The following is a 262840-nucleotide window of genomic DNA, read 5'->3' on the forward strand; positions in this document are numbered from 1 at the left end:
GAGCATTGTTAATCATTCAATAAATACGTTAAACTTATCTCCAAGTCTGGAGCATCTTTCAGGAGAGCCTACATCAAGTGGCAGCTTATGTTACCAGCAATAGCATAACACAACAGGCAGGAGGAGGCTCTTGTGGAGCATAAACACTGGCATGGACTAGTGTGGGGCTGAATGGCCTTGTTTCTCTGCTGTAAGTCCTAAGTTTAAAACAAAAACAACCAAGTATTCACTGTCAAACACTGAGACATTTTGGACTGAATTATTCCAACATGGAATATTTGTGGCCATCGGGACTGGCAACTCGGTAATCCCGGTGGCAAAGGCAGCACACCTTCCGGCTCAACCTTTCAGAGGGCGAGCCAACTATCAGTTCAGCGGGTGAGCTGAGTAAGCAGGAGGCTGGTTGAGTGCGTACCATTGCAAGATTGGCCTTCGGTGTTTTGGCAGAGAGAGTCCTGGTGAGGGTCTACAGCTGGAGGTGTCTGGGCAAAATGGGAGCACGAAAAGGATGATTGATGGGAGCTGTATTGTTCAAATTTTCTGTGTTTGATTATGTGATGCTCCCTGTGTTTGATTGGCTAAGTCTGGGTGTGGACTCCGGGGAAAGTAAACAAACTGTAGAAAGGGCTGAAGCACGGAACAGACATTTTAAAGCATTGTGATTAAAGCCCGTTACACATATATGGAAACGAGTATCATCTCTGCATGAACCTATGAAATATAAAATATATGACAGGTGTGGCAGCCATTAGATCACTCCAAGTACTATCGGTACAACCTCCAGGAGTTACTCGTAGAATGGAAAGCATCTGCATCTGGGTCTCGGGCTTATCATTTTGTATCATTTAAGGCCAGAATGGATTGAACTTTCTGATACACTCTGACCTTCTACTGTGGACTCACCTCCTCTAACTTTGCTCGCAGCTCCCCCACCCCCCCCCCATCACTCAACTCCCTCACCCCTGTACAGCATTGCCCCCACCCCCCACCGCTCCTCTCCCCCACCCCACCCAGCCCACTGCCCCCAAGGGCCCAGTAAATTTACCCCTTTGTCTAGCTCCTTTCAAACAACAGCAGAATGGTTGCTGGAGTGAGGAGCGAGTGGGAGAAATCTTAATACGGACGGGCGTAAGTCTAGAGCTAGCAGCTGGTTTGCATTTGACCAACAGCAGTCAGTTAAAAATAGCAACACGCACATTCCCACACTACAACACTTGCCATCTCACAGAAAACACATGTGGTAGCTGTTAAAAGATTTTTTTTCAAACTTATTATATTGGTACGAAAAGCTTCAAACAACACTTATGACCCCGAGGTGCTGGCGATTGTTAAAAACTGGTCATGGTTCAAATTATTATTTTGAACAGAATGACTGCCACAATCCTTCACAGATGATTTTAATGTTTAGGGGGAGTTTACATAATTATCTTCACTTTACCAGATCAACAGCAACAACAACTTACAATCTTAATGTAGAACAAAACCTATTAAGGAACTTTGGTGAAATGGGACCAAATTTGACACCGAGATATTAAAGCTGGTGACCTTGCGTTTCGCCAAAGAGGAAGGTTTCTGAGTGTTAATAAGATCTAAGTTGGTAAAAGCAAGACACTGAACTTTTCTTTATTTAGTTTTATGACTTGTTCAATCTCACAACTCTCCTCCCACTCAGCTCCGTGTTCCAGCTATCCCCGATTCCTACCTGCTCACAGACAATGAATGCCCCTCACCTTTTTCTCTTAACCTGAACCATGTAACTGACACAACCTTAACATTGAGAAAAGTATGTTAATATCTGCAGGGGTTGACCTGGGAGGATGTTCGTATTTGCCAGGGGTCCCTTGTATTCGAGGAAGATTCTGAGTCAAAGAAGTTTGAAAGTAGCAGTACTACCTGTGTCACTGTGAGGCCCACCATCTGCAAAGTTTCAGCTGTGGCACAGCTGGTAGTACCTGTGCTTCTGGGTTCCAAGTTCGAGTCCCCTTCCAGTGAAGCGCGCAAACCTATGTTAGCACTCAATACTGAGGGATGCTTTGCTGCTGAAGCTGCTCGTGTTAAAATAGGTTTCCTTATGCCTGCTCAGTTGGATGTGAAAGATCCCGGTGGTAATATCTCAAAGAAAAGCAGGGGAATTATCCCGGGAGTTTTGCCCGATATTTATTCCTCAATCAACATCACAAAAACAGATCACCTGGTCGCTATCACATTCGCTGCTTCTGGGAGCTTGCTGTGCACACATTTGCCGCTGTGTCTCACAAGGTACAACAGCGACCACTTCATTGGCTGTAGGGTAACCAGTGACTGCGCGAAGCGGTATGTAAGTGGCAGCCCTTCTTTTCGAAAACCACACAGCTGGCAGACATGTTATATCTCCGACTATGATTCTATGATTCCACGTAGATCATAGAATTTACAGTGCAGAAGGAGGCCATTTGGCCCATCGGGTCGGCACCGGCAGTAGCAGCCAGGTCTCTGCTGACATTAAATGGTGACAAAGGAGGTTTAAATAATTAATGCTTTCTTGGTTGAATGAGCAGTCTGTTTTCTTCCTCATGTTGCTCGTTATGCTCTCCTTAATTTGCTCTGTTTTAATTACCTTTGCTCAAGAGTCGCCAGGTATCTTTTTGATACCACCACAAGGTTCAAAACCGAATACTGATCAATGACTCGATACACCAGTTAGTAAGTTTGAAATCAATGCACATTTATTTACACACACAGTCAATTATTAGTCATGCACAAACTCTACTCACTAAACTACAACTACTACTAAAAGCCTATACTTAGCTTTGGGCGCCCACTCAGTCAGAGGAATAATGGCCGTTGTCCGGTTCTGATACTTCTGGCTTCGAACTGGTATAGAATAGTAGTCTGGAGCGCCTATCTCGTAGCGTGCGTTGACCTTAGACTTACTTGGCTGGTGCTTGGCGGGCCTCTCGTCGCTGAGAGCCAAAGGCCAAGGTGCAGGTGAAGAAGAAGAGTTCAAGAGAGCGTTCTGACCTTGGGAGCTCGGTTTTATACCCCAAAGGGTTTCGCGCCCTTCTGGGCGGTTCCTGAACTTTGTTCCAATTAATTGGACCATGTCCCAATCGTTTGAATCGATTCTCTCCAATAAAGGGGTCGTTCCTCGATCGCTGGGCGTGCTCTAGGTAACCGTTGGCCTGCCTTTGTTTTGGCGCCGGGGAGTCTGGCCTGGTACCGATTGCTTAAATGTTTCTCTTTTGTCCCCGGAGATAGCTCATTACTATGCTAATGGCTTGTAGTATTGGTCTGTCTGGGAGCTGCAAGTTCCAATCCACAGACAACCTTTTACCTGCTTGTTTTCCTAGTACTGCCCAATTTTCCCTGTACTCTTTGCGAGTGTCCATTTTGGAATTGGGACCCCAGGTGGCTACACTCATTAATGGGTGATTGGCGTGCGCCGGGGAAAGATGGAATCAGGGTTGAGCCCTGATCCTTTGTTATCCAAAGGGCAGCACGGTAGCACAGTGGTTAGCACTGTGGCTTCACAGCGCCAGGGTCCCAGGTTCGATTCCCTGCTGGGTCACTGTCTGTGCGGAGTCTGTACGTTCTCCCCGTGTCTGTGTGGGTTTCCTCCGTGGGCTCCGGTTTCCTCCCACACTCCAAAGACGTGCAGGTTAGGTGGATTGGCCATGCTAAATTGCCCTTAGTGTCCAAAATAGGTTAGGAAGGGTTATTGTGTTACGGGGAGAGGGTGGAAGTGAGGGCTTAAGTGGGTTGGTGCAGACTCAATCAGCAAAATGGCCTCCTTCTGCACTGTACGTTCTATGATCCTGTTGTTTACTTCTGGTAGCTCGAGATCATTTCCCTCTCTGTTTTTCTAGGGAGGCCCTGAGGGCTTTGATCATAATCCAAACATGTCGTTGCCGGTCCTCTCTGTACAAACGTTTGCAACAATGTTAGTTCCAGGGCCTGAGACTGAGTTCAAGTTACGTTGTGTGGCACATATGTAACACCCTTTAGAACTGGGGTTTTCATTGTTTTCTTTTCCTTTGCAAGGATGGGTATAAAGAATCCGCGATTGGTTCCTGCATGAGTGCAGTTTGGTGTACGAGGAGAGGAGGCTGTGGTGTGTCATTCGTACTTTTGATGTTGGTGGAGTTGAGGGTGGGGGGGGGGGGGGATGAATCCCGCCCATGAATTTTATTATCTCTACTATGCTCTCAGAGTATCATCATTCTTCACAGACTTCATAGTCTACAATTTGAAACATGTCTTTCTGGTTCCTTAGTTTAGACAATGTGCTCTGTGAGCTGGACAGACAGGGTATGATCGAGGTGGAGGAGCAATGAAGACTTGCCCCCACCCAGTATCAAAATGCAAGACAATGATGAGGAAACTCTGAGTCTCATGGAGGAGAACTATTCACGCCCCCTCCCCCCCCCCCCCCACCCCCCCACCCCCCGGTGATTCTCCAACCCGGCGCGGGCTCGGAGAATCCCGGCCAGTAAGTCCAGATCATTAATGTACACCACAAATAGCAAGGGCCTCAGCACCGAGCCCTTCGGAACACCACTGGAAACAGACTTCCTGGCTCAGAAACATCCCTCTCATCCCCAGATGGAGTTTAATCCAGACAAATGTGAGGTCATGCATTTTGGGAAGTCTAATACAGGTAGGGAATATACAGTGAATGGTAGAACCCTCAAGAGTATTGACAGTCAGAGTGATCTTGGTGCACAGGTCCACAGGTCACTGAAAGGGGCAACACAGGTGGAGAAGGTAGTCAAGAAGGTATACGGCATGCTTGCCTTCATTGGCCGGGGCTTTGAGTATAAAAATTGGCAAATCAATTAGGCCACACTTGGAGTATAGTGCTCAATTCTGGTCGCCACACTACCAGAAGGATGTGGAGGCTTTAGAGAGGGTGCAGAAGAGATTTACCAGGATGTTGCCTGGTATGGAGGGCATTAGCTATGAGGAGCGGTTGAATAAACTCGGTTTGTTCTCACTGGAACGACGGAGGTTGAGGGGCGACCTGATAGAGGTCTACAAAGTTATGAGGGGCATAGACAGAGTGGATAGACAGAGACTTTTTCCCAGGGTAGAGGGGTCAATTACTAGGGGGCATAGGTTTAAGATGTGAGGGGCAAGGTTTAGAGGAGATGTACGAGGCAAGTTTTTTACACAGAGGGTAGTGGGTGCCTGGAACTCGCTGCCGGAGGAGGTGGTGGAAGCAGGGACGATATTGGCATTGCAGGGGCATCTTGACAAATACATGAATAGGCTGGGAATAGAGGGATACAGACACCGGAAGTCTGGAAGATTTTAGTTTAGACGGGCAGCATGGTCGGCGCAGGCTTGGAGGGCCGAAGGGCCTGTTCCTGTGCTGTACTTTTCTTTGTTCTTTGTTCTTTGTTCTCTCACCATCACTCTCTGGTTTCTGCCTCTCAGCCAATTTTGGAATTCGTGTAAGTCAGATTCGGTTGTGTGAGGTGCAACAATTCGCGGGAACAACCAGGTGGAAGTGCGGAGTTCCAAGAAATAGAGAGGATGATAATCTTTCTCTTCACATTCCTGCGAGTAGGAAAGAATTTTAAAAGCTGTTTTATTTCTGCCTTTTTAAAAAAATAAATTTTGAGTACCCAATTCATTTTTTCCAATTATGGGCCAATTTAGCATGGCCAAACCGCCTACCCTGCACATATTTGGGTTGTGGGGGCGAAGCCCACGCAAACACGGGGAGAATGTGCGAACACCACACAGACAGTGACCCAGAGCCGGGGTCGAACCTGGGACCTCGGAGCCGTGAGGCAGCAGTGCTAACCACTGCGCCACCGTGCTGCCCTTATTTCTGGCCTTCTACTTAAAGGCAAGTTTTCCTTGCTTCTCAAATGGTTGCACTGCGTGAGCCCGGCGCACCTCCCCCAGGGCGGGCACATCAGGAGCTGGGAGTGTGTCAAGCTGACAGTTAAACAGAAGATCATTAAAGCAAAGGCTCTTCCAATGTCCAAAGTGTAGCATCTTGAGCTGGACGAAGGAATGCAGACCAGAATGGTCCTTATTCTGATGGACTGCCTTCATTTCGCCAATCTCAGACAAGGCCCTGGTGGTGGGAATGTGACCATTAGCTTGGTGGTAAGGACAGCCAGGTTGCGGGGGGGTGGGGGGGGTTGAGGGGATGCAGGGGGGGAGGGGGGCGGGGAGAGGCAGTGCGGAAATAGCCACCAAGTCATCCAGCTTCTGATCGCTGTCTGGTGGCCTGCCAGAAAGTATGTCTATATGTAACAGTGGGGAATTGACACCTGCTGTGGCATCAAACCCATTGTGATACAGTGCCCTGCTGACGCTCATTGTTCAGGTCAAGTGTGGCAAGGTACCTCGGGGCTGGCAGTGCCCGTGGAAACCATACCACCACAAGAGCTGCTGCTGAGAGCAGACAAAGGGAAAATGGAAGAGAAGGGAAAGTTACAGCTTGTTTGGGAATTTCTTGAGCTTTTAACAATGACTCTTGCATCGTTTAACCTCAAAACCAGTCAATGAAACAGAATGAAAGAGGTCATTGTTAATAATAAATGTCCTCGACTGCCAGTAAAGCGGCCTGAAGTAGGTTGGCACCCCCCCAAATGGTGGAACGCAGCCAAGTATTTTATATGGAGGTGCTCGTTCTGCATTTACATAAGGTTGTGCTCAGATTTGCACTGGCAGCAGGAATAACAAAATGAATTCCTAACTTCACAGTGTTCTTTCCGGTCGGCTTGATTGGTCCACGGCACTCAGTTAGATTCTCAGTTGGTCACGAAGTAGTAATTGTCGATTTCTCCCCCTCCCCCATTATAGAAACCGTACAGTTAGCACGTCTAGCGGAAGTTAAAATCCATTGGTTTCTATTACAGATTTACAGCACCCGTTCTAAAATCTACCTCTGTGTCTCAGGTTCACATTTTAAAAAATAAATTTAGAGTGCCCAATTATTTTTTCCAATTAAGGGGCAATTTAGCATGGCCAATCCACCTAACCTGCACATCTTTGGGTTGTGGGGATGAAACCCATGCAGACACGGGGGAGAATGTGCCAACTCCACACAGACAGTGACCCAGGGCCGGGATTCGAACCTGGGACCTCGGCGCCGTGAGGCAGCAATGCTAACCACTGTGCCACCCTGCTGCCCCTCAGGTTCACATTTAACGTATAGCCAAATATTTAACAATACACTGGGTAAATGCTCCACTTTGCCGTATTCCAAGGCAGCAGCCTGCATTGCCTGCATTTAACGGCCCTCCAGGACAATGCCTTTTCCTACAAACCAGCACCGTGACTTCACAATGTCCCAGGCAAGCACCCAGCCCAAATAAGTAACGATGCTCTTCCACAATCATGTTCTACTTTCATTATAAGCCTGGAAGGTGACTTGGATGTCTTATCTGTTCATCTTTTTAAATGGCGTCTGTTTTGTGAATGAACCTATGAAGCCATAAATTCATAATAAAAAGATTACAATGACCAGTGGCAACATTGCGCTTGTGCTTATGTTTATCAGAGTATAAAATCAAGAAGTAGTCAAGCCACATCCATTGAAGTGTATCTTGGTGTTGGCGTCTCCGGCGAGTCTTTACTGACTTGTGGCATTGGGTAATCAGCAGTTTCTCAGAATCACACAAGGAACCTGTTTGGCAGGTGGATTATGTAGTTAGCTGGGACATTCACACGGTGGCAGGCTGCTTTCCTTCAAATCAACACCTCGTTCACAATTACCCAAAGGTGATTAGAGCTTTTGAAGTGAACATTAACTCTTGGCCCCGTCCCCAGGAAACTGGAGAGGGCCGGACAGCTTAAAAGTGAATCATTAAAAGCTGCAAAAGGCAATCCCAAACTGCCGCCATTGTTGGTTTGGGTGACTGTCGGTGGGGAGTCTGCACTTTCTCCCCGTGTGTGCGTGGGTTTCCTCCAGGTGCTCCAGTTTCCTCCCACAGTCCAAAGATGTGCGGGTTAGGTGGATTGGCCATGCTAAATTGGCCCTTAGTGCTCAGGGCGGGGACGTGGGCCTAGGTAGGGTGCTTTTTCAGAGGATAGGTGCAGATTCAATGGGCTGAATGGCCTCCTTCTGCACTGTAGAGATTCTATGATTCATTCACATTTAGAGTCATAGAGGTTTACAGCATAAAAACAGGCCCTTCGGCCCAACTTGTTCATGCCGCCCAGTTTTTACCACTAAGCTAGTCCCAATTGCCCGCATTTGGCCCATAACCCTCAATACCCAGCTTCCCCATATAACTGTCTAAATTATTTTTAAAAGACAAAATTACACCGACCTCTACCAATGCCTCTGGCAGCTCATTCCAGACACTCACCACCCTCTGCTTGAAATAATTGCCACTCTGGACCCTTTTGTATCTGTCTCCTGCCACCTTAAACCTATGCCCTCTAGTTTTAGACTCTCCTACCTTTGGGAAAAGATGTTGACTATCCACCTTATCTATGCCCCTCATTATTTTATCGACCTCTAAGCCTCCTACGCTCCAGGGAAAAAAGTCCCAGTCTATCCAGCCTTTCCTTATAACTAAAACCATCAAGTCCCGGTAGCATCCTTTTCTGTACTCTTTCTAGTTTAATAATATTCTTTCTATAATAGGGTGACTAGAACTGTACACAGTATTTCCAAGTGTGGCCTTACTAATGTCTTGTACGACTTCAGCTAGACGTCCCAACTCCTGTATTCAAAGTTCTGACCAATGAAACAAGGCAAGCCGAATGCGTTCTTCACCACCCTGCCCACCTGTGACTCCTCTTTCAAGGAGCTATGAAGCTGTTCTATAACTCTCCCCAACTCCTTACCAATCACTGAGTAGGTCCTGCCCGATTCAATCTACCAAAAGGCATAACTTCACATTTATCTAAATTAAACTCCATCTGCCATTCAACGGCCCACAATTTTACCCAATTGGTCGAGATTTCAATGTGACGCATAGATTCTCCAAAATGGAGACGAAGCGTTCACGCCGTCGCATTTCTACACAGCGCAAAACGGGCACGGGGATGACCGATTCTGTCTCCCACGGGGGCCAGCACGGTGCTGGAGCGGTACACGCCGCTCCAGCCTCCCTTCCCGGCGCCAAATGGGCGCTGCACCAACCCGCGCATGCGCGGAGAACTTCTTCAACGCGCCGGCCCCGACGCAACATGGCGTGGGGATTCAGGGGCCGGCCACACAACAAAGTAGGCCCGGGGGGGGGAGAGGCCGGCCCGCAGATCGGTGGGCCCTGATCGCGGGCCAGACCCCATCAGAGGGCCCCCTTCCACCGGTGAAGGAGCGCTTTTCCCCACCCCACAGGTCGCCCCCCGACAGTGACCAGGGATGAACGGCGCCGGCGGGACTCTGCTTGTTCCACGTGACCGCTCGGCCCGTCTGGGCTGGAGAATCGGCGGCCCGGCCGATTCCAGCGGTCCGCGGCTGGCGCCACGTCAAACGCGCCGGCGCAAATGGTGCCAATTCTCTGCACCTTGGAGAATCGCGGGTCGGCGACGGGGCGTTGTGGCACGGTTGCGCCGATTCTCCGGCCCGCCGTGGGGCTCGGAGTATCGCGCCCATACTGTTCCCAAAATGACAGAGAAAACCCCAAACATTGGAGGAAAGAAAGCAATTGCCTGTCTGCCCTGTCTCTCTCCCTAATTGTTCAACACAGATCAGGAATGCTCGCTGTGGAGAATCTCTGATCTCAAAATCCTCTGATGTACCTTGTCAGACACATGGGGAATTAGATAGCAAACCTCCAATTCTAGTTACCCACCTACATCAGTCAAACATGGCAAAGGTCTGTCTGTTCCTTCCCCCAGTAATAAAACAGCCTTTTAAAGCTGTGGCTTCACCTAACCACTAACTCCTTCATTTATCTTCTCTTCGCTCTTTTACCTTGGCAGATCCCACATGAAGAGAATTGGCCTTTTAAAGAGACATGTGGACAGAGAATACTGGAGCATTACTGAATTTCAAAATGGTGCTGTGTATTTTACCCTTTCAGATGAATCAAGATCAGCCCTCTCAGCTGAACATTAATGATCCTGCAGTACTATTGGAAGATGATCTTGGGAGCTCATCCCAGTGTCCCAAGGCTGGAATTGAACAAGTCCCCCCGGAACTCCCTAACTAAAGGCACCCCACAAAGACATCCCTAACGAGAGGAGCCCCTATAGCTACCCTTTAAATAGAAGGGCCTCCCACAAGGACACCCTTAATAGGGAGACTCCTCCCAGGGACCCACTTAATAGGAAGACCCCCCCGCCAATGGGCCCTAATAAAAGGGAGACCCCCCAGGGATCCCCTAAATAAAGGAACCCCCCACAGATCCCCTAATTAAAAGACTCCACATAGATCCCTTAACTAGAGGAACCCCTGCACCCCCCCCCCCCACCCCCACGGGGCCCCCTAAATAGAGGGACCCCAGCCCCACAGACCCTCCCAGAAAAAAGACCCCTGTCTGGAAGCTCAAGAGCAATCCAGACAGAGGCAGCAACATAAATTGCAGTTGTAACACTTACCTGGAAGCACCACGGGCTGAAATCTCCTTCTGAGGTGTGGGAACGATGGTGTTTTACGCCCATAAATTCTGCGCTAAACGGACACCGATCCTCCGTGTAGCTGGGGGCTAGCATGCCAGCAGCAAAGAGCACCCGGCTCTAGCTGGCAATATGGCCTGGAGAATTGCCGGGTGTATGGCCGCGCATGTACACGGCAGCGTTCACCCTTTACCCCCCTCCCCAACCTTTAGCAGGCCCCATCAAAGCCGCCCATCACCTCCCCACCCTTCATACCCTTTCATGGGCATGGCCCCTCTCAGGCACTGCCAGGCCGGTGGGGCACTGCCAGGGTGCCAGTTCGGCAGTGCCAGGATTTCACCCTGCCCTGTCCCTGACCACCCAGGCATCTCCAATGACATGGGCGACCCCCCCCCCCAACTAGGTGCTGTAACGCCTGGTCCACGTTTGTGTGGGCCAGTGCTAAAAGGTGCAATGGCGAGGCCTGCGAGGTGCAGGTGTTAGTTCCCGGGCCTCAGGAGCATCGGGCGGCGACATATTCAAATGAGCTAATGACTCACCTAAATATACATATCTGGATCTCACCCAGCGAGATCGCAACCCCCTGCCCCACAACCCGTATCTATCCCCATAAATATTTGGGCCCCCATATCCTCAGGACAATGAGGGATGGGCAACGGCTGTAGCTTTGCCCGTGTCACCTACATCCTGGGAATAAAACTAGGCGTGGCCAAAGAGCTGCTTTTTTGGGGGAAGATCTTTGAAAGAAGAGAAGGTGCAGCACAGTGGGGAAGGTGCAGCACAGTGGAGAAGGTGCAGCAGTGGAGAAGGTGCAGCACAGTGGAGAAGGTGCAGCACAGTGGAGAAGGTGCAGCACAGTGGGGAAGGTGCAGCAGTGGAGAAGGTGCAGCACAGTGGAGAAGGTGCAGCACAGTGGGGAAGGTGCAGCACAGTGGAGAAGGTGCAGCACAGTGGAGAAGGTGCAGCACAGTGGAGAAGGTGCAGCACAGTGGAGAAGGTGCAGCACAGTGGAGAAGATGCAGCACAGTGGAGAAGGTGCAGCACAGTGGAGAAGGTGCAGCACAGTGGAGAAGGTGTACGAAGAGAGCTCAGCAATGGTGATGGCACAATTCTCTGCCACAGAAGCTGGGCCCGGGCATTGATGTGTGTATAGACTACACAGTAAGCTGGAGTTCAAAAAGAAATGCTTTCTCATTTGCATTTTTGTAGTGCCTTTCATGACCTCAGAGCACCCCAAAGCTCTTTGCCAACAAGGAAGCAGTGTTAATGTGCAATCACTGTTGCAATGTCAGAAACGCAACAGCCAATTTGCAAACTCCAATACACAGCAATCGGCTACTGACCAGATAACTTAGTGTAGGCGTTGGTTGAGCAACAGGTATTGGCCAGGGATCCCTTCTTACAAATTGTGCAGTGGGATATTTTATATGCATCTGTGAGGGCAAACATCTTATCCAAAAGATGGCACCTCTGACAGTGCAGCACTCCCTTCGTACTGAACAGGAGTGTCTGTGTCCATTTTGTGCTCACGCCTCTGGAGATAAGTCTTCTGGCTCATAATACACTGCTTCAGTGCACAGGACTGGCACAGAGTTGGAGAAGATGGTAGAGCTAGGGTGCAGCAAGACAGTGGAGAGACTTTACGAAGAAAGTTTTATTATCCGCGGCAGAACAGGCAAAATGTAGAATAAAAACAGAGCACTCATAAAAGAATAAAATCCAATTATATTTATTTTTTTTAAAAGCTTGTTGTACAAGACTTCAAGGATTTAAACCAGAACTGAACTGTTAACATACAAATCTGTATGCATACCCTGCTATATGCAATGCTCAAAGTATCTCAGTACAAAATAACCCAAGTTCAAAAAATAAGGACACATACATGATACACTTTCCCGCTTTATGAATAGATCGAGCTATCTATGAATAGGTTCATACCGTACTAGAAGTCACATATTTTAAAGAAATCATCCCATTTAGCTGAAGAAGTTCACAGAAGCTCAAACGCGTTCATGCAAGCATATCATGCCTGAGTCGCTTTTAAGTTCTGCTCTTCTTGAACTGCTCTCTAATATTTAACATTAAGATGTCATCACTATCCCAGCTTTCTCATCTGTCCCCTTGCGCGCTCCTATTTTCCAAATCTAACCTTCAGTGCAGTTCATCATTACCCATAGAGGTAGGGTTGCCAGCCATGAGGTTTCATCACCTGACATGCCCCCCCCCCCCCCCACCCACCGCCACGCCCCAGCCACTAGTCGGCCAACCCGTTCATTCTTGCGACACACTGGCCAAAATCGTCCGGCAGCGATCACGGCTGGGATTTTTCGGTGCCATTGAAAGTGTATTGGAGTTCTGGCTGGAACGCCAAATTTTCCCTTCTCGCCTCACAACGGGTCCCACCACCGACTTGACCGGAGAATTCCACCCAGCATCTTCCTACGCCAATTGGAAAGTTGAAAAAAAAAACCTCATAACCCAGGATGACGCTTGACTGTCAGTCAAACGGCCTTTCTCCACCCCCCCCCCCCCCCCCCCCCCCCGGCCATTTTCAATATCTTTCTATCTGGTAATGAGAAATGTTCAACGAAAATGACAACAAAAAACTCTTTCCTAATATTCCGATGAACTTTCTCCAGAGCTGCACACAGCGGTGTCCTGGAGATTGATCTTCAATTCCTGGAGGCTCCGGTCAGAGGGTTGGGGTTGGCAACCCTACATAGAGGTGATGCAAAGACTTTGCCCGCATACTAACATCTGTGATAAATATCGCACTCCATTCGTTAGACTCGCTGTGAGGTAATGGTCACTGCAGACAAACCCTTTGGATAAATGTCAATCCCTTTGGCCAACTAACCCCAGAGAGGAGGTCAAACCAAATTTTGACGGTGAGGACTATTCCAAGTGACACCACACTCTTAGTGGCTCATATTCTGAGTATTTGTTATAAATCCTCCGCACCGCCTGAATTTGAGTGCACCATGATATTGCTGTAGTGTTGGCCGAGCCTGGTTTAAAAGATGCTAAATGGCTTTGCAGGAATTCTGACCACAATAGAAACTGCTCAACTAATAAAGTCTAAAAGTGCAATTCACTCAACTCACATTAAGATTCAAATCTCGTTTTGAAAGAAAAATCAGACTGGGCGCCAATGCTACAGGGAAAGGGCCTCCCAAATCTGAAGGATGTTGATAAATTAAAATGATATTATTAAAGAGGAGAGGACAGGTAGTGAGTGACCTGTATTCCTTCAGGTGGAAGATAATAATAGTCTAGAGTTGTCTTCCCTCCAACATCGCTCCCACCAATAGCCACCTGAACATCGGGTCGCTGAGAAGGGCTAATGTCCTTATTCCTTCCTCTAGGACTGCAAACCTTCACTACCATAAGGAGCGCCACCCTTCGCCCTTCACACAAACCTTTTAGAATCATGTGGAATCAAGGCAAGAGAATGAGCCATTAGCCAAGGTCAAGGTGATGTGATATTTCATCAGGAATAAGCACCTTCAAGCATCAAAAAACATTCTTTTTTAGTTAAAATGCCTGTTCATTGACTGCGTGTTGCCTGTCTCTCAGATGTGCGATTTAGAGCTGGATCCACATACAAGCTACAGAGTTAACTGGCTTGTGGGGGTCAACCAAGCTCATTGCTTTCTTTCCCCATTCAATTCAGCCTCAGTATCTGTTCCATGTTTCCCAATCAGGAACCTTTCTGAAACTCCTCATCAATAGTGTTTTTTTCTAAAATAAAGTTTGGGTGGGGGGAGGGCGACGTGGGAAAGAGTGCTAAAAATGGTGTCTGTAAATTCAATGCACCAAGCTCAGACTGATTCTGAAAGCTAGCCGCTCACCTGAAACCAGAGTAAGAGTCGCCAACAAAATGGTCGCAAGCAATTAATTGGGCTCCATACATCAAGCACTGCAGCTCACTCGGCTAAATCGCTAGCTTTTAAAGCAGGCCAGCAGCACGGTTCGATTCCCGTACCAGCCTCCCCGGACAGGCGCCGGAATGTGGCGACTAGGGGCGTTTCACAGTAACTTCATTGAAGCCTACTCGTGACAATAAGCGATTTTCATTTCATTCATTTGGCGAGCACTGTGTGATATAGACTGCATTATCAGGTGCAACCTCTCCTTTCGCGATTTAAATTGTTGGTTAATATTTGCCAACAAAATTCATTTTGTACAGGTCAGCACTCTCCCCTCCCCGCAGCCCTCTGTGTAAATTATACGTGGAGCACTCTCCCCTTGGGAAAAGAGCCGCTTGTTCATCAGGTGGGATTGTGCAACCTCTTTTGTACTGCACGTCAAGGATTATTTTGTAAAGGGGGCATCCTTGTATGGACCTTCAGCCACGACCCATTGCACCCTTTCTTTGCACCCCCAACTTACGCAACACAGCTCGTTACACCCTGAACTTGCCCCAGTCCATTGCAGTTTTCATTGCTCCAAATTCTCACTTGAGAACCGGCGAAAAAGAAAGGATCGCGTTCGTTTTTTTTGTTGCAAGTATAACAATTTGGGTACTTGACATGATAAAAATCCAAAATCCAAGTTTCATTATGATAATACTTAAAAAAAAAGTTTTTTTTAAAAAAAAGAACTAAATAGCCACTCGATAAAAATGTGGTAGTTTTTTTTTTGCAAAATCTATTTTTACAGCACATAACAAACTATTAGGGTATACAATTAAATTTTAGCTACGTTATAATCTCAAAGCTTTGTAAAGATATGAGCTTAGAAGCTAATGAAGGTGATAGTAAAGGACTCAGCCTGTTCATGCCATGTTGTCCTGGCCAGATCTCTACAGAAGCATTAAAAGCTGTTTGCTGTAAATGATTTAACACCCCCGCTAAATTGAGGAGACAAAGGAGTGCCGTGTGAATGCGGCAAACCTGTGTCTACTGACCCTGCCAACTTTGCCATCTAGGCCATGAGAATTAAGTAATAGTATACTATAGGGTAATATAGAACCGAAGTATGAACCACCAGAATACAATGGTGCCCCTATGTGCAAATGGCTACTAATCATTGTCACGGTGACAAAACGCATACTCCAAACCTGGCCATTCTTTGTACATTTGTTTTTGATATTGAACAGTACAAACAATTTTAAAGCTCTGTTTGTGTTAAATAGATGATAAATGTTTGGTATCACTTCATTCTTTTGATAAAATGCCACCATAAGTATTTGCATTAACCCCCCTCCCCCTTCATCCCCACCCCCTTCCCCAATGTGTTTCTTTCAACTTTGAACCAAACAGACTTCAGCCATGCTATTACATAAAAAACAAACAAATGGCTCGTCTCTTTGGCTCATTTTCATCTTCCTTTGGCTGCTAATAATATAATAATATTACAATAGTGGACAACAACAAAAATCATCCAATTTGCCATGCAAAATAGGATAAGCAGTGAAATCTTTGATCTTCTCCTAGAGGAGTTAATCCCATGAATAGGTGTAAGGTCAAAGACATTCAGATAGTTCAAGAATATAGTTCATATAAAGTACTGCTAGCCGCCTTTTCTTTACTTAAATGACAAGCATATACCACTTTGGGGTGTACGGGAGAGCATAAGAGTCATCAGGCAAACAGAAAACGCTACTTGAGGCACTTTGCCCCTGATCCAAGCAGAAAAGGTAACTTTGTCTCAATTTTTATTTTAGTTTTCTTTCTTTCCTTCTTTCTTCCTCGAACTTCCTGAAGTGCTTACAACCAAGTGAGGAAAGTCTCTTTAGGGTTGAGGCTGGACTCCACGTCAGGCAGGATGTCTGACCCGAAGGGTTCCTGCAGGCTTGGCATTAGGTCCTCGCCTTCCAGGGTGCCGAGATCCACGTTGGTTCCGGGCAGGGAGTCCAGGAAGTCAGGGAAGCGACTGGGCTGATTTGCAGTCATAGTGGATTGCCCCATGTCTCCTGTGGGAAAAGCATTTTGGGCTTATTTGGAGCTGCATAGAAATGTCAGCACATAAAATTCACACGTAAAGCTCCAACCAGCAGAACTGCAGCAACCCACACCATCTGCCTTGAAAACAGCAAATGTAACAAACCTTCCAATCATGCTTCGCCCACATAACATTGGTTGTGAGGCATGTTCAGATATCCTGAACACGCTTTGTTCAAACCTGTAGTTCTTCCAATGACTCAGTGGGTAAGTGGACTGCCCAATTTGGAACAGAGGTTTACAGACCAGAAAACCTACAAACACCCAATTAACCAATCTAATCCCCATTCAATTCCTTTGTCTAAAGTGAAGATCGGCCAACCAATTTATCATTCATGTTCATTGTGTGATTTCCAATGACCAACCATTTCCCCTTCAGCCACATTGTAAAGAACTGGAATGAGTTAAGCCATTGCCCCATTATTCACATTGGACTGAACTCTTGGTGCAGACTTTTGGATTATTAGGCACCTACCATGCCAAATGCAGTCCACCTACCTCAAATTGAGATATTCATCATGTGTTAGAAGATATCCTCCTGGTGCTAATTGTTTTAATTGGTGTCTCATTTTGCTTACATCATATTGCTTGGCCAGATAGAGTCATAAATTGTGGGGGGGTTTTTTAATGTGTACTTTACACCGAGGCATTTCTTAATGAATTAATTACATGTTTAAGATTTAGTGGCATTGATTTATCATACAATCGCAAAGTCCCGCGTGATACAGTCAAGAAAGAAAGTGAGCTCTGAATTCACCTGTGTCCATTTCTTCCACATGACCCAGAAAGTCTTCAGGTGTCCTTCCTAATCCTAAACCACTGTCTGCACTTGCCTGTCGCGAGTGGTACGGTCCACTGTGTATGAAAGCCAGCAAAGATAGGTGGTGGCGGTGGTGGGTGGAGTGGCAGAGGGGGGAAAGTGGAGGAGAAAGGGAAGTCTGTTATTAACATGCTATTAAATCGAAGTCTCTGGTGTAACAAAAAAAGGTCAATCTCAGCTGATTCTAGCACTCCTGTCCTGTGAATTAAAACACAACTTGCCTGCTGAGGAAGGGGTCGGAGCCATTATTTGTGATGGCGTGCATCTCCTGCGTCATAGCCGGTGTAGAGACTGCATTCTGGGCTGTGGAGATGTTCTCCGATTCAATGGGAATCTGATTGGGAATCTGATTATACAATGCCTTCTCCTGAAAGAAATACAAACGCTGTCACCAAGTGTCAATCCTGGAGAAACAAACACCCTTTTAAATAGGAACAAGTCACGCTTAAGTCTTGTGGGCCTCTGACTCACTTTCCTTGAAACACACACACAAGCGCAAACAACCCAAAACATTGTAGTGCCACCAAACATTGTTTAATCGCAGGAAACTTGTATGATTCCCCCAGCCTATTCACCATATCTATTGATGCCCTGTGGTTGATGACACTAGGATCGATTTTCCACTCTCTGACTGATTGCAAAAGCTAACGCTGTGAATCTGCTGTCTGATCACATCAGTGGAAGTGAAAATATAGTCAGGTTTCTAATACCCATTATCACTCAATATGTATTAGAATCACAGAACCATAGAATTTCTACAGTGCCTACCGAGTCTGAACCGACCCTCTGAAAGAGCACCCAATCTAGGCCCATTTCCCATCATTTAATCCCATCTAACCTGTGGTATGATCAACTGCAACGGTTAATGAAATATCCAGATCAGCCACCAGATGGAGCTAGAGTTATAACTATAAAAGACATTGATGCTAAGCCTTGGGGGGGGGGGGGGGGGGGGGGGGAAGAGGTGAAGGCGTTAGTTAGAGTACAGACTGAAGGAAAGATAGTGTGAGTGAGAGCAGATCATAGTTTATAATAGTATAGAGATTAGTTTTTTTTTTAAATTTAGATTACCCAATTATTTTTTCTATTAAGGGGCAATTTAGCGTGGCCAATCCACCTACTCTGCACATTTTTGGGTTGTGGGGGCGAAACCCACGCAGACACGGGGAGAATGTGCAAACTCCACACGGACAGTGACCCAGAGCCGGGATCGAACCTGGGACCTCAGCGCCGTGAGGCGGTTGTGCTAACCACTAGGCCACCGTGCTGCCCTGTATAGAGATTAGTTGTAGATGAGTGTCGATTATATGTTAATGATCAATTGTGTATTATTTAGGAGTATGTGTCGAATCCAAATTAGTAGTGTTACTAAATTTATAGCTTTGTTCAAGTTAAAGTTATTTTGTGGTCTTGGTGAACACTACACCATCCATCCTGAATTTAGCAACACAAAAAACACCACATAACCCACACATCTTTGGGCACTGATTAATGGCCAATCCACCATTAGTTCTGGATGCCTATCTTCCTCTTTAAAAATGAACATAAAATGCTGGAGGTACAGTGCTGGTCATCTGCACAGCATGAAAAAAGACAGTTTACTATTCCTGCTTTGGGTCTAGGGTTGACAACCCCGTTTCGACTTATTTCTGGGGGTGCTTCATATGATCACTTGCCTGCGAGCACCCAATGCAAACAGCCTTTTCCCACCTTCCAATCTCCCAAACCTTCATAACTAATAAACAGGAAAAAAAAATTAATACATCTAGTATATTTCTGCTGGGGAGTGGAGCTTGCAATAGGTTAATGGAGGTTACCGTTTAGTATCCTGGAGACTTGGCAACCCTATATACAGCAAGTTACACCTGCGACATTTAATGGTCCATTCTATTCATCAAGGCAGGCAGTCTGGCTGGGCACTTGCATTTTTGCTCTGAATTTCTTGCATTCCATTATTGATTTGTTGCAATTTCGGCTGGACTTGGGTTGGACATAACTAAAGATGCTGGGAAATCCAAGCTTAAAAACAGAATGCTACCTTGGTAACATAAGAAAAAGGCTGTTATAGAAGCATATGAAATGCTCTCCTTCACTGGCAGAGGTACAGAATATAAAAGTAAGGATAGAATGTTGGAATTGTACAAAACAACTGGAATATTGTGTGCCATTCTGGACAGGGCATTACAGGAAGGACGCTATTACTGTGGGGAGAGCGCAGAGGAGGTTTACAAGAATGTTGTCAGGGCTAGAAAAGTGTAGCTATGGGGAGCGAATGGATAGGTTGGGGTTATTTACATTGGAACAAGGAAGGGGTGACTTAATTGAGGTGCACAAAATTATGAGGGGGGAGAGATAGAGTGGACAGGATAAAATAGTTTCCCTTGGTGGAGAATTCTAGAACCAGGCGACATAGATTCAAGATAAGTGGCAGAAGGTGTAGAGGGGACATGAGGAAAAGTCTTGCTAGTGAGAGTCTGGAATTCGCTACCCGAGTTGGTGGTGCAAGCAGAGACCCTAAACTCTTTTAAAAAGCACCTGGATCTGCGCCTCAAATGCTCTAACCTACAGGGCTCTGGACCCGGTGCGGGAAGGTGGGATTGGAAGGGGTACCTGGGTGTCCTCGGGCTGGCAGGAAAAGATAGGCTGAATTGCCTCCTTCTGTGCTGTAACTTTTCTATGATTCCAACGACAAATATAATATATATAATACACATATAATATATATGCTCTGAAGGGGAATCATATGGACTCAAAACATTAACTCTGTTTTTCTCTCCACAGATGCTGCCAGACATGTTGAGTTTATCCAACATTTTCTGCTTTTATTTCGGATTCCCAGTATTTTGCTGTTATATTATCACCATCAGAGTAATGTTAATTTGAACAAGAATGTGTGTGAGGGGTGAATTTTGAGGGCAAAGTGATTGGAGTTGAATGGGTTGGGACATTTACTCACTGTTTTCTGGATGTATAACAGATATTGTGGGCCTGGTTGGAGGGCCCCCGTCTACCCTCTCATAGGTCCCAAGCCACGACTTTAAAAAAGAGCGAGGGATTTCTTCCGGGTCTTCTGACCAACATTTATCTTTCGACACCGCCACCAAAACAGATGATCTGGTTTGCAGTTTGTGGGGACATCGCTGTGTGAAAATTGGCCACCAAAATTTCCCGATTGCAACAGTGACTACATTTTAGAAATACTTTGGCTGTGAAGTAATTTGGGATGTCTCCAAAGGCGCTGTCTAAATGCAAGTTTGTTCTTCTGCCCTGTTTTGGGTTTCTCGACACTTTCTGGTCTTATCCGAGATTCCCAGCGCTTTATTTTGTTGGTGCAGGATCAGATATTTTTTTCTATGTAAGGCTTAAGTGGGCGCTCTTTCCAAGGGGCTGGAGCAGACTCGATGGGCCGAATAGCCTCCTTCAGCACCGTAAATTCTGTGAATTCTATAAGGAGCACTCTCAAACCCGCTGCCACGCCTTTATGTCAATGGGTCACCTTGCATACCACAGGAGGTTCAGACACAAGTTAAGGAACTAAGTCATAGTTCACTGTGTAACCTTTTGGGAGCTGTCCCAAAGGTGACACTCCCTCCTTTAACATCTCGAATTACATGCAGTTTGGAAGGTTTTAACTGCAGGGCACTGATTTCAATGGCGGTGCAGTGAGGCTTCCGCCTCGAGGAGGTGTGCGGAGAAAAGGGGTTAAGCTGCTGTGGCATCGAGCAAATTAATTACAAACGTAAATTTTTTTTAAAAACGAACATGTATTTTTTTCACCCTTCAGACCTTGAACCACTTGGAAAATGATCAGCCCATCAAGTTTCTCAATTGCTAGACAAACGATTGATCACCACTGAGAGATCTGCTGGAGTTCCTTTAGTTCTGCGGCATCTCACTCGGGAGTATACAGGAGCGGGCCGACTTAGTAGCTGCTGTTTAAAGCCCCGTTATACTACATTGGCGCATTTATTTTTAACAAGCCCCTCTCACAGGCCTGAGCCCAGGGCCCTGCTTCCTGCTGTCATTCAACAGAAGCTAAGCCCCTTTCGTCAGCACTTTCCCCAGGCAGCCTGAACAAAAACAGCAGCAAGGATTTGAAATGGTGCCTTTTTTTCATTTCTTTAGTCAGTCAGTCCCCTACTCTCACCCCTCCCCCTCACTCCCCTTCCCCCACCCCTGGTAAGGGTTTCTATAGCGAGGTGGGTGTTTTCCCACCTTGCAGCTTGTCGATTTACTGGATTTAACCAACTGGTCTGTACTTGTCTGGCCGGCACAGTAAACAGTTCTCTCAAAATATTATATTACCGCCAAGATTTAATGGGCACCGCACGATAGGTTTGTCCAGAAGGGAAAATGCTTAGCCCTAGATACATGCTTTATGATCCCCACAGGGATTATGTACCGCAGGGTATAGGCACCGGGGTCAGCAAAGAAAGAAAGAGTTGCGCCTTTCCCAATCTTAACAGCTCTCGTGGCGTAGACAGTGTTGTGGGGTAGGGAAATGAAGCAGCCATTTTGCACGTCGTCAGCTCCCACAAACAGCGATGAGATAAGTGATCGGCTCATCAATAAATAAAAAAGCAAAATGCCGCCTGCAGGATGCCAGAGATCTGAAATAAAAACAGAAAATGTCGCAAAAGACTCGGCAGCTCTGGCGCCATCCCTGGAGAGTGGAACAAGAGTTAACGTTTCGGGCCAGTGATCTTTCGGCAGAACTGTTCAGAGCCTGAAATGTTAATTCTGTTTCTCTCTCCGCGCGGGCTGAGTGTTTTGCCACTGTTTCTGTTTTCCTTGCACGTGATCAAATCGTGCGATCGGATGGTTAGGGTTAGACTTGAGGGATGGATGTGGGCCAGGACACGAGGAAGAACTCCCCTGCTCTTCTTCAGAATAGTCCTGTGATATATTTTATGCCTGTGATGAATGATTACTGCACCTTTAATGTAATGATCCCTTTAAGACCGGGTTTGGAACCCTGGGGGACTCCGCCTCCACCCCCCCAGGGAGCCATATACAAGGTAACGTTCAGTAGGCAGTGTGCAGTGAGCACACTCCTCGGTAGCTGTCTGGTTCTCTGCTAATTAAAGCCTTTGTATTACCAATCATCTCTCTCGGGTTGTAACTGAGGGTATCTCAATGCCCACCTTAGAGGGCAGACAGGACCTCCGTTTAGCCTCTCATCCAAAAGATGGAACCCCTGACAGAGCAACCCCTCCCTCGGGGATGCACTGGAGTGTCAGTCTGAATTTAGTTACTCAAGTATCTGCTGTCTTAACAACAACCCACCACCTCTGACCCAGAGGTGAGAGAGCTGCTACTTATCCACGACTGAAAGAAAGAACTTACATTTGTAGAGTTCTTTTCACATCCCAGGACATCCAAAGTGCTTCACAATCAATGAATCCGAAGTACAGTCACTATTACTATGTAAGCAAACGCAACAGCCAATTAGAGTCCCACAAACAAATGTATCTGTTTTGATGGTGGCAGCTGAAGATTGGATGTTTGTTACAGCATGAGATACATCTCCTGCTGTTCCCTGAATAGTGTAATAGGATCTCCTACATCCGTGTACATCCTTGCTCTAATGTCTTACCGAAGAGACAGGACCTCTGGCAGTGCAGAATTCTTTAAGTACCGGACTGACGTATCAGCTTAATTTATGGGCTCAAGTTCCTGAGCTTGGTTTCACACCGCCAGGGTCCCAGGTTCGATTCCTGGCGTGGGTCCCTGTCTGTGCGGAGTCTGCACGTTCTCCCCGTGTCTGCGGGGTTTCCTCCGGGTGCTCCGGTTTCCTCCCACAGTCCAAAGATGAAATGTAAATCGCTTATTGTCACAAGTAGGTTTCAAATGAAGTTACTGTGAAAAGCCCCTAGTCGCCACATTCCGGCGCCTGTTCGGGGAGGCTGGTACGGGAATTGAACCGTGCTGCTGGCCTGCCTTGGTCTGCTTTCAAAGCCAGCGAGTTAGCCCTCTGCTAAACCAGATGTGCAGGGGTAAGTGGATTGGCTGTGCTAAATTGCCCTTAGTGTTCAAAAAAAGGTACGGTAAGGTTACGGGGATAGGGTGGAAGTGGGGATCGGGTGGAGGTGTGGGCTTAGGTCGGGTGCTCTTTCCAAGAGCCGGTGCAGACTCGATGAGCCGAATGGCCTCCTTCTGTACTGTAAATTCTGTGAAATCTGTGAATCCTTGTACTTCTGACTTAGAGATAACCGCACTACTAGCAGAGTTCAGCTGAATCCTTTCATGGCGTATTATGTCCGATTCATAGCTGGCACTGTATTTTGTTCCCATCCGGTCTCTATGCCCAGACTTTTGATATGTGCTCCCATCAAACAGAGCTCCGCACCAGGATTGCCATATCATTGCAATCACCGCACAGTCTTTCGAATAAAGCAAATGCATCAGCTCATTTCCACTGGTATCACTCTCAACGCAGTGTCAGAAGATATTGGAAGGGGCCATGTTTTGTCTTATCTGCTCGAGCGAACGTGGCCACCCCCTTGACACTTCTCTGATGTCCTGGCTGGTCTCTACCTTCAACCAAAACAGCCTAAAACCGATTACCTGGTCTTTTACCCATTTGCTGTTTATGTGAACGAATTGGCTGTAATGTTTACCTACATAACAAGATTGGCTGCATGTCGATAGTTACTCAGCTATCGTAACACAACGTTCAGATCAAGGTCATTGTTTTGACAACACTTTGGAGTGTCCGAAGGTTGCAGTCGAGCACTGTATAAAATGTAAGTTTTACTTCCCACAGTGGCACTGGAATGAACTTAGCCAATGCGCGTTCGATGTGACCTCTCACAAATCACTGCTCTGTCATGTAAGATTTCAGGTTAGATAGCCCTGGCAGAAGGGAGGAGACAGAACCTTCTTTAAAATTTACATTTTTGTTTTTAAAACCACGACCCAAAATCCAAGGGCGCGATTCTCCCGAGTCACGAAAACTCGAAAAGCTGGCGTCAAAAACGGGCGCGTTTGACGCCAGTCTCCGACCCCCCCCGACCGGGAACCGATTCAGCTCCCCGGTCGGGGCTAGCATCCCGCGGCCGTGAACTCCGGCATCGCGGGCTTAACGAATTTCGTTAAGCCCGCTAGCCAGAGTGAGCGACGGCTGACGCGTCAGATGATGTCAGCCGTGCATGCGCGGATTGGACGACTCCAGCCCGCGTATGCGCGGATGACATCATCACCCATATGCGTGAAACCCGCGCATGCGCGGGCCGGTATGCCCCTCAGCCGCCCCGCGAATGGATACAGCGGGGCGGCGGAGGGAGAAAGAGTGCGCGGGGTAAGTACCCGCTGCCCGCGATCGGTGCCGTGGTACTGCCGTGCCAATCGGTGCCATGGTTCCCCAGATCGGGACTTTACGGCCGTTTTTACGAACGGTCAGACCAGGTGTGTTTTACGTTCGTAAAAACGGCCGTAAAGGCCTTGGAAATCAGCCCATCGGCCAGGGGTGAATCGCTGCTCGCCGTAAAAAAACGGCGGGCAGCGATTCGTGTCGGGAGGCGGCCGTGGGGGGGGGGGGGGGGGGAGAATAGCGGGAGGGCGTTGGACCAGCGTGTCCGTAAAAATTTACGCCGCCCGCTATTCTCCAAATTTTCGTAAGCGCGGAGAATTGCGCCCCAAGCTCCTCCTTATTTCCCACTTACAATAATAATAATGTTTACTATTGTCACACTGCAATGAAGTAACTGTGCAAATCCCCTTATCGCCACACCCCGGCGCCTGTTCGGCTACACAGAGGGAGAATTCAGAATGTCCAATTCGCCTAACAAGCAGGTCTGTTTGGACTGTGGGAGTAACTGGAGCACCCGGAGGAAACCCACTCAGACACGGGGAGAATGTGCAGACTCCGCACAGACAGTGACCCAAGCAGGAATTGAACCTGGGACCCTGGCACTGTGAAGCTACAGTGCTATCCACTGTGCTACTGTGGCAGTGACAGTTACATTCATTCAGCTCATATGTCCCACACTCAGGTGGACTGTTTTTGAGTTGAACAGAGTACTTACCATTGAGCTGGTTTTAGCAAATAGGAGTGCTTCGGGCCGATTAGGGCCACCAATCCCCACTACTTCCCATTCACTACCACACTGAGCGGTTGAGGAGAATCGTTTGGATACATTGAAGGAAAAGATAGATAAGCAAGAGGGCGATAGGAACAGAATTTGATGCTGATAGAGTTAGATGCTGAGGAGTCGTGTGAAGCACATAAACGCCAGCATGGGAGCTGCTGGGCCGAATGGCCCATTTTGGTGCTGTAAATTCTTTGTAATCCTTTGTAAAGTGTAATTCTATCAAACCCTCAGGAATTCTGGCTGTGTTTAGCCTCTGACCTACTTACCCTATCTCACAAGAAACCGATGTGTGAATCAGTCCTGATAAACTTTGGCCACATTTCAGTAGACTGGGATTTGAAGGCATACATTGCTGTGATGTGACCATTATTGCTGCAGATAGTTCGGTGGTGAGTATGTCCACTGGAGCCGTGCAGCTGGCGTCTCCATTTTCTGAGCTGTCGCTACATCGTAGCCAAGCCTACATTGTGCAGAGCCAGCTCTAATAAAGACACTTTTAAAGCATTCATTCCATTCAATTGGCATTGGTGATTCGCAAGCTTGGGATCCCTAGCTGGGTGGAAGTAGTACTGTTGTCACTGAGAGAGCAATTGGCAGGAAGGAGCCTGAGGTTTGGGCCTTTGTGACCAATTGGTACATTAATCAATTTTCGTGGCCAATGCCAATAAGGCGAGATGAAGATAAACTGTATTTCCTGCTTGTCCACTCCAATAATGTGCCTTAGGTTCAACCTCTGCAGCCCCCTCCCGCAGCAATTATTTTTTTTTCTTCTGTTTTTCCAATCCAGACACCCTTACGAGAAACGTGTCGGAAATGGGGTTAAGACCACCTAAGCGATAGTTTTGAACAGGTGTGGCAGCCTCTTTTACATCACCCCGGGTTTCCATTAAAGTCAGCACAAATAAAACTCGAGGAAGATATAAAACACGCTGCTAATTCCACACCGCACAAAGTAAAAATCTACCCCATTGTATTTAGAATTCGGACATCACTGATGTGATTTTATTTCAATTTCACTTCAGCTAAGACTGCCTGCTGGTGAAGTAGTCCATCGTTAAGTGGAAGCTTGCTTCCTGATTTCTCTCCCACCTCTCGGAAAAGAATCGAATTTCCATTCAGAGTATGAGAAATAGGTACAAAAGTAGGCCATCTGGCTCCGCCGTCCTGGAAGATCGTGACAGATGTTTGGACTCACCGTTCCCACAGTATCCCCATGTCACTTGATTCCCCGAGGCCCGAATTCTCATAAAGACAGAGCACGTCTCCGGCTTCGCCATAATGGCGCGAGAGGCCCGATTCCGCAAGTCCCACCTCCGAAACCCACATTTTCGCCGGGATAGGGACGGATTGAAGTTTCGACGTCCGTACTTCATGGAGGCAGATGCATATGTTAACATGTAGCTGCCTTCAACCTTAGAGGAGTTGGAGGGGAGGCGGGGTCTCCCTCGGGGAATACCTTCAGGTATATGCAGATTAGGGCGTTTCTTAGGCAGCAGGTGGCTGAGTTTCCATTGTTGCCGCCAAGGGGGGTTCAGGACAAGGTGCTCTCGGGGACGTGGGTTGGCGAGGGGAGGATCTCGGCAATCTACCAAGTGATGCAGGAGGGGGAGGAGGCCTCGGTGGAAGAGCTGAAAGATAAGTGGGAGGAGGAGCTGGGGGAGGAGATCGATGAGGGGATGTGGGCGGATGCCTTGGGGAGGGTGAATTCCTCCTCCGCTTGCGCGAGGCTTAGTTTAATCCAGCTAAAGGTGCTGCGTAGGGCGCATATGACTGGGACAAGGCTGAGCCGGTTCTTTGGAGGGGAGGACAGATGTGTCAGGTGTTCGGGGAGCCCAGCAAACCACACCCACATGTTTTGGGCATGTCCTGCGTTGGAGGGCTTTTGGAGGGGTGTTGCGGGGACGTTGTCAAGGGTGGTTGGTTCCAGGGTGGAGCCAGACTGGGGGCTCGTAATTTTCGGGGCAGCATCGGAGCCGGGAGTGCAGGAGGCGAAAGAGGCCGGTATTCTGGCCTTTGCGTCCCTGGTAGCCCGGCGCAGGATTCTTTTACAGTGGAAGGATGCAAAGCCCCCGAGCGCGGAATCCTGGATCAACGATATGGCTGGGTTTATCAAACTGGAGAGGGTCAAGTTTTCCCTAAGGGGGTCGGTGCAAGGGTTCTTCCGGTGGCGGCAGCCGTTTCAAGACTTCCTGGCGGAGCATTAGGGGGTGGTCAACTTCAGCAGCAACTGGGGGGGGGGGGGGGGGGGTGTTACTTGTTCGCTATAGGGGATGTGTATTTGGTTTCATGGTTTCATGTTCATTATTTTTTTAAGTTTATTGCTTTTGTATGGGGGGGGGTTACTGTTTTTCTCTTTTCTTTCGTTTTGTTGGTCAAAAATTCGTTGAAAGCTTGAATAAAAACTATTCTGAAAAAAAAACATGTAGCTGCCTTCAAACAGATCCAAATATTGTCAGCGGGGAGTCCAAAACACGAGGTGTTGACTTTAGACCTTTCAGGAGAAGGTCTAATGCTGCTGGAGTTATTTGGCTAGGTAGGATACCCTTTTGGATAGGTCCAGGAGAGACCTTGGGAGAGAAAGTGCCCCTTGGGGAGATAAAGCTGCCTTTGGGATTGGTAAAAGTAGATGTGAATAAAGGCAGCACGGTGGTGCAGTGGTTAGCACTGCTGCCTCACGGCGCCACGGTCCCAGTTTCGATCACGGCTCTTGATCATTGTCCATGTGGAGTTTGCACATTCTCCCTGTGTCTGCATGGGTCTCGCCCCCACAGCACAAAGATGTGCAGGATAGGCGGATTGGCCATGCTAAATTGCCCCTTAATTGAAAAAAATGAATTGGGTACTCAAACTTATATTTTTTGAAAGTAGATGTGAATATGCATTCAAAAATGGATAAACTCATTGGGATTGTCAAATATACTGTCAAGCTTTCAAGGACACTGTCAAGTTGTCAAGGCATTTAAATCTCCTGGTCTTTAAGCTTTAAAAATACATGGTGCAATTGAAGAACATAAACCAATCTGTTACGTAAGCCTGGGGGTTGTTCTTAGATTTGTGCTGCATAGTTGATTGCACAACCTATAGTTATCACAACGGGGTGCCTATTAGTCACAGTTTGATTGACAGCTCCAAATGATTATAAGGTCCTTGATGTGGCTACAAATGCTTGTTTTTTTGTACAAGGTATTAAGCACTATAATGTAATGTTTCTTTTGATAGTGTGTTATGTCTTTATAAATGTATCGCCGGAGGTCTCTGAGGCAAAGGGGTTGAATCTCAAAGCCTAGAGTGAGACTTACTGTCTCGCTCTAATATGCAGATTTTCTAAAAAGTGATGCCTCGTCCATTTTGGGCGGGATTCACATCGCAACGTCTCGCGAGATCGCTTTGAATCTCGCGAGGTGTTGCAAGCCGGGTAGATCCCGGGAGCGGAGTCTGCTGGCTTTCAACGGCCAGGCTGCGCCGCGGCGAGCTGCTTTTCGGGCGCAGCGTGGCCTTTGGATCGCATCCAGATAATCTCTTATATACTGGTTTAGGTCAGGCATGTTTCCTATTGTTCACAATTTATATTGTTTATCTGCAGTCAGATTTCTTTCTTTCTGTTGTTTTTTTTCCTCTAATTTAAAATTTGTCATCGTTTTCTCAACTGCACTCCAGGTTCCACCAGCATCAACTAAGGGTCTCATAGCCAAGTCCTCTATTGGTGTTGCTTCAGCAAACTGTTAATGGTCGAGCGTGTTTGACCAGATGAGTAAGTAGTCACTAATGATATGTGTCAGAAAGCACTAGGATGCTCCTTTGTTGGTGCAAGTGATTGTAAACAACAGAGTAAGGGAATGAGAGATTGACAGAGGATGAGGGAGACAGAGGGAGAGAGGTACAGAATGTGAGACTGACAGAGGGAGAGAGAGGGAGAGAGGTACAGAATGCGAGATTGACAGAGGGAGAGGGAGACAGAGGGAGAGAGGTACAGGATGTGAGATTGACAGAGGGAGAGTGAGTGCAACCAAAGGGGAGACTCATAGACAGAGAGCTGTGTGAGATGATGTTAATCTTTGCCCGCTAATTTATTGGCTGCCAAATTATCAGAGAACAGTTTATATACATTAGACAAATCTGCTGACTGTGCCTGTAAGGCTGCAACCCGCTATTATTGGCTTCCTGTGGAGAGAGCAGAAGTGAAATCCTCCTGGAAAAAATAACAATATTCCCAACAGGATTTATTTTGAATATCATGAGGCAGAGATCGATAACAGGAAGTGTTTGTTTTGTTTACCTAGAGATGGTCTCTGTTATTCTTCCTCTCTAATTGGTGTAGATCACTTTCAGGAAGGAATTGGACGAGGGTAGGCCCCAGGCTGGGCGGAGACAGGGTGAGGTGGAGTGGAGAGAGGTCAGCTCAACTAAAGTAATAACCTTGGAATTCTGCTTCTCAATATCTGCTGCTAGAAAACCTTGCATACGTGGGCTGTGGATGCAAAGTCAACCAGGGTTCCTGTTTGGGAGATGCGAAAGTTCCAGGCGAGTGGTGTCTGGAGTCATGGTTGACTAGGATGCCTCCTTCTTGCAACACCTTACATGTAGTTCAATATATAGAAACATAGGGTGGAATTTAATGGAAAAATTTCAAAGTGTCATTTGTGGCAGGTTTTGCTGGGAGTTTCCAGCCGCTGACTTCCCCACCGCTATTCGATGACACAATGGGCCCTGGGGAGTTTCTCACCGGTTTAGCCCTCACTTAGAGGGTGGGATTTACTGACCAGCCCGCTGCATGTTTTTCGGCAGGAGAGACGGCCCGGGAGCGGGATCTACTTTCCCCGCCATTGTCAATGGGAAACCGGAACCGGAATTTCCTGCTGGCGAGAACAGCTGGTAAATCCTGCCCAGGATAGATTTCAGCACTAGGGAGCTGAACTCAGAGATCGGGCCGCCATTTTAAAAGGGTGTCCTCATCGTTTATAGGACCCCACATACTCCCCAACCTTGGGCAATGTCACCTCCTCCACATACACACACAAGTGCATTACCCCCCGCCCTCCTCCAAATGAGGACACCCCTCTATGGGATCCCTGGGGGCTCCACCTCTTCAGGTCCCCCCATGCTCCTTTACAGCCACCCCTTTTCCAGGACCCCCAACCCCCACCTGTCACCCACCCAACCTGCCCTGCACACCCCCACCCTTCATACTCTGACTCGGGCACTGACCCTTGGCAGTGCCACCCTTGCACCCGAGAACCTTGCATTACCACCTTGGCAGTGATCTGCCAGCTTGGCAGTGCCACCTGGGCACCTTGGTAGTGGAAGGATGGCAGTGCCAAGGTGCCAGCTGGGCAATGCAAAGGTGTCCGCATTCCAGGGTGAGGGCTAGGGAGTCACCCTGCACTGAACCTGACCACCCAGGGTCCTTCAATGGACCAGGATATCCCCCGGGTGTCGTTCCACCTGGTCCATGTTTGTGCGGGCCAGCACTAAAGGCACCTGGCTCCCGGAGGACGATAATTCCCAGGAGGCCTGTAGATCTTGAATAAGCTCGCCTAAGCAGGTTTAAACCTTAACTTAGGCTGCGCCATTTGGTCACGCCCCTTTTGGGTAGGATTCCGAGGCCTCGCGGGACTTGTGTGTGATCATCCAACTCAGTAACCTTTTCTCGCTTTCCCCCAATTCGTTTGATCCGTTTAGCCCCAAGAGATACATCTAACTCCTTCTTGAAAACATATGTTTTGACTTCAACTGCTTTCTGTGGTAGTTAATTTGAGAGGCTCACCACTCTCTGGGTGAAGAGGTTTCTCCCATCTCAGTCCCAAGGTTTTACCCCATATCTTTAGACTTTAACCCCTGGTTCTAGACTCCACCACCATTGGGAACATCGTTCCTGCAGCTACCCTGTCTAATCCTGTTCGAATTTACTATGAGGTCCAACCTCATTTTTCTAAACTACAACAATTATTATCCTTATCCACTCAATCTCTCCTCATAGGTCAGCCTCACCATCCCAGGAATCAGTCTGGTAAATCTTCGCTATACTCCCGCTATCGCAAAAACATCCTTCCTCGGATAAGGAGACCAAAACTGCACACAACATTCCAGGTGTGGTCTTACCAAGGCCCTGTATAACTCCAGCATGACACACTTCATCCTGTAAATGAATCCACTTGGTATAAAGGCCAACATACCAATTTGCGCCTCCTGCACCTGCATGCTTAGTTTCAGAGACTGGTGTACAAGGACACCCAGGTCTCATTGCATATTCTCCTCTGTCAATCTATAGCCATTCAGATAATAATCTGCCATGCTATATTTGCTACTTAAGTGGATAATTTCACATTTATCCATATCATACTGCATCTGCCATGCATTTCCCCACTCACTCAACTTGTCCAAATAACACTGAGGCTTCTCTCTCCCCTCCTCACAGCTCACCCATCCAGTTTTGTGTCATCCGCATTACGTTTAGTTCCCTCATCTAAATCATTAATATATATTGTGAATGGCTGAGGTCCCAGCACCGATCCCTGCATTACCCCACTAGTAACTGCCTGCCATGTGGACAAAGACCCATTTATTCCTACCCTTTGTTTCCTGTCTTCCAACCAGTTTTCTATCCATCTCAATACACCATCCCCAATCCCAGGCGCTTCAATTTTACACGCTAATCTCCTATGTGGTACTTTGTTGAAAGTCTTCTGAAAGTCCAAATAAACCACAAACATTGCCCCCCCCCCCCCCCCCCCCCCATGTCAACTCTACTAGTTGCATCCTTGTAGAATATCTGTCAAGCATGATTTCCTTTTCGTAAATCCGTGCTGACTCTGTCCAATCCTGCCACTGTTTTTCAAGTGCTTTGCTATCAAATCTTTTATAGCGGACTCTAGCATTTTCCCGAATACCGACGTCAGGTTGACTGGTCTATAATTCCCTGCTTTCTCTCTACCTCTCCTTTTTAAATAGTGGGGTTACGTTAGCTACCTTCTAATCTGCATGATTAAGGGGGGGGGGGGGGTTGTTGGGTTATGGGTATAGGGTGGATACGTGGGTTTGAGTAGGGTGATCATGGCTCGGCACAACATTGAGGGCCGAAGGGCCTGTTCTGTGCTGTACTGTTCTATGTTCTATAACCGTTCCAGAGTCTATAGAATAGAATCTTAGAAGGTGACCACCGATATGTCCATTATTTCAAGGGCCATTTCCTTAAGTACTCTGGATGTAGATTGTCAGGCTCTGGGGATCTATCGACCTTCAATTCCATCAATTTCCCCAACACAGGGCAGCACGGTGGCACAGTGGGTTAGCCCTGCTGCCTCACGGCGCCGAGGTCCCAGGTTCGATCCCGGCTCTGGGTCACTATCCGTGTGGAGTTTGCACATTCTCCCCGTGTTTGTGTGGGTTTCGCCCCCACAACCCAAAGATGTGCAGTGTAGGTGGATTGGTCATACTAAATTGCCCCTTAATTGGAAAAAATGAATTGGGTACTCTAAATTTCCCCAACACGCTTTCTCTATTAATGCTGATTTCCACCAGTTCCTCCCTCTCACTAAATCCTGTGTTCCCCAACATTTCTGGTTACGGATATTACGTGTGTTCTCCTTTGTGAAGACAGAGCCAAAGTATGTGTTTGGTTGGTAAGTAATTTCTTTGCCCCCCATCATCAATTCTCGGTTTCTAAGGAGACATTTGTCTTCATCAATCTTTTTCTCTCGCATACCTGTAGAAACCTTTACCCTCAGTTTTTATGTTCCCCAAGCTTACTCTCATTCTATTTTCCCCTTCCCAATCAATTCCTTCGTCCCCCTTTGCTGAAGTCTAAACTGCTCCCAATCCTCAGGTCTGCTGTTTTTTCTGGCCAATTTGTATGCCTCTTCCATGGATCTAATACTATCTCTAGTAACCAGGGGCTGGTTTAGCTCACTTGGCTAAATTGCTGGCTTTTAAAGCAGACCAAACAAGCCAGCAGCATGGTTCGATTCCCAGACAGGCGCCGGAATGTGGCGACTAGGGGCTTTTCACAGTAACTTCATTGAAGCCTACTCGTGACAATAAGCGATTTTCATTTCATTTTTTCATTTCAATCTCCCTTGTAAGCCATGGTTTGGCCACCTTTCCTGTTTTATTTTTGCACCAGACAGGAATGAACAATTGTTGCAGTTCACCCATGCGCTCTTTGAATGGTTGCCATTGCCATCCCTTTAAGTAAAGTGTCCCAATCCATCATAGCTAAAGTAACATTCCCCAGTCCATCTGATGTGCGGAATGCTCTTTGAGAGCCCAGGGGGCTGCCACAAACGTGAACATTTTAGCGTCTGTCACTTAATGCCAATCAGAAGGACAATCATGGCTGCTTTCTGTTCCCTCTCCCACCACCCAAATTGATGATGCTGAGACCAATCATGTTTTAACCAGATTTCTCCCTGCCGAGAATCAGCTGACAGGTTATTCCATCCGATATGTCACACTGAGAGGCTCAAACAATTGGAGGAAGCTGTTTTTCACATGTTTGCAATGACAGGCAATGATTTACTTGCCGAGAAGTTCCAAAAACAAGTCGACAATCAAAACAATCTGCTTTCTTCAAAAAAAATCTGACCACTAGCTTTTCTGGGGTATCACCAAAATATAGAAGTGAGTCAATTAATGTATGGCTGGTTTACTTTTTTGGTGTTAGGCTTCCTGGTTGCACCGCATTGGTATGTTCCAGGATCAGACATTATTTTAATTTTACTGAAGATAAGTCAACCCAGTTAAGGCACTAACTCCGCAATGCATTAACCAACGCAGCCATCAAAAAGGAATTTTCAACAGCACCAGTATGTAACCTTGGAGAGGAGATTGCTTGGAAATGGGGTTGGGGTGGAAATAGTTACCTGTCTCATGAGCTCCTGTTGCAGATGTTTAATCCTCTCTTTCTCCATCTGGATCTGCTGGAGCCGCATCTTCTGCTGATGCTTCTGCTGAGCCGTCATGGCGCTGGACAGGTTCATCATGGCCAACCGAGGATTCTGCGAGCTCACGACGGGAGGGGGCACGGCGGTGTTTGGTGTCATCTGCTGCTGGTTCATCACTGAGGAGAAAAGAGGAACACATTTGACTGCTACAGAGTGTCGAGTGACAATAAGGCATGCTGTATAATTATTCCCACACTGTTCGCCCCAACCACGTGGTCCTGGGAAATGTGGTCAAGTCAAAACTGCCCGTTTAAAATGGCAGACCGTACATCTTTCCACGTTATCAGCTTGAGCCTACTGCAGAAGATCCCCTGCTAAAAGTTAGACTTGAGCTTGAATAGCAACTACCTACCTCTCTCAGAAACAGTTCATCGAATGACATAGAATTTAAAGCACGCAAACAGGCCCAACTGGTCTGAGCCAGTGTCTGTTCTCCACACCAGCCTCGCCATATCTCATCATCTAACCCCACCAGTCTATCCTGCTATTCCTTTCCCCTAAATGTGTCGATGCTACTCTCCTCAAACCATGGCAGATCACAGAATGGTTACACCACAGGAGGCCATTCAGCCCACCATGACTGCACTGGCCCACCAAAGGAACAAAAATCAAGTACCAAGTGCGCAGAATCACAGATGGTAGCCAGTTCTACATTATAAACACTCACTTGGTAAAACTGATTATGCTTTGATTTTATTAGTGACTATTTTATATTTATAGATCTCGGTTTAGTCTCTCCCACAAATGGAAATCTCTTTCCATTTACCCTTTTCAACGATGTTTATGACCTGAAAGACCTCCATTAGTTCATCTCTCGTTTCTATCCTTTCTGTAGAAAAGAGCCCTCGTCTGTTCTAACTTTCCAGGCGGCGATGCTCTCTCAGTTCTGGCTCCATCCTTGTAAAAAAAAGGCTGGTAACATTCTTGTAGGCATAAAACGAATTATCTTGAAACGTGACCTTTGTTATGCAATCAAACAAAGCACCCAAGTGGCGCAGTAAAAGGTTACATTGACATCGATGAAACAAGTGGCCCGTTTATGTGTTTCAAGTGATGTTGGTTGAGCGAAGAATGTTGGCCAGAAGATTTGGGAGAATTCCAGCTCTTCTTCAAATAGTGCCAAAGAGGTTTTAACACCCAACTGAGCAGCCACACAAACCTCACTTTGGTGTCACCTCCAAAAAGTCGCACCTCGGCTCGAAAAGTGGCACTTGGGCCCACCATTCAGAAATAAGGGTGCCACCAACTGAGCCAAGCTGACGCCTCTGTATCATTATAACGAACAAAGCGTATTTTACCCTATGACCTTTTCCCTGAGCTGTGAGGTACAATACACTGATACCAGAATCATTGCCAAGAGTCCACTCATGAGTTTTTTAAACAATCACAAACTAAAAATCTACACCTCCTAGTCAACCAAATCAGTAGACTACATTGACTACAGGGCAGCACGGTAGCACAAGAAGATAGCACTGTGGCTTCAGGGTGCCAGGGTCGCAGGTTCGATTCCTGCTGGGTCACTGTCTGTGCGGAGTTTGCACGTTCTCCCCATGGGTTTCCTCCGGGTGCTCCGGTTTCCTCCCACAATCCAAAGACGTGCAGGTTAGGTGGACTGGCCATGATAAATTGCTTTTAGTGACCAAAAAAGGTTAGGAGGGGTTATTGGGTTACGGGGATAGGGTGGACGAGAGGGCTTAAATGGGTCGGTGCAGACTCGATGGGTCGAATGGCCTCCTTCTGCGCTGTGTGTTCTGTGTTCTATTGTAGACCCATCTTATCAAAGGTGGAACTCGCTGCCCCATAGTGCGGTGGATTCGGAATCATTGAATGGTTTCAAGAAGGAGATAAATTTATTTCTGATAAAGAATGGGTTAAAGGGATATGGCGAACATTTCACATCCAATGTGCTTTGCCTCTGGACTTGCTCCGTTACGTCTCTAACCTTTCCCAGTTCTGCTGAAAGGTCACCAACCTCAAGCCATTCTCTTTCTCTCGTCACAGGTGTTTCCATGTGTGCTTTGTATTTCCAACATTGTCTTGTTTTCATTGCTAATTCTGTGGTTTAGCCTGAGGAAACTGAATTCCTTAAAAAAAAAACATGAGGCTTCATAACGCTCACAACTTGCAAATCTAAACTCATGTCTGTAAAAAGAGTGGGATGCGATTTGAATAAGTTAGACCTGACTGGATATGGAATATTATAGTGGGGATGGGGGTTGCTGCTGAACATTCTTTTGTAACCTTTTTTTTATTCCATCAGATGTTGCAGGGCCACAAATTGTTGCCTGTCCCGAATTGGCCATGAACTGAGTTGTTTGCCCGGCCATTTTGGCGGGTAGTTAAGAGGCAACCACATTGCTGTGGGTCTAGAATCACGTGTAGGACAGACGAGGTAAGGATGGCAGCTTTTCTTCCCTAAAGAACATCAGTGAACCAAATGGATTTTGTTTTTTTTTGTTTAAAATTTAGAGTACCCAATTATTTTTTTCAATTAAGGGGCAATTTTAGTGTGGCCAATCCACCTAGCTTGCACATTTTTGGGTTGTGGGGGTGAAACCCACGCAGACACGGGGAGAATGTGCAAACTCCACAAGGACAGAGACCCAGGGCCGGGATTCGAACCCGGGTCCTCAGCGCCGTAGGCAGCAATGCTAACCACTGCGCCACCGTGCTGCCCAAACCAAATGGATTTTTACGACAATTAGCGATAGTTTCACGGTCCCATTGCTCTGATTCTGTATCTGCGTGGGTTTCGCCCCCACAACCCAAAGGTGTGCAAGGCAGGTGGATTGGCCACGCTAAAATTGCCCCTTAGTTGGAACAAACATTCTTGGGTACACTCGATTATTTATAAAAAAAACATTGCTGTGATTAACTTTCAATTCCAGATTATTGATTGAATGATTCCACCAGCTACCGTGATGAGATTAGAAGCCTTGTCCCCAGAGCATAAGCCTGGGCCTTTGGGTAACCAGTCCACCGTCTCCCCACAATTCACATTAAGAACCCGATCTCCTACTTGGTCTCCACACACAAAAAAAGTCTTAAACCAAGATCACAGGATGGTATTTTTTAAAATTAATTCATGGGAGGTGGGTATTGCAGGCTGAACCAGCATTTATTGCCCATCCCTAATTGCCCTTGAAGGGTCAGTTTGGACTCAACCACATTGCTGTGGATCTGGAGTCACATGTAGGCCAAACCAGGTAAGGGTGGCAGATTTCCTTCCTTCATTAGTGAATCAGATGGGTTTTTACGACAATCGTTTCATGGACATCATTTAGACTTTTAATTCCAGATTTTTACTGAATTCCAATTTCACCATCTGCAGTGGCGGGATTTGAACCTGGGTCCCCGGAGCATCACTCTGGGTCTGTGGTTTACTAATCCAGTGATAATACCACCACGCCACCGCCTCCTCATTGGCCAAAGTTTCCTTCAACAATCTAAGAGGTCTCAACAAGTCCAAACTGATGTTAGGTAATCCATTAACGGGGCAGCACGATAGCACAGTGGTTAGCACAGTTGCTTCACAGCTCCAGGGTCCAAGGTTCGATTCCCGGCTTGGGTCACTGCCTGTGCGGGGTCTGCACGTTCTCCCTGTGTCTGCGTGGGTTTCCTCTGGGTGCTCCGGTTTCCTCCCACAATCCAAGGATGTGCGGGTTAGGTGGATTGGCCATGCTAAATTGCCCCTTAGTGTCCAAAAAATGTTAAGTGGGGAGGGGTTACTGGGTTACGGGGATAGGGTAGATACCTGGGCTTCAGTAGGGTGCTCTTTGTCAGGGCCAGTGCAGACTCGATGGGCCGAATGACCTCCTTTTGTACTGTAAATTCTATGTTTCAATGATGATTAACAGCAGCAGGAGGTTTGGGGTCGCGCTTGATCTACGAAGCGATCGTCCAATCTGCTTTTGGTCTCTTCAAAGAATCCCACCTCATTCAGGTTTATGGTGATCTCACTGCACTGGGATTGTCCTCAGAGAGTGACGCTGGCAAGAGAATCTCAGCAGCTTTTGAAAGGTTGGAAATGAGTTCTCCCCGTAAGGTAAGCCTGGTTAAAAACTATAAACTTAGCACAGCACTGGTTTCCACCAGGGCCCCCAGTGCCTTATCCTCTTCACCTCAGAGAACTATAAACTGAGCAGGAAGTGCCTGTCTGAACAGCTTTGACAGGGAGGGAGCCAACTTCAAATTTTGGCAATAGTACCTAAGAAATATAACTCCCGTTTTACTTTTTACGTATTCAATGCACGTTGACATAAATGTTTCATTTGGCTGAAATACCTCCCCTGCTCTTCTTTAGCAAAGTGCCGCAGGATCTTCTGCATCCACTTGAGAGGGCACGCAGAGCCTGCCATGTAATACATCCATCCAAATCTACTGGAGATGTCTCTGGGGCCAGGCTTGAACCTACAACCTTCTAATAACCTTTATTAGAGTCGCAAGTAGGCTTACATTAGTCACCACACTCCGGCGCTTGTTCAGGTACAGTGAGGGAGAATTCAGAATGTCCAGTTCACCTAACAAGCACGTCTTTCAGGACTTGTGGGAGGAAACCGGAGCACCCGGAAGAAACTCACGCGGACACGGGGAGAACATGCCGACTCCGCACAGTCAGCCAAGGCTGGAATTGAACCCAGGAGCTGTGAGGCCGCAGTGCTGACCACTGTGCCACCGTCCTTCTGACACAAAGGGTGGCACCAACTGAACCACACTGGAGAAGGGCAAAATAAATAGCATTTATGTAGCACCTGGCACGACCATTAGAAGTTCCAAAGCACTTTACCGACACTAAATTATTTTCGAACAGTAGCCACTGACGTAATATGGAGAACGTGACAGCAAGCTTCCACAAACATCTACATGATAATGACCAGTTAATCTGTCTTTGTGGCGATGGTTGAAGGATAAATATTGGCCAGGATGCCATTATAGCTGCCTTGCTCTTCTTCAAATAGTGCCCTGGGATCATGTACACCGATTGGAAAAGGCAGATAGAGCCTCAGTTTAATGTTGCAACCGAACGACAGGACGTAGAACATAGACGGCCCCTAAGTACAGATTCTGACCCACCCTTCAACACACAATAGTAACTGTTTATACGTCATGAAACATCCATCTCTTTGTCAATATGGATTACCATCCACCTGGCAGAGCAGGAATTTCTGCTTACGTTTTTATATCACATTTAAAAAAAATACATTTAGAGTACACAACACATTTTTTTTTCCAGTTAAGGGACAATTTGGAGTGGCCAATCCACCCACCCTGCACATCTTTGGGTTGTGGGAGTGAGACCCACGCGGACATGGGGAGAATGTGCAAAATCCACACGGACAGTGACCCGGAGCCGAGATCGAACCCGGGTCCATGTTTTCATATCACATAAAGAAACATTTGGACAGATGACCAAAGAGGTAGATTTTAAAGGAAGGTATTAAAGAAGAAAAAAGAGGTAGAGAGGTTTAGGGAGGGGATTCTAAGCTTAGGGCCTGGATGGCTGAGGACACGGGTGTCAGTGGTGGCAAAGGAATGCAGGCAGGATGCAGGGAACCTAGTCAACCGCTGGTGGATATCGGGAACTCATGGTTTGCCCAACCTGGTATTGTTCCAAAAGGGGCATTCCTTCCTAAGGTCCATGCATAGCCCAAATATCACGTCCATTTACTCCCAATTCTGTTGAATAAATAAACAGAATATAAATGAGGTCAGCAAAGATAGATCTCGTCAAGATTCCAATTGGGATATCTAGTCAACTTAATAAACTGGCACTTGTGAAAACTGTGCACAGGAAGGAAACAGCCACCATGGCTCATTGTCTCGTTTATAGGAACATAGGGATTAGGAGCAGAAGTTGGCAGTTCAGCCCCTTGAGCCTGCTCCGCCATTCAATCAGATCATGGCTGATCTCTTTGTGGTCTCAAATCCACCTTCCTACATGTTCGCCATATCCCTTTAACCCATTCTTTATCAGAAATATATCTATCTCCTTCTTGAAACCATTCAATGACTCAGATTCCACCGCACAATGGGGCAGCAAGTTCCACAAATTCACCCCCCTCTGCGAGAAGTAGTTCCTCCTCATCTCAATTCTAAATCTGCCACCTCTCAACCTATATCCATGACCTGTCGTTCTAGATTTCCCCACAAGGGGGAACATTTGGTCTACGTTTACTTTATCAATCCCATTTAGTATTTTATACACCTCGATCAAATCCCCTCTCATCCTTCTAAATTCCAGCGAGTATAAGCCCAAACTGTTTAATGTCTCATCATACCGGCTGAGGTTAAGAGACAAAAGTCTGAGAGTACGCACTTTTGCATGAATGGTTTGAATGTATTCTCTGTCTACACGGAAAGCGTTTACAGGTAATTATGCAGGTTTTCGCCTTCCCACCACCCCTGCAACCCGATCTCATAATTTTGAAATGAACTTTGGGTGCTCTACCAAGTATAAACCTCTTTTGCAAAGTACAGTGGTTATAAGAACATAAGAACTAGGAGCATGAATAGGCCATCTGGCCCTTCGAGCCTGCTCCGCCATTTGATGAGATCATGGCTGATATTTTGTGGATTCAGCTCCACTTTCCCACCCAAACACCATAACTCTTTATTCCTTTATTCTTCAAAAAACTATCTATCTTTCTCTTGAAAACATTTAATGAAGGAGCCTCAACTGTTTCACTGGTCAAGGAATTCCATAGATTCACAACCTTTTGGGTGAAGAAGTTCCTCCTAAGATCAGTCCTAAATCTACTTCCCCTTATTTTGAGGCTATGCCCCCTAGTTCTGCTTTCACCCGCCAGTAGAAACAACCTTCTCGCATCTATCCTATCTATTCCCTTCATAATTTATATGTTTCTATAAGATTTCCCCCTCATCGTTCTAAATTCCAACGAGTACAGTCCCGGTTTACTCAACCTCTCCTCGTAATCCAACCCCTTCAGCTCTGGGATTAACCTAGGGAATCTCCTCTGCACACCCTCCAGCGCCAGTACGTCCTATCTCAGGTAAGGAGACCAAAACTGAACACAATATTCCAGGTGTGGCCTCACTAACACCTTATACAATTGCAGCATAACCTCCCTAGTCTTAAACTCCATCCCTCTAGCAATGAAGGACAAAACTCCATTCGCTTTCTTAATCACCTGTTGCACCTGTAAACCAACTCTTTGCAACTCATGCACGAGGATACCCAAATATTCTTCAATATTGCTGAGAATAGAGACATCTTGCTGACAGTTTCCATCTCGCATTCATCAGATGAACGCAAGAACGTAATTTGTACTACACGAGAATTGGGTGTTGATTGGTTGTCAAGGCAACTCTGATTGGCTGAAGCATTGTCATGTAGAAAGCAACAGGGAACGTGTTGTGATCATTTGAAATTTGGCATTCTTGCTTTTGCCCTGATGGGTTCAAGATGAAAAGCTTCAACAACACGGTTCTATTCTCAGCAACATTGAAGTTCGGAACTACCAGGCACAAGTGATTCTTGTCAAACAGGAAGGTTGCCACTCTGTTCTGAGCAACATCTGCCTCTGCACTTACCCAGCACAAAGTAAACAGGGAAACAGATGAAGGCTTTCATCCCTCCAGAGACTTACTTCTCCCATAGCCCCCACACCATCCCCCCCCCCCCCCACACCCCCATCCCTCTCCACCACAGTCATCAGTCCTTTGCCCTCCAAAGGGGCGAAGACACACCTGTCAGCGGCCCTCAGGATGTCAAGAAAAATAGAGCGTCACCACTCAAATTAACATGCAGTGGCGTGCTCCAGAGGTCAAAGTTGAGGTGAGAGCATTATTTTATTTTACTTCTTGGAGCTGTTTCAAAGTGTGTTTTTGTCCCCTCAGGACATGTTAAAACAGATGTGCAGGAATAAACCAGACTGCGTCTGTCAGGAATATTCCTATAATTTGTGCGACACAGTAACGGGCAGCTATATTGTGCCTTTGACGCAGTACGAAGCCCCCAAGGCGCTTCAGAGGAACATTATCGGCCAAACCTGACACCAAGTCATGTAAGGAGATGTTAGAACAGGTGGCCAAGCAGCTTGTTTTTAAGTTTCCAGCTTCTCCACAGAGCATCCTAAAGGAGGAAAGAGAGGTCGAGGAGTGGAGGGGTCGAGGGAGGAAGTTCCACAGCTTGGGGTCGAGGCAACTGAAGGTGGAGTGATTAAAATCGGGGCTGGGCCAGGGACCAGAGCTGGAGGTGCCCAGATATCTCAGAGGATGGTTGGGCTAAAGGAGATGACGGAAATAGTGAGGGGTGAGCTGCCACAACACAATTAGGGACAGCTACATGTTTCCATGGGTAAAGGAGACTTTATCCCCCCCCCCCCCCCCCAAAATGCTCCCTGGAATGCAGCTTATTTACTTAAAAGGTACAAAGCACATCAAGATAAGGGATCTTTTGGGGCAGCACAGTGACGCAGTGGTTAATAATAATAATATTATTTATTGTCACAAGTAGGCTTACATTAACGCTGCAATGAAGTTACTGTGAAACTCCCCTTGCTGCCACATTCCGGTGCCTGTTCGGGTACACAGAGGGAGAATTCAGAATTTCCAAATGACCTAACAGCGAGGCCGGGATTCTCCCTTCTGGGGACTAAGTCCCCAGGCCGGCGGGAAAACCGGCGCCAACCACTCCGGCGTCAACAGCCACCAAAAGTGCGGAATTCTCCAAACGTTCGGAGGCTAGGTGGACACCGGAGGGGATGGCGCCGCTCCAGCTGAAGGGACAGCGCGAGTTCGCCCGTGCGCGGAAAGGCCGGCATGATCTCGCGCATACGCGAGCCGGCCGGCGTATTTCAAAAAGGCGGCAGAGAACAGGGCAGCTGGCGTCGGGGTGGGATTCGCGCCTCCCCCCGTGGATTCTCCGACCTGGCGGGGGGCGGTGAATCTCGGCCCGCGCCAATCGGGACTTGTGAGAGGAAGCCGGAGCACCCAGAGGAAACCAACACAGAGACAGGGAGAACGTGCAGAATATACACAGGCAGTGACCCAAGCCGGGAATCGAACCCGGGTCCCTGGCGCTGTGACATTGTGCTACTGTGCAGCCCACTGCGGTCCGGTTCGCGCTGCTGCCTCATGGCACCGAGGACCCGGGTTCGATCCTGGCCACGGGTCACTGTCCGCGTGGGGTTTGCACATTCTCCCCGTGCCTGCGTGGGCCCTACCCCCACAACCCAAAGATGTGCAGGGTAGGAGGACTGGCCACGCTAAATTGCCCCCCTAATTGGGAAAAAAAGAATTGGGTACTCTAATATTATTTTAAAAATAGATAAGGGACCTTTGTACTCGAGGAAACAAACACATTTCCCACATCAGGCATCCAGTATTAACATCAAGCATTGCCAGGCTCAGCCTGGAACTGTTCGTCCATAAGGTAAAGCTCTGAGACATCCCTCAGTGCTTTCACACTAGCCTAATGGTTACTTTACATTGCAAGTTCCTGTCTGTTCCAGACCTCAGTAATTCATCACATGCACCAACTTCCCAATGTGGATTACACTCGTCTATTGCTAATTGAGCATTAGTGCCCCGATCGGAGTAAATGCACTTTCACAATTACACCACCGAATCTCCTCAAACTCCATGTTATATCAAGAGGTGCCAATCCTACAGGAATATCCTGGCGTCTCCGGGAATTAATTGTCAACACAGCTCTTCCAAAGAGCCAGCACAGACACAGTGGGCCGAATGGTCTCCTTCTGTGCTGCAACACTCTTTGATGTGATGATTTTTAAGTGCTCTCGGTAAAGTAGGACCAGTTCTGGCGTCTAATGATCACTGCATTCACCTAAGAGATGGGCGACACCTCCGTGTAGGGTTTGTTCTGGGGCCATTCAATAAGCTTGTTTAAAGTTGAGTTTTCTCACCACAAGGATAAGAAAATAGGGAGGGCCATTGTGGTGTGCCAGACCCATGCTGTAATGTACTCAGACTTTACGCACATGCTTCGAGTTTCCTCTTAATATACAGAAAAGGTCTGAAATTCTCTATGACTCTGGTCAAAGGGAAGAATGGACAAGACTGGAAGACACCACCTGCCCTGCGTTAACCTATTAATAATAATAATAATAGCTTATTGTCACAAGTAGGCTTCAATGAAGTTACTGTGAAAAGCCCCTAGTCACCACATTCAGGCGCCTGTTTGGGGAGGCCGCAACTGGAATTGAACCCGCGCTGCTGGTCTTGTTCTGCATTACAAGCCAGCTGTTTAGCCCACTGTGCTAAACCCACCCCTATTGCACCAGCCTCCTGAAACATCAATTCAATTCTAAAGGCTGTAGATACTTTCTCCAAACACGTACTTTCTGAAAAAATGGCTGCTGTTCTATTGGCTCCCCCGCATTGCCCCTTACCCATAATCCTTTGTTATAAAGGACCAGTCAAACGCTCTGGTAAAGTAAGTGCTGCACAGTGTTACAGGTGATCAATAAAATTGTTGAGGTAAATAGAGAGGTCGATTTTCTCCAGTGGGGAATCTAGAACAAAGGGTGATGGCAGAAGGCACTGCTTCACACACCAACTAGTGGAAACTGGCAACTCTCTCCCTCAAAACGTTGTTCAGGCCAATTTTTTAAAAATTCATTTACGGAATTTGGGTGTCACTGGTTAGGCCAGCATTTATTGTCCATCCCCAGTTGCCCTTCAGAAAGTGGTGATGAGTTGCCTTCTTGAACCGCTGCAGTCTCTGAGTGTAGGCACACTCACTGTGCTGTTAGGGAGGGCGTCCCAGGATTTTGACGCAGCGACAGTGAAGGAATGGTGATATATTTCCGTATCAGTATGGTGAGGGACGTGGAGGGAAATCTCCAGGTGGTGGGGTTCCCAGGTCTCTGCTGCTCTTGTCCTTCTAGGTGGTAGTGGTCGTGGGTTTGGAAGGTTTGAAAATTTCAAAACGAAGACTGATAAGAGTTTTGTCAGGCAAGGGTATAAATACGGGTACGGGAGCAAAGTGGGTAGTTGGACTTAAAATACAGATCGGCTGCATTTCATTTGAATGGCGGAAGAGGCTGAAGGGGCTGAATGGCCTTCTCCTGTTCCATTGGCAAAGGGAAATTACCACGGCGTGATTCTCCAAAATAAAGACTAAGGGCGCGATTCTCCCAAAACGGGAGAAATCGTAAAGCTGCCGTAAAACCCGGGCGGGTTTTACGGCAGCGCGCCCCTTCCCGACCGGGGACCGATTCTGAAAATCGTTAAGCCCGCTTGCCGGAGTTAGCGCCGGCTGACGCGTCATATGACGTCAGCCGCGCATGCGCAGTTTGAAAGACTCCAACCCGCGCATGCGCGGGTGACGTCATCGCGTTTTTGCGCAAAACCCGCGCATGCGCGGGCCGGGTTGCCCCTCAGCCGCCCCGCGAATGGATTCTGCGGGGCGGCGGAAGGACAAGTAGTGCGCGGGCATCGGGCCCGCTGCCCGCGATCGGTGCCCACCGATCGCAGGCCCATGGCACCCTTGGCACCGCCGTGGTACTGCCGTGCCAATCGGTGCCATGGTTATTAATAGCGAGTTTGTGACGCCGTTTTTACGAACGGCAAGACCAGGTGTGTTTGCCGTTCGTAAAAACGGCGGAAAGGGCTGGGACTTCGGCCCATCTAACAGCTGAGAATCGCTGCCGGCCGTAAAAAAACGGCGGCAGCGATTCGGGTCGGGACTTCGGCGGGGGGGGGGGGGGGGGGGGGGGGGGGGGGGGGGGAATAGCGGGAGGGCGGCAAAAATGTCGGGAAGGCCCTCCCGCTATTCTCCCACCCGTCGTGGGGGGCGTAGAATTTCACCCTAAGTGTTCGAGCCATCGTGAACGCCGTCCCGTTTCATGAGTCCGCGAAACGGGTGCGGGGACAACCGATTCTGGCCCCCACAGGGTTCACGCCGCTCCAGCCTCCCTTCCCGGTGCCAAATGGGCACCGCGCCAACCCGTGCATGCGCAGTTGGGCCGCGCCAACCCTCACATGCGCGGGGGACTTCTTCAACGCTCCAGCCCGAACGCAACATGGCGTGGGGGTTCTGGGGCCGGAAGCGGAAGAAAGTAGACATGGGGGGGAGAGGTGAGCCCAGATCGCGGGCCAGACCCCGTCGGAGGCCCCCCCCTCCCGGTGAAGGAGCGCTGTTCCCCGCCCCACAGGCCGCCCCCGACCTTTCACGCAGAGTTCCTGCCGGCAGTGACCAGGGTTGAACGGCGCCACCGGGACTCTGCCGTTTCCGCGCAGCCGTTCGGCCCATCCGGGCTGGGAATTGGCGGCCCGTCCGCGGACAGTGGCCCCCGACCTCGGAGAATCGCGTGTCAGTGTCGTGGCGCAGTTGCGGCGATTCTCCAGCCCGGCGCGGGGAATTGCGCCCCACATGTTTCATTCAGTGTCTGACTTTTATTATGTCCAGTTGTCTCAAACAAAAGCATCAAACCCATTATTTGGGCACATTATAGCCTTGCAGCTCAATCATCACAGGTTTCTAGGGAGACACAGATGTATGAGAGTTTTAACATTAACACCTCTTTCTATCCTAATCAACTATGGCTGAATAATGGTCTGAGTGCAATCTCAAACAAGAAGCAGCTCAGACCTGCAGCATGATACTCCCTTCACTGAGTGAGCAATCAGGGGTGTGGACATCCCCGTTAGTCACCGTAGAGTGTCAGCTCTGCTTCATTGGGTAGCAGAATCAGGCAGCAGTGGGTTGAAACCCCACTCCAGAGACATCAGCACATTATCTTGGCTGATCTCCAACGCAGGACAATGGGCCGCACTGTCATGAATGCCGACTTTTGGTTGAGACATTACCATAGAAACACAGAAAATAGCAGCAGGAATGGGCCATTCGGAAGGCTGTAGCATCCCAAAGTATCGAATATCCTTGCCCTTCAAGGTAGCGAGTGTCCCAGGTTTGGGAGGAGCTGTTGAAAGTTCAGGTGAGTGGGGCAGGTTAGGCCTCCTTCTGGCAACATTTTGAACATAGCCCAACATATAGAAACAAAGAAAAGAGGAGCAGGAGGAGGCCTTTCGGCCCTTCGAGCCTGCTCCGCCATTTATTATGATCATGTCTGAACATCCAACTCAATAACCTGTTCCCACGTTCCCCCCATATTTTGTGATCCCTTGAGACCCAGGAGCTATATCTAAGTCTTTCTTGAAAACATACAATGTTTGGACCTCAACTGCTTTCTGTGGTAGCTAATTCGAGAGGCTGACCACTCTCTGGGTGAAGAGATTTCTCCTCATCTCAGTCCTAAATGGTTCTACCCGTATCTTTGGGCTGTGACCCCTGGTTCTGGACTTCCAGCATCTATCTGTCTAGTTCTGTTAGAATTTTCTAGGTTTTTTGAGATCCCCCCCCCTCATTCTTCGAAACTCCAGCGAATATGGGGCAGCACGGTGGCGCTGAGGTTAGCATTTATGCCTTACGGCGCCGAGGTCCCAGGTTCGATCCCGGCTCTGTGTCACTGTCCCTGTGGAGTTTGCACATTCTCCTGTGTTTGCGTGGGTTTCGCCCCCGCAACCCAAAGATGTGCAGGGGAGGTGGATTGACCGCGCTAAATTGCCCCTTAATTGGAAAAAATGAATTGGGTACTCAAAATGTATAAAAAGAATTTAACATGACCTCCAGCGAATATATTCCTATCTCTCCTCAAGCATCAGTCCTGCCATCCCAGGAATCAGTCTGGTAAACCTTCGCTGCGCTCTCTCTCGAGCAAGAACATCCTTCCTCAGATAAGGAGATCAAAACTACACACAATATTCCAGGTGTGGTCTCACCAAGGCCCTGTATATCTGCAGCAAGGCATCCCTGGGGTCAATCGCAAGTTAAAGCGGGGGTGAGGGGGGGGGGGGTCAATTGCCAGGTTCAAAACTGAGATTGGTAGATTTTTGATAGGCAAGGGCAGATAGATGAAGTTCAGCCATGACTTAAGTGAATAGCGGGACACATTCCAGATGATGAATGGTCTACTCCTGTTCCTATGTAGGAGGTCAACAATGAAATACGTCTATAAAACAAAATTAACTCATAATATGTTAAACTTTTCCATCTATGAAATTTTTGCATGGAACCTGAAGAAACCATCTGGGTTTTAGCACAGAATGAAACAAAATCTTTGTCTCAAGGACCCCTGATGTGGCTGCAATGGGTGAGTAAATGGGATAAGCAGGCATTACACAGTAAACTTGACTTCAATCAGGAGGCCAAGAACTGCACTCTCCCCCCCCCCCCCCCAATCCCACGCCATGTTCACAATTGCAGGAGGTAATGTTTCGGGAGCTTCAGCCCCATGTGAGCCCACCGCGCCGAGGGATTATTGTCTCCAGGGGTAGCTAGCATCAGGTGTTGTGCACTAACTGCCTGATCGAAAACACATGCTTGGCAGAGGCTGCCAACACTTTTCTTACTTGGTCACGACATCCAGGAGTTAGTCTGCTCGCTCTGCCAACAATGAACGTCTTGTTCCAGTTAGTCGAGAGGGAGGGGGGGGGGGGGGGGGGGGAACAAAACCCAACTCACGAGAAGATCAGAGGAATCTTGGATTTAACTATGTGCATCCTCCGCTCCAGTAACCTGTGTAGTGTTAGCAAGATCTATTCGCCAAATGTGAATCCCCTGCAAGGGGTCGGATGTACAGTAATTAAACTTTCAGCGAGTGTTTTGTTTTGTCTCCCTTTACTTTCTCACTTTATGCAGCGTTCTTTTTAAAAGAAGCCAATTGTTTTTTCCCCCCCCCCCACCGATAAAGGAGATATGAAGCCTTGATATGAAGTTGGCTGTCAGTTGGTGAGAATGACTCCACACCCATTAGCCTTCCAAAAACCTGCTGCTGAATGCACAGTTGTCCCCACTCAGTCCCCATCCAGATTCAAAACCTGAGGTAAAGGTTTGCTGGGCCAGCGGCTAAAAGTTTGGCCAATTGGCGGCAAAATGCTTGCTTTTGTGCTCAATTATCCTCAGATTGTAACTGACTTGATTAAACATGTCGAGCTTTGAGAAATCGAGTTTTATAAATAGAGGCCAACAAGTAACTCAGTTGAAGGAATGCTGCGATGCCCCAACATTCACATCTCAAGGTCAACGTTACCCCCACTTTAACCTGGACTGCGGGTGAGGCCATCAGGCCCAGTTTACATCCTAACCCGAAAGTGGTTTTGGTAAGGGGTGCCAGGTCGAAAAGAGCTAAGTGCCGCTCAGTTGTTGCACATGGAATCAGGATATTATAGCTTCAATTTCCACGCCAGGTCTTGAGCTTGTAAACTAAGGCCCGCATTCCAGCACAGTAGTGAGGGAGTGCTGTAGTGTCAGAGGTGCCATCTTTCAGAGGGGATGTTAAACCCAAGGCCATTCCGGTGTAAATAAAAGCAAAATACCACCGATGCTGGAAATCTGAAATAAATTCAGAAAATACTGGATAAGCTCAGCAGGAGAAAAACCTCTGACACTACAGCACCCCCTCACTACTGTGCTGGAATGTGGGCCTTCTGCAGAACTCTGCAGCAGAGTCATATCGGACTCGAAACGTTGGGCGGGTTTCACAGGTCACCCCGCCGCGTGTTCCCCGGCCGCACGCCGTTTGCCCGCGGCGAGATTCTATCCACCCGCCGCTTGTCAACGGGATTTCACATTGAAGCCATCCCACGTCGCCGGGAAACACGCTGGCGGGGATGTGCTGCAAGCGGGAAAAGCGAATCCCGAAGACCTGAGAATTCCAGCCGTTAACTCTGTTTTTCTCTCAACAGTTGCTGCCAGACCTGCTGAGTTTATCCAGCATTTTCTGCCTTGCTGAGACTGGAGTCCTGGGCAATATTTATCCTTATCAAATAATCACATCCTCCAGTCATACTCATTGGCTGACAACTTTCCTTTTTTTAAAAATAAATCTAGAGTACCCAGTTTTTCTTTCGCAATTAAATGGCAATTTAGCGAGTCCAGCCCACCTAACCTGCAAATCTTTGGGTTGTGGGGGTGAAACCCACGAGGAGAATGGTGCAAACTCCACACGGACAGTGACCCGGGGCCGGGATCGAACCTGGGTCCTCAGCACCGCAGGCAGCAGTGCTAATCACTGTGCCACCGTGCTGCCCCACACCTTTCCTACATTACAACAGTGGTGACACTATAGAAATACTTCACTGGTTGTAAAGTGCTCTGGGATGTCCGGCGGGTGCGAAAGATGCGATAGAAATGCGAGTCTTTCTTTCTCGTTGCAGCATCGCAGTGTGGGGCTCGATTAACTATTTTTAGTGCCCTTGGGTGAAAACAAAACCTGGTAGATTCTTGCTAGATTCGGATAACTAGGCTCTTGGAATATAAAATAAGATACGCCGAGAGGAAAGGGAATGCACTTTCCCATCCATCAGCTTGTTCGATAAACATACATTGCCAGGATGTGAATTTTCATTGGACACCAGGTAGACAGAACTATCCAACTGAAAAACCACAAACACCAACTCATGGAAAATAAAGTATCGAGAAGCTAAAGGAATGAAACAACACTGATAGATGAGAGGTATATAATCCTGTACCAGAGATTACCAAGTGCATAGAGCTGAACTAACGGGTTAGAAGTCCTGTACAGGTAAACATCAAGTGCATGGACCTAGGTCAATGAGCCCAGAACTAGACAGCGCCACATAGACAAAGCACCCCTAATGGGCTATAAAAGAGGTAGAATAGGGGAAAGCATGGGAATAATTTTGACCATGGACAATAGCATAACAAAGCGACATCAATTCAGTCACCCATTATATGTTTTTTTTTTTGCTTGGAATATCTCATCCAGAGGCAACACAATAACAACGGCTTGCATTTATATAGCTCCCATGGTGTAATCAGATAAGAACTGTCACAGTGGGCTGGATTCTTCCGCACCGCCTGCCGGAAGAATGGCACAGGCAAGCCGCGGACAATGGAGAAGTCCATTGACCTCGGGCGGGAATCCCTGGTCGCCGGGCGGAAGCGGAAGGAGAATCTCGCCCAGAATCAAAGAAGGAGGCATTAGATCAGATGACCGAAAGCTTTGCTGAAGAAGCATCTTAAAGGAGGACAGGGAGGCGGAGGTATGAGGGGGGGAGGATTTCAAAGCTTAGGGTCTAGATGGTGCAAGGTACAACTGATTATAGGGGGGAACGAAGAGGCCAGAGCTGGAGGATCACAAAGTTCTTGGTGGTTTGCAGGTCTGGATGAGATTACATGGGCAGGGAGGAGCAAGCCATGGAAAGGTAGGAACGTCAGGACGAGATGTTTAAAATTGAAGCGGTGAAGGACACAAAGCTGAGCAGCATTTCTGATTCATGCCTCCCCTGGAGGGAGCTGAGATTCAGAATATCTGCTCACAGGCTGGTCTCTGACTGAGTTGACAACATGAGACACATAAGATACCCAATTAAATAAAAATAAGTCTGCCTTTATCGCATTGAGAATTTGGTGGATGCACTCCATCCTGTTTTTTAAAAATTCATTTTCGGGATGTGGGCGTCGTTGGTTAGGTCATGATTTATTGCCCATCCCTAATTGGTCTTCAGAAGGTGATGGTGAGTTGCCTGAAGTCCCTGAGGTGTAGGTACCCCCACAGTGTGTTAGGGAGGGAGTTCCAGGATTTTGATCCAGTGACAGTAAAGGAACGGTGATATATTTCCAAGTCAGGGTGGTGAGTGTCTTGGAGGGGAACCTCCAGGTACTGGGGTTCCCAGGTATCTGCTGCCCTTGTACTTCTAGATGGCCGTGGTCGTCGGTTTGGAAGCTGCTGTCCAAGGAACCTTGTTGAGTTCCTGCAGTGCATCTTGGATCCTTTTAGGATCAGTTCCCAAGAATTTTATTGCAACATCAGTCACAGCCATCACATTTTAAATCTGACCAAGGCTTTGAAGCAAGATGCTTTGCCAGATGTCAGTGGCCATTGGAAATATTGCCAACAACATATAAAGACATTTTTGCTCACTCCAGACTTCTGAGTCTCCAAGCTAACATGGAGCAATAAATGGTTTAACTTTCGTGTTAAGTGTCGGTGACATTTGAAATTTAATAACAGCAAGGAAAATGCAATCGTATTTATGGAAGGGGACTAAATGTCATGGGAGAACACTGGGGCATTGACCTTTGAACTTGGAGATTTGGATTCAGATCCTGGACTGATGGGATTGAAGATGGTCAATGTTCCAAAGAGTGGGGAGGTGAAGGGTAATTTGCTGCCTCTCAGTTCAGATCCCAGTGGACACAAGCCCATGCCACACTGGAATTCAGACCAAACGTCAGTACAGTTGGCTTTGGGAGCCAATGAGTACAGAGAGTCAGGCAAATGCTGGAGAAGGAGAAAAAGGCGCTCCTCCAAGAAAAAGAGGTATCGTCAGGGGTGCAAATGCAAGAGAAGCTCCACCTTTGACCTCTGCCACAGCCACCTTGCATTACAGGTTGCAGTGGCTGGCCATCCAGATAAAGAACGGTTCCTTGTCTTTCCCCTGGAACAGTCCAGCCATCTCTCCCCAAGAACGTGAATGGTTCCGGTTCCTAGCAAAGCCGCGGAACCCATGGTGTGTCCGAATGTACAGGAATGTGCAACGGGGTCAGCGAGTAGTTTTATTGGTTCTTACTGCTGCGTTGGTCCAATCTTGGGTCGAGCCAGGAGGTTGTCTTGGTTTTGTGGTTGGTGAAGTAAATTTCTCCCTCAGGTGTCACTGCTTGTTCCCACCCTTCAGGCATGGGCCCTGTTTAAACGGAAACACCACGAGAATCACCTATGAGTCTTCTTCTAGTTTTGAGAAATTTGTGCAAAAACAACTACTGACAGTGGAAACCTTAACCAGCAATCCGATCAATATCAAGAATTAAATTGCTACTTCCCACCAACGAGTGACTGCAGAGAGTACATCTGTAGGCTATCTAACCACAGCATATTCCAGAAATGCTACAGCATTTAGTTGCATTTCGTTGTGGCTACAATGGCCTCTCAAAGGCCGGCACTGAAAGCAAGGGTGCAGAGGTGCCATCAGACCCATTTCTAAGCCTCAAGTGGGCATCCTACACAGAGAGCGTCAGCCCTAAAGGACGGCCCAAAATTAGGCCTCGGGCCTATCTAGTATTACGTCGGTGAGCCGGCCCCACTCGCTGCCATATTTCATTTGAAAAGGACGAAAGTCATGCCGCTCGTCTTGCCACTTGGGGCTGAAGCTAAGTCCCAGGAGGTGGATTTGAACAAAGGAGCAGGACACACGACAAAAAGGCAGCTAAGTCTTGCTTTACAACTGCAAAATGGGAATTTTAGTCTGGCGAATAAGCAGGGGAGCAGCTTCCCTGGGAGCCGAAACATGGGCCAGAAAATGCCCAGCAAGGTAAATTTTCAGGTTTTAATTTAGATTTCCTTATATGGGCCAGTGGCAGGGTTGCTGCCGTGTTCCGTTCTCACCACCAGATCTGTCTATTTCTGGCCTATTAGACATCCCTAATTTTCATTGTTCTGCGACTGGAAGCCACAATTTCAGCTACCTACGCCCTAAGCCCGGGAACTCCCTACCTAACTAAGCCTTTCAGTTTCTCTACCTCTCTCTCCATCTTTCAGATGCTTCTTAAAACCTACGTCTTTGACCGGGTCTTACTTCCCAATATTTCATCTGGCTCAGCGTCAAACGCTCCTGTGAAGCGCCTTGGAATCTTTCATTACAGCTAAAGGCGTTACATAAATGAAGCTATTGGTGTCGCAGTTTGAGATACTTTTTAACCATTTTTTTTTAAGAGTGCCCAATTCATTTTTTCCAATTAAGAGGCAATTTAGCGTGGCCAATCCACCTACCCTGCACATCTTTGCGTGCAAACTCCACACGGACTGTGACTCAGAGCCGGGATCGAACCTGGGACCTTGGCGCCATGAGGCAGTAGTGCTAACCACTGCGCCACCGTGCTGCCCCCAGTTTGAGATACTTTATCCTGGCCTTACAACTCCCTTCTCCCCCCCCCCCCAAGTATAAGTCATTCTAATTTACTGAGAAATCGGAATAGACACACCTTTAGCAGCTTCTACAGGGGCATGAACCTGATTGCGCAGTACCTTACTGACAATCTGGCACTGTAACCACCACTCATTCATGTCGGACTCCTCTCCCCTTTCTGACTCCTATTCTATTTCAGGACTGGCCAAGCAAGCCTTTCTGCTTCTTCAAAGATGACAGAACTATTGGGAAATCGTACGCATAGGGCTTTAATCTGGATGCCTTAGAGACAACACAAGGATCCAAAGGATTTGTGTATAACTAGTGAGGTAGGGAGTTTATTATGAAGGTGTGTGGAGTTTTCTAACAGAAAAGAGACTCTCCAAATTCCCTCCCTCACGCACTCTGTGGAGTATTAATTGGTGATTATTCCAGCAGCTCTCATTTTGAATGGAAATCAATATTGGGAGCGATCGCACGGCCACGTCACGCCCGACTCGGTGACACGAGGTTTGCGACCCTCGATACACCTCGCGTGATCTGGTGTGATCTCGCTGGGTGAGATCCAGACGTACATATTTAAGTGAGCCATTAGACTCATCTAAATATGTCAGCACCCAATTCCCCCGGGGGCCCATTCCCTCCGTGTAGGAAAGGTTATAATCAGGCCTAACGTGCACACTCTCATCATAAGTTTCACAATGCTGTCCCTTAGGATGGGGAGATAAATGGGCGCGATCAAACACACAAAAAAACAGTCCCATTTTGGGCACGAATATTGGGGTGTTTCTCAGTGCCGAGAATGACCCCACTATCAAATGGGACCTTTTATTTGGCGTTGACCGCTTGGGAGACCTCGCCATGGCAATGTTTAGCATTGGTTCACACAGACATGGACCAGGCGTGATGGTACCTGGGTGGGGGACGTCCCAGGCATTCAGAGGCCCCCAGGTGGTCGGGCTCAGGGCAGAGTGGTACCCTGGCACTCCCTCTGGCACCTGGGCACATGGCACTGTCAACCTAGCATCTTGGCACTGCCTCGCCGTGCACTCTGACCGTCCCACCTGTGCACCCTAGCAGGGCCACGGTGGCAGTGCCAAGGTGCCCAGGTTGCACTGTCTGATTGGCAGGGACACTGCAGGGTGCGAGACCGGCAGTGCCAGGGTGCCCAGGAGTCAGGTTGCCCGTGCCAGAGATTGGGACCGGGGTTGCCCAGCCCTTACGAGGTGGGGTGAGAGGACACTCGAGGACCTCCTAATAGGCAAGTTAGGCAGGTCCGGAGGCCGTGGTGTGTTGTCTGAGGGGGGCACAGAAATCGGGGCAGCGTTTAAAAATGACAGGAAGTGAGTTAAGTCCAACCTCAGCGGGGCATTCCTCGTCAAGGCCAAATAAAAGGTCCCATTTGATAGTGGGGTCATTCTCGGCACCGAGAAACACCTCAATATTCGTGCCCAAAATGTTTTTTTGTGTGTTATATCGCACCCATTATTTCCCCACCCTAAGGGACAGCATTGTGAAACTTGTGTTTGGGGGGGGGGGGGCACACAACTACTGCCATTGGTCGTCCAGTGTAGGTGTTTCACCTCCATAGGGATGGCCTGACGGTGCTGGCCACTTATTATTAAATTGAGCACCTCTTCAGAACTTGCCTCAAGACGGAGTTGCCCTCACCCTCCCAGCCCTCAGTGGCAGTGCCCACCCTCACAATGAAGGAAAAAAAATCAATCAGCTCCCGACGAGATAATTAGCCATCCAATAGTTCTCTTCATTGCTTAACTCTCCTTATCGTGTGGGCAGCACGGTAGCACGGTGGGCTGCACAGTAGGGTTCGATTCCCCGCTGGGTCAGTGTCTGCATGTTCTCCCCGTGTGTGCGTGGGTTTCCTCCGGGTGCTCCGGTTTCCTCCCACAGTCCAAAGACGTGCAGGTTAGGTGGATTGGCCATAAAAAATTGCCCTTAGTGACCAAAAAGGTGAGAAGGGGTTATTGGGTTCCGGGTATAGGGTGGAAGTGTGTGCTTAAGCGGATCAGTGCAGACTCGATGGGCCGAATGGCCTCCTTCAGCACTGTATGTTCTATCTCTGTAACCATCAGCTCTACAATCCTTCACAAGATCTGCACTCATCAAAATCTCGCCTCTTGCTCATTTTCAATCTTAGTTGCTCCAGCATTGGTAGTTGCCTCAGCTCTGAAATTCCCTTAATAAAGTTCTTCACATTATTAACTTTCTCCTTCCTCCTTTAAGATGGACCTTTCTACCTCTCTGTCCAAACTTTCATCCATTTTAATACCTCCCAACATGGAGTGGTGTTAAGTTCTATCTCCTTACGCTCCTATGAAACACCTTGGGACGTTTCATCATGCTGAAGGCACTACCCCAATTTCAGTTGCTGTTGTCATGTGCGACCCTCAAGTGGGATATGGAGCAAAGAACGATATGGAGTCACAGGTCAGGCTGAATCTCATTGGATAGTGGAATAGGTCACGTGGCTTCCCCGTTCCAATGTTTCGACAGGATGTACCAGGAGCAGGGAAAATAACAGGAATTGGGCTCATTTCCTTGAACGTCAGCCGTATAGCTCAACCCCGCACTCCCCCAACACCTCCCCCCTCCCGCCCCACCGCCCTATGCCATAGTCGAGATACTTGGCTTTATCTCCTTCACATCCCAGCTGTAAAACCACAGCCTCTGCTTATAGATGATAAGAAGAGTTGCCAGCCCTCCAGATTGATCTGGAGTCTCCAGGTATTGAGCAGCAGTCTGGTCACTGCTGTGAGCGACGCAGACCAAAAACCCCAGGGCCACAAAGAAAAAAGGATTGTGTGTGTTTCTTTTGAATGCTTTTTGTTACAAAGATATTGGGAGATGGGGGAAAAAACTGTATTGACTGGGTGTGACCATTGAAGGCCGGAGGTCAAATGGCGCAACTCCAAGAATACATGCAACCAGAGTTGGCAACTCCACCAGTCAGGTTTCATGGAATATCCTTTAATTGGTCACAACATTGTTGCCACTGCCATTCTCAATGTAATTGCACTTTGCTGCATACCAGAGTATTATGAGGATGTCTCATCCATATACTTCGAAAGTAGCAATTATAAAAGTTAAAGGTATGGCTTTATTTTTAATGGCTGTCATTCTGGAAACAAAACGCTACCAATCCATCTGTTTAAGTGGGGCCTCCTTAACAATCATGATTGCCACTTCCAATAGCTACCTGGTCCTGGTGGCTATAAATCAGGCATCTTATTGGGAATCGATTCCACATCTGTGTGCTCAAGCTCATCTCCAGAACAGCAGATGTGGGTAGCTCCTGGTGACCTGCATAGCATGAGACCAAATCATTTGCTTTGGGGCCTAAGTATTGGTTAGGGCACCGAGGAGCGAGAACTACCCCACTCTTCTTCAAAAGAGTGTCGTAGGATCTTTTAACATTCACCTGAGAGGGTAGGCCAGGCCTCGGATTAATGTCACTTTCTAAAAGCACTGCAGTCGGATTGTGTAATCCAAAAGTGGTTTCATGGGTGGCACGGTGGCGCAGTGATTAGCACTGCTGCCTCACGGCAGCGAAGACCCGGGTTCCATCCCGGCCCCGTGTCACTGTCCGTGTGGCGTTTTCTCATTCTCCACCTGTCTGCGTGGGCCTCACCCCCCACAACCCGAAGATGTGCAGGGTAGGTGGATCGGCCATGTTAAATTGCCCCTTAATTGGAAAAAAAAGTGACTTCATGTGCAAGATTTGCAATGGGATTGGCAAATCCAGATTCGGTTTCACATCACGTATGGGACGACACCACCTAGATGGTGAACAATTGTTCTCCCTTACTGAAGACTTCCATCGGACTAATGGGAAAATACATCATCTGGAGTGGGATTTGAACCCTCGAACCTCTCACAGCGAGGCCAAGGAGTGTTACTGACAGAGCCACAAGTCATCCATAGGCTGCAAATTTTGACAAAAGCTAAAGGCCAACAGATGCGGCACACTTGAGACACGGAGCAACTAACGAGGGCTGGATTTCAACAGATGAAGGCTGCCAGCAAATGGGGAGCAATGCAAAAAAAATAGATCCGGTTGCGCAAGTAGGTATTCAACGGAATTCCCTCTCCTGGTCTGTGAAATTGGGGTGACAATGACCATACAAGAGCAGATAGTCAATTCCCTTTGGAAAGTAATCAGAATTCTTGGCATTTCCAAATGGAAAAAAGAAAGCCAGGATCAAAGGACAAATGCCCTGAAGCTGAACTTTTATAATGGACCGACTGAGTCCGAAGCTGTACGACACGTTTCCTCAGGTATGTTAACCAGCCGGAAGAGGCCTTCCTTCCATTTTAATAAACCCTGGGTATTAACTCCAGGATCTAGCATCAGCCTCATGTTTTCACTTAATATCATATACAAACAGCGTTCACAGACAAACAAGGAGGCACGTGTGCATTGAAAAACACACACGCGCATAAATACTCAAACAATGTAACTGGGTAGACTGCAATTCCTGTTTCCTCTCGAACCACAAAGTGCATTAATGCTGGTGAATCTGTGTCTGTTTCCTTTGCCCTTCTTTTAACTGTCACCCGGTCACCTCTAAGAATCAGTGCATTTTAGGAGGTATTTGTTTAAGCTCATCAAGGTGAAGGACTTCAGTCATACGGTAACTTCACATCATCTGGTGTCCAGTATCTATGTGAAGTATTTCCAGGGCCAATGTCAGACACAGGCTCCTACAACTCTGTCAACCTCAGAAGCGTATCCAGATATGGGTTTTCTGAATCACGTACCAGCCCTTCTGTGGCTTGTATTCCCGGTATTTGCATCCTATTCCAGTAGACTGGAGCCAGATTCCTCGCACTGTATTTAATCTCCGAAATCTGACCCCACTCTTCCCATTGGGCAGAATCACATTGCTCATGAAAGGTGATGTGTTGGGCTGGCTGGGTCGATGCGGACTGCACTTGATGCAGTGTAGCGAGAGACAGACTTCCGACACTTGATGAGATGCAACACAATTTTATTTCACATCTATATTATTATACATGTTCAACTGTGGATTGACACTATGCTGACTTGACTGGAGACCTGATACTAGCCTAACCAGACTCACTAGCTATCACATGGAGTTTGCACTGGCTGCTGCTCACGAACTCTGACTGTCTCCGTGGCTGGGTCCCGAGAGAGCCGGAAACCTGGCGCCCTCTGGCTTTATAGTGGTCGTGTCCTGTCTGGTGATTGGCTGCTGTGTTCTGTGTGCTTACTGGTCATCCTGTGTGTCAATCACTGCCTGTCTGCACTCCATTATATACATAGATGTATATTATGACAAAAGGATTGGGATAAAGATGCAGGGTTTCAGTGAGACAGGCTCTCGGAATCCACTCTAAATAGGCGCACTGTAAAAACATGGCCAATTGCCACTCAATTGTTGGGAGCCCTTTCTGTGGAACCTGACACCAATGAAGAACTGGGACAAGTTCACAGTAACTTCATTGCATTGTTAATGTAAGCCTTCTTGTGACAATAAAGATTATTATTATTATAAAATGAAGACAGCTGAGGATGCACCTTAAGAGGTGTAAGTTTTACAGTGAATTATAGAATGATACAGCACAGCAGAAGGCCATTGGGTCCGTATTGCCTCTGCTGACTCTTTGGAAAGGTTATCCAAGTTGTCCCAGACTCCCGCTCTTTCCCCATTGTCTCGTAAATTCTTTCCCATCAATTATTTACCCAATTCTCTTTTTGAATGCTCCTGTTGAATCTGCTTCCTCCATTCTTGAGGCATTCCAGATTACAACAACACGCTGTGGTTAAGGTGTTTCCTCATGCCCTCTCTGATCCTTTTGCCAATTGTCTCAAATCTGTAGCACAAGTGATTAGCACAGTGGCTTCACTGCGCCAGGATCCCAGGTTCGATTCCCCACTGGGTCACTGTCTGTGTGGAGTTTGCACGTTCTCCCCGTGTCTGCGTGGGTTTCCTCCGGGTGCTCCGGTTTCCTCCCACAGTCCAAAGACGTGCGGGTTAGGTGGATTGGCTGTGATAAATTGCCATTAGTGACCAAAAAAGGTTAGAAGGGGTTGTTGGGTTACGGGGATAGAGTGGATATGGGGGCTTAAGTGGATTGGTGCAGACTCGATGGGCCGAATGGCCTCCTTCTGCACTGTATGTTCTATGTATTCTATATACTGGACTAGACTTCCAGAGACCTGGGCTAATGCTCTGGAGATACAAGTTAAATTCTCCAGCATGGAGCATTTAAATTTAATTAATTAACCTGTTATTAAAATGTTTACCTGGACAATAATGATCATGAAACTACAGGATTGTCATAAAAACCCATCTGGTTCATCAACGAGAAGGAAGGTAATCTGCTATCAGCATTTGGTCCAAGCTACGGGTGACCCAATATTCACAGCAACGTACTGTCGTTACTCACATTCCTCTCTGAAATGGCTGAGTGAGCTATTCAGTTGCACCAAATCACTACAGGACAAAGGCACAGTGGGTGTGCCTACTGCAGAAGTTCAAGAAGTGGCTCATAACCACCTTCTCAGTTCGGGGTCGGCACTAATTGCTGTTCTTGCTGATGACAACCACATCTCAAGAACGGATTAGAACAGGGCATCTGTGGGCGAAGGGAATAAACAGTGGGTTGTTAGGCATGTTCTTAGCTTGGTTTGGTCTTGCTTCTGAATCAGGAGGATGCTGGTTCAAACCCTGCATGATCTGGCCCAGCACTGCACGGAAATGGTGAGGGAGTACGCTTGTCAGAGGTAGCTTCCTTAGGAATGAAACAAAAGGGCGGCACAGTACCACTGACAGTGGTCAGCACTATCCCTTCACAGCGCCAGGGACCTGGATTTGATTCCCAGCTTGGGTCACTGTCTGTGCGGAGTTTGCACGTTCTCCCCGTGTCTGTGCGGGTTCTCTCCGGTTGCACCCATTTCCTCCCACAAGTCCCGACAGACCGTGCTTGTTAGGTGATTTGGATATTCTGAATTCTCCCTCTGTTTACCCGAACGGGCGACTCTGGGATTTTCGCAGTAACTTAATTTCAGTGCTAATGTAAGCCTACTTATATTGACACTAATAAAGATTATTGTTATTATAGATATGGACCTGTCTTCAGAATGAAGTATCAAAGGGGCGCGATTCTCCGCAAATGCGGAGAGTCGTGAAGGCTGCCGTGAAACTGGCCGTGTTTCACGGCAGCCTCCGCGCCCCCTCCCGGGACCCGATTCTGCTCCCCGGTCGGGGCTAGCAGCGGGGCCCCGTGAACCTCGGCATCGCAGGCTTAGCGAACTTCGCTAAGCCCGTGCGCCAAGGGTAACGGCGGCTGACGCGCACGATGACGTCAGCCGCGCATGCGCGGATTGGACGGCTCCAACCCGCGCATGCGCGGATGACGTCATCACGCATATGCGTGAAACCCGCGCATGCGCGGGCCGTTATGCCCCTCAGCTGCCCCGCGGACTGATCCAGCGGGGCGGCGGAGGAACAAAGAGTGCGCAGGGTTTGGACCCGCTGCCCGCGATCGGTGGGCACCGATCGCGGGCCCATGCCACACTTGGCACGGCCGTGGTGCAGCCGTGCCAATCGGTGCCATGATTCTCGAGAACGGCACTTTGCGGCCGTTTTCACGAACTGTGAGAGCAGGCATGTTGGCGTTCGTGAAAACGGCTGTAAAGGCCTGGGAACTCGGCCCATCGGATAGGGGAGAATCGCTGCTCGCCATAAAAAAACGGCGAGCAGCGATTCGTGTCATGGGGCGGCCGTGGGGGGGGGGGAGAATAGCGGGAGGTCGGGAAAAATGTCGGGAAGGCCCTCCCGCTATTCTCCGACCCGTCGTGGGGGGCGGAGAATCGCGCCCCTCAAGTCACGCATCAAAGAAGACCAAGGATGCTACCCTGGCCAACATTGTTCCCTAAGGCAACATCACAGAATGACTCTTCAAATTGGCGGCTTATGGGTGTCTTGCTGTGTGAAAATTGGTGGCCACGTTTGCTTGCAAACTCAACAGTAGCATTTCAAACCAACCTATTGTCAATTGGAAACATTTCTGGGAGACAGAATCAGACCCTCAATAAGCAAAGGTTTCTTTTCCTCTGCCTTGTTTCTGCTGGCTGCCCCTTTGCTTCACAAATCAGGAGGCCACTCAGCCCATTGCCCCTGTCGCAGCTCTTTCAAAGAGCCATTCGATTAGCCCCACGCCCGACTCCCTTGCCTCTCCCCGTGCCCCGCAAATGTTTCCTTTCCAGGTATTTAACCATCTCCCTTTATGAAAGTCACCATTAAGTCTGCTTCCATCATCCTTTCAGACAGCTGCCTTCCCAATCATAACAATTTGCCATGAGAAAGACAAATGTTCCTGATAAGCCTTAGAAAGCTTTTAAAAGCTTCTCCCTGTGTATCCGTGGGGAGCCTTCCATTGCTTTGGCAGAGAAAGAAGAAAAGTAAAGTGTATGAAAAACAAACAGGCCAGCTAACACATTTTCCATTTCATCACAGGAGCCCCAGAACTGAACTCACATTTGGAAATGATTTACTGCTAGCCAACTCTAAGCAACAAATAGCTCAGAAACACTGGCTGCACAGACAGATGAGTGTTTAGCAATGCAAGGATCTAAACCCAAGGGATGAGCTGCTCAAGTTAGAAACCTTTGTTAATATTTAAGCTGGTTTCCGCCTCTTTTGGCAGGCAGACCCAGTGCTGGCGTTGCACTTACTGGAACACACAACCAACAGGCTGGGCAGAGACAGATCATTTGATCCCAGCCCCGGTGAGAAAGAACTTGCATTTACAGCGCACCTTTTAATGACCTTAGCACATCTCAGAAGATGTGAGAGCCAAATAAGTACGTTTGAAGTGTAGCCACCGTCGAAATAAAGAAAACAGAGCAATTTGTACACAGCAAGATCCCACAGACAGCAAATGACGAGATTTTTTTGTGATGTTGACTGAGGGATACGTCAACCACAAACAATATCCCTGCTCATCCTTTGATTTTTTTTTTAACTTCCACCTGAGAGGGCAGACTCTCAGGTTCTCATTGGAAATGCAGCACCTCCGAGAGAGCAGCGTTCTCTCAGTGCTGCTCCGGAGTCTCGGTTATTTGCTCGAGCCTCTGGTGTGTTATGTTTTGATCTGTCGGCTCCTTCCCCAAAGGTGCGAGAGCTGCCGCGGAGCCAACTCCAAATCTTTCCTGGCTGCTGCACGCCAGGTCTGGAAAAATACATTTCTGGTTGTAAGCACATCACAAGGTGGCTTTTGTGAGGGTTTATCTCCAAGCGCAGATTGGACAGTGAGCCAGAGGGTGAACGCAGCTCATTTTTGACACTTCCCCTTTTTAACTAATAGTACATTAAAGGCTGTGCCTTGTTCCCTCCATATAGCGTTCCCAACAAGCGAGCTTCCACGTCAGAAGCTGGACTTGCAAAATTTACTCTCGAGTCACATAGGAACATACCTGTGATGAAAGCAAGGACTGTGGGTCTAATTGGCACTTTAACCCATACAGCACAATATTTATATTTTATTCCATTCAACCTTTGTAATCCTTAACTACAGGGAAAATCAACAGGAGGGATGGGAGTTCATTGAGGAGAGCCAGTGTGGGCGGCACGGTGGCGCAGTGGTTAGCACTGCTGCCTACAGTGCTGAGGATTTGTGTTCGGAGTTTGCACATTCTCCCCGTGTTTGCGTGAGTTTCACCCCCACAACCCAAAGATGTGCAGGTTAGGGGGATTGGCCATGCTAAATTGCCCCTTAATTGGAACAAAAACAAGATTGGGTACTCTAAATTTTTTTTAAAACGAGAGCCAGTGTTCCATTCTCATAGTTTAAATGAGACAGTATGCTAACCCCTGCCAATTGTTGTCTATACTGTCAGAGCGCCTGGAGCAAACTTACTCTCTGTTGTTAATAATTCATTAGAAGAAATTGTAGCACCAAGGGACTAGTGGACAGCTAATGCAAACTCTATATTTAAGAGGGGGGACAGGACACGACACGGGAATTATAGACTATTGAGGTTAACATCAGTGGTAGGAAAAGTAATGGAATTCTTACTAAAAGAAAGAATAGGACATCTAAAAATGAGGAGAATAGCCAGAATGGATTTCAAAAGGGAAAATCTTGCTTCAGCAACCTTAATGAAATTTTTGAGGAGGTAACAGAGAGCGTAGACAATGGTGATGCAGTAGATGTAATTTATCTGATTTTCGGAGGAAAGTCTGTGCAGGGGCCGGGGCTGATCGTGTTGGCACCAGCACCGTTCCCGATGGCCCCGGGGAAATACTCAGGGAGTCCGGTAGTCGTAGCGACGTTGTAAGTCTGGAGGCAGTTGCGTCAGCACTTCAGGCTGGGTGGCGGGGCCAAGGGAAATGCCGAGTCGAGGGAATCACAGATTTGACCCAGGGAAGTGTGATGGGAGTTTTCAGAGATGGGATGAGAAGGGAGTCAGGGCATTAAAGGATTTGTTTTTTAAAACTAAATTTAGAGTACCCAATTCATTTTTTCCAATTAAGGGGCAATTTAGTGTGGCCAATTGACCTACCCTGCACATCTTTGGGTTGTGGGGGCGAAACCCACGCAAACATGGGGAGAATGTGCAAACTCCACACGGACAGTGACCCAGGGCCGGGATCAAACCCGGGACCTCGGTGCCGTGAGGCAGCAATGCTAACCACTGTGCCACCGTGCTACCCTAAAGGATTTGTTTCTTGGGGGTCGGTTTGCAGGATTGAAGGAGCTGGGGGCGAAATATGGGTTGGGGCAGGGGCAAATGTTTAATTATATGCAGGTCCAAAGGCAGATCCTGTTGGGGTAGAGGTCAGTTTCTCCACCCTGTGCCCTGGCGGGCAGGGAGGAATCTGTGGAGTTTTTAACACTCGAGACGGTGAAGTTTGAGTTGAAGGGAAAGATGGAAGGGTTCTACAATACATGGGCTTTGTTTATTATGCACTTTGAAGAATTGGATGACATCGGACATGGGGGGGGGGTTGGATTGTGTATTTTGTTGGTGACTATGTATGGATGGATGGTGGATTCCCGAATCCTTTTCTTTGATGTTTGTACTTAAATTGTTGAGGGTTGTTTGGGGGTTGGTGGGAAGGCCACATTGTGCTGAACCTTGGTTAGACCACACTTTATTTCTTTTTAAAATAATTTTTATTGAAATTTTTACAAAATATAAACATCCCAACTCTATTAACAAAACAACCGCGGTAACCCCCCAAGAACAATACCCACCCAACTTCAAAAGCAACTACAAACAAAAGAAAAAAAACTAGAGAACACCCAAACAACAAAAGGGAAAGAGATAACACCGCCACATCCCACAAACCCATGTACACAGTTCTCCCTCCCACCGATCCAAACCCCCCCACCCTTCCCGGGTTGCTGCTGCTGCCGGCCTATTTCCCTACCGTTCCGCCAGGAAGTCCAGGAAAGGCTGCCACCGCCCAGGTTAGACCACACTTAAGAACACTGCGTGCAGGTCGGTCACCATGTTATAAAAGGTATTTACATCATTGACTGGAAAGGATGCCAAGAAAATATACAAGTACGATACTAGAAATGCATGGGTACAAATATCAAAAAGGGTTGACAGTAGAGTTAGGGTGGCCAGCATGAGGTCGGGCCATCAAAACTGGACCCCTTTGTGGTGCCATTCGGTGACATAATCACATACATGATGGGGGGGGGGGGAGATGGTGGTGGTGGGTTTGTGTAGAAATTACAAAGAAGTATCAAAACTGAGCTGACCATTGCATCCCCAATTGCATTGAGACTGCCCCAGGCAGGGAACAGAACGAATGCAGGCCCCTGCCAGTGCTTTACTAAGCTGAGTGGACTAAGGGTCAAATTAATGGATGTGAAGCCATCCAGTGGTGGGCAACGGCTAAAACCGGATGTCTGGCTGCTCGAACTGGCAGGGTGGAGAAAAGGATTAGGGGGCGACCTAATAGAGGTCTTCAAAATCTTTCAATAGAGTGGATGAAGAGAGAGTGTCTTGTTTTGGAGGAAGACCATTGAGGCCATCAATATAAGATACTCATCAAGAAATCCAATAGGGAATTCAGAAGAAACTTACTTTATCCAAAATGGGTGAAGCAAACAGCATGGATGTATTTTATGATTGTACTAGAAAGAGTAGAGGAACTTCTCCAGGATGTTGCATGGGCTGAAAGATTTCAGCTTTGAAGGCTGGGTTTGTTTTCCTTAGCGCAGAGAAGGAACCTGATTACGGTGTGCAAGATTATGAAGGACATAGATAGGGTAGATAGGAACTTTCCCCCTTCGTAGATGAGTCAATAACCAGGGGGCATAGATTTAAGGCCAGGGCAGGGGATTTTGAGGGGATTTGAGGAAGAACCTTTTCACCCAAAGGGTGATGGAAATCTGGAACTCACTGCCTAAAAGGGTGGTAGAGCGGGAACCCTCATAACATTTAAGAAGCATCTAGACGAACACTTGAAACACCGTAGCATACACTGGATAAAAGCAAATTACTGTGGATGCTGGAATCTGAAACCAAAGAAAAAATGCTGGAAAATCTCAGCAGGTCCGGCAGCATCTGTAGGGCGAGAAAAGAGCGAATGTTTCGACTCCAATGACTCTTTGTCAAATCTGGATAGCAGTCAGGGCTACAGACCAGATGCTGGAAAATGGGATTAGAATAGATCGGTGCTTGAAGGCCGGTGCAGACCGGATGGGCCGAAGGGCCTCTTTCTGTGCTGTAAAACTCTAAGACTCTATTTGATGGAAAGCAAGATAAACACACGAGTGAGATGAGAATAGATGGTTACAATGGCAGATTTAGATGGGAGAAAATAGCGGGGAGCTCATGTGGAGCATAAACCCCTGAATGGACAGAATGGGCTGAATGGCCTGCTCCTGTGCCATATATCGGATGCAATCTTATGATTATTGCCCCAAGTTGCTCACAGCCGAGTCCAGAAGATTAATTTTCAATTCCTGGAGACCCCATGGTAATGTTAGAGGGTTGGGTTGCCTTGATAATTACTAACCCCAGCAACACAGCTCTCTGTTATCTCAGTGGATTAGTGGCTAGAGTCTTTACTGGCACACAACAGAATTCTCAAATTTCACTGCTGGTGCAGGCACCCCTTGTTAAATCACAGGTACAAAGGAAACAGCCAATAGCATTGTTATTCCGTAAAAGGCCAGGTTGGTATACAGCGAGGAGCTCAACAACACAATCATTATCAAGCAAATACATTTGACACCCAATTTTTTGTTCATTCAGGAAAAAAAAACTAAACATAAAGAAACAAAACTCAAGACAACAAACAATGCCTAGCAGAAAGAACATGAAAAACATTGCTGAGTTGGTGTCACAACAGGCTGGATTTTACACTGTCCACGCCATTGAACAGTTGCCATGGGCAGGGGTGGACAGGCTGTTTTTGAAAAACAAATGTTGTAATGGTGGGGCATCCGGGTGGGGTGGCCTTTGCACATCAGAGGGTCCCCCCCCCCCCGGGCATATACACACACAATGATGTTACATTCCCCCTTTATATCTCCCCATCTGGCCTCCAAAACCTGCAACCCCCATCCCGCTTGCCCCCCCCCCCAGCATGATCCCTTGCCACCCACAAAGACCCAACTTATCTGATTCCGATGCCAATCTTCACGTTTTCGTGGATCCACTTACAATTCAGTACTGGCACCGCTGGGGCAGCTGGATTGGCCAATCAGATTGGCCGGCAGCTCTCGAGGGCAGAACTTCCCCTCACCGGGGGGGCGGACATTCCACCCTCAAGACTCTAAGTCACTGTATGACTGTTAAATGGGAATAGTATAGATTGGTATTTGGTGGTCGGCATAGACATGATGGGCCGAGGGCCTGTTTCACTGCTGTATGGCTCTATGACTCTCAGCCTGTTTAGCTCGTTGGCAACGCGTTATCACTGCGGGGTGTGTTTTTTTTGGGGGGGGGGGGGGGGTCTATCAGCTGCTGCCTGTTTCTTGCACAGTGTAAAAAGAGCAAATGCCAACAGCCGCAGACCATTAAACCGCAACAAGAATGTAGGGGTCACCCCACTGGATTCAGTCGATCCAGAAGTGGCTGATGACCAGGCCAAATGGTTACAACCTACTGGCACGTTGCTGAGAGCAATTCAAGTTCCAGGATTAAAGGGACATGCAACAAAGAACATGGGCTAGATTCTCAGTCAGCGGGATCCTCCGTCTCGCCGGCAGCGCACTCTCGACCGCGGATTTCCCAATGGCGTGGGGGTGCCCAGAATGGGAAATGCCGGCAGGGGCACACTGTGCCCGAAAACAGGTGTCACGGGACGGAGATAACCCGCCCCATGGATCTGGATGTCCCGTCCAGCCAAAGACAGGCACCCGGGAGCTGAAGCAAAGTGGATGTCAACAGATATTTGTTTTGAGAAAAATGGAGCTTGGAGCCATTGCCATCTTGCATTCCAGCAGCTCGCTCAATGTCCTGTAAAATCAATACACCAGAGATAAAAGGAAGCAAGGAAGCAGCAACTCAGTCTGGGAGATACTCAAAATGGTCCGATCATTGTGCTTTGGTTGTTAAAGCTGAGTGCCCTACAGCAGTGTCTGAAACCTGGTTTACAAAAGGTACTCGTTAAGGCAGCAAGGTGGCGCAGTGGTCAGCACTGCTGCCTCGCGGCGCTGAGGGCCCAGGTTCGATCCCGGCCTCGGATCACCGACCGTGTGGAGTTTGCACATTCATAAGAACTAGGAGCAGGAGTAGGCCATCTGGCCCCTCGAGCCTGCTCCGCCATTCAATGAGATCATGGCTGATCTTTTGTGGACTCAGCCCCACTTTCCGGCCCGAACACCATAATCCTTTTAATCCCTTTATTCTTCAAAAAAACTATCTGTCCTTATCTTAAAAACATTTAATGAAGGAGCCTCAACTGCTTCACTGGGCAAGGAATTCCCTAGATTCACAACCCTTTGGGTGAAGAAGTTCCTCCCCATGTTTGCGTGGGTTTAACCCCCACGACCCAAAGGTGTGCAGGTTAGGTGGATTGGCCATGCTAAAATTGCCCCTTAATTGGAAAAAAAAAGTGTGTACTCAAATTTTTTTTTAAAAACAACTGCTACTCATTGTGCTCATGTAATAAGAACTGACCAGAATTTGGATGGGTGACAGGCATGGATCTCTGCTGCATCTGGTTCGAGGTACCAGCTGTGTTCAGGTTCATCTGACTCATGGTCTTTCGTGGATCATGCCATGTTGTCATCCTGTCTACATGGCTGTAAAATAAGAAGATTGAGCAAAAGGTTAGATTCAACATAATCTTTTCCTCCCCCGTAGCAATTCAACATATGCAACATGGGCGGAGAGACCATTAAGATACAACTTCCTTTGCGATTGCCTCCATCGCACTCGACAGTGCTTCTGAAAGAACTTCAGAAATCATGCCACATGCACAGTGCTCGGAGGACAAGGCGCCTCATGGCTAACTGGTACACAAGGTGAAGTCACGCGGGATCAGAGATAAGAACCTAAGAACTAGGAGCAGGAGTAGGCCATCTGGCCCCTCGAGCCTGCTCCGCCATTCAATGAGATCATGGCTGATCTTTTGTGGACTCAGCTCCACTTTCCGGCCTGAACACCATAACCCTTAATCCCTTTATTCTCCAAAAAACTATCTATCTTTATCTTAAAAACATTTAATGAAGGAGCCTCGACTGCTTCACTGGGCAAGGAATTCCATAGATTCACAACCCTTTGGGTGAAGAAGTTCCTCCTAAACTCAGTCCTTAATCTACTTATTTTGAGGCTATGCCCCTTAGTTCTGCTTTCACCCGCCAGTGGAAACAACCTGCCCTAGTGGAAACAACCTGGAAACAAGATGAGGTGGTAAGATGGATACAGAACTGGCTGGGTCGCAGAAGGCAGAGGGTAGCAGCGGAAAGGTGTTTTTCTGAATGGAAGGTTGTGACGAGTGGTATTCCACAGGGATCTGTGCTTGGGCCTCTGTTGTTTGTAGTCTACATAAACGATTTGAAGGAAAATGTAGCTGGTCTGATTTTCCCAAATCAGACCAGGTTGGTGGAGTGGCAGATAATATTGAGGATTGTCAGAGGATACAGCAGGACATAGATAGGTTGGAAACTTGGGCAGAGAAATGGCAAATGGAGTTTAATCCAGACAAATGTGAGGTGATGCATTTTGGTCGGTCTAACAAAGAGGGGAAATATACAGTAAATGGCAAAACTCTTAGGAATATAGAAAGTCAGAGAGATCAGGGCGTACAGGTCCACAGATCTTTGAGAGTGGCAACACAAGTGGACAAGGTAGTCAAGAAAGCATATGAAATGCTTGCCGTCATTGGACGGGGCATCAAGTGTAAAAACTGGCAAGTCATGCTACAGTTGTATAGAATCTTGGTAAGGCCGCAATTGGAATATTGCGCACAATTCTGGTCGCCACACTACCTGAAGGATCTAGAGGCTTTGGAGAGGGTGCAAAGAAGGATTTTAATAATAATATAATTATTGTAACAAGTAGGCTTAAATTAACACTGCAATGAAATTACTGTGAAAATCCCGAGTCGCCACACTCCGGCCCATTTTTGGGTACACTGAGAGAGAATTCAGAATGTCCGAATTACCTAAAAGCACGTCTTTCGGGATTATGGGAGAAACCGGAGCACCTGGTGGAATCCCACACCGACAGGGGAGAATGTGCAGACTCCACACAGGCAGTGACCCAAGCCGGGAATCAAACCTGGGACCTGGAGCTGTGAAACAACAGTGCTAACCACTGTGCTACCGTGCCGCCCATAATGGGATGTTGCCTGGTCTGGAGGGTGTTAGCTATGCGGAGAGGTTGAAAAGACTGGGACTGTTTTCATTAGAAAGACGGAGGTTGAGGGGCGACCTGATAGAGGTCTACAAGATTATGAGGGGCATGGATAGAGTAGATGGGCAGGCATTCTTTCCCAGGGTGGAGGGGTCAGTCACTAGTGGGCATAGGTTTAAGTTCCACGGGGCAAAGTTGGATTGGATTGGATTTGTTTATTGTCACGTGTACCGAGGTACGTGAAAAGTATTTTTCTGCGAGCAGCTCAACAGATCATTAAGTAAGAGGAGATATGCGAGATAGACCTTTTACACAGAGGGTGGTGAGTGCCTGGAACGCACTGCAAGGGGACGTTGTGGAAGCAGATACATTAATTCCGCTCAAAGACATCTGGACAAATACATGGATAGGATAGGTATGGAGGGATACGGCACGAGGTAATGCTGAGATTTTTGGCCAAGGGTGGTATCATGACCGGTACATGTTTGGAGGGCCAAAGGGCCTGTTCCTGTGCTGTATTGTTCTTTGTTCTTTGAAAGCACAGCTGGGAAGAAGGTGGAATGATGGTAATGCTGCTGGATTAGTAACCCCGAGGCCCAAGCTCATGGCCTGGCTTCAAACTCCACCATAGCAACCGGTGGAATTTAACTTCAATTAACAAACCTGGAAGTGAAATCTAGTCTTGGTAATGGTGACCATGAAACTATCGTCAGTTGTTGCAAAAACGGTGGGCAAGGCTACGGGAATAAGGCAGGGGGAGAGGTAGAATGCTCTTTCAGAGAGTCAGCTCAGACTCAATGGACCGAGTGACCTTCTTCTGCACTGTGAAGAGTTTCTGGCTCACTACTGTTCTTTAGGGAAGGAAATCGGCCATCCTTACCCGGTCTGGCCTACTTGTGACTCCAGGTGCATAGACTTTAACTTTCAACTGCTCTCAGAAATGGCCGAGCTTGGTACTCAGTTCAAGGGCAATTCGGGATGCGCGCCAAATGATGGCCTTGCCAGTGACATCTACATCCCCTGAAATGATTTTTAAAAAGACACTCTGATGTAACACTGGAAATCTTCCCTTAATTTCTCCCAACTTTACTCCCCTTTGTTACATTTCTCAGCTCTCCACCATTCCCCAAATTTAGACAATAATTAGAAATATCATTATTGAACTAGACATCTGACGGGACATAAAGTCGACAGCCTCAGATTTCCCCTCTGGGCTGTTTATTTCCTACTTAGCTCGGTTGCCTGGCTAAACTGGCAACTCGCAGTGAGCAAGGGGAGGCGGGAGAAAAAAGAAAGACTTGCATTTATATAGCGTCCTTTGCAAACTGGGGACTTCCGAAATCACTTCACCACCATTTAAAAATCCTTTTGAAATGTAATCATTCTAATAATGTACTAACCTTGGCTGAGGGATAAGTATTGATCAGAACAGCTGGAACAACTACCCTGCTCTTCTTCAAGTTGTGTTAAGGGATCTTTTGCATGCATTTGACAGGGCAGACATGGGGCAGGACTCTCCCCTAACCGGTGTGGCAGGGAGTAGCGTGAATCACTCCGGCGTCGGGCCATCCGGAAGGTGCGGAGTTCAGGGGCGGGGTTGCCACCATGCCAGCTGGCACCGAATGGCCTCCGCCGGCCGGCGCAAGTTGGCGCATGCGCGGGAGCACCAACGCATTCACAGGGGGGGGTTCTTCTCCATGCCGGCCATGGTGGACCTTTACAGGGGCTGGCGCAGAGGGAAAGAGTGCCCCCATGGCACAGGCCCACCTGTGGATCGGTGGGCCCTGATCGCGAGCCAGGCCACTGTGCACCCCCCGAGGACTCCGCAGGCCGTCTGCAGAGCCAGGTGGCGCCAGTAAGGACTTGGTGTATTTAAGCTGGCGGGACCCGCCGAAATCGGGCAGCCACTTGGCCCATCGCAGGCCGGAAAATCAAATCGCGGGGGGGGGGGGGGGGGGGGGGGGGGGGCTGCTCAGCCTGTCCCCGGCGAAAAACTGCTGCCGGAGAATCCAGCAGCCTGCGTCGGGGTGGGATTCACGCCGCCCCCCCCCCCCCCCCCCCGGCGATTCTCCGACCCGGCGGTGGGTCGGAGAATCCCGCCCCTTGTCTTGGTTTAACATCACCAAAGGGCAGCATCTCTAGCCACACTCAACTGGAGATTGGGTATTGACCTTGTGCTTAAACTCTAGGGCGAGACTTGAATCCACAATCTAGCAACAGAGAGGCGACTGACCCCTGGGAAGGAAAGGTGGGAGAACTAACATATCGTGCCACCATGATATTGGAGTAATCAAGTAGATATTTTGCTCTCTTCCACTTCATGGCACAGTTGAAGTCTTCCTATGCGTGCAGTTTTCACCACCGAGAAACCACAGCTTTCAGGGCGTTTTCTGACTCACCCACCCCAATGTTCTCATTAAAAAAAATCTATTGTGACTGCACTGATCTCTGTGTCAAACATTCAGGCTGCACAGCTACCACCCAACAAAACGTACAGTGCAGTGTGAAAGCCACGTGCCCCATTGTGCAAGCTGCAGAACTTGTCTCAACATGTTCGCTCTTTCCTCTTAGAGATAACACTGCACACGTGTATTCAGTAAAAAAGGCACAAATCTCCCAGGGTTGCACCCAATTAACTCATACCCATTCAGCTGAAAACTGCTTGAGAGGTCTTCCTGTCCTATGCTGTCCATTAGAAATTTACTGTACCCCATGCAGACAGACTGCAAGGACAATTTGTTTTACATACAACTTACTTTTGTCACTTTGCGCATAATTAAGCCTCTTAATATAGCCTAAAAAGGGAGTGTAGGTTAACTTCTTAAGGGCAGCACGGTAGCATTGTGGATAGCACAATTGCTTCACAGCTCCAGGGTCCCAAGTTCGATTTCGACTTGGGTCACTGTCTGTGTGGAGTCTGCACATCCTCCCCGTGACTGCGTGGGTTTCCTCCGGGTACTCCGGTTTCCTCCCACAGTCCAAAGATGTGCAGGTTGGGTGGATTGGCCATGACAAATTGTCCAAAATTCTATGATTAACCTAGGACAAAAGTTCGGCGCAACATCGTGGGCCGAAGGGCCTGTTCTGTGCTGTATTTCTCTATACGTAAGCAGTTACAGAGGGTGAATTTCACCAGCACTTTGGAGGCAGGCTGGGGGTAGCTGGGCTGGTAAAATGGTGGTGGAAGGTGACAAGAAGCAAGTCCCAATACCTTCCCACCACTCCACAATATTGCCAGCAGTGGAATTCAGGGGGTTAGCCAATTGGGTTCATCAAGTGCCAAGTTTAGGGCCACTTGCCAACCCCTGCTGGAATGTTATGCTGTAGTGTGGAGCCGCTGCAGTGGGGTAGACTACGTAAACCCAGACAGTCTCCAGCAATTTCCCAGGGGGGAGGGTCAGCAATGGGATCACTCATCAGACCACAGAGCCTAAAGCATCAGAAACAGATCCTTCCAACTAACTGATCCATGCTGGCCTTTATGTTTCACAAGAGCCGCCTCCCGTATCCCTTCACTGAACTCAGAATCCCTACAGCGCAGAAGGAGGCCATTCGGCCCATCGAGTCTGCACCAAACCTCTGAAAGAGCACCCTATTTAGGCAACACGCCCTCACCCTATCCCCTTTTGGACACTAAGGGGCAATTTAGCATGGCCAACCCACCTAACCTGTATATCTTTGGGCTGTGGGAGGAAACCGGAGCACCCGGAGGAACCCCACGCAGACGTGGGGAGAGCATACAACCTCCACAGAGACAGTTACCCAAAGCTGGAATTGAACGCAGGTCCCTGGCACTGTGAGGCAGCATATCTCTATCAATATATTTTCTATTCTTGTACCCCTTAGATGTTTCACTAACTTCTCCTTAAAAACATCTATACTATTTGGCTTGGCTATGTGATGACCTGACAGGGTCTAGTTTTGAGCCCAATTAAATTGGATATTTTAAATTAAAGAATTGCTTTAACTCAAACTGCAGTCAATGTTCAGGCGGGCTGTGGAGAATTCCGACTTGGTCAAAGTCAAATACACAGAAACATGTCTGGAACACACCCGTCAATCATCCACCAGGAGAACATCGCACTCTATTGATATGCATCGGTCAGCAGCCCAGATCGAGCCAGACTCTCAGGCACCCAGTGTTTCTGCCGTTACGTTATATGGGAACAGGTTAAGTGCAGCACACACCACCAGAGATGGGACACCTGGGACCGGCTCACGTGTCCTGTCAAACGGACTATTGGGTGTTGAGATCCCGTTCCGAGGCATCATTGGCAGGAAACCAGGGGGAATGGAAAAAGGGCGAAAAGGGAGGGGGGATAAAAACAGGCACCCGAGGCACATCAGCGGTGAAGACTCCAGGCAGAGGCAATCGGGACATCTGAGAAGGAAGGATGGAAGAAAGAAGGTGCCAACGAGACCCGTCTTCGTGACGACGGACCAAGGGGAACTCAAGAATCGGACACACAATTCAATTAAGCCATCTTTGTGGGTAGTATAATCAAATCCTGGGTCTTTCTAGTGTTTTATATTTTGGTTTAATTTATGGGTTAATTGAGTGTTTAATAAAGATTGTTGAATTTATACTTGTGTTTGTCCTTTGTTCTCCTCACTATTAAAAGATGCCGAGGTAAAACCTTTGAGGAAATAAACTGGTCGAAAGTATCCAAATTTTAAAAAATTTATTTATGGGATGTGGGCGTCGCTGGTTAGGCCAGCTTTTATTGCTCATCCCTAGTTGCCCTTCAGAAGGTGGTGGTGACTTGCCTTCTTGAACCGCTGCAGTTCTTGAGGTGTAGGTACACACACTGTGCTGTTAGGGCGGGCGTTCCAGGATGTTGCCCCAGCGACAGTCAAGGAACGGCGATATATTTCCAAGTTGGGGTGGTGAGTGACTTGGAGGGGAACCTCCAGGTGGTGGGGTTCCCAGATATCTGCTCCTCGTCCTTTCCAGGTGGTAGTGGTCGTGGGTTTGGAAGGTGCTGTCTAAGGAACCTTGGTGAGTTACTGCAGTGCATCTTGTAGATGGGGCACACGGCTGCCACTGTTCGTCGGTGGTGGAGGGTTTGAATATTTGTGGAATGGGGAACAATCAAGCGGGCTGCTTTGCCCTGGATGGTGTCAAACTTCTCCTTGAATCTTGTTGGAGCTGCACTCATCCAGGCAAAGGGAGAGTATTCCATTGCACTCCTGACTTGTGCCTTGTAGTTGATGGACAGGTTTTGGAGGGTCAGAATGTGATTTACTCACCGTAGGATTCCTAGCCTTTGACCTGCCCTGGTAGCCACAGTATTAATGTGGCTCGTCCAGTTCAGTTTCTAATCAATGGTAATACCCAGGATGTTAATTGGGGGTTACCATTGAATTGGACAGGTACAGCAACAATGTCATGTGGTAGTGAATTCCACATTCTCATCACTGATTAAAGAAATGTTTCCTGAATTCCCTGTTGGATTTAGTTGCATCTTCTTGCACTTATGACCTTTGGTTGTGGACTCTCCCGTAATGGTCGAAGCATTTTCTCTACATCTGCCCTATCAAAGCCTTTCATTTTTTAAAATACATTTTAGAATACCCAATTCATCTTTTCCAATTAAGGGGCAATTTAGCATGGTCAATTCACCTAACCTGCACATCTTTTGGGTTGTGGCAGCGAAACCCACGCAAACACGGGGAGAATGTGCAAACTCCACCCGGAGCTGGGATCGAACCTGGGACCTCGGCGCTGTGAGGCAGCAGGGCTACTCGTTGTGCCACCGTGCTGCTTTATCAAAGCCTTTCATGATTTTAAAGATTTTCATCAGGTCACCCCTCAGCCGAGACAAGAGTTCCAGCCCATTCAGCCTTTCCTAAGAATAAGTATATCCTCAGTTCTGATATCACTCCAAAATGCTCTTATTTAAATCGCACCTGCTTTGATCCAAGGACCCCTGTCAGGGATATAAGCCTCCAATAACACCAGTGTCCTCTCATGCTCGTGCCCAGCAAAGGTCTAAAGTACTGACAGATGGAAGCTCAACATGGCTATGGGTGACTGACTCTGATAACCAATGAAATCTGTGGCAATGAGTACAGCCAAAGCATCCTTTCCTGCTCTGGAGCTTAAACTTAAATGACAAAAGCATTTACAATATCTGATGCCGATTCTCTGAACATCAGTGGGTAAAGACGTTAATGGACTTAACAGGCGCGTTTTAATGGCCGAATCGCGCCCGACCAGTCATAATGGCACCTGGGGGAGGGGGGTCTGCCAGGCCATTAGAGGCCCCTGGGTGGTGGGGGACAGGCAGTGTGGCACTCCCTCTGGCACCCAGGCATGTTGGCACTGTCACCCAGACACCCTGGCAGCGCCACCCTTTTCGGCTGTGTACAATGTTTTCAGTAACACTGCACTCTTCAAATAGACAAGCAATTACACTCTCTTCAACTCAATCAATTGCTCACAACTGTCACATTTATTATGGCTATAGTCTTACTAGACTGGAATACAGGCCCAATTTGCCCAATCTTTCTTCATAGGTCAGTCCCACCATATCCGGGACAGACCTGTGCACTAGTCTATGGCAATAATACCTTTCAGAGGTAGGGGGACCAAAGCTGCACAAGGTACTCCAGGTGGGGTCTAACCAGGCTTCTATGCAACTGCAGCAAGATTTCACTATTCCTGCACTTGTATCCTCTTGCGATAAAGGCTTGCATTGCATTAGCCTTCCTAAAGGCTTGCTGCATGGTGTCTGGCAGCATCATGGTACCATGCCCATGAATTATATCCCCATGGGTTTCCTCCTGACTCCAGCCATAAGCCCAAGTATAAGAGCCCTCTCTGGTCGGCCAACGCTGATGGCATATCTTGGGCTACGTACACCAGATCGCTTGCATAGTGTTGGTGGCACAAATGACTCCCCCACTTGCACGCCGTGATGGCTACATAGAAACAAGGAGCAGGAATAGATCCGATGTAGCCTGACCCGCGATTGGGGCCCACTGATCGTGGGCCAGCCTATCTGTCTCCCGGCCTCCTTTCTTCTGTGCCAGCCCCTGTATTCCTGCGCCATGTTGCGCTGGGGCGCCCGGCGCAGACAAGGGAGACTCCGCGCATGCGCGGAAATCGTGCCGGTGGGACTGCACATGCACGGGTTCCCGCCGGAACCACTGCGCATGCTTGTATCCCCCAGCGCCCATTCCACGGCTGGATCAGCAGCTGGAGCGGCGTGAACCGCTCCAACGCCGTGCTTGCCCCTTGCAGGGGCCAGAATTGTTGATCCTGGGGCCGTGTTGTCGCGTTGGCGTTTCTGACGGCGTCACCATTTAGCCTCAGGATCAGAGAATCCCGTGTCCTTTCCTTTCCATGCAGTTAAAAAATTTGTCTTTCATCTTTAACAGGTTACTCACAAAATCACAACACAAAACCACAGTGAGTCCAGCTGTTGCGAATGGCCTTAACCAGCTACCGTTCCATCCTTTCATCCATCCCCGCACTGTTAACCAGAGTTTGTTATGCGAGTTCTGGGGAGGTGGAGAATGGTGTTGGTGAGGGAAAGGAACCAGACACTACGAGCGCATGTCCGTCGAGCCCCCAGCATGGTAGGAGTTGGATACTGATTGCTCCTGCATGCGCCCATTGAGCCTCAACATTCAAGGACTGCACACACCAAAACATTCCCGCAGCAAGCCACACCACACCGGCCCACTTCTCACATCTAGCTTAGATGGCTGTCTCAGACATGATGGCCGAAGGGCCTCTTTCTGTGCCGTAAAACGCTATGGTTCTATGGGGTGGCAATGACGGATCTTCAATAGCCTTCAGGATTTCTTGACGAGGGAGTGAAAACAATTGGCCTGCGTTTTCCTCTCCTCGTCTTATACAAGAGTAAGCTGAACTGTGCCTTCCACCATGATTGAATCACATTCTTATACTGAGGGAGCGCTGTGTTAAAACGTCTGATAGCCAGATGGTGAAGTAGGTACCAAAGATGTCGGCATATAGGTTGCCCCCTGAAGCCTCAGAAAATCCCTCCAAAAATAGGGATTGACAGATAACACTGAGTGTGAAAGTGAACCGCTGATGTGGGTGGGCTCTACTTTTGCCCCTCCCCATGTGGTGTGCTCAGCGTGAGCACGTATTAAACTCCCACGCACCTTTGCAACACAGCCCCTATCGTCTGCATATTCCCTTCTACCCAGTTATAGGGTATTGGGGAGTAAAACATGCATTGAAAAATTTGGTTGACGACTTATGTGGCTGTAAAGTGGGATCAGTTTATACTCTGAGCATATGCAAAATAATGATGTTTAGTACCGAACAAACACTTTTTTATGCTGAGTTGACTTATTCGTCGAGATCCACAGTAATACTAGATTTATTTCAGCAATGCAACATTAGAAATGTCTGATTCCTCCCTAATCAACACCAATTGTTCGAGGCGTCTCTATTTATACTTTTTTAAAGAAAAACAATAATCAATAAATTCAACAGAAATTACAGGGAAGTCTCTCTTTATATGTGCTCAAGGAACTTTCTCAATCAATGTCCGGCACCTATATATCCTCAACCTTAATAATACAATTAACACACCACTAACGTGCGACACTGTAGATGGGGTGTCATTCGGATGAGATATTCAACCAAGGTTCAATCTGCCCCTTTAGTTAAACGCAAACGACCCCATAGCCTAATTTCAAAGAAGAGTAGGGCAGTCCTCCCGCGTCCTGACCAGTATTTACTCCTCAACGAACATCCCTGAAAGAGACTATCTGCCCATCACCTCCTTGCTGTTTATGGGAATTTGCTCGGTGCGAATCGTTCGTCGCGTTGCAGGAAAAATGTATTCCACTGCCTGTAACATGTTTTTGGACATCCTGAGGTGCTATATAAATGCAGATGTGTCTTCCATTTACTTGCTACCAAGGTTCACATGTGAAATAACGGATAGTGTCAACGTACTGGGGTGTTCACAAGACTGCCCCAAGAAGAGTGGATAGAGGCCGGGAACATCAGAGTGAATAAGTAAAGGAAACAGTGGTTCAGATCCTAACAACTAACATTTTATACAGAAAGTACAAAGATTGGAATGAAAATTCACTATATTCATCAAATATATTTAAGGTTGAGACAGTCACATTTTTGGTCACTCAAAGAATGAAGGGAAATGGGGAGTGGACAGCAAACTGAAATGAAATCTGAAGATCAGCCATTATCATACTGAATGGTGGAGCAGGTTCAACAGGCCGTCTGGTCTACTTCTGCTCCATGGATTTATGAAAGAGAAATCATGCTTGGCTAATCTACTGGAATTCTTCGAGGGTGTAACTAGTAGAGTTGATGAGGGGGAGCCAGGGGATGTGGCTTAATTGGACTTTCAGAAAGCTTTCGACAAAGTACCACATGGGAGATTAGTTTGTCAAATAAAGCAGGATAGGGTAGGTGCAGGAGGGCTGTTCCTGATGGTGGGTGTGTCCAGAACTAGGGATCACAGTCTGAGGTGACTGGGATGAGGAGAAATTTAGGACTAGGAGGAGGAGAAGTTTCTGCACCGAGAAAGTGGCGGGCCTGTGGAATTCATTATTTCATAGAATTTACAGTGCAGAAGGAGGCCATTCGGCCCGTCGAGTCTGCACCAGCTCTTAGAAAGAGCACCCTACCCAAGCCCACACCTCCACACTATCCCCATAACCCAGAAACCCACCCAACACTAAGGGCAATTTTGGACACTATGGGCAATTTAGCATGACCAATCCACCTAACCTGCACATCTTTGGACTGTGGGAGGAAACCGGAGCACCCGGAGGAAACCCACGCACACACGGGGAGAACGTGCAGACTCCGCCCAGACAGTGACCCAAGCCGGGAATCGAACCTGGGACCCTGGAGCTGTGAAGCAGTTGTGCTAACCACTGTGCTACCATGCTGCCCACTACCACAGGAAGTAGTTGAGGCCAAAACATCGTGGGCGGGATTCTTCAGCCGGGCCCGCCCGCCGACCGGAAATTCCCGCCAGAGGTCAACAGACATTTACATGGTTCCGGCCTGTCCGTGGTGATCCTGCGGTGGGCGCGGCCGAAATATCAAACCTTATATGTTTTCAAGGAGGTAGGTATAGCACTTGGGGTGAAGAGGATGAAAGTATATGAGGGGGAAAGCTGGAACAGGCTATTGAGTTGGACGATCAGCCATAATCATAATGAATGGCGGAGCAGGCTTGAAGGGCCGAATGGTCTACCCCTGCTCTTATTTTCTCTATTTCTATCCTTCTATTCCCTGCTCGATCCAGCACATCATGTTCACACAAACCAAAGGGAAAACATTGCACACTTATGGAATGAAAGTTTAAATATTTTAGAAATAGTTACACAATAACTTTCTCGTTGGAAAACTTTCCGGTTGACAGCAGCTCAGGCAGTACAGGAGCCACAAACGTAAAGACCTGACCACAATTATCAGCTGCTCCATAAACATTTCCGAGCAGCCTTCAGTGTTGACAGATGGAACGCAGATTTTTTTTCTGCAATGATGATTTTCTGCTGTTTTTCGTTGAAGCGGTCCACTCTGGAGAGTCTGAAGAGGACGAGGCATTAGCCAATTTGAGTTCTAGCAGTCTCGCTGGCAGAACCAAATGTGCCATCCAGTGTTTAGCCTGACCTCTTGATAAGAAAGCGCATAGATGGATAGGAGGGCAATTGAAGAAACACGAATAAAGTAGAAATGTGCATAATGCCTCGCAACTGACCATCTATCTGTCCTTCCAACCACACATCCAGCAATGTGTCGATTGTAACGAAAGAATTCTACCTGAAAATAAAACAATGTTTATTCTGTCACGGCACCCTGGGCCAGTGCCTGGTCAATTCCAGCCCCCCTTGATGGCGGGTCGGGACACAGGTGAAATTAGATTTTATTTAAAAGACCCGAGGTCCTTGGTTGAGCCAAATAGATTACAGTCACCAGGTCTGTGAGTTTAAAACACAAGTGACCTTCTATTGTGTACAGTATTATCAATAAAGGGACAGAAAACGTAAGTGATTATCTACTACCCCTTTCCCAACCCCCCCCCCCCCCCCCCCCCCACCCCCCACCCCCCCCCCCCCCCCCCCCCCCCCATATCTCAGCATCACTCTCTCTACACACACACACACAGAGACAAACACAGAGGGATAAGTGTGGTGGAAAGGGAAAGCAAATGTTCATGGAAATAAAAGGTTAAGGATCTTTGATGCACCAGGATGACTTCCAGTCAATGTCTTTCTGAAGTTCCGGCTTTTGTTTTGGTACTTATTCCTTCTCGGCTTAAGGTAGCTTTCTCTGGCAAGGTTGTCTTTATCTTCTCTGCTGACTCAGCATCATTTCAGGCTCACAGCAAAGGGTGGGCCAGGAACTCACTGCTTTCAGAACAATAGGGCAGTGCTTTCAGTTCAGCAAACAGGAAGAGGGGGAGAGAGAGAGGGAACGTTCCTTTCACTTCCAAGGTATAAACACTTCTGCTAAGTTCTCGCAGACAGCATCACGCTGGAATCAAACACTGACCATTGTTGGGCAGAACACTATCCCTGACCAACCCACAGTCTGCCAGTTAACCAATCGAACTGACTTCCTCCAAAGCCGCTTCCTAAGATCCACTCGGTGCCGATGAGTCTGGCTCCTCCTCTCCCAAACACGAAACCTGGGAACACAATGTCCTGGCAGGCGGGCTGTTTCAATTTTTGAGTCCTCTGCTTAAAGGCAGATCCCGATTCAGAGTCCACAGGCCAAAGATTATAAAATAAAAGAAATGGGACAAAGGAAATAAACAGGAAGGACTCTCACACCGCTCGAAGTTGTTTTCTGACAGGGCTCATTTTCAGGAAGGTGTACTTTGCGTTTTCGATTCCTTTCCGTTTATAGGATGAGATTTTAAACGGAGCCCCTCTTTGCACTCTTTCAAAAAGAACTGAGAAGTTCACCTGTTGCCCTGGCAAATATTCATCAATTAGCCAACATCCCTAAAAAGGCAATTTCTCTATTGATATTCGCAATTAAGGCACAATTATCTTACTCACTTTCTTTTGCTCTTTCTTTCTCTCTCTTTTACTCACTCTTTTTCTTCCCCTTTTCTTTCTCGTTCTCCATTCTTTCACGCTTGCTTTTTCTCTTCTCTCTGCTTTTTCTTTCTTTCATTCTACCTTTCACTCTTTTTTCACTTTTCCTCTGCTCTTTCTTCCTCTCTCTGTGTCACTGCCTTTCCGCTCTTCGTCTCTCTCACCCGCTCTTTCTCCCTGCTGCTCTAGCCTTCCTTCTTCTCTCTTTCTTTTTATCAATGGAAGCTGGAGGCAAATGCCGATCGGTGACTGTGTTTTGAAGTCACTCCACTCGAGGCGGGGCAGGTGGGCAGCAAGTGACTTGCATTGTGCACTCGCGTCAATCACCTCAAAATCAACACAATAGGTCGAGGTAAAGCAGGTGTCAGAGAGAGTACATGACAGGCGGCTGTCATGTTGCATCAGTAATTAATTACTGTACAGGACTCACCAGAAGAATGCTTGTGTCAGTAACCAATGGAGCATTCTCACCCTAGCCAGTACAACTGGTCTGAGATGCTGGTGTGTGGTTTTTTTTGTATTTGCAGAGTGCAGGAGATAATTGCTCACCGTGTATGGCAATTTAAGGTGTGTATGCTCAGCACATTCTAAAATAAAGTTCAGATAAAACGAGGTTTGGCTGCTGGTTGATGAAGTTGAGAGTTGCTGAGTCAGTTTAAAGCAGGCTTATCTTGATCAAAAATTGGGAAACATTACACAATCTCGGAGGTGGGGCAACAGAGCCTCCTCTGGAGAGATTGTTGCTATGGGTCGCAAGCCGGGTAACCATGGTTACCCGGTTGCCCTCAATGAAAAATCTTGGCATGGGGCAACGTTAGTCTGAACGCTGCCCTTTTTTTGCGCTGGAGCAGGAGACTGCAGTCTGGGGACCGATGAGGGTGATCAGCACGGTAGCATTGTGGATAGCACAATTGCTTCACAGCTCCAGGGTCCCAGTTTCGATTCCGGCTTGGGTCACTGTCTGTGCGGAGTCTGCACATCCTCCCCGTGTGTGCGTGGGTTTCCTCCGGGTGCTCCAGGTTCCTCCTACAGTCCAAAGATGTGCAGGTTAGGTGGATTGGCCATGATAAATTGCCCTTAGTGTCCAAAATTGCCGTTAGTGTTGGGTGGGGTTACTGGGTTATGGGGATCGGGTGGCCCCCTCCATCCATCTGGGTTTCAAACTCAGCTGGGTGCTTGTCTGCCATTCGGAAAATTCCAAACTACATGTGATGAGTGCCCTCAATTGGCATTTTAAATGTTCTTAATGGTTACCTGCCAGTGATAGTCATCAGCTACCACAAAGCATCCTTACTGAAAGTAGACTGGAGACAGGAACATGCTGGAAGCAAGAACTATCCAGCAGGTCTGCCTCCGAACCCATCGCCTTCTCAGAAGGAAAATCCAGCCCATTATCTGCATTTTGAAATACCCTGAAAGAACTTCAGATGATGTCCGTATATCAATTTAGTACCTGTGCGTACTGGAGACCAAAAGTTTAAAACAAGCCAGAAACTCTCCTGGAGATTCGCGCTCATAGCGTTTCTTATTCAGAAAGAGGTGGCTGGGGTCCAATTTGTCAGCTTGACTTTTGGTATTTGTTAGAATGGTCTGAGCTCTGTGAATATTTGTAAATCATCCTCCACAAAAATAGCCCCAGCATTTGTCCAATGGTATTTGATTTGAGCGCAGAATGGCATGCCTGCGATTACAGAGCTAAGAGATCGGAACTGAGGTGGGAATTTCCCAGTCCTCAACCAACGGTGGGATGGCAAGCAGAAGCTCGGAGCCCTCTGGGGAAAGCAAATGGGAAAACATCACAGCTTATTCCCACACACCTTCAAGAAACTGTCTCTGGGTGTCAGAGAGTTACCAACCCTGTTTGGACATTTGGCCGAAATCTTCCATCCTTCTTTGCAGCTGGGTTTTCCCGGTGCCGCTGAAAGTGAATGTCGTTTTGGCGGGAATGCCAAATTTTCCATTCTCGTTCTCCGCGACTGGTCCCACCAAGGACAAAACCGGAGAAATCCACCCCTACTTGCAGATTCCAGGACACAACTCTTGTCGGCAGCACCATGTTTGGGCAGCACAGTAGCATGGTGGTTAGCACAATTGCTTCACAGCTCCAGGGTCCCAGGTTCGATTCCCGGCTTGGGTCACTGTCTGTGCGGAGTCCGCACGTTCTCCCCGTGTCTGCGTGAGTTTCCTCCGGGTGCTCCGGTTTCCTCCCACAGTCCAAAGATGTGCAGGTTAGGTGGATTGGCCATGCTAAATTGCCCTTAGTGTCCAAAATTGCCCTTAGTGTTGGGTGGGGTTACTGGGTTATGGGGATAGGGTGGAGGTGTTGACCTCGGGTAGGGTGCTCTTTCCAAGAGCTGGTGCAGACTCGATGGGTCGTGTGGCCTCCTTCTGCACTGTAAATTCTATGATAATCTATGATCAGCACTGTGATGACCTCTTGAAACACAGCAACTTGCCATAGCAACTGCACTGTCCTCGACGGCGTTTCCAGACTGTGTCCAGCAAGCGTTCCACCTCTGAGAGAACAAGCAATGAACATTCATTTCCAACTGCACCTGTCTACAACTGAACGATCCCGATCTAAAATCGAAAGACTTCCGTTCCATTAATGTCTCTCATGACCTCAGGGCGTGCCAGTGCGTTTTGAAGCGCTATGAAGTATCTCACTGAGCTAAATGTTGTGCCCATTTAAACATTCATCAAAGAGTAATGTGATAATGACATCGAACATCTGTTTTAGTGATGGTGGTGGAGGAATAAATATTGGCCAGGAAAATGGGGAGAACTCTCCTGCTTTTCTTCGTTTTGTGTCATAGCGCCTTTTATATTCACCTGAGAGAGCTGACACGGTCTCAGTTTCACATCTCACCGGGACACAATTTAATGGAAAAATTTCTAAGTGCCGTTTTGGGCAGGTTAGGGTTGGGGTGTTTTTCGCTGGCTTTTCCGGTGAGATCCACACCGATATTTACCCATACTTAAGTCATTTTTTGGGGCCTTGGGGAGTTTCTCCCCCAGTCTAGCCCTAACTTAGAAATTTTTTCAGCAGCGGGGAGCGGAACTCGCTGGTGAGACCAGCTCCTCAGAGATTGGGCCGCCATTTTGAAAGGGTGCCCAGATCTCTAAGTGAGCTTGAGAGCGCCTCGCACTCCCCCATCCACAGGCAACGTCACTCATATGCACATATCAGGTGGCCATCCTTAACGACACAGGAGTTCCTAACGACAGCCTCGCAATGGGCTGTCCCCTGTAAAAGTGCTGCTGCTGTCCCGCCATCTGCCACAAGGGTTCAGGATTCGAATCCAGACCCGACTTCAGGACTCACGGGCGTGCCGACAAAATCCTTGCCAGAGAGAGACACAGGTCAATTCTAGTTTGGAGAATAAGGTGTCTTTGGTTTGCACATTGTGGTAGTATGATTAGGGGTATTACGGTACCTGGGAGTGTGAGCTGCCATTGGTGCAGAGGGCTCGCTGCCCATTGGCCCAAGTATCGTGTTCTCTGTATTCCTATTGGCTAAGAGGAAGGTAGCTCCGCCTATGAGGCGGGGTATAATAACCTGTGTTCCCCAGCAGCCAGGCCATTTCTGTACGTCTGCTGCCGGGCTCATTCTTGCTGATTAAAGCCTTTCATTTCGGACTTCACCTATGTTTCGTGTCCATTGATTGTGCATCACACATTTCCTTCAAAATAACATAGAATTACCTTGAATGTATGGCACTGAAACAGGCCCCTTGGCGTAAATGGCCTGTGCCCTTGTTAATGCTACGTAACAGCCGCCTCAAGCCAATCTTCTTCTCACCCCATCAGCACATCCTTCTATTCCTCACTCCTCCATATATTTATCGAGCTTCTCCTGAAAAGCATCCGTCCAGTTCGCCTCAAGTGCTACCCGTGGGAGTGAGTTCCACATTCTAAGCTGTGATAAGAAAGATTTCCTGAGTTCCCTATAAGATGCTTGGTTACCGCCTTTTAATTATGGTCTTTGGTTTTTGATCCCTCAAGTAATGGAGGAGACCCATTAGCGGGGATCGTCCCATCAACTTATTTATGGAAGCTTCTGCATGGTACGGCAAAACAACACTTCCTAATCTCGCTCAGCAACAGCCTTACCCCGGGGGACCCCAAAGAAGCAAAACATGCCCTGAAGGGTCTCCTTCATGCTGCAATAACTGGGCTGAAGGTTAGGTTAGCAACAAAAAAACGAAAACATCTCAAAAGCTGCACTTAATAATAGTGTTCGATTACCAGAACACAAAAGCGTTGTCACTGGCTTGAGTATTCCATCCTGTGTTGCCTAACTTCATGACAATAAATAAATGGGCTATTCAATGTCAATAACAGCTTGCATTTATATTGTGCCTTCAACACAGTGAAATGCGTCCAAGACACTTCACAGGAGCGTCATCGAACACAGTCTGGGCACCAATATCGGGGCAAGTGAACAAAAATATTGCCAAAGTGGCAGGTTTTTGAAAAGCACTTGAAAAGAGAAGAGAGAAGCAGAGGGACTTGGGAGAGGGAATTCCAGAACGGAGGGCCTCAGGAGCTCCAGGCCGAATGGTGGAGCAATGAAAATCAGGGGTGTCCGCAAGACCAGAATTAGAGGAGTACAGAAGTCTTGAGAGGGCTGTGTTAATTATATAGCAATTGAGTAATTAATTGTATTCTGGTGATTAACTGGGAGAATTCAGTTGTGCTCCAATATATAGGAACAGACTGAAACTGTGGTTCTGGGTTTGGAGGCGCATGTTTGTAATGTACATTTCTGTCAATAAAAGTTTACAAAGTGTGTAAAAATTAGGCTCCAGATCTACCCTGGAGCTGCCTACCCTGGGGCAGCAGGGTAGCATGGTGGTTAGCATAAATGCTTCACAGCTCCAGGGTCCCAGGTTCGATTCCCGGCTGGGTCACTGTCTGTGTGGAGTCTGCACGTCCTCCCCCTGTGTGCGTGGGTTTCCTCCGGGTGCTCCGGTTTCCTCCCACAGTCCAAAGATGTGCGGGTTAGGTGGATTGGCCATGCTAAATTGCCCATAGTGTCCTAATAAAAGTAAGGTTAAGGGGGGGGTTGTTGGGTTACGGGTATAGGGTGGATACGTGGGTTTGAGTAGGGTGATCATGGCTCGGCACAACATTGAGGGCCGAAGGGCCTGTTCTGTGCTGTACTGTTCTATGTTCTATGTACCCTTCACCGACTAGTTTCTTGAACAGAATAGTTTGTACAGCTGCTGGCTGCTTTAGAGATAGGGAGGGCATGGAGAGATTTGAGAACGAATATGAGAATCTTAAAGTTGTGGTGTTAAGGCACCAGGAACTATCGCAGGTCAGTGGTAATGTGGTGATGGGTGAATGTCCATTCTTATTGCTCAATAATTTTTGGTAAAAATTTAAATGAAAAACAATGAAAGTGACATGGATTTTATGGCAACATCTGACATTCTCATAGGATGCCAGAGGAGTCTGGGTCTGTGTCGTGCAGTGACAATTTTGTTCTGGAACAAGGAAAGTAATTGTGTGCAGTTTAGTTATCTGCATTAGGGTTAGGGTTGGGTTTCTAACAAGGCAGGCTGCATCATGGAACTGGAGGTATGTTCCTCTGGGGGCCAAAAAAAAAGGTTTGGCTGTGAAATGCTCGTTATCAGCAGCGATGATGTGGAAAGTATGGAGAACAGGGCTTTCGGCGAACAGTTCAAGTTACAAAAGAAAACAAGAAATCAAAACACTGCATATTTCGGAAATCTGAAACAAAAACAGAAAATAAATTCTGATCAGCAATCTAAATCTGAAATGTTAACTCATCTGCTTCCTCCCCAGATACTGCACAACCTGCGTTGAGTTTACAATATTTTCTGTTTGCTTTTTGTTACTGAACAGCATTTCTCTTCTCTAATGATCCATGACACAACTCTATTGCAGCATGCCTAGGCAGCAGCCCTAGCTTTTCCCTTGCTGTAGGGAGAAGGAAAGGCAATTTTGAGATAGGTGTTCGGAAACAAAGGTGGTTTAAAGGGATTTATATTTGTAACGGTAAACATTAGAAATAAGGTATTGTTTTAAGTGTGTTTAATTTAATGTTTCTGCACCTGAGAGGGTTAAATCTGTAGTTAGATTCATGCTAGACAAAGGTGTTTGTATGTGTTAAATTTCAACTGCGTTTTTATTGTGCTCAGAAGAGCTACGGAATGAAGAATAAATAAAAGGCATGAGCATGTGGGTGTTACTTAGCAACTGAGGTAGAGAAGCTTTTAGGTTTTCCGTTCTTCCCGTGTCTGCGTGGGTTACCTCCGGGTGCTCCGGTAGGTAGTTTTGGCGTTCTAAATTCTCCTACTATGTACCCAAACAGGAATGTGGCAACTAGGGAATTCTCACAGTAACTTCATTGCAGTGTAATGTAAGCCTACTTGTGACATTAAAAAAGATTATATTTAATTATTTTATTTTATAAATTTAGAGTGCCCAATTCATTTCATTTTCCAATTAAGGGGCAATTTAGCGTGGCCAATCCACCTACCCTGCACATCTTTGGGTTGTGGGGGCGAAACCCACGCATACACGGGGAGAATATGCAAACACCACATGGACAGTGACCCAGAGCCGGGATCAAACCTGGGACCTTGGTGCCGTGAGGCACCAGGGCTAACCTACTGCTGCCCTATGATTATATTTCTTTTAAACTTTGGTTTAGCTAATTTGATTGCAGTTGGAGACAGTTCGTGAGAGAGGAGACAGCTCTCACAGCTCCACAAGAAGCAGTTGGTTCAGAAGGCTAGAGAGGGAATGTCTCTCTCAGCTTTGCTAGGAGAAAAGCCATACCATGGAGTAATGATTAAGAAAACAAGTGCAGGGATCTGAAGAGAAGTTAGTTCAGGAAACTAGAGAAACAAAGAAAAGTTTCCATGAAATCTGAAGTTAAAACTGCTAGAACAGAGCAGAGCTGAAAAGAAACCAGAAAGATGTCTGAAGTGACTTTCGGGACTGTGGGGTTTTACTGGAGCCCGTGGAATGTGTGTTGAATTAACAATGAAATTCAGTGGCTGAATCATGAGTTTGTGTAAAAGCAGTTAAGGCAAAGGAAACCTAAAAGGGGGTGGTGTAAAATCCTGGACTGGATTCGCTGTTATAAAGGGAGTGGTAGCTTGGGTTAAAAGAGTAATTTGCAAAACCTGGACTGAAAAAGTTAAGGCGTGTTTTTGGGAGTAAAGTTTGGACGCTCCAATGTAATTATCATCTGGGGGGATTCTGAGGAGAAAGGCACGGACGGACACTATCTTGGGTTCAGAACAGAGTGCGTTAATGGCCACAGCCAATCTGTCTGCTTAAAAGGGACTTTTTGTGTTAATGAGGCCTTTGTAGCTTAAAGTGTATTTTGAAATCCATGTTAATCTTTATATTTGCGTGTATTTGTTAAACTCAGGGAGAAGTAAAGGAGTTTTGTACTATATTCCAATTTTTCCATGTTTAATAAATGATTTTTCCTTGGTGTTGAAACTAATTAGTAGTCCTGTGACTCTGATCCTCCACGTTTTACCAAAATAATTAAAGTTACGGGGCGGGATTCTCCGTCCAGCCAGACCCGTTTTCTGGCGCGGTGCACCCCGGCCAGCAGCGGGATCCCCCCATCCTGGTGGCTGACACATGGGGTTTCCCATCGTGGGCACCCCCACGCCGTCAGGAAATCCGCAGGTGCCAGCGCGATGCCGGCGAAGCAGAGGTTCCTGCCGACGCAGAATCCCGCCCACGGTCTTTTGAGCCTGGGTTCCATCCCAGAATCGTCCTATCCGGTTATAATAACAACTGGGATCATAAAAACAGCAACTACAAAAGGATCTAAGCAGGACAATTTCTAAAGAGAAAAGGGAGAGCGAAGGTAACAGATTTTCCTTTCCCGCTAGGAATTGCTGTAATCCAGTATTTAAACAGTTAACATAGATCGGGTCAGAATTTGTCCCCTTACTTCAGGTTCTGGTGACACATTGTAAGGGCAGAATTAAAGCACCTTCAAAAATCTGCAAAGACCAGCCAAGATTGCGATGATTTTTAATGTCAAGCTGGAGAAATCTGTTCAATCTCAAGTCCCACCAAAGGCAAGAACTGAAACCTGTAAGCACAAGAAGCCTGCCCCGCCATTTGTCTAATGCTCAGATCATCCTGCCCAATTTGGCTGAACAATCCTTTAGAGTCAATCTCAACTTCACCACCTCTGCAGAATTATGTGCTGCAAAGAAAAATAGTGTTTGTGTGTGTGTGTATACATGCAGGCATTTTGCCATGGATTTTGCTCAGGAGGCTGGTTTCTAATGTATTCCTCAACTTTTTATGACCTTTTCTCTTGACCCCCCCCCTCCCCCCACCCATCCACACACAAACCACAACTCCCATACACACACATCAAAGGTGTCTCAGTGTCAGCGAGCGGGAAGCAGTGAGTCACTGGCCATCGACTGCTGCCCACACTGGCTGACTCATAAGACTGTAAATCATACAGGCAGTGACCCTGAAACAAGGCAGCTCCAAATCCACAGTGCAGCGCAAAGTCAAACCTCGGACAAAAGTGTCTGAACTTCCAAAAAGCAGGGGAGCCGGTCAATCACACGGTTCCCTAATACGTAAAGGGCAAATTGTACGTGCTACCTGTCTGAACTGTCTTTTTCTTTAAAGAAACATTTTATTGAGGTATTTCTTTGAACCTTTTATTGAGCTATTTCTTGTACCTGTCTGAACTGTCTGTACACTTACAGCTTCACTGACGCCTCCAATTCTTCCACTTTTCTCTGGATGGTAAGGTGGCTGGATGTGAGCTGTGCAAGTAAGCTGCATATGGTGGCTCTCGTAAGTTATTACAGCGGTTTAACTCTGGTTCCGCTGCCTGTGCCTGGGGTCCGCAATTGTGTATCTCATAGGAAAGCTTTGGAGTCCATCTCCAGCAAACAGACCGACTGATGTGAAATTCCTTCCAGTACAATGCAGTCCTCCCTGGCTCTACATTAGCCTCTCTGCCACAGAAACAAGCTGCATACCTTTCTCGCCTCTGGGCCCAGATTTTCCAATGTCCTCTTTGCTGCCTACCCCACCCCCATCCGGTGACACCTGGTCATACTGACCCAGATCACAGAGAAAGAATGGAAACCACTGGCATTGAAGTATAAAAGTATCAAATTCCACAAAGCGTATGGGTCAAGTTAAAGTAATATTTTAACAGGACTGCTTGTGGTATGTGAGCAAAGAACTGCCACCTGTCGAGGCAACAAATCAGCACCTCTTTTAATAACACGACTCAAATAGTCAAACATAAATTTCGAGGGGCCTACATGAGGGAAAAGACAGATTTGTTTGCAATGTTTCATTATCAATGCCTCAAACAATATCCTGCAATGTGTCAAAGAACATCTCTAGTTACATCTTATTACAAACCACCCTCGCCCTGCAACCAAGATAGGTATCACTTTTATGTGGAAAGAGAGAACGGCTACGATCACACGTGGCAACTGGGTCTGCTCCACAAGCCCATTGATGCTCCCCCGCTCCAGCATCCACATTTCCCTCAACGGGTGTTGCACAGCTGCCAAACTGCAACTCTGAACTTGGTGAGGATGTGCAAGAAGAGTTAGTGTGCTGTCCCCCACAGGGAATGCCAGTTCGCTACACAGGCCCCCGTATGACTGGAGGACTGCATTTGCACCAAGGGACAGGAATGAGTCAGCACCTGGAATAGCTGGTGGCTTTGGGTTTTACTGGGTTTCAAACTCACTTTAATCCCGGATGGCGACCAGAAAGTCTTCAGGAACAGTTTGCATGCGTAGTCGGCCCACATTGCCGCATGTGCAACTGCTCCCAATAATAATAATATTTATTGTCACAAGTAGGTTTACATTAACACTGCAATGAAGTTTCTGTGGAAAGCCCCTAGTCGCCAGATTCCAGCGCCTGTTCGGGTACACGGAGGGAGAATTCAGAATGTCCAAGTTACCTAACAGCACGTCTTTCGGGACTGGTGGGAGGAAACCGGAACACCCGGAGGAAACCCACGGGCAGACATGGGGAGAACATGCGGACTCCACACAGACAGTGACCCAAGTTGGGAATCGAACTTGGGCCCCTGTTGCTGTGAAACAGTGCTAACCACTGTGCTACCATGCACCTTTCTGGTCAGTGACAGAGTACAGAGTCGCTGTACTCTCACAATGCACTGAAACCTGCAATATAAGGATTTCCCATGGAAATTCCAATCTTTAAATTCAATACTGACATGGGTGTATGTTGCAGTAATGCCACCAAGTCGCTTTATTCCACCGTAGCATTGTAGCAAAGTGTCCTTAAACTAAATGTTATGCAGGTAAATCCCGTTTTTACGAAATGGGTCAGGAAGACTTTTTATTCCGTAAAAAAGGATTTTCTTTAAAACCGGTAATGTGTAATTCACCCTTACGGGAAAACACGGCAGTCCAGAACATGTCTGGAACAAGGTGGACTGCGGAAGTCAGGATTCACCTGAAGAATGCCTGGGGCTGCCTCTGGAGTTCGGGCTGAAGGCCACCAGTCATCCTGGAGAAATGCAGCAGTGTATGGGGGGGGTGGGGGGGGGGGGGGGGGGGGGGGGGAGCATCTATCATGTGGATCTTCTAGCTTCAGTGTCATCGAGGAGGTCCTTTCTCCAGTTTCAGAGTGTTCTTGGAGACCCATCACCTTTCTTCAATGGTGGATCAGTGATATTGAATGCATTTTAAATATAGCACCCAGCTGTGACGGCATGACATGCACAAGTAATCCCGCTCCGTCACGGAATACAGCACTAAACCCCTGAATGCATAATTAATGAGGTCACGGCCAGATGATACGGCGTGCTTTCCCCTTCAGACTCCTCAGTGGGAAGTCCTCCCCGTTGCTGCCTCTGGCACGGGACCTAGTCCCTGATGGGAGAATTCTGCCTTGAGACTGAAACTGAGCAAGTGCATAAAGTGCTCACCCTAGTCCTGTGGCACAAACAAACGGAGCGTTTCAAACGTGGGGTTATATATGCCAAAGGGATGGATAAACTAATGTTATGGGGAGCCTGGGAGGTTGCTTCAAGGTTGGATTGGATTGGATTGGATTTGTTTATTGTCACGTGTACCGAGGTACAGTGAAAAGTATTTTTCTGCAAGCAGCGCAACAGATCATTCAGTACATGGAAGAAAAGGGAATTAAACAAAATTCAAGAAAATACATAATAGGGCAACACAAGATATACAGTGTAACTACATAAGCATTGGCATCGGATGAAGCATACAGGGTGCAGTGTTAATGAGGTCAGTCAATAAGAGGGTCATTTAGGAATCTGGTGACAGTGAGGAAGAAGCTGTTTTTGAGTCTGTTCGTGTGTGTTCTCAGACTTCTGTATCTCCTGCCCGATGGAAGAAGTTGGAAGAGTGAGTAAGCTGGGTGGGAGGGATCCTTGATTATGCTGCCCGCTTTCCCCAGGCAGCAGGAGGTGTAGATGGAGTCAATAGATGGGAGGCAGGTTCGCGTGATAGACTGGGCGGTATTCACGACTCTCTGAAGTCCTGGACCGAGCAGTTGCCATACCAGGCTGTGATGCAGCCCGATAGGATGCTTTCTATAGTGCATCTGTAAAAGTTGGTAAGGGTTAATGTGGACATGCCGACAGGCTGGTACAGGAATTGAACCGTGCTGTTGGCCTGCCTTGGTCTGCTTTAAAAGCCAGCGATTTAGCCCAGTGTGCCAAATCAGCCCCGTGGATGAAATACAGTCTACAACAAACCATGCTACTAAAGCATAGGTATGAATTTAATCGCGGTTCTCAATAATTTTTAAATGTATAAAATGTGCGAACTTATGAAGGGGAAAAGCGGCCGGTGGGGGGGGGGGGGGGGGGGGGGGGGGGTACTTTCTTTAACACAGCTGGCCCACCGCACATGTGGTGATGTTCACAAAGAGTACTCAACAGGTCTACTACATATAACATGAGCCAGGATCTTGAGCAGACCTGGTGACCACGGTACAGTATCGATCTCTTTGTTCTTGGTCTGTTCAACCTGAGAGGGAGTAGGGAGCTGCCAGTAATGGGTCAATGAATCCTTTCTTTAATAAAACAGAAAATGCTGGAAATTCTCAGCAGGTCAGGCAGCATCTATGGAAAGAGAAAGAGTCAACATTTCAGGTTGAAGAAGGTGGCAGAGTTGAAGATATCAGGAAGGATCAGAAGTCTTCGATACTTACATGAAGTCAATATGGTCTATATATTACATTAGAAGTTTTCCCAGAAGCGTATCTAGAAGTTCATAAACTCATTTTAATATTTACTCCAAAGTCTTTCATGGTAACATACTCCCCCAGTGAATGAAAAAGTGACTTTACTTTTTCCTTTCTGTTGCTTTTATATTTAAGTCCCGGTCCCTTTAGTCTAAGGGCCAACTTTGGAAAACCGGGCAGCACGGTGGCGAAGTGCTTAGCACTACTGCCTCACGGCGCCGAGGTCTCAGGTCCGATCCCAGCTCTGGGTCCTTGTGGAGTTTACACATACTCCCTGTGTTTGCGTGGGTTTCGCCCCCAAAACCAAAAGATGTGCAGGCTAGGTGGATTCGCCAAGCTAAATTGCCCCTTAATTGGGAAAAATGAATTGGGTACTCTAAATTTATTTTTTAAAAACGTTGGAAAACTACTGTAACTAAAGTTTTTGTCAGATAACTGAAGTATCAAGAAAGATGAAGCAAAGGGTTGGGTGGTGACAACTATGGTAAATGGAGCAGGGGTACAGATTCTCTGTCCTCTATTTGACTTGCAGAACAGGCTCAAGGGGCTGAATGGTCTATTTCTGTCTCTCTGTAACTTGATAGACAATGGGTATGCATCACTGATCTCACACACCCACTGACTGAGTTGATGGTAAGATGAAGCAGACCTGTGTAGACAGCTGTTTCATGCGACAAGGGCGCAGGGGCTTGAATTTGGGAGTGGAAGGTTCTGCGTGCAGAAGCGTGGTAACAGATTTCAAAGGAAGTCTATAAAAAGCTCCAGAAAAGGGACACCACAGTCCTGGAAAGAAATGGAACCGAAGGCTTACGGCAAGCTGCCTGCAGCTGACTGGGGGGAGGGGGACAACTATTCTTCTTCTCTGCGTTCACGGAGTGAGCCTGAGTGAGGGGAGCCTGAGTGAGGGGAGGTGGGGCATCAGGCAGGTGGTCAATTCCCATCACTGATTCCCGGCTGGGTCACTGTCTGTGTGGAGTCTGCACGTCCTCCCCCTGTGTGCGTGGGTTTCCTCCGGGTGCTCCGGTTTCCTCCCACAGTCCAAAGATGTGCGGGTTAGGTGGATTGGCCATGCTAAATTGCCCGTAGTGTCCTAATAAAAGTAAGGTTAAGGGGGGGTTGTTGGGTTACGGGTATAGGGTGGATACGTGGGTTTGAGTAGGGTGATCATGTCTCGGCACAACATTGAGGGCCGAAGGGCCTGTTCTGTGCTGTACTGTTCTATGTTCTATGTTCTATGTCATCACCTCCGCAGCTGACAGTGGGTCACCCTATCCTGAGCACCTGTCAGGGTGATAGCAGCTATGGCCTCCGTCACTGACTGCCGAACAGAAGACCCCATCCACTAAACCTCAACAGGAATCAATTGGTTAGCCTCATCTTCCTCTGGTATGTCCAATATGGCGGTGGAGAGTGGTTTGGCTTTTATTTAATGTTTATATTCTAAAATATTTATGCTGAGAAATTTAGACCAGACAAGCGCTAGAGAAGGCATTTTATAGATGGTGCAACACCATATTTCTCTTTCTCCAAAATTACTTACAGCTTCTACTTCTCAAATTCGGGAAGACAGACAGTGACAGCGTCATCATTTTCTCTCGGCTTGTATTACAACCAGAGCGAAGAGTATTTATTGATCTAATGGTATCACAAATCACTAGGGCCAAGCTAGTCAGCCCCATCCCTTTGTGAACTTCTGCTATCCTGCACATTACAGCCTGGATTATTTTGACTTTCCATTGATTATAACGATTTACAAACATTTATAAATTTGGTTGGGATATGCCTCCTTTACAAGTTTACACAGGAAGCAACAGTACATTGTACACACCAGTACACCGCACAATTTCCACACTGCACAGTGATACACGTTAGTCACATTCACGGCAACACATTGCTGGCATGGCTGAGGGTATTTTGGAGGCATTGGGCACTTCAGAAATCAGAGCATTTTGCTTTATTGCATTAGCAATAATTTGCAAATACATCGCACCTTTAGGAGAACGTCCCAAGACATTCAAAGCAACTTGACAAAAAAGATTTGACACTGTCAAAGGAGGTAAGAGATGGGGTGATTAAAAGTCCAGTCAAAGTGGTCAGTTTCAGGTAGAGTCTTAAGGGACGGCAGTGATGTGGATCCATAGAATCCGTATAATCCCTACAATGCAGAAGGAGGCCATTCAGCCTATCGGGTCTGTAGCGACCCTCTGAAGGAGCATCCTACCAGGGCCCACTCACCCACCTTAGTTTAGGTGGGGTTACGGGGATAGGGCAGGAGGTGTGGGCCGAGGTAGGGTGCCCCCCAAACACCCACACCAGGCAACCCTGCCACGAACACACTTGCCAACAAAGCTGATGTGTTGGGCTGGCTGGGTCGATGTGGACTGCACTTGATGCAGTGTAGCGAGAGACAGACTTCTAACACTCAATGAGATGCAACGCGGTTTTGTTTAACATCTAAACGATAATACATGTTCAACTGTGGGTTGACACTATGCTGACTTGAATGGAGACCTGACACTAGCCTGACCAGATTTACTAGCTACCACATGGTGTTTGCACTGGCTAGCTCACGAGCTCTGACTGTCTCAGAGGCTTGGTCCCGAGAGAGCGGGAAAACTGGTGCCCTCTGGCTTTATAGTGGTTGTGTCCTGTCTGGTGATTGGCTGCTGTGTTCTGTGTGCTTACTGGTCATCCTGTGTGTCAATCACTGCCTGTCTGCACTCCATTATATACATAGAGTGCCATGCTGGCCCTGCCAGGGTTGCCAGGTGGCACCAGCAGTGCCAGGGTACCACCCTGGCAAAGGGGAACATAGCTGAAGGCCTCCAATCCCCTGGGAGACCCCCACGAGTGCCATTCCGTTTGTGGGGACCAGCGCTGAACAGCACTCGCCCGAGGTCTCGAGATTTTAGAACTGAAGGAAGTTTCACAGATAAGGAGGTTCGAGATCATGGATGAACTTGAAGGTGGGGATGATAATTTTAAATAAGAGGCTTTGCTGGACTGGCGCAAACGCAGAGGGATGATGGGGTATTGAGACGGTATGGGTTAGTATTGTGGTGGTATGAATGGGAGCACTGCCATTGGTGCAGAGCACTGGTATCCCATTGGCTCTGGCTGGTCATGTGCCTCTCATCTGATTGGCTGGGACTAGTCATGTGACTGCTCACCAATTGGTCGAGAGGCAAGTAGACCCCACCTCCGAGGCGGGGTATAAGTACCCAGTGTTCCCGGCGGTCGGCCTTTCTCTGTAGTCGACATCTAGCTGATTAAAGCCTAAGTTTGGACCTTCATCGTGCCTCACGTCCAATTGATGGTACATCAAGTATACAGAGGGTGGAGGATGGCACTGGAATAGTCAAATCTCGGAGAGCAACTCGAGTATTGTAGGGAGCGGCTTATGTCCACGATCAGCCTATGTGGTTGGGAGCATGTTCGGAATATTTAATGTCCTGCGCTACTGAGCTTCAAGCACAATCCTACTCAGAACTTGACACTTTTCTTGACTGGCTGGCTCCTCCCTGCTGGAGCACATCTGCTCATGGGCCTACAAGACAGAAATTCAGAGTCCCTCCTACTTTTCCTGTTCAGGCAGTCTGAATAACCAGCCTCCTGATACCCACCAAGCTCCCGGGATGGGTGGCCTAGGCACTGAAGATTACTTTCCTGGTCGCCGCCAAGAGTGACCCAGGTGAAACTCCACAGGGCCATTAAACTGAAAGGTGTTTCTTTTCCATTGCTTTTAGCAACTTACCAATTATACAAATATCAGAGACGAGGAGATAGATGTGTTTGATCAACAGTCAGAGCAGATTAGAGCAATCAGCTAGTGAAAAGTCTCTTTGCTTTCCAATTTGCTGTTTAAAGGCAGTATGCTGGGACGAATGGGCAGCACGGTAGCATTGTGGATAGCACAATTGCTTCACAGCTCCAGGGTCCCAGGTTCGATTCCGGTTTGGGTCACTGTCTGTGTGGAGTCTGCACATCCTCCCCGTGTGTGCTGGGTTTCCTCCGGGTGCTCCGGTTTCCTCCCGCAGTCCAAAGATGTGCAGGTTAGGTGGATTGGCCGTGATAAATTGCCCTTAGTGTCCAAAATTGCCGTTAGTGTTGGGTGGGGTTACTGGGTTATGGGGATAGGGTGGAGGTGTTGACCTCAGGTAGGGTGCTCTTTCCAAGAGCCGGTGCAGACTCGATGGGCCGAGTGGCCTCCTTCTGCACTGTAAATTCTATGAAAGAATGACGGGAGTTCAGAGGTGGGGATATTTTGAGACAAGAACCCATGTGAAAAAAAACTCAAGGATTGACCCAACCAGATTAGGTAACCCCCCCGCAACCCTCCTCCCCCCCCCCCCCCCCCCCCCCCCCCCCCCCCCCCGCCACTTCAATTCACGTACGTCCCGCATCTCACCCACATTTTTACGTCATGGATGTAACAGTTTGTCACATCACGGGGGTACACCTGGTTGGTGTACCCTGGTTTGGCTAAATCGCTGGCTTTTAAAGCAGACCAAGGCAGGCCAGCCTACCCGAACAGGCGCCGGAATGTGGCGACTAGGGGCTTTTCACAGTAACTTCACTGAAGCCTACTCGTGACAATCAGCGACGATTTTCATTTTCATTTCATTTCACCTCGTCTGTTATTTGCTGTGGTAGTGACACTGAACATGTTTGGAGGTAGCCTGGCAAAGAAAATAGGTGGAATAAAGCATTGTGCAGACAGTCCTGGCAGTGCTCCCGGCCACTGTAACACCAGGAGACACAATGTACCGTACCCAGCAGAACAAGCTGTAATCTAAGCAGTGGGATACTGTGCGATCCAGGCCTGAGTCTAGCTCAGTAAAACAGACCTATCTTTTATGATCCACTTCACCTCTCTTTCTCCCATTATGTACTCCTATTCAGATGCCTCACTCTCTCTTAGCTCCACTTTGAGGTGTGCTGTGCCGAATACAGTCAATACGAGGAAGTGCACTGTTGCACGTTCTGATGCCAGGAATTGCAAGAGTTTATTGGTCTCAGTCTGTGCCAACAGTTGACACCACGTCCGGCCTCATACCTGGGTTCATGGACATTTTATCCGTTGTAATGGAGGGGGAGGGGGGGCTTGTGTCGCAGTGGGTAACGTCCATGCCTCTGAGCCAGAAGCTCCAGGTTCGAGTCCCCCTCCAGGACTTAATGACCACGGACGGTGCGTTCATAACGGGGCCAAACAGGTAGATTATCAATTTGTGGATCCTGCGTGTGGCCAGTGGGAGAGTCCCCTGGTCAGCTGTCCTCGAGCTGTCGGCTATGGTAACAGACAAGCAGCCTGCTCCAGGAAAAACCCACTTTGGAAACAGACGTGAGCCACCTGCTTTGTCTGCTCCATGCGCCACAGGATGCAGCAAAGCCTCCAAGTCTATCATAATCAGCCCACCTGGCTTTAGTTTTCTGGGAATTAACTTATTTAACAACTTCCTCAGTCACAATGGGACTCCAAGCTGCAGCCAGTGCTGTGGGTTCCCACCAGCATGTGCTTTTCTGGTCTACCTAGGGACCTCTCCTTGGGCTCATTGTGACTTTTTGACGATAGCACAAAATGGGTGATGTCCAACTGACTGCCGTTCTTCACCCCACCTTGAAGTCAATGGAAAGGAGAATTAGCGGGAGCGCATGACCAGCGACCAGTCCAATATTGCCAGTTTCAAACCATTACCAAAAGATAATTCAACTGTGGTGGAGTACATGAAGCTGGGCTCAGACATACTGACTGAAGTTAACAGTATTCCTGCAGGATTCAGCACCTGACTTTCCCCCACACTCCAGTTGGTCAACACACCTATCTTTGTGACATACTGCCTCCCTACGCCAATTGGAAAAAGACACAATACCCAACAGGATGGTGCTTGTCTATCAACCAACCAGCTTTTCCCTTCACATTTTCAATATTTGCATATCGAGCAAAAAATAAATCCTCAAAGTCAGTGACAAACAAGCAATCTTATCTCACGTCCCGATGATTTTTCTCCAGGGTTGCACAAGGCAGTGTCTTGGAGATGGATCATCAATTCGTGGAAACTCCAGGCCAATCCTGGAGGGTTGGCAACCCTAATTGGGCTTTTGCTTCGCTTCCTCAATGACAGGGAATGTGATTGTGTGATTTATATTACCGAGCATAATTAGCATAGTGTTTTTATTCATTCCCAGGGTATGGGCGTCACCAGGGCAGCGTTTATTACCCATCAATGATAACTCTTGAGAAGATGGTGCCAAGCTGCTGCCTTGAGTTGCCCCAATCCGTAGGGATTGTAGTTTCTCAGGAAACTCTTTGACCAGCGCCTGGATAGATGGGGGGCACCCTTGGGCCAGTTGAAGCCAGTGGTGAAAGCTTAAATGTAAGCAGATGCTGCCTGACTAGCTCAGCATTTCGAGCATTTTTGTTTTATTCATTTTATCTTTTTTTTAATGCGACTTTGCTTTGTTTTTATTTCTAACAATGCCATTGGAAATCAAGTGATGGTGAAACTGGAATATCAACCACGATCATGGGGGGGAGACTTGAACCCACAACCTTCTGCCTCCAAAATGAATCCACAGAATCCCCACAGTGCAGAAGGAGACCATTTGGCCCATGGAGTCTGCACCAATCCTCAGATTGAGCACCCTACCTCGGCACACTTCCCTGCCCTGTCCCCGTAACCCCACCTAACCTGCACATCCTTGGTCACTAAGGGACAATTACAGTGGCCAATCTACCTATCCAGTCTTTGGACTATGGGAGGAAACCGGAGCATCCCGAGGAAACCCACGCAGACACAGGAGAACGTGCAAACTCCAAATAGACAGTGACCCAAGGGTGGAGTTGAACCCGGGTTCCTGGCACTGTGAGGCAGCAGTGCTAATCATTGTGCTACTGTGTCGCCCATGAAAGTGCTATCCACTGGGCCATGGTTTACCAGGTGAAAATAGATGGTCTGGCCATTAAGGCATTGCTATTTGTTGGACATTTTTTAATAACCTTTATTGTCACAAGTAGACTCACATTAGCACTGCAAGGATGTTACTGTGACAAGCCGCTCGTCACCACACTCCGGCGCCTGTTCGGGTACACAGAGGGAGAATTCAGAATGTCCAATTCACCTAACAGCACGTCTATCAGGACTTGTGGGAGGAAACCGGAGCACCTGTAGGAAACCCGGAGGAACGTGCAGACTTCGCACAGACTGTGACCCAAGCCGGTAATTGAACCTGGGAGTCTACAGCAAGGACACAAGGGTTCGTGGGAGGGTGCAGAAGAGATTCACCAGAATGGTTCCACGGATGAGGGATCGGGTTTGGGAAGCTGGGGCTGGTCTCCCTGTAGCAAAGGACCTTGAGGGAAGATTCGATAGAGGTGTAAATGAGGTAGGTCAGACGGCTCAGTCATGTGAGGCATGCTACTTGTATTATTGTTGCCCAGTGCTGCCTTTCGCAATAGGCAAGCTATCTGTGATTAAACTGGCACCAGTGGAAGGCAATGGCAAACCATCATTGAAAACAGCCAGGAAGGCAGGTCAGGATGGAACCCGCACTAACAGACACCAACAGTATGAACGGGAGATCCTCTCAAAGGATGAGCACTGTCACGGCTCTGCCAGGGAGGGAGTGAGGACTCCCAGATCACCATCAAACAAAATCCTCACATATACAAGCTTGGCAGTGTCAAAAGAATGGAAACCTGAAATAAAAGGACAATAGCAGGAAAGGAATGCTGCAGAAACCAAAATCAATAAATTGAAAAGAAGAAATTAAACATCCTCGGGCGACGTTAGGAGTGATGAAATTGGGTGGCACGGTGGCGCAGTGGTTAGCACTGCTGCCTCACGGCGCCAAGGGCACAGAGTTCATTCAGATAATTCATTCATGGGAGGCAGGCATCACTGTGTGGGTCAGCATTTATTGCCCATCCCTAATTGCCCTTGAACTGAGTGGCATTGCAGAGAGCGGGATTTTCCTCCCCCTCCGCAGTGTGTTCTGCAGCAGCAAGAGGTGGCTCGCCAGTGGCAGGATCTTCTGGTCCCGCCGATGCCAACGAGGTTTCCCGCTGAAAGCGACCCTTGCCGCCACAAGACCTGCATAAGGTCCTGCCAGTGGTGTGAAGGGCCAGAACTTCCCGCCCCAGTATCAACCACATTGCTGTGAATCTGGAGTCACATGCAGGCCAGGTCAGTTAACGGCGGCAGATTTCCGTCCTTAAAGGACATTGGTGAACTAGATTCAGGGTCGTCATTAGTCGTTTAATTTCACCATTCCCCAAGCTGGGATTCAAGACAAGGCCTCCAGACCCCTACCCTGGGTCTCTGAGTCACTAATCTAGTGACAATACCACCATGTCTCCAACTCCCATATGAAACATATGACAGAATTGAAAATCTAATCGAACAGGAGATTAGAAAGAGCTACGCGATTGTTCTGAGATTGGAACAGTGTTGTAGGAGAAGATAAAGATGACAAAGACGTAGGGCCACGTGACCTGAAGAAAGAAATGAGTGAGGCCAAAAGCTGCTCGATTTTTGCAGAAAAACAGGACTCATGACAACAAATATGGGGTTTAGGCATCATAAAAGAAGACAACATATGTGGAAAATGTTTGACAACACAGGAAGATTTCAACTGGAGTATCTAATACTGAGACAAAGATACAGCAATAGTGTAAATAACTCAGCTGGTAGCCAAAGCTCACAATCTAGTGAAAATGGAGAGAGTATTCCGACAGAAGGAGAACCAAGGTGAAATACGCAGAATATGGTGGAAGTTGGAGAGGCTGAAAGAAGTAAATTAAAATTTCTAAATGAAGAAAACAAAGCACTAGCTGTAAAAGATACGGATACCATTAACGTGTATGAACGATAGAAACAGATTAAAGAATCCATGAAGGAAGGAGGGGGAAAGGGCATAAGGTTCTTTAGAGGAAAAAGGATCAAAGAATCATGGGTTACGGCTGACTGTTGCAGAAGATGGGCCAAGTGGTGAAAATAGCAGAGTATCAATATTAAAACAGGCAAGTTGGGATACCAACATCTGAGTAACGGGTTAAGAAGAACAATGCTTAAAAGGGCTGTGTGATATGCCCGAAAAATTGGATTGACTAGGAAGGAAGGGTAGGCTTTGTGTGCAAATACAAGGGGGATTAATGGCCTTCAGCATAACAAACTGAAATTGAGAATAGGGAAGGTGTTTTATTAACACTCATTAAGTAAGAAAAAGATGGAAGGAGCATTTTGAAATTTGATTCAGCGATCAGGTTGCAACCGGCTTGGATCCGGGTTACAGGTCAGTCACGCGTGAACCCCAAATCGGGCAATGCGCCCGGCTGATCGTGAGTCACCCGACTTACTCCACCCTGCGCGATCTGGATATTTAGGTGAGCCAGTGTCCAGGACTCACCAGTCGCACATGGGGGACCTCACCAAGACATTGTTTAGTACTGGTCCCACAAAAACGTGGGCTAGGCGTTGCATTACCTTGGGGTGGGGGGGGGACGGTCTTCCAGGCCATTGGAGACACCCAGGTGGTCAGGGACAGGGCAGGGTTGCATCCCCTGGCACCTGGGAACCTGGGCATTGCCAGGTTTCCAGGGACACTGCCAGGGTGACAGGGTGCCCAGATAGCAGGTTGGCACTGCAAGGGATCAGGCCCGGCAGGGGCCTTGCCAATTGGGGGAGGGGGGGGGGGGGGGGAGGGGGGGGGGGTTCATGGGGCCTACAAAAGGTTGGGAAGGAAGTGAGAGGGGGCTCAAGAAAGCGGGGAGGGGGCCTAAACGTGTGGGGGTGGGGGGCAGAGGAGAAGACCAGGGCCGCTGAATCACATCCTACTTGCCTTAAAATGTAAAACCTGGAATGATTGAGTTGCAAGAGAGTAATGTTGACATTGATTTCATGAGACCAGAAATACGAGAGAGTGAGATAAGAGCAGCAATAAATGCGATAAAAACTGGAAGTGCGGCTGGAATAGGTTAAAGATCTACGGAGTTTAATAAAAAAAATTGGGAAAGAACATAATGGAAATGTCCACAAAGTTGTGCAAAGGCATTTACTTCTCAGGAGAATGGCCAGAGGACATCATGTAGACAATAATGATCACCCTAACAGAGAGGCTAAAGGCTTGCCAATGTTCTGACTTTCAAACAATTACTCCGATCATCCAGGCATCAAAGGTTGTGTTGAGAATTGCAACAAAGAAGGTTGGGTGGTGTTATGTTGCGAGGCAATCGTCGAGTCAGTCTACAATCACAACAGTGATTTATTTAACTAAGAAAAACTATATACACAGGACAGCACAATGACTACACAGGGCCAGTTCCTACAACTCCCAAGCTAATTCTGACCACACCCCAATAGCCAGATTTGTAGCGATACACCGGATAAGTTAACTTTCAAGTGCTCCGCTCCCATAGGCCCGTGGTCTGTCACGTGGCCTGTGAAATAGCGCCCCTTAAAGGAGCCATACTACAACAGGTGGAAGATGGCCAGGTTAGATTCCAGAGAGGGAGAGTGTGATGAATATACGAGTTTCAGCTATATTGTTTTATAGTTATTTGGTGCAGAAAGGGTTAAGATCCTGGATTAGTGTATTTGACTGCTGCAATCCTGTTTTAAAATAAATCCTAGTTTGGGAGCAAGGGGTGAAATTAAAGCGTTGTTAAAAGCTTGGGCTAATGGAATATTGTTTTCAATAAGGGGTTTCCGTGCAGCACGGTGGCACAGTGGTTAGCATTGCTGCCTCACGGCGCCAAGGTCCCAGGTTCGATCCCGGCTCTGGGTCACTGTCCGGGTGGAGTTTGCACATTCTCCCTGTGTTTACGTGGGTTTCGCCCCCACAACCCAAAGATGTGCTAGGTGGATTGGCCATGCTAAATTGTCCCTTAATTGGGAAAAATGAAATGGGTACTCTAAATTTATTTTTTTTAAAGCATAAGGGGATTCCTTGTGGAGCTAATTAGATTTCAGCTTGATTAGACAAATATTTGGTGGAGCCAGTATTAGGCATTTTGAGGAAGCAGTTCAGTTCTGATCTGAATGAAGCTGTGACCAGAAGTAAAGCAGTTTTGCTCCTGCAGCAGTTCAGTTAAAAGAGATTAACGGTCTTTAAAGCAATGCAGACTTGTCTGAGAACAAGGGGGAGCAGAAACAAGCTGAGAAGCATCTTCTGAAGACGTACAGTCCAGAGTTTCTGCTTGGGTCTGACAGGAGTCAGATCTTTTCTTTAAAGAAGTGTTAAGAGATCTCTCTTTCTCAAAGAATAACACTGTAAAGCAAGTATTGCTGAGTGCCATTGGTAGTTAACCGTGGATTGAGAGCAGAAACTGATTTTTTTCTTGTTTAAGTGGAATAAAGATAGCGAGTAAGGGTATTGTATTCACTGTATTGAGTAGCACTGTTTAAGGGGTAACGGGGCTGGTTTAGCTCACCAGGCTAAATCGCTGGCTTTTAAAGCAGACCAAGCAGGCCAGCAGCACGGTTCGATTCCCGTACCTTAAGAAGCAGATGGAAGGTACAACAAAGAAAAATGGAGAAGGGTTGCAATGGGAAAGGCTGTATTTAGAAAGAAGAGACAGTCACTAGCCAGAAAGCTGAATAAACAACTCAAGAAGAGACTTGTATAGTGCTCGATTTGGAGTGTTGTTTAGTATGTGAGACTCAGATCTCATGGGAAGGAGGAGGCCAACTTGCTAAATAGCTTTGGAATGTTGGTTTGGAGGAGAATGGAAAACAATCGGCTGGGCAGTCGAAGTAACAAATGCTGAGGAGAAAGAACAGAGTAATAGATTTGTTGAACGCAATGAGGAAAAGGCAGAGAAACTAGGTGGGACACATCTTGAGAAGAAACTGACTTAGAAGAGATGCGGCGGTGGGGAGCTTCCAAGGAAGAAGAGAAAGGAAGAGAATGCTGGATGGCTTGGGAACTACGGAAAGTCGTTGAAAAATGAACAGACCAGCATAAAACAGAGCGACTTGGAGAAGACTACGAGCCGAGGTCCAGCCTTCAGGCGGGGGGTCACATGATGATGAGTTGAGGTGGGCAAAGAGCAGCTGTTCCCATTAGCTGCTAGTACAGTAATGAGGGGGACACAGGTTGAAGGCATTTGGACAAGGGATGTGGTGATGTGAGTGAGGAGAGGGGTGGCAGAATGTGAAGGCGAACGTGTACTACATAGCAAGTGGCAACGACCTGGAACCCGCTAACAATGAGGGGTGGTTAAAAAAGGAGACAATGGACCACATCTTCCCATCCGGCTCACCTCAAGAATCGTCGTGGGTGGAACGGGGAATCTGACAGACAAGCAAAAAGGTCCGTTGACCTCGGGTGGGGATTGCCGGTCCTGAGGCCCACACAACCAAAACGTTGCACCCAATGACTTCAAAGGGGCAGTTGAGGGAGCACGGCTATCGAGTGGGGAATGGATTTCTTTACAGAGAACCAACATGGACTTGATGGGCTGAATGGTCTCCTTCAGTGACTCTATGACTCACATCACTCTGCACTGTGGCCACTTTCAAGCAGGAAACTGGGAAATATATATAAATAAAACTAGCATGGTCTAATTCTCATGGTACAGAGTCCCCAGGTGTACATTCCAGGCATGCTTGTCTTGACAATTAGTTGCAGGTTTAAAGCAACTCGAGATGCAGGATGTCAGGTACAACTATTCCATTCACGGTCTGACCGATGACCTGAATCAGCAGTTATACTGGGCTTTGTACCGTGAATGACAAGCACGTGTATCTGAATGCAGAATTTGATGTACATCTAACTGATTAGCGCCTCAAATAGTGCAGAGTTGACCTCAGTGCCCCGGGGCTTAAAAAGTGGGGGGGGAGGAAACCAGTCAAGATTCCCACTTCTGAGCCTACTCCAGTGAGGCCCTCCTGGAAACTCAACGGGCGCGATTCTCCCAAAACGGGAGAAATCGTAAGGCTGGCGTCAAACCCGGGCGGTTTGACGCCAGCGCGCCCCTTCCCGACCGGGAACCGATTCTGGTCCCCGGTCGGGGCTAGCAGCCCGACGCTGTAAGCTCCGGCATGACGGGCTTAACGAATTTCGTTAAGCCCGCTTGCCGGAGTTAGCGCCGGCTGACGCGTCACATGACGTCAGCCGCGCATGCGCGGATTGGAAGACTCCAACCCGCGCATGCGCGGATGTCGTCATCGCGTATTTGCGCGAAACCCGCGCATGCGCGGGCCGGGATGCCCCTCAGCCGCCCCGCGAATGGATACTGCGGGGCGGCGGAAGGAGAAATAGTGTGCGGGCATCGGGCCCGCTGCCCGCGATCGGTGCCCACCGATCACGGGCCCATGGCACCCTTGGCACAGCCGTGGTACTGCCGTGCCAATCGGTGCCATGGTTATAAAAAGCGAGTTGTTCCCGCCGTTTTTACGAACGGCCAGACCAGGTGTGTTTGCCGTTCGTAAAAACAGCGTAAAGGGCTGGGACTTCGGCCCATCGAACAGCTGTGAATCGCTGCCGGCCGTAAAAAAACGGCGGCAGCGATTCGTGTCGGGAGTTGGGCGGGGGGGGGGGGGGGGGGGGGGGGGAGAATAGCGGGAGGGCGGGAAAAATGTCGGGAAGGCCCTCCCGCTATTCTCCGACCCGTCGTGGGGGGCGGAGAATCGCGCCCAACATCTATGGAGGCCACATATAGCATACCACAGTTGAATAGCTTGCCAATGGTGGCAGGAGAAGAAAGGCTAGCTGATCGAGGTAGCAGGGAGCAGCTAGTTGCCATGGCACCAAGCCTCAGCAAGTGCTTCAGGAGAGATGTAGGAAGGAAGAAACAAATTTCTGTGGCACATTTTACAACCTCATGCTATCCGAAGCACTCTGCAGTCAATAAAATACATATTGAGCGCTGCGAACGGCAACCGGCTGGGGTCTCCATGGTGAGGCTGATAAATGCCGGGTGGCCGTTAGATCCAACAGCACCGTAGCTACGTGAGCTTTTAAGTTCTTTTAGCTTTGTGAGTCTGGGCCCCGCCCACTGTGGGCGGGATCCAGTTCGCAACGTCTTGTTAGATCTCGCACGGTGTAACGACCTTGGGAATCCCGGGAGAGGCTGGCAAATCGCGGCTGAGGTCAAGAGTGTTGTCATCCAAAGGGCAATTTTCAGGCTTTGCCCTTGCATTGGTGAAGGGATTGAGAGAATGGTATTGCAAATTCACACACAAATGATCATTTGAAGGAGTCAGAAAATCATGGACACAGGGGGTGGGATTCTCTCACAGGGGGTGGGATTCTCTCACAGGGGGCGGGATTCTCTCACAGGGGGCGGGATTCTCTCACAGGGGGCGGGATTCTCTCACAGGGGGCGGGATTCTCTCACAGGGGGTGGGATTCTCTCAACCCGGGGCCAGGCCGGGGAATCCCCGCAACTGGCGCGAATCGCGACACGCCGCCCCGGCGCCGGGATGCAGAGTGGAGAAATGGCGCCTCTCCCGCGACGTGCAGTTCACGCCAGGATCAACAGTTGGGTCGCTCCAGTGCCGTGCTGGCCTCCTGTAGGGGCCAGAATTGCTGATCCTGAGGCTAAGTGTTGACGCCGTCGGAAACGCCGTCACACACGGTGGTTAGCACAGTTGCTTCACAGCTCCAGGGTCCCAGGTTCGGGTCACTGTCTGTGCAGCGTCTGCACGTTCTCCCCATGCCTGCGTGGGTGCTCTGGTTTCCTCCCACAAGTCCAACGATGTGCAGGTTAGTTGGATTAGCCATGCTAAATTGCCCTTGGTTAGGTGGGGTTACTGGTTTACGGGCACAGGGTGGAGGTGTGGGCTTAAGTGGGGCGCTCTTTCTAGTTGCCGGTGCAGACTCGATGGGCCGAATGGCCTCCTTCTGCACTGTGCGGTCTCCTTATTGACAATGGGAACTAGGGGAAAATAACTGCTCCCTTCTGCCCCCCCCCCCCCCCCAAACCCCAGCCTCCTTTAACTTGGCAGCCATTAGAAAGATCAAAACGGCACAACATTCCCTTTAACATTTCTTGGCTGTTTCTCAAGGATAAACACAGACACTACCCTGTTTTCAAAGGCGGGCCACAAACTGGTGAGACCTTCTTATTTCCAAAACAACATCTCGCTTTATTTTTGAAGCAAGGCAGATGTCTGCACAGACGGGGAAGCTGTGGTGGGATGAGGTCTCAAAGTGGCATCTTAGTTTGCAGCTCTGAAAATACACTGAACATTCCTTTGCATAAGCTGAGCCGCCACTTTAAACTTTTATCTTGGAAACAGTCAATGATACTGCGTGCTGTTCATCCTGCTCTGCTGTAATGGTCCTTTGAAAAAGCTGCTCAATTAGCTCCAATAGCCCCTGTTCCCTCCCCACAGTCCCGCATAAATATCCCCTCCAGTTTCTTATCCCATTCCCCTTTGAAAGGGAACCTGCTTCCACCACTCTCCCAGGCATCACTCCGAATCATCACAACTCACTGTGTCATCTCTTTTCCATTCTTATTTCTGCCAATCACTTTAAATCTGTGTCCTCTGGTTACCAGCCGTTCTGCTATGAGAAACAGTTTCCCTTTCCTTACTTTCGTCAAACTTTCAAAGTTGGCAATCTTACCACTTGGAATGGATGGAAATTAATGGGGGGGGGGGGGGGCGGGGGTTTGTCAGGTAAGAACAGTGCCGCCTTCCCGCCTCTGCCCCAATTAACCCCAGTTGAGGGCCTCATCCACCCCGCCACAGGTACTCATGGAGTGGCAGACAGGGCAGTTGCCACATGGGAAGCCCAAAGATGGGTTCTCAGGAGGTCCCCTTGTCATCAGCACCAGTAAAGGGGGAGCCGCCAAGAGTCATGCATCTGCACTCCACCCAACCCCTCTCCCAGTCAGCTCCACCCGGCCCCCATCCCAGCCCCGCTCACGTGTAGCCCAGGTCCCTCAGCGAACCCGGCCCTGGGTCACTGTCCGTGTGGAGTTTGCACATTCTCCCCGTGTCTGCGCGGGTTTCGCCCCCACAACCCAAAGATGTGCAGGGTAGGTGGATTGGCCACGCTAACTTGCCCCTTAATTGGAAAAATCAATTGGGTACTCTAAATTTATTTTTTAAAACATTCATAAATCTCAACACGCACATGTTTAATAATAGTTTCATGAAATACAAATTATTTCTCAATAAGCAATCCCGAATTTCCTTTCACAGATCACTGTAAATTCTATGATTCTATGATTTAAACGTAAATCCAAAATTAGTCAAAAGTTGTACTGTGCACAAACTCTTGAGTGCAATCTCCTACCTTATTAGCAAATGTGAAAAGTTTTCCACATTCATGGCAGTTTTACAAGTCTATTATTAGTGTGCGCCTAAAATACTTATTTGCAACAATAATTCAGAGTAATCTCTCCTCGGTATTAACAGCTGTTGCAAAGTACTATGGGTGGCTCCCTTTCTCCATCCCTGAACAACTGGTGGGAGGCATTGCACCAGTCACTGGGTACAGCTGCTGTATCGAAGCTATCTATAGCCACTCGCTTATCTCCCAGTGTAAATCATTCGCTGCCAGTGGGCTCGACTTTAGGGCTGGGCCTGCATGGAATGTGGTCAAACTCTTCCTGTGCATCGTTTCCAAGACTACAGCCAGCTCATCGCAGGCTGGAAACCCTCAGCGGGCTGGTGATTTGAAGTTTTCTTTTCATTTGAATACATTTTGAGCGATTTAGAATCAATGAGGCATTGAATCACGCAGCCAAGAGTGGAGTCTTGCGGCCCATTGTACCTCTTTGAAAAAGTTATCGAATTAGTTCCAGATTGTAACAACTCACTGCTTCAGCCTCAAAACAAGGAACAGAAGATACCGCGTGGTATATCTAGAAGTAGTACTCCAGATTTATGCAAGGTTCAAACTCGTATGAGCCAAATTTGGGGCCAGGCTGAGGAGGTCCTTCGTCGGCAATGACTGAGCAAAATTTCCAGATGGGATAAAAGAGGAAAAATCCTCAGACATTGCGTGGAATGCTGTGTATTTTGGGATGGTTGACATTAAGGGGTAGGATTTTCCAGCCCCATGCGGTGTGTTTTCCAGTGATGGAGAAGGTTCGCCATTGGTCTTCAGTAGGATCTTCCAGTCCCACCGATGTCGACGACATTTTGCATGGCTCACCATGGGGGGGGGGCACCTTCGGCGGCACAGGAAGATCCCACTGGTGGGAAGGGCTGGAAAATCCCACCCAATATTTTCTGTAGGTGAGCTGACATGATTCAACCGGCTTCCTTTACCTTGCGATTTTATAAATAGAAGACACGACACTCGTAAATCTGCACTGTCGGTCATGTCCGTCAGGTGAAGCATTAAAGCAAGGTCCCTTCTATCATTTGGGGTGGAGGTAAGAAGTTCCATCACGTTATTTTAGGGATGAGCAGGGGGAGTTATCCTATGACCCCGGTCACAAGTGCTTCGGAACATTCTACGGTTGTGAAAGGCGCTATAGAAATTCAGGCCCTTCCTTCACTGCAGACTGCTCTCACGCGGAGGTTAGGCCACCTCTGACTGGCTCCCACTGGCAGAAATCTAGGATCAATTAAGCCGCTCTTCCCTTCAACTGGTCCAGGGCCGATCAGGGAATCACGGAGAAAATGTTCAAAAACACATACTTAGGAAATGTGTCCTGCATGCACAGTGCTTTGTAACTGAATCATTTTGTGGAATATGAGAAAGTTAGCATGCAGACAATACAATACAGTCATTCACATAACGGTGCGTTCACATAACCATTTCTGCATAAAATGTTCCCAAATAATGAAACGGACTGAACGCACACATACATTCCACGTAAAGAGAGACAGAATCTCCTTTGTTGGTTTGGAGGGACGAGGGCCAAAATCCATCCAATTCTAAACCTATAATTTTTGAACTGAAATGAAAAGCCTGTTTGGTGGAAAATGGAGTGTAAGTTGCTTGTTTGAAGGAGCAATTGTTTCCTGAATTACAACAGTGACTACATTTCATAAAGCACTTCATTGGCTGCAAAGCACATTGAGACATCCTGAGGTGGTGAAAGACGCTATATAAATGCAAGCTCTTTCTCTTCTGCAAAGATCTTGGGCGGTCACTGAGTCTGCCAACTATCCCTTATGGGTGTAAGCGCAGACAGGTGTAATGGGGGTGTGGGGAGGGGGAAAGGGATCAGGGGCAGGCCCTAAATTTGCTGTAATGTATACTTTATATAATAGTCCGCGTGGGGTCTACAGGGTGGGAACGATTGTCTTCCCCATGGCCCTTGCGAAGTACGAGCTACCCGGGGTCCCTATTGACCTCTGTTCAAAAGGTCGTCCAGTAAGGGCTGATTGGCCTCACGTGCTGTACTCAGATTCAGTATTGGTGGGGCGTCAAGCCACCATTTTATTATGACAGAATACTGCATGCTGGGAAGGTATACACGGAGAGATATTAAACTTGCTGCCCAGGCGTATGGTGTGAGTGAGCTGCCTGTTACAGAAACTGCCCAGTTTTTAATGTCCATATTCCTATGTTTAATTTACTGGACAGACTAACAGGCTGTCAACCTGCCTTTTTAGCTTCTTTAGCTGCCTGAGTGGTTGCTGGATATCAACTCAAGAATTTTTGAACTTTTTAATCAACTATGAAACCCCCATCTCCTCTGTGTGTCTTCGTTTTTCTGCTAATTTTGCACCTCTCTGGTCATCCTCCCTAGGCTGCTATTTTTCCTCTCGTTGAATAACACAACACTGCTGTGCCATCCATTATTGTCAATGCGGTTTAATCTTTGACAGTACCATGCTAAATTCATTTCTCAAAAAAAAAGGTTTCCCAAGCTTATGGAATGGACGAGCAGCAAGCAATTACTGGCTGACTCGAAATTTCTTTCCAGGGGAAAGCAATTCTCGGCTCCCTGTTACAGTTTCCAGCTGATAACAGGAGGTCCTGACGTAGAGGTCATCTCTTCAAAATGCTCCAGGCATTCAGGGAGGAGGAGGTCGGAGGGGTGGGCGAAGAGAAAGAAAGAGAACAAGAAAACAGAGAATGACTACCAGCCTGGAGTACTGCCCACTCGTACCACACAGGGCCTGGAACAACAACAGCCCCTGGAGCAGCCCCCTTTTCAGCTAAAGTCTTCTGGCATCAACGTAAATGGGTCTGAGCACAATAAACTTACTTCACAAAGCAGCCTTCAGACTCACAAACTTGCACGACACCCCTGCTAAAGCAGGCTTCAAAACAGTGATGGGCAACCTAGGCTGGTGAGCGGGCCGCAAGAGTGACCCTCCTTCATCTCAGTGGGCCGCAAGATTGCAATCGGGTCTGTTCACTAACCATGACACGCCAAGTATTTCATAACGAGTTATAGAAAATGCTTAATCATTTATATATGAATAGAACTATTGAATTCAAACGGTAAAAACAGAAGAAAAATTTACACTTTGGACGCAGATGGAGCGCACGGCTCTCACAGTCAACGTTGGGAGCAATCAGCACGCACCTCACTTCATGTGCTCTTGCTTTACATGCGAATAACTTCAGTTATACCAGCAGGAAAAAAAAACTGCATGGATGGAAATCAGTGTAATGTGGCAACCCTGCACATGGGCAGTGGTCAATAAAACATCTCGTGGACTGCACTCAGAACCCAGGTAGGCCGCAGGCTGCTCACCACTGCTGTAAAACCGTCAACTGGAGAGATTAAGGGGGTCATTTTAACCTAAAATGCTGGGCACGAACGCAGGGTATTATAGAACATGTTTTTTTTAATGCCCGGCCGAATATTACCTGCCATTGACCCTCAACAGGAAGGAAAATGGGGCAGGCTAACAAAACTTATGTTTCACCTGACCTGGCAAGTTTGCCCAATGGGAGGTTAAGGTTACCCCCTATTTAGGAATCGTATTTCAAAATTCTCCTTCGCTCTGTAAGCAATGTAAAGATTTGATCCCACCTCCTCTTTACTTCTAGTCTTCCAGCTAAGTTTTTTTTAAATGTGGATTTCGCCACTCGTCCCATCCCACCAGACAGCTGGGGCAGCATCTAACGGGATGGCAGTTGTTATGAGACTTGTGTGGTTGCGATAATTGCATGTCTCACTTTCCTTGTTGAATCAATTCAGACACCAGCAGGTTTGCGAGCTCAGACAGGGAACCAGGCAACCGGTCAAGGGAGATTAAAACATTCTCTCTCTCTCTATATATACATATATCTATATATATCTTAGATACCGGGGAAGGGATCAAGCCTACCACTCCAGAACTGTACAAATATCGGACAGTATGAAAGAAAGGGAGAGGGGGGAGGCGGGCGGGGTGGTAGAGAGAGAATGTGGGAAAATATTCAAACAGCAAACATGCTCCTCTGAAATTCCTATCTCCATTATTTTAACAGACTTTAAAATAAATGGCCTCGTTACTCCGTTGCAATTAGTGCAGAGGAATTTCTGACAGCTCTGTTAGAAGTTCAGGAGATCAAATGTACATTTGGTGCCTGAGTATTCGCAACGTGGGTCACTTACAAAGATATTTTTCAATAAAAAGGTATGTGAGGTTTTGAAATTGTTCGACGCCAACAGACATATATCCCAAGGGTTTGTTTCACAAATTAAGAAAGGAACCATATCCTTTCCACTCCCGTTCCTTACCTACATTGTAGTTCAAAGCAGTTTTTTTTTTCCTTTTCATATTCATCTTTAATGTCTCCATTAATTAAACATAGCCTCCAGCTTCCAGAATATTCCACATCTGACAATTATCAGTTTCAAAGTTTCAACAACACAACAGAGAACATTAAAGTTGTTTGACAACCGCAGCATTATAAACATCAAAGCTGCCTCCTCAGTTTGTTGATTGTTTTTTCCCCTCGCTGGAGGAAAAGGTTAATACTGAGCACAACCTCAAAGTTAATCCTCGGCAACAGGTAAGGTTACCAGGTAAGGTTACAGCATTTAGATAGCGCCTTTCCCAACCTCAGCACGTTCCAAAATGGTTGCAAGCCAATGAAGTACCTTTGTGAAATGTTGTCATGTGAGGAAATGTGGCAGCCAATTAGTCCACAGCATAATCGCACAAATATAAGAACGTAAGGACTAGGAGGAGGAATAGACAATTTAGCCTCTACTCCGCCATTCAATATGATCATGTCTGATCTCCTCTCTGCCTCAACTTCACTTTCCTGCCCTTCAACCCATCATTTAATTAAAAATCCATCTATCTCCTCCTTAAATGTACTCAATGTCCCCGCATCCACCGCACTCTGGGTTAGCGAATTCCACAGATTCACAACCCCTTTGAGAGAAGTAATTTCTCCTCATCTCTGTTTTAAATCTGCTGTCCCTTATCCTAAAACTATGGCTTCTTGGTCTAAATTGACCCACAAGGGGGCACACCTCCTTGCACTGCACTGAGATGAGTGACCAGACCAGCGGCTTTTAGTCACGATGGTCAAGCAATAAATATTGGCCAGGGCACCGGGCAGAACTCCCCGCTTTTCTGTCTATAATACTGACGTGGGATCTTGGGCCTCCATTTGAGATTGGAAACGGGGCATCAGGTTAATGTCGCATCGGAAAGAGGGCACCTCTGAGAGAGCAGCACTCCTTCAGTACTGCACTGGGAGTATCAGCCTTTCGTGCTCAAGTCTCAGGAATCGGACTGACACAACTACATTTCTGATTGAGATCGAGATCAAGCTTGTGTTCCTTTCTGTGAACTACAAAATCAATTTTTAGTTTGTAAACTTTTTAACATTAATTAAATGGCCGCTTTCTTTTTGCAGCATACTACTACTACTAACAATAACAATCTTTATTATTATCACAAGTAGGCTTACATTAACGCTGCAATGAAGTTACTGTGAAAAGCTCCTAGTCGCCACACTCCGGCGCCTGTTCGGGTACACCGAGGGAGAATTCAGAATGTCCAATCCGCCCAACCTGCACGTCTTTCGGGACTTGCGGGAGGAAACCGGAGCACCCGGAGGAAACCCACGCAGATACGGGGAGAACGTGCAGACTGTGCACAGACAGTGACCCAAGCCGGGAATCGAACCCGGGTCCCTGGTGCTGTGAAGCAACAGTGCTAACCACTGTGCTTCCTCTTGACTTGTAAACGAGAAAAACAGCAGTCTGAAAACACTACTGGCTTTGTTACCAAACTTGTTATGTTCTTCCCACACTGAAGAACTACCACAATGGTGTGGTGAGTCGGAGAGGGAGGAACATGTAATTACAGAGAGACTCACATAACATCGCATTGGCCCTGTGTGGGTACAGGCTGAGCCACTCATGAACGAAGGTGGCATTGTTTACTGGATCTGTGCTGTTGCATGGGGCACAGGTTAAAGAGAAATAATGACAGCAAAGAATATTCCACCCAGCCTGCCTGGTCTGACTGTAAGCAGGGTTTGCCTCTGAAGGTAAGAGGTCCAAATGTATGACAGCAGGGACAAGAGTCAACATTCATAGAAAGAGGGCAGGAACAACTGGAACTGAACTGAAAAGCACTTGTGTCTGGCGTCAGCAGATTTCTGTCCCACTTACAAAGCACATGCAATAAGCCTTCATGGTACAAAAAAGTGAGTTTGTTCATAAGTTTAACATGTCAGCATCAACTGCTTGAGGAGTCGACCTTCCAGAATAGGTGAGCGCAGGTCATTCACTGGCTATCCACTGTTTTTAATTCCTATCGATTAAATATTTTCTCTTTACATTTTTTCATATGTGTTTTTTTTTTGCCAGGATTACACACTGTATCAGATATTTTGGCCCAAGCTGCATACATTCACATTCCAGATCATCAGCGGGATTCTCCCGAATCCCTGCGATGGCCCGACGCCGGCGTAAAAAGCGGAACGAACCACTCCGGCGTCGGGCCGACCGGAAGTTGCGGAATCTTCCCGGGGCTAGGCGGGCGCCGGAGGAGTTGGTTCTGCGCATGCGCAGACCGGCGGGCGTATTCTAACACATGCGCAGGAGGTTTCTTCTCCGCGCCGGCCATGGTGGAGCCTTACCGGGGCTGGCGTGGAAGGAAGGAGTGCCCCATGGCACAGGCCCATCTGCAGATTGGTGGGTCCGGTCGCGGGCCAGGGCACCGTGCCCCCCCCCCCCCCACGGCCAGATCCCCACCACGCCCCCCGAGGACCGCACAAGCCGGCCTACCAGCCAGGTCCCGCCGTGTGGGACCATGTCCAATCCACGCCGGAGGGGACCCGGCGGGGGGTCGGAGAATCCCGCCCATGTCCTGCACAAACCCTGTGATAAATATTTTCTGGATAGCGACTAAAATTCATCACAGTGCTTCTAAAACTTCAAAACTATTATCTTAAGACACACCCTAAGTGGGGCGGTGCGGTAGCACAGTGGTTAACACTGTTGCTTCACAGGGCGATTCCCGGCTTGGGTCACTGTCTGTGCGGAGTCTGCACTTTCTCCCCGTGTCTGCGTGGGTTTTCCTCCGGGTGCTCCGGTTTCCTCCCACATTCCAAAAGTGTGCCGGTTAGGTCGCTTGGTCACGCTAATTTACCCCGTAGTGTCGAAAAGTTAGGCGGGGTTGATAGGTTACGGGGATAGGGTGGAGATGTGGATTTAGGTAGGGTGCTCTTTCAGGGGCCGGTGTAGACTAGATGGGCCGAATGGCCTCCTTTGGCCTGGTAATTTCTATGATTTCTATGAAAAGGGAAACAGCAAAAGGGAACTGACCCTCCCATTTGCTAAGGAAACTGAGATTAAAACCGAGATTGGACAACAAAACGTCTATTTCAAATTATCTAAAAGGAGACAGAGCCTTCAGGAGCTCAGTAGGTGGTGAGTCCAGTGGAGCAGTATATGCAGGCTGAAGAAGACAGAGACTGTTATTTGAAGATAACATTGGTGGAGCTATGTGGTCCAAACCATCGCAAGCAAGGTTGGTGAGGTTCTCCAGATGTGGATATGGGGGGGGGGGGGGGGGGGGGGGGGGGAGAAAGCGGGATCAGGCTATAGAGTTGGATGATCGGCCATGTTGAATGGCGGAGCAGACCCGAAGGGCCGCAAGGCCTCCACATGCTTCTATTTTCTATGCTTCTCTGTTTCCCCAACAGGCGTTTGGAGGAAGCAGCAGCCTTGCAATCTGTTCCTCCTAGTTTCACACATCATGCTGTTCCATTCTGTTGACTCTGCTGTCAAATTCAACAAAGTGTGGTCCACGTGTTCATTCTGCTGACCTCTGTTCTGCCATTTGGAGTGTGGCCTTTCAGTTGACCTCTATTACAGAAATTGAAATACCTGCCTAACAGCCAGCGTTATTCCTGTAGGAAGGATATTTTTCCTGCAATAAAATGCGCAGGTATCCCGAGGGTCTGGAATTTCCATCCGGGGACATAAAGTCTTGAGACAGCTGGGTTTTGAAAGGTATGTTGGAGGGACGGGTATTGGGTGACCAAGGGCCTTATTGGCGATTGAGATGGTCGCCTGTTCTAGACCTCCACACAACAAAGCAAGATTATTCAGGCAGATCTGCAAAAATATCCACAGCCCTGCTTTTACCGTCTAGAATGTAGGAATATTCAGGAAATCCTGTCAGACACTTGCTGTTTGCATATGGCTGGAATAAAACGGTCCTCTGCCATGAATAACAGACCACGGCGAGTCTCCTGGCCAAAGTCTCCACTCGCTTTAACTCTTTCACAAAGGAGGAGTTTGTTGTGCAGCTCAGTGATTTTTTAAAATTAAAATAAGGAGCCCAAAGACGAGGAATCGTTCTCAAAGCGGACATCAAACAATTTGCAGCCAATCCAAACAGTGACAGTCTCCTAAACAAACTGGTTGCACAAAAGCTCAATACCACTTTTGATTTGTTTGCTTGTTTGGTTTGGCGGGTAGGACCAAGTGTTGTTGATTGAGCAAAAAAAACAACATTTAAAAAAAGAACAGATTGATTTCTGCTTTGATTCAATGTTGTAAAACAGGGTTTTACATATATATTACCCTTGGTTGTTGAAACTTGCAATTGGGTGATTATTTGGAAAAGACTTTACTTTCAGTCCCAAATCAATCAGTTTCCTCATCAGGAAACGTTTCTTTGGTTTCTGTCTTTAAGATAATTATTCGTCTTGGCCAAATCAACCACCAAACAGCATCTGTCCCAGAACTCGAAATGCCCCCTTCGCTGCTCTGGGCAGTTTGCAAAGTTTCGTTATTTGTAAAGGGCCATGAGGCCACAGCAGCAACATGGTGCGGTCATCCCATGATCACACCACAATTGGGGAAACAGTAGGGAGAAAGTGAGTTGGATTTGTTTTTTAAACTGGATCCCAAACCCCCCCATTGGGCCAGCAACCCTCTGGATCAGAAAGCCAGAGATAGCGGCGGACGTGCCCCGAGGGAGGTTTTTCGAGGAGGCATCGGATGGACAGAGGGTGGGTTCCAGAGCTGGGAGTGTCAATGGAAGTGCCCAAGGCTCTGGGTAACTGACAGCCCCACGAGGAGAGGTGAGCATTGTCAATGCGGATGGGAAATAAGAAGGATAGAAGTACTCTCTGAAGGCTCTAGAAAGTTTTAAAGAAATAGAGTGTGGCCACACCAGGAGTCCCTCTGCAGGATGGTCTGCATTCACAGCTGTGATCCTACTTCAATCATAGAATTTACAGTGTAGAAGGAGGCCATTCGACCCATTGAGTCTGCACGGCCCTTGGAAAGAGCACCCTAATTAAGCACACGTCTCCACCCTATCTTCGTAACCCAGTAACCTAACCTTTTGGACACTAAGGGGCAACTTAACACAGCCAATCCACCTAACCTGTCCAGCTTTGGACTGTGGGACGATACTGGAGCACCCTGAAGAAACCCACGCAGACACAGGGAGAAACTGCAGCCTCCACACAGACAGTTACCCAAGGCTGGAATTGAATCTGGGATCCTGGAGGTGTGAGACAGCTGTGCTAACCACTGTGCCAGCGTGTCGGCCCAATGTGGGACGCACGGTAGCACAGTGGTTAGCACTGTTGCTTCACAGCTCCAGGATCCCAGGTTCGATTCCCGGCTTGGGTCACTGTCTGTGTGGAGTCTGCACGTTCTCCCCGTGTCTGCGTGGGTTTCCTCCGGGTGCTCCGGTTTCCTCCCGCTAGTCCTGAAAGACGCGCTTGTTAGGTGAATTGGACAGTCTGAATTCTCCGTCTGCGTACCCGAACAGGTGCTGGAATGTGGCGACTAGGGGCTTTTCACAGTAACTTTATTGCAGTGTTCATGAAAGCCTACTTGTGGCAATAACAATTATTATTATTATGCTGGCTCTGGGGTGGGTTTGGAATTAAATGAAGCCTGGTCGGCCCACTCCATACTCCCCCACCGCTCAACCCACCTTGCGCAAGGTGGCCCCCTCCATCCATCTGGGTTTCAAACTCAGCTGGGTGCTTGTCTGCCATTCGGAAAATTCCAAACTACATGTGATGAGTGCCCTCAATTGGCATTTTAAATGTTCTTAATGGTTACCTGCCAGTGATAGTCATCAGCTACCACAAAGCAGCCTTACTGAAAGTAGACTGGAGACAGGAACATGCTGGAAGCAAGAACTATCCAGCAGGCCTGCCTCCGAACCCATCGCCTTCTCAGAAGGAAAATCCAGCCCATTATCTGCATTTTGAAATACCCTGAAAGAACTTCAGATGATGTCCGTATATCAATTTAGTACCTGAGCGTACTGGAGACCAAAAGTTTAAAACAAGCCAGAAACTCTCCTGGAGATTCGCGCTCATAGCGTTTCTTATTCAGAAAGAGGTGGCTGGGGTCCAATTTGTCAGCTTGACTTTTGGTATTTGTTAGAATGGTCTGAGCTCTGTGAATATTTGTAAATCATCCTCCACAAAAATAGCCCCAGCATTTGTCCAATGGTATTTGATTTGAGCGCAGAATGGCATGCCTGCGATTACAGAGCTAAGAGATCGGAACTGAGGTGGGAATTTCCCAGTCCTCAACCAACGGTGGGATGGCAAGCAGAAGCTCGGAGCCCTCTGGGGAAAACAAATGGGAAAACATCACAGCTTATTCCCACACACCTTCAAGAAACTGTCTCTGGGTGTCAGAGAGTTGCCAACCCTGTTTGGACATTTGGCCAAAATCTTCCATCCTTCTTCGCAGCTGGGTTTTCCCGGTGCCGCTGAAAGTGAATGTCGTTTTGGTGGGAATGCCAAATTTTCCATTCTCGTTCTCCGTGACTGGTCCCACCAAGGACAAAACCGGAGAAATCCACCCCTACTTGCAGATTCCAGGACACAACTCTTGTGGGCAGCACCATGTTTGGGCAGCACGGTAGCATGGTGGTTAGCACAATTGCTTCACAGCTCCAGGGTCCCAGGTTCGATTCCCGGCTTGGGTCACTGTCTGTGCGGAGTCCGCACGTTCTCCCCGTGTCTGCGTGAGTTTCCTCCGGGTGCTCCGGTTTCCTCCCACAGTCCAAAGACGTGCAGGTTAGGTGGATTGGCCATGCTAAATTGCCCTTAGTGTCCAAAATTGCCCTTAGTGTTGGGTGGGGTTACTGGGTTATGGGGATAGGGTGGAAGTGTGGGCTTGGGTAGGGTGCTCTTTCAAAGAGCCGGTGCAGACTCGATGGGCCAAATGGCCTCCTTCTGCACTGTTGATTCTATATGTCGCTCCACTCCCATAGTCTTGCCATTGGTCAGGTGACACCACTATTTACTCAGCTATTAACGACCCAATTGGACTAATATTTGACTATCCATCTCCAATAGTTCTATTGCTAACAAACTCAAAATAAATGAATAATGTTATCAAAGATTACAAAGTAAAATTCAGTGACTGGAAGCTAGTGTCCAGCGGCGTACCACTGGGATCTGTGCTGGGACCCCTATTATTCGTCATTTATATAAACGACATAACTATGTGGAGAGTAGGATCGGCAAATTTGCAGATGACACAAAGATTGGCTAGCTAATTAACAGTGAGGTTATCACCACTTCATGGCTATGAGTGAGGCTGGAGGCCTTGCGTTACAGGAAGATATAGGAAGATGGTCAAATGGTAGAAAAATGGCAGATGGAATTTAACCTTGAAAAGTCTGAGGTGATACACTTTGGAAGGAGTAATGTGACAAGGAAATATTCAATGAACGGCCTGACACTGTGAAGTTCTGAGGAACAAAGGCACCTTGGAGTGTTTATCCATAGATCTCTGAAGGCAAAAGGGCAGGTTAATAGGGTGGTGCAAAAGGCATGTGGGACACTTGCCTTTTTCAATCGAGCCATAGATTTCAAAAGCAGGGAAGTTATGTTGGAGCTGTACAGATCTTTGGTGAGGCCACAGCTGGAGTACTGTGTACAGTTCTGGTCGCCACATTAAAGGTAAGATTTGATTGCAATGGAGGGGGTGCAGAGGCAATTTACCAGGATGTTGCCTGGGATGGAACATTTAAGTTATGAAGAGAGGTTGGATAGGCTTGGGTTGTTTTCACTGGAGCAGAGAAGACTGAGGGAGACTTGATCAAATGTACCAGATTATGCGGGGCATAAACAGGGTGGGTGGGGAGCAGATGTTCCCTTTAGTTAAAGGGTCAGTCACAAGGGGACACAAGTTCAAGGTAAGAGGCAGGAGGTTTAAGGAGGATTTAAGGAAACACAATTTTACCCAGAGGATGCTGACAGTCTGGAAAGCACTGTCTGGGAGGGTGGCAAAGGCGGGTTGCCTCACATCCTTTAAAATGTACCTGGATGAGCACTTGGCACGTCATAATATGGGGCCTCACGGTAGCATGGTGGTTAGCATCAATGCTTCACAGCTCCAGGGTCCCAGGTTCGATTCCCGGCTGGGTCACTGTCTGTGTGGAGTCTGCACGTCCTCCCTGTGTGTACGTGGGTTTCCTCCGGGTGCTCCGGTTTCCTCCCACAGTCCAAAGATGTGCGGGTTAAGTGGATTGGCCGTTCTAAATTGCCCGTAGTGTAAGGTTAATGGGGGGATTGTTGGGATACGGGTTACGTGGGTTTAAGTAGGGTGATCATTGCTCGGCACAACATCGAGGGTCGAAGGGCCTGTTCTGTGCTGTACTGTTCTATGTTCTATAACATTCAAGGCTATGGGCCAAGTGCTGGCAAATGGTATGAGGTAGACAGGTCAGGTGTTTTTCATGTGTCGCTGCAGATTCGATGGGCCGAAGGGCCTCTTCTGCACTGTATCATTCTGTGATTCTGTCAAACTATAAATTAATTGTCAACAACTGTACAAGGACTGTGGGAACATCTTTCTTTGTAATGTCCCTATGCTTTTTCTCCTGGGTTATATTGGCAGCAGTCTCCTGGAGATTACAGGATAACCCGGGAGGGTTGGTAACCCAGGAAATGGGGATTGCACATGGAGAAGTTGTTCCCTTGCTTTGTCACAATGAGGTTTAGTCTGGGACATACGAACATGTGAATTAGGTCATTTGTCCATTCAAGCCTGTTCTGCCAATTAGTAAGATCTGATTGAGGCGTCAATTCCATCAACCCCAGCGACCTTGGACAAGAAAATAAATTGGAAAGAAAGGCTCCCTCCAGTGGGCTAGACAAAACAGACACCACATAGCATCTCACTGAGCCTCATGGACCAGACAGTCTGTTTCAATCTAATTTGTGTTTTGGATACCTTCTGTTTCGATTTGTGCCCTTCAGTAGGCTTGGGGGTTGGGTAAAAGTCAGTCTTGGTCAGCACGGTGGCTCAGTAGGTTAGCCCTGCTGCCTCACGGCGCCGAGGTCCCAGGTTCGATCCCGGCCCTGGGTCACTGTCCGTGTGGAGTTTGCACATTCTGCCCGTGTTTGCGTGGGTTTCGCCCCCACAACCTAAAGATGTGCAGAGCACGTGAATTGGCCACTCTAACCTGCCCCTTAATTGGAAAAAATGAATTGGGTACTCTAAATTTATTTTTTTAAAGACAGTCTTGGTTCCTGGTTCAGATTACCATCCATGACATGTGCCAGCATGAATTAGTACAAAAAGATGATGCGGTTTAAGTGCATGTTAAAACAAAGAACACACGTACACCTTGCTACCTCAATATTTTAAGATCGATCTCTGACTCAATGTGGAAAACATTTACCCTCCAATCAACCACAGGATATACCGAGGAACCAGTGAGCTAAAGGCCGAAGGGGCGTGCCAGATTTATAATTAGACAGTGTCTGCCTTAAAGGAACAAGTAACACCTTGGAGTTACATGTTATGGAGTTTTGATTTTCAAATTGCTGCCTGGGAGGCGAGATTGTAAATCTACCATCCCACCCCCGGCCCCTTCCCACCCCTACCATATATTCTTTGACACAAATTTTTTTTTTTTTAATTTCCCCAATTAAGGGGAAATTTAGCGTGGCCAATCTACCAACCTGCACATCTTTGGGTTGTGGGAGGTGAGACCCACTCAGACAAGGGGAGAATGTGCAAACTCCACACGGGCAGTGACCCGGGGCCAGGATCGGGCCCGGCTCCTCGGCGGCGTGAGGCAGCAGTGCTAACCACTGCACCACTGCGCAGCCGACACGAATCTTTCTGCCCTCTGGCTTAACATGGGCATGTCATGGTTGAGCATGAACACGAAGAGAGTAGCAACTGGAAGGCATGCCATCTTTCGGATTGGCAGTTGCCACAAACTATATGAACCAGTCTGCTTTCCTTGTTGACAAGACCGTTCCAGCTGCAGAGTGTAATGGTTTGGTTTTGTATGAGGGGTGGGAAAGGTCCCCCAACACCCACGCCTCCTCTACCTGGGAGCTTTCAGTTCTATCTATAGTCCTTGCAGTCTGAGGGCGAGAAAGGGAAGAACCCTCTTAGACCAGTTCTATCTTTAGCCTGGTTATCAACAGCCTGGTTAACTCGTAAAAGCGGCAGAGTAGTAAATATTTTCTCCCTTCGCCTTAGAGCAGTGTTCTTCAAAGTCGGGGGCGCGACCCGCGGGTGGGTCGTGGGCAGGTGTCGGGAGGGTCGCGGAGCTGTGGTCCGCGGCGCTGCCGAATGCGCAAGTCCCCACGCAGCAGCCGGCTTTTCATGACGCTGGCTGCAAGCGGCAGGAACAGGTAAAAAAAAAATTCGGCCGCACTGCGCATGCGTGTGATCATCATGCGCGCATGCGCAATGTGGCCAAATTTTTTAAACATGTTCGCGGAATGCGCATTTTATTCATTTAATTTTTATTTTTTCCATTTATTTTATTCATTTTATTTTTTTTACAAGTTCGGGGTGGGGGGGTTTAATCATTTTTTTCATTTATTTTACTCATTTTATTTTTAAATTATTTTTACAAGTTTGCGGGGAGGATGTTATTTGATAAAATTTTACAGGACAAAATTCAGAACTTTGGACAGATGGAGACTCCATACTTTCCGACACCGGAAGGCTTCACCTTCATCCAACAGGTTCCATTGGAGGAGCATGTACAAGGGCCAAAGGAACCAAAACCATTTCCTCTATTTTTGTCAGCAGGAAACTAGGTAAGAGAAAATGGTGGGTCGCGCAGGTCGGCCAGCGTGGGTCGCAAAGGTCGGCCGGCGTGGGCTGCGAAGGTCGTCCGGCGTGGGTCGCGAAGGTCGGCCGGGTTGGGTCCCAAAGGTTGGCCGGTTGGTAAAAATGGGTCCCCAGAAAAAAAGTTTGAAGAACACTGCCTTAGAGGGTGGTTTCATAAGTCCTCCAACACATTGTGAGCGAGGTGCTAAACTGAGCAGAGACAGACATACCCATAGAATCAGAGGATGATTAAGGCACAGATGGCGGGTCCCAGGGCAGGAGGCAGGTCAATGCTGATGTGATCCGGTTTCGAGCCCTGTCTTCGTGATTGCAAACATGGGCAGCTCTAAACAATACAGAAAGCGATGCAGGCCAGTTTTATGGTCCCACTAGCCCCTCCACCCCCCGAACTCAGATCCCCCTCAACCTCCACCTCAACTCACACCTCACCCCCCACAGCCTCCCCCCCCCAAACCCACCCTCACCAGGTCTGGCAATTTGTTGGTTACACTTTCCATCCAGCGACCTGCCATCTGACTATGGGTGACACAGATACGCATCAGGTTGCAGAATTTCCTGATGAAATGCTAACCAGGAAACATTCTTCTCACCTCCAGGGACACTCACCTGAAGGAAATCAGGAGCCCTTCTCGGGCCATGGCTGCCTCCGTGAAAATCATAGAGAGACCTGAAGCAGCCATCAACTTAAAGTGACCGGGGGGGGGGGGGGGGGGGGGGGGGGGGGCACGGTAGCGCAGTGGGTTAGCCCTGTTGCCTCACGGCGCCAAGATCCCAGGTTCGATCCTGGCTCTGGGTCACTGTCCGTGTGGAGTTGCCCATTCTCCCCGTGTTTGCGTGGGTTTCGCCCCCACAACCCAAAGGATGTGCAGGGTAGGTGGACTGACCACGCCAAACTGCCCATTAATTGGAAAAAATGAATTGGGTACTCTAAATCTTTTAAAAAACTTAAAGCGACAGGCAGCTGGAGGTCATGACCCTCCCCCTTTTCCGTGCCGGGAAAAACATCCGGCGCTAGGAATGGAAGTGGAATCTCCAGATCTGGCACAGGCCTCCATTTCGGTCCTTATTGGGACCATGAAAATCCAGCCACAACCCTCCTTATAAAGCCCATGCCCTTTTAGCCACTTTATCAACCCGCCCTGTTACCGTCAATGATCTGTGCACATACACCTCCACGCTTTTCTGCTCCTGCACCCTTTTAGAACTATACCCATTATTTTATATCGCCTCTTCCCATTCTTCTTGCCAAAATGCTACTGTGGGGAAACCACTACTTTGTGTCTTAGTATTTCCATGCATTGCAATCAAAAAGATTTAACATTGCTGAAGGCCATTCAGCCCATCCTGTCTGTGCTGGACCTTTGAAAAAGCTACCCAATAACTCCCAACTTCCTGTACTTTCCCCACAGCATTGTGAATGTTTCCTTTGTGTATCTATCAAATTTCCTTTTAAAAGCTGGTGTCAAACCTGCTTTCGTCACCCTCTCAGGTAAGAACTTGCCAGATTATACTCATTTCTCACACTGGTCCTTGTGCCAACTATCTTAAATTTGGGAACCCCCTCACAGCAATGGATACAATTTCCCTCTGCCTCCCCAATAGAACCCTTCAGCGATCAGCCACCATTTTGACCGCTGATGTTTGTTTGCCACGATTCAATTATCTGAATTGCTATTTGTGCCCCTTCACTTACCGCATGTTGCAACATTTCCAACCAGCTCGAACTGGGAATTTTAATTTTGGCTCCTGGAATTTATTATTGGGATCCAGATGCTTGCAAGGAAAAATTATTAACTTTGAGACTGGCTAATGAAATGTTTGTGGTTTAGCAATGATCACAGCACACGGAGCTGGCCTACTTCCACTACTTGGATTTTATCACTAGGATCATGCTGTTCTGTGCTGGTTAATCTATTCCCCCTCCTCCTGAATACGTCGAAGGAAAAGGTTACAACTTTCAGTAAAAAGGGAAGAAGGAAGGAGTCCATTTTGGCACCAAATGACCAGTTAAGAAATAGATGCTGGGTAGTACAGAACTTGAATATCGCTTACGAGGGAGACATGTTGCCGAAGTTTTTTGTGTTGCACTCATCAGGTCAAATGCAAGAATTTCAAATTTCAAATAATCGCAATAATCTATACGTGGTTGATTGGGATGCTTTGAAATTTGGTATTCTTGCATTTGTCCTGATGATTGTCGGATGAAAAGCTTCAGCAACATGTCTCTCTTTTCAGTAATAGTCAAGAAATAGCCCATTGCATGCCATCACAAATGGTCAATGTTCGACGTTGCATTAAAAAAAATGTTTGGCGCAGCCCGGTCGCGCAATGGTTAGCACTGCTGTCTCACGGCGCCAAGGACCCGGGTTCAATCCCGGCCCCGGGTCACTCTCCGCGTGGAGGTTTCACATTCTCCCCATGTCTGCGTGAGTCTCACCCCCAAAACTCAAAGATATGCAGGGTGGGTGGATTGGCCACGCTAAATTGCCCCTTAGTCGGAAAAAAAATAATTGGGTACTTTTTTAAAAATTTAAAGAGAAAAGAAACACGTCTCATGATGTAGCTCAAAGTCACAATTCCCTCTGATTCTGCATCCGTTGGGGTGCCTTTGAATTGTTAAGGGAAATGTATCACTGCAAGTTGGTTTCTTTATAAATTTAGAGTACCCAATTAATTTTTGCCAATTAAGGGGCAATTTAGCGTGGCCAATCCACCTAGCCTGCACATCTTTGGGTTGGGGGGGCGAAACCCACACAGTCACGGAGAGAATGTGCAAATTCCACATGGACAGTGTCCCAGAGCTGGGATCAAACCTGGGACCTCGGCGCCGCGAGTCAGCAGTGCTAAGCACTGTGCCACCCTGCTGCTCGGTAGTGCAAGTTGCTATTAACTGCATTAAGAATGGAATTTATTTTGCCACAGGAAGTGTGGTTCTCCAATAGGTTAACAGAGGTCTTCGGTTCTCCATTAGTTTTTGTGGTTGTTGGTATAATGGGTATATGGGAGCAGAGGGTGTTTTGTCACCAAGTGTCTGTTCTTAGCAGAATTTGGTTAAGTGTTAACAGGAGAGGCCTGTGTGTCTGTACAAAGGCATCAGTTCCCTGGCTGCAGTTCCCCATGACAAGATAGAATGTTGGCCCCAGCGACAATTGAAAATGAAAGAAGTGCACACTGTAAACACGTCAGGCTGGAATTCAGAGTAATTGATGTTTTGGTGGCGCAGGCTGAGCTTTTTGCACTCTGCTTTTCTCACAACGCCCACAGTTAAAGTAGGTGAAGCACGGTAAACACTACAAACAATGCCCATAGTCCAGCTCGAAAACGTTCATTGACACTCAACTTGTAGGGGCGTGTGCGCAAAACAATCAGGAACATTTTTTTCTTCTCAATCTTCGTTTGAACATGGGACTCTAAAGCACCCAATAACCTTGTTCATGTTGTTTAAGACATCAGTTGGATCTGAGGGTCAAATCCAGAGCTTCTTACACCAGTGACGTGATGCGGGTTCAAATTGCAGACAAACCCATAACCTTTAGTGACTGGCATCGCTCCAATGTACGCACATTGGATTTATTGTTATTATTTCCCTTCTTTTTGGATTTGTTTTTGCAAAATATAAACAATCTCTGGTCAAGGGGGCCAAAGGAATCAGCTCTCCAGTTTCAATTCTGTGATTGGACACCAAGAAGTGCGAAAGAGAAGCCTGAGGTACATCTCCATGATTTTCTTCTGAGTTTGGTGTCGGCCAGGGCAACACTTGTACCTTCGACAGGATCTTTCATGTCCACCTGATAGAGTAGATGGGGCCTCGGATTTAACGTTACATCTGAGAGATGGCCCAACTCTGACATTGCAGCGGCATTAACGGTGAGCCACGGTTGACATAAAGTTAGCTGGTTGCGTGGCAAAAAGGCACTTGATAGGAATGATCCACCAAAGGTGTTCATGAAAATTGGGGAGGACTCACCGAGCTCTCATTTGAATTTCATTGATGAGCTGCCCGCCCAATTTGATTGGCTGGCTGGATAGGCACCGGCATGGTGGGGCAGCAGTATCTTAAAAGGGAATCGATCACTGATTGGGACAACAAACCTGTTTAAAAGGTTGAGAAACTCTAAGTGGAAGCATGGCGTCCACCTTATGGCTCAGATCTCCCAAAGGCATAAGAATAATGCCTGTCCTACTTCCAGTTCTCCCACACGGGTCTCTTTAATTTGCACTTTTTGCCTTTCGTTTGCTTATCACTAATGGATATCAGGGCATCAGAGAGACCGCACAAGCTTCCAAACACTTCAAATGCTCGAACCTTCAAGCACTACGTGCCCAGGCAGCACAGTCTTCCGGTCGTGTATTGGACCACAGTGGAAGCAAGTCAACCTCAATCTGGAAGAACTGCCCCAGAAGGAGGGAGGGTTAAACATGAAGCAGCCACCTCGTAGCTGATGAATCAAAGTGCGGCATTGGGACCCTGGAGATATGATTTAAATATATTAAGAACACTCCTGTCCTGTTTATTGCACATTTAAATCAAGGTCCGTGCGAATATCACATCAGGCATGCCTTGCTCTGGAAATCACCAGTGGGTGGAATATTCCAGCCCTTCCCGCTGTCAGGATCGTGTGAACAAAGAACAAAGAACAATACAGCACAGGATCAGACCTTTCAGCCCTCCAAGCCTGTACTGGTCATGATACCGCCCTTGCAACCCCCCCCCCCCCCCCCCCCCCCCCCCCAAACGGATTCTCGGTGGGACAAGCGAGCCACGGAAAACACCTTTGACATCGGCGGGACTGGACAATCCAGCCGATGGCCAATGAAAAGCCGTCTCGGAAAACATGCGCAGGGTGGGGTAAGGCGGGAAAGTTTATTTTGTTCACTCTTTCTGACAGGCAGTCTGTTACCTGATTTGCACCTCTGCCAAAGATAACTGTAGCCCGGCTAAGAGTACATAAACAAAGGTGATTGAACTTACAAAAAAAAAACAAATGGGAGAGCAGGGATACTTTTCGATATGGTACCATAATGTTACACAAATTAATTGGTTATTAGCCTAAGCAAACTGACTTGGCCCTGAGGTAATAATTGGTTGTATAGACCCAGGATGGTACTGCCTCCCTTCACAAGCTGCAGACAAAAGGAGCTTTGGCAAGGTGTGTGTGTATGTGTGACTTGCCAGTCGCGGTGCGGTTGTCTAGTTCTAAGAATAACATCCAATGTACTGTTACTGCTCCAAACTCCAACATATCGGAATGTCGGCCAGTACCATCTGTGCTGTTCGCATGCCAAATGAGACCTGCCCGTCTCTGCCGCTTCAATGAAACTCAACAGCCCCCTTCCACAGCCAAAACAGCTGGCGACATTTCACCTCTGGCACAGCCACATCAGCAGCAGCACCGATCATCCCCCTACCAACCCCCCCCCCCCCCCCCCCCCCCCCCCCCCCCCCCCCGGACCCTCCCACCCCACCAACCCCCACCGCTCCCCAGTTCTCTGAAAGGGCACATTTGTGCAAACTCTGCATTCATCGAGTTCCCCTTCCAGCTGTGCAAATACAGACGGCAAACATTCGACAGAATGATACTGTACTTCACTGCCCTGCCTTTCATTTTTTTTTAAAACTCAGTATTAGATCCAAATCAGATGCTAATAAATGGGCAGTTTCAACTGCACTGCCAAGAATTAAAAAATCCTGTCTACTCAACTTCTAGTTTGAAGCTGGTTTCTGTAAATTGCCTGGAACTGGATGCAAACAGTAATACAAGTCTCACATGTGTTTCTTGTACCACACTTAACGAAACAGCAAAGTGATGAGGCAAGACAAACCGTCAATTCAACAAAACTGGATGAAAGCTAATCCAGGAAGACAGCAGAGAAAACTCTCCTTTCGCCTCTGAAAGATGGATTCTGGTTTAACTCATAGAGACAAAAGGAAGTTCTCCAGATTTAAAGGTTTAGAAGGATCCCAAAATGAAACGTGTGGTGTTGTTTGAATTCATTCGCCAATGGGTTAAGAAGCCCACAGTACAAAGTCATCCCTAATCAGATATTGGGATTAAAGCACATGATCAGCGCAGAGCAGAGGGCGTTTTCAAAGAAAGACTTGTGTTAATAGAATACTGTATCACATCTCTAATCACTGCACATACAATCTATTTCTTTCAAGTGCAGTAACTGATGTCACATGGACAAACATAATGTCCACCTTACATACAAAATCAACATGAGCGTCCTTAATACTGACCTCAATTTAACATCAGAAGGGCCACCACTGCACTAATGCAGCGATGTTAGGAATACTGGCCAAGATAGTGTGCTCAGGTCGATGAACGGAGCAGCACTCAATCTCCCGGAGGACAGCAGAAACTCATTAGGGATAATCGGAGAGCAAACCCGAAGTGATCAAACATCCCCACTGCCTCATGGGCGTCCCTGGCCCGTGTCCGACCAAAATGGAGAAGGTTCATTCAGGAAGGCACACTGAGAAGACTTGGGTTGCACGATAGCGCAGTGGTTTGCACAGTTGCTTCACAGCTCCAGGGTCCCTGGTTCGATTCCCGGCTTGGGTCACTGTCTGTGCGGAGTCTGCACGTTCTCCCCGTGTCTGCGTGGGTTTCCTCCGGGTACTCCGGTTTCCTCTCACAGTCCAAAGATGTGCAGCTTAGGTATATTGGCCATGATAAATTGCCCTTAGTGTCCAAAAGGGTGGGGTTACTGGGTTACGGGGATAGGATGGAGGTGTGGACTTGGGTTAGGATGCTCTTTCTAAGGGCTGGTGGAGACTCGATGGGCCGAATGGCCTCCTTCTGTACTGTATAAGACTTCATCCGGAACTCAAAGCGGAGAAGTCAAGACAGCAAAGATAGCAAGCGAACCTCCCAACAACCCATCTGCCCCAACCTCCAATCAGGCACGCGGCAGAGTCTGAAGATCGGCAACTGGACGTAGCCGCCATCTCAGAACCCAATGAGCCAGAGTAGACGCAAGTCATCCTCCATCCTTAGGGACAGACTAAGAGGGGGAAAGGAGAGTGGAGCTTCAAACTACAACCCTCTACACTGAGAGAAGAGTGTGTCAACTCTACTCTTGATCTAACCCATATTATACCTGAATTGACCGTGCTCTATCCTAGGGCTGGGTGAAAACAAAATACTAATTTTCTCAGAACTGTAACTGAGATTGCAATCAGCAAAACAAATCAAAAAAATAAACATATGGAGTACATTTTCACTGTTGAAATCAATAGAATGACAATCGGCAGGCTTTTTGTAATTCACTCTCAGGCTGTGGGAAACACTGGCAAGGCTAGCACTGATTGCCCCTTTGCAGTTACCCCTGAGAAGGTAGCATTGGGTGTTTCTCTTGAACTTGACACTCAGCTCATCACAAGCGGAGTGATCCATACAATTTTGCCCATTTTGTTTACAGGGCCAAAAAATATTCCCTTTCCCGTTCTATTATATTTCCCCCGCCTTGAGCCTCCTCAAAAAGTCTCAGCTGCAGAAGAAAAGCACCAAGATGTCCATGCTAAGCTGTGGGGTGAAGACAGCTTGCATGCAGTGTCACCATACTGGGTGCGTCCTGTGGTAGTATGGCTAGGGAGATCACATTACCTTAGAACCAGGCTGCCATTGGTACAGCAGTCCCGCTGTCCATTGGCCCAGGCAAGTCATGTGCCTCTCTGCCAATTGGCTGTGGCTAGTCATGTGACTCCCCGCCGATTGGCCGAGAGGATGGTTATAAAAGCTTGTACCATGCAGCAGTCGGCCTTTCCTTGTACGACCACTGCAGGGCTCACATCTAGCTTATTAAAGCCTAATATTTAAATCCTCGCTACGACTCGTGTCAGATTGATGGTACATCACGTCCATATCATGATAACAAGCATAATACTTGATAATGGGACTGGGGGGGGGGGGGGGGGGGCTTAGATTGAGATTCAGAAAAAAAACAGAAAGCAAATTTACTTTTTGCAAATCCTTGGCAAACAGGACTGCGCAAAGTTAAATCCACTTCCAACTCACACTTCACAACCAGGCAGCCTAAACAGGAAGTGAAGTGATTCAACTGTAGCCAGTACTTAAAACCATTCTATAAAGTGCAGATGGCTGTGAAGATCAGAGGTTGCAATGGCAACATTTTAAGGGGTGCAGTCTGCACTTTGCCAGGCTCAGGGGTTTAAAAAGAACCCGAACGAAAAAAACCCAAATTAATACATTTACTGTAGCCATTTTTAGCAAACAAATACATTCAACACACCAACATTCAAATGCTAATTTATTAACTTTACAGGGGCTAATACCACTGGTAAAATAGCAAAGGATTGACATGTGAAAACAGTTTGCTCTCTAAAGTTGCAAACAGTAATTTCTAAGTGCTCTGCCCACATACTATTGAAATCAATGTTAACCGAGTGTATAAAGTGACAAAACATATATTTTTGTTAACGCAGCTTGCAAAATGTTTGCTCCTGAAACATCTGAACTAGTCAAGATGGAACGGATTCCTGGTCTCGGCCTTTCCGTTTGATGGAGACTGAAATCTATCCTACCTGAAGTTATAACCTTCCTGTAAGATAAAGGTGCCCTTTCTACAATCGTCGCTAAGTCCAGGTGATTGGATTTAAAGCGGGAATTGCTCATTCTGAGATTTATTCTGTGTGTCTGTGTGCCAGCAGATGGACTGAATATACAACGCTGGCTAAGGAGCACTAAGTGTTGATTGTAATTTCCGTATCCATAAGAGGTGATGTCATGCCATAAGAATATTCCACCAGGTCGTGTTTCAGGTAGAAACTCAACCCAGAGTGAGCAGAGGTGCTTCCCTCTTCACATCCAACCAGGTGACAGGAAATAATTAATGCTGATCTCTCGTCTGTTGAGAAAGAGGTTGGGTTTTCTTCATAGCTACTCCCCTATTGTGAAAGGTCTCCTTTGATCTGAACTGTAATAAGTTGCCTGGAGAGATATATGCTGTCACCTCTCTCTGTTCCTTGGTTCTTTTATTCCAACTATTTCACTCAATGTCAAAACGGTGAGCGAAAATTCCAGAGGGATGAATTCCGGAGAGTAAATTCAGTGATCCTACAATTCCAGAAGGGTGGAGAGAGGGCTATGTTCAAAACCAGTGTCATGGGAATGTCACTTTAAGAAATGTTTGTCTTCTCAAGTGGTCGCAGTGATGTCAGTGTGTGGGTGGAGCTGGGCGCTGGCTCTGCTTTTTACTTTCGTTTTGAGCTGGAAGCTGTTTTTGGCTCTGAGTTTTAGCTTCGTTTTCAGTTGGGGAGCTGCATTCAAACCAAGGAGGTGTATTTTGGTCTTTCTCTCTGCATGCTAAAGAATGTCTCCAGATCACTTGATGATTTCAAAGTAATACCCGTTTCTGTAAGGAATGCAAACCTACTGTTTTTGTTAAAAAGGGTCTTTGACTTATGGATGTTGTTAGGAAAGTTACTAAGGGTTATCTATAGAGTACTGTATCTTTGGAGGGGATTATCAGTTGATAAGATGTTTACTGTGTGTTTATGAAATGTTAACTGGATTCATAGAATAAACATTGTTTTGTTTAAAAATACTTTATATCTATGTTGCATCACACCTATAAAGTGGGCCCTTGTGCTCTCCATAACCAAAATCTATTAAAAGTTGTGGGTCAGGTGAACTCCATGATATACTTTGGTGTTCTCTAAACCCTACAAGCAAGGATCAAAGAATGGCCACTCTATAGTAGCCTTTGACTCACTGTCAACTTCCTTTCAAGAGAGGGATCTACAAGTTTAGTGCCATAAGAATTCAAAGATCTTTGATATTTTTATTCCAGAAAATAGTTTAAAGTGTTGGTGGAAATTGAATAGTTTTTTTTACTGTTATCTGTTGATTTGCTTTGCATCAGAATACAAGTCCTTTCTTTTTCTCGCTATAAATTTATGCTTCAGAAATAGATTTAACTTGCAACCTTGACCTGAATTATGCGATCTATCAGTGTGGTGTATTTGTCATTCAAAATCAGCCAGAAGCATAGGGTGGGCATCTGAAATTCTACCAGTGCAAAATAACTTGATAAAAAGCTCATTGTTAATTGTATGATGGGTAGCCCATTGATTTCAACCAAGCAAGGCGTCTTGATTCAGATGAGGTTGTCATCTGCCAATGGAAATGTCATGTTGTGATAATGATTATAAGAGAAAGCTAACCATAAAAAACCTTCCTGCAACAGCAATAGCTTAACTGCCAAGGCAATATCGATCAGCCATGATCTCACTGAGTGGCACAATAGGCTCAAGAAGCGAAATGGCCTACTCCTGTTCCAATGTTCCTTTGATTAAACAGCCAACGTGCTTTTGTTCTCGAACAGCTTATACAATTCAATCTGTAATACAAATCCACCTTTAACTGAATTACTATTTAATTGCTATTCATTCAAGCAGCAAACAGAAAATCTCTGGAGACTGTGCAGTAGAAGTACAAACAGGAGTCAGGGCTATGGTGACCAAAGAATCATAATTATGAGTGGTTGCAGTCAACCTACTCAATATTCTGGTCAACTGCAAAGCCAAAGAATTGGGGAAATGCCTTAGCTCTGAGGACGTCCCCCCCCCCCCCCCCCCCCCCCCCACCCACACACACACACACACACACACACACAAACACACTCACGGGCAGGATATTCCTGTATGGGACAGTCTGCCAATGTCCAAACAAAATGGGGATCCCGAGTCCACACTTGTCAGCAGCGCAACAAGCTCAGAAATCTTCACAAGGCTGGCCACCTTCAAGCTTGCTGTCCTAATAAGGACAGTGGCCGGATTTAGATGTTGCCAACGCCATCGGAGGGCTCGCTAGCCTCAGCAGCCTCAACGAGAGGGGTAGGCCCAGCTGAGGCAGGTAGGGAACCACGAGGGCATCTCAAAATGGAGTATACCTCGGAGGAGTAAAATTAAATAATCAAAAGGGGCCAAGGTGGCAGTATACCCAGACGGCAGGGTAAACCTTCCAGTTGGCTCATTTGGGCTATGGGGGCAGACCTCTCCTGCCCTGTGGCCTCCTTGTGTGCGATGGAGCCTCTGCCAATGATTGCCCAAAACCTCAACCCTGGATTGCCCTCCTCTATCAACATGGCGGCGCCCACGTGCGTCCACATGCAGTGGGTGGGATGGGGTTAAAATCGTCCCCAGTTGAGGCCGTAATGACCACAAACTCACTGCCCACCACCATAATTTGTTTCCCAGGTCTCCATGGAAACTTCTCTGACTGCAGCACTGTGTTTGTGAACAGCTATCTTAATGTGGCCTCCTGCTATTTTACCTGCGCTCCCCCACCTCCACTCCTGCCACTGGGAACGTTCTGCCTCACGGTTCAGTTGAACAAAGGACGGAGAGGGGCCCCTGGTTGGCCTGCTGGATGAGTTCGAACTTATTACAAAATGGGGTGCAGACAAGAAGAAATGATTTGCAGGACTCTCCAGGCAGCCATGTTAGATGATTGCTGAGAATGGGAACTCTCCATTATATGTCTTCTCGTCATTCCTTGACAACAACAAAAATAAATCCTCCAACAGATTATAGGTTTCAAGATTTTTATTACTGAACATTAATTAGTCATCTCAGTTGTACAATAGCATAGGGCTATCACTGGGTAATGTATTGCTATTCACTCGGTGGCTCTTGGCTCCAGGTTTCATGTGCCCTTTCTGCTTTTATTCTTAGTCAAACAAAAACTTTGAGGGGGTGTGGGCAGTGGTGGTGTTTTTATTGCAGTGAGCTGCATTTTTCTATGGGCAGGTTTTGGCTACACAACGGTTGCTCCTTTCTGAGAGCTTTGCTCGATCAGTGGAATTGCCTCGCGAGGGATAAAGCAGATCCTAAATCACCTGCCACTGCTCAGGCAAGCTGGAGATTGACTGAGTATTTGCGTGGAGAGTGCAGTGTGCCTTTCCTTTCTTGATCTGGGGCTCCATAGCAACCCACCCAGCCTAGCCACTCTGGTTCACAACATCTTTGCAAAACTAAAATTTGCCTTAGATATACTCGACAGTGAGCTTGGAGGCGGCCAATCAGGAGGCCTTCCCTGGGGAGCTTTGCTGAGCCTGCCGCGGTGCTGACAAGTGCAGGCTCAGGATCCCCGCCTGGCCTTGACATTGGGGACCCGAAAGCCAACAAGAAAACCCTGCCCTCGGGGCTAAGAAACCCCAGTTCTTTGCGTGTGCCATTGACCAGAATATTAAGCTTAAATATATTTCCTCGTGACTGGAGCAGCTAGGAGCAACAGTCAGGGAAAGTCGCGGGTCCAAAAAGGTAGAGTGAAAATCTATACACAACGAGGGCTGTCTTTTCATGAATATGTGCAACTAACTTGAATACCTGTCTGCCAGTTCCACTTAAAGGGCAGCACGGTAGCATTGTGGATAGCACAATTGCTTCACAGCTCCAGGGTCCCAGGTTCGATTCCGGCTTGGGTCACTGTCTGTGCGGAGTCTGCACATCCTCCCCGTGCGTGCGTGGGTTTCCTCCGGGTGCTCCGGTTTCCTCCCACAGTCCAAAGATGTGCAGGTTAGGTGGATTGGCCATGATAAATTGCCCTTAGTGTCCAAAATTGCCCTTAGTGTTGGGTGGGGTTACTGGGTTATGGGGATAGGGTGGAGGTGTTGACCTTGGATCGGGTGCTCTTTCCAAGAGCCGGTGCAGACTCGATGGGCCAAATGGCCTCCTTCTGCACTGTAAATTCTATGAAATACTTATGAGGATCACTGACCTTCATTTTCAATTCAGAAGCTTAAATGGAAAGAAAATTGTGGGAAGCTAGTCCTTTCGTTTCTGCTATGGATGGTTGGCGATGAGAGTCGCACATTCAAATCTGTAAGATCAATCCTATGGTACATATGTGACACATGTACAAACCGCACAACACAACACATACATGCACAACACATACACAGTCAACACACACATGCATGGTATGCCCACACGCAGAACAGCACATGACACATATTAGCACATGAACACACAACACATGTGCACATGTTTCAAACATTTTGCATGGGATCTTCATCTGAAGGTGTCAGTCTATGACACGGAAATGGCACGAAGCCAGAATGCTCGTTTGGAGAGCCGGTGCAGGAGAGCGATGGGCCAAATGGCCTCCTTCTGCGCCATAACAAGTCTGTAATTCTGTGGTTTAAAATGTAAACCCAAGTCATAAAAAAGTGGTGCAATATCGATTAATATCAGCTAATGAACTACTAGTCTCTATTTTTTATTGATCGCTCCAACAATGGAGCAGTGGGCATGGTGGAAAGGCAGGAGAAAGACCAATTGTTACCCCTTAAAACTTTACGAAACTGGTGAATGAGCCATTCTCCCCAGAGCCTGCGCTCCAGTCAGAGTAACAAATATTTGACAGGAAGGAAGGTTCAGGGGTTGAGAAGGGAAGGGAAGGAAAAGAAGGAAGGAAAGGAGAAGAAAGAATGAAGGAAAGGCAAAGAAAAGAAGGAAGGAAAAGAAAAGAAGGAAAGGAAAAGTAAAGGAAGGGAGGGAGGGAGGGTGGGCAGCTGTTTATACAGCACCTTTCAGGTCCACAGAACATTCCAAAGTGCTTTCTAGCCAAAGTATTTTTGAAATGTAGTCACTCTGGGAATGGAGGAAACTCTGTGGCCAATTTTAGCACAGCAAGCACCCACAACCAGCACTGAGATAATGACCAGATCATCTGTTTCTAGGGGTTGGCCAGGAGTCGACTCTTCTCCAAAACAGAGCCATGGGATCTTTTCCATCCACCTGACAACCACACCGCAAAGCAGTCCTGTAGTTGTCCGAGACATTATTATTACAGCTGTGTGGTGATTAGCTGCTGTTTTCCCCCCAGCTTCCAACAGTCACATTCCTGGAAACTATACATTGCAAAAGCCACATGTTCCCGCAATTTTAGTTGTAAATCATGAAGGGGGGGTGGGGGGGACACATTTACTACAGTCCGTTTTGTAAAGGATGGAAGATAATATGTCCTCATGGCCATCAAGCAACAGCATCATCTGCACAACAAAAGCAGCTCATCGAGCCAGCCTGGCACCCACTGTTCACAATGTCAACAGAAATAGCTCCTCTCCGTCGCCACACACCCCGACTATGAATTGTGGAGAGCATCTTGAAACAAGAGCGCGTCTTTATCTCTCCGGGGCCGGGCTGCATCTAAGATCTAACCCACCACGGCAAACGTAAGTGAAAGTCTGCCAATAATCCTGCCCTTGTGGGGTGCAAGGGGAAGAGAGAATGGAGAGAATGGCCAGAATGGGCGTAAGCATGCGATGTGTGTATATTCACCACGCGGCTGCTGTTAAAATCTGACCGCCTTGTCCGAACAAAGATTTAAACTCAGTCTTTCGGTTCAAGAGGAAAAAAAAGTAACCGTGCAATAAGTCGGGAGGTTTAAATGCAACCCACATGACATTTCCCTTCAGCTTTAATTGCTTCCATACAATTTATATGTACAAGTCACGCCAGCTTTCTGAATACAGAACGTGCCCTGCTACAAAGGATCTGTTGTCCTATAATAACCCCATGTATGGATATATTAGCACTGTGGCTAAGAGCTTGAGCAAGATGAGTGAAATAAACAGGTTTTTAGTCCTTTCCAAGTTATACTGGAAGCAGGAAATGAGTCAGGTCCCACCATTGGCTCTTCCAGAAGGAAAACGATTTGAGGGGGGAGGGATGGAGGAGACATTGCTGTCGGGTGGGGGGGGGGGGGATGGGGAGGTGGAAATGTACAAAATAAGAGGATGCATCAGTCTGAATCCCAGTCTGGCTGCTCTCACCAGGGACACATTCATCACTGCCGTTCAACAGATGGTCCTGCTTCAGTCCGCCCGAGCCCCTGTTTCACAAGCCAGTCTGAACACTGCAAGTGTTTTATGCACAGAAAGAACCAAAGTGCTGGAGGGCCTGGTGCTAATAAAGACCGTGCTTATGTCAGACCTAAAGATTTGCAACCACATTTTTTTTTAATGTAGAATATGCCCTTTTCCATTCCCCAGGCCCCACTCCATCCGCACACATAGACAAACACACTCTTATTAAAATTATAACCATCAAGATGGAACCTAAAATTAGTGCTTTTGCACTGGTGGTCGTGTCTGCTGATAATTCCCTGTGCAATCACGGTACCAAAGCAATCATACAAAACACATCCTTCTGCTGACAAACATGACCTATAGCCTAGAAACCTGGAACACAAAGAGTCGGAGAGCTGTCACCAGCTTATTCAGCAGATTGGTACCGTTATGCACAAGAGAATTTGTTTTTTAAAGGTTCCCACACTTGCCAACGTCACCACCAGTTCCTCACCCACTGTTACTGGGTTCTCTACAGACACTGCTCTCACCCAGAGTTACCGGGTTCTCTACAGACACTGCTCTCACCCAGAGTTACCGGGTTCTCTACAGACACTGCTCTCACCCAGAGTTACCGGGTTCTCTACAGGCACTGCTCTCACCGCAGTGTTACCGGGTTCTCTACAGGCACTGCTCTCACCCAGAGTTACCGGGTTCTCTACAGACACTGCTCTCACCCAGAGTTACCGGGTTCTCTACAGGCACTGCTCTAACCGCAGTGTTACCGGGTTCTCCACAGGCTGCTCTCACCCAGAGTTACCGGGTTCTCTACAGACACTGCTCTCACCCAGAGTTACCGGGTTCTCTACAGGCACTGCTCTCACCCAGAGTTACCGGGTTCTCCACAGGCTGCTCTCACCGCAGTGTTACCGGGTTCTCTACAGGCACTGCTCTCACCCAGAGTTACCGGGTTCTCTACAGGCACTGCTCTCACCGCAGTGTTACCGGGTTCTCTACAGGCACTGCTCTCACCCAGTGTTACCGGGTTCTCCACAGGCTGCTCTCACCGCAGTGTTACCGGGTTCTCTACAGGCACTGCTCTCACCCAGAGTTACCGGGTTCTCTACAGGCACTGCTCTCACCGCAGTGTTACCGGGTTCTCTACAGGCACTGCTCTCACCCAGAGTTACCGGGTTCTCGACAGGCACTGCTCTCACCCAGAGTTACCGGGTTCTCTACAGGCTGCTCTCACCCAGAGTTACCGGGTTCTCCACAGGCTGCTCTCACCGCAGTGTTACCGGGTTCTCCACAGGCACTGCTCTCACCCAGAGTTACCGGGTTCTCTACAGACACTGCTCTCACCGCAGTGTTACCGGGTTCTCTACAGGCACTGCTCTCACCCAGAGTTACCGGGTTCTCTACAGACACTGCTCTCACCCAGAGTTACCGGGTTCTCTACAGGCACTGCTCTCACCCAGAGTTACCGGGTTCTCTACAGGCACTGCTCTCACCCAGAGTTACCGGGTTCTCTACAGACACTGCTCTCACCCAGAGTTACCGGGTTCTCTACAGACACTGCTCTCGCCCAGTGTTACCGGGTTCTCTACAGGCACTGCTCTCACCGCAGTGTTACCGGGTTCTCCACAGGCACTGCTCTCACCCAGAGTTACCGGGTTCTCCACGGGCTGCTCTCACCGCAGAATTACCGGGTTCTCTACAGGCACTGCTCTCACCGCAGTGTTACCGGGTTCTCTACAAGCACTGCTCTCACCGCAGTGTTACCGGGTTCTCTACAGGCTGCTCTCACCGCAGTGTTACCGGGTTCTCTACAGGCACTGCTCTCACCCAGAGTTACCGGGTTCTCTACAGGCACTGCTCTCACCCAGAGTTACCGGGTTCTCTACAGACACTGCTCTCACCCAGAGTTACCGGGTTCTCTACAGGCACTGCTCTCACCGCAGTGTTACCGGGTTCTCTACAGGCACTGCTCTCACCGCAGTGTTACAGGGTTCTCTACAGGCACTGCTCTCACCCAGAGTTACCGGGTTCTCTACAGGCACTGCTCTCACCCAGAGTTACCGGGTTCTCCACAGGCTGCTCTCACCGCAGTGTTACCGGGTTCTCTACAGGCACTGCTCTCACCCAGAGTTACCGGGTTCTCTACAGGCACTGCTCTCACCGCAGTGTTACCGGGTTCTCTACAGGCACTGCTCTCACCCAGAGTTACCGGGTTCTCCACAGGCACTGCTCTCACCCAGTGTTACCGGGTTCTCTACAGGCACTGCTCTCACCGCAGTGTTACCGGGATCTCCACAGGCTGCTCTCACCGCAGTGTTACCGGGTTCTCCACAGGCACTGCTCTCACCCAGTGTTACCGGGTTCTCTAAAGGCACTGCTCTCACCCAGTGTTACCGGGTTCTCTACAGGCACTGCTCTCACCCAGTGTTACCGGGTTCTCTAAAGGCACTGCTCTCACCCAGTGTTACCGGGTTCTCCACAGGCTGCTCTCACCGCAGTGTTACCGGGTTCTCTACAGGCACTGCTCTCACCGCAGAGTTACCGGGTTCTCTACAGGCACTGCTCTCACCGCAGTGTTACCGGGTTCTCTACAGGCACTGCTCTCACCCAGAGTTACCGGGTTCTCTACAGGCACTGCTCTCACCCAGAGTTACCGGGTTCTCTACAGGCACTGCTCTCACCCAGTGTTACCGGGTTCTCCACAGGCACTGCTCTCACCCAGTGTTACCGGGTTCTCTACAGGCACTGCTCTCACCCAGAGTTACCGGGTTCTCTACAGGCACTGCTCTCACCCAGTGTTACCGGGTTCTCCACAGGCACTGCTCTCACCCAGAGTTACCGGGTTCTCTACAGGCACTGCTCTCACCGCAGTGTTACCGGGTTCTCTACAGGCACTGCTCTCACCGCAGTGTTACCGGGTTCTCCACAGACACTGCTCTCACCCAGAGTTACCGGGTTCTCTACAGGCTGCTCTCACCCAGAGTTACCGGGTTCTCCACAGGCTGCTCTCACCGCAGTGTTACCGGGTTCTCCACAGGCACTGCTCTCACCCAGAGTTACCGGGTTCTCTACAGACACTGCTCTCGCCCAGTGTTACCGGGTTCTCTACAGGCACTGCTCTCACCGCAGTGTTACCGGGTTCTCTACAGGCACTGCTCTCACCCAGAGTTACCGGGTTCTCTACAGACACTGCTCTCACCCAGAGTTACCGGGTTCTCTACAGGCACTGCTCTCACCCAGAGTTACCGGGTTCTCTACAGGCACTGCTCTCACCCAGAGTTACCGGGTTCTCTACAGACACTGCTCTCACCCAGAGTTACCGGGTTCTCTACAGACACTGCTCTCGCCCAGTGTTACCGGGTTCACTACAGGCACTGCTCTCACCGCAGTGTTACCGGGTTCTCCACAGGCACTGCTCTCACCCAGAGTTACCGGGTTCTCCACAGGCTGCTCTCACCGCAGAATTACCGGGTTCTCCACAGGCACTGCTCTCACCCAGTGTTACCGGGTTCTCTACAGACACTGCTCTCACCGCAGTGTTACCGGGTTCTCTACAGGCACTGCTCTCACCGCAGTGTTACCGGGTTCTCTACAGGCACTGCTCTCACCCAGTGTTACCGGGTTCTCTACAGGCACTGCTCTCACCGCAGTGTTACAGGGTTCTCTACAGGCACTGCTCTCACCCAGAGTTACCAGGTTCTCTACAGACACTGCTCTCACCCAGTGTTACCGGGTTCTCTACAGGCACTGCTCTCACCCAGTGTTACCGGGTTCTCTACAGGCACTGCTCTCACCGCAGTGTTACAGGGTTCTCTACAGGCACTGCTCTCACCCAGAGTTACCGGGTTCTCTACAGGCACTGCTCTCACCCAGAGTTACCGGGTTCTCCACAGGCTGCTCTCACTGCAGTGTTACCGGGTTCTCTACAGGCACTGCTCTCACCCAGAGTTACCGGGTTCTCTACAGGCACTGCTCTCACCGCAGTGTTACCGGGTTCTCTACAGGCACTGCTCTCACCCAGTGTTACCGGGTTCTCCACAGGCTGCTCTCACCGCAGTGTTACCGGGTTCTCTACAGACACTGCTCTCACCCAGAGTTACCGGGTTCTCTACAGGCACTGCTCTCACCGCAGTGTTACCGGGTTCTCCACAGGCACTGCTCTCACCGCAGTGTTACCGGGTTCTCTACAGGCACTGCTCTCACCCAGAGTTACCGGGTTCTCTACAGGCACTGCTCTCACCCAGAGTTACCGGGTTCTCTACAGGCACTGCTCTCACCCAGTGTTACCGGGTTCTCCACAGGCACTGCTCTCACCCAGTGTTACCGGGTTCTCTACAGGCACTGCTCTCACCCAGAGTTACCGGGTTCTCTACAGGCACTGCTCTCACCCAGTGTTACCGGGTTCTCCACAGGCACTGCTCTCACCCAGAGTTACCGGGTTCTCTACAGGCACTGCTCTCACCCAGAGTTACCGGGTTCTCTACAGGCTGCTCTCACCCAGAGTTACCGGGTTCTCCACAGGCTGCTCTCACCGCAGTGTTACCGGGTTCTCCACAGGCACTGCTCTCACCCAGAGTTACCGGGTTCTCTAAAGACACTGCTCTCGCCCAGTGTTACCGGGTTCTCTACAGGCACTGCTCTCACCGCAGTGTTACCGGGTTCTCTACAGGCACTGCTCTCACCCAGAGTTACCGGGTTCTCTACAGACACTGCTCTCACCCAGAGTTACCGGGTTCTCTACAGGCACTGCTCTCACCCAGAGTTACCGGGTTCTCTACAGGCACTGCTCTCACCCAGAGTTACCGGGTTCTCTACAGACACTGCTCTCACCCAGAGTTACCGGGTTCTCTACAGACACTGCTCTCGCCCAGTGTTACCGGGTTCACTACAGGCACTGCTCTCACCGCAGTGTTACCGGGTTCTCCACAGGCACTGCTCTCACCCAGAGTTACCGGGTTCTCCACAGGCTGCTCTCACCGCAGAATTACCGGGTTCTCCACAGGCACTGCTCTCACCCAGTGTTACCGGGTTCTCTACAGACACTGCTCTCACCGCAGTGTTACCGGGTTCTCTACAGGCACTGCTCTCACCGCAGTGTTACCGGGTTCTCTACAGGCTGCTCTCACCGCAGTGTTACCGGGTTCTCTACAGGCACTGCTCTCACCCAGTGTTACCGGGTTCTCCACAGGCACTGCTCTCACCGCAGTGTTACCGGGTTCTCAACAGGCACTGCTCTCACCGCAGTGTTACAGGGTTCTCTACAGGCACTGCTCTCACCCAGTGTTACCGGGTTCTCTACAGGCACTGCTCTCACCCAGTGTTACCGGGTTCTCTACAGGCACTGCTCTCACCGCAGTGTTACAGGGTTCTCTACAGGCACTGCTCTCACCCAGTGTTACCGGGTTCTCTACAGGCACTGCTCTCACCCAGTGTTACCGGGTTCTCCACAGGCACTGCTCTCACCGCAGTGTTACCGGGTTCTCTACAGGCTGCTCTCACCGCAGTGTTACCGGGTTCTCTACAGGCACTGCTCTCACCCAGTGTTATCGGGTTCTCTACAGGCACTGCTCTCACCGCAGTGTTACAGGGTTCTCTACAGGCACTGCTCTCACCCAGAGTTACCAGGTTCTCTACAGACACTGCTCTCACCCAGAGTTACCGGGTTCTCCACAGGCACTGCTCTCACCCAGTGTTACCGGGTTCTCTACAGGCACTGCTCTCACCCAGAGTTACCGAGTTCTCTACAGACACTGCTCTCACCCAGTGTTACCGGGTTCTCCACAGGCTGCTCTCACCGCAGTGTTACCGGGTTCTCCACAGGCTGCTCTCACCCAGTGTTACCGGGTTCTCTACAGGCACTGCTCTCACTGCAGTGTTACCGGGTTCTCCACAGACACTGCTCTCACCCAGTGTTACCGGGTTCTCCACAGGCTGCTCTCACCGCAGTGTTACCGGGTTCTCTACAGACACTGCTCTCACCGCAGTGTTACCGGGTTCTCCACAGGCTGCTCTCACCGCAGTGTTACCGGGTTCTCCACAGGCACTGCTCTCACCCAGTGTTACCGGGTTCTCTACAGACACTGCTCTCACCGCAGTGTTACCGGGTTCTCTACAGACACTGCTCTCACCCAGAGTTACCGGGTTCTCTACAGGCACTGCTCTCACCGCAGTGTTACCGGGTTCTCCACAGGCACTGCTCTCGCCCAGTGTTACCGGGTTCTCTACAGGCACTGCTCTCACCGCAGTGTTACCGGGTTCTCTACAGACACTGCTCTCACCCAGAGTTACCGGGTTCTCTACAGGCACTGCTTTCACCGCAGTGTTACCGGGTTCTCTACAGACACTGCTCTCACCCAGTGTTACCGGGTTCTCTACAGGCACTGCTCTCACCGCAGTGTTACCGGGTTCTCTACAGACACTGCTCTCACCCAGAGTTACCGGGTTCTCTACAGGCACTGCTCTCACCGCAGTGTTACCGGGTTCTCCACAGGCACTGCTCTCACCCAGATTTACCGGGTTCTCCACAGGCTGCTCTCACCGCAGAATTACCGGGTTCTCCACAGGCACTGCTCTCACCCAGTGTTACCGGGTTCTCTACAGGCACTGCTCTCACCCAGTGTTACCGGGTTCTCTACAGGCACTGCTCTCACCCAGAGTTACCGGATTCTCTACAGGCACTGCTCTCACCCAGTGTTACCGGGTTCTCTACAGGCACTGCTCTCACCGCAGTGTTACCGGATTCTCTACAGGCACTGCTCTCACCCAGAGTTACCGGGTTCTCTACAGGCACTGCTCTCACCCAGAGTTACCGGATTCTCTACAGGCACTGCTCTCACCCAGAGTTACCGGGTTCTCTACAGGCTGCTCTCACCGCAGTGTTACCGGGTTCTCCACAGGCACTGCTCTCACCCAGAGTTACCGGGTTCTCTAAAGACACTGCTCTCACCCAGAGTTACCGGGTTCTCTACAGGCACTGCTCTCACCCAGAGTTACCGGATTCTCTACAGGCACTGCTCTCACCCAGAGTTACCGGGTTCTCTACAGGCACTGCTCTCACCCAGAGTTACCGGGTTCTCCACAGGCACTGCTCTCACCCAGAGTTACCGGGTTCTCTAAAGACACTGCTCTCGCCCAGTGTTACCGGGTTCTCTACAGGCACTGCTCTCACCGCAGTGTTACCGGGTTCTCTACAGGCACTGCTCTCACCCAGAGTTACCGGGTTCTCTACAGACACTGCTCTCACCCAGAGTTACCGGGTTCTCTACAGGCACTGCTCTCACCCAGAGTTACCGGGTTCTCTACAGGCACTGCTCTCACCCAGAGTTACCGGGTTCTCTACAGACACTGCTCTCACCCAGAGTTACCGGGTTCTCTACAGACACTGCTCTCGCCCAGTGTTACCGGGTTCACTACAGGCACTGCTCTCACCGCAGTGTTACCGGGTTCTCCACAGGCACTGCTCTCACCCAGAGTTACCGGGTTCTCCACAGGCTGCTCTCACCGCAGAATTACCGGGTTCTCCACAGGCACTGCTCTCACCCAGTGTTACCGGGTTCTCTACAGACACTGCTCTCACCGCAGTGTTACCGGGTTCTCTACAGGCACTGCTCTCACCGCAGTGTTACCGGGTTCTCTACAGGCTGCTCTCACCGCAGTGTTACCGGGTTCTCTACAGGCACTGCTCTCACCCAGTGTTACCGGGTTCTCCACAGGCACTGCTCTCACCGCAGTGTTACCGGGTTCTCAACAGGCACTGCTCTCACCGCAGTGTTACAGGGTTCTCTACAGGCACTGCTCTCACCCAGTGTTACCGGGTTCTCTACAGGCACTGCTCTCACCCAGTGTTACCGGGTTCTCTACAGGCACTGCTCTCACCGCAGTGTTACAGGGTTCTCTACAGGCACTGCTCTCACCCAGTGTTACCGGGTTCTCTACAGGCACTGCTCTCACCCAGTGTTACCGGGTTCTCCACAGGCACTGCTCTCACCGCAGTGTTACCGGGTTCTCTACAGGCTGCTCTCACCGCAGTGTTACCGGGTTCTCTACAGGCACTGCTCTCACCCAGTGTTACCGGGTTCTCTACAGGCACTGCTCTCACCGCAGTGTTACAGGGTTCTCTACAGGCACTGCTCTCACCCAGAGTTACCAGGTTCTCTACAGACACTGCTCTCACCCAGAGTTACCGGGTTCTCCACAGGCACTGCTCTCACCCAGTGTTACCGGGTTCTCTACAGGCACTGCTCTCACCCAGAGTTACCGAGTTCTCTACAGACACTGCTCTCACCCAGTGTTACCGGGTTCTCCACAGGCTGCTCTCACCGCAGTGTTACCGGGTTCTCCACAGGCTGCTCTCACCCAGTGTTACCGGGTTCTCTACAGGCACTGCTCTCACTGCAGTGTTACCGGGTTCTCCACAGACACTGCTCTCACCCAGTGTTACCGGGTTCTCCACAGGCTGCTCTCACCGCAGTGTTACCGGGTTCTCTACAGACACTGCTCTCACCGCAGTGTTACCGGGTTCTCCACAGGCTGCTCTCACCGCAGTGTTACCGGGTTCTCCACAGGCACTGCTCTCACCCAGTGTTACCGGGTTCTCTACAGGCACTGCTCTCACCGCAGTGTTACCGGGTTCTCTACAGACACTGCTCTCACCCAGAGTTACCGGGTTCTCTACAGGCACTGCTCTCACCGCAGTGTTACCGGGTTCTCTACAGGCTGCTCTCACCCAGTGTTACCGGGTTCTCTACAGACACTGCTCTCACCGCAGTGTTACCGGGTTCTCTACAGGCACTGCTCTCACCGCAGTGTTACCGGGTTCTCTACAGACACTGCTCTCACCCAGAGTTACCGGGTTCTCTACAGGCACTGCTCTCACCGCAGTGTTACCGGGTTCTCCACAGGCACTGCTCTCGCCCAGTGTTACCGGGTTCTCTACAGGCACTGCTCTCACCGCAGTGTTACCGGGTTCTCTACAGACACTGCTCTCACCCAGAGTTACCGGGTTCTCTACAGGCACTGCTTTCACCGCAGTGTTACCGGGTTCTCTACAGACACTGCTCTCACCCAGTGTTACCGGGTTCTCTACAGGCACTGCTCTCACCGCAGTGTTACCGGGTTCTCTACAGACACTGCTCTCACCCAGAGTTACCGGGTTCTCTACAGGCACTGCTCTCACCGCAGTGTTACCGGGTTCTCCACAGGCACTGCTCTCACCCAGATTTACCGGGTTCTCCACAGGCTGCTCTCACCGCAGAATTACCGGGTTCTCCACAGGCACTGCTCTCACCCAGTGTTACCGGGTTCTCTACAGGCACTGCTCTCACCCAGTGTTACCGGGTTCTCTACAGGCACTGCTCTCACCCAGAGTTACCGGATTCTCTACAGGCACTGCTCTCACCCAGTGTTACCGGGTTCTCTACAGGCACTGCTCTCACCGCAGTGTTACCGGATTCTCTACAGGCACTGCTCTCACCCAGAGTTACCGGGTTCTCTACAGGCACTGCTCTCACCCAGAGTTACCGGATTCTCTACAGGCACTGCTCTCACCCAGAGTTACCGGGTTCTCTACAGGCACTGCTCTCACCCAGAGTTACCGGGTTCTCTACAGACACTGCTCTCGCCCAGTGTTACCGGGTTCTCTACAGGTACTGCTGTCACCGCAGTGTTACCGGGTTCTCTACAGACACTGCTCTCACCGCAGTGTTACCGGGTTCTCTACAGGCACTGCTCTCACCGCAGTGTTACCGGGTTCTCCACAGGCACTGCTCTCACCCAGTGTTACCGGGTTCTCCACAGGCACTGCTCTCACCGCAGTGTTACCGGGTTCTCCACAGGCACTGCTCTCACCGCAGTGTTACCGGGTTCTCCACAGGCACTGCTCTCACCGCAGTGTTACCGGGTTCTCCACAGGCACTGCTCTCACCGCAGTGTTACCGGGTTCTCCACAGGCACTGCTCTCACCGCAGTGTTACCGGGTTCTCCACAGGCACTGCTCTCACCCAGTGTTACCGGGTTCTCCACAGGCACTGCTCTCACCGCAGTGTTGCCGAGCTCTCTACAAGCACCACTCTTGGCCATTACCAAGCTCTCTAGAGGCACCGTTGGCGGAACCGGAACATTCCACTGGTGGAAAGGGCTGGAAAACTTCAGCCAGCGTCTCTCACGATCACAGAATACCCCAGAATGCTTTACAGCCAGTGAAATCATTTTGAAACGTCGACAGTGTTGTACCAACCGTAGAAAACAGCCGCTAATTTGCGCAGAGCAAGCTCCCGCAAACAGCAATGTGATTTTTTTTTCTTTATTCATTCATGGGATCTAAGGCGAGCATTTGTTGCCCGTCCCTAATTGCCCCTTGAAAAGAGTTGTGAGCCTGGAGTCACATGTTGGTCAGACCAGGTCAAGGCAGGCAGATTTCCTTTCCTAAACGGCATTAGTGAACCAGATGGGTTTTTACAACCAATGAATAGTCACATGGTCAGCATTACTGAGACTAACTTTATATTCCACATCTGTTAAATAAATTAAATTAAATTCCAACAGTTGTTGTGGTGGGGTTGGAACCCGTGACCCCAAAGCACTAGCCTGGGCCTCTGGATTACGAGTCAACAATATTTAAGAAGCATTTAGATTGGCCACTAGAAATGCCAGAGCAGGGCTGGCAAAACACACCGATTAGGAATGGCCACGTGAGTGATCTACTCAGAGGGAAGGGAAGAAATCAGAGAGTTTTGATTTGCTTTCAGTAGCTCCCAAGATTCCCTGTGCTAAAACCGGGCATCGTTAAACAAGTTGGGATGACTCCCGCCAGCAAACTTTATCCCCAACCAAGGCTGCAGGAATCCCAAAGGATTCAGGTTACAAAGAGTTGCGCCGGCAATGACGAAAATAATAATAAGCTCCGCTCCCTTCCCCAAGTCTCTCAGCCAGTCCAAAAATAGCTTTGCAGTTCTTGTCAGGAAATTGCAAGCAGGATCACTGTAGTGGAGTGAGGGGGGGGGGGGGGGGCGGGGGGTGGTGCCGGGCAGGAGAGTGACTGGCTTTATCTGCGCAAGGCTAGGGCACAGCAAATCTCCCAGCACATTTTACACAGAGAACAATGGATCTGTCAGCTCGCCACTGGGATTATTACAACAAGGACAAGCCTGTTGCAGCACCAAGCCACACCCTGGCAATTCTTGCTGCTGAGGATTCAATCAATCAACAAATCCTTCCTTATTCTCATGCACCCTTTCTTATTTCTCGATTCCTTTCTTTCCTCCCCTCCTTGATTTGAGTGTGGACAGCAAATTTGTTGTGCTTAATCGCTTTTCTGTCCTGGTCCGCACATCCACAACACCCTCAGTTACTGGAGAACAACATTTCTGCCTATTTCGTATGAATGATGATTGACAGGGATCAATTAAGGGGTTAGTGTGTACCTCCTTCTTAAAGGAGCCCAATCAATAAACTGATTGTTAACATTTCTTAAAGGAAGCTGAACAACTTAAATAAAAACTTGATTCCGACTGTCAATGTCGCAATGTAAGCAACAAGTAACATTTACATAGCACCTGGAGCAGGATAAAATGTTCCAGGGTGCCTCACTGGCGCCCACTGCAGGCTATTGTACCCATTGATAAGAGGGATAATAAAGCTCAGCCAGGGTTTCTCCTCCTGATCACTTTTCCAATTGAGTGGTTGATACTGGAATGTCAGACCGTTAGAATCCTTCAGGAAGCTGTATCAAAGCTCTGATTCTGCGGAATCAACTACAATGGATGGACCAATGAGTCCGGATGACCGGAAACTGCCTCCCTCAGCGGGTCGTCTTCTCCCAGCTCTCTATTGGCCTACACTCTAAGGAGGGGCCAAAGGATACGCTCAAGGCTACCCTGTAGCACAGAGGCATTAACACCACCGACGGAAAGGAAAAGGCTGCGGACAGCTGGGTATGGTTCCACCTGGTCCATCAAGGGCAAGTCACTTCGGGGCACAGCGACTGGACAGCAGGGCAGGACGGCGGTGGCAGAGGAAGGAGAGGCAAGCCAACCCGCGGCTGCGAACCCCCCACCCCCACCCCCACAACCCGCAACAACATGGCCCCACTGCAAAAGAACTTGTGGATCCAGAATTGGGCTCCTTTTTCATCTGAAGATTCACCAAGCCAGACATACACCATCTCGGATTTTCAAGGGGCCACGCCGTTGATGCGAAAATAGGATCTTGTTAAACTGTGATGTCGGCCCCCACCATGACAGGATAGAATGTCAACACCGATAGGGGATCCAGTGGCATAGTGGTATTGTCACTGGATTAATAACCCACAGACCCAAGGATAATGGACAGGGGCCTCAGGTTTCAATCGCACCAGGGCAGCTGGTGAAATTTGAATTCAATTTGAATTCAATAAAAATCTGGAATCAAAAGTTGAATGATGACCGTGAAAAAGAAAACGAAATCAAAATGGATAGTTACCCCAAAGAGATGCTGGAATCACCTTCAAACATCTCACAGCCATGTAGTTGCCTCCCCAAAATAGCAATTCGCTGATGAGTTTCAAGAGTGAGGACAAAATCATCCGGCCCTTCCAGTTGGCAGGATCTTCCAGTACCGCCGGTGGTGACCCGCTGTGACGCATTTCCCGGCGACGGAGGATGCGGGGAACGCAAAGCCCCATAGGCATCAGTGGGATTGGAAGATTGGGGGGGGGGGGGGATTCTGCCCCAAGCCTCACCAGCTTTATAAAAACACAAATGAATTATTGTTGCCTTTCGTTTGGTTTTAACACCCACAAATTGCAGTGGCAGGAACTCTAACGCGGCACAGTGGCAGAAGAGAGAGTGAGCCAGGGAACTCCCGCCGCAGTAAAATGTCAGCAGTGCTATGGCACAGCAAGTCCTCAAATGGGAGTTTCTCTGGATTCACCATTAAATATCTTTAAGAATATGAAGACACAAAGTTTATACATTGCACTGTCATTAAAGGGCCACAACTTTCCCAGAAGTGACATTTGACAAATATTTTCATTTGCTTACAAATACCACACATTAAATGGCAATACTAACTAACCACTTTGAGGTGCACCATCGCCACCACTTGTGAATAACCCTCGCCATGTCTCAGTGTGTAGCACTCATACCTGAGTTAGAAGATTTTGGATTGATATTCCACTCCACAGATTTGGCTTGGCAGTACTGATGGAGTGTTGGTTTCCTCTAGATAGATGCCTTGTGCGGGACATCTTTCAACGTGGGAATGTCGGTGTCCTTGACAGAGGGTTGGTCCAGTTCCCGTATCAGCTGGGAGGACAGATGTACTAACACCAGCATCAAGGCCATGATCTTCCAAAACCACTCCGCTGGGCTGGCCACATGCGTAGGATGCCAGAGTCCCGAGTACCAAAGCAAATCTTATTCGGCCAACCCAAGGCAGGCTCCCGAATACATGGAGCACAAAAGATGCACTACAAAAACACCCTGAAGGATTATCTCAAGAGATGCAACATAGACGTCAATACTTGGGGATGCTTGCACGGAAGAAACCTATTTGGAAGAACCTCCTGATTGAAGGAACACAATTCTTCGAGAACACCTGATGGCAAGAGGAGGTCTAGAATAGGAGCTTGAGAAAGGAATAGGCAAAGTCATCATATTCCCAGATGACCATGGGCTGCTTTCCCCTTTGAGGGGGAGAGCTGATTGCGGGTGAATTAACCTGAGGGTCACCACACCGCAGGCGAGGCATAAGGTTGAGAAGGCATATTCATGTTATTCATGAATAGCTTCAGCCACTGTGGGAATTGAACCCACGCTGCTGGTCTTGCTCGGCATCACACACCAGCTGTCTAGCCAAGGGAGCTAAACTAGTCCCCAGACCCTAGCAAGATTTAACACCTTTGGGGAAAGCTTATTAGAGATGGGGTTGTGAGGGCAGCACGTGGCGCAGTGGTTAGCACTGGGACTGCAGCGCTGTGGACCCAAGTTCGAATCCCGGCCCTGGGTCACTGTCCGTGTATAGTTTGCACATTCTCCCCGTGTCTGCGTGGGTTTCACCCCCACAACCCAAAGATGTGCAGGGTAGGTGGATTGGCCACGCTAAATTGCCCCTTAATTGGGAAAAAAAATAATTGGGTAATCTAAATTTATGGAAAAAAAGAGATGGGGTTGTTTGAATCAATTAAAAAGGGCCATAGATTTAGAGGGGATTTGAAGAAAAACCTTTTCACCCAGAGGGTGACGGGAATCTGGAAGTCACTGTCTGAAAGCGAGGGAGAGGTGGAAACCCTCACAGCATTTAAGAAGCATTTAGATGAGCATTTGAAACACCGTGGGCTGGAATCTCCGATTTTGTGGCTTTGTCGTGACGCCGGTGTGGAAACGGTAGCGTTTAATGACCAAACATTTGGTGCTAAACGGCCACCCATCCTCTGTTTGGCTGGCGGCTAGCAGCAAGGCAGCATAGAGCACCCGGCTCTAGCTGCCGATAGGGCCCGGAGAATTGCCGGATCCGTAGGCATGCATGCGCACGGCAGCGGCTCCACTGTGCAACATGGCGGCAGCTGTGCGTGGACCCGGCCTGCAAAATAGTGCCCCCCTTTGGCCGGCTCTTGAGCCCCGGAACATCCCCCAACAGTGCCCCCAGCCCCTGAGATATCAGCATCGGCCCCATAGCACACAGGTCTATGGACCAACGCTGGAAAATGGGATTTGAATAGATAGATGCTTGATGGCCAGCACAATGGGCGGGGGGGGCCTCTTTTTGTGCTGTAAATACACAATGACGTAGAACAATAGAATCCCTACAGTACAGAAGGAGGCATTCTGCTCATTGAGCCTGCACCAACCCTCTGAAAGAGCACCCTACCTAGGCACAACCCTATCCCAGTAACCCCACCTAACATTTTCGACACTAAGGGGCAATTTAGCATGGCCAATCCACCTCACCTGCACATCTTTGGACTGTGGGAGGAAACTGGAGCACGCTACGACTTGATTATAATTAGTTAATCCATGGAGGCTTTCAGGCCAGAATGTCATTGGAGCATTTTGCTCTCAAAAGAAAATCACTGCATGAAAAAGGAGAAATTATTAATTCTCCTCACAGCCAGCATTTTGACAGCCAGCACATTGGAACACAAATTATACCGGAAGTCAACAAGCTATACAGGAAGCTGTTAGAAGTCAAGAATAGAAGGCAAGGATTTTCGACAACAGGTTAAGAGGAGATCGACCACAGACAGAGTGTTATTGAACCAAAACTGATTGGCAACTGCAGAAAAAGAATCTGACATACAGCCCCATCTCAGGCACACACTGGAACTAGATTAAAGGCATTTGTTCATAGCTTATTCAGACAGTTTGAGAATTTATTTCACAGGTATAAAGGATTAGAAATTAATACAAAATTCAGTTGAAAACAATTTACACAATATTTTTTTAAAAGGCTATCTTAAGATCTAGATACCTGATGGCCTATTATCCAATGCCGAACTATTTATAGTTCAAGCAGTACTGCATTATAAAACAAGAACAACGTGCATTTATACAAAACCTATAACTTAGGAAAGTGTAAGGCAGCACGGTGGCGCAGTGGGTTAGCCCTGTTGCCTCACGGCGCCGAGGTCCCAGGTTCGATCCCGGCTCTCGGTCACTGTCCGTGTGGAGTTTGCACATTCTCCCTGTGTTTGCGTGGGTGTCGTCCCCGCAACCCAAAAGATGTGCAGGCTTGGTGGATTGGCCATGCTAAAATTGTCCCTTAATTGGAAAAAATGAATTGGGTACGCTAAATTTTTTTTTTTTTTAAATAACTTAGGAAAGTGGCCCAAGATCTACCTCAGGTTATTTAAAAATATGGCGCTTATTTTAAAAAGAAATTCCAATTAAGGGGCAATTTAGCACGGTATATCCAGATACTCTGCACATCTTTTTGTTGTAGGGGTGAGGCCCACGCAGACACGTGGAGAATGTGCAACTCCACACGGACAGTGACCCGGAACCAAGATCGAACCCTGGTCCTCAGCGCCATGAGGCAGCAGTGCTAACCACTCTGCCACCGTGCCGCCCAATACGCCGCTACTTTGAACAATGTTTATTTGAAAGGAACAGATTATCTGGTCATTTTCACACTGCTGTTTGTGGGAGCTGGTTGTACGTAAACTGGTTGTTGTAAAACAGAGACAACACTTCAACGGTGGTGAAGTACTTTGGGATGTCGGGGGGGGGGGGTCATGAATGGTGCGATATAAAGGGAAGTTTTTTCCCCTTTCTAAAGTGGATAGCACAATGTCAAAAAGGCAACATCGCACCCTTCAATAGCTAACATCGCCCTGTCCTTGGGTGACATGAGGCCTGCAGCGAAGGCTTTGGGTGAGGTCTGGATGTGTGGGTGTGAAGGTGGTGAAACAAGTAAATAAATACATGTGGAGGGAAGCCAGAAGGCAAGAGGATTACAGCTTATAATGTTCTTGAAGCGTGCTTTGCATAGACTCATTCCAAAAATTAAATAAATGCACTTCTTTGGAAGCCTTCCTATAGGATCCAAGAGTTCAGCTAATGGGTACGGGATGGAGACTCTTTCACCAACTTGCCCACAAAGCAAAAAATGAAAATCATAGGTTTTGGAGAAGCAAATTTACAATTTGATGGTGAGCCGAGAGGTTTGTTTACTGCACAGTCAGGACTTTCACAGCCGAACAAAGAGAGTTTTCCTAAACAGCTGGTAATTAAAACAAATCAAACCATCTTAAAAACACATCTGTAAAAAAAAAATTTTTTTTTTTTTTGGTCACAGCCCATCTGGTTTAAACCTCTCGGTCATCAAGCACACAAGCCAAACATTACATCAGTGATCTTCCCAAAAAAAAATTCCAATGGATTCCAGATGTGATTTTGAATGGCGTTCTGTGCAAGATAAACATCCCACTCGAGCATTGCACAGGACTCCCCGATTCTTAAGGAGCATGGCGACAGACAAGATAAAGAAAAGTCAAGATTAAGGCGAACAGGAGCCTTCAGTCTCCAAATGGAGACACACTTCCCTCATTTCTCAGAGGCCTAAAGATCTTGAGTGGCAGCTATTTTTGTAACTGCCCTTCCTGCCAACATCCAAACCAGGACAGCTCTGTCTCCCTCACTCCGCCTCCCCAACCTCCCCACACCCACCCTTCTCCACAATTCCCTCCCCTCCCCCCCCCCCAACAAAATCTCAATAGCAAGCTCAGCCAAGCATACTGATTTAAATCAAAGGCAGGCGAGCAAATGGAAAGAAAAGAAAATATTTCCAAACCAGCGATGAGGCTATGGAGCTAGGAAGAAATGGACATGGATTTCAGAGCATTTCTGAATAATAGTTTGTACATTTAGAGTTAGGGGGATTGGGGAGGAAGAGAGAGAAAGAATGGTGTGTGTTGTGTATGGGGTCTGCCAATACTCTTCCTCCTTCAATTCGCAAACTCAGCATCAATGGAAGCTATTTACTGATTTACCTCACCCGTTCCACCTTGCTGCTGTTTGCATCAGCACTCAGGATGGGTTTCTCAATCTTAAATAGGCCCGGTCACAAAACTCCTGACAATGGCTGTTGTCACATTGCTGTCAGTGGAAGCTAGCTGTGCATAGATTGGCTGCCGTGTGCCCTATGTCACCAGCGACAATGCCACTCAAGTACATCATTGGCTATAAAGTGCTTTGGGATGTCCTGTGGTCCTGTCAGGGGCTAGATGAATGCAAGTCTTCCTTACTTGGACACCTCGTCATGTCAACGCAAATACAGTGGGCCGCAAAATGGAACCAGTTTTCCTTCTTCTCTATCTGCAACATTGTCACAAATCAACCACCCTTTCCATTGTGTAACAGCTGTCACATTGTGTTTCCCAGTCCCTACCCTTGAATTTTAACGCAGCGTCGGGTTCGATTATTCACTCGCAGAATTATCATGCAGCTTCCCTTTATTCGTCAGCGCCCCCCCCCTCTCTCTCTCTCTCTCTGTCGAGAAAGGAACAATTGGATATAATTAAGTTACCTGTTTCCCAGAAGTTAGCTGAGGCAACACCTAGAAAATGATTGTTTGTGCAGCAGATGGATGACTCCCCACATCATACAGGGAAGCTGCAACCCAGATGCAAAAACACATGGGTGACGGACATTGTCTTAGGCTGGGTGAGGCTTTCCCCACACCCTGAGGTAGACCTCTCCACTAGCACAAATGCTCCAAATGTCCAGGCTGCTTAGAGAGAGACAAAAACAAATATGTTGAGGGGAAGTCGAGAGTGAATGTCAGCAAGGATTGAGATCTTGAATAAGGGCCTCGAGATGGAGTTCCAGTGATTTTGCACTCCAGCCTCTATGGAAAGACCCGGCGGGGACCCCTGGTCTCCAGTCTTCATTGAGGAGAAATGAGCTGGAACATGTGAGATAAATAATGTGCGGGTTATTTCATGAAATCGTGTCCAAAATGAGGATGCCTTTCATTTCTTTATCATAGAATTTACAGTGCAGAAGGAGGCCATTCGGCCCATCGAGTCCGCACCGGCTCTTGAAAAGAGCACCCTACCCAAGGTCAACACCTCCACCCTATCCCCATAACCCAGTAACCCCACCCAACACTAAGGGCAATTTTGGACACTGGGGCAATTTATCATGGCCAATCCACCTAACTCAGTCCACAAAATGTTAAGTTGCAAGAGCGCAAGCCGGCATTTCTCTTGTACTTGTAAATGCCAACTACCCGATTGGCAGTCAGTGATCACTTGACTATTGACAATCCCCGTGTCCTGGTCAACCCTGAGCTGAGCTACAAATCCCACATTCAAATCTATCGCCAAGGCGACCAGCATCCTGCTTCATCACCCACCTGTAAACCGACCGCACCTTTGTCACCTCTGGGCTTGACAACTCATCATATTCTCCAGCTCCGTCTTACGTAAAGTCCAGTTGATCTCGGACTCTGTCAATCAAGTCCTAATCCATTTTAGGCCCAACAATTCGAATCGGCTTTGGCATTATTAACCTCCATTGCCTCTTCAAGCCCTCTTCTCAACCCATCAACTTTAAAATCCCAATCTTCAATTTCAAATTCATCAGGGGCCTCACTGCTCCCCACCTCGCCAACCTTCTTCGCCCTCTACATCCCAACACGTACCATCCTGATGATGCACACCCGCCCGCCACGCCACTTCCAACCCACTACTGGCAGCAAAGCTCAGGGCCACCATGCACTTCAGAATTATCTCGCTAAGCCCCTTTGCCTTGCAAACTTCTCCTCCTCCCCATCAAAAAAGTGCCTCCTTAACTCTGCCATCAGTGACTCCCCCACCTTTCTATCCCTCTTCCTGTGCGAGTCCCCCAAAATTTATGCACAGCCTCCTGGCAATTCTTTGTTAGACATCATCTTGGGGAAAAGACAATGGCAGGTTGGTAATGTCACTGAACTAGTAATCGAGAGGCCCAGGCTAATTCCACGTGGCACTCATTTAAATTCAATTCATAAAATCTAGAATTGAAAATTAATCTCAGGAATGGTAGCATGGTGGTTAGCATAAATGCTTCACAGCTCCAGGGTCCCAGGTTCGATTCCCGGCTGGGTCACTGTCTGTGTGGAGTCTGCACGTCCTCCCCCTGTGTGCGTGGGTTTCCTCCGGGTGCTCCGGTTTCCTCCCACAGTCCAAAGATGTGCGGGTTAGGTGGATTGGCCATGCTAAATTGCCCGTAGTGTCCTAATAAAAGTAAGGTTAAGGGGGATGTTCTTGGGTTACGGGTATAGGGTGGATACGTGGGTTTGAGTAGGGTGATCATGGCTCGGCACAACATTGAGGGCCGAAGGGCCTGTTCTGTGCTGTACTGTTCTATGTTCTATGAATGGTGACTATGAAATTATCATCAATTGCTGTAAAAACCCATCTGGCTCACTAATGTCCTTCATCTGGACTCCAGGCCCACAGCAATGTGGTTGACTCTTTTTAAAATAAATTTAGAGTACCCAATTCATGTTTTGTTTCAATTAAGGGGCAATTTAGCGTGGCCAATCCACCTACCCTGCACAATCATGGGGAGAATGTGTAAACTCCACGCGGACAGTGACCCAGAGCCGGGATCGAACCTGGTACCTCAGCGCCGTGAGGCAGCAGTGGTAACCACTGCGCCACAGTGCTGCACTGCGGTTGACTCTTAACTGGCCCTCTGAAATGGTCCAGCAAGACGCTCAGTTCAAGGGCAATTAGAAATAGGCAACAAATGCTGGTCTTGTCAGCGAGACCCACATTTTTTAAAATGTGAACGGCATTACAAAACGACATGTTGCTGTGATATGACAGCACTGGATGTCCAGATTTTCCTGATCCCCGAAGTTGCTGTTGGGTCTCTGTTGGTAAACATGTCATTATAGACATCATTTGTAGCTAGCTCAGGTCCCCATCTACCAATAGGTCTTCATTGCTATTAAGTGCCAGGGAAACGATTAGAAATGAAATGAAAATGAAAATGAAAATCGCTTATTGTCACGAGTAGGCTTCAATGAAGTTACTGTGAAAAGCCCCTAGTCGCCACATTCCGGCGCCTGTTCGGGGAGGCTGGTACGGGAATTGAACCGTGCTGCTGGACTGCTTTGGTCTGCTTTAAAAGCCAGCAATCTAGCCCAATGTGCTAAACCAGCCAACCAGTGAGTGTTGATTTATTTACAGTAGCATAGGTCTGCCCACGGCGGCGAATATATTTACAGAGTACAGACCCGCTGGCACAACCAACATGCCTTTTCCTGTCCGGGCCGGCCTTATACTGAGTTCTTATAAGCCCCAGCTGGGCAGGCCTCTGCCAACTAGCGGGGAAGCTCATATTCCACGAGTCCCATAGGGAGATCAAGCAGGGTATCCCCGTGGACCTATTGGGAGTTATTACAATTGCAAACAGCAATATCAGGTAAGATAAACAAAAAAAACAAGTGGTGCCCAAAAGCCACATGTCTCCACTTGGGCCTTGCTCCCCCAAGATTCCTTAACAAGTCCAAATGCTGTGGTCTGGCACTTGAGCAAGCTCCCAGGGCAGTGATTAATATTCACCCCATACGAGAAAAAGAGGCTGACGGCAAAGCGTGCGACTAGGCAACATTAAAGCAGAACTCCCAACAACGACAGCATCCACTGTTGCTGTGATGGGAATGTTTGGAATACCATGACCATCAATGCCATGTGGCACGGCGCTTGAACAACAACAATGATACTAAAGTTCCCGAGATTGACAAAAAAATAAATCACAGATTGGCGGACTTGAAGGGGCTACAAGGTTCTTGCCAAACTGGCATTGGGGCTGGGCAACATTTAGGTGAACTAGGTACTCAATTCATCCTGGCCTCGTCCACAAATAGATTTAAAGGTGAAGAAATGATTATCAGCAGATTGTGACTATGTGTGTCTGTCTGAGAGTAGTCCTGGGTCCATTCTCAAATTATCCACTGTTATCACCTTGGAATTTATTGACCTCCTGGTTAGTTCCTGAAGGGACTGGGAATGAAAGACTTTTTTTAAATAAAAAAAGGCAAAATTTTTATGAATGTGTATGAGTGGATTTCCCTGTGCTGTTGCCCAGCGGAAGGTGGATAGCACACAGTTCCATAATGAAAACATAGCAATATAGAAGCAACAGTGCAGAACGAGGCCATTTGGCCCATCGAATCTGCACCGGCCCCCGGAAAGAGCACCCCACCCAAGGTCCACACCCCCACCCCATCCCCAAAACCCAACTCAACGCTAAGGGCAATTTTGGACACTAAGGGCAATTTAGCATGGCCAATCCACCTAACCTGCACATCTTTGGACTGTGGGAGGAAACCGGAGCGCCCTGAGGAAACCCACACACACACGGGGAGAACGTGCAGACTCCGCACAGAAAGTGACCCAAGCCAGATCTTGAACCTGGAGCTGTGAAGCAATTGTGCTAACCACAATGCTCCCGTGCTGCCCTAAATATCAATGTGGTACAAAATGTACTATTATTCTGCTGCAGCACAGCTTTAATGTTTAAAGCTGGAATGTCTAATTTTTATTAAGTAAGCACAACCTCACATTAAAACCGAACTAGTTTGATGAGGGAATTTTGACAGATTAGAACGGACTTGTAAAATCTAAGCTCTTGGCCGGGAGGTCACTGGAAGAAGTGACTAGTTGCTCTGTCCTTGACTTTTGAGATTGTTTTGCCTCAGTAGCAGAGCGCAACATCTACAACGTGACAGTGGTGTGCTGGGGCTTAAACGTTCACACGTACGCACACACTAGCCGCGTCGATGTGGTTCTGTGCACAGTCCGCAATATTGCGCGTCAAGGTCAGGGAATTGGGTAAATACCTGAAGGGAAATATTTACAGGGATAGAGGAAAAAGCGCGAGAGTTGGACTAACCTGATCATCACAGGCACGATGGGATAAAATAATCTCCTTCTCTGCTGTATCATTCTATGATTTGATACATTCAACCTATCCATTTGAGGAAATTGCTGGGGTTGATAGTTGAAAGAGACACATCTTGAGGTCAATAGTATCGTTATCTACCAAAGGAAGAAGTCTAGATTGAAAGCTGCTTGCAAATGGACAAGACAAAACAAATGGCCGGGAAAGCTTGCACCAAAGTGACTTTCTCACTTTCTCTTTTGTTCCCCCCAACTGTTGGCATTCTGAAGTAAGATAGGCATTGTGGTGAATGTGATGGTTCCATCAGGCATATATTAGTCTTAAGACATATATCTATCCAATGCCACACTAAGTTGGAAAATATGCTCATTCTTGCAGCGGGCTCTCATACGAGGGGGTCTTTGCTTCAATGTCCCACTGCTCTCCAGTTTGGGTTATTCTCTACTTCCCCCCCATTTTGTCTTTTGTGTATCTGTCTCCCATTCCCCCCTTCACTGAGGATGGGCCTGCCATCTTGTGTTTCTGGGTATGTTTTCTCTCTCGGCACTTTCCATAAGATCGGAGGTGGTGAATGGCAAGAAAGGGAGGGACCGAAGCACTCAGATCTGAATGAGGCAGAAGGTTTCTTGCATTAATAATAACCTTTATCGTCACAGGTAAGCTGGCATCAACATTGCTTTGAAGTTACTGTGAAAAGCCCCTAGACGCCACACCTCCGGGTACACAGAGGGAGAATTCAGAATGTCCAATTAACCAAACAAGCACGTCTTTCCGGACTTGTGGGAGGAAACCGGAGCACCCGGAGGAAACCCACGCAGACACGGGGAGAACGTGCAGACTCCGTACAGGCAGTGACCCAAGCTGGGAATCGAACCTGGGACCCTGGCACCGTGAAGCAACAGTGCTAACCATTGTGCTACCGTGCTGCCCTACCGGTGCCAGGGAGCACGGAATTGAAGATGAAAAGGGGGAGAGGCATTAAAATTGGATGGCAGACAGAAGGAGGAATTAAAATTTGGAAGCCAGAGAAGGAGGTACTCAAACGTTTGCTGAATTGGAAGCCAAAGGAAGTCATAAACGGTGGGCACTATCAGGGCAGAAACGGACAGGAGGCAATGGAGCCTAATGAGGTAGCGCATGCAGGATTAAGGCACCAAAGAGCTGGAAATTAGTTGGAAGTAATTAGCTCAAGGCCAAAGAAATGGGACAGGTGTAAGACCCCAGACAGGGACACTTTCAAGGTCAGAGGCAGGCTAAAATTGGCAGCCAATCAAAATAAAGAACTAATATTTAAAGAGGCAGAATTTTTGTAATGAACCCCAATTGGCTTTATTGGTTGGCCAATTGAAGTATAAGCTCCCTCAATGATAGCTCATTGAGGGGGCCCATATAATCACCTGTGTAGGCTTTGTGAGCCAGTCTTAAGTTGACTGGACTGCTAGCAGCACTGTTTGTAGCAGTTCCTGTAATATCGTTATTGTAAATAAATATTGGTGTGGTGACGGAACTCCTGCCTCCCGTGGATTACTACAATTTTGAAGGCAGAAATTTCAGAAGACAGTAATTTGAAGGCTTGTAGCTGAGGATGGTTTGGAGGAGAGGCTGCAGGGTCCGAGTTGTGGCCAGAAGAGTGTCAGAGTGGGAGTTGGAGGGAAAGGACCTCCAGCAGCATCTAGTGGCAAGTTACCTGCTTAAATTGTGACAGACCAGCGGCTGCTAAATTTGCTAAATCTCCTTCAAAATATCTACTTAATAAGTATGCTTTGTGTAAATCCTGACATAATTACTGAAAAATTATGATCCAGGAAGTAAGAGAAATCTGTGTAGGAATGGCACATTTTAATAAGATATAGATAAAACATAGATAAATAGAATGTTTTGGGGAAAGCAATAATATAGTAAAAGCATGTCAGCAGACACTTTTCATTATAAACTTTTACATCTGTATTTACACTGGGATCTGCCTATGTAAACTCGTCACACTGTAATTACACCTCCCCACTAGTAGTGGCACTATTGCGCCTCAAGCTTTCTATCCAATAATGATGATCTTTATTATTCTCACAAGTAGGCTTACATTAACACTGCAATGAAGTTTCTGTGAAACACCCTTGGTCGCCACATTCCGGCACCTGTTCGGGTACACTGAGGGAGAATTCACAATGTCCAATTCACCTAACAGCACGTCTTTCGGGACTTGTGGGAGGAAACCGGAGCACCCGGAGGGAAGACACGGGGAGAACATGCAGACTCCGCCCAGCCAGTTACCCAAACCTGGGAATTGAACCTGGGACCCTGGCGCTGTGAAGCAACAGTGCTAACCACTGTGCTACCGTGCTGCTCCCCCCTCAGCGCTGCACAGAACTTTCAACAAAATGTATTTCCCTGCATCCCAAATTGTTACTTAACTGTAAGTTGATCGCACAAAATCAAAATATTGTCTAAAAATAAAGGAGGAACTCGTGGTTTTAAAATGAGGGCTGGCTTCTGTCCCACCCAACTTACCGGCATATTAATCACCTAACCCTTCCGCTGCACTCTTTATTTGGTTTTGCTTTTCATTCCCCATGAGCAATGTCGTGGTAGGTCGAACAATAAGTTTCGAAAGACACCAGGTTGAACTTTGAACTCTGTACTCACTGCAGATTGTACCACAGGTTTATATGAATTTAAAGCGCTGTAAACTACAGCCACGTTATTAGGTTTGCTCAGCTGGTGTCACACACTCAGCATGTTGTGCAGGGTTTTCTGGTGTACTGCACACAAACAAAAGAGGCTGATGACAGGAAAAGACGAGCTGCCCTTCCTGCCTGTCCCACTCAATGTTGGCCGGGATATCATGGTTAAGCGCCTAAAGAAGTTACATCCTTCTCCCACCAGCTTCCCATTCCCTGCAGTCGCACATACATCTCCAAAGTGGGATGGGTGGGGGGGGGGTTAAAATAAAACACCAAAAAGGGGAAAAATAACTGAAAAATTTCTCTCTCACCCCCTCAGGGAACCACAACAAATCCAGGAGATCGAATGGCCCAAGTAGCTATATAGGGGATTATGAACTATTGATTCAATGTTCATCTTTCTGTCTGCGATACAACGTGGAAACTCCCAATAAATTAATCCGAAATAGCCCCCGCTGTACAGTGAGGTGTGCCGATTGACGGCACTCATTATAAAGCCACAGATTTGTCGACAGATACAGACAATTAAAAAATGTAAGGGAAAAAGCGGGACAATTACTTGGGAGTCACCAAGCGCAGAGGCAGAAACGGCTGGGATTGTGAGACAATGGGTATCAGGGGCTTAATTTATTACTGTCTGTGAAATATTTAAGAATGAGCTGGACTAGTGCCAGTTTGTACCGGGGGCCTGTCTCTGCAGGTCTCATTTGCTCTGTCTCTGTCTCTCTCCCTCCCTCTCTGTAAAACACACACACTCTTTGTGTGTCTCAATTTCTAAAATTCCACATTGCTGCAGTCCTGTAATCTCATTTCCTCAACCACACGGCATCAATTGTGCCCCCAGGCCTGCCAGTCCTCCAGGATGGTCCTGCACACTACAGGAATTTATGAATAATCTCCTGGTACGTTAAAATTATAGGGGGCATTGAAAAAAAAAGGTTTCCTCCCTTTTCCCTGCAGGCTCTTGGCTCTTAAGGGTGGGATTTTCCAGCCATTCCTGTCGCCGGCATCTTCCTGTCCCGCCGATGACGACCCCACCCCCTCTGCGGGTCCTCTGGCGGCAGAGGGTGTGAACAACGGGGAATCCCATTGATCATAGGTGGACTACGGGTGCACCCGTTGAGATTGGTGCTCTTTCCAAGGGCCAGTGCAAACTCGATGGGCCAAATAGCCTCCTTCTGCACTGTAAATGTTATTCTATGATTCTATGACTGGAAGATCCCACTGCCAGCCAATGGCAGTCTGCCTCTCCTGCCAAACAAACACGCCACGACGTGGATGGAAAATCCGGCGGTAAAATATTGAGAGCTGGGGAGAAATGCTGTTTGACAGTTGGGAGTCATGAAACATCTCGAAATACTTCCAACCCAAATTGGCAACACCACGAGTGGCTGTTACCCCGGTGTCTGTTGGGAAGGACAGTCGAGTCAAATCGCCATTAGGCACACGCATTTATCACTTGCTCGAAAAAAATCAGGTTCTTTCTTGTATCTCTGCCGTATAATCTTTTCAAAACTGCATCTGGAGTGTTTAATCTGCCTTTATGCATTTTCTTTCCCTACCCTCCCTTCACCCCCTCCCCCCACCACGTCCACCCCACCCCAGAAAAACGACATCATCTGGTACTTGGGGCCCCGCACGCCTAGAAACTGATAGGGTCAGGTACGACACAGGTTTAACACCCAACCTAATTTTAATCCCCATTGAAGTCAATGGAGGGCAGTATCAGGGTGGGATGTAACATCATCATTTCAGCCAATCCCATGGTTTCCCACCAAGTCAGATAGGTTAAAATGGCCCCTTAGACACAGAAACATAGAATATAAGAGCAGGAAGACACCATTAGACTCTTTTAGCCCGCTCCGCCGTTCGTTATGAACATAGCTGATCATCCAACTCAATAGCCTAATCCCGCTTTCCCCCATATCCTTAAATCCCTTCGCCCTGAGTGTTATATCTAACGGCTTCTCGAAAACATGCAGGGCAGGATTCTCCGTCCTGCCAGCTTCGTTTTCCGACGCAGCAGTAGTGGGATTCTCCATTCGGGCAGCGGCCAATGGGGTTTTCCCATTGTGGGCCACCCCATGCCATTGGGAAACACAGGGGCGTGGGTACGCTCCCGTCGACAGATAACCCGCAATGTTTTGGCCTCAACTACTTTCTGTGGTAATGAATTCCACAGGCTCACCACTCTCTCGGTGAAGAAACTTCTCCTCATCTCTATCCTACATGGTCCACCCCGTATCCTCAGACTGCAACCCCGGGTTCTGATCACCCCCACCATCGGGAACATCCTTCTTCCATCGACCTGGCCTAGTTTTGTTAGAATTTTATAGGTTTCTTTGAGACTGCCCTTCATTTTTCTGAACTCCAGCGAATACAATGCTAACCAACTCAATCTCTCCCCATACGTCTATCCTGCCATCCCAGGAATCAATCTGGTAAACCTTCTCTGCACTTCCTCTAGAGCAAGAACAAAACTGCACATAATATTCCAGGTGTGGCCTCACCAAGGCTCTACATAATTGCAGCAAGACATCCCTGCTCCTGTACTCGAATCCTCTCGCTATGAATGTCAACATATCAATTGCCTTCTGTACCGCCTGCTGCTCCTGCATGCTTATTTCAGTGACTGGTGTACGAGGGCACCCAGATCTCGTTGCACTTTCCCCTCTCCTAATTTATGGCCATTCAGATAATAGTCTGCCCTCCCGTTTTTGTTACCAAAGTGGAGAACCACGCATTTATCCAAATTATACTTCATCTGCCATTCATATCCCCACTCAGTCAACTTGTCCAAATTACACTGAAGGATCTCTGCATCACCCTCACAGCTCAGCCGCCCACCCAGCTTTGTGTCATCTGCAAATTTGGAGATATTAAGTTTCATTCCCTCATCCAAATCATTAATCTATATTGTGACCAGCACCGATCCCTGTAGTACCCCACTCGTCATTGCCTGCTATTTGGAAAAAGACCTGTTAATTCCTACTCTTTGTTTCCTGTCTGCCAATCAGTTTGCTATCCGTTTCAATACACTACCCCTAATCCCATGAGCTTTCATTTTACAAACTAATCTCTTTTGTGGGACTTTGTCGAAAGCCTTCCGCAAGTCCAAATAAACCACATCCACTGGCTCTCCCTCATCAATTCTACTAGTTACATTCTCAAAGCATTCCAGTAGATTTGTCAAGCATGATTTCCCCTTCATAAATCCATGCTGACTCTGTCTGATCCTGCCACTGTTTTCTAACAGCTCTGCTAACAAATCTCTGATAATGGATTCTAGAACTTTCCCCACTACCGACATCAGACTTACTGGTCGATAATTCCCTTTTCTCCCTACCCCCTTTTTAAATAGTGGGGTTACATTAGCTACCCTCCAATCTGTAGGAACTATTCCAGAGTCTATAGAAACTTGGGAGAAGACCACCAATGCATTCATTATTTCTAAAGCCACTGTTGGTATTTTATTGCGGTTCGTTGTTGTTATATAAATACAAAATTTTTCAATAAAAATTATTTTATTTTTAAAAAATTATTTCTAAAGCCACTTCCTTAAGTACTCTGGGATGTCATCTCCCGCCATTTTATAGGTATGCGTGAGACAACAACAACAGCTTGTGTTTATATATCACCTTTATCATAACTAGATGTCCCAAGGCACTGTGCAAGAGATTTATAATGCAAAGTGCAACACTGAGCCACTTAGGGAGATGTTAGGTTGGATGCAAGATGTTAGGGGCAGCATGGTAGCATGGTGGTTAGCACAATTGCTTCACAGCTCCAGGGCCCCAGGTTCGACTCCCGGCTTGGGTCACTGTCTACGTGGAATCTGCACGTTCTCCCCGTGTGTACATGGGTTTCCTCCGGGTGCTCCGGTTTCCTCCCACAGTCCAAAGATGTGCAGGTTAGATGGATTGGCCATGCTAAATTGCCCATAGTGTCCAATATTACCCTTAGTGTTGGGTGGGGCGACTGGGTTGTGGGGATGGGGTGGGGATGTGGGATTGGGTAGGGGGTGCTCTTTCAAAGAGCCGAGGCAGACTCGATGGGCCAAATGGCCTACTTCTGCACTGTAAATTCTATGATCTATCTATGATGCAAAGTTTGAATAAAGAGGTAGGTTTTAAGCAGTGTTTTAAGGGAGAAAAATGAGGTAGAGAGGTGGTGAGGTGCAGGGAGAATATTAATCTTTATTATTAAGTAGCCTTACATTAACACTGCAATGAAGTTACTGTGAAAAGCCCCTAGTCGCCACACTCCAGTGCCTGTTCGGATAGACTGAGGGAGAATTCAGAATGTCGAATTCAACTAACAGCACGTCTTTCGGGACTTGTGGGAGGAAACCAGAGAACCCGGAGGAAACCCACGCAGACACGGGGAGAACGTGCAGACTCCGCACAGACAGTGACTCAAACCGGGAATCGAACCTGAGACCCTGGAGCTGTGAAGCAACAGTGCTAACCACTGTGCTACCGGGGGTTGGGCCTCGAGGTACCACCTCGGGCCACCAATGGAGGCGTGATTAAAATTGGGGATGCACACGAGGCCAGAATTTGAGGAGCACAGGCATCTTGAAGGGTTAGGAGGTTACAGTACAGAGATATAGACAGGCAAGGTCTTGGAGGGATTTAAAATCCAGGATGAGAATTTCAAAATCAAGACATTGTTTGACGATACAAGCCAAAGTGTGAGAATATTTGTTCCCTTTCCTTTGTGTTGTAGAAGATGGCAGCACCTCCCCAGAATTAACTGGTTGAGCTCATTAACTGAACCGTCGGAGACTTTAAACCACATATCAGCATATACCTTCCACATCAACTGTGACACTTTAGTTTAAGGAGAGAATGGGAGAGAAACCTTGCATAAAGACCAGGTTATTATTTTGCATCACCCACACACATGGCCGTTTTTATTTGACAGTCAAGGTTTCCCAAGTTAAGTAATCTAATTATTATTAAAGCGCTTTCAGGTTTGGACTTCTCGACATTTGAACAAAGCCTAAAGTTCCAGCTCTGTGTTTTGAAAATTTTTTTCAGAAGTTTATTTATTACCTCCGAGTGTGAGTCAGGGCAAAACTTTCCTGGAGGTCCTACATAACATTGGGTTGTGATATTTAGCACCATAATGCAATATGACTCAAGCCGTTCTTAAATCATGGTTTTCCATTCCAATCCCAGATTTAGGATTTACGTAACATGCATTTGAATGAAGGGGGACGATGGCACCATGATATTGCACCAGAAATATATCTGTTCTGAAGCAAAGGGCGTGATTTTCGATCCCTTCCCGTCGTCGGAATCTTCCAGTCCTGGCAAATGTAATCCCCCCCCCCCCCCCCCCCCCCCCCCCGCACAGTGGGCAACACAAATGACCATTTACTTCAGTGGGACCAGAAGATCCTGGAGGCGGCCAATGGGCAAGCTGTCTCCGCTGCCAGTAAACCTGCCACATGGAGAGGAGTGGAAAATCCCGGCCTTTATGGTCCCGTCAGTGGAGTGCATCGTTGCTGGTGGGACGGGAAAACTTGGAGAGTGCCTCAAACATCGGTTGACTGGAAAATCCCCCCCCCCCCCCCCCCCCCCCCCCCAAAGCTTCATTGAGCCTGGGAGTCATGAATCTCATGGATGCTCATAATCTTACTCCACGGCCATACCCTGACCCCTCATCGTCAACACCACACTTGTTCTTCGACAAGTGACACTTAAAGAGTACTGTGCACAGTATTATTAAACATTAACACATATTACAAAGGGAATGTACAAAACTGAGGTTAGAACTACCGGGAAAGTTTCAACAGGCTTGGTGCTCTTCTTCTTCAGAGAGGGGAAAGTTGAGTGTGCCATAGCAGAGGTCTTTAAAAGTAAGAAAGGGTTGGTTGGGTAGGAGCAGAAAAATTTCCACTTGTGAGAGACTGCGATTTGGGCAGCACGGTGGCACAGTGGTTAGCACTGCTGCCTCACAGCACCAGGGACCTGGGTTCAATTCCGGCCTTGGGAGGCTGTTGCGTGGAGTTTGCGCATTCTCCACATGTCTGCGTGGGATTCCTCCGGGCGCTCCGGTTTCCTCCTACAATGATTAGTGTCCAATGATGTGCGGTTAGGTGGGGTTACAGGGATAGAACGGGGAGATTGTGCCTTGATAGGGTTCTCTTTCAAAGGGTCAGTGCAGATTCGATGGACCGAATGGCCTCCTTCTGCACCGAAGGGATTCTATGGAGAGACCAATACAGGAACCTTCACTATTAATCAGTAATGAATCCAATGGGGAATCCAGGAGTGAGTTCTTTACCCAAAAAGTGCTTTTAGAAGGTGGAGTTTGCTAACACATGGAGAAGTTGAAGTAAAAAGCACAGATGCATTTAAGGGTAAGCTAGATAAACACATGAGGGAGAAGGTTATTCCAATAGGGTTAGAAGTAGAGTTGGAGGATGTTTGTATGGAGCTTAAAACCAGCCTGGACCATTTGAGCCAAGCGGCATGTTTCTGTTGCGAACATTCCACGGAATGAGCTGCTCTGGTGACTCTTTCCTTCGGTCCTCAGCATTTGACATTTCATTGCCATTCCCCCGCCCTGCAACTGGGCAGCTGCAATCACATGCTAACCATATGTGGCACAAACCCACAAGCTACCAGTTAACGATGCATGAATAAACAACAGCCAAAAGCACTGCAGCACAACACTGTCTGGGGGACAAGCCACGCACAAGCCTGACTGACGCATGTAACATCAGAAATCGGCTGCACATGACTTGAATCAAAATAACTGTGACCTTTCTGTACTGTTACAATCCAACAACTTGACATGACTGTAACTTTTCGAATGACCATATTAGCATAGTAGTATGGTATCATTTTAATTGTCTCTGTAATTTTTCTTGTTTGAGGTTGTTTTTAAAGGAATTTACTTTCTTAGAATTATAAAATATATTAACACAGAAACTGGCCATTTGGCCTAACTCACTGATGCCAATGTTTTTGCTCCACATGGTTGGGTGTCAACACTGCTCACTCTACCTAGGCCCACTCCCCCGCCCTATCCCCGTAACCCCACACATTGATCATGGCCAGTCCACCTAGCCTGCACGTCTTTGGACTGTTTGAGGAAACCGGAGCACCCGGAGGAAACACACGCAGACACGCGGAGAACCTGCAAACTCTGCACAGGCAGTCACCCGAGGTCGGAATCAAACCCTCGGGACCCTGGCACTGTGAGGCAGCAGTGCTAACCACTGTGCCATCTCATGAGAGCCGGTAACTCTTACACCCCTAATACAGTTCTTCAAATTTCAGTAGCAAAAGAAAACAAATCAGAAGACATAAACAGGAAGGTTACCAAACATGAATCTTCATTATTTGACACTGGAAAAGAAAGTTGCATTTATACCGCACCTTTCCAACCTAAAGGATATCCCAAAGTGCTTTACAGCCAATTAAGTAGTTTTTGAAGTATTGCAATAAATGAAACACACGATGCAGACCGCAAGGGCCCATAAACAGCAATGTGATGAAGACTGTAATCTGTTTTAATTTAACAATGCAGATTGAGGGATATCCTGGACGCTGGGGAGAACTTCGCTGATCTTCTTCAAAATACTGTCAATGGGATAGTTTACATCCACCTGAGAGGGCAGACAGGGTTTAACATCTCTCGCGAAAGACCAACACCTCCTGCAGTGCAGCATTCCCTCAGTACTGCACTGGGAGCACCATCCCCAGTTATGGACTTGTGTATCAAGTGCGACTTGAATGCACAGCCATCTGATTCCGAGATGGCAGCGCTGTCCACTGAGCCACAGAGGATACTCACATGCCTCATTGAAAAGGAATTGCAGTCAAATGTCATTTGCACCAAAACAATATCTGGAGTCACTTGTAAACTGGCGCTATCTTCGCCCAGATTCTAACGATGGCACCGTTAGACCTGCCCCCTTATCCCAATGACGCAATCATATCACCCATGAAAAAGAAATGTTATTAAAATAAGACTGGAACACAAACAATTCAGGGGCATCTTGAAGACTAAATACCAGCTTTGCTGGTGTCACATAAAGAAAGACAGATTGATAGGGCAGTCTGGTATCAATCGAGTCTCGCAGATATGTGGCATGCGAGTAAATAATCTGAGCTGTGCTTCGTGTAAAAGCTGAAGTGGTGGACTGCAGGGACAGCTTAAGCTTCTTGTAGGAGAATGGGTTTGACTCACAGTTCCTGCCACCGAACCCTCTCCATCTCTTCTGCGGAGCCAATTGCCAGCAGTGATAATTGTTCCTGTTCAGTGCCTGGGATGAACCACCATCAGCAGAACGATTCCATGTCAGTTATAAACACTATGTGGGAGAGCTGGCTTTCGTGCAGAAAATCTTAAAAACAGATTGTGTTACAAATGCAGTTTTTGGCAAGCAAAAATGCCGTAGTCCTTGGCTTTGAAAGTTCGATGGGTTTGTTAAAGGACTGCATGTTCAGCTCTCCCTCTGTTCCGCCATCTGTGATAGAGACTTTAGCCAGCTTGCCTCGGCATTCTGGAATTTCCCCAAACTCGGGCACCCCATTTTCCACATTATGGAACTCTCCAATCTCCTGTCCCGACCTCTGGAACGTGCCCTAAATTTCTTTCCCAGATCGTGGAAGTCCCACTTACCCCTCCCCTTAAATCCTGGAACACCCCAATCCCTTTTCCCACCTTCCGGCACTCCCACTGAACCACTTTGCCCAAATTGTGGAACTCCTTGTGAAATCCTTTCCCGCATTCTGAAACTCCCCCTTTCCCACCTGCTGGAACCCCCACCGAACCCTTTGACCCACATTCCGGAACTCCCAACTTTTGCTCCACCTCTGTTCAAGAAACTTTCCTCCATTAGAAGTCTCCCTTAAAACCAACAGCACACTCAATCATGTTCCCCCATCCTTCCCCAACAAGCCTACAAACCACTTTTGGACACTGTTATAATAAAGTGCTATGTCCATGTTGATGACCTGGGTCATCATGATAAAATGTGCGTACAGGTCAGTGCGGAGTTCATGTACAGAGCAGTCATGAGCAGTCTGGCGGTGCTGTCACATCACCACTGGCTTCTGACAGTGATTTTCCTCATGTAAGGCGCCGTTGAACGAAAGAAAGTTAGACTGCTGCATCTCCAAACTTTATCAAGCCAGCCAACGTAACGGCAACTGAGAGCAGAGTTTTCAAAGCAGGGCATTACTAGAGCTGATCCTGACCATAGAAACCGCCGATGCACCTTGCCCAACAGGCTGCTGCAATCACAGAGCTAAGTCGAAAGGGCTCCCTAGTTGAATGTTGGAAGACAGAAGCAGGCACACTTACAGGCAAAGAACCGATTTGAACTGCTAGGAAAACAGAACACAATGTGGTTCAACACAAAACCTGTTCCTTAACTACCTGATCGGACTGGTCTGGGTGTGTTGGAAACCCCAATGATGTGACGTGAAGACAGCCTCCAAAATGTAAGCCATTGCCGGCTTTTCCCAGCACTGCTGCGAGTTACCATTGCTTATCTCACTTCCATGTTGTGAGGATGCAAATTGGGGGTTAGTTTTTAGCAATTCAGTGCTTTTTACTATCAGCACAGTCACTACATTCATTGCGAAACGGCCATGTTGTCCGCTAAGCTCACCCTCATTTGTGCAAACATTATTTATCAGGGGAGGGGGCGTATCAGCATGCCAGCTAACCTTTGCGAATTGGTGGTTACAACTCATCCCACAACTCTTATTTTTAAATTGGCTTTTCTATATGACTGCTTGGGCTCATCAACTCGAGTTTTGCCAATGCTAAAGATTGAAATATTCTCCAAAATTTTAATTAAATGCCGTTGGTGGAATTGGAACCCGTGTCCCCAGAGCAATAGTCTGGGCCTCAGGATTACGAGATCAAGGGCAGCACGGTGGCGCAGTGGTTAGCACTGCTGCCTTACGGCGCCGAGGTTGTATGTTTGATCCCGGCTCTGGGTCACTGTCTGTGTGGAGTTTGCCCATTCGCCCGTGTTTGCGTGGGTTTCTCCCCCACGACCCAAAGATGTGCAGGGTAGGTGGATTGGCCATGCTAAATTGCCCCTCCATTGGAAAAAATTAATTGGGTACTCTAAAAAAAAATTTTGAAGGATTACGTGATCAATGACATTACCACTGCACCACTGCCCCCTCTTTCCACTATTCTTGAGGTAAACCTTTAATTCCCGGGGATTCCCAAGTAATTCTGGAAGGTTGGGAAACTTCATGCTCCCAAATCAGACACAGCAGACGGTTGATTCACAGGAAATCTGACCCTCCTCTACCTTGCTGATCAAACTTAATTCAATGCTCAGAAGGGCCCCCTTATTGGGGCAATATGATATCCCCATTTCATTCCCAGCCCATCATTGGGTTTCCTTGGTTGTCCATTTACCACCAACTTATTGAAAGACTCACAATGGACTCACAAAGACCAGAAACTGGATTGAGAAGAACTGAAGTCATTTTTATGATGGATCCTTAAGACCGGAAAAGGAGGAGACCTTCAAAAAATTCATTCAAACCCAGGGGTACAAGAACTAACTCCCAACTCCAGTGCCTCACCCTGCCCCATGTTCCTACTTTATTGCTGGGTTACAATTGCAAAGCAATTGACGGCCCTCTGCTCCTTTCACTCAGGTGCCCTTTCCACACATGCGAGCCTCAGGAATGAATGTTAACAGGTTGTTGCGTTGTTGGGACCATCACAGTTGAGTCCAATCCCATCCCCCTATACTCCTAGTCATCTGACAGTGGTCAGCAGGACTTGTCATTGATTTTCCTCTCCCCACTGGCCTGGAAGACACCAAATTAACAGTCGCTACCTGCTCACCCAGGGCGTCAAAATGTGGCACTTTGTTGGTCTGTGTGGCTAAGTATCATACCAGACAATGTATTTGGTTCAAATAATGGCTTTCAAACTGAGTGCGTTGGATGGAAGAAGGGGCAGCCCTCAAACACGTTCAGTTCTCCGTTAGTCATTTTGCAATGAAGAAAAAAGGGGCAACCAGGAGCATTGGCAATTGAATTACCTAATCATGAAAATGCAACATTTCTCAACCAGAAGATAGTCTATCAGGAGTTAGAATTCATCTGTACCTTCAGGCCCTATAAAATCAGCCCAAGTTCGGCAAGAATGGAGGTTATGCAAAGTCCAGGCTTGGAGTAAAATTTAACAACTTAAGGAGCCAGTTTATCATAGAACTTACAGTGCAGAAGGAGGACATTCGGCCCATCGAGTCTGCACCAGCTCTTGGAAAGAGCACCCTACCCAAGGTCAACACCTCCACCCTATCCCCATAACCCAGTAACCCCACCCAACACGAAGGGCAATTTTGGACACTGAGGGCAATTTATCATGTCCAATCCACCTGAGGAAACCGGAGCACCCGGAGGAAACCCACGCACACACGGGGAGGATGTGCAGACTCCGCACAGACAGTGATCCAAGCCGGAATCGAACCTGGGACCCTGGAGCTGTGAAGCAATTGTGCTATCCACAATGCTGCCGTGCTGTTCTGAGAATCTAGCTTCTCCAGAGCTACATTTGAGCTTGCCTTCTGGTGGCCCTGTTTCTTTAGTGCCAAGGCCACCATGAGGAAGAACTCCTTTGGTTGACAAAACTAGAAATACTTTGTAAATGCCTTTATCTTGTCAAAGCACACAAACAGAGAAATCTGCCACCTTGTAATAGTGAGGTGAACTTTGGTCGTTCGTAGTTGTTACTCGGCATTGCAAAGGAAATGCAAAAAGTGGAATGGGTAATCAATATTCCGGGGTAAATTTTCTGATTTTGCTCACTGTGGGAATCGTCGTGGGCGGGATGGACAACCAAACAGACCACTGAAAGGGCCATTGACCTCGGGTGGGAATTTCCAGTCCTGAGACAGGCGGGTCCTGAATATACCGCCCTTTGTTACAAAGTCAGTTACGGTTTTCCATGTTCACTGTTAAACGCCAGTCACTTGAGCCAAACCCCTCCAAAGTGAACCAATCAATCAATTTATGAAATATACATAACATATATATCAGCATTACTAGTATAACTCTAACCCAACTGTCCCTATAGTTAGATTTAGCTTAGATTTAGATTTGTCACATGTACCGAGCTACAGTGAAAGATATTGTTCTGCCTACAGTCCAGTCAGATCGCACCATACATGACAAAATAGGACATACTCCGCCCCCCCACCCCCCGCCCCCCACCCACCCACACCTTGTATTATAACTTTAAAATTTTTATACATTTTGAGTACCTTATTCATTTTTTCCAATTAAGGGGCAATTTAGCGTGGCCAATCCATCTACCCTGCACATCTTTGGGTTGTGGGGGGCGAAACCCACGTAAACACGGGGAGAATGTGCAAACTCCACACGGACAGTGACCCAGAGCCGGGATTGAACCTGGGACCTCGGCACCGTGACCCGCACTATAATAATCTGTGGAAAAGGGGCAGAAAGTGCATTGAGCCTAACACTCAATTCTGGCAAGACTCTGCTGAAGCTCAAAGTTTGAAGAATATGAACGCTTCTTTAGAAATGAAAACTGGTGGGCAAATATTGACAATTCTGTTACGTATAAGTTCTGAGAAACGTTTTGGATAACAATTTGGAAACAGAAAGCCAATTTAGACAGCTACAGTTTCTATCTTGTGCTGTCTGACCTTCCCTCATCAGCAGCTTCCAGCAAATTCATGTTTACAGGATCGCACCTGATTGGCAAGCAGAATGGAAGTTTTTCTATAAATATAAACTTATTTATAACACAGGGCCATAAGATAACAGTAGCCCTGATAACTTTGGACGATTCTTCACAATTCCTTTTTTAAACCAAGCTGATGGGACAAACGCTGACGGATTAACCAGTGACAGACTGGTCACTGATGCATGCCTGTGATGGGAAGGGATCAGAATGAATGCTGGATGCCAATGGATGACCCTCATAGCTGTCAGTGACACAATAGAGAACCCACATTGCCTGTAATCCATCTACACACCGTCCCTTATTTTGGCTCATTCCCTATAAATAATATTCCTGTGAAGTAAGCGTCCAACCATCACAGAGCAGGTAATGTCAGTGAAGTGGAAGCAGGCAGTCTTTTTGATGGAGAGGATATGGGGTTGGGAACTCTGTCTGGGGCCAAGTGAGGACCAAAAGTTGCAAACAGTTTAGTTCAACGTGAGACAGTGTTCGGGTCGGTGGGATGGATATGTTTCTGATGGCGAAGGTTGAAGCCAATGACTAAACCTTTCCCAATATTTAAGTGGAGGAAATTGTGGCTGATCCAATTTCACAACTGAGGTTGATTAGAATTTTGCTTGGCAAGGGCATTAAAGCATAGGAACCAAGGAAGTAAATAGAGCCATTAGATGGTGGCGCAGGCTTGAGGGGATGTGTAGCCTCCACTTGCCCCAATGCTTCTATCAGACAGTTTAAAAATGAGGGGCCTCGCGTTTAAGACTGCGATGAGAAAACTGTTTTTCTCTCAGGGTGGCATGAGTCTGTGGAATTCCCTTTCCCAGAGAACAAGAGAGGCTGGGTCACCAGACATAGTCCAGGGGGAGTTGGAGTTTTGGCCCGCAAGGGAGTCGAGAGGTACAGGGATTAGATAGGAAAGTGGAGCGGAGGCCATGATCAGATCAGCCATGGTCTTATCACATGGTGGAGTTAGCTCGGGGGAGTGGGGGGGGGGGGGGGGGGGGGGGGGGGGGGCATCCCTGCTCCTAATACTTATGTGTTCAGTTTGACAGCATAGTGACAATTGAGGGGTCTAAATGAGATGCTGAAGAAATAGAACTGGGTGTGATTAGCATTCATGTGCAAACTGACTCTATGGGCTGAATTTACACCCCTGCCCCCTCCCCCCCCCCCCCCCCCCCCCCCTCCCCCCATCACAAAGGTCAGTTGCGGGCCCTCCTGCGCTAGTCCAGCTCACCTCCTGGCCACTTAATGGTTGTTTGGCTTTAATTGGCTTGGTGGGAGATGGCCACCTCCTTCGAATACAAAGTTGTGCCTCCGGGAGCAGCAGGTCAATCAAATTGCTTCCTTGCCCCATTTCTTCTGGAATGGTGGCCACTGCTAGGACCAATGGTCTCCAAGAAAGCCATTCAGCGATGCAACCTGGACTGCAAAGTGAGCCCAGAATCTCAACAGGGCCAGGGTGGCAGGTCCTGGTGAGGGGGTTGAGGACCTATGGTTAGCAGGGGCGATAGGTTGACAGGGTGGGAAATCAAGGGTGCAGCTCACATTCTGAAGGGTTTCAATGCAGCCCCTCCACCACGCAAATAGCTCTTGCTGGGCAGCCTGGAGAGTGTCTCTCTAGCTGCAGGAAAAGTCACAGCAGCAGCGGGAGGAGGTCCTTAAGTAGCCATTAACTGGTCACTTAATGGCCTCAACTGGCACATGGGTGGGCAGACAGCCTGGTGCTTCATTTGCCTTGGGTAAAGTGACCACTCGGGTGGAGACAGGCAGTTAGGTGACAGACACAGCACCATTAAAATTTCTCCCGGTTTTACTAGACACCCCCCCCCCCCTACCCTGAGGAGAGCGTAAAACCTCGGACTATGCCTTACGCTGATGTCGCTAGCAGGCAGCATACATATCAGGAAGAGGAAGGGGCAATGGATAGAACAAGGAACAAAGAAAAGTACAGCACAGGAACAGGCCCTTCGGCCCTCCAAGCCTGTGCCAACCATGCAGCCCGTCTAAACTAAAATCTTCTACACTTCCTGGGTCCGTATTCCTCTATTCCCATCCTATTCATGTATTTGTCAAGATGCTCCTTAAACGTCACTATCATCCCCGCTTCCACCACCTCCTCCGGCAGCGAGTTCCAGGCACCCACTACCCTCTGTGTAAAAAACTTGCCTCGTACATCTCCTCTAAACCTTGCCCCTTGCACCTTAAACCTATGCCGCCTAGTAATTGACCTCGCTACCCTGGGAAAAAGCCTCTGACTAGCCACTCTGTCTATACCCCCCATAATTTTGTAGACCTCTATCAGGTCGTCCCTCAACCTTCGTTGTTCCAGTGAGAACAAACCATGTTTATTCAACCTCTCCTCATAGCTAATGCCCTCCATTCCAGGCAACATCCTGGTAAATCTCTTCTGCACCCTCTCTAAAGCCTCCACATCCTTCTGGTAGTGTGGCGACCAGAATTGAACACTATACTCCAAGTGTGGCCTAACTAAGGTTCTGTACAGCTGCAACATGACTTGCCAATTCTTATACTCAATGCCCCGGCCAGTGAAGGCAAGCATGCCGTGTGCCTTCTTGACTACCTTCTCCACCTCTACTGCCCCTTTCAGTGACTTTGGTAAAACACCAATGGTAATGATGAAGGAAAGGAAGCCATTGCCAGATTATTTTTTGCGAAATTCAGTCAGCAAAAGTAGTGACAAACAAGGTAGCTGGACAATGGAGCAGATAGAGAAGGATGATGTAGTCAACTGTATCAAAGGTTGCAGGGAGCTCAAGAGAGACAAAGAGAGAAAATGAACCATTGTCATAGTCACAAAGGATGTTATTTGCAACTTTGATCAGACCCCCATCCAGTACAAGGGCAGAAACCTGAAAGGAGGGGTTCAGGCATGAGGTTCAAGAGCGTTGGGCGTGGTTTCAGATGCAACAAAGTTAATTTTTTTTAGGAGAGGCAGGGGATGATAGTTTGGAGGGGGGAGAGGGACAGTACATGAGAAAAGAACACAATTTCCAATGCTAGCTCTCACAGGGACCAGGGAGGAGATTTGGAAAGTGAGCAGTTTAGTAGCAAGTTTAGTAGTTATGGGGCTGGTTTAGCTCACTGGGCTAAATCACTGGCTTTTAAAGCAGACCAAGAAGCACGGTTCAATTCCCGTACCAGCCTCCCCGGACAGGCGCCGGAATGTGGCGACTAGGGGCTTTTCACAGTAACTTCATTGAAGCCTATCCGTGAAAAATGAAAATGGCTTATTGTCACGAGTAGGCTTCAATGAAGTTGCCACATTCCAGCACCTGTCTGGGGAGGCTGGTACAGGAATCAAACCGTGCTGCTGGCCTGCTTGGTCTGCTTTAAAAGCCAGCGATTTAGCCTGGTGAGCTAAACCAGCCCCTTGACAATAAGCAATTTTAATTTCATTTCATTTCATTGAGGGGCATGGGAGAAGAAGGTAAATCTCATGGTAAAGAAGAGCTTGGATAAAAACTATAGAATGATGAAGGATCAAGACTGGGGCAGATGGGGATCCTCATGGGGTGTGTGGCTTGGTGGGCAAGTTAGAGGTCTAGCAGTGCCAGCTGAGTAGGGCATCTAATCTTAGTGACAAAAAAGTCTGCATGCCCTCCACACTTGTTGCTGGAGGTGAGAATGGAAGGAGCAGGACAGAGGCAGTTTAAGAGCCCCAAGTTAAATAAAATTGCTCTTAATTTAGTAAAATTTGATGTTTTTCCAGACAGTAAAAAAAGAGTGGCAGGCCTGAATTTGTTTCACAAGTGTGCAAGAACCAAATCTGTGTCAAGTCATGTGGTTGATTACCATATCGTATTTATTGGCTCAACCCTGTTAATGAGTTTGAAATCTAATCTGAATCACTTTGTGATTATGGCGGCCGCGTGGGTGTCAAGTATTCATGCCTCACTGCAATGAGTCGTCTTGTCAAAAACTATCAAACTATCAACAATTCTCACTGAGACAATTTCTTGAACCCAGTTTTTCTAACTCAGTCAAACTTCATGAGGAAATGGACAACAGATTGAAGAGCGCTGGCTTCCAGATGATGGGTTGCATCCCATGCTGTGTTTGGCGACGGGGGGAAGGGGGTGCATTTAATCGGACAGGAGGGTGGCAGGTGGGGACCCCTCCACCTTCGTGCTACTGTACTGATTAAGTCGGTGGTGGGTAGACCCGTGGACGGCTGTCACTTAATCCCCTGGTGGGCAACTCATGCCCACTTCAAGGGCCTCTTCCCACCATCTGTGGTATTCACCCAGCTGTGTGCAGGGGGTACTTACCTGTCTTCAAGCCCAAATGGTAAAACCTGTCAGGGTTGCTTGTAAGTTTCCAGGGGGCCCACATTCATAGGGATTCAGAGCCTGATCAAGGGACCCTCCATCGGAACGGGGGGGCCTGCTGAGAGGCATCCTCTGCCCTGGTTGCAGCAGCCCTGCCCTCCCCAGTGGTGGTACTGAGCAACAAAGAGCGGCCATCCTCTGATTGGCTGGCAGCTCTCAGCAGGTGTGACTTCCATCCTCGGGATCCTTGATCCCAGGGATGACCTGCCAGCTGACCTCTCAAATGCTTGAATGGCTCTTAATTGGGCAGGACTTCCTAAGACAAGTTGACATGGAGCTCGCGCCAGCCAGTGGCCAGGATTCCCATTGCTTCCACTGAACACCACCCAATGATTTGGATGAAAATAATCTGTCACACTCTTATCTCGTTATTGTCTTGGTTTAACCTTCTGTCTCTTCCACACTCAGATAAAGTAGCTTTTTTGGGAAATTGTTGTTTTTCAAACAGGCCATGAACTATATAATGCAAAAGGAAAACACATAACACGTATCTGGCTGAGAGATTCAGGCAGCAATTCAATCTGAGGGTTCTACTGCCATTCAAGATCTCCTCTCACGGTTTAGGACAGGGGTGGGCAAACTTTTCCGTGCAAGGGCCACATTCAGAAATTCACAATTTTAAAGGGCCGCATAGTATATTAAGTAAAATAATTACTTCACCCGGTTATGATTCTGGGCGCCTCATATAGAACATAGAACAGTACAGCACAGAACAGGCCCTTCGGCCCTCGATGTTGTGCCGAGCAATGATCACCCTACTCAAGTCAACGTATCCACCCTATACCAGTAAGTAACCCAACAGCCCCCCCCCCCCCCCCCCCCCCCCCCATTAACCTTAAAAAAAAAAAATTTTAATATTTTTTTTAATGACTTGGTGGGTCGCATAAAGACCTTTGGCAGGCCGCATGCGGCCCGCGGGCCGTAGTTTGCCCACCCCTGGTTTAGGATATCGTGAGAATTCTTTGCTGAACTACCACTGGGTAAATCACTGGCATCCTACAAGTGTCTGATATAAATCTAGACAAAAAGAACTAAGGTTTGCTTCGAAAATATACGAGCGCCTGCAGAAAACCTCGCAAGAAGATAAGGACCACTTAATGATAGTCCCCCAATTCGACGTCACCAGCTACTGGAAACTGCTACAATTCTAAACTATCAACACTAACTCCAAAGCCTGGTTGTGTGCAGGCAGGAAAGACTGTTGTGCAGGCAGTGATCTGTTTTGGCATGAGTACTATCATTGGTATTATAATGACGGGGAGAGGAACTGCTCCTGGGCATAAAGTCATTAGCGGCCAAATAAAGGGTCCGCTTATCAGCAAGAGAGAAAATAAAAGTAGCATCTGACATACAGTGTGAGCAACTATAACTATCTGACCTCGGGTACAAACCTGAGGGACTAAATCATCTACTGTTCCTATGATCACCCACCAATATTTTGAGCAAAGCTGCTCCGCACTTGATAAAAAAACGTCGTCTGAGGAGTTACAAGTCTTGATTAATTTTAGTCAGCAAAGCACATTGCGACTTTCACCCTTTTAGGTCAGTGGAATCAATTGAACGCAAGAGAACTGCAAGATTTACAAGTGCAGGAACTATGAATGGGTCTGCTGTGTTTACGATGGTACTTTATGACAACTATCGATACAATGTTACATAAAACCTTTTCATTCTGTTACGTGGCGGAAAAGATGAACTCAGTTTGAGCACTGAATGATTTATGGAATAGCCACAGTGGCAACTGGCAAACCTTCAGATAAAAACACGAGGAATAGGAGCAGGAACTGACCATATGGCCCGTCGAGTCTTCTCAACCATGCAATACGATCATGACTGATCTTCGGTTTCAACTCCACTTTCCCACCTGTTCCTCATATCCTTTGATTCCTGAGGAGATCAAAAATCTGTCTATCCCAGCTTTAAATATATTCACCAACGGAGCCTCAATTACTCTCTGGGGTAGAGAATGCCAAAGTTTCACAACCCTTTGAGTGAATAAATCTCAATCCGAGATGATCCGCCCCTTATTCCAAAACTGTGCCCCTTGTGCTAGATTCTCTAGCCAAGGGAAACAATCTCTTAGCATCTACCCTGTCAGGCTCCTTCGTAATTGTGAATGTTTCAGGAGATCTCACCTCATTCTTCTAAACTCAATATCGACCCAATTTACTCACCCTCTCTGATAGCACAACCCCTCATTCCAGGCATTAGTCTGGTGAACCTTTTATAAAATAATCTATTATTGTCACAAGTAGGTTTACATTAACTCTGCAATGAAGTTATTGTGACAAGCCCCTAGTCGCCACACCTGTTCGATACACTGACGGAGAATTCAGAATGTCCAATTCACCTAACCTGCACGTCTTTCGGGACTTGTGGCAGGAATCCGGAGCACCCGGAGGAAACCCACGCAGACACGGGGAGAACATGCAGACTCTGCACAGACAGTGACCCAAGCCGGGCATCAAACCTGGGACCCTGGCATTGTGAAGCAACAGTGCTAACCACTGTGCTACCATGCCGCCATTTGCTGTACTGCCTCCAATACAAATATCTCCATCTTCAGTTCTCTGCCTCGTTGGCAATTATTCACTTAAACACAGCAATGTGCCGTGATTTGAAAGAGGCCCCAAGTGTACCGCAGATAGAACGGGGATTAAAGCCGTTGCTGCCGTTAGTCTGATCCACACACTAGCCATTCAGACAACTGAGCTAACTGGAACCCCCCCCCAACACCCCCAATGCAAATATACACTTTCTTAAAGATGGAGACCTAGGGCTGGATTCTCCGGTCGCTGTCGGCGAAATCTCGTTCAGCGAACAGCCGGAGAATCCGAGTTCCCGACCAAATCAGTGGTGGCGCCGTTTTCGCGATACTCTGCCCCCTCCAAAGCGGCGCACTCAGAGAGTGTGCCCCGCCTCATATCAATGGCATCAGGACGTTGCCTGAGGCCCGCCCCCCGATACTCCCCACCCCTCCGACAATCCGAATTCCTGACGGCGTGGGTCTCTCATGGCCTCACCTGTCGGCAACTCGGCATGGCGGCTGCGGACACAGTCCGGCACCGCCACAGTCAGGGCAGGGCCGATCCGCGGGCAGGGGGGGGGGGACATTATTCGGGGCTGGGGTGGTCTGGGGTGAGCGAGCCGGCCGAAGTGGGGGACTATTGCGCGGGCCGGTCTGTGAGTGGCCTCCGCCAAGTAGCACGGCGCGGCCGCTGCCATGCGCATGCACGGCCACCGATCCAGCAATTCTCCGGGGGATTTCAGCAGCTGGAGCCGGGCGCCCTAGGCTGCCGTCCTGCTAGCCCCCAGAAAACGGGGAATCGTGGCCGTTCCGCGCCATTGTGTCTGCCATAAATGCCACCGTTCCCATTCCGGCACGGGGACATAGCCCCAGAATCCAGCCCCTAAACTGCACACTCCAATGTGATGTCACTGAAGACCTGCTCAATTCTAGCACTACCTCCTTGTTCTATTACTACTCTAATCCCCTTGCAATTGAGGTTAACATGGCAATTCCTAACTGCTTGCTGTACCTATCGGTGTTCTCCATTTGAGTTTGCCAAAGTCCCTCTGAACATCCACATGAACATGTTTCATGCCTTTAAAAAAAATATTCTGCTTTCTTACTCTCACAACCAAAGTGAATAATTTCACACTTCTCCACATGACACTCCATCTGTCACCTTGTTTCCCATTCAGTTAACCTGTCTATATCTCTTGGCACCCCTTTGTGTTCTCCTCATAGCTTGCATTCCCACCCAGCTTTGTATTGTCTGCAATATTCCAAGTTTCAAAGCATGGCAACATGGTAGCACAGTGGTTAGCATTGTTGTTTCACAGCTCCAGGGTCCCAGGTTCGATTTCCAGCTTGGGTCACTGTCTGTGCGGAGTCTGAACATTCCCCCCATGTTTGCGTCGGTTTCTTCCAGGTGCTCCGGCTTCCTCCCACCGTCCAAAGATGTACAGGTTAGGTGGATTGGAGAGCAGCACGGCGGCGCAGTGGTGAGCATTTCAGCTCGTGGCGCCGAGGTCCCAGGTTCGATCCCGCCTCTGGGTCACTGACCTTGTGGAGTTTACACATTCTCCCCGTGTTGGCGTGGGTTTCACCCCCACAATCCAAAGATGTGCAGGGTTGGTGGATTGGCCATGCTAAATTGCCCCTTTATTGGCAAAAATGAATTGGGTACTCTAAATTTATTTTTTAAAAAGGTTAGGTGGATTGGCCATGCTAAATTGCCCTTGGAGTCCAAAAAGGTTAGCAGGGGTTACTGGGTTTCAGGGAGGTGTGGGCTTGGGTGGGGTACTCTTTCCAAGGGCCGGTGAAGACTTGATGGGCTAAATGGCCTCCTTCTGCACTGTAAATTCCAGGATTCTAAAAAAATTCTATGATCTAAGCTTTGTTTTGAAGGTTCTTCACCTATCTGCTGTTTTGTTACTTGAGCAATGGAAACAAAAATTACAACTGGTCTCCTACATCCCTGATTGTAACAGTCACTCCGAATTTTCTTATTTACTTTCCAGGCCTTTACTTCCTAGTCAAAGGTTTCAGCTGTAAGCAAACTAACTTACTGCAGGAATTGTACTTCTGACAATGCAAAACAACTGTTTGCTAGTTTTCTCATCTTTAGTTACTTAGCTGATGTGCATAACTTTGAAGAGACTTCCATGCCTTAACTTGGTAGTCTTGTGTTTGAATACCAAATGTTGTGATCCAACCACAAACAAACAACACAAAAATGCACAAAATCTGCCAAGGAAACAACCCTAATGGTTTAAAAGTCTGAAGTCATGTAGTACTCCTATGACCTTGTATGGGCTGTCATTTTCCAAACTTGTAGCTGTGTCTTTCCCCTCTATTCACTCCCTAAGCTTAGTTCTCCGGGCAGCACACCGTGCAATAAAGACACAGAGTTTGCTGTCAAATTAACTGAGACCATGGAATAACACCCCAGTAATCCATGACAAGGAAGCGTCAGTAAGTTTTGTGACCAACAGGGACACCGTCTGCTCTGACTCTCACCTACAAGGTGAGCGGTTTAGCTCACTTGTCTAGACAGCTGGTTCATGATGCAGAGCGAGGCCAGCAGCGCGAGTTCAATTGCTGTATTGGCTGAGGTTATTCACGAAGGCCGTGCCTTTTCAACCTTGCCCCTCACCTGAGGTGTGGTGATCCTCAGTTTAAATCACCACCAATCAGCACTTCCCGTCAAAGGGGAAAGCAGCCTATCGTCATCTAGGACTATGAATGTCAATTAGCTGCTGACATTTCACATGTCCCTATGCCCATTCCATCAGTCCCCATCCCCACGTTCCACCCTAACCTTGCTCCCCAAGGACACGTTGGCCTGTTGTAGCATCCCTATTCATTCCAGCTGAGATGATCTAATTCAACAAACCACACTCAAAATTCAGGAAGTTCTAGAACCGAATCACTCAATTACTTACTAAGATATCATAGAATAGAATCAGTGCAGAAGGAGGCCATTCCACTCATCAAGTCTGCACCGACCCTCCGAATGAGCACCTGACCAAGCTCGCTGCCCATCTTATCCCCATAACCCCACCTAACCTTTGGACACTAGAAGGCAATTTAGCATGGCCAATCCACCTAACCTGCGCATCTTTGGAGTGTGGGAGGAAACCCACGCAGACATGAGGAGAACATGCAAACTCTACACAGACAGTCATCCAAGGCTGGAATTGAACCCGGGTCCCTGGTGCTGTGACGCAGCAGTGATAACCGCTGTGCCAAGCTTTTTTAAAAAATTCATCCACAAACCACCAATAGGTAAGCCTTGGATGACTGCTGGGCCAAAGAGTGCAGATTTGCATCGACAGTAGTGTCAACTGTGGCTGGGTGGGTAGTACTCACTGTGGGTTCAAGCCCCATTCTAGAGACATTTTTTAAAAATAAATTTAGTGTACCCAATCATTTTTCCAATTAAGGGGCAATTTAGAGTGGCCAATCCACCTAGCTTGCACATTTTTGGGTTGTGGGGGCGAAACCCACGCAAACACGGGGAGAATGTCATTCTAGAGACATGAGCACAACAATCGAGGCTGATGATCCAGTACGGCGCCCCACTCTTTCAGAAGAGATGTTAAAACAAAATGGCCCAAAAAGATCCCATAGAACATAGAACAGTACAGCACAGAACAGGCACTTCGGCCCTCAATGTTGTGCCGAGCCATGATCACCCTACTCAAACCCACGTATCCACTCTATACCCGTAACCCAACAACCCCCCCCCCCTTAACCTTACTTTTATTAGGACACTACGGGCAATTTAGCATGGCCAATCCACCTAACCCGCACATCTTTGGACTGTGGGAGGAAACCAGAGCACCCGGAGGAAACCCACGCACACACGGGGAGGATGTGCAGACTCCGCACAGACAGTGACCCAGCCGGGAATCGAACCTGGGACCCTGGAGCTGTGAAGCATTTATGCTAACCACCATGCTACCCTGCTGCCCCAGTGCCATGACACTGACTACTTAGGGCTCTGAGTGTGGTTTTGACCTATATGCATCCATGGGCATAGGATCTGGTCATTATCACGTTACTGTTCATCAAACCTTGCTGCGCGCAAATTGGGTGCTTTGTTTTCCATAATGCAATGGTGACACTTCAAATGTATTCCATTGGCTGTAAAGCACTTTGAGATCAGTAGAGGTACGAGTGCAACTTATTTTCCTTCTAGCAAAACGACAGGGAAGCTGGTTGTCAAATACTGGAAACATTTTATTGCGACTCTGTACAGTGCAGCTCAGGCTCTAGAATATTGACTATCCGGTTGAAATGGCAAATGCTGTACTAATGCCAAAGGAACTATAGTACACCAACACTACGCGGGAGGTTGTAAATTTTAACCTTGACAGAATATTACATAGCTCGTGTGGTATTGTGGCATCCAAGATGAATGGTATTTCAAGTACTGGGCATAAGTTAGACCCTGGTAAGGGATATGAGGAGTGGGCAGGGATTGTGAGGGGTGAAGGCTTGCTAGCTTAGCAAATTAATCCAAAATAAATTTGGCAAAAGGTACACAAGCCCTTCTATTCCTAATGGATAATTACAAAGAGAACAATAAACACTTTTGAGCTCATTCCACCCAATAGAAGACTATCAACAATATACAAAAAGCAAGAGAGTCCAGGGTATGTACTGCGATAAAATTTAAACAAAAACTATAAAAGGATCCTAAAAAGGAATGGGGATGCGGGTAATGTGGTGTGCATTTATGGGGATTAGAACATTATCCTTCTTCCCTCGGGACCCCAGTTTAAATTCAGCACAGACTGATTGGATGAGAATCTCCTTGTATGGAACTCATAAAAATGAGTTGAACCAGGTTCCTAGTGGGTTGCGAATGAACACACTGGCACTGAGTTCAGAATCACACTCGGAGAGGTGAAGTTGGCGTAGAGGGAGTTGGGTGATGTTTAGAGATCAGAGTCTCGCCGGGTGTAGTGTACATAAAGCAGACTCTGTCTCTGCTTTTTTGTTGTTGTTGCAGTGCACTTCAATAAAGGAGCCCAAATCAGAACACTGGCTGCTCAAAATGTCACATTTCCATGTATCAACATGCCTCACCTTGGCAAGCCCAAAATGTCATTCAACTACTTCTTAACAAATGAGATATCTGGGCAGCAGCAATCTGTACAAGACTTCCATGTCAATCACCCCTCCCCTTCCATGTCAATCACACCTCCCTCTACCAATCACAATCATAACCCTCAGTCTGGTCAATCTCATTCTCTCACTCTCCTGATAGAGGAAAGACTTTGCAGAAACAATCTTCACAAAGGTCGCCTGCTTTTACAGACAGACAAAACAATGAATTGTGTCAGTAACAAAAGGCCTGTCTCCTTTAAAGGATTGCCCTGCTATCGTTGGCCATAACAAAAAAAGGAGTTACTCATTTCCCCTTTTCCCTTCGCCCCCCCAGCCCACCTTGTCAAAATGGAGGTAGTGAGAATGAGTCAATGCCTTGCATATAAACAAACACTTCAACTGAGGGAGGGAGAGGAGGGGGGGGGGATCAACAATGACAGGGAGAAATTTCCATTTATAGAGTCAAAATCATTGCAAGGGGGGACATGGAAAGATTTAAGGCTCAGTGGGGGGACCACTCGGCCCATCGTGCCCGTGCAACCCCAGTCTGATTCCAACCTTCCAGAAGCCTCTGAGGTCCCAGCACTTAAAGGGAGGTTAGAAACATCTTGAGTTACATTTGGAGACATTTGTGCAGCTAAACGACATCATGTTAATGGGAAAGGGGGTGAAATCGGAGTCTGAATGGCACAAAGTTGGGCTACTCACTTTAAGAAGTACCGCTGGCCTGAGGGCGTCTTGGCCATCTCCCAGCCGGGGGGCAGCGGCACGTCGTCGATGTTGTCGAAGGACTGCTGCCGGAGGTGGCCGTACGGCTGGGGGTTGGGGTTGGCAGTGACGGGCAGCGAGGCCGGGGAGGAGTGCGATCGGATGTGCTGAACCTGGAACTGGGGCAAGTTGCTGCTGGAGTCCGTGCTCGACTGGCGCGAGTGCGACCCCGAATCGGGCTGTTTGAAAAAGGACTCGGGCAGCTTCCTCATCCGCATGGGCACCTGGTGGGGGACGGTGCCTGGCTTGGGGTTCATCACGGCGTTGAACAGAGCCTCCAGGTCGGTCTCCGAGTCCCCCAGGACGCGAACGATGGTCTGTCCCGGTGGTGGGATAGGATTGGGATCCATTTTCACACCGGCTCTTAACTTTTTGCACGATATTTAAGCAGACGTCAAATAAATAGAAAGTTTTGAAAACTTTTTTTTTTAAACTTTTTTTTAATCCCCCTCTCCTCTCCCCAACAACCCCTTTCCAACGAGTTTTTTCTTTCAAAAGTGCGAGTGTAAAATAATCATGATCTCCCGTCTCCAAAACTCCTGGCAAATAATTTTTGTTTTTTTTTGAAAAGTTGGGGAAACTCAAGTTTCCAAGGAGTGTTCACACAGTCAGCGTCGGTCCTGGCAGCACTCCCTCTCTTTAATTATTCATCAGCTTCCCCCAGTCTGGGTTCCTTGACCTGAGCAAATCAGGCTCCGGAGAAACTTTTTTGTAAGGATGGAAAAACAAGCCCTTTGTCGATTTCCTCCAACAGACCCACACATAAATGTGCGCAAACACAACTTCGACCAAAGCAACTTTTCAACAACTTTTGTCTTGAAAACTTTTTTTGTGTGTCTGTGTCTGTCTGTGTGTGTTGGGGGAGGGAGTGGGAGGTTTTACTATAAGGCACAACCCACCCAGAGAGAGAGAGAGATAAAAAGAAGTTCTCAATGTAGGTTCTGCTGTTTCGCTGACGTGAGGAAATGGGTTTGCGAAACTGCAATTAGAGAGGGAAAAAAAAAGATGAGGCGAAAGAGAAGAGGGAGAGACTGGATTCTTCCCAGCTGCACTGAAGGAATGCTGGCGTCCACAGCAGCTGAGATCTCCCTCACTCAACCCTGAGGAGCCCCTATGTGTGTCCCCTCCATCCCCCCTTTTGTTTTGGAGTTGGGTGACCTTAAGAACACGAAATCACTTTGCCTTTCTGTTATTACCATATATGGACTCAGAGGAATTTTAATCCCCGCCTCCCTCCCCCACTCTTATTTTCTTCTGTCACTCTATCTGTCTTGGTGTTCGTTCTCCCTCATTGACTCGCCTCCCGTCTCATTTTCCGCTCCCACTTTTTTTCTCCCTTTCTTTCTCTGCCTCCCCTCTTCTTTCTCCATCCAGCTTTCCCGTGTATGTCCCTTGCAGTGCTTCACTTTCTCATGCCAAGCGTGGTCAGGTGGCATGTCAAAACCTGTTCAAAAGTAGCAGTACAACTCCTGAGACTATTGAACCCCCTGTGGTCACAGGGTCACCCACCCCCACACCGGTCGGTACCCAGTATTTACTGCAACTCTCTGCATGGGTGCAGAGCCTGATCATTTCCTACCATTTGATTTTGTACCTGACCATCAGGGGTGGTGGGGGTAGGGAGCGGGATTTGACTGAGAAACTTATAAAATCCGAACCTTTAAAAACATTTTTAAAGTAACCCATTCTTTTTTTTTCCAAATTAAGGGCCAATTTAGCATGGCCAATTCACCTACTCTGCATAAAACCTAAACTTAACATTGAACTGTGTTTTCTTTCAGAAGAGTAAATGTTTTTTCCCCCCCCATTATGTCACCTATATAAGGTGAAAGGTGTCGAGGAATCGAGATTGCCAATTTAATTTAATTCAGCAGCAAAAGAAACCTCAGACCTGAAGCTGTGATCTTTGCCCCCCCCCCCCCCCCTCCCTCGCCCATGTTACACTCCTTGTTAGCTTTCAAGCTTGGCAAAAGGTGGCATTCCTATTTGGAGCCCCCAGGCGAATATAACACAGGCAGAGATAATCTGAATTTAAGAGGCCATTTTCGCAGTGGGTGTACAGTGTCTGGAACAGTCTGTGCTGTTACAGTTCTCATGCCATTGATGTGGAATCATGAATGCTGAAGGACATGTGCAGAAATGCATGAAATGATGAAACTGGGGAGTGACACCATCGCGCCTTAATTGTTTTGTTGCTGTGTTTTTCAGCCAAGAAAATGTTTAAATTTCCTTATGAAACAAGCACTGGAACTTGGAGTAACTATTGAACAAGCTTTGGAAAGAAAGAGCTTGTGTTCTTGTAGCGCCTTTCACAACCCCATTTGCCACAGAATGCTTAACAGCCAATGAAGTACTTAAGTAGGAAATGCGGTCGCCAATTTGCGTGCAGATTAGGGTCCCACAAACAGCAGGTTTTAGTGATATTGTTTAGTGAGGATTATGTATTGGCCAGGGCACTGGGGATTGGGCGGCATGGTAGCACAGTGGTTAGCACTGTTGCCTCATAGCTCCAGGGTCCCAGGGTCGATTCCCGGCTTGGGTCACTGTGGGGAGTCTGCACATTTTCCCTGTGTCTGCTTACTCCGGGTGCTCCAGTTTCCTCCCACATGTCCCAAAAGACGTGCTGTTCGGTGAATCGGACATTCTGAATTCTCCCTCAGTGTACCCGAACTGACGCCAGAGTGTGGCGACTAGGGTTTTTTTTACAATAAATTCATTACAGTGTTAATGTAAGCCTATTTGTAACACTAATAAAGATTATTATTAATTCTCCTGTTTTTCTTCAAAATAAATAGCATTCTGCACCTGTCTCATCTGAATAGCGTTTCATCTGGCAGTTCAATATCCCCCAGTCCTGTAATCGAGCTCCAGGTTAGACTTTGTGCTCAAATCTTTGGACTGCGACTTGAATCAATAACTTTCTGACTCAGAGTTAAGAGTGCTACCACTAACCTCGGGCTGATACCAATGGCTGATTGGATTGAAGATTAGAGGAAATGTATAATGTTGGAGTTGCACTCTATTAATGATCTGGGTACAAAAGGTTAGGGAGAAGAGACACAGGTTCAAATTAGTAGGAGGCAAATTTACAACTGGGACCAGGATGTTCTGATTCACACAAAGACTGATCCACATATTGAATGGACTTACAGGTACAATAGTGGAGGCAAAAGCCCTGTTCTGGTTCAGATGCCATAATGAGGTGAATGCAGGGTATTCTAACAGCTAAGAAAGCTTCAAGTACATCCTTCATTTTTATTAAGCTCATGCGTGAAAATAATTACATTGCCCAAACTGACATAATTCTCTTGATCAACACAAATTAAACCATAAGAACATCAGGTAAAGGAGCAGGGGTGGGCCACAATGACCTCTCAAACCTGCTCCACCAACCATGGCTGATCTTCATCCTTAACCTCACTTTCCTGCCCTGTTCCTATCTCTCTTGCTTCCCTTAGTGTTCAAAGATCTATCTATTGCTTTCTTGAGTGAACTCAACATCGGAGCATTCATAGCTCTCTGGAGGTAGAGAATTTCAAAGATTCACGAACTTCTGAGTGAAAAGAATTTCTCGTCATCTCCATCCTAAATGGTTGACCTCTTCTCCTGACACTATTCCCTTGTTCTAGGCTCTCCAGCCAGTGTCAACAGTCTCCCAGTGATGAGAAACTCAACTCTCCTCCAAGCATAACAGGTTCTCTGATGCTCTAGGGTGTATCATTAAACACAGTACCCACAAACACACAACTGCACTATTACATTTCAGTTAGGGAGAGCAACATAATTACAGACAACACAAGTTTTCATTCAATACTGTCTCTTAAAAGACAGAACAAAAAAATCTGGTATTTATATTGCGCCTTTCATGATCTCTGAGCAGCCTAACTTGCTTTACAACCAATGCAGGACTTTTTGAAGTCAAAGTTGTTAAGTAGGTAACATAGACTTTGTTGAGATTTTATTCTTTTTCTAAATAAATTTAAAGTACCCAATTAATTTTTTCTCAATTAAGGGGCAATTTAACTTGGACAATTCACCCGCCCTACACATTTGATTTGCTTTATTATTGTCACATGTATTAGTATACAGTGAAAAGCATTGATCCTTGCATGCTATACTGACAACACATACCGTGCATAGGGAAGGAAGGAGAAACTACAGACTGTAATGTTACAGTCATAACGAGGATGTAGAGAAAAGATCAACTTAATTCGAGGCGGGTCCATTCAAAAGTCTGATAGTGGGAAGAAGCTGTTCTTGAGTCGGTTGGTACGTGACCTCAAACTTTTGTATCTTTTTCCTGATGGAAGAAGGTGGAAGAGAGTATGTCCGCATCTTTGGGATGTGGGGACGAAACTCATGCAGACACAGGGAGAATGTGCAAACTCCACACGGACAGTGACCCAGAGCCGGGATCGAACCCAGGTCCTCGATGCCGTGAGGCAGCAGTGCAAACCACTGCGCCACCGTGCCACCCACTATTTTTTTCAGATAAATTTAGAGTACCCAATTTTTTTCCCAATTAGGGGGCAATTTAGCATGGCCAATTCACCTATCTTGCACATCTTTTTGGTTTGTTGGTGTGAGACCCACGTAGACACGCGGAGAATGCGCAAACTCCACATGGACAATGACCCGGGGCCAGGATCGAGCAGAGATGCTGAGAGTAGAGGAAGGATATTGTGATGGACTGGGATCAGAGGAACATCAGTGCGAGTGTGGACTTAGGTGGAATGAGGCCAAGGACTCAGGTCCTCCATAAATAAACTCCAAATCACCCAGAACCCTGCTACCCACATCCTATTGTACATTGATCTTTATCGCCTATTTATGGAGGAATTCGGCAAGGGAAACCATGCAAACGTTGAGTCGGAAAGTGACAATTATGTAGGTGAGGATTTCATTGGCAGTTTGAAAGAGGAATAGAGTTGAGCAATACTTTAGAGCTGGAAATGGTGGTCTCAGCGACCGACTGAAAATGACTTTGATCCTCATCTCATTGTTAAAAAGGAAGTATAGGAATTGCGCTAATGTAAAAGCAGATAATGCTGGAAAAACACCTGTGGAGAGAGAAACAGACCTAACGTTTTGAGTCTGTACAACTTCTTTGGAGCTGAGGAATGGCGCTGTCTGGCTGAGGATGGACATGAAGGCCAGGGAGGGCCAGATAGGAATGTCTACAATTTGTGGCAGAAGTTGAACAAAATGATTTGGTGGTGGCCATGGTGAGCGTGCCCATTCTGGCTAGCCCATGACTTGCTGTGTTAAATAGGAAGTATCGGTGTGAACAGAGAAAGAGAAGGATTCAATTTCCCACATGAAACCAATTTCTCCGATTTTCTTCCCCCTTTTTTACTTCATGAGTTGAAACCAATACCTTTTGCACTGTCCATTTTCTATTTCCCAAGTGCAGTAAAATTGCAGAACCCCATACCTCGGTCAGTACCTCCTGCAATCTTCAGGCCTTCATGACTTAAATTGACCATTGGTGGCACAGTGGCAAATGGTTAGCACTGCTGTCTCACAACGCCTGGGACCCGGGTTCAATTCCGACCTCGGGTGACTGTGCGGAGTCTGCACATTCTCCCCGTGTCCGCGTGGGTTTCCTCCAGCTGCTCCGGTTTCCTCCCACAGCCCAAAGATGCACAGATGAGGTGGATTGGCCATGCTAAATTGCCCCTTAGTATGGGGTTGCGGGAATATGGCGGGGGATTGGGCTTAGGTATGGTTCTCTTTCGAATGGTTAGTGCAGACATGATAGGCCAAATAATTTCCTTCTGCACTGTAGGGATTCTATGATTGCCTAATCACTACTTTCTGATGATCGCATCTTTTCTCCTGCACTTTTCAACCTCAGTGGTATTTGTGCAATGGGTTTCAGCTACCTCTCCATGTTTCTCAATTTTAAAATAAATCTTATTTCTTTGTTGCCGACTACTTCAACATCAACTTCTTCCCCACCCACTGAGAGATATGTCAGTCTTGACTGAGCACGCAGCAGGCGATAGGTAAACGCAAAGCAAGACGGAGAGGGGGAAGAGGGAGATTAATAGGCAGGGGAAAGCAAAGTAGAAGGAAGAGTTCAGTCGGAGGGAGACCAAACCAAGCAGGCATATTGGCTAAAATAGCAGGCGCCAATAATAGACCGGGAGTTAGGAATGAAAAGTAGGACAATACCAGAAGGGCAGAGGGCTCACAAAGGGACAGATAGCCAGATTTCTAAAGTAAAAATAAAGACCTGTATTCATAAAGCGCCTTTCACAACCTCAGGACATCCGAAAGTGCTTTACAGCCAACTAAGTACTTTTGAAGTGAGATGGCCACTGAGCTATGTAGGGTGCACAGCAATCAATTCTGTGACAAACGGAGGATTTTAGGAATATTGGCTTCTAAATATTGGGATGATTTAAGGGTTAAAAGCCTAGAGTTGTAGTCTGTTTGACTGCAGTGCTCATGCTTTTAAAAGTGATTTTGTTTTGTAACAGCCTGGGAGCTTCTAGTAGTCAGAAGGTGAAATTGACCAAAGGAATGATGGTTTTCAGTCTGGCTTAATGCACTGTGGTTTGACTGGGGGAAATCCCTGGGGAATTAACATATTTTCAGTCTGTAGAGTTAATTTGTTTTTAAGCTTGGAGAGATGATGCCATTGCTGGGCGCAGCCAAGGAATACAGAGAGACATTTTGAAAAGCTTTAGAGAGTCAGTTTTGGAGAAGGCTTTGGGAGAGAGAAGAAGGGAATTCTGATCTGTCTGACATTGAGTCCACAGTTCTCTCACAGTAGGATAGTTATATAAAGAGTAATAATATTTAAAGCAGAATAGTCTTGTCTGAGGACAAGGAGGTAGCTGAAACATGGCAGGTGAACCAGCTTTTTGAAGATATTCAGCCAGTCATAGAAACATAGACAATAGGAGCAGGAGACCATTGGGCCCTTCGAGCCTGCTCCGCCATTCATTATGATCATGGCTCATCATCCAACTGAAAGGCCTAATACCACTTTACCCCCGCCCCCCCCCCCCCCCCCATATCCTATGTCCCCCTTTGCCCTAAGTGCTATATCTAACTGCTTCTTGAAAACATACAATGATTTCACCTCAACTATGAATTCCACAGGCCAACAACTCTCTGGGTGAAGACATTTCTCCCCATCTCTGTCCTAAATGGTCTACCCCATATCCTCAGACTGTGACCTCTGGTTCTGGACACACCCACCATCGGGAACATCCCTACTGCATCTACCCTGTCTAGACCTGTTCGAAATATGAGGTCTCATTCTCCCAGTGAATACAATCCTAACGAATTCAATCCTCATATGTCAGTCCCACCATACCAGGAATCAGTCTGGTGAACCTTCGCTGCAGTCTGAGGGGGTTCTAAGAGGAGTGCATATCTGTTCTGTGAAGCAATTATTACTCTATGCCATGCTGATTTTAAGGTAGATTGAGAGCTGTATTTTTGTCTTGTTGTTTAATGGGAGTTAAGTAGTAGTGTTTAATGGGTAATTGTAAGCTGTTCTATTCAGGTGTGCAATAAAAAAAATGTATATATTGTATTCATAATAAAGTTTTGTTTTAAAACCACCAAAGGCCTATTTCTTCATGCAAACAGTCCTAGAGCGAATCTTCCTTTCCGCACAGTCTTGCAAACAAACTTAAATATTGGGGTTTCAGACCAGTAGCCTAGCCACTGTTGGGGTCTAGTCTGGAATCGGAATAAAATAGGGGGCTCGGGTCCAGGGTGGTAAATAGAATTCCTTGTTTGGCTTATGGTTATTGAACCTAAAGTGAGTGTGTGGAATGATTGTTTTTTATTAGGTTTTGAAATTTATATGGGTGTGGATGCGATTATTTGGGATGGCTAACAAAGGGAGACTTCTGGGTTGGGTGGAGGAGCTGCAGTTAATCTTACCTAACGGGGTGAGAAAGGCAGAGCTAACACAAGCCATAATTCAGTACTTTAATTTGCCAGAGACATAGCCTGAATCATTAGAGTTGAATCGCTAGAATTCAATTACAAATAGAAGTGAAGAACTTGGAAATAGAAGCAAAGCAAATGTAGCGATTGGCAATGGCAAAGGAAAAGGAGAGATTTGCCATGGCAGAAGCAAAGGAAAAAGAGAGGGCAGGAAATGAAAAAGGGAGGGCAGAAAAGGAAAAAGAGAGGACAGGAAAGGAAAAAGAGAAGTTAGAAAAGGAAAAAGGGAGTGCAGAAAAGGAAAAAGAGAGGGCAGGAAAGGAAAAAGAGAAGGTAGAAAAGGAAAAAGAAGGCAGGATTGGAAAAAGAAGGTAGAAAAGGAAAAAGGGAGGGCAGAAAAGGAAAAAGGGAGTGCAGAAAAGGAAAAAGGGAGTGCAGAAAAGGAAAAAGGGAGTGCAGAAAAGGAAAAAGAGAAGGCAGAAAAGGAAAAAGAGAGGGCAGAAAAGAAATAGGGAGGGCAGAAAAGGAAAAAGGGAGGGCAGAAAAGGAAAAAGGGAGTGCAGAAAAGGAAAAAGGGAGTGCAGAAAAGGAAAAAGAGAAGGCAGGAAAGGAAAAAGAGAGGGCAGAAAAAGAAAAAGGGAGAACAGGAAAGGAAAAAGGGAGAGCAGAGAAGGAAATAGGGAGGGCAGAAAAGGAAAAAGGGAGGGCAGAAAAGGAAAAAGAGCGGAATTTTCAAAAAGAAATGGAAAGGAGGAATGTTGAGGTTGAAATGGAAAAATTAGCGAAGAAAGAAAGGGGAAAGAAAAAAGAGAGAGAATTTGAACTTCGGATAGTGGCACTGCAAGGAGAACATCAATTTAGATGGTTGGATTAGCATGGTTGTCTCACGGCGCCAAGGACCCAGGTTTGATCCCAGTGCCGGTTCACTGTCCGTGTGGAGTTTGCACATTCTCCCTGTGTCTGCGTGGGTCTCACCCCACAACCCAAAGATGTGCAGGGTAGATGGATTGGCCATGCGACATTACCCCTTAATTGGATTTAAAATAATTTTTTTTTAAAGATTTAGTTGGTTTGTGTTGAAGGCAGAAGCTGAGGAAAGTCTGGAGAAAGAAGAGATACTTCCTAGTCAAAAGCTTAATTGTTGAAATATAGTCAAGCATTTCCAAGATTTAATGAGAAAGATGTGGAGAAGCCTTTCACATCTCATTTGAGAAAGTGACTAAACAATTCAATTGGCCAAAGAACACGTGGGTCGTGTCGGTTCAAACAAAGGTGGTAGGTAAAGGTAGTGAAGTGTTTGCATCACTAATAGAGGAGGTATCTAGGGATTAGGAAACCTATATCGAGTGCGATGAACTAGTGCCATAAGCCTATAGACAAAGTTTAGGAACCTAAGGAAGGACCAGGTTAGAGACATAGAATTCAAAAGAATTAAACAAAATCATTTTGATTGTTGGATAAGAGCATTAAAATTAGATCAAATGTATGACGCTCTTAGTGAAATAATTATTTTGGAGGATTTTAAAGATTCACTTCCCGCAGTAGTGAGAACTCGTGCAGTGGTTCACACTGGGACTGTGGCGCTGAGGACCCGGGTTCGAAACCCGCCCCTGGGTCGCTGTCTGTGTGGAGTTTGCACATTCTCCCAGTATCTGCGTGGGCTTCACCCCAGCAACCCAAAGATGTGCAGGTTAGGTGGATTGGCCACGCTAAATTGCCCCTTAATTGGAAAAAAAATAATTGGGTACTCTAAATTTATTTTTTAAAAAGTAGTGAGAACTCGTGTGGAAGAGTAGAGTTAAAACTGTTAGGCAGACCGCAGAAATAGCTGATGATTTTGAATTGGTTAGTAAAGCGAAGTTTGGTTCCTGACATCAATTTCAATCTGTGAAGGATAGAAACTGGGGAAACGAGAAATTTACAGGTGGTCAATCCAAATGAGGTTTAGTTGGTGATGTTAAGGAGAATGTGTCTCAGAGTAAAAAGGAAACTTATGACAGTGGTAGAGAGATCAGAAAACTTAAGTGTTTGCATTGTAATAAAGTTGGCCATGTTAAGACGCAGCTTTAGAAATGTACTGGGATGACAGACTCGGTAAAACAGGATAAGCCAGTGGGAGTTATTAAAGTGGGAGGAAAATCCATTGTCCCAGTGGAAGAGGTATTACAGAGTGAACAGCCTGTTCAGAGGTTGATGGATAAGCAGTACCAGAACTTCTTAAAGGATTTTATCTGTAAGGGTTATTCATCTGTACAAGTTGGCGTAGGTAAGGAGATTAAGGTCTTGAGGGACACAGGAGCAAGTCAATCTAATGGTGCGAGATAAGGAGATTTTTAGTTTGGAAGGAGTATGGCCAGAAAAGGTGGTAATATGTGGAATTATTGGTGAGTGCAAGGTAAGGTTACAGAGTCCGGTGAAAAGTGGTGACGTGGTAGTAGGAGTAATAGAAAAATTACCTTTACAGGAGTACAATTTATCCTAGTTAATGATATAGTTGGATCACAGGTGGTAGCACAGCCTACTGTGGTTGGAACGCCAGTGGAAAGTCAAACAACTGAGATGTTGCAAGATGTATATCTGGGAGTGTTTCCTGATTGTGTGGTATCCCAATCACAAAGCCACAGGAGGAAGAGAACTTGAGGAGGGCCAATAGGGAGGCTGAGGTTCAGTTGTCAGAAACCATGTTTGAAATGAAAAATGAAAATTGCTTATTGTCACGAGTAGGCTTCAATGAAGTTGAAAAGCCCCTAGTCGCCACATTCCGGGGAGGTTGGTACGGGAATCGAACCGTGCTGCTGGCCTGCTTGGTCTGCTTTCCAAAGCCAGCGATTTAGCCGAGTGAGCTAAACCAGCCCCTAGTGAGCTAAACCAGCCCGTTTGATGTTTGATCAGATGGTTAGTAAGGAACATGAGCCGGAGGTGGATGAAGCAGATATCTTTCGTTCAAGCACGTTGGTTGAATTACAACAGAAAGATTCAGAGACAAAGCAGCACGGTGGGGACGGTGAGGCAGCACAGTGGCTAGCATTGCTTTAAAAAAAAAAATTTAGATTATCCAATTATTTTTTCCAATTAAGGGGGCAATTTAGTGTGGCCAATCCACCTACTCTGCACATTTTTGGGTTGTGAGGGCGAAACCCACGCAGACACGGGGAGAATGTGCAAACTCCACATGGACAGTGACCCAGAGCCGGGATCGAACCTGGGACCTCAGCGCCGTGAGGCAGCTGTGCTAACCACTAGGCCACCGTGCTGCCCCGTGGCTAGCATTGCTGCCGCACAAGCCAGGGACCCAGGTTTAATTTTTTCCTTGGGTGACTGTGTAGAGTTTGCACGTTCTCCCCTGCGTTGGTTTCCTCCGGGTGCTCTGGTTTCCTCCCACGGTCCAAAGATGTGCGGGTGAGGTAGATTGGCCATGATAAATTGCCCCTTAGTGTCCAAAGGTTAGGTGGGATTACGGGGATAGGGCTGGGGTGCGTGACTATGTAGGGTGCTCTTCCGAAGGGTCGGTGCAGACTCGATTGGCTGAATGGCGTCCTCTAATAAAAATCTTTATTGTCACAAGTAGGCTTACATTAACACTGCAATGAAGTTACTATGAAAAACCCCGAGTCGCCACACTCCGGCACCTGTTCAGGTACACAGAGGGAAAATTCAGAATGTCCAATTCACCTAACAAGCACATCTTTTGGAACTTATGGGAGGAAACCGGAGCACCCGGCGGAAACCCACGCAGACACAGGGAGACTCCGCACAGACAGTGACCCAAGCCGGGAATCGAACCTTGCACCCTGACGCTATGAAGCAACAGTGCTAACCATTGTGCTCCTGTGCTGCCCATGGGTAATATCGGAAAGCATATATGGAAATGGAATCTGAGTGTTATTACATCAGAAAAATTCATTAATGAGAAAATAGAGAGCTTTACATTTTCGGTCTGATGGAAAACGGGTAGAGGTTCATCAAATGGTATTACCAGTGGGTTATAGAATGGAGGTTTTGTGGGTAGCACATAAGGTTCCAGTAGGAGGTCACTGAGGAGTAAGGAAAGCTCTAGCAAAGATATTGAAATATTTGTAATGGTCTGGACAGCATAAGTATGTAGTTGACTTTTGCTGTACATGTCCCACATGTCAGGTAACTGCGAAACTCCAGGCAGCAATCAAAAGCAGCACCTTTAATACCCATTCCAGCATTTGAGGAGCCTTTTACCGTGGTCCTAATTGATTTTGTGGAACTCCTGCCTAAAACCAAAAGTGGGAATCAGTATCTGCTGACCATAATGAATGTGTCTACTAGATTTCCAGAGGCAATTCCATTCAGAAGCATTGAGTCTAAGAGGGTTGGAGAGGTGTTAACCAAATGTTTTACTAGATATGGATGACCGAAAAAAGTCAATCAGATCAGGGATCCAATTTTATGTCAAAATTATTCAAGGAAGTTATGGATAGCTTAGGAATAAAGCAATTTAACTCAACAGCGTACCATCTGGAATCACATGGGCATTAGAAAGATGGCATCAAACTCTAAAGACTATGTTGAGGGCCTATAGTAAAGATTATCCAGAGGATAGGAATAAAGGAATCCATTTGTACTATTTGCAATTAGCGATGCACCTAATGAATCAACTAGGGGCTGGTTTAGCACACTGGGCTAAATCGCTGGCTTTTCAAGCAGGCCAGCAGCACGGTTCAATTCCCGTACCAGCCTCCCCGGACAGGCGCCGGAATGTGGCGACTAGGGGCTTTTCACAGTAACTTAATTTAAGCCTATTCGTGACAATAAGCGATCTTCTTCTTCTTCTTCAACTAAATTCAGTCTATTTGAACTGATTTTTGGTCATGAGGTGAGAGGACCACTTAAATTGATCAAAGAGAAAATGGTGAGTCAGCAGTCAGTAGCCTGATTGTTGGACTATGTGTCAAACTTTAGGGAGAGATTAACTAGCGCAGGTGAGTTGGCCAAAAAACACTTAAAATGGTCACAACAGGTAATGAAAAAAGAGGCAGATCAGAAATCAAAAATTCATAGTTTTGCCAGTGAGGAGAAAATGCTAGTATTGTTACCAATGGTAGGTGAACCATTACAAGCAAGATTTAGTGGGCCTTATTACATTGAAAGAAAATTGAATGAGGTGAATTATACTCAAAAGGCATGCTGATAGAGAAGGAAAGAAGGAGTAAGTGTTAATCGTTGTAGCTTAGGGAGAAGAGAAATATTGAGGCGATTCTGAATTTGACATTCCTCAAATTAAATTGAATAATGAGGAAGTGTTAAAAAATTGGGATAAATTAGTGAGTTACCTTCCAGAGGACAATCAAAATTACCTAAAAGAGTTATTACAGTCACATAGAGATGTATGTGGTAATAAATTGGGAAGTGTGAAAGTAATTATGAATGATGAAGATTTAGGAAATGCTATTCCCATTAAACAACAGCCATACAGGCTCAATCCACTAAAGTTAGGACAGGCACAAAAGGAGATTGACAACATATTTGAGGATGATATCATCTAAGTGAGTTGCAGTGATTGGATTTCACTGGTTGCCATGGTCCCAAAGCCAGACAGAACACAATGATTGTGTGGGAACTATAGAAAGATCAATGCATTTACAAAGTCAGATTGGTACCCTATTCCTCATTTGGAAGAATGTGCTGAAAAGGTGGGGCAAGCACATTTTATTACCAAACTCGGCTCACTTAAAGCAGTGTTTTTCAAACTTTTTGCCCGGGACCCATTTCTACCAACTGACTATCCTTCGGGACCTATGCCAGTCGACCTTCGTGGCTCAGGCCAGCCGGCCTTTGCGACCCATGCCGGCCAACATTTGCAACCCACACCGGCCAACCTTCGTGACCCACACCACCCGAACTTTGCGGCCCACCATTTTCGCTTACCTTTAATGTGACAGATAAGCGTGCTTGGTCCTCACAACCTCACTTGCTTTGTCATTCAATGTTACATTTCTGCTAAGGACTTAAGCTGATGATTTAAGTTCTCACTGCATCCGTTGAAAAAAAGCAAGAAGTTTGTCCTCAAACTCGCCACGCTTAGCCTTCAAATGCCTTTGAGGTTTTGAGGGTTCCTGTGCTCTATTGTTTTTTGTTCTTTCATTTGCCAGTACTTCTCTGCATATAACACACATGGGCTTAATAAGCCCATATCTCAAGGAATCACCTTTATCTTGCTTTGTCCCTATTGGGTTATTCATCACAGGCCCTGGATCTCACACCAGCTCTCCTGGCAGCTACAAATTGGAGGAATCTCTCTCGCGCCCAGAGCACATGATGCCAGTGTACTTGACTGGTGGCCTGCTCTCTGCCGCCGCTTCTGGAGAGAAGACTCCATCTATTTTTTTAAAGAATCTGTTCCTGGATCAGCACGCATTTTATGCAAGGGACAGCCTGCATTCTGAAAATTGGCCATGACCGGCATTTTTTAAAAGCCAGTTGCGGCGTTGAGCACCTCTTCCCATGATCAGGAACATCCGCAACCAATGGCCCCACAATCCTCCCAAAACCTGCCACCCGGGAGATGCGACCCTAAGTTGAAAATTACTGACTTGGCAAGTACTTTTATAGAGAGGGTGAAGGAAGTTACGGCTTTTGTGACGCCAAATGGCCTGTATCAATTTAAGGCTGTGCCATTTGGAATGCGGAATGTGCCAGCAACTTTCCAAAGAATAACCAACAATTGCGCAGTGTGCATTGATGCCTTGTTGGTATTCTGTGAAACATGGAAGGAGCATTTGGAACATTCTAAAACATCATTTGTTCGATTAAAGGAAGCTGGATTGGTGATCAATTTGGCTAAGAGTGAATTTGCAAAAGCTCAAGTCACCTTCTTAGGTTATACCATTGGACATGGTCAGATGGCTGCACTGAATGTGAAGACGGCAATTATTGGAGAATTTCCAATGCCATCAACGAGGAAAGAAGTTCTGAGATTTCTGGGCATGAGTGGTTTCTACCGGAAATTTGGGCCAAATTTCGGCAGCCTGGTTGCTCCCCTGACAGAACTTTTTAAAAAATCACAAAAGGTTTCAGTGGATGTCGGAATATCAGGAGGCATTCAACAATCTGACGACTGTGCTAACCACTGCACCAGTGTTGCGACTCACATTTATGCCAAGCTATTTAAGGTGGCAATTGATGCAAGTGATGTGGGTGTTGGTGCTGTACTGTTGCAGGAAGATGACGAAGGAATTGAAAGACCAATCGGATATTTTTCTAGTAAACTCAATATTCACCAAAGGAAAATGTGACCATTGAGAAGCAGACATTGAGTTTGGTATTGGCATTACAATATTTTATAATTTATTTAGTAACGATTTATCTGAATGAGTTGCATATATGGACCATCATCCATTAAAATTCTTGGACAAATTTAAAAACTGAAACACAAGATTATTCAGATGAAGTTTATTATTACAACCATTTAATTTATGAATTCAACATGGGGCAGGAAGAGAACATGTTTACATTGCTGGTTCTTTTTTTAAGGGAGGAGGCATGACAAATGGAGGATTTTAGGAATATTGGCTTAAAGGTTAAAATCCTGGGGTTACAGTGTGTTTGACTGCAGTAGCCATTTTTTTTTTCAAATGGTTTTGTTTTGTAAAGGTCTGGGAAATTCTAGAAGCCTGAAGATGAAATTCACCAAAGGAATTTGATTTTTCAGTCTGGGCTGATGCACTATGGTTTGACACTATGGGAAAATTCCATGGGGAATGAATGTACTTTCAGTCTGTAGAGTTGATTTGTTTTTCAGCTTGGGGAGATGATGTCATTGCTGGTGCAGCCAAGTAATACAGAGAGACACTTTGAAAAGCTTTCGAGAGATCAGTTTTGGAGACGGTTTTGGGAAAGAAGAGGTGAATACTGCTCTACCTTACACTGAGTCCACAGTTCTCTCACAGTAAGATAGTTATATCAAGAGCAATAATATTTAAAGCAGAGCCGTCTTGTCTGAGGACAAGGAAGAAGGTGAAACATGCCAGATGAACCAAATTTTTGAAGATATTCAGCCATAGTCTGAAGGGGTTCTAACAGTAATCCAGACCTGTTCTGTGAAGCAAGTATTACTCTATACCATGCTGATTTTCAGATGGATTGAGAACTGTATATTTCTTTCTTTGTTGTTTAATGGGAATTGAGTAGTAGTGTTTAAGGGGTAATTGTAAGCTGCTCTCTTTGGGTGTGAAGTTAAAAAGTTTAATATTGCATTCATAATAACGTTTTGTTTCAAAAACACCAGAGCCCTATTTCTTCATGCAATCACTCCTAGAGTGAATCCTTCTTTCCGCACAGTCTTACAAATAAACTAAAATATTGAGGTTTCAGTCCAGCTTCCTAGCCACTGTTAAATTAATAAATAATCTAAGGGCAGCACGGTGGCCTAGTGGTTAGCATAACCGCCTCACGGCGCTGAGGTCCCAGGTTCGATCCCGGCTCTGGGTCACTGTCCGTGTGGAGTTTGTACATTCTCCCCGTGTCTGCGTGGGTTTCGCCCCCACAACCCAAAAAATGTGCAGGGTAGGTGGATTGGCCACGCTAAATTGCCCCTTAATAGAAAAAATAATTGGGTAACCTAAATTTATAAAAAAAAAAAAAAAAAAATTAATAAATAATCTTTATTGTCACAAGTAGGCTTACATTAACACTGCAATAAAGTTACTGTGAAAAGTCCCGAGTCGCCACATTCCAGCGCCTGTTCGGGTACACAGAGGGAGAACACAGAGGGTATGGTCTGGGATCGGAATAATTTCCACACAGCAAGCTCCACGAATGGTAATATGATTATGAGCAGATAATCTCTTTTCATTTTAAAAATAAATACATTTAGAGATCCCAATTATTCTTTTTTTCCAATTAAGGGCAATTTAGCGTAGCCAATCCACCTGACCTGCACATCTTCGGGTTGCGGGGGGTGAAACCCACGTAGACACGGGGAGAATGTGCAAACTCCACACAGACCCGGGGCCGGGATTCAAACTCGGATCCTCAGCGCCGTGAGACAGCAGTGCTAACCACTGCACCACCGTGCTGCCCCGGATCTATTACGTCTGCCTAAGAAGGCAGGTAGATGCCTTGGTATAATGTTTCCACCACAGTCAATTCAACGTTCCCTCAATACTGCATTGGCAGCGTCAGCCTAAACTATGTGCTTAAAACTTTGGATTGGGGGCTGGACCCCAAACCTTCTGAACTCAGAGGCAAGACCGTTGCCAACTGAACCACAGCGAATACAGTCAACACATGAATAAATTGCATCACTGAATTGTAGCTCTGCATGTAGCAGTCACAAGGATTGATCCTGTGAAGCCGTAATTTTTGTCATGATTTTATTCTCGATATACAATTTTCAGAAAACAACTTCTATGGATGCTGTGGACTATTAATGAGTGGAGTCTTGTGATGGAATGGGTGGGCTCCTGCCTCTGCGCTAAAAACCCCAGGTTCAACTCCCAGTCCAGGACATGATGACCAAGGAAGGTGCGTTCGTAATGCAGCCAAACAGGTTCATTATCAACTTGTAATTCCTTCCAAAAAGTGCCAGTGGCAGACCCAGTAAGAGTGGGAGAGATTCCTGGCCAGTCGTGTGATGGAATGATATTGGAAACCCGACCATTACTATGTATAGCTCAAGGCTCCAACATGCATGTAAAGGTGGTGGTCAGCTGCCTCCTTAAACCACTGCAGTCCATGTCATGTACGCACACCCACAGTGATGTTAGGGAGGGAGTTCCAGGATTTTGACCCAGCTGAAGGAACAGCGCTAAAGCTCGAAGTCAGGATGTTGAGTGGCTTGGATGGGAACTTTCAGCTGCTGGTGTTCCAATGTATCTGCTGCCCTTGTCCTTCTACATGTTAGTGATTATGGTTTTGCAAGGTGCTGCCTAAGAAGCTTTGGTGAGTATCGCAGTGCATCTTATGGTAAACACTGCTGCAACTGTGCGTCAATGGTGGAGGTAGTGAACGTGAGTGGATGAGGTGCCAATCAAGCGGGCTGCTATGCCCTGGATGGTGTCAAGCTTCTTGAGTGTTGTTGAAGCTGTGCTCACTCAGGCAAGTGGAGAGCATTTGATCACACTTCTGACTTGTGCCTTGTAGATTGTGGACAGGTTTTGGAGAGTCATTTCAGATGAGATACTAACTGCAGGATTCCTGGCCTCTGACCTTCCACAGTATTTATATGGCTGGTGCAGTTAAGTTTCTGATCAGTGGTAATTCCCAGTAGGGGTTTCAGCAATGGGAATGCCATTGAATGCCAAGGGGCAATGGGTAGATTCTCTCCTGTTGGAGATGCCCATCGTCTGGCATTTGTGCGGCATGAATGTTACGTTTCAGTTGTCAGCCCAAACCTGGATTCATTTGGACATGGACTTATTGTTGGACACAATAATCTAATGGTTATGTTCATGAGCTGGAGGGCGGCACAGTGGCACAGTGGTTAGCACTGCTGTCCCAAGGCACTGAGGACCCTGGTTCGATCCCTGCCCCGGGTCTCTGCCGTGTGGATTTTGCACATTCTCCCCGTGTCTGCTTGGGTCTCACCCCCACAACCCAAAGATGTGCAGGTTAGGTGGATTGGCCATATTAAAATTGCCCCTTAGTTGTAAAAAAAGAATTGGGTACTCTCCATTTTTAAAAAAAGAATAGAACCTTCAGAAAATTAAAGGTTCAAAGGCTTTGGCCACGCTAAATTGCCCCTTCATTAGAAAAAACTAATTGGGACATTTAAATTTTTAAAAAAGAAAAAAAATGTTACTGAGCTTCTCCAAAAGCCTGGACTAATAATAGTATGAAAGTGAATCAAAACCTTCCGCGATGGTCTGAGCATTTGGATTCAACTTTTAACATCTGGTATAATTAAAGGTGTCAAAAAACTGCCGGATTGTTCGAAACAAATAGTTCACTAATATCATTTATAGAAGCAAATATACCTTCCTTCCTGATCTGTCTTATTTGTTACAGCAGTCCCATGCCAAGATGATTGGCTCTTATCTGCCCTCTGCAATGGCATTAAATTGTACCAGGAATGGGGAATAAATGCCAGCCTTGCCAACGGGACCACATTCTGAGAATGGATTGAAAGGGCACTGCTAAAATTTCTACCCTTTTGTGCTTTGCTGAGCATAGCAAGCTTTTCCAGGTCATCGATGGAGACGCTACAATTCCTCTCAGTAGCCACAAATCATCCAAGAGATTCCCTCTCTGGATCACTATTCAGTAGCCTCATTCTATACGTTAGGTTTGACTATGACTATGGTGCTTTCTTTGGCGAAACATAAGAGATAAAAGTCCAAAGATGTGCAGGTTAGGTTATGGGCTTACGGGGATAGGGCAGGGTGGCTGGTGGAGTGGACCTAGATAGAGTGCTCTTTTGGAGGGTCGGTGCAGATTTGATGGACCAAATGGCCTGCTTCTGCATTGTTGGGATTCTATGATTTTATGTTAACCAATGTTCACTCTATAGACTTTTATATGAATGATGTCCACATATAGAAGGTGCCCAGCAGTCAGAGTCAGAGGAGGGGGAGTGTTGGGAAGAAGGTATTATTTAATGTATCTGTACAAGAGTTCCAAAAATATGTATCACATTGTGTAAAATATGCAAGAGTGTCTCTGTAATACTGTGTATTATTGTTATTTGATTCCAACTCTGTGGTACAAAGTGTATTGTTTTAAACCATGCATGGCCAACCACATCATTTGATTAAAATAATCAATGTTTGGGAGCGTGTCCAAGGTTGCTCTTAGGTTTTGACTGACTCAGTAATCCATTTGAACTTTGTTGCATGGTTTATATCATCTAAACCCTGTTTAGCGTGTGACAATTTCATAGGACAACTCCAGCAATCATTTATTCTCCATATAAAATTCTGAATAGCAACTCATCTTTGCAGATTTAAAGATGCGCACCTTTGCTGATAAAGTGTGCCATCTATTAAAAGTTTGACGTTGAAGAAAATCCAAGTTGAAATGAAAGTCGCTTATTGTCACGAGTAGGCTTCAAATGAAGTTACTGTGAAAAGCCCCTAGTCGCCACATTCCAGCGCCTGCTCGGGGAGGCTAGTACGGGAATTGAACCCGCGCTGCTGGCCTGCCTTGGTCTGCGTTAAAAGCCAGCTATTTAGCCTACTGTGCTAAACCAGCCCCTTTCCGACAGGTTACACGTAATATAGCGGGGCATTTCCAAATCTGCAACATCGTTTGAACTCACGAGGGAAAAATAAAACTACAGTCGCTTCATGTACTAAATCAAGTTTAAGTGAGGCTCGACACCTGAATCAACCGAAGATATTCTGGAGTAGATTTATATATTTGAGAAAAATCTTTGGAATTCAGTTTTGTCTAAAGTACAGCACTAAATACAGATAAAACTAAACAAAATTCCAGAATACTGAGTAATGTCGTACAGTAAATAATTGTCTCAAATTAAAAATATTCTGTTTATTCAACAAGACGTGAAAATTTATTTTCATGGGTTCATGGTACTGAATTAATTATAATGGCTTATTAATAAGTTAACTGGCAATGAAGGAACATAAAGATAAGTACAAAAAATTCCAGACAGAAATACTGTAAAAATCAGACACTAGGTACATATTCAGTAGCTGTTAGACCTCGTTTCGTATAAGCTCTGCCAACAGCAAATGAAAATCACTAAATTCAAAATAACAGCCTGCTTCTAAGTGAATTAAACAGGACTCCGGGGGCATATGTAAACTTAGCACATATTGTATATAATGTTTTCTACACCTGGACACAGTAATTCCCCTTTACCTCACTTCTCCAAAGCATTCTGTAATAATCCTGGTGGAATCTTCCGAAAAACCATTAACTTTGATTTTTTATTTAATTCAGTATTTTTCTTTTACTATTGCACCGATCGAGATGAGAGCTCCCGCTGCTGGAAAATGGTGGAATATAGTATACCATTTTATTCCGCCTTGCTTTGCATGGGCAGCGCGGTAGCATTGTGGATAGCACAATCGCTTCACAGCTCCAGGGTCCCAGGTTCGATTCCGACTTGGGTCACTGTCTGTGCGGAGTCTGCACATCCTCCCCGTGTGTGCGTGGGTTTCCTTCGGGTGCTCCGGTTTCCTCCCACAGTCCAAAGATGTGCAAGTTAGGTGGATTGGACATGATAAATTGCCCTTCGTGTCCAAAATTGCCCTTAGTGTTGGGTGGGGTTACTGGGTTATGGGGATAGGATGGAGGTGTTAACCTTGGGTAGGGTGCTCTTTCCAGGAGCTGGTGCTGGGTCGAATGGCCTCCTTTTGCACTGTAAATTCTATGATCTATGTAACTACCAAGAGACCCTTTAGCGTTCAGAGTTAAACAGAGTAAAACTCTTTCTGCACTGAAAAAAAACAATGTGCCTTAACTGAGTTATATTCCAATAGTGTCAGATAAAGAGGAGTAGGAAGAGGTCAGTGCTGGCACTGATGGGCCAGATGGCCTGCTTCCATGCTACAGATTCCATGTAGCCCGACTACCAACTCAAAAAGGAAATCACTGTTATGCAGGTGTGATGTTTCCATTGCTCACACTAAGGCATTGTTCTGGCCTAGCTGTCAACGTGAGGTTGGTAATTCAGGTGTCAAATTGTAGAAGCTTTTTATTCTACATTTGATGGCTTGGCAGCTGCTGGTGCCCGGAATGAGGGCCAATGTTTCGCGAATTTGATCTCATGGTTAATGGCAATGGAGGTGAACTTGGGAGGGTGTTTTGGAATTTCATCAAGGGCTTCACCTCCTCCACTACCTGTACCCTCACAAATGCAAGAAGATATTTATAAATTTGCAGAATGGGCATGTAATCAGTAAATTAATTTCAATATAATCCCGAACAATAACACTCAGTTCTTTTCTGTCCTGACTGTTTTGATTGATCAGTTTAAGTAAAGGGGCATTTCTATTAATGGGTGAGCGATGCCTGGCGCACGCAGAGACATGAGGTGTTGGGAGAACTGGCGAGTGTGATACTCGTGCAGATGTCAATGGCTGGTGGCAGTGGTAGGGTGGGCGGGTTAGTAAAGACCAAAAAAGAGCAGATGGTAGGGGTAGCACTATAACAAAGCTATCCTGGCTGGCTGAAGAGATTGTTTCTTTGTGGGATGGGATGGGATGGAATTGATGTGAGGGGTGCAGATGTCATTGGAAGGATAGAATAGAACATAGGATCCCTAAGGTGCAGAAGGAGGCCATTTGGGCCAAGGAGGCTACACAACCTCCCCCAAAAAGTATTCTGCCTAGGTCCTATCCCTGCAACCCTGCGCATTGATCGTGGCCAAGCCATCTAACCTGCTCATCTTTGGACTGGGGAAAGAAACCAGAGCACCCAGAGGAAACCCACACAGACACGGGAGAATGTGCAAACTCCACACAGGCAGTCACCCCAGGCTGGAATCGAACACAGGTCTCTGGCGCTGTGAGGCAGCAATGCTAACCAGTGTGCAACCATGCCGCCAGAGGGGCAGCACGGTGGTGCAGTGGGTTAGCCATGTTGCCTCATGGCGCCAAAGTCCCACGCTCGATCCCGGCTCTGGGTCACTGCCCGTGTGGAGTTTGTACATTCCCCCCGTGTCTGCGTGGGTTTCGCCCCCACAACCCAAAGGTGGGCAAGTAGGTGGATTGGCCACACTAAATTGCCCCTTAATTGGAAAAAATGAATTGGGCACTCTAAATTTTAAACAGAACATGCCGCCAGTGGGAGGAACGGTGAAGTAGCATGGGATGGTAATGTGGGCAGCACGGTAGCACAGTGGTTAGCACGGTTGCTTCACAGCGCCAGGGAGCTAGGTTCGATTCACAGCTTGGGTCACTGTCTGTGCGGAGTCTGCTCATTTTCCCCATGTCTGCGTGGGTTTCCTCCGGGTTCTCCGGTTTCCTCCCGAAAGTGCTGTTAGGTAATTTGAACAATCTGAATTCTCCCTCTGTGTACCCGAACAGGTGCCGGAATGTGGAGACTAGGGGATTTTCACAGCTACTTCATTGCAGTGTTAATGAAAGCCTACTTGTAACAATAAGGATTATTATTATTAATGGGGTGACATGGGAGGTAGGGGATGGCATAGGCACGGTGGCATGGGAGGGGTGGATGAAATGATGGAATTGGTTAAGTGTGGCATAAGACATGAATTAGTGCAGCCGGGAGCCATGCAGGGCAGATGGAAATGATGACCCTGCGATTAAGCTGATCCCGAGGAATCGAAAAGAAATTTAATTGACTCTGTGTTACAGGAGTTTCCAACATTTTGTCCTCGCATGCAGGTGCAACTAACTACATGGGAACGCAAAAGATTTCCTGAGTACCTCTGTGAATGGGAGCATAGAGAAAAAGACTGCAATTTTTTTTCAGTTAGAGTACTCAATTATTTTTTTTCCAATGAAGGGGCAATTTAGCATGGCCAATCCAGCTACCCTGCACACCTTTGGTTTATGGGTGTGAGACCTGCGTAGACATGGGGAGAATGTGCAAACTCCACACGGACAGTGACCCAGGGCTGGGATCGATTCCGGGACCTCAGCGCTGTGAGGCAGCAGTGCTAACCACTGAGCCACCGTGCCGCCCAAGACTTTGCAAATTTTATAGTACCTTTCATTTCTATTGAAAAAAACTGTGTTAAAGGGATGTGCGGCCTGGGTGGAGAGGTGGATCTGACATCAGGAAGAGATCAGCCATGATCTGATTGAATGGCGGAGCAGGCTCAAAGACCTGAATTTCCTATTTCTGCTCCTAATTCCTATGTTCCATGGCCTCATGTTAATTGTCCCAATCTGTGGAAGTTAAGTCCATTTTAAATGTATTGTTTTTATATTATAGGAAACACAAACACCAATTTGCGGACAGCAAGCAGCAATGATCAAATAATCTGTTTTAGTGATGAAGGATAAATGTTGGCCTGGATACAAGTGATATTCCCTGCTGTTCAAAGTAGTGCAATAGGGGGCTAGATTCTCCGATGCGGGAACCGGCGTGGGAACGGCCAGGAAAACCGGCGCAATACGGCCACCGATTGGGGCAGCACGGTAGCATTGTGGATAGCACAATCGCTTCACAGCTCCAGGGTCCCAGGTTCGATTCCGGCTTGGGTCACTGTCTGTGCGGAGTCTGCACATCCTCCCCGTGTGTGCGTGGGTTTCCTCTGGGTGCTCCGGTTTCCTCCCACATTCCAAAGATGTGCAGGTTAGGTGGATTGGCCATGATGAATTGCCCTTAGTGTCCAAAATTGCCCTTAGTGTTGGGTGGGGTTACTGGGTTATGGGGATAGGGTGGAGTTGTTGACCTTGGGTAGGGTGCTCTTTCCAAGAGCCAGTGCAGACTCGATGGGCTGAATGGCCTCCTTCTGCACTGTAAATTCTATGATTCTATGATGCCCCGTTTTGCTGAGGGCTGGCAGGAAGGCGGCGTACAGCACCCGGCTCTCGCTGCCGATACGGCCCGGAGAATTGCCGGGTCCGTGGCTGCGCTTGCGCATGGCGGCGGCCTGCAGCGGCCGCACCGTGCTTCATGGCGGATGCCGCTCGCGTCGGGGAACGGGTCTCAGCCAATGGCCTGAGGCCGTGGATATTTGGCGCAGCTTTGGAGGGGGCGGAGCATCACGGAAGCGGCGCTGCCCCACATTCTACTGGGAATTTGGAATCTCTGGCCCGTCACCGAATGCGATTTTGGCTTCGCCGACCGGAGAATCCAGTCCAGGGTCTTTTAGTCCAGCTGAGAGAGCAGGCAGGCCTTTTGGTTTCACATCTCATCCACATGACGTTACCTCCAACAGTGCTGCACTCCTTCAGTCCTGCATCGAGGTGTCTTGCATGCTCAATTCTCTGGAATGGAACTGAAATCCACTAACCTCTGACTCAGAAAGAAGTCTGCTGTCATTGAGCCATAGTGGATACCGATATAAGCCTTGCTTTATTCGTGTCAAAAAGGTGAGGTGGGGTTACTGGGTTACTGAGCTAGGGTGGGACTTGGGCCTAGGTAGGGTGCTCTTTCGGTGCATTGGTGCACTCGATGGGCTGAACGGCCTTCTGTACTGTAGGGATTCTATGGTTCGAAGTCATTGAGAATTTACAGCACAAAAAGAGGCCCATTGTGCTGGCCATCAAGCACATATTTATCCTAATCCCATTTTCCAACACTTGGTCCATTCATTTGCAGATATTTCTAATTGCTGATGCTTTATTTAGGATTTTCCACCTTGGAAATGACAGCTCGAAGAACAACCCTTTTCAAAACCCCTAGTTTATTAATGTAAAACAGCAACAAATGAGAGATTTAAGTGCAAGTAAGATTAAGCCCTCTGGGCTGCGTTTGTCAGAATATGTGGGCACAATAAGACATAAAGGTCATAGTTTAGACACTACCCGGTCTATATAGTACAACAAGCTATGTTAGTGCTCAGGCAGATCTCCATAGACATTGCAGAATCACAAGGGGATTTATTGCCTGCAGCTTTGCATTCTATAGCAATCCAAAATCCTTCATGGAACACATGTCATGAAAGCTTCAGGCATTACATCTGCAGCCTGTCTGACTCTCTCTGATACAGTTTGCACCTTGACCTCTACCCCTTCAGTATTAGTGCCACAAGAATACCGTGATTTGTTTGTTGTTAATTTAGGCAGACGGGTAGATTTCCTCAGGGCTTCACTGTTGTAACTTCTATAAACCTGAGGTCACCTCTGCCTGAATGCTAACCCACATCATCCCATTCACCCATCACTCCTCGGTTTGGTGACTTACATTGGCTCCCAGTCCCCTAATATCTCCACTTAAAGTTCTCATCCCCATGAGCCCCCCCCCCCCCCCCCCCCCCCCCCCCCACACCCCGTGCAGGGTAGGTGGATTGTGTAGCCACCGAAGTTGGCCATTCCCTCAATACAAAATGGAGGAACGCAAAGCTTGCAGGGTAAAATGGACAAAGTTTGCAGCACAAGCAGGCTGCACCAAGCCAATGTGTATTCTGTCTGCTAAGTGAGCAGACAGCACCGAAACGAACATTCCGCATACTAATGAGGCAATCTCCGGGACAGTTAGCATAGTAATGGAACGATCCCAGGGACAAAGGACACAAATAGGGAAGTGATTGCAACATTGTATGGGAAGCCAGACACCCCGGCACCAGCGGGGTTTGAAGACAAAGCACCTGAAGGCCCGCCCAGTAGCCGAGGGACAGCCTCAGTATTGGGGGGATTCAAACAAATTGATTGGGAAGAGACCCAATCGATTCCCAGCAGGTAAAGGGTCCGCCCAAAAGGGCGCAAAGCCCTGGGACCTATAAAAGACAGGTCCCAAACTCAGTTCGTTCTTCTTGACCAGCCCTCCTCTATTGACCAGCCCTCTCGACCAGCCTTTACCGAAGAAGACCTTGACCGAGAGAGAGGAGAGGTTCGGACATCAGCCGCCAGCAAGTAAGTATCTCACAACGATCGCTACCAGAGATAGACACTCCTGACCCCTTTTAACCCGTACCAACCTGAAGTCTGCGGACCCAGTGCAGAGCAAGAGGCCATTGTCCCCCTGATCAGGCAGTTCCTTATTCAGATAAGTATTGGTCTATTTAGTAGTAGGAATAGTTTAGTCATCTTAGCGTGTGCATAAGTAGTTTATAATTGTATTATAATAAACTCATTTGTTTGAACTTACTAATTGGTGTATGGTTTTATTGCTTTGAACTTGACCTAGAAACTTGTGGCGGTATCTTAACGATACCTGGTGACTCCAGAGCTCAGTAACAAAACAAATCGAGTGTTAAGCAAACTCACGCAGAACGAGCAAGAATTGGCCACGCTAAATTGCCCCTTAATTGGAAAAAGAAATTTGGATACTCTAAATTTATTTTTAATAAAGGAGTGGGTGAGCAACCAGGACAAGCCACTGTCAAATTGCACATATTAACAGCTCCTCCCCCTCCACCTGCCATCCTGCCCACGGGAGGCCATTAAACTCCGGCCCATAACTCTTAAACCTCCTCCAGCTAGGCAACCATCCAAGGATTCTTTCTCCTACTTTGCACATCCCCTACTCCCTGCTCCCCAGCATTGGTAGTCATGATAACTAGGCGCTGGAATGTACCTCTCCATCTGCCTCTTCCTTGGATCCTCCTCTTTGTCTAAACATTCGGCCACCTTGGATTTGGGTCGTGAATTGCATTGGGACATTTTCTTATGTTGAAGGTGCAACTTGATTGGAATTTGTTGGTATTATTCCTGTAAAGATTTCCAGTCATTCTACCCAGCTTTACTCATTATCCATGCTACTAGTTCAGTATCTTAGATACTGGCGCAAACAAGATGGGCTGAATGGCCTCCTTCTGTTGCGTAAATGCTTCCACGTTTCTATAAGGATGTGTAGGTTGGAGAAGTAGGCTGCAAGGGTTGGGAACACTGGATATGTGGAGCTTGTTCAAGGAACAGCTATTGCATGTTCTTGATAAGTACGTACCAGTCAGGCAGGGAGGAAGGGGTCGAGCGAGGGAACCGTGGTTTACCAAAGAAGTGGAATCTCTTGTTAAGAGGAAGAAGGAGGCCTATGTGAAGATGAGGCGTGAAGTTTCAGTTGGGGCGCTTGATAGTTACAAAGAGCTAAGACGAGCAAGGAGGGGACATGAGAAGTCTTTGGCAGGTAGGATCAAGGAAAACCCAAAAGCTTTCTATAGGTATGTCAGGAATAAAAGAATGACTAGGGTAAGAGTAGGGCCAGTCAAGGACAGTGGTGGGAAGTTGTGTGTGGAGGCTGAGGAGATAAGCGAGATACTAAATGAATACTTTTCATCAGTATTCACTCAGGAAAAAGATAATATTGTGGAGGAGAATGCTGAGACCCAGGCTATTAGAATAGATGGCATTGAGGTGCGTAGGGAAGAAGTGTTGGCAATTCTGGACAAGGTGAAAATAGATAAGTCCCCGGGGCCTGATGGGATTTATCCTAGGATTCTCTGGGAAGCCAGGGAAGAGATTGCTGAGCCTTTGGCTTTGAGTTTTAGGTCATCATTGGCTACAGGAATAGTGCCAGAGGACTGGAGGCTAGCAAATGTGGTCCCTTTGTTCAAGAAGGGGAGTAGAGATAACCCCGGTAACTATAGGCCGGTGAGCCTAACGTCTGTGGTGGGTAAAGTCTTGGAGAGGATTATAAAAGATACGATTTATAATCATCTAGATAGGAATAATATGATTAGGGATAGTCAGCATGGTTTTGTGAAGGGTAGGTCATGCCTCACAAACCTTATCCAGTTCTTTGAGAAGGTGACTGAACAGGTAGACGAGGGTAGAGCAGTTGATGTGGTATATATGGATTTCAGTAAAGCGTTTGATAAGGTTCCCCACGGTCGGCTATTGCAGAAAATACGGAGGCTGGGGATTGAGGGTGATTTAGAGATGTGGATCAGAAATTGGCTAGTTGAAAGAAGACAGAGAGTGGTAGTTGATGGGAAATGTTCAGAATGGAGTTCAGTTACGAGTGGCGTACCACAAGGATCTGTTCTGGGGCCGTTGCTGTTTGTCATTTTTATAAATGACCTAGAGGAGGGCGCAGAAGGATGGGTGAGTAAATTTGCAGACGACACTAAAGTCGGTGGAGTTGTAGGCAGTGCGGAAGGATGTTGCAGGTTACAGAGTGACATAGATAAGCTGCAGAGCTGGGCTGAGAGGTGGCAAATGGAGTTTAATGTGGAGAAGTGTGAGGTGATTCACTTTGGAAAGAATAACAGGAATGCGGAATATTTGGCTAATGGTAAAATTCTTGGTAGTGTGGATGAGCAGAGGGATCTCGGTGTCCATGTACATAGATCCCTGAAAGTTGCCACCCAGGTTGATAGGGTTGTGAAGAAGGCCTATGGTGTGTTGGCCTTTATTGGTAGAGGGATTGAGTTCCGGAGCCATGAAGTCATGTTGCAGTTGTACAAAACTCTAGTACGGCCGCATTTGGAGTATTGCGTACAGTTCTGGTCGCCTCATTATAGGAAGGACGTGGAAGCTTTGGAACGGGTACAGAGGAGATTTACCAGGATGTTGCCTGGTATGGAGGGAAAATCTTATGAGGAAAGGCTGATGGACTTGAGGTTGTTTTCGTTAGAGAGAAGAAGGTTAAGAGGTGACTTAATAGAGGCATACAAAATGATCAGAGGGTTAGATAGGGTGGACAGCGAGAGCCTTCTCCCGCGGATGGAGGTGGCTAGCACGAGGGGACATAGCCTTAAATTGAGGGGTAATAGATATAGGACAGAGGTCAGAGGTGGGTTTTTTACGCAAAGAGTGGTGAGGCCGTGGAATGCCCTACCTGCAACAATAGTGAACTCGCCAACATTGAGGGCATTTAAAAGTTATTGGATAAGCATATGGATGATAAGGGCATAGTGTAGGTTAGATGGCCTTTAGTTTTTTTCCATGTCGGTGCAACATCGAGGGCCGAAGGGCCTGTACTGCGCTGTATCATTCTATGTTCTATGTTCTATGTTCTATATTTACCATTACCAAGCCAAGAAACTGAGTGCTTGTGACCTTTTGTATAAAAACAGCAGTGCGATGACAAAGCCAGCCATTCTTGACAGAAAGAGCAGAGAAACCTCCATTTGGTGCGTTCCTTGATTGCTTGCTTTGAGAGCTGAACCAAAAACAGAAGCTCTGTTGCTCTGAGGCACAACATATATGAATTTTCTGTGATGGCAAATTACAACATTGATAATTAAATCAGGCATGTTAGCCGAGGAGGTTAGAATTTCTCAATGTTTGGAAATAGTCCTCCTGGCCTAGGAGTGAGGGCATTAGCACATGCACAGTGAGCATCCATGGAAGAATGCAGAGTAAGCAGATCATGATGCCTATCAGCACACAACATGGACCTGACAACAGAGCTATCATTTCGGAGCTTACCACCACAGCTAATACCCTCTCTTAATGTCACATGGCTAAACATGTATTATGCGGCAAAAAAATGCCGCATTTTGCTGTTCCTGTCGCATAATATCACTGACAATCTATTCGCTGGAAGCGAATTATATTTCATTTTCTCTCTTACCAGAGAGCAGCAGGTGGAGAGAGTACTTGGCTTTGCAAGAACTGAGGACTTCTCCAAAGGTCATTTGGAGTGTCCACTCCTTCAAGGTCCAGCTGGCGTGCAAGCGCACACAGCGAATCCATGCCATCAATTCTGGAAGCAGTCATGATGCTTTCACTGTGCACCAGCCCATCATGCCATCTGCCTTGAGTCACCTGACAAACCAAAGTTGAAACAAAACTCCCACCGCCTTGACCCCTCCCTGGAGGAGCTCTGCAATACTCAGTAGAGGAAGTATCAAGAAGTCTTCTGCACATTGCACAACCTACTCATCAGGAGGGCATAGTTGAGAAGCAGGAGGAAGAGGAAGAGAAAGGAAGGAGGCACACTAGCCAACCCCCTTCTGAACAATTCACCCAACTGCAATACTAGTGAGCATAATCCAGATTCCCCATTCACCAACAAGCCTGTCTTCCAAGAGCCTTTGTCTGTCCTAGTGCCCTTACTCAGTGCAATCCAATAGCTGAAGCAGGCTGCTGGAAGGCTCCTGACAGTGGAGGAAACTGTGAATGGCCTTGCCGGACAACCTTCTGGGTCTAGAAAGAAGGACTCCGGACTGCGCCACCTCACTCTGGGTGGCAACTATCCGTGCTGACTGGCTGACAGGCACTGGTGGAGTGACAAGGGCGGAATGATAAGCACTGTCATCCCAAGAGAGGACAGCTGCTCCATGCTCCATGGAGTGACTGCTTCTCCTCCATGGTGGAACCTCAGCAATCCTACTAATCTGCTGAAGGAGAGATTACTGGAGTGCTGTGACAAAGAACAAAGAACAATACAGCACAATAACAGGCCCTTCGGCCCTCCAAGCCTGCGCCAACCACGTGTCCTATCTAGACCAACCGCCTGTATCCTTCTATACCCAGTCTGTTCATGTGTCTATCCAGATAAGTCTTAAAGGTCGCTAATGTATCTGCCTCAACCACCTCACTTGGCAGTACATTCCAGGCCACCACCACCCTCTGTGTAAAAAACTTCCCCCGCACATCTCCAATGAACCTTTCTCCCCTCACCTTGAACTTGTGCCCCCTTGTAATTGCCTGCAAGATGCTCTGAACATTAGTATCCACAGTCATGATGTCAGCAATCTGGGCTTGCTGGCGGCCATCTTAGCTTCCATTGCTGTGCCTAGATATTAGGTGGTGTCCGCTTGTACTGCAATGGAAGCTGAGACATTGGCTATTAGACACTGCATCATGGGTGTGTCCACAACTGTCCTTGAAAGGTTGAACCCCAAGCTCTGCACAAAATACCGTGCTAAGTTGGTGCTCCTTACATTGCATCTATCTTTCCAGCGGGTCTCTCAGTAAATACACTGAGCATTTAATTGTGAATAACCATTAGCCTTTTTCGAAATTCTGCCCCATCAAAGTTGTCATATGAGTCCTCTGCAACAGGATCTGTGTGCAACCTCGCCCTCCAGGGAACTAAATCCTTGCCTCGTCCCTGGCTGTAGGCCACTCATGCCGCGTGTCTCACCAACTGCGGGTCTTGTCTTTAAGCCATCCTCGAAACTGCTCGCAGTGTCAATACCTGAGCTGGGATGTGGGTGTGAGATTGAGGGACAGTGTTTCTTCAGTATCAATGTCTTCTTGCTCTTCTCTCTGTTGCTATTCCACCAGTGCCCAGTAGCTGAAAGGAGCAAGGCACAAGGGTAGGGTAGGGCTGTACCGAAGGAAGGGGAATCTAAGAGGTGTATCTGCTTCTTGTTAATCAGAAGAGAACATGCTTGAGGGGATAGTGGGGTCTGAGAAGCAGGATTAGATATGAGGACACTGCTGCTTCAATAGTTTCAGCCATTGCACATGGTCTCAGCAGTGGTCTGTCCAATGGTGGCGAGCAACATCTTCTCCATGGGAGTAAGGACATGCAGTGGTGCCTGTTCCCTATTAGTTGGCACCTGTTATCTCCAGCTGTGTGCCACCTTGTCCCGCAAGAAATGTGTCAGTGTGTGTGAAGGAATTTGTTTGGGTGATGTGACTGTCAATGGTGAATAGCTGCAAGATGTGGGTGAGGCCTGTTGCAGTGCCAATTGTGTGAGGGTGAGATGAAGCGTGATGTCCTCACTAATGTAAATTGGTGATAGGTGAGTGAAGGGAAGTGTGAGGTTTTGAGCAGTGTATGAAGCCAGTGGAGCTGTTGGTGGGATATGAAATTTGTATACATACATTCACCGACCTTGACCATTTGTGTGAGGTCATTGAACTTTTTTGTAACGCCTATATATAGGTGTTCGATTTTTGCTCCAGGGATTGATCTCCATGTGGTCCCATTGCCTGAAAGTTTATTGGATGGCCTCCTGGATCCCTGTCAATGAAACACGCATTTCCTCTTCAGCATGTCCTTGAAAAAAGGCTCCAGTGCAGTGTTGAAAAAACCTTGGCACCCACTCTAACCCACATTCTGCCATTGTCTCATCCTTCTCCATGTCAGAACGAGCTCCACAATGACTTCCAGCCACAAAGGACCTGCCCCTTTAAGAGGTGTAGGTTGCCACCGGACCAGCTCTGACTGGCGATAGCCTCTCACCAAACTGGCCCCCTGCCGCTACAGTCACTCAACATCATGACGAGAACTTCAATGTGTTATTCACAGGCAGCACAAAGCTGGCATGCTGCCTGCATCGGAAGCAATGAGTGTGTGAAAAAGTGGGCACTTTTTCAGGTGCTGAGGGATTTAGCCCCCACTGTGTTTTTAATTGTTGTTGTTGCTGTAATAATAATTCAGTTGCTGTACCAAAGCAAGATTCAGTTTGAACAGGTCAGATCTGGCTTGGAGTTGATGCTTTCAGCAATGCATCTTATGAGTCTATGAATTTAGAAGTGCTTGAATTCAACGTAAAATGGAGCTTCATTCATTTCCTCCACAATCCCCCACCCCTCGTACGTCCAATAGATTATCCTGTTCTCCACGAAGGGAATTACAACCCACTATAGCATTGAGGAGGGTCATTGGTAAATGCTGAGTTAGTGCAGCACAGCCGTTTGGTTTGCTTCACTTAGTCTCGGCACCCTGATACAGAGATAGGTAACTCAGCAAATGCCCCAGCTGCTGCTCACTATCCAGTGACCTTTGCTGCCAAGATTGCATGGGTGGATAGCAGGTCAGACATAGAACATAGAACATAGAACAGTACAGCACAGAACAGGCCCTTCGGCCCTCAATGTTGTGCCGAGCCATGATCACCCTACTCAAACCCACGTATCCACCCTATACCCGTAACCCAACAACCCCCCCGATTAACCTTACTTTTTTTAGGACACTACGGGCAATTTAGCATGGCCAATCCACCTAACCCGCACATCTTTGGACTGTGGGAGGAAACCGGAGCACCCAGAGGAAACCCACGCACACAGGGGGAGGACGTGCAGACTCCACACAGACAGTGACCCAGCCGGGAATCGAACCTGGGACCCTGGAGCTGTGAAGCATTTATGCTAACCACCATGCTACCCTGCTGCCCCTGGCATGATTGGACTCCGCTGCTGCTGCATGACACGGAGCCTGTTGATAATTAATATCAAGGTTTCCACATGAAGCACAGCCATCTCCTGAAAATGTTTGGAAACAATGGACGGTGCGCAGCAAAAGTCACTGTCTTCAGGAAAGCAGGAGAGGAGGTTGGAAAACAAAGTAAAACATTTTCTCCAGGCGAAGCTAAACAAGGTTTTAGCATTATAACTACCTGCTTCCTCTCAGCTCTCACCCCATTCATCTGTTGGTGTTTTCCTGTTTCAATGCTTTTTTTTTAAATTAAGTTACCCAATTCTTTTTTTTTCCAATTAAGGGGCAATTCTTTAGCGTGGCCAATCCACCTACCCAGTACCCTGTGGGGGTGAGACCCACGCGGATAGGGGGAGAATGTGCAAACTCAACACGGACAGTGACCCAGGGCCGGGGTCGAACGCGGGTTCTCTGAACCGTGAATGTCTCAGTGCTAAGCATCAGCTTGGCTTAGTTGGTACAGCCCTCAACCCTGAATCAGACCCACTGACTTAAACTCATCACGTTGATCCAACACAGTACTGAGAGATTGCTGCATCGATAGAAGACAATGACAGACATTAAACTCAGGCTATTATCCAGCACCTCAATGGAACGCAAGTGATCCTATAGTATAACTTGAAGAAGAGAAGGAAGTTCTCCTCGTGTTTTAGTCAACCTTTCACCCTCGAAGGGCAACACGTGGCGCAGTGGGTTAGCACTGCGACCTCACGGCGCCAGGGTCCCAGGTTCTATCCCAGCTCTGGGTCACTGTCCGTGTGGAGTTTCCACATTCTCCCTGTGTTTGCGTGGGTTTCACCCCCACAACCCAAAAATGTGCAAGCTAGGTGGATTGGCCACGCTAAATTTCCCCTTAATTGGAAAAAATGAGCTCTAAATTTATTTTTAAAAAACATTTCACCCTCGAAAAATACCTCCAAGAAATAAAATATCTAATCACCCATTCATCCATTTATTGCTGTGGGACCTTTCTGAGCACAAATAGGTTTCTCCATTTGCGGAGGTAACAATTGTCACTACACTTCAATGTGACACCATTGGTTGCTGGGTGTTTGAAGAGATCCTATGAAGATGATATGATGTTATCTTAAAATGCAAACTCTTCCTTCGTTACTTTTGAGATAAAGCCACCTTTCAAGATTCATCTCAGCGTTGCTTGTAGAGAAAGGAAAATCAGACAGATATTTAAAGGGGAGCTTTCAGAAAATGTGTTTGGCAAAACCTTTTGACTGAAGAGGGAGAAGCCCAGAAGACCTATATTTTCGCCATGGCCATGTCTCATGCAGGTACAGCATAATTCCATGCTGGACAATGTTTCTTTAGGTTGACATCCTTCACTTTTTCAACTCTGTGTTTCTCCCCAACCACTCCAAGCTACCATCGCTATCGTAGTCTTCAACTGATTTCCTCCAACATCCTGGGATTCGCGGGTTCATATCAATTTTACCCATGTTCGGAAATGACGACATGACCCATACCATTGATCACCTTCCCCACCTTCTACTCCTTCTACGATCCAACCTCAAATGATCGATGGCCTCTCCTACACTAGACACCTATTTGCATTCAGGCTGTTTTTGCTTTTATTCTTTGTAACTGAAGTTGCTGGTGGTGTATCACCTGAATGAGATGTAAGTGGTCCTTTATATTTTCCTTGTTCTCAGTAGCCAAGCTGATTATTAACCTCTATCAGATAGCATGCATATGTCAATAGGAGGTAATATTACTGTAAAAAGAGACATGCTGCCAAAGTTTTTCCTCTTGCACTCATCAGGACAAACACAAGAATGCCAAATTTCAAACGATCACAATAATTTACACTGCACGAGAAGAGGATGCTGATTGGTTGGCAAGCTGGCTCAGATTGCCGAAGCTGTTGCCATAGAGAAAGCAATGTGAAGCTGTTGGTTCCTAAGCTCTCTGGGAATTCAGAAAAGTCGCAATGTCTGTGGAGCTGCCTCACTATTCTCCTCCTCCAATAGGCCCCCCCCATGCCAGTGCCAGATTGTGCAGAACACAGCTGGCAACAAAGATAAAGCGACACACACTCAGGAGGATATAGCAGATCAATCCAGGCAGAGGAACCCCACCTTCAGCAGCCCAATGGTCCTCTCAACCATCATCCTTGTGGAGACATGACTCTCCTGCCTCTGTCCTTGGGAGCTGTAGCAGCATCACCAGCCACCTTTTCAAGGGATATCCTGGGAGTGCTGCAGGCTGCATTCATCATGGGAGCTGCCAGGATGTCTTGCACAGACTTGCAGCATCTGGGTCTTGGGGTCGTATACTATCCATATGTTCATTGAGTGATAACCTTGTCTATTCACGAAGACACACGGATGAATGGCTCAATCTGTTCTCTCATTCGGAAGGTTGTGGGTTTTAGTCCCAGTCCAGAGACTTGTGCACATAGCTAGTCTGAAAGTTCAATGCAGTACTGAGGAGTCCTGGTCAATATATATTCCTTAACAAACCTCATAATGCTAATTTCCAGGCTGCTATCATATTGCTGTTGGTGGGGATCCTGCTGAGCACAAATTGGATGCTGCCTTTCCAGTATTCCTACAGTAAGAGCATTTCAAAGGTATTTCATCGACTCTAATGTATTTTGGTTATCCTGCGGCCTTGACAGACACTATTAAATGCAAGGATCTTTTTTCTTTCTTCCTGGCTGTAATTGATAGCTGGACAAAGTGTTTGTCCGCCTCTGAGCTGAATTGTGTTAAATGGCACCAGTCATGTAGCCATGATGTGGAGATGCCGGCGTTGGACTGGGGTGAGCACAGTAAGAAGTCTTACAACACCAGGTTAAAGTCCAACAGGTTTGTTTCAAACACTAGCTTTCGGAGCACTGCTCCTTCCTCAGGTGAATGAGGCATCCTGAGGAGCAGTGTTCCGAAAGCTGGTGTTTGAAACAAACATGTTGGACTTTAACCTGGTGTTGTAAGACTTTTACTGTGCTCACCAGTCATGTAGTGAAGGGAAACAGAAAATGGATAAATAAATAGGGCTCCCTCTATCTTGCTGCTTATCTCTGAGTGAAACAAAAGACACGTGTAAACATGTTAATCTTAAGAAGTCCATTGAGATGGAGAATGACTCACTTCCACTCCAGTTTGATGGGTTTTGCAATGGTTGATAAATCCAGTATCCAGTGCGTGATCTGTAGTCTCTGCCGCATACGGGGCAAGTGGAGCTTGGAAGGACCGGATGAGTTGTTTAGAGATTTGTCTACTCCCTCCAACACCTCGATTTTGCCCCTGTACGTTCCCAATGAAGTCTCTCAATGTGCTCAGTGCCTTCCCGAATGTGCCTTCTCCGTTTTGGTCAGTCACAAGCCAGGGTCTCCTATGAGTCGGCATGGATGTTGATCCACTTCAGGGTTGATTTGAGGACGTTCCTAAAGCATTTGCACTGTCCTATTGGGAGTGCCCTGCCCTAGCCACGTTTTAAATAGAGCAGTTGCTTCAGGAGACTAAGTGGCTAAGTGTCGTAGAAACATAGAAAATAGAAGCAAGAGGAGGCCATTCGGCCCTTCGAGCTCGCTCCGCCATTCATTCTGATCATGCCTTCCCTCCATATCCCTTGATCCCTTTAGCCCCAACAGCCATATATAATCCCTTCTTGAAATTACACAACGGTTTGGCCTCAACTACTTTCTGTGGTAGTGAATTCCACAGATTCACCACTCTCTGGGTGGAGAAATTTCTCCTCATCTCGGTCCTAAAAGGTTTACCCCTTATCCTCAAACTATGACCCCTAGTTCTGGACTCCCCCACCATCGGGAACATTCTTTCTGTATTTACCCTGCCTAATTCTGCTCGAATTTTGTAAGTTTCTATGAGATCCCCTCTCACTCTTCTAAACTCCAATGAATATAATTCTAACCGATTCAGACCCTCATATGACAGTCCCGCCATCCCAGGAATCAGCCTGGTAAACCTTGGCTGTACTCCCTCCATAGCAAGAACCTCCTTCCTCTGATAAGGACACCAACATTGCACACAATACTCCCGGTGTGGCCTCACCAGTGCCCTATACAATTGCAGCAAAACATCTCTATTCCTATACTCAAATCCTCTCGCTTTGAAGGCTAACATGCCATTTGCCTTCTTCAATGCCTGCTGTATCTGCATGCCTACTTACAGCAATTGATGCACAAGTACCACCTCTCTCAATTTACACGCTTTCAAATAGTAATCCGCCTTCCTATTTTTGCTACCGAAGCAGATAACCTCACATTCATCTACACTATACATCTGCCGTGCATGTGCCCACTCACTCAGCCTGTCCAAGTCCCACTGAAGCATCTCTGCATCCTCTTCCCAGCTCACCCTCCCACCCAACTTTGTATCATCTGCAAATTTGGAGGTAATACATTCAATTCACTCGTCCAAATCTTTAATATATACTGTCAACATTCCAGCGCAGATCCCTGTGGTACCCCACTAGTCACTGCCTGCCAATCAGAAAAAAACCCATTTATTCCAACTTTTTGCTTCCTGTCTGCTAACCAGCTTTTTATCCATCTCAAGACACTACCCGTAATCCCATGCGCTTTAATTTTACATATTAATCTGCTATGTGAGGCCTTATCGAAAGCCTTCTGAAAGTCTAAATAAACCACATCCACCAGTTCTCCCTGGTCAACTCTGCTAGTTTAATCTTCGAAGAATTCGAGTAGATTTGTCAAGCATGATTTTTCTTCATGTTAACTTTGTCTTATTACACCATTGCTTTCCAAATGCTGTGCTATGAAATCCTTGATAATTGACTCCAGTAACTTCCCTACTACTGATAAAAGCAAACCACTACGGATGCTGGAATCTGAAACCAACAGAGAAAATGCTGGAAAATCTCAGCAGGTCTGGCAGCATCTGTAGGGAGAGAAAAGAGCTAACGTTTCGAGTCCAGATGACCCTTTGGCAAGAGCTTTGAGGTCATTCCCCTCAGCAGTATCCAAAATGGTATATCTGATTTGCAGGGAAATGGCCATACAATATTCCTGCACTACCTGCCTCGCTCTCTTGTTCTGTCTGGTGGTCACCCATTCCTTCTTGCCTGTGAAGTCTGAGCCTACAGTATGCCCACCTCTCTATACGTGCTGTCCACAACACACTGTACCTCACGGATGCCCCACAGTTTCCCCGGCCGCCGCTCCAGCTCCAAAACCCGGGCTTACAGGAGCTGTAGCTGGAGACACTTCCTGCACACATTTTTTTTTTTCTTCTTTTTTTAAATAAATTTTAGAGTACCCAATTATTTTTTCCAATTAAGAGGCAATTTAGCGTGGCCAATCCACCTAATCTGCACATCTTTGGGTTGTGGGGGCGAAACCCACGCAGACACGGGGAGAATGTGCAAATTCCACACGGACAGTGACCCAGGGCCAGGATTCGAACCCGGGTCCTCAGCGCCATAGGCAGCAATGCTAACCACTGTGCCACTGTGCTGCCCCCACTTCCTGCACACATGCTGGCCTCGGGCACTGGAAACATTCCCGGTCTCCCACATGGAGCAAGAGGAGCAAACCAGGGCTTAGAGTTCTCCTGCCATGACTTACACTTTTAAATTAAAGCTTTCGAAGATGCTTGATATTGGATTAAATCCAATTTTCTATGGCCTTTCTTTGCTTGTCCTCGTTTCTACCAATTATAAACCACAAAATTTATATTCAGACCATAATTGATGAGAGTTGTAAAGGCTTACTGACCTTGTCCACTACTTACCAATCAGCTCTCTCCCTTGTCTCTTCGGCTGCAGCAGGGCAAGACAACTACCTGAAGATTTAAAAGATACAAAGCAAGGAGAAAAAGCAAAGACCATCGCTTCCCACTCTGCTTCAAATTCCCAAGTTTAAAGCTCACTCTGCCTGTGGCCTCACTTTGAACGTAGCCTCTCTCTCCCACTGCTCATTTTGGAGGGACTCCAGCTGGGCTGGAGGATGCTTATGGCCAGTACCATTCAGTGCGAATCATGCCAGCTATACTGGCGTGATTTCCATTACGCCAGGTTTACCAGGGCAGTGTCTGGGCACTCACTGTCTAGCCATGTCCCTGACCACCTGGGGCCTAACAAGGCCTCTGATTGAAATAAAATCCTGTCTGAACAGTTATGTAAACAAAACAATGCTTTTAATCACCTGCTTTAGGAGAGTGTCATGTTGGTGTTGTCATGGTGATTGAAGTAAGTGCAGGAACTGCAGCACATCATGGTTCCATTGCGAAACAAGCCATTGCATGCTTCTGTTCTCTGACTTGGTAACATGCCACGGAAAATAGTTTCCTCGAACGCATGGCTCTTTAATATCTGCAACTATCCTGAAATAACTCTCTTACATCCACTGGTAAAACCAAGGGAGTGAATCAGAATTCTCGGGCTATAATGGGTTATATTGTCAGCATTGGGCCATTGGTAGGACTTTGTCCTCTGGGTCAGGGGGGCAGAAACCTGTCTCGATGAGTGGCACAAATCGGTGCTATCAGTTTGAGTGCACATCATCTGCAATGCTCTATATTCCAATGCAGTTAACAGCGTAGGTTTTATGTGCTGTGTATAACAAGCATCTGATCAGATATCGCAGATTTACACCACCATCCAAGGTGAATTTCAGCCCATAGGGTTTTGGGTTCACTGCACCACTCCAGAGGTCTTGGCACATATTCTTGGCTGACACTCTAGTGCAATACAGAGGGGGTGCTGCACTGCCAAACGTGCCATCTTTCTGGCTGAGATATTGAACCGAAGCTTTGTCTGCCCTGTCAGATGGATGTAAACGTTCCCATGTCACTACTTCAAAGCAGAGAAGGGAAGGTCATCCCGGTGTCATAGCCAATTCATCCATCATCAACACCACGAAGATGTTTACAAAAAAAAAGTTGTATTTATATGAAGCTTTCCAACTAATGCAGTCATTTTTGAAGTCTAGACATTATTGTTATGGAGCAAATGCAGCAACCAATTTTTGTTTGAAAAAATACTTTGTTTAATCATTCTCGGGATATTGGTGTTGCTGGCAAAGCCAACATTTATTACCCATATCTAGTTGATGCGGCCATCAATTCACTCGAGACAAGAGTAGAAGTAAACCGTGGCTTTAATCAACTTAGAACAGTGCCTGCCTGCGACTGATCCAATACTGAGAACCGCCTACAGGTCGACTGCTCTTTATACCTCCCTTTAAAAGAAGGAGCCCTGGGCAGAGCCCGTACAGGCCCCAACATGTTCCCCTGTGGATAATGCCATACAATGGCCCATAGGAGAAGCCCACAAGGGCAACAGCATAGCACAGATACAAATACAAGGGCAACAGCACAGATACAAATACACTGGTGGATTATTGACATAATACATTCACCACATTCACCCCCTGTTAAAAAAAATGAAGTCCGGCGGGGGTGACGGGTTCATAAGTTCATCCGGTCCGGGGCACGGATTGTGTGCTGTGATCGGCGAAGCTCTGGCCCGGGTGTCGAACCCGTCCGTGCTGGCATCGGTAGTGAGGGCGCCGGTGTGGGTACAGACATGGACTCCGGGAGCGTCTCTTCTGGAGTTTTATTCCTGTGGATCCGTGAAGGGGGGGATGGCGGGCGGGAGGGAGCGCAGGAGTCATATAGGGGCAGGGGCGCTAGGCATGGTAGGTTGGGCGGGATATGGTGGAGGGGCGGTGGTGGTGGTGGTGGAACCAGTGGGCGCCAGGTCCCAGAGGGAGACCGTATCCTGTCGGCCATCGGGGTGTTCGATATAAGCGCACTGGGGGTTGGAGTGTAGGAGCTGGATCCTCTCCACCAGAGGATCAGCCTTATGGCTCCTGATGTGCTTTCTGAGTAGGACTGGCCCCGGTGTCTTTAGCCAGAACGGAAGTGAGGCCCCTGAGGTGGATCTCCTAGGGAAAACAAATAGGCGGTCATGAGGGATCTCGTTTGTGGCCGTGCAAAGTAGGGACCTAATAGAGTGGAGAGCATCGGGAAGGACCTCCTGCCTGTGGGAAACTGGGAGATTCCTGGACCACAGGGTCAGTAGGGCATTCTTCCAGACCATCGCGTTCTCCCTCTCCACCTGTCCGTTTCCCCTGGGGTTATAACTGGTAGTCCTGCTCGAGGCGATGCCCTTACTGAGCAGGTACTGACGCATTTTGTCGCTCATGAACGACGAGCCCCGGTCACTGTGGACATAATTGGGGAAACCAAACAGGGTGAAGACACTATGTAGGGCTTTAATGACGGTGGACGTGGTCATGTCGGGGCAAGGGATTGCGAAGGGGAAGCGGGAGAACTCATCAATAATATTGAGGAAATATGTATTGCGGTTATTGGAGGGGAGGGGCCCTTTGAAATCGATACTGAGGCGCTCAAAGGGCCGGGATGCCTTTACCAGGTGGGCCTTATCTGGTTGATAGAAGTGCGGTTTACACTCCGCACAGATCTGGCAGTCCCTGGTCATGGCTCTGACCTTCTCGGTGGAGTAGGGCAGGTTGCGGGAATTGATATAGCGGATAAGCCGGGTGACCCCGGGTGGCAGAGGTCATCGTGGATAGCCCATAGTCGGTCATCTTGTGCGCTGGTGCATGTGCCACGGGACAGGGCATCTGGGGGCTCGTTGAGTTTCCCAGGACAATATACAATATCGTAATTATAGGTGGAGAGTTTGATCTTCCACTTCAAGATCTTATCGTTCTTGATTTTGCCCCGCTGCGTATTGTCGAACATGAAGGCTACCGATCGTTGGTCAATGACGAGGGTAAACCTCCTACCCGCGAGGTAGTGCCTCCAGTGCCGTACGGCTTCCACGATGGCTTGGGCCTCCTTCTCGACTGAGGAGGTCCAAATTTCGGAGGTGGTGAGGGTGCGGGAAAAAAACGCTACCGGTCTGCCTCCTTGATAGAGGATAGCGACGTGAGTGACCTCTGATGCGTCGCTCTCCACCTGGAAGAGGACGGACTCGACCACCGCGCACATCACGGCTTTGGCAATGTCTGCCTTGATGTAGCTGAAGGCCTGGCGGGCCTCAGTTGCCAGTGGGAAGATGGTGGCCTTGATTAGTGGGCGGGATTTGTCCGCATAGTTGGGGACCCACTGGGCATAATTTGAAAAGAACCCGAGGCACCTCTTCAGGGCCTTGGGGCAGTGGGGGAGGGGAAGTTGCAGGATGGGGTGCATACGGTCAGGGTCGGGCCCTAGAACCCCGTTTTCCACGACGTAGCTGAGGATGGCTAGTCTGGTTGTGCGGAAAACACATTTCTCCTTGTTATACGTGAGGTTTAGGGTTTGGGTGGTTTGGAGAAATCTGTGGAGGTTGGCATCGTGGTCCTGCTGATCATGGCTGCAGATGGTGACATTATCCAAGTACGGGAACGTGGCCCGCAGCCCGTACTGGTCCATCATTCGGTCCATTGTTCATTGGAACACCGAAGCCCCGTTTGTGAGGCCAAAGGGAACCCGGAGGAAGTGGAAAAGGCGGCCGTCTGCCTCAAAAGCCGTGTAGTGGCGGTCCTCCGGGCGGATTGGGAGCTGGTGGTATGCAGACTTCAGATCCACCATGGAGAATACCCGGTAGTGTGCGATCTGGTTTACCGTGTATGCAATCCGGGGAAGGGGGGACACATCGAGTTGCGTGTACCGGTTTATGGTTTGGCTGTAATCTTTTCCCCGGTCTTGACGACCACCACCTGGGCTCTCCAGGGGCTAATGCTGGCCTCGATGACTCCCTCCCGCAAGAGTCGCTGGACCTCAGATCTGTTAAAAGTCCTGTCCTGTATGCTATACCGCCTGCTTCTGGTGGCGACTGGTTTGCAGTCAGCAGTGAGGTTTGCGAAGAGTGGGGGAGGGTCGACCTTTATGGTCGCGAGGCTGCATATGGTGAGTGGGGGTAGGGGCCCCCGGAACTTCAGGGTTAGGCTCCTGAGGTTACATTGGAAATCTAGTCCCAATAGGAGAGGGGCACAGAGGTCTGGGAGTATATATAATTTAAAATTGGCGTGCTTGGCACCCTGTATTGCGAGGGTTGCGGTAGTGCACGCTTGAATTTGCACCGAGTGCGACCCAGCGGCGAGAGAGATGGTTTGGTGCGCCGGGAAAATTGTGAGCGAGCGGCGTCTTACCATGTCCTGGTGAATGAAGTTCTCTGTGCTCCCGGAGTCGAAAAGGCAAGGCATCTCGTGCCCATTTACCCGGACGGTCATCATAGAACTCCGGAGGTGCTTGGGTCGCAACTGGTCCAGAGTGGCCGCGCTGAGTAGCCGGCGTGGTCGGAGGTGCAGGGGCGGCTCCGCGATGACTGACCTTGTTGATTGTACGCGTCGAGCGGCGTAGCAGATGGCGGCCCCCGTTGGTCGAGCGTGGCGGGCGGTGAGGAAGATGGCGTCCAAGATGGCAGCCCCCATGGATCACATGTGGCCGGCCGCGTGGGGGAGGATGGCCAAGATGGCGGTCCCCGTGAGTCGCACGTGCTGTGAGGGCTGGAAGATGGCTGCCCCCACGGATAGCACGAGGCTAATGATGCGTCTGCAGGGGGCGGAGCCGGCAGACAGGCTGCCACATTGCTGGGTCTGCGGGCCTGTGAGTCTGAGGATCGGGCCTGTGAGTTAGAGTTCTTGGACCTGGCCAGGCAAACTTTGGCGAAATGTCCTTTTCTCCCGCAGCTGCTGCAGCTCGCGTTACGGGCCGGGCTGTACTGCCGGGGGTGTAGGGACTGGCAGCAGAAATAGCAGGGTAGCCCCCCATGATGGGCGGATGGCAGCACGGCACAGGCCTGGGGTACTGTTTGGTCGGGGTCCACGAGGGGGTCGCGTGGTCAGCCTCCACGGCCTGCGGATCGAGTTCCAGTCAGTCAGGTTTGAGGGCCGATTCCATAGTTGCGTTTAAGTTGATTAAATTGATGCGACCATCAATTCACTCGAGACAAGAGTAGAAGTAAACCGTGCCTTTAATCAGCTTAGAAGAGTGCCTGCCTGCGACTGATCCAATACTGAGAACCGCCTACAGGTCTTTATACCTCCCTTCAAGGGGAGGAGCCATGGGCGGAGCCCATACATGTCCCAACATGTTCCCCTATGGATAATGCTATACAATGGCCCATAGGAGGAGCCCACAAGGGCAACAGCATAGCACACATACAAATACAATGGTGGATTATTGGCATAATACATTCACCACACTAGTTACCCTTGAGAAAATGGTGGCGAGCCTCCTTCTTGAACCACTGCAGTCGGAGTGGAGAAAGCAAACCCACCGTACTAGTAGATAGGAAGTGTCAGGACCCACAAACACCAATGTGCTAGTGATCAGATAATCTATTTTCTTATGAAATTGGTTGAGCGATAGACATTGGCCAGGATACTGAGGATAACTCCCCTGTCCATCTTCGGAATAGTGCCACAGGATCTTCTACGCCACCTTTAACTTCCCATCCCAGGGAGAGGTGCCGATGGGGGGGGTGGGAAGGTTGCCTTTCCGCCTGGCCAGGTCCAGCTTCCATTATCTGGGAACCCTGGCGGCCCATGATTGGGCCTCGCTTCATCAACTAAATTTTGCGGGTCTGGTAAATGGGATCAAGTCGGACTTGAAGAAGTGGGAAAACCTCCGTCTGCCGCTGGTAGGTAGGACCGTATCAGTAAACATGAATATTCTCCTCAGGTTTCAATTTTTGTTTCAGTGTCTCACAGTTTTTCAACCCAAATCTTTCTTTGTGAAAGTCAGTAAAATTATATCTTCTTTATTTGGGCAGGCAAGACCCCACGGATTTGTATGGTGTTTCTGCAGAGGAAGAGGCAATCGGGGGCCTAGTGTTGTCCGATCTGTTATTTTATTATTGGGCAGCGAACATTGTAAAGGTACTGGCAGGGTTAAGAGTACAGAGTCCATATGGGGACGAATAGAGAGGGGTGTCTGTAGAGGTACTAGTTTGAGGGCCTTGGTTACGGGCCTGTTTCAGTATTACCCTGTAAAGTGGAGTTCAGGTTCGGCGGTGGTGGCCACTGAGAATATGGGATAAAATATCAGTTCTTTATAGTCAGCTTGTGCTGATGGAGCATCCTCCGTTGGATGAGGGAGAGGGAGTTGAATCAGGTTTTTTAGCAGGGAGGATGTGGAGTGAGGCTCTACACCAAGTCAACTCCACCTCCTCATGTGCTAGGCTCGGCTTGATTCAGTTCAAGATGGTGTATTGGACACATCTGACCAGGGCACGGATGAGTGTGTTCTTTCCCAAAAGTGGAGGGCAGGTGCGAGCGTTGAACACGGGGTCCAGCCAATCAAACACATATGGGCTGGTCTTGCCCCACACGGGTGAAATTTTGGGTCTCCTTCTTCAGCAGCATGTCAGAATTGTTGGATTGAGTTGGAGCCATGCCCTTTGCGGCTAACCTTGGGGTCTCGGACTGACCGGAGCTGCAGATGGGGAAGAAGGCAGGTTCTCTTGCCTGAAGGCAAGTTCTGTTTGGGTGGAGGACACCAGTTCCGCCCAGTACTTTGTCTTGGTTAAGTGATCTTGTGCCGTTTTTGCACTCAGAAAAGGTCAAGCATATCATGAGGGGCTCGGAAGAATGGTTCTACTGGAGATGGCAGCCTTTCACTTCCTGTTCCTGGGAGCTGGTCACCGTCACACGTTAGGGAGGGAAGTCGGGGATTTGTTTTGGGTTTTGTCTTGGTTGTTTTTCTTTGCGGGTGTGGGGGGTGGGGGTGGTTGTTGAGTCTAAAGTTGTATTTGTTGTATAATATGACTTTTACATTGTTTTATTATAATTTCTTCAGAAATGTTCATTTAAATAAAGAATGAGGACTATGGTTCAAAAGTGACTGCATTTCATTGGCGGGAAATCTCTTTGTGATGTTGTGAGGCTGTATAAAAATAAATGTGGGGCGTGATTCTCCGAAATGGAGACAGAGTGTTCGCGCCGTCGTGAACGCCGTCAGGTTTCACGACGGCGCGAAACGGGCGCTGGAACTACCGATTCTGGCCCCCATAGGGGGCCAGCACGGTGCTGGAGGGGTTCATGCTGCTCCAACCTTCCTTCCCGGTGCCAAATGGGCGCCGCGCCAACCCGCGCATGCGCGGGGGACTTCTTTAGCGCGCGAGCCCCGACGCAATATTACGTGGGGGTTCAGGGGCCAGTCACGCAACGACGTATGCCCGGGGGGGGGGGGGGGGAGGCCGGCCCGCTGATCGGTGTGCCCCGATTGTGGGCCAGACCCCATCAGAGGCCCTCCCTCCCCCCCACAGGCTGCACCCCAACCGTTCGTGCAGAGTTCCCGCCGGCAGCGACCAGGTGTGGACGGCGGCGGCCGGTCTCTGTTTCTTCTGCCGTTCGGCCCATACGGGCCGGAGAATCAGCGGCCCTGCCGCGTACAGCGGCCCGCGGCTGGCGCCACATCAAACGCACCGGCGCAAATGGTGCCGATTCTCCGCACCTCGGAGAATCGCGTGCCAGCGTCGGGGCAGCGTGGCGCGGTTACGTGATTCTCCGGCCCGGCGCGGGGCTCGGAGAATCGCACCCGTGGTCTTTCTTTGCATGAATTCAGATTGGAGAAATAATGTTAACCTTTGCTGTCTATTAATCTGGCAGAATGGTTTCCTCATTTTTTATAGAACCTACCTGACTTTCACTGACATGTTGCTCCCTCGTGGGGTTTATCTTTGTTTAAAAAACCTTTTATTTATTCATTCTTGGGATGTGGGCATTGTTGGCAAGGCCGTTACCCGTATCAACATATGCAGTTACCCTTGGGAAGGTGGTGATGGGCCCCCTTCTTGAATCTCTGCAGTCTGAGCGATGAAGTCACTCCCACCACACCCTTTGGTAGTCAATGTGGTTAATTGTACCCAGGCCGATTGGTGAAGTCAGAAAGAAGACACGGAGCTTTTCTTTATCAAGAGAGGTTATTGACCCCAGTCCCCAAGGCGCCCACCGGACCCGGAAGGCCTGAAGAGCGCCGATGGAATCCCTTATTTATTTGTGCTCAAAGACAAAATAAGACCCCTCACCAGTTTCTCCTAACCTTAACAATGGGATTGACAAGACATCAACCAGTGTTAAGCTTTGACCTATTGACGATGAAGGAACGGAGATATATGTCCAAGTAAAGATGGTGTGTGACTTGGAGGGGAACTTAGAGATGGTGGAGTTTTCATACAGTTGCTGGATTGTTAGGTCCTGTTAAACATTTAACTTCATTTTCGTTTCCCACCTTTCCTGGGGGCTGCTGAGTTTAAAAAGTGGATAAAAAAGAGAAAACGCAGGAGACAATCAACAGGTCAGGCACCACCTCTGTCAAGAGAAATTATTCCATAGTATCCATATAATCTCTACAATGCAGAAGGAGGCCATTCGACCCGTCGAAAGAGCACCCGAGCCAGGCCTTTTCCTTGATCAAGGCCAGAAAATATTACCTACCAACAGATTATGAATAGGGCCTCCCTTCTCTCCTCAGATGCTGTATTTCCCATACGCCAATTCCCATCCGCTGCAGCTGTATTTCCTTTGATTAAAAAAAAAGGCACAATTCTGCAGATGCTGGAAATCTGAAATGAAGACTGGAAGTGTTGGAAACACCCAGCAGCTGAACCAAGCGCCGTCAATGGAGAAAGGCAGCAGTATTTCTGGTCAGAATTGAATGATGTTACGGGTAACCAGTTTAATAAGGAGGGGAAACAACTCAAGAGTGTGTTCATTCCAACTTCCGCCCTCTTCAAAAGGAGTCAGGTGCACGGTAGCACAGTGGTTAGCACCGATGTTTCACAGTGCCAGGGATTCGGGTTCGATTCCCCGCTGGGTCACTGTCTGTGCGGAGTCTGCACATTCTCCCCATGTCTGCGTGGGTTTCATCCGGGTGCTCCGGTTTCATCCCACAGTCCAAAGATGTGCGGGTTAGGTGGATTGGTCAGGCTAAATTGCCCTTAGTCTCCAAAAAGGTAAAGCAGGGTTACAGGGATAGAGTGGAGGCGTGATCTTGGATAGGGTGCTCTTTCCAAGGACCGGTACAGACCCGATGGGCCGAATGGCCTCCTTCTGCACTGTAAATTCAATTATTCCATGATTATTGGTTCAGACTGTTGATCTGGCTTTCGCAGCACAAAGGAATTGATTGCAACTTTCAGAAAAAGTTTACTTCTTTTCAGCATAATGTTCCCAATGTTATCACAGTGCCGAAGGAACTTGGTGGGGCCTGGGCAGCATTGTGGGTAGGGATACCCAATCTGGGCGGCACGGTAGCACAGTGGTTAGCACTGTTGCTTCACAGCGGCATGGTTCCAGGTTCGATTCCCGGCTTGGGTCACTGTCTGTGCGGAGTTTGCACATCCTCCCCGTGTGTGCGTGGGTTTCCTCCGGGTGCTCCAGTTTACTCCCACAAGTCCCGAAAGATGTGCTAATTCGGCGAATTGGACATTCTGAATTCTCCCTCTTGTGTAGCCGAACAGGCGCCGGAGTGCGGCGACTAGGGGATTTTCACAGTAACGTCATTGCAGCCGACGTGTGACACTAATAAAGATTATTATTACTGTTCAACCTTTTGTGGTGCAAGAACTCAAGCAATCAAAACTGTTAATTTTGGATGTTTTTATTTTGGGATTTCCAACAGAAGACTTAGCAACAGTTTCCCATGTGCTGGTTTCTGGGAACCCAGCTCTCGCTCATTCTCATCTTACTATCTTGCTGCCTGGAGGCAGAACTCTGTGATGGGCCTTCTTAGAAAGGACAAGTCAATACATGCACAGCGGGAGTGGCCCAATCCATTGTTCTATGGAAAACCTTCTTATTTTACTTCCTTCCCTCACAGCCTCCTCGATATAACTTTACAAGGCAAAGGGGCTGTCATTATTATATTCAATTTCTCGTTAATAGTTTCAGAGGAATAGGAAAGTAAATCTGGCCTAAGCCAACATCATAGCAGTCAGTAAACTCGCTTTCTAACTCAATGGATATGCTTTGTTGATACAGCAGTGCTTGATTATAATTACTATCCTATTTCTTTGTAACTATAAAACCACCTGCGAGTTGGAAAGAGCTCTGAGAGCATCGAGACAGCTGAGATCTGGCACTGAGCACTGACAGATTAACTGAGGAAAGTACAGGGGAGGCAGATACAGCAATTAAACAGCGTCTAGAAAGTGGAGGCAGCTCACATGAGAAACCAAAAGGCTTCAAATTGCTGAGCCAGCTCATAAATTAGGGCCACGCTGCTGGCTTTTACCACATCTACTTGTGGGTGGGTCTCCTTTTGTTGACTTCTCACAACAATAATGACATTTTGATGTCAAGCAGACAAAGGGATTTTAAAATGGCTGGCTCCTGAGTAATGACATGTTTAATGTTGAGCCCCATTATGCCGGTGAAGCCTTGTCAAAACTTGCATACATCTGTTCTACAAGAACAAACGTTTTTCTGTGCGTGTGCGCGAGCCTATGAATATGTGCTCATGAACAGATAGTCACCAAAATGAGTGGTGGATGACCATTTTTATGGACTGTCCAGATTTTGCTGCTCATTCTTTTCCCCATTCGGCATTTTCCTATACATTGTGAAATGGAACTTATTTATTATGACTTTGAACTAGCAGCACTGGGTCAAATTTGGTAGAGTAAGTCCAACGCAATATATGCATTACTTTGATTATGAAACTAAGCAACACCCTCTCCCTGGACACCGCCCCCCCCCCCCCCCCCCCCCCCCCCCCCCCGCGCCACCACCCAGCCACACCTCAGGAGTTTAGATATCTCTGTCTGAGAAATTCAAAGCAAGGAGATTTAATTTTAGAGTTTTCTCAAGGTTACGTAAAAATGTAAAACTGTTTTTTTTTTATTCATTTGCGGGATGTGGGTGTCGCTGGTTAAGCCAGCATTTATTGCCCATCCCTAGTCGCCCTCCAGAGATTGGTGGTGAGTTGCCTTCTAGAATCGCTGCAGTCCCTGAGGTGTAGGTACACCCACTGTGCTGTTAGGGAAGGGTCAGGTGAAGGAGCAGTGCTACGAAAGCTAGTGTTTGAAACAAACATGTTGGACTTTAACCCGGTGTTGCAAGACTTCTTACTGTGCTCACCCCAGTCCAACGCCGTCATCTCCACATCACGGCTACCTATTTAAAAACCAACACCCCTATTAAAGTAGCGGACAAAGGAAAGGCACATAGAGAATCCAGGAAAAACATGTTTGCCCAGAGAGTTTTGATGGTGGAACTCACTGCTGTAAAGTTGATGCAAATAGCATCAGATGTATTTAAGCGGAAGTTAGATAAATATATGAAGGAGAAAGAAATAGAAGGTCATGCTGAAAAGGTTAAAGGAAGAGAGGCGGGAGGAAGTTCTTGTGGAGCACTCACACACAAGAATAGACTAGTAGCATTGAACGGGCTGTTCCTGCCTTGTGAATTCTATGTGGGAGCTTTTAGCATTTGTCTGCTAACATCAGCAGTAGTCATTTCTAGGTTGAGGACCATAAAAGGATCAACCCCACTGTCGCAGACATCTTTTCCGATACCACTACATCATGTCTGTTACAGTCTGGAGAACTGAAATTAGAAATAGCATAAGGAATAGTAAAGTTTAAGAAAGGCTGGATTCTCCATTTCAGGGAGTATGTCCCCACGCCGTTGTGAAAACTGTGGTCTTTTACGCCAGAAAAACTGGTGTCAAAACGCCATAGATTCACAGCCTTGCAGGGGGGCTAGCAGGCAGCTATCGTGGAGCTCACAGCTCCAGCTGCCAATATGGCCCCCCACCCCCCGCATTTCCGGGTCAGAGCCACTCATGCGCCATGCTCCATGGCGGACTCAGACCACAGACCTGGACCATGGAAATAGTGCCCCCAATCGGCTGTGATGTGTTGGGTATGCTGGGTCTGTGAGGACTGCGTTTACCAAAGCAGTAAGATAGACAGGCTACCAACACTTGTAGAAGTACAACTCTATTTTATTTCACTATGAGCTGTTAAACATACTTGCACTGTGGGTCGACACTATGTTAGGTTGACTGAAGACCTCTGGCTAACCTGACCAGCCTATACTGCTACCACATGGTAGATGTTCGTGCTACTGACTGCGGGCTCTGTCTGTCTCAGAGGCTGCATCCCGAATGAGCGGAAAAACTAGTGCCCTCTGTCTTTATAGTGACCATGCCCTGTCTGGTGATTGGCTGCTGTGTTCTGTGTGTTGATTGGTCTTTCAGTCTGTGTCTGTGTACCATCATATACTTGTGTGTATATTATGACAGGCTGCGCACCCGACCCGTCCACCGCTCAAAAATACCCCAGTCCCGAATGAGACCCCACCTGCCCTCCGATCGGCCCGCCCCCGACTGTGGCGACCACGGACTGAGTCCAGGACCATTTGTGGTCCACGCCGTTGGGAATTCAGCCGGTCGGGGCTGGTGGGCCTCAGGCAATGGCCTCCTGTGGTGGATTATTGGTGCGCCGTACTCCTTGAGTACGCCGCTTTTCGGGGGGAGGAGAATCGCTGAACCGGCGCCGGTGCCAATTTCATGCGGGAAACTGAATTCTCCGCTCTGCCGCCAAACGCATTTTGGGCGTCAGGGTGCAGAGAATCCAGCCCCACATTCTTTCGGATGACATTGAACTGAGGCACGTTCAGGTGAATGTGAAATGATCCCGTAACACTATTTGAAAGAAGAAATCGGGATTTCTCCTGGTGTTCTGGCAAACATGTACCCCGCATCAACACCCATAAAACAGATTATGTGGTCATTGTTTCTCACGGCTGTCTATGGGATCTTGTGTGCAAATTGGCTGTAGCATTTCCGTAGATTGTAACACTGAAGACATTTTGAAAGCACTTCAATGGCTGCAAGGTGCAGTTGAGACATCCTGAAAGTCATTGTATGAATTAAATTCCTTTCTTAACTATAACACCCGGCCCAGAGGTTGCTGTCTCATGGCATGTCACATGCCGTTAGTCAGACTTGTCCTTGCATGTTTAACTTTTTACTTATTTTACAAGGCAAGTTGCTGAAAGCGTGTGATAATAAACTTACAGCCATAGAAATAAGGCATTGGAGAATTGTGCGAATAGAGCAAGCAGCACTGTATTCTGATTAAACAAAAATCAGATTGAGAAGTAAACAGAGGAGCAACAGGCAACAAAGTTTAAGGAGCAACAGGCAACAAAGCGTAAATTAGAGTGGATTGGTCCAACATTCAATCAAGTTCAGAGAGGGAAATAAAGAGAGGGAAAGAAGGATTGGATTAAGAGCCAGAAAAAAGAAACAGAAAGCAAAAGTAACAAAAATCTCCAACATCAATAAGTACCTGGAGTGAGACTCCACGGGCGTGATTCAGTGATCGCGTTGTGCTCGGGGAGCCTCGTCAATGGAAGGTAGTGAGGGGGGGGTTCCAGGGGAATAGAGAAGGTTGGGTGGGGTGGGATTCTCCATCCCGCCGCACCCATTTTCTGGTGCAGCGCAGCCCCGCCAGCAGCAGGATTCTCCGTCCTGGCAGCCGGCCAATGGGGTTTCCCATTGTGGGTACCCCCACACCGTCGGGAAATCCGCAGGTGTGAGTGCGCTGTCGGCGAAACGGAGGATCCCACCATCGGAGAATCCTGCCCCCGGGACTGCCATTGAAGATGGTGTCCCGATCTGGGAGCAGCCGACCCTGCACTGTAGGGATTCTATGATTCTTCCAGTCAGAGCTCTGACCTGGTTACATGCATCTAGAAACACTGGAGAGCATTGAACGGTAATGAGTCTTAAATCAACAAGTTAGTTATGAAAAGTCACCAGGGGAAGTAACTACTTTAATTGGCTTAAATGAAAAACTGGCAAGGTTCCCGATTGTGATTGAATGTTTCGTACTGCCTCCTGTCTCAACAAATTCTCAGGACTTAGAAACATTGTTCCACCGGTATTTCAACCATCATATAAGCAGCTGTTAATCATTATAGACGGAATCATAGAAACTGTACGGACCACTCAACCATTGCTTGTGTGCTGGCTCTTTGAAAGAGTCAATTCTTTTTTTCCAATTAAGGGGCAATTTAGTGTGGCCAATTCTCCTATCCGGCACATCGGGGGGAGGGGGGGGGGGGAGACACAGTGACCCGGGGCCGGGATCGAACTCGGGTCTTCAGCGCCTTGAGGCAGCAGTGCTAACCACTGCGCCACCGTGCTGCCACGTCTGAAAGAACAGTTGTGCTTAGTCCCACACCCCAAGGGCAGCACGGTGGCACAGTGGTTAGCATTGCTGCCTACAGCTCTGAGGACCCGGGTTCGAATCCCGGCCCTGGGTCACTGTCCGTATGGAGTTTGCACGTTCTCCCCGTGTCTGCGTGGGTTTCACCCCCACAACCCAAAGATGTGCAGGCTAGGTGGATTGGCCACACTAAATTGCCCCTTAATTGGAAAAAAATAATTGGGTATGCTAGATTTTTTTTTTAAGTCCCACACCCCAGCTTATTTTCCAGAACCCTGGAAATTCCTCATCCTTAAGCAGCTGTCCAATACCCATTAAAATTACTTCTGGAATCAACTTCCACCACCTTCTCCAGGTCGAGTATGTCTGATTTCAACAGCTCTCCCAGTGAAAACCTTTCTCCTCATTTCCCCTCCAGAACATTTGCCAATGCTTTTCAATCTATGGCGTTTGGTTATTCACCCACTCGCCCAAGTTTTCTTCTGTCTGCTCCGGTAAAACCGTTACCATCTTGACAATGTTGATGAGATCACCTCTTAACCTCTTCTGCACGAAGGAGAACAGTTTTAACTTCTCCAACCTCAACTCTGGAGGGGACAACCCCCCCTCCCAAAAGCTTAGCGAACATCTGGAAAAGTACTCAGTCAGCTTGGCCCCCCCTCCTCCCCCCCAGTAGAAAGCCCCCATCCTTACTAATGTTCTGATAAACCTCCTTGATATCCTATACAAAATGCAAATGTCTCAGGTCAGTGAGAATAGGTAAGCTGCTGGCTTCGCATAACCACAGATGCAAAGTTGATTTAAGTGAAACACTGAAAGTGATTTTTACCTAAATAAATGACCTACATTAGCATAAGAAAGGAAGACTTAAATTTATACAATACCTTTTGTAACCTCAAATCATCCCATAGTACCGTGCAGCCAACTTTTGAAGTTTAGGTAGTGTTTTGAATTAGGAAACGCAAGAGTGAGGGGATGGGTAAACAAACCCAATTCAGAGTGGGTGTGGATGGAGAAGGCCTCCTGCAAGGGGACGGCCTTCCGGGCCTTGGCTACAGTAGTACTCCCATCTCCCTCGGCAAAATACACGTCAAGCCCAGTGGGAGCGGCTACACTGAAAACGTGGGCCCAATTAAGACATCACTTCGGACTGACTAGGGTGTCTCCCATGGCTCCCATCTGTGGCAACCACAAATAACCCCCAGCCATGCTAGACACTACCTTTAGGAAATGGAGACAGGACGGGGGCACACTGACAGTGAGGGACTTTTACGTACGGCACAGACTGGTGACACTGGACGATCTGACAGAGGAATGCGAACTGCCGACAGGACAGGAAATGAGACACCTGCAAAAAAAGCACTTCCTCCGCAAAGAGACAGTCGGGTACCCCAGGGCCCCGGAGATTACACTGTTAGAGGACCTGATTAAAACGGACAGTAAAGAAGGGGGACGCTCTGGGAAAATAGATGGACATCTACTGGAGAGAGCCCGAACACCACTGGACGAGACCAGACGGAACTGGGAACAGAGGTGGGCTGAGGACTCTGGAGCGAGGCACTGAGCAGGGCCAACTCCACCTCATCCTGCACAAGGCTCAGCCTAATGCAGTTCAAAGTGGTGTACAGAGCGCACCTCACCAGAACCTGAATGAGCAGGTTCTTCCCGGAGGTGGAGGACAAATGTGAACGGTGCCAGAGGGGCCCGGCCAACCACACCCACATGTTTTGGGCTTGCCCCAAGCTTGCTGGGTTCTGGGCAGCCTTCTCCGAGGCAATGTCCAAGGCTGTGGGGGTGAGGGTGAAGCCATGCCCAATAGTGGCAATCTTCCGGGTATCGGAGCAGCCAGAGCTACACATGGGGAAGAGGGCCAAAGCTTTTGCTTCCCTAATCGCACGCCGGAGAATCCTGCTCGGCTGATGATCGGCAGCACCACCTACAGCTGCAGACTGGCTTGCTAACCTCTCGGAATTACTCCAGCTGGAGAAGATTAAGTTCGCCATCCAGGTCGGAGGAAGGCTTCCTAAACGCATAGGGGCAGTTCGTCGGTCTGTTCCAGAACCTGTTCGAGGCCAACAACAATGAATACATAGGGAAACAGGAAGTTAGAAAGAAAAGGGAGAAGAAAAAGAAAAAGAAAGACAGAGGGGGAACCATAGGAACCCGCAAACCGGGGGCGGGGGGGGGGGGGGGGGGGGGGGGGGGGGAGGAGATGCGAAAGGACTGGAGAGACAGAAAAGGGAGAATGTGGGAGGGAGGGGGTAACCCTAGTCCTCCACCAGCAACAGGGGAAACATGGCCAAAGCTGACAGGAGAAGAAAAGAAAGAGGGGGTGTGAGGGGAGAGGAAGGAAGGAACGACCGGGAGGAACACAAGGAGGGGGTGGGGGTGGGAGGGGGGGGGCAGGGAGGGGCGGGCGCGTGAGGGACAACAGGCCGAGCCAGATGGCAGCAGACTGTATATAGGAGAACGTAAGGGCAGGAAAAGACAAACCTTTCTGTAAACAGCTGGCTTGTAATGCAGAAAAAGGCAGCAGCATGGGTTCAATTCCCATACCGGCCTCCCCGAGCAGGCGTTGGAATGTGGTGACTGGGGGCTTTTCACAGTACCTTCACTGAAGCCTACTTGTGACAACAAGCAATTATTATTATATTGTACAGTGAATGAACCCGGCCAGCAATGTACATAATTGCTTATCAATTTTTAAAATGCCAATAAAAAGATTTTTAAAAAAAGAATGAGGAAACAGCAGCTAATTTATGTACAGCAAGGTCCAGTGAGCAGCTGTGTGGTCATGGATTGAAAATGTGGCTCACAGGTGAGTGGTTGAGGGATGGATATTGTCCAGGACAATGGGGAGAACTCCTCTCGTCTGCTTCAGAATTGTGTCATGGAACCTGTCAGATGCGCTTGTCAGTGTGGACGGACATTGGTTGGATGACTTTGAACTACATGGGAGTGTTAACCTAGATTTTGGTTCAAGGCTCTGGAATGGGGCGATTCCAACCAACAACCTTCTAAGTCAGAAGCAAGAGTCCTACCCACTATAGCTAAATATTGACACAGTCGGGCACCACTATGGCCGAGTTGTCATCTTCCACGTCGGTCGCCTGTCGATTCGAGAACGACGTCGACCCAGGGACAGGGGGTTCTGTTACGGGTCTTCATGTGACAAAACTGGCCAATCCTCCACCTGCAGACCGTTGGGCACATGGGGCGTGACTTCCTTCGAGATGGTGGACCCAGAGCGCAGGATTTGCTTCCCTTTCTTTCCTTCTCTGCCACCATCCTGCTTCATCGTTAAGACGCTGTGACTCAACGTGTGATGCAGCTGGATGGACAAGTTGTCACCATTTTGAACAATTGGTCGCAAGCTCTACGCCAGGGGTGGGCAAACTTTTCCGTGCAAGGGCCACATTCAGAAATTCACAATTTTAAAGGGCCGCATAGTATATTAAGTAAAATAATTACTTCACCCGGTTATGATTCTGGGCGCCTCATATAGGACATAGAACAGTACAGCACAGAACAGGCCCTTCGGCCCTCGACGTTGTGCCGAGCAATGATCACCCTACTCAAGTCAACGTATCCACCCTATACCAGTAACCCAACAGCCCCCCCCCATTAACCTTAAAAAAAATTAAAAATTTAAAAAAAAAAAAAAAAAATTTTTTTTAAAGAATTTTTTTTTTTAATGACTTGGTGGGCCGCATAAAGACCTTTGGCGGGCCGCATGCGGCCCGCGGGCTGTAGTTTGCCCACCCCTGCTCTACGCAGTCATTAAAGCATGACTTTAAAGCATTTTCTTTGCCCTCGCCTGAAACTTTGGCCATTTGAGAGTTGAGAAAACAGGACCTGGGAGGGGAGATGATTTTCAGCCATCAGTGTCCAGCCCATCAAAGTTGATTTTGCAGTTTTGCCTGAATGCCTGTGGAGAGGGGCACGAGTGTTTCTTTGATGGTCCTCCCATTGAATTTGGATGATGTGGCAGAGTCATTGCTAATGGAACTTCGCTCGTACTCTCCTGTGCTGCGATTACACAATCCAGGTTTCAACACAGTCCAGGTCTCAATGAAGTAGGTGTGGTGATGACAACTGTTCGTACACTAGGACATTCTAGTTGTACGGAACTGGAGTACTGCTGAAAAAAATTAAAGCTTTTCATCAAAGCTTTTAATCTTGCACTCATCACGACATTCGCAAGAATACATTGTAAGAAAAATCAACAAATTTATACTATGAGAGGGGAGCTTTTAAAAGTTCATTCATGGGATGTGGGCGCCGCTGGCTGGGTCAGCATTTATTGTCCATCCCTGAGGGGATTAAAGAGTCAACCACATTGCTGTGTATCTGGAGTCACATATAGGTCAGGCCTTGTAAGGCCAACCGATTTCCTTCCCTAAACAACATTAGTGAACCAGGTGGGTTTTTACGACAATCGACAATGGTTTCATGGTCATCATTAGACTTTTAATTCCAGATTTTCTTTTTATTGAATTAAAATTTTGGATAGCACGGTGGCGCAGTGGTTAGCACTGCAGCCTCACGGCACCGAGGTCCCAGGTTTGATCCCGGCTCTGGGTCACTGTCCATGTGGAGTTTGCACATTCTCCCCGTGTTTGCATGGGTTTCGCCCCCACAACCCAAAGATGTGCAGTGTCGGTGGATTGGCCATGCTAAATTGCCCCTTAATTGGAAAAAAAATTAATTGGGCACTCTAAATTTTTTTTTAATGTTACCATCTGCCATGGTGGGATTCGAACCTTAATCCCCAGAGCATTATAACCCTGGGTCTCAGAATTACAAGTCCAGCGTCAATACCACCACAGCACTGCCTCACCTAATGCCATAGGGAATGCACCAGTTGATGGTGATTGACAATTAACTGCCAAACATTGTTTGAAATTCTTCCTGGCAATGCCTCCACTTGTCAACCAATCAGCACCCTCCTCTCATTTGTTGATTTCCCTTGTATTTTGCATTGTATTTTTGAGAATGTCCTGATGAATGCAAGACGAAAAGCTTTGACAAGAAACGTCTTTTTTTTCCCGGAAATACTAGGACTTCTGTTGATTTGTGGAAGTCTTTGTTGTCAAACACTCGGTGCTGTAGTTTGCAGAAGGCCGAGCTGGCCCAATTGACCCAGTGTTGGGGATCTCCGCCTCAATGATGGCCTTTGGAGAAGCGATGCCTGCCTGCGCAGCAGAATAATATTACATCTAACAGAACGCAAGCAAATAAAATCCATACAGCATGCTATTTCCTTGGAAATATTTCAAACAGTGTTTTTACCAACCATTTTACAAAATATTCTGGTTTTGCTCCCACAGAAACAAATAATTAACTTTTTTTAGTTGTACCGATTAAAGTGAAGCAATAAAATATGTTTTGGATCATTTTACCCATAGACTATGGTGATTATATTTTTTTCCCTCTCTCTCCCTTTTGGAAAAATTCCCAGAGCAAAATAAGCTTCCCTACGAAGTACTTGGGTGGGAAAGGATTTATTACACAGAGCAGATGTTTTGAATTTGTTGTGCAGTGAATTTGATGGTGCAATACGACTTGCACTAATAAACCCATATATGGGGCCCAGGGAGCAGAGCAGCAGGTGGGAAAGAGAGCAGACTATTTCTGAGATGTCCCATTTTACCCCAAATCCCATGTTAACTCAATTCCTCTTCGCCCCGATCTTGCAGAATAATGCACGTGACTGGTATCCATTTCTTTAAAAAGTATTTGTATTGACAAATAACGCAACAAGACCACAGGAACGGTACAGCATAGCCAAAAAACGTCTCAACATACATAGATATAGAGGCGGGCAGGAGAACAGCAATACAGATGGCCCAGTACAATCATTGACCTCGACTTGGCGCCTCTATACGCATTACCAGAGAACAAGGGGAGAGAAGGCCATGAAGACATAGTAAAATGGTGGAGGCCTTCCCACACGGCCATTGCTCACGACGGCCACGAGAATTCAGGATAAAGTCTTCTGCTTGTCGATCGGGCGCGCATCAGAACATATCTCCCCCAACCCCAGGGACACATGATGAACCATCCCCCCCATGGATATCAGACCGGTCTGTACCATTGCTGAATCCAATCATGGATTCTTTAACCCCACAATAACAGAATTCAAAAATTTGTGAGAACAACAGTTCTAAAAGGATATTTTGGAAAGTCCCAAACGTAAGGGGGTGGGGGGCAACAGGACACCAACCTCAGTACAAAATCTGTCCCCCACCCCACACCCTCTTGCACTCAAGAGTTAGCAAAGCAAGGATACTCAGAACATATCAAGATTCTATGACTGTATACATGGCTATGGGCCAAGTTCTGGGATATGGGATTAGAATAGTTGGTTGGTTGTTTTTGACCAATGGAGACGCGACGGGCTGAAGGGCCTTTTCTGTGCTGTCTGACTCAGCCTCTTAGAATGTCCCCAATAAGTGTCTTCAAGAAGGGACGTCCCAAGCAGAAGAAGCAACAGGATACCAAACACAGCACCAGACCTGGCCTAGTCCATCACACTCGTGCACATTGGAGTCAAAACCCCCAGAATACCCAGCACATGCTAGAACTTGCCATCTAACCGGCATCACTCCTCATTAACCACAAGCAGGGCAGCGCACCAGCCCCACTGGCACGAGAAAATGCACGTCACCCTCCACTGAGAAGACGCCACCACCAATGAGAAGAATCATCAAGACTTCCAGCAATTGGGCATCTTGGAAGGGGACCGATCCCCTCCTCCCCTCCCCATACAATAAAGGACCCCCCCCCAAACCCCAAAATTGGGACCTGCCACATCACTTGCCCACCCAGATAAAGAGGAGAAACCCCCTTCTTAAGGGAGGAAAGCCCGAATTAACCAAAAAAACATCAGACACAGACCCAACTGAACGCCATTGCAAGGAGGATACCCGGGGGGGCAGAGCAGTGCCGCCTCAACAGAGACGGAAACACTGCCACCCAGGGAAGATCCAACTACAATGAGGAGGACGCTCGGGAAACCACAAATAAGACCCCCAAACCAAGGAGGGGTTCCAAGAACACAGACCCACAGCACACAGACTCACTCCAATCAATCAAGCAAGGATTATCCAATTACACCCAAGTGTACGCCGCACATTCATCCCCACTCCAACGGATCCAGAGGCGCCAACAACAAGATGATCTGTCTGGGCTTCGTCAGAGATAAGCATGGCTCTCACCACTCAAAGTGAGAAAAGTGCAAAATAAAAACCTGATCCAATTAGCTCTAACTGGGGCCTTTCCTCGATCCAAGCAAGGACTTATCCAGCCCTACCGCCCACAACCCCGCCGTAGTTCTAATCATCTTTACAAACGAGGTAAGCAGTGCCTAAATTGCACCCACGCGTCATAAATTCAAGGATTACAGCATATAAAAAAGGGCAAGACTGTGCACAAACCATGCGTCACATTACCAACTCAGTATGGGTTTTTGCCAGCACAGGATAGCGCGCGACCCTTGCCCTCGTGCTCATATATCGCACGCCTTTACAGGAAGCACAGAAGAGAATCCTGTTATTTGATAGAGCAATTTCCCTAATGAGGGCAATAATATGAAATCAACAAGGGAATAAAGTCCAGGGTTATTGATGAATTGCAGGAAAATAACACCAGCTATGTCGCTTGGAAAGGCCAAAACCGTAACAGGATCGTTGAGCAACTCCCAGGATCCTTCAACAGTTCCATCGAATGAAGGGCCTTCACACCCGCCATGGTGTCACCCTGACATCTAGGCATCGAGAAACCCCAGCCCTGGTCAGGGGAGGGTCACCCAGCCTCCTCCAACCCGTCATGACCAGCACGGAGACAGGACAACGTAAGACCAGTGGTCGGGGCCCCAGGCCTTGAAATCCAGATACAATGTGTTCCACTGAACCCGAAACTTCCACTATTTTCTCAAGGATATTTCGCAGTTCATCAAATGACCGACAGGAAATCACTCTGGATAAGTTGATCCCAAATGCGGAAACTAGCCAGTAGGAGCTGTAGAAGTGCGACCCGCTGAGATGCCATCACCTCCAGTTTCTCCCTTTGAGGGAGCAGCTATGGTCACTGGACTTGTAATCCAGAGACCCAGGGTAATGCTCTGGGGCACCTGGGTTCGAATCCCACCACGGCAGATGTTGCAATTTTAATTCAATAAAAATCTGGAATTGAAAATCTCATGATGACCATGAAACTATTGTCAATTGTCGTAAAAACCCATCTGTTTCACTGATTCCTTTAGGGAAGGAAATCTGCCGTCCTTACCTGGCCTGGCCGACATGTGACTCCAGAGCCACAGCAATGTGACTCAAGTGCCCTCTGAAAGGGCCCAGCAAGTCACTCAGTTCAAGGGGAACATTGTGCACTGGGATAGAGCATCATTGAAAACAGCCCATTTTCCTAAAGCAGAGTGTTCCTTGTTAAGAGGTTGGTTTACTGGGAAGTGGGGAGAAAGCCACCCATCCAGCCTTTTGAATCAGTCATCTGGAAATTTACAAGATGTAAACCAGATCTGATTTTTAAAATAGAGTCGCAAATTCTCCACGTATGTTGGGACCTCAATTACTCGTCATTAGGAAAGGGATTCCACCAGCAGGGGTAATTGGGAGTTCCAACATAAGAACTCACAAAGTTCTCTTTCATTGCAAACTAAAAGATTTTTTAATTAAAAAAATATAACTTCTGGTGCCTGCTCATCCAAACCTCAGACATGGTGAAAGTCTGACAGAATGCAGGTAAGTGGAGTGTAGTCGAGTTTCCACTGTTCCTCTCAATGATGTTGTGGGATCAATTATTGAGATTAATATTGAAAATCCATTTCCACCATCAGCACCAGAGCTCAAATCCACACCTGCCCCCCCCTTCCCAAGTTCCTTCACTGCCGCTGGATCAAAATCCTGGAATTCCTTCCTCTGCAACAGGGACTGCAGCTCTCCACTACCTCCTGAAGGGCAATTAGGGATGGGCAACAATCGATGTCCCCAGTCAGCAATTCCCACACCCCACGAATGAATTTTTAAAAACCTCTCGCCCAAGTTGTGAAGGTGACAATTGTAGCAGTAGCTGCAAAAAAGATGAAAGAGGGCAGCATTGCTACCTCACGGCGCCGAGGACCCAGGTTCGATCCCAGCTCTGGGTCACTGTCCGTGTGGAGTTTGCACATTATCCCCGTGCTTGCGTGGGTTTCGCCCCCCACAACCCAAAGGCAGCAGGGTAGCATGGTGGTTAGCATAAATGCTTCACAGCTCCAGGGTCCCAGGTTCAATTCCCGGCTGGGTCACTGTCTGTGTGGAGTCTGCACGTCCTCCCCCTGTGTGCGTGGGTTTCCTCCGGGTGCTCCGGTTTCCTCCCACAGTCCAAAGATGTGCGGGTTAGGTGGATTGGCTATGCTAAATTGCCCGTAGTGTCCTAATAAAAGTAAGGTTGGGGGGGGTTGTTGGGTTACTGGTATAGGGTGGATACGTGGGTTTGAGTAGGGTGATCATGGCTCGGCACAACATTGAGGGCCGAAGGGCCTGTTCTGTGCTGTACTGTTCTATGTTCTATGTGCAGGTTAGGTGGATTGGCCACACTAAATTGCCCCTTAATCGGAAAAAATTAATTGGGTACTCTAAATTTATTTTTTAAAAGATGAAAGGAATAAATTCAACTATTTACAATTATAAGGAAACAAATTGGGCATCTGTGTTTTACGCCTGCAACTCTCATCTGTAACAAGCTTTGACCTATCCTGCCAAAACAAAAACAAGGTGATCATCCTGCAGTGTCCCCAAAGCGCCCTCCAGTGGCAATTGATAGAATTGTCCACCACCAAGATCTTTTAAATGGATTATTCCTTATTGAGGATGAAAGGCCCCGGATGGTGTGAGACACAGATTTCAATTGTAAACCCTGCACTTGCTAATTACTAACCAACCTAGCAATCGCGGAGAGGTGCTGAGAAGAGGGTAGGGCATTAACTTGGAGGAGGAAAGCGAATGTACTAATCTAGTGACCCCTGCTGGTCAGCTGTCTGCACAACACTGGGAAACAGAAGGTTTGCATTTGTATTGGCGTTTTGTTCACGACCGTTGAATATCTCAAAGTGTTCTACTGCTAATGAAGGGCTGCTAGGTAAATGCTAAGTTGTGTCCAGCAAATTCTCGCAAACAGCAATGTGATAATGATCATCTGTTTTTTGTGATGTTGGTTAAGGGATATGTATTGGCCAGGATACTAAGGACAACAGACCAACTCTGCTTTGAAATTGTACCATGAGATATTTTAGATCCATCCAAGCAGGCAGGTGGGCCCTCAGTTTAATGTCCCCTCCAAAATTTCAGCACATCCTCGACAGTCAAAGACTTGAGCACTAAGCCAAGGCTGATCCTCTGAGAGTGCGGCACTAAAGGAGTGCTGGACTGTCAGAGGTGTTGTCTTTTGGCTAAGATTTTAAACCGAGGCACCAATTTCCTCACTCAGATTGATTTAAAAGATCACAGGTGGCTGTTTTGAAGGGGTCGCCCCCCCCCCCCCCCCCCAGTGCCCAGGCCTATATCTGTCCCTCTATCAACATCACTAGATTATTGGGCAGCAAGGTGATGCAATGGGTAGCACTGCTGTCTCACAGCGCTGAGGTGCCAGGTTCGATCCTGGCCCTGGGTCACTGTCCATGTGGGGTTTGCACATTCTCCCCGTGTTTACGTGGGTTTCACCCCCCACAACCCAAAGATGTGCAGGGTAGATGGATTGGCCACGTTAAATTGCCCCTTAATTGGAAAAATGAATTGGGTACAAAAAAATGAATTTTTCTTTTAAACCATCACTAGATTATCTGGTCATTTGCACATTGCTGTTCTTTGGGACTTTGTTGTGTACAGATTAGCTGCCACATTTACAACAGTTTTGTTCATTCACTCCTGGGATGTTTTTGACAAAGCCAGCATTTATTGCCCATCGCTAATTGCCCTGGAACGGTGTGGCTTGCGAGGCCATTGCAGTTAAGAATCAACCATATTGTTGTGGGTCTGCAGTCGTATGCAGGCCAGACTGAGTAAGGGTGGAAGATTTCCTTCCCTAAAGGACAGGAGTGAATCAGAAGGGGCTTTTGCCACCAATGAGTTATCATAGTCACTAATTTTATAATCCAGATTTAGTAACTTAATTCAAATTCCACTCATGGATGAGGGTGGCATGGTGATTAGCACTGCTGCCTCACAGCGTCATGGATCCGTGTTCAATCCCGGACCTGAGTCGCCGTCCGTGTGGAGTTTACACATTCTCCCCATTTCTGTGTGGGTCTCACCCCCACAACCCAAAGTTGCGCAGGGTAGATGGATCGGCCACGCTAAATCGCCCCTTAATTGGAAAACAAAAAGAATTGGGTACTTTAATTCTTTTTTTAAATCCACCCATGGACCCAGACCATTAGCCTATGACCTTGCCACAATCTCCCACTTCATCAGCTGTAAAGCAGTTTGGGACATTCAGGGATTGAGAAAGGTGCAACGAAAAAAAAAAAATTCTATGAAAATGCAAGTCTTCCTTTTAACAAAAACAAATTGAGCTACCAAGTAGATATGGGGCGGGATTCTCCGTTTCTGAGACTAAGTGCTGACGCCAATGCAGAATCCATGGACTTTTACAACAGAAACACTGGCGCCGCACCTGGACCGATTCCACTACTGTTGTGGGACTAGCACCGGTGCCGCGTGGAACACAATCGATTCCAATGAAAAACATTGCAGGATTTGCTGGGTCTGTGATTGACACTCAGGAGGCCGACAAGCTGCAGCTGCACATACACGTTACAATCCCCACACACACTCATTCCAGCCAACAAGATGGCACTGGTTGTGCTGGAGCACACCAATACAACTGGTGGGTCGGCTGGGGCCAGAGGGCACCCGGGGGGCGGGGGGGACATTATACGACCCGTGGCATTAAGTTCAAAGTGGGCTGTTAACGGTGTGCGCAGCTGCATCACTACCTTGCCAGCTGCGGCAATGCCTTTCAATGCCCGTCCATCCCGACCCCACAGCTCATCCTGATTACCCCCCCCCCCCCCCCCAGCCCTGGCAGAAGCCCCCGGCCAGCAGTGCAACTGTCAGCAAACTATGGCGATGTTGGACACCTTCCGTTACCCCCCCACCCCCAGCAGCCTCCACGCCGGTTTCACGATTTTTAAAAGCACAAGTGAACCTCGCCGTCGGGAACTCGGCCCATCGGCAGCGGAGAATCACAGAGAATACCGGGTCAGGCCCGCTAATGATATGCAAACGTTGTCTACTGTACGTGCATTCCGGAACGCATTGACACTGCTGTCGAGGTGCTGGAGCATTGCGATTTGGTGCCAAATCAGCGGCTGCTGCAATTTTACTGTCAGAAATGATTCTCCATCCAATTGCCTTTCCCGATTTCGCCATCGCCTAACAGAGAATCACATCCATGATTTCTCATACCTAATTGCATATGATTCTTTGACATGTACCACTTGAGAGAAGCCTTTGGGAAACTCTTATTGTGCATCAGACAGGCAACGTTTCATTGCACTGGTCATAATTTATCTTTAAGTAATGTTTTTTTAAATTTAGTGTACCCAATTACTTTTTTTCCAAATAAGGGACAATTTAATGTGGCCAATCCACCGACCCTGCTCATCTTTGGGTTTAAACCCACGCAGACACGTGGAACCCAGGTCCTCAGCGCCATAAGACAGCAGTGCTAACCACTGCGCCACTGTGCCTTTCCTTCTTAGCTAATGTTAGTTGGAATCTCAAGACTCAAAATACTATGTACTGTAGCATTAAGAGTGCTTACCTGAACCTTGTCATCAGAGATGTTAGGTGGATAGAATTCTTAGAATGAGCCATTTCCTTATTGAGCCTTATTGTTCTATTTGCATATCAGTAATTATACTAATTATGCAATGCCAGTATTTAATGCCCATCCTTAATTACCCAAGATGATGGTGAGCCATTTTCTGGGATTGCCGCATTTAAAGTGGCTTAGCATCAATGAAAATCGCTTATTGTCACGAGTAGGCTTCAATGAAGTTACTGTGAAAAGCCCCTAGTCACCACATTCCGGCACCTGTCCGGGGAGGCTGATACGGGAATCGAACTGTGCTGCTGGCCTGCTTTAAAAGCCAGCGATTTAGTCCAATGAGCTAAATCAGCCCCATAATCAATGCCAACTTCTGAGTGAATAATCCAAACCACTTTCGCTTCCCCCCCCCACTCCCATACCATGTAAGGGATTCAGCAACCTTAATGCCATTGCATGCCATGGGGAGGTAACTCTATTTTGTCGATGGCTATTGCCTGGTACCTGTAGGCCCTGAACATCCATTACCAGGCCAAGGTTGGCCACTTTTCAGGTCTTCCTCTGAGGCTCCATGGAGTGATTCATTACCTAAAGACCACAAATGAAACAAAACTGTGCAATCATTAGTAAACAGCTCCATTTCCAACCTCATCATAGAAATAATTTCATTGATGATGTAGCTGAAGATGATTGGAGTTAGGACTCTGCCTCAAGAAACTCTTGCAATTATTCCCTTGCCTAAAAAAGTTGGGCCTCTTCCTTTGCGATTGGTATGGCTCCAGCCAGTTTCCCCACTGAACCCATCAATTATAGATTGGTGGAGTTTCTTTGTGCCACACAAATAGTGCCTTAATATCAAGAAGTCACTCTACCTCACTGTAACGAGATCAGGAACTAAGATGTTCTGGCGGAACTCCAGCTGATCAATGGCAAGGTTATTGGCAAGTATTGCCTGATAGCACTATTGACATCTACCATTGCTTTGTTAATGAGTGGAATCACAATAGTTCAGGCAAGCTGGACATGGTCTTTCTTTAACCTGAAGAACATGGGTGAACATATTGGGTTTTTAGAAGTACTCTAGCAGCTTTTATGGTCAATTCTAGTGCTAGCCCACAAATGACCAGATTTATTACATTTTATTTCATAGCTCAGTCAGAGAGCACTATATGAAAATCACTAGCCTGCTGTACAATTTAATGGTAGGAACATAGAAACAGGAGTCGGCCATTCAGCCCATCGATTCTGTTCCACCACTCAATATTATGGTTGGTCATCTACTTCATGCCCCCCCCCCCTAAATCCCATTTTTGCCATTTGGATTTTAAAATCTTTCAAGCTCTACGTTGAAACATACTCAATAGCTTTCACAATCCTCTGGGGTAGAGAATTCCAAAGATTCACAACCCTCTGAGCAAAAAGATTTCTCCTCAATTTGGTCCTCAGCGGCAACCCCCTTAAGAAATTGTGTCCCCTGGTTCTACACTCCCCCGTCAGGGGAAGCATCTTAGATCCATCGACCATGTCGACCCTTTAAATTTAAACTTACAAAAATCTTTAGAGTACCCAATTAATTTTTTCCAATTAAAGGGGCAATTTAGCATGGCCAATCCATCTACCCTGCATATCTTTGGGTTGTGGGGGGCGAAACCCACGCAAACACGGGGAGAATGTGCAAACTCCACACAGTGACCCAGAGCCAGGATCGGAACTGGGACCTCGGCACTGAGAGGCAGCAATGCTAACCACTGCGCCACCGTGCCGCCCCAGAATTTTGTAAATTTCAATGAGATCGTCTCTCATTCTTCGAAATGCTAGAGCATACAGGCCCAGTTTCCCCAATCTCTCTTCAAGGTGTGCATAATATCCAATTATTTCAGCTGAAGTAGAACTTCAAACGCTGTGGCTGTGGTAGCACACACATCAACTGAGCAGAAGGGTTCAGACTTGATGAACTAATCTAGATTGATACTTCAGTGCAATAGCGAGGGAGGTCATGTCAGATGCAATGTTTTGGATGAGATGTTAACAGAGGCCTGGCTGCCCTTTTAGATGGACATAAAAGATTCCAAGGCTACTTTCGAAGAGGAACAGGAGAATTTGCCTGGTGTCTTAGCCATCATTTATCCCCTGAAACAGATGTCTAGTAATTTATTTAATTGATGCTCATGGGCACTTGGCGTACACAAATTGCCTGCCTGGTTTCCTATATTACCATAGTTACTACAGTCCAAAAATACTTTGTGGTAAATCACTTTGGGACATTTGAGAGAATGAATGGTGTTATACAAATACAATTTATTTTTTCTTTTAAAAATACAAATAAGAATAGTAGCAATTTTTAAAGTAAAAAGAAACATTTAATTCCAAATTTTTTAGACGCATTATCGGAGCTCCAGCCAGCTCAAAATTAGAGTCCCATTGCTTTTCTTGAATACTTTAAACATATTTCTGTTAAATATCCAGACTCGTAACAAATAAGGCATCAGCTCAATTAACGTTACGCATCAACTGATAACACCCTCAAGCACACTTATCCTTTCTTCCAAATGATCCCCTCAGCCTCCTATTATGGAGTTATTAAGCGTATTCAGTTTGCCTGGTCATTCGGTTAATGGTGTACGAACGAAACAATAACACGTCAAAAACCGGTGGGAGTCAGTTTGCCAATTTCTACATGGCCACACCAAACCGCAGTTTAAGAGGCTTGTCAAGTGCGACAAATCGATTAGTATTTTTGCACAAGTTTGAGGTTTCCAGAACCCTGCAGCTCGTTCCTATTAAGTTTAGCAATTTGGGCAGATAGCTTCCCTTTAGATTAAAGATCACGGGAAAGTCACTCAACGGAATTCACTGCAGATAAAGCATTTCTCAGCCAGTGTTTTGCTGGATTCTTATTTTAGCTTAAAAGCGTCACCAGACATCAATATTCAGAGGTGTAACACATCTTTCGAAAAGTGACCCAGAACATCAAACTAAAATTTACAAGTTTCCGACGCAAACATTTTAAACAAAGATTAGAGTTAAATTCAACAGTGAACGGTTATACATCAGAAACATTTCTTCTCAGGTCCAAGCATTTTCTCCACGAAAATTTCAGATCCACGGGAACCATGATGATCGAGGCAGGTTTCACTGTATCTGGTACAGCAATGAATTTAAAATTACAGCACGTCCCTGGTGCAGTGCAAAGTTGAGGCACAGCGTGTAAGGTAACTTTGAATAATTGGTAGCTATCATGATTTGTGGCATATGATTTGTATTATGCAATTTTATTCTCGCTCAATATATGAATGGGAGGACAATTCAAAAGTATGATGTAGAGATGTCGGTGTTGGACTGGGGTGAGCACAGTAAGAAGTCTTACAACACCAGGTTAAAGTCCAACATGTTTGTTTCATGTTTGAAACAAACATGTTGGACTTTAACCTGGTGTTGTAAGAATTCTTACTGAATTCAAAAGTAAACAGAAGCAAAACTGCAACTCTAGTTAGATGAATTATTGAGACTGGGAATTTTTAGAAGAATATAGGCACCCGAGCGAGGAATTGGGTATCGCGTGTAAACTAAACCACGTTCTCTATATTGGGTTGGCACAATTATTTGGCAATTCCACTGCATAAGGAGCATTTTTTAAAAATCTAAATCTTTTCACAATTTTCTTGCACTTGACTGGAATGATTGAACAGTCTGAACGGGAAGTTTACAGAACTCACGTGAAAGTCATAGCACAACACCAGCTAAAACAATTGAAACAGGAAAAAAAAGAGCAGGAAGAAAAATCAATAGTTGCAGAACTTTCTTTCGAAAAGTGAAACCGTTAAAAGGGTGCATTTGGTCGAACTTACAAAATACCTACTGAAACAGCCCTTACTGTGACCACTTAACCATTTTGCTTTATTTGTTAGAATACCTTTTTGGATACTTATCTTGGGAATTACTGAATGGGCCCATCAACATAAATGTTAAAAGAGATGAAGGCATGCTTAAATCTTCGGTATCCCTCATTTTCCTGATTCAATGCTTCGCAGCTGCCAAAAATTGGCACTTTAAATACAACGTGCCTTATCAAACAACAAAAAATAGATTAATTTTTTTTTTTTTTTTTTTTTTTTTTTTATAAATTTAGAATATCCAATTCATTTTTTCCAATTAAGGGGCAATTTAGCATGGCCAATCCACCTACCCTGCACATCTTTGGGTTGTGGGGGTGAAACCCACGCAGACACGGGGAGAACGTGCAAACTCCTCACAGAC

At 47.5% G+C, this 262840-nt stretch overlaps 1 protein-coding gene across 2 annotated transcripts; it reads right to left on the reverse strand.

Annotated features, from left to right (window-relative positions):
* Positions 1-15148: 15148 nt before the first annotated feature.
* On the reverse strand, positions 15149-193220 carry LOC119975456 (WW domain-containing transcription regulator protein 1-like). Of its 2 annotated transcripts, XM_038815135.1 has the most exons (7): positions 192080-193220; positions 69366-69490; positions 52895-53008; positions 34232-34428; positions 17502-17647; positions 17218-17315; positions 15149-16432 (listed from the first exon to the last, which is right to left on the reverse strand). In XM_038815135.1, the coding sequence occupies exons 1-7, from the start codon at positions 192487-192489 to the stop codon at positions 16227-16229; spliced, it is 1296 nt and encodes a 431-aa protein (XP_038671063.1). In that variant the 5' UTR covers positions 192490-193220; the 3' UTR covers positions 15149-16226. The 2 variants fall into 2 exon arrangements, with proteins under 2 accessions (XP_038671063.1, XP_038671064.1); XM_038815136.1 differs by lacking the exon at positions 52895-53008 and having other exon boundaries at positions 192080-193213.
* Positions 193221-262840: the final 69620 nt, after the last annotated feature.

Source organism: Scyliorhinus canicula, chromosome 13, assembly GCF_902713615.1.
Source record: "Scyliorhinus canicula chromosome 13, sScyCan1.1, whole genome shotgun sequence".
NCBI classification, from domain to species: domain Eukaryota; kingdom Metazoa; phylum Chordata; class Chondrichthyes; order Carcharhiniformes; family Scyliorhinidae; genus Scyliorhinus; species Scyliorhinus canicula.

Bases quoted from the DNA above. Each gene is read 5' to 3' on its own strand.
- LOC119975456 (XM_038815135.1), bottom strand. From the start codon at position 192,489: ATGGATCCCAATCCTATCCCACCACCGGGACAGACCATCGTTCGCGTC. The intron at 53,009-69,365 runs GTCAGTTCTTAT...CCGTTTAAACAG, and splicing joins TGTCACCCATCCAAATTCTG to GGCCCATGCCTGAAGGGTGG. The intron at 17,648-34,231 runs GTAACTATTTCC...TATTTCTTTCAG, and splicing joins AACAGGAGCTCATGAGACAG to GAGAAGGCATTGTATAATCA.